This window comes from Notothenia rossii (assembly GCF_949606895.1).
Source record: "Notothenia rossii genome assembly, chromosome: 9".
NCBI lineage: Eukaryota > Metazoa > Chordata > Actinopteri > Perciformes > Nototheniidae > Notothenia > Notothenia rossii.
This window is the reverse complement of record NC_136907.1, coordinates 27,475,653-27,743,152: the sequence shown is the minus strand read 5'-3', so window position 1 is coordinate 27,743,152 and position 267,500 is coordinate 27,475,653. Positions and strand designations below refer to the sequence as shown.

General features: G+C 41.3%; 1 protein-coding gene and 1 long non-coding RNA gene across 7 annotated transcripts; one reads left to right on the top strand and one right to left on the bottom strand.

Moving 5' to 3' along the window:
* Positions 1-68,525: 68,525 nt before the first annotated feature.
* igsf9bb (immunoglobulin superfamily, member 9Bb) lies at positions 68,526-265,430 on the top strand. 6 transcript variants are annotated; one of them, XM_079647621.1, is made up of 21 exons: positions 68,526-68,793; positions 121,051-121,242; positions 131,829-131,975; positions 145,846-145,997; positions 175,337-175,454; positions 194,788-194,929; positions 197,060-197,205; positions 201,896-202,038; positions 202,343-202,483; positions 202,607-202,723; positions 203,271-203,421; positions 205,266-205,377; positions 206,986-207,161; positions 208,220-208,446; positions 211,457-211,541; positions 214,357-214,521; positions 215,044-215,089; positions 242,635-242,721; positions 251,167-252,804; positions 257,549-257,676; positions 258,286-265,430. In XM_079647621.1, exons 1-21 carry the CDS (start codon positions 68,730-68,732, stop codon positions 258,498-258,500), a joined length of 4,392 nt encoding a protein of 1,463 aa, XP_079503747.1. In that variant the 5' UTR covers positions 68,526-68,729; the 3' UTR covers positions 258,501-265,430. The 6 variants fall into 6 exon arrangements, with proteins under 6 accessions (XP_079503747.1, XP_079503748.1, XP_079503746.1 ...); XM_079647622.1 differs by having other exon boundaries at positions 205,266-205,389; positions 242,635-242,694; XM_079647620.1 differs by having other exon boundaries at positions 205,266-205,389.
* On the bottom strand, positions 161,599-163,382 carry LOC307017818. The gene is made up of 4 exons (XR_013802264.1): positions 163,319-163,382; positions 162,872-162,932; positions 162,168-162,788; positions 161,599-161,730 (listed from the first exon to the last, which is right to left on the bottom strand). It is a non-coding gene; the product is annotated as an uncharacterized lncRNA (long non-coding RNA).
* Positions 265,431-267,500: the final 2,070 nt, after the last annotated feature.

Here is a 267,500-nt window from a genome sequence, read left to right as displayed (position 1 = left end):
CACTATATCTTAAATGAAATACTGTACTTTTTACTGCACAACATTAATGTAGCAGCTATAGTTATTAATCACTATATGCAAATTGTTGTATCTCTACATAAATAAAGGACATGATGAGCTTAACAATAAAATGCCCTGTTATTTAACCAACAATACACACATGACATCACTTCAATTAAGTAAATCGCTAACGTAATGCTATAGAAAACCTCCTATGACTTCATGTCACCACTCTCAAGCTAAAGGGGGCTAATGTGTGGTGTGACAATGTTTAGTAGTTTAATTCAGTCACTTGTTAGCAACTGCTGTTCACCAGTGGGGTTTCTATTGAAGTATTCTATGTTTTATGTGACCTTATTTCGAGCATCTAACCAACCATCTAACTCATTCAAAAAAACATTGACTTAGAGATGAGCAAACCAAAGAGTGCTCAAATGTCAACTCATTTCTGGATTTAAAACTCATTCCTGCACCTTTAGCTGTGTTTGTTGTATACAGTATGTTCATGATGATACATGGGAATATCATTTGGGGGAGTGGCTTTGGATGGAGAGCTGAAGGGACACGGTTTCAGCTTTGCAAACTAAGCGACAGTCTCTGTAGATTTAGAAAAAATAGTTTGCAACATTATGTTGGGTTTAGAGGTTGAAAATCTTTTAAAACTAGGTTACGTTTGCTTGGTTTTCAAATCTTTCCCACCTTAGTTTTCTTTTACATCAAAAATAACTTGCTTTTATTGGAGCATTTTTTACACCATGGTAATACTTCTAACTAAATAACAGTTTTGGAGAGTTACGCATAAAACAAATACTCTAACTCTTCCTCTGTCTTAGGGCTCTTGGCGAGGTCTCTCATTGCAAATGTCTGGATGATGAATCCCAACTTTCCATTAGATAAAAGCACACCAAAAATATTTTAGCAAGACAGTAACCATATGAATGTCAACAGCAAGTAGACAAGAGTTGTTACTGTAAAGCTATCTGAGGTGATCTGTACAATTGAGACTGAACAGGGTGAGTGTGTGAGCACATGTTTACTGAAGATGAACTGATATACTGTATGCCCTTGTGCAAATATATATAAATAAAACAAAATCAAGCAGCACAAGTAATCTGGGCCCTAATTAAAAGCCGCAGACATATTTGAAATGCTTCAAGTGAGGCAGACTCTCTCTCTCTCTGTCTGCATGCATGTGTTCAGATGTCATTAATTCTTAAGGCTGAAAGACTCTGTTCTGATCTCTCATGAAGATGAATGTCATGAAAGTAGCCTTACATATTTAATGATGCTACAATACGATCACAAGACCAAGCCACTTCACTAACATACTTTACATTTTACATGTTGCATCTAAACCATGCCCTGTGACGATAAATATTGTGACAGCAAAACAGCATACAGAAGCTAAGGCCTGTAAAAGCTTCTCTGCTATTACATAAGACTTTCTGCAGAGAGGGGGATTAATGCTGTATGAAAAACTGGACTTTTTAAAGAGGCCATATTATGCTTTTTGGGGATTTTCCCTCTCCTGTAGTATGTTATATAGGTTTCTGTGCATGTACTGTAAATGGTATGCAAAGGCTAAAATCCAAAAGTTCCCTCCAGAGGGAGTTTCTCTCCCACACACTCCCTGTCTCAAAGACCTTCATTGAACTCCTTTGTTTACTTCCATAACATAGTGACATCATTACGTAACACTCATACTTCTATTGCAGTTCCAACACATTGTACTTGAAAGAAAAAAAAGCTTTTTGAACAATTTTCATGTAAACATGCAGGGCCCTGGCCAACTCTCGGCCAGGGCAAAGTTATGTGATGAGGCCCTCTGTGTCCCGAGTGTCGACGGGGGGGGGGGGGGAGGGGGGGTTTCGGAGCCTCCAAACTGGCGTGCTTACAGTAATTGCGCCGCATAAGCGCATAAAGGTGCAGCGCATTTGCGCTTCGAGGTGAGGCCTAATCCGCGAGGTGAGGCCCCACGTAGTCTGCGTGATCTGCGTGTAGGGAGGGGCGGGCCTGTAAACATGTCACAGTAGAGTCAAAAAATACAAATTTTAAAAGGAGTTTGATGAATAACATGGGGCAGATATGTGTGACACAATTTTGAGTAAACTTTGTATTTGTAATTTGTATTTGTCTGCTATAGATGCCCATGTAGTGCTGCGTACCTGGACTCACATTCAGGTTCATGTCCGGACTCAAGTCCAGAGGTTCAGGTTCAGGTCCGGACTTATAAGTCCGGACCTGAACCCATGGCTTGTGTCAAGTTGTGTGAGTAACTAAAGTGAACTTATTGTGAGCTAATTATCAATTGAAAATAAACTCATAATCAACTAAAATTCAAACTCGTCAGGTTTATTGTGCTCCCTTCCAACTTGTGTCTACATTTTTCTACAAAGTACAAATGTAAAAAAAACACTTTTTGCCACTTAGTCTACAAATGACTTATGACAGCAACTACAGTGAACTACTACAAAGTTCAAACATTTATTTAATTTACCAAACTAAAGTAACCAAACAGTCCCTGAGCCGACTGAGCCTAATTCCTAAAACTTTGCTGCAAGGTAGAGTGTAGAGTAGACTATACGCATTACACTGTTACACACCTACTATACAGTATACACTGTAGTGACTACTACTCGACCACGCTGTCCACTATGTCTAAGCCAATCACATCGCTAGCTTCCCTTGACGTCACACAGATCTCGCGAGCAGTTGCGATATTTTGCGAGACTTCGTGATTTTCAGTAATGGCCGCCATATCAGAAGCTGACACAATGTTTTTCGTCTTTTCTCAGCGCAAATTTCTCGATCTATGGAAGGTTTTAGATGGTTTAGAACAAAAAGGAGAATATACGTAAGTGCTAGTTTTTTTGCGAGTCCAAGTACCGGTTCCCAACGTTCCGGTTTTAACCGGACTTGAACCGAAACTTTTTACAAGGCCAGTACCGGTTCGGCGTACCGGTACGCAGCACTATGCCCATGAAATCTAAGTGATTTGTCGATTTGTTCCAGCATGCAGATGTGAAGCCCAATACTATATTATAATATACTATGTTATGAATATAGACGAATATGTGAATATTTGTCTATATTCTAAATAAAACCTCTGGTTACATAAGCTGATTTATTACTGAATAAACTGCTCTCTGATTCAGGCTGCAGCCACACGAGGGCGATAACGCACCAAAATCGTTATCAAAAAAGTCTTCCGTCCAAACGCAATAGGCACCAGAAACGTGTCCGTCCACACGAGACAGCTCGAACCGCTGGAGATGCTGTAGTACATATGCCGGGGGCGCTGAGGCGCTGAACTTCTGCCACAAAATACACCAAAAGCAGCGAAGAAGAGTTCTCGCGCATGCATGGTTGCCATGGTTGCCCTTCTGTTTATTCTCCGCACTGGATTTAGCAGCAGAGGTTGTTAGCAGCAGAGGTTGTTCGGCAAAAGGTAGGACCCAAATGCAGATTAAAAGGGAAGCGGGTTTCAAAACCAAAGCAAGCTTTAATAAAAAAAAGCTGATGAACATAAATAACATGGAATGAAACACATAGGTAACACGAGGAAGATACAATACCAAAAACGATCGTGACCAACATGGAGGGAGACAGGAAAAACAATGAACCGACAAGGTACACAGGGGAAGACAAGACTAAATACAGAGAAGGGTAATCACATGACGAGACACAGCTGGGCAAGGGAGGCAGAAACACAAGGGCAACAAGTGAACACAATGAGACAATCAGACACAGGAGGAAAAACACAGGAAGAAAAACAAGAGACAGGGAGAACAGAATGGCAAAACAAAACCCATTACCAGACAGACAAAACTAGAACCGTGACATAACACCAAGATCGTGACAGAACCCCCCCCTCAAGGGACGGATTCCAGACGTCCAAAGAAAACAAAGTCCAACACTTCGTAAAGGGTGGGTAGAGGGGGTCGGGAGGACTGGTCTGGGTCGACAGCCCAGAGGCAAGGCAGAGTTCATGGAGGTGGTCTCGGGCGTATGGCCCGGGGGCAAGGCGGAGGCAGAGAAGCGGCTAAGGCCGCGGCGAGCATATTCAGGGAGCCGGGTACAAGGACGGACCGGGTTCGTGACCGACTGGACCACCGGTGGAATAGGAACCAGTGTTGTCCGGACAGGAACCCTGGACGTAATCACAGGACGAGGCACAGCTGGGCAAGGGAGGCAGAAACACAAGGGCAACAGGTAAACACAATGAGACAATCAGACACAGGAGGAAAAACACAGGAAGGAAAACAAGAGACAGGGAAAACAGAATAGGAGAACAAAACCCATTACCAGACAGACAAAACTAAAACCGTGCCATAACACCAAGGTCTTGACAGAGGTGGGGTTTCGCCGGTCAACATGTGTTAAAGTTTAAATCTTCCGGACAAAATTAGAAAAGTGCCGGTCAAAGGTCTTCTTTGTTATTTATTGAGCTTTAAAACAAATGAATAACGACTCTATATAATAATATAAGAATTATACACGGAGGACGGAGCCTCTCTTTTCCTCCCCCTCTCCTGACAGCCCGTCAGTATCCGTGGTCTCATGCAGCTGGCTGATCCAGTAATGAGTGACCCGACAGTAAAAAATAAACATAACTAGTTTTGGTAGTTTGAGAGGTTATTAAAATAGCTAAGGGTGATGATCTAACTTGAAGTGTGTGTTTTGTTCCGCTTATAGCTCCATCACAGCGGGCGGAGCTGCAGGTTATCATGCAGAGCTGCGTGTCTCCTCTCCTGTCCGATTAGACTTCACTCGCGTTTATGTCCATATCAATCAAATCTAGCTGGAAGCTCCTGCTGGGTGCACTGTCCTGCGAGATACCGGGACCTGGCTCGAAACACTGGGGCTATTGCGCGATCGTTAGCAGGAAATGATCGTTATAGGGCGTAATCACGGAGCCGTTTGGCCGCCAAGAGCATTTCGCCCGCGGATCTACCCACCTTGGGACCCGTTATGTCAAGGGGTGAACTCAGAGGCATGAACTCAAATGCACAACTCAGACTCAGACTCGGGTGGTATTCAAAAATAAAGACTTGACTGGAATTTACACAGTAACAAAAACAAGAAACACAAAATCACTCTTCCGAGGAAAAACTAAATGCAATAATCGTGAGCATAAGAAAACGGGATACGACCATGGAGTAGGCTTGAACGTGGTCATGAATAAGAAAGGAACTGGCACTGGACAGGTGGGGACTAACCATAGCCGTGGGAACATGTTTCAAATGGGGGGTGCTGTGGCGATCACATCCTCTAGGGGGGTCAGGGTGGAAGATTTTTTTTCAACATTATAAAGTAAAATGCTTCAATCTGGTGCACTTTGAGCTGAATTGCCAGAGACTAGATCTAAGGGGTACATCTCTAAACACCCATATCGAAGAGATCGGTTTACATTTTAATAATCAAATAAGTATGTGGACATAACCAATAACCTAACATAGCCAATAACAAGTAAATGTAACTTATTTTATTTTTGTTGTTAATTTATTTCTTATTTTACCAGTTAACATTTATTTATTTATGTATATTCTTTAATCTCTCCAGATTTAAACAATATTTCTGGTTTACTGTCCTATAGTATGCACTGGAATGATTTCAAACTTGTTTTTATTTATCCCAATAATTATAAAGGTGTGCCTTGGGAATATTTGTTTACATAAATTGTTAACAAACCGTTTGAGACCCTCTGAGATAACTTAGACTAAAGTGAACTATCTAAACACTCAGTCCTTTACCTCACTGAGCCTCTCAGTCCGTCTGGAGAGGACTCTCCCTCCACTTCTTTTATCCGTTAGCGCAGCAGAAGCTAACAAAAATCCCCGCCGGTATCTCTCTCGCTCTCTCTCTGTGTGTGAGCTGCGGGCGCCTGATAAGCCAACATCCCCCACTTTCATCGCACAGGGCAAATGGAAACTGTAACCGGGGTGAAAAGGGTGTTATCTTTACTTAATTATGAATGTTGTTACATCAGGGCTGAAAATTCGTTTTTTGTATTATATTTCCATTTAATCTTGTGGACGTGCAGATTCCCTGTCCTCCATCAGGGGGTGCTGCAGCACCCTCAGCACCCCTACTTCCCACGGCCCTGGGACTAACACAATATATACACAAGGTGAGGGGAACAGGTGGAAACAATCAGGGCAGGGAAACCAATCACGAACACAGGAGACAAATAGGGGCGGGGAGCATGGAGTTCTGAAACGAGAGGGGAAATTACTTTTCACAATAAGACAGAGGGCACAGAACAAAGGAACATGACAAAACTAATACAAAGAATAAACTTTCATGATAAGTTTCCGAGACATGACACGTTATCCTTATTGTTTTCTGCGTTTCCATGTCGGCCTCGTGTGGCCGAACCGTCTATCTGATAGAGAACTGTAGCAGCAGCTTAATCGAAAGTGGGGGTGGGGGGGAGTGCATGGGGGTTGTGTTCCTGCCCATCTCCCTCACTGCATGAATTGTCTGGTGTCTGTTCACCAATGCGTCTCTATCGCCATTCTCTAAATGTACCCCTGGCTTTGTAGACTACAGCTGGTCAGTAGGCCTAGCTGTTGACACATTGCCTCTATATTTTTGTTAACCTCTAACCACATCTGTCTCTGTTTAATATATGTCTCAATCCTTCTTATAGATTATAAACATTGTTTAAGATGGTGAAATCCCTCAGTGGTTCCCCAACTTTTTCAGTCGGGACCCCCTTGGGTAATTGGACATATTTTCGGGACCCCCCAACCCGGTTCCCATCTATATTGGTAGGATTAATTGTATATTGTTGTAAAAACATTACATTTTCTCTGCTAATAATAATAAGATATAAAGATCCAACTATAATTGTATATTTTATTATGGATTACACATGAACAAAAGTGCTCGTAATAGATACTGTGAATTCATTTGGCCTAATTAAAACTAGCAGGCCTTCTTCCCAGAGTAGTAGATTTTTAAATTCAAATTTCTCTAAGGAAAATATATTAATGAACTATTATTTCTACTGCAGGTTGCAAACGATCACATCACTTTACCATTCCTATTCCACACATAGCCTATCAATGACTTGTGTGTGCTTGCTTTCCCTTGCAGATCTTCTCAAACCGGGGCTGTTGTTTTGAGACTGCCACTCTCAGTTCATTCTCAATGTTCAGCTTTGATCTGTATTTCGTTTTGATGGCAGCAAGAAAAGCCTATCTCACACAAGTAGGATGTTGCAAAAGGCAGCATTATGCCCACAGCTCTCTGACCAATGAGATATTTTCGAGCAGTGTTTGTTTACAATTGAATAATAATAATATTAATAATAATACATTTGATTTATATATCACACTTTAAAAACAACGTCATCTCAAGGTGCTTCACAAAGCTAAAAGGAGAAAATAATAAAATAGAAAAATCTTCCCGCGCACCTCCTGCAGTACCTCCGCGACCCACCAGAGGTTGCGCCCCACAGTTTGAAAACCACTAAACCGATCAAAAATTATTCCACTGTAGAGCAGATGAAAGGGAGTCAGAAGCGGTGTGTTCAGCATGGAACTCCACACTTTATTATCCATTTATAATCAACACAAGCTACATTTGCTGCTACAGCATGTCAAGCTAGCATGAATGACACCAAACCCCGGTACCCTCACTAACGGGTCGGCGTTGCAACCATGGTTGGTTGTAATCCCACAATAATCCCAACGGTGAAATATCTAACAATTCAAGTTTTAACCTCAGCTCGTCACGCAAGCTAAACTCTTCACCATTAACTTCCATACAGATTTTCTGTCAGTAGATACAAAAAAGTGTCAGAAGACTGAAAAGTGATTAGATATTGAATTGTTAGTAGGTAAATAATCATGTTAAAACCACAAACTGAGTGTATCATTGATTTTCAGCTCAGTAGCTCTAGAGAACATCCCATGATCATTCACTTTGAATTGTAAAACAATATCAAGTCTGTTATCCTTCAAAACTCTGAACTGTTACAGTTCTTTCCATTGATATATTGTGCTTGTTGTGAACGTTTAGACATCCCTTAAGGCTCTTTCCTTAAAACATCCACCTCCCTCATTCCTTTCTATTTCTATCCGCAGATATCTGCTCTCTCCACGATGCCAGAGAAACTCTTCTTGCTCATTAAAGATGTCTATCACACGTTTAACATCTATAAGAAAGCAGTTACATAGAGCAGAAACTGTGATCAACCTGTTTTATTTGACTTCAAATAAGCAGAGAAAGTAGTGAGGTTAGAGATGTGTGATGGAATGAGAAAAGGAAGAGTTAATGTGAACACATGTTGAGGGTGTGTGCAGGGGTGAGATTATGGAGGAATGCCGGCAGTCCAGGCCAGTCTCCATTGCGGATCTTAAAAGGATTTTCCGCACAATTTTTAGCTTCAGACGATTCAAACAGAGGCTCAGTGATCAGCGTTCACTGTTTTATCTTCTATTTCCAGCAGTGACCAACAGGTACCATAAACTGCATGCCATGTGTTTGAGGTGACGCATCTTGTCAGAGAATTCACTCACTTCCTGTTATAGATTTAATTTCAAATGCTCATAAAGGGAAAAGGTGTATGGAGTTTGAAATTAACATTCTATAAAAAACGTATTTTTAAATATGGCCTATATTGAAAGAGTCCTTGACAGTAATATATCACATCACATTAGCAATCAAGATAATACTATACTATAAACTCTTTAGTATAGGGTTACTTTTAGAAAAAAAAACCTTATTAGCCCCAATAAGAATAAAGGTACTCGTAAAGATAACTTTTCAACCAATTGAAATCTATCAAATTCACATAAAAACAACAGTTCACTGAAAAAACAGAAATGTTGACTTTAATGAAAGGTATTATCTCAACAAGTTTCTCCTAACTGTATTAGGTAGTTGAAAGCAATAATATAGCTTCAAGGCTACAACTCAATATAATTGTTTTCAACTAACTGAATACAGTAATATGGATTTTGTCCACTATTAAAGTCAACATTTCAGTTTTTTCAGTGTAGGTTAACAGAGCAAAAAGCCGATAAAGAAATTAAACATCGATCTGGTCTTCTTTGTTTTGGCAATCCGATTGCATTCAACATGACATCTCCTTCAGTGTAAAACCTTGTTGTTGACTTCTTCCTGGTTTCTTCTTCGTGTCTTTACAGTTTCATGACGCTGACATTTCTCCTGAGCTCATCTGCATACTGTAGTTCAAACTAACATTTCCACATTCCAACAGCTGCTATATTCAACCACCAGGCAATGAAACCAGAAGGGCAGCTTTCCAGGATTAGACAGGCATTACTTTAAGTAAATGTAGCAATGTCACATTTAAAAAATACACAATTAAAAAAGAAAGCCCAATATTTAAGTGTCTATGTGTAAAGAGTAAAGAAGCCTCCATTGGTATAAAAACCTATATAACACATTAAAGGAAAGGGAAAACCCCAAAGCATTAAAGGGCCCCTTTAAATAAATGTATACAAGGTCAAATTAGGCAATATGACCAAATATATATATATATAGGATTTGAATGTTATTTTTAACACATGAATTTGTAAGTGCCAATCAACTTTCTTTTGATTCATTTTTGCTGAACAAAGGCTTTATATTATTTCCTGACAAAAGTTCAAGCACACTCTAAAATATTCATTTTAAATGGGTTCTAATGTGGTTCCAACAGTGCTTACCTCCACTGTTAATAATGAAGTCAAACATTATTTATATATTTGAAAGGAAACACTGCTGCGGGGCATGGCTATATTTTCAGAGAAATCCCGTCAGCAAGGCCACGACCCTTCCCTTAATCCACTGTTTTCAGCCATTCGCAGCCCGAATGCCAGAAAGCAAACCCACGCTGCTTGCTCCTGGTGCTGAAGCAGCGACCCAATTTAAAGTTGCAGGTGAAACATATGTATCATTAAGACTGCTACGTTTCTCTCTGTAAGGTCATTTGTTCCAATTAAGAAGGCCAATAATGCAATGTCTATTGTTAGTAAAGCTTTGACTAATACTTTAAAATGAAGAAAACCTATTTTTATTACAGAAAATGACATGGGTTCCTTATTATTTTTGACTGATATGATTGCAATATGATTGACGATATAGGAGGGACTTGTCATTTTTACATGATTCATCTCATTATCACTGAAGGATATATTTAAAATGATTATGGTCATGGTGTAATCTTTCAAGAGGATCTGTACCAAACAATACTATTTGTATTAAGATAAAGGATAGGATTTGTAAACCAGGACAACTATGCAGCACCACAATGCTTAATGCAGAATAATAATTTCACATGTTTTACCAGTAACAAATTGTGCGCCTCCTGTGATATTGCCTTAGCCCGTGTTGGGATTTTGATAAAATGACGAGTAATTGTACAACCCTACACACACATGTTCTGTATTTATTAATTATCATCAAATTGCATATAATATATAGATTGTCTAGTTCCTTTTTAATGTAGGAATAGCAAAGCATAACGTTTCAGAGATGTACTTCTGACCACAGGATGCAGAGGATTGATCTGGTTCGTGGTGAAATGCTGCTCTCTTGTGGTCAGTCAGTGTCTGCAACTGAACCATTTTTTATCAGCTTCACGGCACCCTGCTTTTGCCCTGTAACAGTTGAAAGATAGTGTGGTGTAGTGATGTTGTACGCGTCTTAATATTGCTCAAAAATTATGATATGATACATATAATTATAGACTAGATGATAATTATTCTCTGACCAAGGGCGTCACTTTGTCTTAAAATATGGTGGGGACATGGGGAGTCAGAAGATTTTTAAAGGGTCTTCAACATGTACAATTATAAGGCAGTGTAATGGGGGGCATCAGTTTGAGTTCAGCGTAGATAATTTACCAAGACTAGTGCAGAATAATAAACTATGTTAAGAAATGGATCATTGCAAACATGATTTCTGGTTATTTTATAATAAAGGGGATATTTCTTTAAGCTTATGGCAATGCATATTCATTTATTGTTTTCCTGTTTTGCATTCGATGTTTTCATTTTGTGAAAATAAACCTTTATGAAAATATTTTTAAATTTCTTGATGCAAACTATTTATCTATTTTGTATCTAAAATGTTAAGAAATTATGCAATAATGCATAATGGCAAGAAAATGTGGAGTGGTGGGGAAATGTCCACAGCACCTACAGGACTGTCTCAGAAAATTAGAATATTGTGATAAAGTTCTTTATTTTCTGTAATGCAATTAAAAAAACAAAAATGTCATACATTCTGGATTCATTACAAATCAACTGAAATATTGCAAGCCTTTTATTATTTTAATATTGCTGATTATGGCATACAGCTTAAGAAAACTCAAATATCCTATCTCTAAATATTAGAATATCATGAAAAAGTATACTAGTAGGGTGTTCAACGAATCACTTGAATCGTCTAATTAACTCGAAACACCTGCAAGGGTTTCCTGAGCCTTGAAAAACACTCAGCTTGGTTCAGTAAACTAAATCACAAGTATGGGGAAGACTGCTGATCTGACTGCTGTCCAGAGGACCGTCATTGACACCCTCCATCAGGAGGGTAAGACACAAAAAGAAATTTCTCAAAGAGCAAGCTGTTCACAGAGTGCAGTTTCAAAGCACATCCACAAAAAGTCTGTTGGAAGGGGGAAATGTGGCAGGAAACGCTGCACAACCAAGAGAGATGACCGCAGCCTTAACAGCATTGTGAAGAAGAGTCGCTTCCAGAATTTGGGGGAGCTTCAAAGACAGTGGACTGAAGCTGGAGTCCAGGTATCAAAAGTCACTGTTCACAGACGTGTCCGGGAAATGGGCTACAATAGCCGTATTCCCATGGTCAAGCCACTTCTGAACTCAAGACAACGGAAGAGGCGTCTGACTTGGGCTAAGGAAAAGAAGCACTGGACAGTTGCACAGTGGTCCAAAGTCCTCTTTTCAGACGAAAGCAAGTTTTGTATTTCATTTGGAAGTCAAGGCGCCAGAGTCTGGAGAAAGGCTGGAGAGGAGCAAAATCCAAGTTGCTTGAAATCCAGTGTGAAGTTCCCACAGTCAGCGATGGTTTGGGGAGCCATGTCAGCTGCTGGTGTTGGTCCACTGTGTTTCATCAAGCCCAGAGTAAATGCAGCTGTGTACCAAGAGATTTTAGAGCACTACATGCTTCCGTCTGCTGAAAAGCTCTATGGAGATGAGGAATTCATTTTCCAGCATGATCTGGCACCTGCCCACAGTGCCAAAACCACCAGTAACTGGTGTACTGACCATGGCATTACTGTCCTCGATTGGCCTGCAAATTCCCCTGACCTGAACCCCATAGAGAATATGTGGGGTATTGTGAAGAAGAAGCTGAAAGACACCAGACCCAACAATGCTAATGAGCTAAAGGCCGCTATTGAAGCATCCTGGGCATCCATAACACCTCAGCAATGCCACAGGCTGATTGCCTCCATGCCACGCTGCATTGATGCAGTAATCCGTGCAAAAGGATTCCCAACCAAGTACTGAGTGCATTAATGGACATTTTCAAATGTTTGATTGTGTTTTGCTGTTATAAATCTTTTTTTTTTACTTGGTCTGAGGAACTATTCTAATTTTTTGAGATAGGATTTTTGAGTTTTCTTAAGCTGTATGCCATAATCAGCAATATTAAAATAATAAAAGGCTTGCAATATTTCAGTTGATTTGTAATGAATCCAGAATGTATGACATTTTTGTGTTTTTAATTGCATTAAAGAAAATAAAGAACTTTATCACAATATTCTAATTTTCTGAGACAGTCCTGTATATCGGTGACATCAATGATGAATTTGTTTGTCGTGAGCAGAACAATGTCAAGAGTTGATGTAGTACACGTTTTGATCTTTGACAAAAGCAGAGTGTACACACACACACACACACACACACACACACACACACACACACACACACACACACACACACACACACACACACACACACACACACACACACACACACACACACACACACACACACACACACACACACACACACACACACTCTTTGTGTCTTGTCTAGTTTTACTTCCAGTCTTTAGTTTCCCTCCTGTGTTTTAGGCCCAATCCCAAACCACTCCCTCGACCCTACCCCTACCGTGACGGAGTGAACTCCGTCTGTAGCCACACTCGAATCTCAACGAGGCTCCCTCCTGTCAGATGGAGGGAGTAAATACAGCGGCAAGCTTTGGGACCGACTCCCCTCTCTCCGGCAGAAACAGGAAATGCCGGAACTGTATGTAACAACGGTTTCAAATCAGCATCTCTTAGACAAAAAATGTAAATTAATAACTCAAATAAAACTCCAAACATATTTCATTTTGTTATTTTTTTGTAAAGCTCTTTTAGTTTTAAACCTGATGTTTATAAGCTTCTTAGTTTTTGCAACAATCTGTAAATATACACAACTTTATAATAAAATGCACACATTTACCTTGTTCTAGACTAAACACAGGTATGATCCTAAGTTAAAACATATGAGGTTATCATGAGGTTGTTAACATCGCAGTTTGTCAGTGGATGTTTGCTGGAACTACTTGTAAACAGCGTGTTTCCTGACGGACACACACAGCGTGACTCCGTTCAGCTAGAGACCGGTCTCAAGTCAGCACCGCTGCAGACTCGCTGTTTGAGGGCTTGATAGCCCACTCCCCCTCCACACCGCTCCACACTCGTTGGTTTGGAACAGCCCTCAATATGGCGGACCCTCCGCGTGAACTCGCTAACGGAGGGGTAGGGTGTAGGGGTAGGGTGTAGGGGGCGGTTTGGGAATGGGCCTGATTGTGTTCTCCTGCTGCCCCTGTGTTTCACCCCCCGTCCCCAGGTGTGTCTTGTCTTGTGATTATCCTTTTGTATATTTAGGCCCCGTCCACACAGAGACGATATCAGTTGAACCCACTAACGAGGCCGAAACGGAAACGCGGATTTGGAACCCGAATCCGATACACTTTGATAACGGCTCCCAAAGTGGGTAGGTCTGAGGACGAAATGCTTGCGGCTCCGTGTGTACGCTGATTAGAGATGGCAAATCCGGATACTTTTACGGACTCGGAGTCTTCTGAGTCAGTCATTGAAGAGATCCGGATCATACGAGTCCTTTGAGTCATATGAGTCAGCATCACCAAGACAGTAGAAATCCTACCGGTGAAACCGTTGCATTTCACGAGCGTATTAAACTGACGTTATATTAACCTCCGCTACACAGTGGCTTTTGCTTTAATAAAAAATGTTGATCACAAAAAAAAAAGGTTCGGGCACCTAGTTAGGATGCCACCTGGGCGCCTCCCTAGGGAGGTGTTCCAGGCACGTCCAGCTGGGAAGAGACCAAGGGGTAGACCTAGAACCAGATGGAGGGATTATATCTCTTCTCTGGCCTGGGAGCGCCTTGGGATCCCCAAGTCAGAGCTGGTTGATGTGGCCTGGGAAAAGAAAGTTTGGGGCTCTCTGCTGGAACTGCTACCTCCGCGACCCGACCACGGATAAGCGGGAGAAGATGGATGGATGGATGGAGAAAAAAAAGGTTATTTTGTGATTCGGCGAATCTGAGTCTGCTGTTGATTCGTGCATGACGACGAGTCTGCTGGATCTCTGGATCTGCTGTTATACGGTTACGGCTCTGAGTCCGCACGAGTCTGCTAAGGGTTGCGTTCGTGCTCCAGACGCTACTGACCATGATACAGATGTTAGTGCAAAATCTACAGCTCCTCTACCACAACCATCAGCAACAATAATAATATAATAATAATAATAATAATCGTCATCGGTCTTATTCGCTGCTATTGGTGTATTTTGTGGCCACTTACAGGCCTGGCATATGTACTACAGCGTCTCCAGCGTTTTCGAGTGTTTTCGTGTGGACGGAAGACTTTTTTGAAAACGACTAAGGTTTGTTTGACCTTAGTCTTTCCTTGTGCTCTTTGTTGGGTCGTCATCGTTTTCCCATCCGTTAGGAAGGTTCCTAAGCTAAATAGACTATTCGACCGCAACCCGGGGCCGTTTCTCAATGTCGAGGAGGCTTGCTGGTAGCACATGTATGCTGGGTATTTAAACAGTCCTTCTGCGTCACTCGATGACGTAGTATACTTGAAATAGTGGCTCTGCAGCAGATTTACTCAACATTGAGAAACACCCAGAGGAACGAGGAAATGAAAAATAACCGAAGTGAGACGCAGCCCCTGTTCCTGGTTTTGTTCCTATTCCCATGTTCAGGTTTTCTTTGTTTTCTGTTTTATCGGCTTTTTGAGGATTAAAGCTCACTTTTGGTTCAAGCTGCTTGACCACCAAAACGTGACAAGGAGAACAATTAAAAAGTTTGACCGGAGCATGATGATTGGCTGGACAGGAAATTGTGGTACAATTTAATTGGTTGAGAGTGGATGCCCATAAGGAGCTGATTATATGCAGTTGAGGAGCGAATCAATGTTTAGTCTTCCTGACTGAACTTATGCTTTAGCTTCATATTTCGGTTAATCTTGTAATTAAGTCTGCCTCCTCATATTCATTTGGTATTTTTACTTATAAATGATTAAAGCAAATTATGTATTTGGATTCTCTAGATATGTATATTCTTATCCTTAATGTCATTCAAAGCTTTGATTTATTAAACAAAAGTAAGATGACGGCGCCCCCCCCGTGACAGCAATTTATCAACAAATGCATGAGTTAAACTCATTTTCAAATCTGTGGAAGTCACAATTTGTTCCCAGACAGACATTATTTATTTTATGCAAATACTGCATGTGTGTGTACAGGGCATTTTTTCGAATATTGTATGTTTGGTTTATGCAGGTAATTTATAGACCAGACTTTATCAACCTGATATATAATAAAAAAACACGACCGGCATACTGCTGGGACTAAATATGAAGCTTTTTCCTACAAATGACACTATCTGTGTTTATCCCTATGCTGTGCCAAGATACTGATTAAAATGTGATGATGGTAAGTTGGAGGTATGCGCTAATACAAAACAAAAAACGTAAACAAAGCGTAATAGGCTTTTTTAAGCAACATATAAAACACACACAATGGCAAACATCAATTGAAAAACATCCCTCTCAAACTAACTTAACATATAAAATGAATTGTTTGAATAGCTCATTCTCTTCACTGTGATAATTATGAGACTGCCATTAGAGACTATTTCAAATATTAATAGGCATGAGCCAGACAGCTTAGTTTATTCATGTTGGAGATCTCTGTGAAAAGTTAAACTAATTTAAGTCATTTCCTATTCCTGCAGTCTGGGTCTCTGAAGAGCAGACACATTTTGCAATAACACAGCAGAAAGCATCAGGGATTTGGGTGCTTGTGTAGAACTTCAGAGAGTCATCAATTTAACAACTCTCTCACAAAGCTAATCGTCTCTGCTCCATTGTAAACCAGTGTGACACTGACGATGTGGACTGACTAGTTGCATTTCTGTTTGAACTTCTGCACCCAAACTTCTTTCAACATGTCTTCAGCAGCCTACAAGAGGATGTTGTTTTCAGTTTAAATGATTACAGTAGGTGGAATGGCCTGTCTGAAAAGAGTGAAGGAATCCCCCCCCCCCCCCCCCCTTTGCTCTCACTCTTGAACACTTATCTTTTCTCAGAAATAAGTTTCAACCGCCTTAACCTGTTTGAGGCTCCACCATACAAGGAAAAAAGGTATTACATCGCTAAAGTATTCCAAATCATAAATCATGTTAATGTTACGTTAGGTCTATTCTCATTAAAGCAGCTATCCTCAATATAGTTCATTAAATGTTTTTCCAACAACAGAGCTGCATTTAAAAGAGTGAATATTGGCCATAGGGTCTAAGGATAGAGGGTGTCGTTTTTCTCATACTGATATTCTGAACAATCTGTGCTGTTGTATTTGCTGTAAAGTGTCTCTACTGTAGGCTATTTTTATTATATGTACAGCACTTTGGCTCGACCAAAAATCGTTTATAAATGTGCTATATAAATAAAACTTGATTTGATTTGATTTGACATACATTCCACTGATGGCCAAATCATGAATGATATTGCATTTTAGGGGTGTCTGACTAAGAATTGACATAAACAAATTTGATTGGTCATGCCATGGCTGATGCAACAGTGAGGACAATAAAAAGTGCACAGGCAATTTGACGATAAATTGTTCAATTATAATATATATATATATATATACAGTATATATATATATATATATATATATATATATATATATATATATATATATATATAAATATATAAATTAAATGTTCTCACTGTTGGATCTACCGCCATCGCACCAGAGATGTGGAGGTCCAGTGAGAAGGATTACCCTCACATTATGTTGTCTTTTAACAGCTGAGTTTTTACACATATGTGCCAAATGTGATATCAGGTGCAGGAAGTGATAGAGGGGTTGCTGAATTCCCAACAGCATTAATACAATACATCTGTATACCCTTCAGTACCTTTGCCAAATGTATCTGGCTAGCTCTGTTACCAACATACAGCATGCAGCTGTGGTGTTTAACACCTGGTTTAATCTCAAACCTCTGTCACTGTGATGCCGCCTTTGGCGCAGAGATTTGGCTCCATGACTCCATCAATGTTAAAGCTCACACACAGAAAATATGTAAATTAGGTCTGACATCTGTGATAACATGACCGAGTGTACTCTGCCTCATTTCTCACCTAACATGAACCAAAGTGCGTAGGTACTGAAGCTGTGAAAGCATCACACCGGTACAACCTTCACTTTGGTGTCAACACACAGACCGTGGCCACCTGGAAACTACAGAGACACTGAACCCAAACCATGTGGTCTGTGCTTCATCTGTTAATGTGAACATTTCCACTGCCAGCGGCGCCAGCAAGAAGTAATGAACTAATATGATTGTTAATCCAGGCTCTGCTTTCCTTGTTCAAAGTAATTTAACAACACTAAATGATGCTGCACCATCAGATTATTTAGGAATTTAGATTATATATAATAAAGAAATGAAATGAAATAAAAAATAAAATAACCTTAATCATTTTACATAACTCTGTGTAATAGTAATAATTTGGCCAGGCTGACACACCCCTCCTCTATATTTTATCTGATGTGTATATAAGATGTTTATCTGTAGCACTGAACTTAAAGGGGCCTTGTCATGCTTTGTGGAGGTTTCCCTTTCCTGTTGTGCATTAAAGGATTTTGTACATTTAATGGTCTACAAAGGCTAAAATCCCTGTTCCCTCCAGGGAGTTTCTCTCCAACACACTCCCCCCCTCCCTGAAACGCCTCCATTAGACTCCTTTGTTTACTTCCGTAACATAGTGACATCACTACATAACAATTGCGCTTCTATTGGCTAGCGCTCCCACACATTGTACGGTATGTGACGGACATCTCTAACCGGTTGACTGTTTTGATCACAAAATAGGTGTCCTGCTAACCAATCAGAGCAGACATGGCTCTGGTTTCAGACAGAGAGTAAAAAGAGGTGCTGCAGCACAGGCAGTACGAGACAAATAAAGAGCTTTTTTTCATTTTTTTCGAATATCCGTTGCTTTTACCAGTGAGACAGAGGGAATGATGTGTGGCAAAATGGTCCCAGGCCGGATCCGAACCCAATCAGGCCACCAGCTCTACCAACTGCGCAGTGGACCAAATAAAGCACTTTTTTTACAAGAATAAATATGAACCTAAAAATGTGAATAATGTCCTCTTTAACATCAGTACTGCACATATATGTTAATGTATCCTTATTCTAAAATCGGAAAACATGAACAAGAAACGATCTTGACTGATCAAATGTTTTCTGTGTTAAAAAATGTTCCTCCCATATTTCTAGTGCAGAGTTGCACAGCACCCTTCAGCACCATGCTGTCACTGCAGGTACAGTGCATGTTGATGTGAGCTGATGTAAGTTGTCCACCTTCTAGTATAATGTACTGAAAAACACACTGAGGGAGAAAAACACATTTTGGGAGTCCTTAAAATCACCATGATACAATAAGTCAGCAAACCATTGCAACAGCAGACGACAAAACATTATTCCTAGGCATTAATCTCTGTGCACATTATCATACTGCTGGAAAAAAACGGACTTGCCAGACGAAAAAAAACAGTCTTCATTGAGGGATTCATTTTTTTTTAAGTCTAAACGTAAAAGTGCTTTAGAAACCAAACACAGACAATTAACAACAAATGTTTAATTACAATCTCCCCCTTCAGAAGTACATTAGAGTAACACAACACACAACCCAGGAATAATATAATAATACCATTTTAATAAGAATTTTCATTATGTCGCCCTCAGGTCTTCAGGGAGGGTGTTTCACAATCGTGGCCCGTCATAATAAAAAGGCGCCTCACTGTGGGTCTATGTTTTCACACATGTGAAAGGTTATTATTCACTTAAAATGTTGATGATGGTTGAGGGTTATTCTTATAAATTCATGATTTATGTTATAATTACAAATGAGAAATGTTAGTGTTTCCCCCAATTTTTCTGTATCACCTATATCATATGGATACACAAACTGTGCATTTGTTACCAAACTCTTTTTTTTAAAATAATTTTTACAATGGTGTTGTAATTGTTGATTACCAATTATTTCTCCTAGACTTATGCTTTTAGAGGTAGACATTAATGAAGTTATCACTCAAACTAATTATAACCAAATGCAGAGGCATTTATATAATATAAAAAAGAATCGATATATTTATATAGTCTTAATGTTACAAAAGGCCCTTTGAGGACAACCGTAGCGCTAATGTGGCCCCCGATGAAATTGAGTTTGAACCCCTGTTATAGAGGATTGGTTGATGGTCACACGCTGACTGACCATATTCCTGCTCACTCAGAGGACTGAATCTGAACATGGAGCTTCAGTTAGTCACCCAGAGAACACCCAGCTCCCTCACACTGTGGACATATGAAACAACGTGTAGGAGCAGATGAGGGGGACAGAGGGATGTGACTCACTCATACGTCCATGGCCACACACACAGCGGTCACACCGACTCAGTCCTGTAAGTGGCTGAAAGGAGGCAGTATCTTCATATCTTGATGACATCGCTCAAAGGAAACAGGCTGACAGGTCGCTCCATCACGTCAGGTGTTGGTGGGCGGCTCCTGATGATGTCAGAGGCAACAATGCTTCTCCAGCTGTAGGGTACATGGCTGGCGTTGGCCGGACCAGAAAGGTCATTAATGTTAGTCACCATTATTCACAGTTAGAGCCCACACACAGAAATATCAGCTGCTGGCTCATGTTAGTCTCATGGTGGCTCTGAGGGAGGGTAGGACGCAGGGCCGCCCTCCCTACAGGCCAATCACGCAGGCTGCATGGGGCCCCGCCTTCCGCAGGGGACCCCGCCCAGAGGGCCTCAGCTGCTGTGCGCAGTTCTCCGCTCAGTTCTCCGCGAACCCCCCGCGAGAGTGAGAGAGAGGTGACAAGGGGAGCACGTCTGTAACTCAACACCGTTGCAATGAATCGACATCTGACCAATCACGGCTTTGATACGGCCACTAGTGCAGGTGAAGAGATGACGGTGAAAAGACAGTTTCAGTCAGGCGCAAGCAAGAGGGGGAAAAAACAAAACATGAAGAAACTAGAGCATCACTCGAAGGTGGGTTATTGTATGAGTCAAATGTACAACTTGCGAATGTTGTATAAGTCAAATTGCCAATTGCCATATTAAAACATTAGCTGCAATTCACGACATGAAGAAGGCAGTCTCTGCATAGCATATAGGCTAATGGAGATGCAGTTATTTCCAGCATTCTTTATTTACCATTCATTCAAGTATGTTATGCCTTTATCTGCTAATGTACAGGAGGAAGAGTGATAAACTGTCTGTCTAGTTGGCTTACGTAACAGTTAAAGTTTACAGCCTAAAAAACATGGAGCATTTTTCCCCCTTTTATTCATTTTTATGTCAATTTGCACATTTCATGGTGATGCTCAGCCTCTCCCCTTAACTCCTAACAGTCATCATCATGTCAACCACAACACAGAGAAATACTGATAGAAATGTGTGTGTAGTTGTTGATACATTGCTGACAGAGGGAACTATACAGATTTAAGAAATATCCATTTTTGAGCATGTAATAAGCATGTTTTGTCTTGACTATATTTCAACTATATGATAATAATATAATATAGTATTTACATTTTTGAATTGATTATGATTATTATTATTAGTAGAAGTAGTTTATTTGCATTAATTATATTTTAATCTTTTTGAGGCTATTATTTAGCATGAAATGCACACGTATTCACCTGTAAACGCATACTGAACGACATACATGCATATTTACCATTTACCTCACTGCATAAAAAAGTAACTGTGTTGATAATAATAATAAAAATAGGAATTATATTTGCAAAGTATCCTACTTTGTTTCCAAAAAAAAATGTTTCACTCCTGTCGGTTGGGGGGGGGGGCCTCATCTCACAATGTCGCTTGGGGCCCCAAGTTGGCCAGGGGCGGCCCTGGTAGGACGTATGTGGGGTCCTGGGCATTTTAAGTAATATACAAAGTGGATGACAAAAAGGTTTTACAATTTGTTTTTTTATTTACATTTAAATATTTTCTACTTACATATACTTTATCCTGTTGATGATTGGTTTTCATTGTCCTGTTTAAACTGATCTTTTCAAAAGGAATATTCTTCTCAGTTGTTAAAAAGACGAGTTTTTATTTATAATTATTTGTAATGCTCCCAATTTTCCAGTTTCACTACTAGTTCATGACCTTTCCAGCTTTTGGATTGATTTCACACCCTATGAAAATCTACTTTTAATTACTTTAAACTGGCATAGATTGAACTTCGTATCCATCAGTGCAAATGGACTCTGGTACTGCAGGTAAAAGGATGGGGTTTCCTTTCACCTGCCAGGCTTAAACTGGTTTACCGGATCATATTTGAATGCGGTTGAAGAAATAGAGATCAATTAACGTTAATTGTAATGGTGCGTGTGTCAGGCAGGAAGTATGCTAATATTTGTTGTGAAAAAGGATGTATCAAATAAACAATGCTGATTTATAGCAATGAAATACAACTACACCATCATGGTCCTTTAAACCTGCACATTTGCATTTTACAAGTTAATGGCAGTAAAACGAGCTGTTAACAGAACATTAACAGACATTGTTAGATATTCAGCAGTTGCAGAATAAAATTACCATTTGGTGTTGTGTTTCTGGCCACCTGATGAATGAAAGCGCATTATTCTCTCTCCTCTTGCATGATGTGAGATGAGAAGGGGAGAGAGAGTCAGCTGATCAATTTTGGATAACTCAATTTTGTTTTAAAGGTTTCCTATTGTATTTATAAAAAACATGTATATGAAGTGTTTTGCTCAAAATAACAGACGGATCACCCATTCTAGCTATGCCTCATAACCATAGACTATATATAAAGCTTTTAACCCTCTATTTCAACCCTGTTAGAGAAGTGCTGATTCTGGGCTCTTAGCTTTAAAAAAAACTATATTGAAAAAAAAAAGAAAAAGTGCAATATGTCTGTCTCAAATGTATGTTGTTTCAAAAAGAAGTACTTGAGTAAATGTACTTTCTGTGTTGCTTTCCATCAGCTGTATTATATAAATGTCACCATTGTAAATGAAAGAGTGTGACGATGAGGCAGCCCAAATCAGCAGTGTCAAGCTTTAATCTGCTTTAAAACAGCAGACGCCCTACTGAGAAACTCCCCATGCAGCTGAGACTTAAATTCTGATCTCCCAGCATGCAGTCTGGATATACCAGCTTACACCTAAAAAAACACACAATCCAGTATTCGGGAAGATTATTCAGCAATTAAATAGCAGTTACCATCTGGTTTCAGAGTGAGCTGCATCCTGTGTTCAAGCTGCTGTGGTCTCAGAGCGCATTCAGATAATATGATTTGTCTAATACATAAGAGCAAATGTGAACATTATGCTTATTAGTGCATTACACAGTCACTGGCTAATAAATATACACTGAAAAAACTGAAATGTTGACTTTAAATATATTATGTGTTGTGAGGCTTTATTTGAAGTATTAAAGTAACGTATTATGGCAGAAAGTTTGATACAGTGTATTTCTGGTATATTCATTTTAATAAGGTCCCATTTTTATTATAACCGGACTTCTGCCTCGAGTGAAAAGATTACCCTTAAGTATTCTTCAGAAAGTCCTGTTGCAATTTCCAGATATCAAAAGAGGCTCCTTGAGTCTCTCTGTTAATTATCAATAGACTGTGCAATTAACAGGGGAATTCCCAGATACATTTTCAGATAATGTAGTTAAAGTCTTGTTAAATTAATGATTCATTTCCTGTAGACCCATAAAAGAGGCCTTGGGAATTAGGCCACACAGTTTGCTTTTGTTCCTATTCCCATGTGTGTGCGTGAAAGATGCTTTGGGGCTGTTGCAGCAGCTAGAAGGGGATTGCTGCTCAAATTATAACTGTGTGTGTTTTATTTGATTTCTCTGTTTATTCTTTCATGTGTGGGTACTAAATGGCTACAAAAATTGTGGAGGAATTAGCTTAAACATGTTTAATTACTCTATACGAAATGGAAGCAGCTTTTCAGGACAGAGAAGATAGAGCTGGGGGAGGAGATATTCTCCATTAGATACAGCATGTGAAAATATCAGGGAAGTCTATATATCTTGAAATATAGCTGTGTGTTTGATTACTTTGTATCAATAATAGCAATATGTGTAACAAGAAGCTGGAAATAGGAGAATTGAAACTTCGTATTTGGATGTATTCATGATCTTTGTGAGTGAGACTCATTTACACCCAGAGGGGATATTCTTGTGTAGATAACAGCTCAAGTGTCTGAAAGGCTGCAGGCTAAATGAGTGTGCGGTACTTTTTCACTGCTTGAGAGCAGAGCGAAGGTTTTCCTCTCGTTATTATTATTTGATATTAAGGTAACTCACATGTGTTATTTGTATAATCCAACTATAAAAAACTATATCTTAAACCTATCTTTATAAATGCCAAAAGTATGTGAAACTTGCAAGGAGGGGTTTGTTATCTCAAATGTAAGAGTCTCCTAGCTGGCTCGCGCTGATTGGGTACGACAGGCCATGTGTTGGTCTCTCCCAATGGGAGACCCCTCTGGGGGAAGCATGCACACAACTCCTCCTATGTTTTTAGTATGATAGCCTCTGTTTTCTCTAAGTTCGCTCTCTTTTTCTTCATGCTGGCCAAGGGGTAAGACCTCTCCCAGCGAAAGGAACTAGAGCCGGAGTAATCCGGATTACTTCGTGATTGAGGTTGTATTTGTGTTGTATATTTTACCATTAAAGCAGATTATTGTTTAACCCTTATCCTGGTTGCTTTGAATTCTTCCTCTGTTGATTTGACCCACTCACAAAAGGACACACGGAGCAGGAGGGGGGCCTCAGAGCCCCCCGCCAGAGTGTGACCTCTGCTCCAACAGTTGACATAATACAAGTTTTTCCAGTGTATCCCGATATTTTCCCCTGTAAATATAACAAGTATTCACTCACCTTGAAAGTTTGAATGTAATCAGTTTCACAAAATGAAATCATAACAGGATGTATTCAGCATTTATGTTCTGATTAACAGAAAATTAACCTTTAACGTTGTGTTAATAGCCGTATCAATGAAGTACTCTGTTTTAAAGTTATTTTATGGACTAGCTCTTCATTTGTTCCCCTCTCTTCCACATCTCCTCCTCTACCAGTGTCCTACACACCTCATTAGTAGGACACATCATCCAGATCCTCCTTAATGGATGACAATGCAGTTTTTCCTCTCATTGACATGCAAAGTCGTGCTTTGAGATGGAGAGGTGGGATGAGAAGGTGGAGTGAATTAGACATAAAAGTGACAAATCAGTGATCCCAACAAGACATCACTCATAACAAGAGGTGTGAGTGTATGGCACTTTTTATGCCTTTTTTATTTCCCTATTGCACTAAAACTATCACTCCATGAAGCTACGGTAAATATCTATGGTTAAATTCATCTCACGTGCAGAGATGACGCAGCAGGTACAATATAGAAGAATCAATCTGAATTTGGTCCAACGAATTGCAGGATTATGCACTTCCTAAATTGGCAACATGCATAGAGGTCATAATAATATATTAGTCAGAGAGGACTTTGACCTATAATGTCTCATAGTATTGGAACTGTAGTTGAGTAAAGGATCTGAATATAGTCAGTTGTTTATGGTTATTTGATTACAAAAATTACCCACCTTAACCATAGAGTGGCAGTGGTGTAAAGTAACTAAGTACATTTACTCAAGTACTGTACTTAAGTACAATTTTGAGATAATTGTACTTTACATGTTATGATACTTTTTACTTCTACCCCACTACAATTCGGAGGCAAATTGTATACTTTTAATCCAGTACATTTATTTAATAGCTTTAGTTACTTTGCAGATTTTGATTAATGATGTGAAATATAATCAAGTCAGACTTTGGTTCCACCTGGAGTAAAATCACAAGCTACCCTGCAGTATACAAAGTCATTCAAACTAGCTGCACCTTTACCAGCTTATACCAGCAATGATTATAAAACATATCATATATATTATTCTATATAATAACCAATCTGCAGAATGAGTACTCTTACTTTTAATACTAATTATAATGTGATGCTAATACTTCTTTACATTTACTTGAGTATCATTTTGAATGCAGGACTTTTACTGTAACAGAGTATTCCTACACTCTAGTACTTTTACTCAAGTAAAAGATCTGGGTACTTCTCCCACCTCTTTCTGGTGTAGAGAACACCTTGTTTACAATGTTTCATGTTCAGTAAGGGCTCCAGTGTAAAACATAGATTTAACAGACGCAATAGCCATGTTGGGTTGACAGCATCTATAGAATGAGGCCATGCAGTAGAATGCTAGCTAAATAATATCTGCTGTAGGTTTAACACTGCTCCTCCTGGAGTGTTAGGAGATAAGGTTCAGCCTGGTCCCTCTGGAGGTCTTGAGTGCAGCTCCCTCTCACACAATGACTCTTCATGCCTTGATTGCATTGCTCTTCAGTGGGTGTCCATTAATTTCAAATGAGACAACCTGCTATCACTGTAGTAGTACATTGCATAAAGATTGCATTATGATACAAGTGGGGGTTGTAGGGGAAACACCAGGCAATCTTGAAATAAGCAGTCTCTGTTGAGTCGTCTGTTTCAATCAGTTTTAATGTCACACTTATCAGTTAGTTAACACAACAACAACAACAACAAAAATCTTGGTTTTCATAAATATGTTAGAAGAAATATTCAAATCTAAACTAAACTGTCCCAGTAGTGACTCTTCTTTTTGATTGAAGTGTGTATGTTATATGCCTTTTACCTACTACCAGGCCTACATATTTGTTTCCTTGGCAGGACGCTGATGGCATGTTATTGACACTGTAATGACCTATCAGTCAGTTAGATATTGGCAAGAAAAATCTACAAGAGATTGTACAGTGCAATCAGAGAGATACAGTATGTCCACGTTTTTGAGCAAGTCCACGAATCCAGTCTTTGTCAAGTCTGTCACCACCTTCGCGCAGCTGCTGGCGCCACTTCGTCCGGTCCTCCGCCAGCCTCTCCCAGTTATCCGTCGCAATATCAGTCAGTTACAGTGGATAATAATGGTCACTATTGATTAAACTGCTAGTTAGTAAGAGCCCCAGAGGGGTTTTCAGATGGTATCGTATTAGTTCATTAATTGCATTTGATTTATTTGACATGATGTTACGTTTTACTATCTTTATCAACAAGCTGGTATATATTTTGAATAAAACCATTGCTCATACATTCAATGTTACTGAAGATAATTAGGATTGATTGAATTTTTTAGTTCTATTCTGTTTCTATGTTAATTATCTCACCGCCCTGTTTAAAATGTGATCAGATCTTGTCAGTTTTCAGCCCAATATAAGTTGTTCAGAAGATGCCTGCAACACCAACCATTAGGCCCAACATGTTGAAGTCTTTGTCTTTATGACGTTGTGTCATGCTCTTTCCGTTTTTGTCTTTATTTTGAAGAGTGTTCACCCCGTGTCATGTCTGCTTTTACTTCATGCCTCTGTGTTTTCCTAATGTTTGATTACCTAAGTGTGTTCCCCCCCCCCAGCTGTGTTTTGTCTTTGTGATGAGTCCTGCATGTATTTAAGTTGAGGTTTCCTGTCACTGCTTGTTGGATCCTTCTTTGCTTTTCCAGAGAGGTTTTGTTTAGCCTTGCGATGCTATGCCTGAGAACCTGCCATTACAGGTATGTTTCATTAAAAACTTGTACCTCCAGCCTTTGGGTCCACCCTGCTTTGCTCTCCCATGACACATTGAGTGTCACTTTCACTTTACAAACAGCTATTTGAACAGTTATTTGAACCCAAATATAATAAACCACAATCTTTTCGGGAGTAAGGAGCAGTACAATTACACACGCACACACACACACACACACACACACACACACACACACACACACACACACACACACACACACACACACACACACACACACACACACACACACACACACACACACACACACACACACACACACACACACACACACACACACACACACACACACACACACACACACACACACACACACACACACACACACAAAGAGAGAGAAAGGCGCTATACATAAAAGGCAGCTGAGTACAATCGCTAATTGACGCAGAGAAATGCAGTTTGGGTGGGAACAGGTCAGACTTTTGCTCGCACAGCAATTGACATACTTCTGCCTCCAGTCTGGCAGAATAACCACTGATACTCCTGTTTCACCGTCTGCCCACTGAACTCTGTTGACACCTTACATACCATTTAATAAAGTATGAGCAAACAGGATTTGTTTCCAAAAATATCGGCCATATTCACCCTCAAACTGTTTCTCTGATAAGGACTTTTTCTGGAGTCTTTTGTTTGTCACGCCATTGTCATCAACCCTATACATAAGAATGCTCGAAAGCTCTTGCACAAAAACATTAGTGTAATATCCCAGATTAGAATTGCAGTCTATTAATCTAGGAATATTCAGCAATGATATCAAAAGACATGATGACATATAACCTTAATGTAGATAGCCTGTACAGTTTGAATACATTCATTTTGTCTTTCATTTATTTATGACTATTGGTGTTACCGTCTCCCATTTAGTGTTGTTTCCCATGTCTACTTTTATTCTTCACCAAGATGAAAACGACTTAGGCAGCCAATAAATAATACACATGGAAGATACAATTGTAATTCAAAGGGCGTGATATTGTGCTCTGCTCCTGAAGAAAACATATAGAACTCCTTTCTTTGTGTTTCTTGAAGTTTACTGAGGCTTGAAAGCCACGTGAAAGCCACTTGAAGGGTACAATCTGTTATCTTCTGATCTTTTCTGAGTGTAACGCCATCTCTGATTTTAATTTTGAATTATACTCCACATCCTCTATGAATATGAGGCTGCAACAGCACATCAGAGAGGATATTCAGCAGTCAAAGCTCTGTTCAGAGTAGATCTGTACTACAAAAGACAGCCAACATAAGAAGAAACACTGTTCAATAAACACCATCTACTGGACAATCAATGTTCATAAAAACCCAGCAATGTACCAGACTTATTGGAATTCACAACATCAGTCTAGGCAGCTGTTTTAACCTGAATTTCTCTGTAAATAGGGAACTGAAAATATAACGTTGAGCTGCTGTGTCATTCTGAGCAGTGTGAGTCAGATGTGTGTGAAAGAGATAGAGAGAGGTAAATTGAGCTATTTAGAGAATGAGTTGTGCCTAGACATTTGGAAGGATTTGCCTATCCCACAAGCCTCCTATAAATAGGAAGAAAATGAGTCTCGCATTTAACCAAAAACGACCCACGACAAAAATAAGCAGAACAGAACACAGTGACCTGACTGACACCACAGCGTCTTTAGAGAGGACATAAAATGCTAATCGCAGGTTCTTATTGTATGTTGTGTCTCTACTGGGACATGTTTCCATGCTTTAATGTTCAAGACACCATTTACTTTTCTCATACTGCCTGTGCTGCAGCACCTCTTTTCACCATCTGTCTGAAATCAGAGCCCAGTCTGCTCTGATTGGTTAGCTGGCTGGCTCTGTTGTGATTTATTCAGACATCTTGAAGCTGTCAAAGTAATACACAAGCTTCCAGTTAAGCCCCATGCCCCGCATGATCTTGCAAGAAACAGCGTCTGAGGGCTTCTTAACGTTTAACAAATGTTCATACCCACTTAACGGGAAGAAACTCAACTATCAGAAAATATTAACAATTTTTAGCTAAACGAAACGCAAGGGTAATAACAAAGGCTCTGAATTAGCCCTGAGCGAAAAAATGCTAACGCACTTAGCACAGAACTCACGGTAAAATACCCTTATTACTTATCGGATCTGTATAAACAAGATATCGATTAGCAAGCTGAGATTCCACAGATTCCAGAAATGTAACAATGTCCCCCTGGAGTGTTAGGAGATAAGGTTCAGCATGAGAGGCTATCAAAGTATCATCACTGAGCACTCAAAACTCGCGACAGGGGAAGCAAACACAGACATCACAAGACTACGTAGCTTTACAGAGCAAACACGGGATAAATGTCTTACCTGTTTCATTCTTGCCCCTCATATTACAAGAATGGACGGTTGAAGCACTTTTAGCTGCTTACACTTTATTAAACTTTTACATAGAATGTAGCATAACATTTACACCCTGGCTTCATCCGCATGCCTGCTCCGGTATGTGTTCCCCTCAACCGGGTCCGTGTGGAAACATATAACAACTATTGTAACATCCTTTTTCTTTTTCTTTTTAAGTGTAGGTACAAAATCAATTATTAATTTTTTTCCTTAAATACAAATTTCAAAATACAATTTTCACTCAACATTTTTTCTTTTAAATCCCCCCCAAAGTCCTTGAGTCACATCACATCAGTGACCCATATCAGTTTGCATAGTCCTGCAAGTACTGTGGCCTAACAACTGGTCGGCCAACAGTCTGTTGTGTGTCACACATGACTCTGTCAGGGGTTGTAACAGTTTCTGGAGTCGTGTGAGTGTCAACAGTCACCGTACGGGCTGTCACACTCGGTACTGTGCCCTGGTCCCGATTCCTCCTTAGAACACCTCCATTCTCCAGCTGCACCGTGTAGGACCTGTGGTCAACAGCCTCCACCACAGTAGCCGTCCTCCAGATCGTGTGTGGTTCGTAAGGCTGAACTCTAACCTGGTCTCCCTGTTTGAGCATGTCCATGTCCTTAGCTGTCCTGTTGTAGTATGTGGCTTGCTTCTCCTGCCTGTCAATCCGCTCTCGTGTTGTCTGTTTCACCTCGGGTTGTAGGAGACTGTCCCGAGCAGGTAGTAGAGTTCTGGTCCTCCTGTTAAGCAGTCCCTGAGCCGGGCTTGTAGTCAGTCCTTGAGTAGGTGTGTTGCAGTGATCCAACATAGCCAGGTACGGGTCCTGTCCCGCCGCCTTAGCTTTCAGCATCAGTCGTTTTGCAGTTTTCACAGCGGACTCGGCCTTCCCGTTGCTCTGTGGGTATCCAGGAGACTACGTTTTGTGCTCGAACTCCCACAGCCGACTGAAACGCTGGAACTCTTGGGACGAATACTGGGGCCCATTGTCTGAAAAGAGAATAAGCGGAATCCCCTGACGGGAAAAGTGAGCTTTCAGCTTCCTAATCACAGTACTTGACTTTGTATCAGGTAGGTAGTCAACTTCCCAAAAGTTGGAATAGTAGTCCACTGTAATGAGGTAGTTCTTATCGTTAAAGGTAAACAAATCTGTACCAACCTTGGCCCATGGTCTGCCTGGTACCTCATGTGGATGTAGTGTCTCTTTTTGTTGTTTCGTGTCAACTGATCTGCAGATGTCACATTTCCCTATGAACGTTTTTATCTGTTCATTCATTCCCGACCAGTAGACACATTCTCTGGCACGCCTGAGGCATGCCTCCACACCCAGGTGAGAGGAGTGGATCCGGCGGGTGATGTCCCTTTGTAGTGAATATGGGATGACAGCTCTCTCCCCTCTGAAGATGATGTCATCCTGTATACTCAGTTCCTCCTGGAATGAGTAGTAGTGCATAATATCTATCGGTGTGTCTTTCTTATGTTTAGGCCATCCCTTCTGAATGGTGTTGCTAAGTGTCTGTAGCGTTTTGTCTCCTTGTGTAGCAGAGCGGATTGTGCTCAGTCTCTCTTCAGAGATAGGCAAAGGCCACCATATTGACCATCTCAATCTCAACTTCCACTGTTCCTGCAGATGAGCTCTCTGCTAAGTATGCTCTACTCAATGTATCTGCAAGTAACATGTCACGACCTGGGACATAAATCACATCAAAATAATATCTCTGAAGTCTGAGCAACATACATTGGAGTCTCTTTGGTGCACTTAACATTGGCTTCTTGACAATGTTCTCCAACGGCTTATGGTCACTTTGTACTGTCACTTTCCGGCCATACGTGTATTGATGGAACTTTTCCATGCCATAGACAATAGCTAAACATTATTTTTCTATTTGGGCATAGCCCCTTTCGGTTGGTGTCAGTACTCTGCTCCCGAATGCTACAGGTTTCCCTTTTTGAGTCAGTGCTGCTCCCAGCCCCGTTTCTGAAGCATCACACTGCAATGTCAGTTCCTCTTGTGGGTCATAGTACTTCAGTACTGGTGTTTTGGCTATATTGTCCTTGAGCCTGCTGAATGCTTCTTCGTGCATTTCTGTCCATTCCCACATATTTTCCTTGTGTGTGAGCTGTCTCACAATCTCACAATCATCTGACAGGTGTTTGTAGAATTTAGAGAGATAATTTACCATGCCCATCAGTCTCTGTACACTCTTCACGTCAGTTGATCTTGGCATGTCTCTCACTGCCCTGATCTTCTCGGGGTCAATTTTCAGTCCATCTGCTGTCAGCAGGTGTCCAATATATGGCACCTCCTGCTGCCTCAACCTGAATTTCTCTGCATTCAGCTTGATATTCTTTTCTCTGCATCTGCTTAGAAACTGTCTCAATTTATCATCGTGGTCTTTGAAGGCCATTTCTTGTGTGTCACCTTCTCCTGTGATCAATACGTCATCAGCTATGATGTAGATGCCTGGCAGACCCTCCAGTGCTTGAGTCAGCCGCTGGAAAATCTCAGGTGCTGGGCTGATTTCCATAGGCATCTTGAGCCACCTAAATCTGCCAAACGGTGTAGCAAATGTTGTTAGATAGCTTGACTCCTCCTCCAATTTCACATGCCAAAAGCCATGTTTGACATCACAGACTGTGAACACCTTCGCTTTCGACAGGTCTGGAAGGATGTCATCAATGGTAGGAAGTGGGAAATGGCTCCGCTTTAGAGCCTTGTTCAGTGGTCTTGGATCAATACATATTCTTGGCTTGCCATTAGGTTTCTGCACTGTGACAAGACTACTTATCCAGTCGGTGCTTTTCTCCACAGGTGTGATGATCTCTCTCCTTTGTAGATCCTGCAGCTCTAACTTGAGAGGAGTCATCATGGCAACCGGGACTCGTCGTTTGGGGAGTTTCACTGGCTCCACCCTCTCGTCGATCTCGATCTTGTACTCTCCTTCCATGCAGCCATCACCTGTGAACACATCACTGTACTCCTTCTGTATTTGTTGCATGTGTAGACCACCGTGGGCTGATTTCACTTCAGTGACAATACTGTCAATAGCTAGTATGTTCTCATACTGTACTTTGATGAGTTTCATGGCTTCGCTTGCCTTCTTTCCCAACAGTGGTAGTCTACAGTCCTCATTCACCACCTCAAACTCCAGGCGGTACTGTTTTTGGTTCCTTGGGTTTCTCACCTTCACCTTGTATTTGCCTAGTGGATGCAGCCTGGTCTTGTTGTACATTACCAGCACTGTCTTACTGCTCTCCAGCTGAGTTTCAGGGCTCAATAGATTCACAGGGATGACATTACAGCTAGCTCCACAGTCTATCTGAAACTTCTCCAGCTCCTTGCCGATTAGCATCCCTGCGAAAAGCTGGCTGTTCTTGGCTTTGTCCTCCCCGGCCTCTTTACCAGTCACTGTCAGTATCTCTGCAGTGGTGACACTCAATATGTCCTCATATTCCTCACTGTCCTGTTCAGTCACTTGGTGTACTTGTCTTCCTCTCTTGTCTTTATCCTGTGTGGTTTTACATTTGACAGCAAAATGATTTTCTTTACCACATTTTTTGCAGCGCTTTCCAAAGGCTGGACACTTGTTCTTGTCCCTCTCATGTGTAATCCCACAGAATTTGCATGAAACTGTGTTTGTGTTCTTATCTTGCCATGCTGTCGGTTTCATCATGTGCACCTCCTCCACTGTATGTCTTGCAAGGGTTCTACTATTTTCACGTGACAGTTCTGTAGCCCTGCACAACTGTAGGCAGTTGTCCAATGTCAGGTTGTCCTCCCTGAGCAATCTCTCTCTCAGTCCTGAATCCATAATGCCACATACTATTCTATCACGAATGAGTGAGTCTCTTATTTGTCCAAAGTTGCATGTGCTGGCTAACATTCTTAGATCAGTGACATATGTATCAATGTTTTCATCCTGTCCCTGATTTCTCACGAAAAGCCGATATCTCTCCACTGTTTCATTTACCTTGGGGTTGCAATGTCCATCGAATTTTTCAATGATGTTCTTCACTGTCCTCCTCGCTGTAGTCACATCACTCATCAGAGTTTCACAAAGTTCTCTACCAGTCTCTCCAATCAGGTAGTAGAACAATTTCACCTTCATTGTTTCTTCTGCCTCCGGCAAAGAAAGCTCCAAGTAAAGTGTAAACTCCTCTTTCCACGATTTCCATGACTTTGCAAGATTGCCAGAGACCAAACACAATGTTGATGGGGGTTTCAAACCTTCCATGGCCGACCGACGAGCGTCTTCCCCAGCCCACTGCTTGTTATTAGCTACAGGCTAGCTGGTTAGCTGCACAGCAAAAGTTTGTTTTCTTTATCTTCTTTTGTACTGCTCTCTTACTTCCAAGTTTCCAATTTCCGCTGCCACCATGTTTCATTCTTGCCCCTCATATTACAAGAATGGACAGTTGAAGCACTTTTAGCTGCTTACACTTTATTAAACTTTTACATAGAACGTAGCATAACATTTACACCCTGGCTTCATCCGCATGCCTGCTCCGGTGTGTGTTCCCCTCAACCGGGTCCGTGTGGAAACATATAACAACTATTGTAACATTACCTTTTGCGGTTTCTGATCAATGTGTTCAATGGCATTAAAAAGATAAAAAACGCTGCTGAAGGTTCATCCATAGGTTAATCAAATGGGTCTGAAATTATTAATGATAATCCATCTTCATATTTATGTCAATAACTGAGTTTTAGCTGCTATTATAGCTACTAGTGTATGACAGCTTCCGGTTTGGGGCATTCTGGCTACGCATCACTCAGTCACCAATGGGTAATGTTTAGATCAGTGGTTCTCAACTGGTCAGGCCTCGGGACCCACTTTCTACTTGGTCAATACATCGCGACCCAACATTTTGAGGCAATCAAATCTATTCAACAAAAAAACGTGCTGTAATATATACGCTTTTCAGCATACAATATTAATACAAGTGAACTACAGTGCATATATCCCTTATATCCCTTCAAAGAACTAAAGTATGCTTTTAAATGAGATGATGGAATCAAAGATGAACTATATAAAAAGGCACACATGCTGAAAACCCAACCCCAGCAGACCGCAGAGGGGTCTAGGGGGATTCTCCTCCAGGAGATTTTTAGAAATACTAACATAAACTATGCATTCTGGTACACTCTGAGAAGAAAATAAATAAATCTATTACTACCCGACATATTAACAATATTTTATGCCATTGTTTGTTTTTCACTTTGTTCTGACATCTTGCTGCGAGAAGAGTAAAGAGGAGATAGTCTGTGTGAATTACTTTAAATTGTGGGTAAGGGTAGATAGCTCCCATTGTTCTGTGACCTGTCCATCATCAAACCGGGGGTCATATTCCATTATGTGTTCATTTGTATCTGGAGTTGTACCCATAGATGTATAAAGAAGAGTTCTACCGCAAAGTTATTCTCCGTGGGGGCTTCCGGCAACAATCTTGATTCTGATTGGCCAGAAGACTCGAAAAAGCCTGAGGCCTGAAAAACAGGCTCGGGGCTTAACAGGTTAAAGCCTTGTGTTTTAAAGACATTGCCTTTACATTCTCATTGTTGGCATCCCACACACCCCTGTTTTTTCTTAAATATATGGATATTAAGAAAGTCATTAACATTCTTACAATTGTTTAGGATCAGCAGGCCCCCATCTTTGCTTGTGTCCATTAGGCTTGGGCGGTATGACGGTATTACGGTATACCAGGGTATTTCGAAATACCGTCGGTATGATTTTCAATGCCGTGACGTCACAGACTGTGCGCCAAATCACAGATGCGTTTCATTCTATTACACTGACACGGAGTTTTGACAGGGACGACATTGGTTGTAATGCACAGCACCCGCCAGCAGAGGGCAGGGGAGGGCAGTCCGTCTTTCCCGCTCTCAGAGCTCAGCACAGAGCTGAGCTGAGCAAGATGGCGGCAGCATTTGCCGGCCCCGAACTCGGACAACTAGTAAAAAAGAAAAATGCCTCTGCGCCTGTTTGGGACTATTTTGGGTTTACTCGTCGCCAGTGACTTCATCCAGCACAACGAGAGACAGAGGCACTTCTTTGGGAATGTTTAAGACGGGGTGAGTGAGTGTTGACATTTTTTAATCCTATGCAACTGGTTGATGGTTTTGTAGTCGAGGTCGGACGGTTTTAAAAATGAAAGCATTTACGTACTAAACATTCACGCGAGTAATCCAATGAATCAAATGGGAATAAGGTTTTTAACACATGCACGGAATAATATTGCCAAACTAGTAAGTGAATATAGCAAACTTTATTCAATAAGTCAAGTATTTACTCCCGGAAAATGTTTATGTATGACGATATATTGTTAACTTAGCTCACTATGGAAACAACGTCGGACATCTACAAACGCGTCCTGTATCCGATCTCAAAATGTGCCATTTGCACAATGTGTCATGTATCCAGCCCTTGTTTTGTACTAGCGCGCACATCGCGGCACTTTGCGAGCGTCTACCGGCTCGGGCTGCATTTTACACCGAACATATAATATACCGTTCGAAACATCTATTTGCCGCCGAACGCCACCTCACTCAAGTCGACCCAAGTCATACCGTCAGTGGCGGCTGGTGGAAAATATTTTTGGTGGGGCTGTTGATATAGTGAGTAAAAAAGATTTTTGGGGGAGAAATTACCCCTTAAATTGGGACTGATACCGTCATATACCGTATACCACGGTATGATGTCAGCAAGGTATGACGGTATGAAAAAAATGATACCGCCCATGCCTAGTGTCCATGTGTACAATTATACAGGATTTAGGAGGGGTAGTGCTGAGTGACACATACTGCCAACATCAATCTCAGAGCATATGACTGTCCTTTGTATTAAATCTATATGGTACAGTAGAGGTCTCTGAGAACCCAAACAGAGGACTGAACTACTGGCCCATTTATTAATGGCATCCAAATGATGCCTCTCATCAGGGGCTTTGTTTTCCCATGTTGTCGTCAAACCCTGCTGCACTCCATGGAACATTTAATGCTTTAGTTGGCATCATTTGGCAGTGGTGGAAAGAAACCAAAACATGGGTCACTCTTAAAATTAATTAGAGTATTTATATTTAAGGCTATTTTTGCACTTACACTACATTTTGGAAGGAAATATTGTACTTTGTTCACTACATTTAGTCAACACCTAAATTAACTATCTATTTTTACATACTAAAACATATAATTTGCTCATACAATGCAGTACTGCACAACCAATATACACAATCTTCAATTGGCTTCACATTAACAAACTCCAACATAAAAATGCCCTGATATGTATATGTTAGTGATAAAAGTGTGATGATTCTGTTTAGTTTTGGTTTTGTGTGTGCTTTGTTTGTGTTTTCTTCTGTCTCCCCCCTCCCTTCTCTGTTTTTCACTGCAGGGCTGGTGTGTGACAGGGAGTTGGCTCCTCCCAGCAGCAGACGAGGCACACCTGTTTTCACTCACCTCTTTAACCTGTTGACATAAAAGCCCGGTCCTCATGCCACTTCCCAGCCAGATAATTCCGTTGTGTTCGACCCTCTTGTGTGTCTCGCTGCTCTCCTCGTCCCTGTGATCTCGTCGCCTGGATTTTTGTCTCCTGTCATTTCTGTCTCCGTGCCAGCCAGCTTCCTGCGTCCACTGCCGTTACCTGTGCCTCTGCTTAAAATAAACGTTTTGTTTTTGACCATGTCTCTCTCTGAGTCTTTTGCTTTGGGCTCCGATATCTCTAGGCCGTAACATAATTATCTGGACATAGTATGGACCCCGCAGAGACTGAGAGATTTAAGCAGGGTCTTTCCACACAGGGAGCCCGGCTCAATGTTCTGACGGCTCCAGCTCCTGCCCCACCGCCTCCAGCTCCAGATATTCCAGTCACCCATCACGGCCAACCCCATGAACATTCATCCCCACCCCTGTGAGGTATTCAGGTGATTCAGGGACATGCAGTCAGTTTCTTCACCAGTGCTCCCTAGTTTTTGATCAGCAGCCTTTCACTTACTCCTCTGACAGAACTAGGATAGCTTTCGTTATGAGTTTGTTATCTGGTAAAGCGTCTGTGTGGGCGGTGGCCATAGCCAAGGGTAATTCAGCTACCTGTAACTCTTTTCCTGTGTTTGAGACCGAGATGCTTCGAGTTTTTGACCACCCGCTTCAGGGTAACCGCTAACCGGTGACCGGCTCCTTTCTTTATGTCAGGGTTCAGATTCAGTCTCCATATATTCCATTGATTTCCGCATTCTTGCAGCAGGGAGCGGGTGGGGTGAGAGGGCTCTACAGGGAGTTTTTCCCCGTGGATTAAACGAGGAGTTAAAGGACGAGCTCGCTGCTCGAGATGAGGCCTCGTCCCTTGAGGAATTAATGTCTTTGGCCATTCGCTTAGATAATCGCCTCCGTGAGAGGCGTAGGGAGAGAACAGGCAGGCAGAGATTCCCTCTCCCCTTTTTCCGAACCCAAGTCACCACGTCCGCCTGGAGAGTCTGCACCTCCTCACCCACGCCTGGAGCCTTTCCCCTACCGGGACCCACTTCCATCAGCCTCCTCATCCCTAAGCCCAGAGGAGCCTATGCAGCTGGGGAGAATGACGCTCTCACCTGCCGAACGTGAACGCCGCTTCCTCAGAAGCTCTGCATATACTGTGGCCAGGTTGGCCACATCCGAGCCAACTGTCCTGCTCGGCCAAAAGAGATGGCTCATCAGCCAGGGGAGGGGCGCTGGTGAGCCATACTTCTGTCTCCCCTTCCCACGCTAATCGCCTCCAGTTAAAAGGTACTGTTCCTGTTCACAAGTTTCCCTTCCTCTCCAAGTCTTAGTAGATTCAGGGGCTGACGAACATTTTATTGACTCTGATGTTGTTTTCCAGTCAAATCTTCCCTCAGAACCCCTTCCCGAGCCCAAGGACATTTTTTTCTCTTGATGGTAGGCTCCTAGTCCGTGTAACTCACCGTACTGCCCCAGTGTCACTGTTACTCTCAGGTAATCATCACGAAATCATTTAGCTTCATCTCATTCCTTCACCCCTTTCTCCGCTTGTGTTAGGTCTCCCCTGGCTTAAAGAGCAACTTCCAGGTTAAAGACACCTCTGAATAAATGTGTAGGAAAATATATATATATATATATACAGAAATATACACTACAGTGACATCTGGCGTCATTTTTGTAAGAAATGTTCACTTCCGCATAAAAAAGCCTCGGCACGTGACCTCCCGCGTGTGACGTAACACGGGGGACACAAGGGGGAGAGCGGCCGGTGTAATGTATTAATAAACATGGATCCCAATGCTAGTTTCGACACAGAAAACACAGAAGAAGTTGAACATGAATATTCTAATGCATATGACGGAACACAACCTTATAATTATGAGCCTGCTAGGCATCCAAGAGACCAGGAGCAGCCAAGAATTAGAAGAAATAATGGCCATCGGAGAGAAATTGAGCTGTGGTGTGAGGAGAACCAGTGGAGAACTGGGCAGCTATCTTGGTGAGTGACCGGCGTTAGCTACAGAATGTTAGCTAACGTCACATCACAACATTGTAAAGTTAGCTATCATATATCAGGCTATAACTAAAGTAGCATTGATAATATAGTAACGTTACTGGCAGAACTGTTGATACTGATCCATAACAGAAACTAATGCGCAAGTGTCAGCCGTATCTCGCATTACCGAATGCAACCCCACACTACGGTGCTGTGTACCGGAGGAGAGACGCGAGATACGGCTGATACTTGACGATCTGGCGGAGAAAGGCTGTGGAGCCTCCGTTGATATGTCGTTGTAAATGGCTTGATGGAAAGCAGGTGTGTAGTCGGGGAGGGTGCACAGCTGATTGCAGCAGGTGAATGGAGGTTGAGCCGGGAGCCGGGAGCCAGGAGTGACAGCCACCACGCACACACAAACAACACAGTACCGGAGGGGAGAGAGAGAGAGCAGCGAAGGGGGGGGGGGGGGGGGGGGGGAGAGAAGTAATACGTTTTCCTGATAAAGCTGTGGAGAGTATGTGCTGCAGGGAGGTGGATGCATAACGCACCCAGGAACGAACGCTAGCTCCGGTCCTTTTTACTGTGGACTCGATGTCCTGACAGGCTGGTATTTGTGCAACCTGCACAAACACAATACTGCACCATGATTACAAATGGTGAAATACAATGTAAAACTACCGAAAAATACCAGCTCACTAAAACACAACCGCTCTACTCAACGCAACTCTACTATACCCGCGGTCAGACAGCGGAGATGTGTCCCCTGCGTGATGTAATATGACGCGTTTGACGTATGACCTTAAAAAAATGCCGTTTTTAAGAGCAGAGCTCAAAATTGCTCCTTTCCCTCTGAATTCCTGCCCTTATGTCTCGTAAAACATATCAAATCCTGCATTCACTTTTTTAATTGTAATTTTCAAGCAAGTTTAAGCATAAATGTAGAAAAAATAAAAACCTGCAAGATGCTCTTTAAACTCCACAACCCACACATAGACTGGGCCACCTTACCCATCGTCAATTGGAGTTTGTTCTGCCACTCTCACTGTTTACACTCTGCCATACCCACCACAGGTTGGTGCTGCAGAGACTGCTGGAGAACAGACTGTATGTGAAGGCTGAGAAGTGTGCAATTCATGTTTCCTCTGTTTCATTCCTGGGTTTTGTGGTGGAGAAAGTGCAGGTCAAAGCCGACCCTGCCAAAGTCATGGCAGTGGCCGAATGGCCCACTCCTACAACGAAAAAGCAACTCCAAAGGTTCCTTGGTTTTGCCAACTTTTACCACAGGTTTATTCGTGACTGTAATCGAGCAACCGCCCCACTCACCAAGCTCACCTTAGTTAAAGTTCCCTTTGTGTGGTCATCTGCAGCTGAGGCTGCTTTTGCTAGGTAGTAGTGTTTGTGTTCCTATGCTCCTTTGTTATTTCACCCTGATTCTTCAGCCCCTTTCGTGGTCGAAGTGGACGCCTCCGACACTGGTGTCGGGGCAGTCCTCTCCCAGCGCTCAACCTCAGACCAGAAGTTGCATCCCTGCGCCTTCTTTTCCCGCCGGCTCTCCCCGGCAGAAAGGAACTATGATGTGGGCAACCGGGAGCTGCTGGCAGTAGTCTTAGCCCTGCAGGAATGGAGGCACTGGCTGGAGGGCACGACTCACCCGTTTTTGGTATGGACTGACCACAGAAACTTATCTTATCTCCGTTCTGCTCGCAGGCTCAACTTTCGCCATGGCTCCGTGGGCTCTTTTCCTGGGCCAGTTCAGCTTCACCCTCACCTATCGGCCAGGCTCACGGAACGTCAAGCCGGATGCCCTGTCACATTAGTTCGCTCCTACGGTTGAGGAGCCCTCTGAGGGGACCATTCTGCCATCCTCCTGTGGTGGAAGCAGCCAGGTGGGACATTGAGAGGGTGGTCCAGGAGGCACAAGAGGACCATCCAGCTCCTGAGGATTGTCCACCGGATCGGCTGTTCGTTCCACCGCACGCCAGATCTTCAGTCCTCCAGTGGGGACGTGATGCTGAGATAGCTTGCCATCCAGGAGCACTTCGGACTCTAGGCCTCCTCCAGCTTCTGGTGGCCCTCCATGTTCACTGACACCAAGGAGTATGTCGCCGCCTGCTCCTCTGCGCCCGCAGTAAGGCATCCCACCGCGCCCACACTGGCCTTCCCCGCTCGCCTTCCCCGCTCGCCCCCGCCCTCTTCCCATTCCTCATCGGCCTTGGTCTCACATCGCCATCGACTTTGTGATGGGCCTTCCCCCTTCGGAAGGTAATACTGTTATCCTGACTATTGTTGACCGCTTTTCCAAGGCCGTACACTTCATTCCCCTACCTAAATGACCTCTCGAGTGTGGAAAGCTTTTTGCCTGGCGTTGGGGGCGTCGGCCAGTCTGTCATCAGGCTACCACCCGCAGAACAATTGCCAGACTGAGCGTGCTAATCAGGACCTGGAGGCGGCCCATCGCTGTGTCTCTTCTCGCCATCCAGTCTCCTGGGCCTCCCACCTGCCTTGGGTTGAATATGCCCACAACTCCCTGGTTTGCTCCGCCACAGGTATGTTCATGGCTTCTGTTGGTTTCCAACTCCCTCTGTCCCCCACCCAGGAGAGGGATGTGGCAGTTCTCTCAGTGCAGGGGCATCTTCGGCATGCCCGCAGAGTCTGGCGTGAAGCCCGGGCAGCTCTCACTCGTACTGCTGCTCGGAACCAAAGACTTGCAGACCGCCATCACACTCCAGCTCCGGACTACCAGCCCGGCCAGAAGGTCTGGCTGTCCTCCCGTGATCTCCCACTCCAGACTGAATTCCGCAAACTGGCACCCAGGTACATTGGCCCATTTGTAATTGAACGGATTATTAATCCGGTTAGGCTCAAGCTGCTTGCTGCCTTGAATGTCCACCCAGCATTTCATGTTTCACTTCTCAAGCCAGTTTCCTCCAGTCCTCTGACTTTTGCTTTGGGGTTCAATATTTCTAGGCCGTAACAAAAAGCAAGTTCATATAATATTATCAAATTATATAATATTGTGAAAAGAGCCATTTGGCATAGCACTTTTACTTTTGATACTGTTAATACTTTTAGCTGATATTTACTTCTTCGTAAGTTACATTGCACACTCAGGACTTTTACTTGTAACAGAGTATTTTAAGACCATAGTATTTCTACTTCACTCAAGTGATTTGAGTCCTTCCACCGCTGCTTTTTGGCTTGGATTCAATAGAATACAGTCAGTAATAGTATAAATAAAGAATTGATCATTCAAACTTTTTTTTAAAGTTGGTTTTCTATCTTTGACATATTGACTTGAATGGAATTTTAGCATCAGATGGTTGAGCTTAAATGTAGTCTGGTTTGATTTAATGGTGGTATTTAACTTGGATCACAAAAGCTTTCCATGCAAAACAACTTATGGTTCCAACTTGTGTCTTTTTCTCTTTTCATCAACATACATCTCCTTGAGATATTTATAATATGTCCTGTGACCAGTCTGATGGTCTAACTTGACTTACTTTAGCTGTCTTTATATTCTTACCTCAGTTTGAAGACTGTATTGTCTGTAACATGTGACAGCTTTGAAACTAAATGTAAACAACATTTTATCATTATGTTGATAGCCAAGCATGTGTGATTAAAATTGCACCCTCAGTATATGCATCAGTGTCATGTCCAAGAAACTTATTGTGAAAGTTTATTCTTTATGTTAGAGTTGTCATGTCCCTTTGTCTTGTGCTTTATGTCTATACCCTTAATTATTTCTTCCTCTCATTTCAGGCCTCCACGCTCCCCGCCCCTTTTCTGTCTCCTGCGTCCTTGATTATTTTCCCCGCCCTGATTGTTTCCAACTGTGTCCCCTTTACCTGTGTATATATTGTGTTAGCTCCCTCCTGTTAATTGTCAGTTCGTTGTCTCTCGAAGACCACGTCTCGGCTTACCTCACGGATCTTTTCACGGACCTTTCACGGACCTATGCTATAGATCGCATTATAGTTTTCCTCGAAAGAGTGGTTTTGTTTTCCTTGTTTTATTACTGTGCAAATTCCAGTAAAGTCTTTATTTTGAAACGCTATCTGAGTCTGAGTTTTGAGTCGTGCAATTGAGTTCATGCCTCAGTGTTCTCCCCTTGACAGTACGAACTGACCATCAAAATGAACTCAGCCGACTCAGATCAGATTAAGAACGCTATCCGTTCTCAGGGCCAACGTCTTGGGCAACAAGAGGAGCGTATGGCCACCATGCAGCAGGGAGTGCAGGATCTAACCAGCAGCCAGGGGGAACTACAAACATCGTTGACGACCCAAGTTAATCTACTGGCAGCAGAGGTTCAGCGTGTGCTCACTCACCTGCAGGCTGTTTCTCCTCCTACGACTCCTCCGGTTCCAGCGGTGACCGGATTCGATCCCAACCGGGTTACTGAGCCGCACAGTGCTTCCATGCGTCTGGCTCCACCCGAAAGGTACTCCGGGGACTCAGAAGGCTGCCGGCCGTTCATCGTGCAGTGTGAGTTACACTATCACCACCAACCGGCTGCTTTTCCCACGGACATTTCCAAAGTGGCTTTTATGATCTCTCATCTCTCCGGCCGAGCAGCAGCGTGGGCCACGGCAGAATGGTCCCGAGGCTCGCCTATCTGCGGGTCTCTGGAAAACTTCATAGACACTATGAGGAAGACCTTCGATCAAACCACGCCGGGCAGGGAAGCAGCTCGGGCTCTGATCAAGCTGCGACAACATCAGCGGAGTGTGGCTGACTACGCCATCGAGTTCCGGACTAAGGCAGCCGACAGCGGCTGGAACTCCGCTGCATTGTTTGACGCTTTCGTCAGCGGTCTCTCGGATTCTTTACAAGACCAGCTGGCGCCTCTCGATCTGCCCGCTGATTTGGACTCTGTCATATCCATGGCCTTACGTATAGACAATCGTTTGACGGAGAGGAGAAGGAATAAATCCAAGGATGCGGTTGATCCACCTCTCCAGAGGAGACGCTCGCCGCTGGATATTACTTCTTCTTGGAGGCCCCGTCACCCCTCACCACCTGCGTTCCGGACAACAGCGCCCCCTGGCTCCGTGGAGGAGCCAATGCAGTTGGGCCGCGCCAAGCTGTCGCTGGCAGAACGTCAGCGTCGATTCAAGGAAGGTCTGTGTTTCTACTGCGGGCAGCGCGGACACCCACAAGCGGCTTGTCCGGTAAAAGAGGAGGCTCACCAATGAAGAGGAGTACGTTGGTGAGCCGGATCTCTTCCTCTGACTTTCCTCCTCGCACCCTGACCCGGATCCAGGTAAAAATCAGAGACAATGTAGTTACTCATGGTGTTCTCATTGACTCAGGGGCGGACGAAAGTCTTATGGATTGGGGTTTAGTTAAGAAATGGGACATAAAAACTAAACCTCTACCCCAGCCTCTTGAAGCGAGTGCTCTCGATGGGCGGCTGTTGTTTAAAGTGACTCACCAAACGGAGCCTTTAGAAGTAAGATGTAATGATAACCACCATGAGACAATGTCTTTTCACTTATTTAACTCAGCCCAACATCCACTCATTTTGGGGTTTCCCTGGTTGAAACTTCATAACCCTCACATAGATTGGCAATCTGGGAGGGTGGAGGGGTGGGGAAAGAATTGCATTGATCTCTGTTTTAAGCAGGTAGCAGAGATTGACAGGGGATGTAACACTGGGAGTGTTAGGCAGGATACAGTCCCAAAAATATATCTTCCGGATGTACTTTCAGTTCCTTCCTGCTACCACGACCTTAGTGAAGTTTTTAGTAAGTCCAAAGCTCTGGCTCTTCCTCCTCACCGCTCCTATGACTGTGCTATTGACTTGATTGCCGGGTCTCCCATTCCTAAGGGTCGACTTTATGCAATTTCAGGACCTGAGAAAGAGGCCATGAAGGACTATATTGATGCCTCCCTCAAGACAGGGCTTATTCGTCATTCCTCATCCCCAGCAGGGGCAGGTTTTTTTTTCTTGGGCAAAAAGGATGGGTCTCTTAGGCCCTGTATCGACTACTCACCTCTCAATGACATTACGGTTAAAAACCGGTACCCCCTCCCTCTCATCTCGTCCGCTTTCGAGCAGCTTCAGGAAGCCAAGGTTTTCACCAAATTAGACCTGCGGAACGCCTATCATTTGGTCAGGATCAGGGAGGGCGATGAATGGAAGACGGGTTTTAACACCCCTTCAGGACATTATGAATACCTGGTCATGCCGTTTGGATTGTCAAACGCTCCTGCAGTCTTCCAGGCTATGATCAACGACGTGTTGAGGGAGTTTCTGAACCGTTTCGTTTTTGTTTATCTGGACGACATTCTGATCTACTCCCCTGACCTTCACACCCACAAACAACATGTCCGCCTGGTTCTACAGAAACTGCTCCAAAATAAGTTGTTTGTCAAAGCTGAAAAGTGTGAATTTCATGTGGAAACAGTCACTTTTTTGGGCTTCATCATTTCCCCAGGTCAGGTTATGATGGACCCAGAGAAGGTTAGCGCAGTAGCCTGTTGGCCTACCCCTGACTCTCGCAAAAAAGTGCAGCAGTTTTTAGGCTTTGCTAATTTTTACAGACGTTTTGTGCGGAGCTTCAGCGCTATTGCAGCCCCTCTTCATGTCCTCACGTCCCCTCAGGTGCCTTTTGTGTGGTCTCCTCAGGCTGAGGAGGCTTTTTCTCGGCTGAAAAAGATGTTCACCACTGCCCCCATACTTACCATGCCGGATCCCACTCGCCAGTTCGTGGTGGAAGTGGATGCCTCCAACGAGGGGGTGGGAGCGGTCCTCTCCCAGCAACAACAGAAGGACAACAAACTTCACCCCTGCGCCTTCCTGTCCAGGAAGCTCTCCCCGGCAGAGAGAAATTATGACGTGGGAAACCGTGAGTTGCTGGCCGTGAAGTTAGCGTTGGAAGAGTGGAGGCATTGGTTGGAGGGAGCCGAGCATCCTTTTGTGGTCTGGACCGATCACAAGAACCTGGAGTACATCAGAAAGGCCAAAAGACTGAACTCCCGCCAGGCTAGGTGGACCTTGTTTTTCAACCGTTTTGACTTTGTTCTTTCCTACAGGCCGGGGTCTCAGAATGTCAAGCCTGACGCTCTGTCCCGTCTGTTTGACCCTGTGCCTGCAGCCAAGGAGCCGGAACCCATCATCCCATTGAACCGGGTGGTAGGAGCGCTGACTTGGCCAGTAGAGAAGGAGGTAATACGTGCCAATGCTGGAGCTCCTGCACCAAGGGGTTGCCCGCCTAACCGGATTTTTGTTCAGGAGGCCGAGCGACCACAGGTGATCCACTGGGCTCACACTTCGCTGCTCACCTGTCACCCCGGAGTCAAGAGAACTATGTTCATTGTTAAACAACGTTTCTGGTGGACATCCATGGAGAAGGAGGTGAAGGAGTATGTGGAGGCGTGCCCTATCTGCGCTCGAAACAAGACCTCTTCCAGGTCGCGAATAGGGTTATTACAACCACTCCCTATTCCCAACAGGCCCTGGTCAGAGATCTCCATGGACTTCGTCACTGGCCTGCCCCTCTCTAGAGGTAAAACCACAGTTCTCACGGTAGTGGACAGATTTTCCAAAATGACACATTTCATTGCTCTGCCAAAGATGCCCTCAGCTAAGGAAACGGCGGAGGTCATGATGCAGAATGTGTTTCGGCTTCATGGTTTCCCTAAGGATATTGTCTCCGACCGGGGCCCCCAGTTTGTGTCACGCTTCTGGAAGGAGTTCTGCAGCCTCATCGGTGCCACGGTCAGTCTCTCGTCTGGATATCATCCGGAGTCTAACGGCCAGACAGAGCGCCTAAATCAAGAACTGGAGACCTGCCTGCGCTGCCTGGTGTCCCAGAATCCATCCTCCTGGAGCGAGCACCTCACCTGGGTTGAGTATGCACACAACATCCTCCCTACTTCTGCCACGGGCCTGTCCCCGTTTCACTGTGTTTATGGCTACCAGCCGCCACTGTTCCCAGCCACGGAGAGGGAGGTCACGGTCCCGTCTGCCCACGCTCTGGTCAGGCGTTGTCGGCGCGTGTGGGCTGCGGCTAGGAAGATACTCTGCAGGAATTCACAACTGGTTAAAAGAGCAGCAGACCGAAAACGCCGACCAGCCCCTGTATACCAGCCAGGCCAAAAAGTCTGGCTCTCTACACGAGACCTTCCCCTCCACGTACTCTCCCGAAAACTGGCTCCCCGGTTTGTGGGTCCTTTTCCCATCACCAAGGTCATAAACCCAGTCTCAGTGAGACTACGGCTTCCCAGGGCCATGAAGGTACATCCCACCTTCCATGTAGGGAAATTAAAACCATTGAAGGAGAGCGCTATGGTTCCCACCGTCAAACCCCCCCCGCCCCCCCGGATGATCGATGGAGGTCCGGTTTACACGGTCAAGTCACTATTGGCTAGTCGGAAAAGGGGTAGAGGGCGGCAGTTACTGGTTGACTGGAAGGGTTATGGTCCTGAGGAGCGGCAATGGATTCCTTCCCGCTTCATCGTGGACAAAAGCCTCATTGAGGATTTTGACCGCCTCAACTCAGAGGAGCCTGGGCCGTCAGGAGCCGTCCCTAGAAGGGGGGGTACTGTCATGTCCAAGAAACTTATTGTGAAAGTTTATTCTTTATGTTAGTTTTGTCATGTCCTTTTGTCTTGTGCTTTATGTCTATACCCTTAATTATTTCTTCCTCTCATTTCAGGCCTCCACGCTCCCCGCCCCTTTTCTGTCTCCTGCGTCCTTGATTATTTTCCCCGCCCTGATTGTTTCCAACTGTGTCCCCTTTACCTGTGTATATATTGTGTTAGCTCCCTCCTGTTAATTGTCAGTTCGTTGTCTCTCGAAGACCACGTCTCGGCTTACCTCACGGATCTTTTCACGGACCTTTCACGGACCTATGCTATAGATCGCATTATAGTTTTCCTCGAAAGAGTGGTTTTGTTTTCCTTGTTTTATTACTGTGCAAATTCCAGTAAAGTCTTTATTTTGAAACGCTCTCTGAGTCTGAGTTTTGAGTCGTGCAATTGAGTTCATGCCTCAGTGTTCTCCCCTTGACAATCAGTTCTTGTGTGGTGACCTGGATATCATTTGTTTGTGGTTTGTTAGTTCACTCCCCATGGTGGTGGTCAGAGGGAGGGTGGCACAACCTGGGCTACATGCCAGCTGGACATCTCTGCTGGTGGTAAACAAAGGAGTCCAATAAAGGGGGGAGTGTATGGAGGGAATTTGGGGATTTTAGCTTTGGGATTTTTCTATCTTTCGTATAAATATAAAACATTTTCTATATAGACAGTGTTTTTTAGTTGACCTGTCAGCTGTGCTCATAACGTAACTATTTACACTACTATTATCTTGTCCTTTTCATGACCTGCTGACCTGCTGTGCCTTCTGAAAAGTTTTATTACAACATACATTTTTTACTTTTCAGGTAAAAAAACTGTATTCTATATTTGTATATATTTCTGTAAAGGTTCAACTTTGTTTTCATCAATGCATCATAGCAATAAGCACAAAGTACAGCATTGATTCCCTCCCCAGTCTGGACAGAATGCTCCCAGGCACATGACAGACTGATTCCACATTAACCAGCTCACTCAGAAGGACGCTCAGACTTCTGTAATGCCCTTATAAAGTCAACTAACTATGTGCCAAGCTACTGGAAATTGTGTTTTAGTAGTAGTCCTGTTTTTGATGGAAATTCAGTTCAACTTCCTAAGTTTGAATGCAAGAAAATTATGTGTTTGTCTGTTATGTCTCAAACAATAGATCTCTCACTTTAATCTATGCAGCTTTCCGCACCTACTCCATGCAGACCATAGACAGCAAATAATAGGTCACCCGTTGGTACTGTATGTGGACTACCATTTTGAAGCATCAGATTGGCATTTTGGTCATGCCCAAGTGTTCTTTATTAAGCAGGGGTAAAATGAGAGGCGGGGGAGCAAAAATGCAACTGAGGACTGAAAAATACCTTTTTTTATACAATCATTAAGACATTTTTCTTTGATGAAATGAAAAACAATTGTTGGAAGAATACAAATATAAAGATGAAAATATACCTGACAACACCATGGTAGTGACCTGTCAATCAGGAAATAATCTGACCCACCCATTTTTTTAAGTAAAATAATTTAAAATGTTGCTGACCACATCATATTACTGGATAAGTAAACAACTGTGTGGGACTTTCTGGCAAGGAATCCTACTTAAAGTACAGAGACTACTTAATTTGTATAGGTAATAATAACACATCTAAGTGGACAAATAGGACAGGTCTTAAAAACAACAGACATATCCACATAACCATTTCGGTGTTTGGAGCCAAGAAGCAACGACTGAGTGCCCGGCATCAATCGTCAACGTGAAAAACAAGGCCATAAACCCAGTTGTAGTCGTTGACTCAGAACTGACTTTCACATTGATACATTACAAACAACAAGTCCTCCAACTCATACGACCAAATAGGTCGTTTGTTCAAGCGCTTAATACGACCTATAATCACGTTTTATCAATCAAGTTTTCGACCTCTAGTGCTCCCGTTGATTGCAAACGTTACAGAGGGTAGTTTATTCACAAATAACCCTCTCTGTAAAATCCTAAATTGTAGGATAGTTTGGCCATTAAAATGCTTTTTGAGTCGATTTCTAGCAAGAAGTGTATATTCTACTTTTAGAATTCACATCCAGTCGATAGTTTGATAGATATTACGAAGATGATTTGAGGTTTCGCCAGGAGAACGTGTATATGCGGCAGCTTCCATGTAAAGTTAGCGTCGACACCTCAACACTCACAGGGTGAAAACAATATTTCCGGTCTCAAAGTTTTCATAATAAAACCAATGATCAAATGATTTAACATATCTGCCGTACTCATCCACTATAAAACATCAGTTTACCCTTGTTAATTATACAACATTAATTGGTTTAAATTGTGTACAATGCTTTTGTGTTTTTCCCATAGGTTTTTCTCTTTCGATTCTGAGAGACATGTTTATTTTTTCAGAGGTTTTGATGGGCTAAAATATCAAACTACACCCATAATCCTGGGTGTTTTAGCCACAATGCACATCTGGATATGGTGTTTATGTGATATGAAATCGGAAAACATTTAAAAAAAAAAATACTTTATTACGAGTGTTCTTGCTTTTGTCTTTGGAAGTCATCACATAACGGCATTATAATACACGGTCCGGCTGCATTAAATATTACACATCTACCGTAGTTCTTTATTTATAGAGCCCTGATGAGAAGACTTCTGGACAACCTGGAAGAAATGCCGTCGAAACTGTATACGTGACGTGGATCATAAATATATCAGCAATTAAACAACATCTTCCATTTCTTTTCACACAATACGTCTCCTTGCAGGATCAACACTAATTCGGCTGACTTTTATATTTGATCAAATTAGTAGATTGGCTGTATTTACACCATAACGGTGCACAGCTGATAGAAAGGGACTTGTAGTTTTTAAAGATATTACTGATTTTCTGACTGTAAGGGAAACTTCTGCAGCAATGGAGAGTCAGGACTCAGAGAGACACGAGGAGAGTTGGAGCTTTGATGTCAAACACTGGTGTTTTATTACAAGTATCGGCCGGAGAAATTCACACCACAAGTCGCAGCAGCCAGAGGTTCTGACTGCCCGGAGAGTTGCCACATCAATTCTGCCCAGTCTCTCTCTCGATAGACCTTTTAACTAGTTTACAGAGAGTTAATCAACAGCTGGGAACACTGGAGATATCCCCAACATCTGGAGACACTCAATCACTTGTCTGACACTTAGGCTCTGTGACAGAGAGTTGACCGGTCATAGACTGAGAAACATCAACATATGACTGCATTAGCACATTCCTTACGGGAGATAACAGAGTCGGGGTTGGTCGTAAACGTCAACACACAGAAAGGTTAAATAATTTAGGAGTAAGGAAGAATTATTCTTTGACAGATCCACTCTTTTATCATTTATGATAACCTTAAAACATTAGTCTAATAATAATTTGGTCAATACTTAAATCAATAGGCGTCTTCAGATTTGAGTGTGGTCTTACACAACATAAATTACATCAATAGCAATCACAAAATAGAATAAGATCATTCAATCACAATGATTGATAAAGCCAATCATAATAGAAAAATCATCTCTCATCAGTGTTTGGATCATCTTTTGTCAAAAGCACAATAATGAACACACATAAAACACAGATGCATAATAGCAAAACACATCTATTTTAAAATAATATGTTTTAACAATTAACCATTAGTTCATCTCACTTATCAAACTATAACATCAAAACCAGCTTGCAGTTTAAAGATTTACTTCAAGGCAATCACTAGTCAAAAGCATGTTTAAACTCAGGATCATAAGAGATCCAGCTAAGGTATACAATTCACAGTTTTGATTTTGATCAATCTGTAATCTGCAAAATTGCGCGGTCTTCAATTTAGGATTACATTTACGTTTACTTCATTACATATTAAATCAAAAGACTATGGCATGATAACATAATTACATTACTTAAACTATCAATCATTATGTCATTTCAAAATCTGAAGGGAAAAATTTAACAATTCTCAAAATGTTTAACAATCTGAAAAGGAAATGTTAGGCAAATATTCAAATACTTTTGTAAAAACCTGGAAAGAAAGGATTAAACATTCTTAAAACTTGAAACATAATTTTAGGTCTGTCTGTGCATGGGTAATACATTGAAGAGCAGTGTTGTTAAGCCTGATTGCTGGACAATTAAGGATATTAACATGATCTGTTATAATATTAGAAATATCTTACTATTCAATACCTTATAATCTGAAATATATCAATTAATTTATTTTGTTTAGTGTGAAAGTGTAATCTGATCTTACAAAATATGTTTATCATCACTATTTAACACATGTCTGGTCATTGGAAATATAAAAACAATCATAAATCGTACATCTGTAAACATCTGGTCATTCAATTCAAATGTTATCTTTGTACGAGAGCTGGAAGAACATGTCCGTCTGTCTTCCTGACTCGTTCTCCTCCTCTCTTTATGACACATGGTGTCTGGTGTGTAAAGGCATCCTGATACTGTAGATTAGCATTGAGGTGCTGATTGTATTATAGAAGCCTCTGAAGCCCTCACTCGTCCTGCAGGGTTGTCTGCTTGAGCCCACCGAGCAGAGTGGTGAAGTGAAGCATCCTCTCTCAGCAGAAAGGTGAAGTGAACCATCCCACCTCATCATAAAGTTGAAGAGTAGAATCCTCTCATCTCGAACGACCTCGTGCTTCCTTGCCCGTGGCTGGGGGTGCTCTCTGCAGCCGGAGAGTGTGACCCTCTCTTTCTGACCCTTGGCCTTGAGAGCTGTCCTAGTTATTGGGTTAACACTTGATAGGGATGTTTTCCTGAGTGAAGACAACTCAAGGTAATGCATTAGCACATTATCATTTAATTACAAAAATAGGATAGGCCCCTCCGAATGATTTGGGAGCCTTCCTGACACATGCACATGCATACATTTAAGGTTTGTGTTAGTCATTTAACATGCAAGAATCATATACTCATCAGTCCAAAGCAGAGACATTTTATTTTAAGTTAAAAGTGAGCTAGTCCCTGTGGATATAACCCCTTCTCAATGATTCTAAATGTTATATTAATTCACCATTTGATAAAATATTAGTTAATCAGAAATACATTGTCTCTTCCATAAAACATAGGTTTGAAAAATAAATTACCCAATATAAAATCAATTACTCAATATAATTGACTCTGCCCTCCCTTTTCTTACATATGTCACATAATAATAACTTAGGAGCCTATTTAAGCATGGTATAGTTTATAATCTATTAATCGAGGAGACTCAGTATCACCTGCATGCAGCTTACAATTTTTTTTTGTGAGGAACCTATATTATGCAGGAAATGTATACATTTGTTGAAGAACAAAGCATATCTGATTTGGGAGGAAAAAACATCATCCCCTCAACATCTGAGGCATAGCATGAATGGTATTGGGTGTCTGAGGGTGTCATCACTGAGAAATGTCAAACAAATTCAAAACCTTACATTTGAAAACAGATTTGCATTCCTCCACTTAAGGTGACATTATCATTGGAAACAATAAAAGCTAATTGTTTTGACGTAGAATCTATAAATTGAATTGTTAGAGCAGAACAGAATGGTTGTATTGTAGCCTGAGTTTCGTGCAGCCTTTAGTTTGACTAGGTGGAAACATGGTCCATATAATGTGAATACATGTAGACCTAGACATTAAGAGGCCCCTGACATAGAGAACCGCAGTGACGCGTCGTAAAACCCGGAAGTAAACTTCTTCCGGTTCCTTCTTGAAAAACCAATGCAAATTCTCCATAGGATTGTGGAAAATAGCTCGAAATAAGGTCTGTGGTTGACACACATTTAAGAGAGGGATCACGTTTTGTTCAGCCGGATAATCTCCACATGTCAACCCTACTTTTATAATTTCTGAATCATAAATCTAGTCGCCAGAAGCAAAATGCTAACGTTATGCTATAAACGAACTACAAGCCAGTACAGCAGCAGGGTCGCACGACTTGAACGTCACGCCAACTTAAGATCGTTTCAACTGACTTGCACTGAAACTGCACTTTGAACACTTTAAATTAAATATATTAACATTTTAAACTGTATACCACGTTTATCTAGGCCCTTTTTGTTTTGTTTTATGTATACATGTCACACTGTGGGAAACGATATTTCGATATTTCTGGATGTATATATAACACATGTCGAATTTTTGACAATAAAGCTGAATTTGACTTTCGCGTGCTTGCATATTTTAACAAAGCTTTTCATTTTAGCCACACTGAATTTAACTAGAAGTCATGGCTGTGTCAATTACCAGTCTGATATCGTTTTACAAAGATGACAAGAAGAGTGTAGATAGAGGAGAGAACCACTACAAGTCAGGACATGTAACAGTGCAGCCTAGATGAAGGTGTGCTTACCGGTGTTGTCAGGGCTAGCATGAGGGACAAGGTTCATAGTGTCGGTGAGTAGTGAGAGCAAGAGTACCGTTAACCTAGAGTTAATTTATTCACATTAATTCCCATCAACAAATAAATTGTATGTGTCACGTGAAATCTTTATTAGGCAAGGCAAGGCAAGTTTATTTATATAGCACTTTTCAACACAAGGCAATTCAAAGTGCTTTACAAAAAATGAAAGACATTAAGAAAATGGCATTTAAAATCATTCATTAAAAAGAAAAGCTAATAAAATAAACATTAAAAGAAAAAATACATGGATAAAAGTTACAGTGCAGTCTAAGATATGAATAGTTCAATTAAAAGCAGCGACAAAAAGAAGAGTCTTCAGCCTGGATTTAAAAGTAGTAAGAGTTGCAGCGGACCTGCAGGTTTCTGGGAGTTTGTTCCAGATATTTGGAGCATAATAACTGAACGCTGCTTTACCATGTTTAGTTCTGACTCTGGGGACAGAAAGCTGACCAGTCCCTGAAGACCTGAGAGATCTGGATGGTTCATCATTTAGCAGGAGGTCAGAAATGCATTTTGGTCCTAAACCATTCAGTGCTTTATAAACAGCAGCAGTATTTTGAAATCTATTCTTTGACACACAGGAAGCCAGTGTAAAGACTTCAGAACTGGAGCGATGTGATCCACTTTCTTAGTGTTAGTGAGGAACCAGAGTAAAGACTTCAGAACTGGAGCGATGTGATCCACTTTCTTAGTGTTAGTGAGGACTCGAGCAGCGGTGTTCTGAATCAGCTGCAGCTTTCTAATAGATTTTTTTGTGAGACCTGTGAAGACACCATTGCAGTAGTCCAGTCTACTGAAGATAAAAGCATGGACATGTTTTTCCAAATCCTGCTGTGACATTAATCTTTTAATCCTAGATATGTTCTTTAGGTGATAGTAAGCTGATTTAGTAACTGTTTTAATGTGACTGTTGAAACAAATAACTAATTTAACCCGCTGACAAGAGAGCCCACCTCCGACGATCGTGACTGGCTGAGGGACAGACTCGGGGGCAGGTTTTCAGGAATTTCTTGGCTTCTCTCCCCCGAGCCAGAAGAGGAACACTGCAGCTTGGAAACACCTACTGTTCCTGAAATGATCAAATCTGTTGGGCATCAGGGACCTGAGGCAATTGTGGCAAGCATGGCATTGTCTGAAGAGCAACAGAGGGCAATTCAGGTGGCTACCACTGGTCAGCGAACCAACCCAAACTGGCATTTGTTCAGGAAAGGAAGGTTGACTGCCAGCAACTTTGGAGCTGTCCTGAGGTCAAAGCGTGTGACTGCTTCCTTTATTGCCAGGGTGCTAGGGCAACAACAGGCCCTTGATGGTGTTTTGTCTGTACAGTGGGGGACTATGAATGAATTTGAGGGCGTCAGGGCATTCACCACTGCAACCCAGATGCAGGTCCATGAGTCAGATTTGTGGCTCTCCCTATCAGGAATGTTGGGGGCATCTCCAGATGGTCTGGTAGGGTCTTCCGCCTTGCTGGAGGTAAAGTGTCCCTACGGAGCCAGGGAAATGACAATTAGTGAAGCATTGCAAATCAAGGGCTTCTGTGTCAGTAAGGAAGGAGAAACATTCAGCCTGCGTGAGGAACATCCTTACTGGCGCCAAGTGCAAGGTCAGCTTCACCTCACTGCAAGGAAGAAGAAATAAAACAATTCTGAATTGTTTTTAATTTACATTTACTCGCCTTTGCAATGTTGTGGTTGTTAGAGTGTTAGGTTTCCTGTCAGCTCGTCTGTTGGGAAGATATAAAATATTAGTTTCATGGAAGTCACACCGTCACATATACTGTAAGAGTATTAAGACATACAGTAAATAGGCTAAAACAAAACATCTAAAGATATAACCTTGCACTTTGATAAGTCTCGTGAACATTTTCATTATTTTGACATTTTTATAGATCAAAATTGAACTAAATAAATAAATGGTAGATTAATCCATATTGAAAATAGGTGTCAGCTGCTGCACTAATTATAATAGTTATATTTCTTAATTAATTAAGATAAGATATTACTGTATTGATCCCAATTTGGGAAATGTTTGTGTTGCAGCAGCATAACAAGAAAAACAAAATATAAGTTATTATATATACAAAAGTATGTGAGGGATGGAATATTAAATTGAATATAAATGTAAAATGTACATGTGATTTTACGTCCAAGAGAAGCTATGGAGCAGAGAGTTCTCTGCCAGCCAGAGGTGATTTGTTATTAGTTCAATATGTCAAACTGATTTCCCTGACTACAATCTTTAGTTACATGGTGAAATGTTATGCTGCTTGTACTAATTAGACTTATCATATAAGCCACACAGGTTTTAATAGGATGTATTCATTATCTTTACTTATGTTGCGGTCTTTTCAGCAGCGCCATTTCTAAAACGGCGATACAGTCACTACCCATCATTTACATTTCACCGTGACATGGACAAAAATGTAACGTCAGCTTACCTCATGACACGAATCCAGACTCTAATTTGGAAAACATTGGCCGGTAAACGATAGAACAAGCACGTTTCATGCGAAGACCTGTGGCTGCAACCCGTAGCAAAGCAACAAACCATTGCGTAGCTAACTAGTAGCGCTAGCTTTAGCTAACGTTAGCCAACGAAACGAACTGCCGAGTAAAATTGGAAAACACTGGTAATGAATTATTCTATAATTTGTAAAACTACTGTGTTAAAAACGACAATTTCAAAAATAGAGATTCTAATGGTCAGATATAGATATACAGATACTAAAGATAGGCAGGTACTTGCTTTCCAGCAGAACACAGGGGAAAACAAACTTAGCGGGAGTGTTTACGTGTTCTGCGTAATGACGTACAACGGCCTCGACAATTTCTGTAGTCCTATTCAGCCACTCGGTAACAACCACCGTTTTTCAGACACGTAAACTCTTCAAAAATCCCCAGTGGGGTCACTGCTGATGTATTTAATGTCGTAGAACAAAACGTGACTTATCTCTTAAATTTGTGTCAACCACAGACCTTATTTCGAGCTATTTTCCAAAACCCTATGGAAAAAATGCATTGCTTTTTGAGGAAGGAACCGGAAGTGCTAAAAATGCAAACTTACTTCCTGGTTTTACGACGCGTCACTGCAGTTATCTATTAGGCCTATTTTAAAAATAGTAGGGGCTTTTCACAGCTCGCCAACTTGCAGGCATCCTCTGCATAGCAGTAATAATAGCCTTAAAAAAACAACCCACTCTGTGGTAACGAGAGTCATGTATCTGAACCAAATGCCCTAAGTGAAGCCGTTAGTCTCATCTGACTGACCCAAGGGTTGGTGCTGGTGTGACAGGGAGGCTTCCAAGTGTTTAAAGCAGATGTCAAGCTTTCAGTTCATGACTCGGTGGGGGGGAGCAGACCCACGTGAGACAGTATCAACGGCTGTAATTGTTAAGAATGTCACAAGGCTCAGGATCCAAACGCACAACACCAGAAATAGGTCAGGATTAACAAGGTCTTTTAATTAAGGTCAAAACACAAAATGCTCACTTGGAGGATCAAAACTCTAAACAAAAACATCTACATGGACTATCAAAAATGAAACCAAAAGAGTCTATCAAAAATATACTTAACACGATCAAGGAATGACTGGCAGGCTTGACGAGACCAGACGAACTGGCACAGGACAAAGGGAGACCCAGACTATATATACACACTAGGTAAGGGGACACAGATGGCAACAATTAAGGGAGGGGCTGACAATCACACTGGAGGGAAAAACACACAAGGGCAGGTACATTAATGAAATACATTTGACATTTAGCTTGAGCTGGGTTAATACTCTCTTTATGGTATTTAAATTGGGCCAAGTATACCCCTTCATGGATTTGGCTTGCAACACAAAGTGATACTGATCTCTGTCTGTTAGGATTTTAAGTCTCATGATTTATTGTGTGGGCCTGTGAAGGAGAGGCCCTTGGAAAACAACATCTATCTTCGAACTGCAATTACTGATCTTAAAGAGATTGCAACATTATACTTCATCAACAGGATCAACAGCTCCCGGAAACGTAAGTTCTAATATTACACTAGATAGTAAACTAGAATACTTTTCAGCCATAAACCTTGAACAATTAAATTCAATGATTCTCTCTTCTAAACCATCAACGTGTATCTTAGACCCGATTCCAACTAAGCTGTTAAAAGAAGTTTTTCCATTAATTAGCACTTCTTTATTAAATATTATGAATATGTCTTTATTATCAGGCTATGTTCCACAATCATTCAAAGTAGCAGTGATAAAACCGCTTCTTAAAAAGCACAACCTCGATCCAGAGGTTTTAGCCAACTATAGACCTATTTCTAATCTTCCGTTCCTCTCAAAAATTCTTGAGAAAGCAGTCGCAAAACAGCTGTGTGATTACTTTAAAAACTATGATTTATTTGAAGATTTTCAGTCTGGCTTTAGAACACATCATAGCACAGAGACAGCTCTGGTTAAAGTCACAAATGACATTCTAATAGCCTCAGACAAGGGACTTGTCTCTATTCTTGTCTTGCTCGATCTTAGTGCTGCATTTGATACTATCGACCATGATATCCTATTGCAAAGACTAGAGCACTTAGTTGGCATACAGGGAACTGCTTTAGGCTGGTTTAGGTCCTATCTATCTGAACGCTCTCAGTTTGTACGTGTCAACGATGAATCTTCCATGCAAACCAAAGTTAGCCATGGAGTGCCACAGGGCTCAGTGCTTGGACCTATTTTGTTCACACTATATATGCTTCCGTTAGGCAATATTATAAGGAATCATTCTGTAAACTTTCATTGTTATGCGGATGATACTCAACTATATTTATCAATCAAGCCTGATGAAATTAATCCTCGAAATAAAATTCAAGACTGCCTCAAGGACTTAAAAACGTGGATGACCTTACATTTTTTTATGTTAAACACGACCAAAACTGAAGTTATTGTACTTGGCCCGAAGAATCTACGAAACAAATTATCTAAAGATATACTAACTATGGATGGCATTAATTTGGCCTCCAGTGAGACTGTAAGGAATCTTGGTGTTATATTTGATCAGGATTTATCCTTTAACACCCACATAAAATCAATTTCAAGGACCGCCTACTTCCATCTACGTAACATTGCAAAAATCAGGCATATCTTGCCTCAAAACGATGCAGAGAAACTAGTCCATGCATTTGTTACTTCAAGGCTGGATTATTGTAACTCCTTATTATCAGGGTGTACCAAGAAGTCAGTCAAGTCGCTTCAGTTGATTCAAAATGCTGCAGCTCGTGTACTAACCAGAGTTAGGAAAAGGGACCACATTACTCCTGTTCTGGCTGCCTAACATTGGCTCCCTATAGAACACAGGATAGAATTTAAAATTATTCTTCTCGCCTACAAAGCCCTTATGGGCAGGCGCCATCTTACCTTAAAGAACTCATTATACCCTATTGTCCTACTAGGGCATTGCGTTCCAAGAATGCAGGGTTGTTGGTTGTTCCTAGAGTCTCTAAAAGTACAATGGGAGCCAGAGACTTTTCTTATCAAGCTTCACTTTTGTGGAATCAGCTTCCAGTTTGTGTTCGGGCGGCAGACACCCTATCCGTTTTTAAGAGTGCGCTTAAGACCTTCCTTTTTGATAAAGCTTATAGTTAGGGCTGATTAGATTCAGCCCCTAGTTTTGCTGATATAGGCTTAGTTTGTCGGGGGACATCTTACTTCTTCCTTCTCTCTGTCTATACCTGTGTACTCTCATGTTCCGATTAACCCTGCTTCCCCAAATTTCTTTCTTTTTGGTGTCTATATACGCCGGGATCCGGAGTCATGGATGATCCTGCGGTCCTGTGTCATGGATCGCGAGTCCTGGATCTTGAGTCGTGGCTGTGGTCCTGGATCATAAGTCCTGGATGGATATCCTCGTGGATTCATCTTCCTATTATACACACATGCATTTCCAAACATTTGGACTACCTATGTTGCAAATGTATTATCTTTTCAATTTACACACGGCATCTATTGCACGTCTGTCCGTCCTGGGAGAGGGATCCCTCCTCTGTTGCTCTCCCTGAGGTTTCTCCCATGTTTCCCTTTAAACTGTGGGTTTTCTCTGGAAGTTTTTCCTTGTACGATGTGAGGGTCTAAGGACAGAGGGTGTCGTATTGTCATACTGATATTCTGTACAAACTGTATCGCTCACGGAGAGGGCATGTAGCTCTCCAACTCATTTCCCTGAGGTTATGGCAAGCAGAAATGCTGCCTTCAAGGACAGCCACTTAAGCCCTACCTGGGCCAGGGGCTCGAAGGGAGGAGATGACAGGGCACCCAGCACTAGGGGCAGGTCCCAAGCCGGAGCCCTCGGGGTGCTAGGGGGACGCTGCCGTAAAGCCCCTCTCAGGAAGAGGGACATCAACCTGTGGCGCCCCACTGTGGCGCCGTCGACTCCCACATGTTGGGCAGATATAGCAGCCATATAGACCTTCAAAGTGGATTGAGAACGACCACTATACGGAAGGGACTGCAGAAACTCTAAAATGGTGGCCACAGAGCAATGCTACGGATTCTCGGCCTTACCCGAACACCAGTGGGACAAGAGCTTCCATTTGTACTCGTACTGTGCTCGAGTGGATGGTGCTCTGGCATTCAGTCAGTTTCCCTGACAGATGCCGTGAAATCACTCAACAGTGTTTGGCCCCTCAGAGGCCAGGCCCAGAGCTGAAGGCGGTGAGGGTCGGGATGCCAGATCTGACCCCCGAGCTGTGACAGAAGGTCCTTCCTGTCGGGGAGACGCCATGGTGGGCTGCAGCAGAGACTGCGCAGCAGTGGGAACCAAACTCTCCCCGGCCAGCGGGGGGTGACCAGAAGGAGCCTGTGCCACTAAGTAAGAACCCTGCGAAGCGTCTGCAATATCAGAGGCAGCGGTGGGAAGGCATACAGGAGACTGTCTGGCCAGTCGTGCGCCAGAGCGTCCTGCCCCATCGGGCTGGTCACCTCCGTCCAGGAGAACCAGAGGGGGCAGTGCCTCGATTCTTCCGAGGCGAAGAGGTCCATCTCGGCCCTGCCAAAAAGGCTCCAAATTGACTCCGCCACAGTTGGATGAAGTCTCCACTCCCCCGATGGAGGTTTGTGCCGAGAGGAAATCTGTAACCTGATTTTGGTATCCTGGTAAAAAGGCTGCCCGCAGACTGGTCAGGCGGGGAGACGCCCAAGACAAGAGGGTCTGTGAAAGCCGGAGCAGCTGAAGGGACCAGGTGCCCCCTTGGTGGTTGATATGGGCAACGGCGGACATGCTGTCCGAACGAACAAGCACATGCCTGACAGCCAGTTGGGGTAAAAAGTGCTTGAGTGTAAGCAGCACAGCCCGAAGCTCTAGCACATTGATATGGTGCGCACCATCCTGGGCGGACCACCGACCCTGAGCAGTTCTGCCCTGCCACACTGCACCCCACCCAGAGAGACATGCGTCCACAGTGACAGTCTCCCGGTGGGATGGGATGGCGCCCATGGGCGTACCCATCAGAAGATATGCCCTGTCCCCCCAGCGTGAAAGAGAGTGGAGGCACCGCTGTGACACCCTGACTCTCCTGTGCCTGTGCCACTTGGCGTCCAAGTGAAGGCTGTTCAGCCACATCTGCATGGGGCGCAAAGACAGCAGGCCTAAGGGCACAACAGCTGAAGCAGCCGACAGTGACATGACATCGTCATGTGGATATGGCTGAGCGCCAGGACACGGTTAAACTGAGCCACGCTACTGCTAACTAATTAAACAAGGAAACACGGCTAAAGCTGGAAACTCAAAATGCTAATGATAGCTTGGCACAACGCCACGGTCAGCAGAAGTACAAATAGCACAGCAAGGGCAACTCCTGGGAGAGGGAGCGGAAACGCTGCCTTCACCAAAAAAAAAAGTTTCAGCAAAATCGCAAACAAGATAGCAAAGGCAATCCCACCCAGTTTATTCCGGCGTCAGCCGAGTGGCTGCGCGCCAGGACACGGTTAGGCTGAGCGACGCTACTGCTAACTAATTAACTTGGCACAACGCCACGGTCAGCAGAAGTACAAAATAGCACAGCAAGGGCAACTCCTGGGAGAGGGAGCGGAACGCTCCCGTCACCAAGAAAGTTAAAGCCAAATAGTAAACAAGACAGAAATCAGGACAGTTTAGCTGGGAGAGGGAGCGGAAACACTGCCATCACCGACCAAGCCGACACCAACCTGTCCGTCGAAGTTTTCCCCGTAGCCGGCCACAGCTCCTGGGAGACGGGTAGCCCGTAGCCCCGACTGGAACAGTCGCGAAACTGCACTCAGCCGGCTGTAAGCGGTGAAATCCTTAGATCTAACGTTCCAACGAACGCTTGTAGGTTACAAAAATGCAACCACGGTACTCTCGCGAAGCGAGAAGATGAAAAGGAGCCGATCCACTAATGACGCCGGCCTATGTAGCCGTCGTCAAGTGGGTCACAGGTGACTTTGTTGTTATTAGGTACTCGAACTGCGCATGCGTGCGATGGACATATCCAGTGCTTTCCCGATTTCCTCCCGGGGTCATATTTCTCCCGCATTTCTCCCGATTTCTGACAAAATCAGAATTTACTCAGGACTGTTTCCACTCTGACTTTAATACAGCAACACCATTGTTTGGTTTCCATGGTAGCGCGTCTCATTAGTAGCGCGCGCAACTGAAAGTCTGAGAGGGTGAGGAGTCACAGAAAACACAACAAGAATCGACAACTCGAACCTCTGCTCACTCCTTTCCTGTAAAATACAGGTCCAGCCCACACATTTGCTCCATCAAGGATGGTGCTACAGGCCGCAAGGCAGTGCACTTACAACTACAATAAGCATGTTAATCTTAATCTAACAGCTCTGGCGATCCACTAGCCCCCCCCCCCCGCGGTGGTTTTGAAATGCTCCCGATTTCCGAGGTCTCAAGGTATGCAAGTATGGTCCACACAGCGGCGTGCGTTGAAAGCTTCACCATTCGATTTGAATGGGGTGACGTCACTTTTCGCTGAACTGCATTGTGGGAAGCGAAGCGGAGCTTTGCTGGCGTGGCTCGCTGCAAAAGTTGAGCAATGTTCAACTTTTGAAGCCTCCGCAGAAGCGTCAGCCAATCTAATCATATGCCAGTACAAGCTCTAGCCAATAAAACCGCTGCTTGTATGTCAGGGGCGGGAGATTCATGTGATTGGTTGTTGGTCGAGTTTCAGACACGCCCGCCGGCAAGCTTCAACGCACGCCGCTGTGTGGACGGGCCGCGACTCTGGGTCGTATTAAGCTGCTGAACAATCAACCTATATGGTCTTTTTCTGTAGGAGGACAGGCTGATTACAAAGCAAGCTTACTATCACCTTGTGAATATTTAAAGGATTAAAGATCTTACAGTATGTCTCAGGAGGAGGTTGAAAAATGTAACGTGCATTCATGTTCACCAATGTAACATTGTCTTTGCAGATTTTACAAAAGAAAATCGGGAATCAATCACTCTAGTTTTACACATGGCATCCTGTCAGTCACATAATTGACTTACAAATGCTGTTGGCAAAACATTAATAGCTATATGTGCTAAAATAAACATGTAGAATTCTTCCAGGAAGGATCCTCTTTATAAAGCTAGATTTTGTCAGTGGTGATATCATTGCCACTGGGAAAGTTGCAGTCAGAGAACTTAACAGATGGGTTCAAATCTAAATTAAGGCTGAGTTCGAAGATGGGTGTGGTCCAAGCAAGGCCATCTGAAGTAGAGGCATGGGGGAATAATCCATTGGCCCCAGATGCCTCAATTAAGTTGTGTCGTAGATTTTGGTACAGAAATGTCCCTGCCCTAGATAAGTGGCAAGCTCTGTGCTAAACTTAAAGAACAGGCTATCCCACTATTTGCACATCACACAGCTCTTTAAAGCACAATCCTCAGTGCGACAGTTAGCTCAGGGACATGGATGTACTCCCATCACCATAGTGGCAGGATGGCTGTTGAGCGTCAGGATAAGGGCCTTCAGCTGCAAGCAGCGATGTCTCTGTTCTGAGTGAGATGCTAACATGCTGGGGCGTGACATGTCAAGCTCCTGGCTGTTTTTGAAGAAGAGCCGACAGGAGAAGCTGAGGTTTAACAGACTTTATGAGACATGGCAGGTGGAGCATCAAAGTAAAGATAGCAGTATAGTTGGCCAATCACAGTAGTGGCATCAAAGCCCATTAAGGCGGGACATGGAGCAAAGCAGTTGAAAAAAATGAATGCCTCTGGGGACGAAAGACACGTTATTCAAGTCCTCAATTAATGCATTGGAAAGAGATATTTATTCTAACCAGAGAATAAATTTGATGATGAGCAACTGTCCAACTAAATAAACCAACCACTTGATTCACAATATTGATTCAAAATTATTTTATTAACTTAAAACAAGTTGTTTTGCTTCTGCTAATTTAAAATTAGAGATTTGTTTTGTTGTGAACTTTTGTGTTACGGCCCAGTTCTGTTCACATTTTATTTTTTCATGAACCAGTCTAGAAACTAAGTCCAGACTGTGATGCTGTTAGTTTTGACTTCCTGTCTGTCTTCTTCTGTTAATTTCTCTGACGTCCACCGCTCTTTGAACCTCATTCCTTCTCTTGAGCTGTTTTTTGTTTCTTTTCTGGGGACAGCCTTCATGAATCCGTGCACTCCACAAACATAAAAGTGAATATTAAAAAAGTGTTTCAGGTTGTTTTCAGATGGTGAAAACGTATGTTTGTTGTCAACAGCTGAAGTTAAGTCGACCGGACTTCTTTCAGCAGATTGATATGACTAATCATGGTCCCTTGATCGTCCTTAGCAACAGTCATGTTATCCTTAGCAGCGGTGTGTTAGCGAGTATTATTATATGTCTTAGTTGAATACTCGATTCTGATTGGTCAATTCGGACATTTCAGAGGTTAATATGACAGTAGTATAGACCGCTGTTAAGCACTATAATGACCTTTGTTAAGGAGGATGAAGAGAGAGAAAGGAAAATACGTTAAAAGACGGAGCGCTGGATGTCAGATGAATCAGCAGAAGTGTTTAAGGACTTGTTAGTGGATCAGAAACTGTAAACAGACTTGGACAGTCACAAAAAACATCAATCAGAGCTGCCTTCATTCAAAATAAGTTATTGTTGTTGGATATCCAGCTTTTGGTGTGCTTTGGAACAGAGTTTTAGTTTATTAGCGGAAGCAATACGATCCTTTTCAAGTCAATAAATAAGGTAATAATTTGTCGAACGATGACCGCCTCGCTGCACATTATCCATTACCTAACAACCTCTGAAATGTCCTCATTGAGCATTGAGAATGGAGTATTCAATTAAGCTCCATAATGTAAAATGGTTTGGTTGAATTCTTGATTCTTGATTAATTTACGACATTCTGTGGTAATCTATTTCTTTATAGAAGACTGATGACAAGGATGTTCTGATAATAGGACCATGTCCCCGATGTGAGTAAAAAATAGTTTTTGTATCCGCCCTTTGATTCGTTCCAAAGTTGAATAAGGTTTTTTCTTGGACCATGATATTCCCTTCCACCAAGACTAAGAAACTACTGTAAACGAAAAACATAACCTCCTTTGCGGCGGTAGTGTAATACAGTATTGTATATATATTTTATAAGATAAGGTGGATCTTTATTAATCCCTGTGGGGAAATTCAGTAGTTTAACAGCAACAGGGTAAGAGTGAAAAACAGGACAGCACAGATTCAGGTTAATACAATTAAGGATAAAATAAAAATAAAATATATATTTTTTTAAATAACTAAAATAAGAAATGAATTAAAATGAACTTATATACAGCCATGTGTACATATTATTTACATGTGTGTGTGAAAACCATGTGTATTTCATGTCCAGTTTGTGTCACATTGTTGACCCCTTGTTTTGCAGCCTGATGGCTACAGGCACAAAGGACTGTCCGAGGCCCTTGGTGCTGTGCCGAGGAGGGATGAGTCTGTGGCTGAACGTGCTCTTCATCTTCACTAGCTCGGCATGGAGTGGGTGGGAGGCTGGGAGGGGTTCTCTTGGATAAAGTCCAGCTTCTTCGTCGTCCTCCCCTCTGCCACCTACTCCAGATTGTCCAAATCCAACTACAGAGAGCTAGCCTTTCTCACAAGCTTGTTCAGCCTGGCAGGGTCCCTTGTGTTGGTGTTTCCACCCCAGCACACCACGGCAAAGAAGAGCCCACTGGCCACCACAGACTTGTGGAACATCTGCAGCAGCCTCGTGCACACATTGAATGACCATAGCCTCCTCAGGAAGAACAGCTTGCTCCGTCCCTTCCTGAAGAGAGCATCAGCGTTGTCTGTCCAGTCCAGTTTATTGTTTAAGTGCACTCACAGGAATTGGTAGCTGTTCACCACCTCCACATCCTCCCCTCTGATGGTGATGGGGGGCCTCTTCCTGCTCCGCCTGAAGTCCACCACCAGCTCCTTAGTCTTCCCGTTGTTGAGCTGGAGGTGATTGTTGTCACGCCTACGAAGTTCTCCACAAGGACCCTTCAACAAGAATGGTGACAGCACAGTTCCTTGGGGGGCTCCAGTGTTGCTCAGCAGCACAGCAGACACGCTGCCCTGCAGTCTGACATACTGAGGTCTACTGGTGAGGTAGTCTGTGATTCAGGCCACCAGGCTGTGATCCACCTGCATCACTGACAGCTTCTCAGCGAGCAGGTGTGGCTGGATCGTGTTGAAGGCGCTGGAGAAGTCAAAGGACAGGATTCTTCGTGAGCTGTGCGGCTTCTCCAGCTGCGTGTAAGCTCTGTGGAGCATGAAGAGGATGGCGTCCTCTACACCAATGTTATCCTGGTAAACTGTAGAGGGTCCAGGGAGTCACACACGTGGGGTTTGAGGTGCTGCAGGATCAGTCTCTCAAAGATTTTCATGATGGGTGAAGTCAGAGCTACAGGTCTGTAGTCTCCTGGAGTGCTGGGGCGTGTCTTTTTGGGCACCGGGACAATGCAGGAGGTCTTCCAGATGTCAGGCACCTTCATCAGCTTCCAAGAGAGACTGAAGAGGTGCTGAAAAGTTCCTGCTAACTGTCCGGCACACGCCTTGAGCACCCGGGGGTTGGTGTTGTCTGGCCCCCTTGCCTTCCTCACGTTGATCTTAGAGAGTTGATTCCTGACTTGTCCGGTGATGATTATCAGAGGTGTTGTAGACATATAACACATTATTTTGCTTGCATTTATGTACTTTTTGAGACACATTTCTACAATAATTCAGAAGGTGTAAAGTGCAAACTCAGACACAGCAATACAAACAAAAAAAGTTGTACATTATTTGATTTTTTACACTCTACAGGAGGGCTAAGGGAGGAGTCACAAAGAAAGATAAAGCACATTTAAGTCCAGTTCTGATGGCACTGTAATGCAGCCCTCCTCTATAACAGTGAGTGTGTGGATGGCAGAGATGTGGTGATGCACAGCCTGGAGGATTCCTCTCCTCTAATTGCGCAGGATGATACCGCAGCTCAGCTACAGCTTCACACTACAACCCACCTTAAAACAGTCCCTCTAGTGCTGCATTCAGGCCATCCTTGAAAAACAGGAAGATACCACAAATCTTTTTCGACAAAAGTCAGAAATTTGACGACTTGTCAATAGATAGAATAGAATAGAATTGGAGAATGAAACCGTCTTTATTGGTCCCTCGTCTTTATGCACACAGTGAAATGTAGTATCTACTTTTTACCCATCCCAGTGCTAGGAGCAGTGGGCAGCTATTGCAGCGCCCGGGGTCAGATCCTGACACCTTTCATTTATTTAAATGTTAATCTGTAAATATAGATTAATGTCTTGTTGATGTGTGTACATACAATGTAGAGATATTAAATGGATATATAAATAAATAAATAAATAGATATCCGCCATAAGTCATCTTTTGTCTGGTATTCATGTATTTTAGGCATGGTCCTTGTTTGATAAATACTAATAATACAAACACTAATTTATCCGAACTGTTTTTGAACCATCACAACGTTTTTCATCACAACTACAATTCAGGGTATTTTTAACTACCTATTTGATTTTGCCATACTTTGGTGGGGAATGTAACATATTCAACTGTGAAGTATATTGTGAATGCTTACTATAAATTATAACACATTTTGCCTTCTGTTTTATGATGAGCCTACATATTTTTGTCAAGCTTTAAGTCAATGGTTAGTTAGTATTTCTGTAGATAATTTTACTGCTTTTAATTAGGCCTATGTTACTAGTAACAATTTAAGATATTATAATTATAATTATTATTATTATTCATATTCATATTATTATTACAGCAGGGTTTCTTTCCAGCTGCCATGAGGACACTGAATTCGTTTCATTAAAAGGAATTTAGAAACTTCCGAGTATTACCGTATTCAATGAACGCAACCCTCCAGTTTTGAAACAGACAGCACTGTTGACCAATCAGCGCTTGGACCTATTCCTACGCCCATCAATGAAACTGATGCGGAGGCGGGGCCTCGGTTAAAGGGGCTCGCTTGGTTACACTGCGGCTTCGTCAGCTCTCGTCACATTGGCGCAGGTGATCCGTCTCAGGATGCGAGAGGAGAGCGGAGGAGAGGGGCAGAGAGAGGGGAAAGCACCGATGGGAAAGTGTCCGGGGCTCGGTTAACAAGAAGACAGCATCCGGTCCTCTTCAGTTCGTCCTGGGACACTTGGAGATGAGAGATTCACCGAAAGGGGCACTTTGAGATATGATGAGGTTTACTTCTGGTCGGCAATAGTACTATGATTTGGTATGTGGCCACTTTGATAGCAAGTGTATTCAGCACCCGAGGAACGGCCGCTCAAGGTGAGTCGAAGTGCAGAATTTGCATCCACACCGCTTACTGGGCAACTTTTAACTCAGCCTTTTTTCTTCTAAACCTGCTTTCCCACACCTGTCTGTTTGCTAACTTTGAATATATCTCTGTTAAAAATGACATACTTTACGTCGTGAAGTTCATGCGTGTTCATCACCTGTGTGGAGCCGGGCCGGTGATGAGGAAGCACCGCTGATGAGGAAGCACCGTTAACGGTTCAAAGATTTTACACAGCTTAGCAGGGACGATATGTCAACATTTTTGGAGATAAGACAGCCGTTTTACCCAACATAATATTGTATGGACATGTGTGCTTTGTGGCTTCATGATGTTGCAGTGTGTTAGGGTTGACATATTCCATCAATGTTCAGTTTGCTCTCCGGAGCTTCAGGACGTGTTGCCAGTGTGCGGCTGTAGCAGCAGCCGGGCTCACTGAGCTGCACACCGGCTGCCAGCGCTCCATTAAACGTGAAGGCCAATGTGATTAGCATGATGTGCGTGTGTGGATGACATTAAAATGCTATGAGTGGATGAACTTCTTCATGGGGAGCTGTTCCTGTAAAGCTGAGTGTGACAGCCTGCGTCCGTTAGAGGGAGCACTTCCTGAGGCACCACGTTAAAATGATTTATAATAAATGAATTATAAAACCATGTCAGTCATGTGTGATACAACTTTGAACACATATATGATGACTTCATGAGAGTTTTTTATTTATTATTTCTAGAACAACAGACATTTTGGTGCCCTAGGCGAGATTATGATTTGGTGCCCCCCCCCCCCCCCCCCCCCCCCTCCAAGCACAAAGAATACAAAAAGACCAATACACTACAAAAACTGAAACGTATTCATTATTGTATGAACATGTTTTAATTGGGGGGTGGACGTCACATCCTCTAGGGGGGTCCGGGTGTATGCCCCCCCACAAATATTTGTTTTAACATTTTAAAGTAAAATGCTTCAATCTGGTGCACTTTGAGCAGAATTACTAGAGACTATAGATCTAGGGGGTGCAACTCTAAACACCCATATGAAAAAGATCGGTTTACATTTTAATAACGAAATAAGTATGTGAACATAACCAATAACCTACCATAGCCAATAACAAATAAATGTAACATATTTAATTTTTGTTGTTCATTTATATTTTATTTTACCTAGTTAACATTTATTTATTCATGCATTTTTTTAAATATCTCCAGTTTTAAACGATATTTTTGGTTCTATACTGTTCTATAGTATACATTGGAATGATTTCAAACCTGTTTTTATTTATCCTAACAATTATAAAGGTGTGCCTTGGAAATATTTGTTTACATAAATTGTGACCAAACCGTTTGAGACCCACTGAGACAACTTAGACTAAAGTCAACTATCTAAACATTCAAGAGTCCTTTACCTCACTGAGCTGTTATCAGCCTCAATCAAACAACAATCCGCTGTACCGATGCGCGCCCTCTCTCTCTCTCTCTTGCTCACTCGGAGGCTCGCTCGCACTTTGGCTGTGAGCTGCGGGCGCCTGATAAGTCAACATCCCCCACTTTCATCACTTACAGCGTCCATCGTACAGGGCAAATGAAAAGTGTAACCGGGGTGAAAAGGTTGTTACCTTGACTTAATTATGAATGTTGTTACATCAAGGCTGAAAATTAGGATGAGCCAAACAGTCAAAAATGTTTTTTTACCCTCCCAGAACCACCAGCGCAGCGCCCCCCCCAGATCTATGCCAAAGAACGGCCCTGCCCCTATAGAATCAGTTTCAGCATTCACAATATTATTGATGCAACTCCTAAATATTCTCATTATCATTAAATTATCTGCTGATCATTTTCAGTTTTTCTTTTTTTTATACTTTAAAATGTCAGATAAATGCAAGTCTTCCCAAAGGCCCAAAATATTCCAAAGCCGAAAAGCTTCATATTACTATCATAGGTTACTAAGGAAAGACGGAGATATTCTGAACCCAGTGAATTTTATGAGTTATTCCAAAAATAACTTGGATTTAAAATTAAAACCTCATTTTCTGATCCATTAATCAACTAATTATAGCTCTAATCATAAATGACATCACTTGTAGTTGGTAGACCCATGTGGTACTGTGTGGACTGATAGTGTGTGATGTGTGCACGTGAGCTTGTCTCATTGGTGAGAACTGCGATGTATGGTGAGAAAGGAAAGCTACAGCACCCTGCCTTAAAAAAAGAAGAAATCCCCTCATGTTCCATAGAGAGGGGAGATGCAGGAATCCAGAACAGCTGATTAGATGACACAGAAAGATGCGTTTCATGGTATGAAATAGCTTTCCAGTTTTAAATGTTTGCAAATGCAGGTTCACATATGTTTATTCTCTCTGGGTTGCCACTTGGCTCGGCTGGCTCCACAGTTATGTAATGCTCTGCCTAAAGAGGATACACTTAAGCATCGTCTGGGAAAAGAGGGAGACTTAGGGAGATGTGTTTAAGCGGCTTCCCTCCTCTCCTCCACGGTTGGGAGAGCAGGCAACTTGGCAGAAACACTTACTTCCGTGGAGGAGCGACTGAGACTGGCCCAGCCTTAAGACTCTCCCTCAGTCAGTAACTGGTCATACATCTGGCCCCTGTCTGAGCTTTAACACACCCACAGTGCTCTGCAGCATCCACGCTGTGCACACACACACACACACACACACACACACACACACACACACACACACACACACACACACACACACACACACACACACACACACACACACACACACACACACACACACACACACACACACACACACACACACACACACACGCACGCCAATTTGTGTGGCTTGTGTAGCCACATTTAATGATTGATGAATTTTGCAACATCTTCACTGCAAGAGCGTTTGAGTGTGTGTGAACGGGGAGAGATGAGGGGGCAGCAGCCGGTATAGACCAGTGCCGTGTTTACAAACATTGCGGCGCATGAGGGCAAAGATTCAGAGTCACGTGAAGTCACGTTATAGGTTGAATTTTTTTAACGGGGTGTTTTACATCCAATCACATTGCCAGCAACAGCCGTGGTCTCGACCATGGATGTATAATAAGAACGGTCTCGACCGGTCTTGACATAAAATCTCGCAACCTATAGGTCTTAGACCGAGACAAGACCAAGACCGTTAAAAAGTGGACCAAGACCGGTCTCGAGTACTACAACACTAGCCATCGCCGTTGTTATGAGACAAAGAAGCTTCACACATTCACTAGAGGGGTTTTTAATGAACTATTTTATGTCTTCCAACAAAACAAGAACATCTCTTCAGCTTGTGTTAACCACAGACTTTATTTTAGGCTTTTTACCACAAACACGTAAAAAAAACCTTGATTTTGGACGCGGGAACCGAAAGTGGTAAAATTCGATGTCATTTCTTTTTTTTTAGGACTTCATGGCATCTCTTGCCAAATTTGTTAGGCACTTGCTTGATCTTTGTAGTGTGTCTGTTGGGCTCTTTTGCATGGAAGTGTGGGCTGGTCTGTGCTCAAAAGTAGCATTTATGTTTGTTTGGACTGACTAACACACACACACACACACACACACACACACACACACACACACACACACACACACACACACACACACACACACACACGCACACACGCACACACGCACACACATCAGCATCCTTCTGTCCTAGCGCTGCTGTCTCCAGCTGGCAGAGGCCTCGACTTTTGCCACAGATAACCTGGCCCTGTGCCAGACCCCCTCTCTGTCCTCCCCTCATCTCGGGTGTACTCCTCACCTTGTTTCATCCCTCCCCCCTCTCACTTTTTCCCGTCAGGGAGAGGTGGGAAGTAATTAAGTACATTTACTCAATACTGTAGTACACATTTGAGGTACTTACTTTACTTGAGTATTTCCATTGAATGGTATATTACACTTCTACTCCACTACATTTAAGATAAGATAAGATAAACTTTATTATGCCAACAGATTTCCCGTAACTGTATGAGGTTAGTTAAAGCAATAATATTAAGTTTAAAAAACAAATACTAGGCTCAACTAAATATTATTGCCTTCAACTAACCTAATACATTAATGTGACATTTCTTGACATTATACATTTAATTAAAGTCAAACTTTCAGTGTTTTCAGTGTGGAATCAGGGCCTCGCCGCCCTCCCACCCTCTTTCCGTCCCTCCTCCCGTCCCTCTTCCTGTCCCTCTCGTCCCTCCTCTCGTCCCTCCCGTCCCTCCTCTCGTCCCTCTTCCCGTCCCTCCTCTCTCCCGCTCCGTCCTGTCACTTTCCTGTTCCACACACTCTGGTGAACACACTCATGTCTCTGCAGGTTTCCCGTGGCTCGCTCCTCATGGCTGGGTAGCCGAGGGAGAGGAACATGGTGGGTTGTGTTAATGGAGGCTCAGGGTGCTCCACAGCAACCGTCTGCTGCCTCACGCACACACACTTGTTACCCCTACCCACGGACACACTCACACAACGCATACACACACATGTCAACATGCCCCTGGGGGAGCTGTGTGTCTTTTAACCAGGATCTGAACATATGCCCACTAACAGGCTGCCTGCCTTGCCTAAGTTGGACTAATTATGATTAAGCTGTGAGATAAATGCCACTCTGTTGCTCAATAAGTACATATGCCAGAAAAACGGCAAGAGCGATGGGGGTAGAGGAGGAGGGGTGATGCTTTATTGTTTGGATCATAGAAGAAAAAAACGATGGGAAAATAGCTCTTTCATTTTTGAAAGATTTTTACCATATATCCTTTGCTTTGTATCAATTTAGCACAACACTGACAGCGTCACTAACCAGCAGCTCAAAGAACACACAGAGTAGCTTACTTTTCGCCTACAGATGCACTTTCCGCTTATTTTTTCTTGAAGATCTTCTTGAGATTGTGAAAATTATATTCTGATTTGGTCAAGTGTGTTACAGACTAGAGGGGGAAGTAACTGGGTTAAGAAGTATGTAAATAATCATAACACTTTAAACTAATTTCAGGTGATGACTTTTTAAAGCTTTTGAAAGGAAAGTGACCTCTCCTTGTTGTTAGCGTGAGTGGGAGGATGTGTGTGTGTGTCGTGGTGAAAGCACATATGTGAATAATTTGCTCTCGCTATCTGTAGAACATGAGTGTTGCAAAACAGTTGGTAACCATATTAGCATCATCATGTGTATCAGCGGGTGTTTTTTTTTTTCCACCTTTTTTGGGGTGTGTGCCGAAGCGCTTAAGTAAAGCCATGATGCAAATTAAAGTGCTGCAAGACCTGCCATCAGTCTTTAGAATTTGAAATGGTCTGCAAAGGCTAAAATCCCAAAGGGTCCTCCAGAGAAAGTTTCTCCCACACACTCCCTTGGCTTCAACTCCACCATTGGACTCCTCTGTTTGCTTCTGTAACATAGTGACATCACTATGTAAGACTCACACTGCTATTGGCTAGAGCTCCAACAAATTTTACGTGATGTGCTAAGGAGCGGGAAATCTTTGACACATCTCTAAGCGATTGACCAATCACAGCAGAGCAGGCCAGCTAACCAATCAGAGCACACTGGGCTCTGGTTTCAGACAGAGGGTGAAAAGAGGTGCTGCAGCACAGGCAGTATGAGAAAAATAAAGAGATTTTTGAACATTAACGCATGGAGACATGTCCCAGTAGAGACACATAGTACAAATAAGAACCTGAACATGTGAATATTATCACATTTTGAAACTGATTTTGTTCACATTACCAAATTAGTCAGCTTACAAAACCATAAAAAACCTAAAAAATACAATTATAAAAATGTTGAACAGGTGATTCATTCTTAATTATAAGCAGATCAATTTAGGTATGTATTGTTTATTTCTGTGGTGTGGTTTCTGTTGTTGCCATGGTAACATGGTCACATGCAGTGGCAAGCTAAACATGTCCCCCCCCCCCCCCCCCCCTTCCCCATGCTGCTGCTGAAGTTGTGCTTATTTTGGAAACAGTGTAAGTGGTGCTAACCCCCCACTGTGTGAAAACACCTTTACATCTCTCTGGGAGTTGGATTTAATTGGACTACAGTTAAACCTGACTGTGGAACACGTCTCCGTTCCACACGTTACACTGAGAATCTGCAGAGCTGTAACACTTACTCAGTTGATTGAGTTGTTGATGAATGGAAGATTAATTGGCAACTATAAGTTATTTTCTAAGAATAATAGCAAAGTGTCTGCTTCCAGCATACCTTTAAAGCTCTGTTTGTGCTTGAGTGAAATGAGATTCATCCAAAGCTCAGGAAACTTTGGAATTGGGTTTGTGATTCAGGGATGTAAATTTGGTGTATTTTTAGATGGTGCCTAATTAATTTAATCCTCAGAAACCTCCCTGATATCCCTGCTTTTTAACGAACCCCACAGTGTGATGACCTGATGGCTGTTCTTCCTTTGAGTGGGTGGCTGCATGGTGAAAACAAAGCTGCTGACCAAGAAAAATAGAGTTTGATTTAAATCCTGGGGATGTTCAGCATTTTCTCACTGTTGCAGTCGTGTGTTGAATGATTTGTGTGGCTTTGATCTGGCCTTTTATCGATCTGATACCTATCACTGCACTTAATGACTCAGTGACTCGACATATTTCAACGTAAATCTTGTCTGAATCCCACCCCTGCACTATATTTTTGCCAACGTTCCCCTGGACTTTGCGAGTAGCTGCCTTTTTATGGAAAGCACTCTTTCCATGTCAATTATTTTTGCTACTGGACTTCAAAAGGCTAATTTCCATTCTGGAGTGTACGTGCACTTTAAAGTTCAGTCTCTTACACTTGTGTGAAAGTGTGTGGGGCCGACCAGAGTTGAAATTAGAGTTAGAGTGAGATGGCCAACAAAGCTTCAGATAAAATGATTCTCCAATTCCAACCTTCGACTCTGAGGATTGAGGCCACAGATCCTGTTAAAATCAGAGGAAGCATCTAAGCTTAGCTTCTTGCTCTGTAAAAAAATAAATAAAAAAATCCAACCTTAACAGTATTTAAGATGGCAGTTTTCATTGTGATTGTTAAAGTTGTCCTCTGGGATTCTGGAGAAATATCCACTTTGTCGGTTTTCCCTTTACAAAGTGAGGGCCTTGCATGATCATGGATTTTTTTTTCAAGCACAAACTGAATATTCACAACATTTTACAAAAAGTATGTAATTTTCCAACATTCTTCATTGAAGTTTGAATTTGTCCACACTAGTTTATAGGCTACACATGGAATACAACTAATCTTTTATTTATTTTGTCGTCAATAAGAACGATTGGACATAATAATAGGACACATCTACAATTTAACCCTTAAAGCTGCATTCACATGATAGGTGGTACCGTGATAACGCTCTGCTCTCTGCTGACGTTGCCATTGTGTTTCTATGGTGAGAGCGATGGCCCCCCTTCTAGCGCTACCCTCAGCATCGCACGCTGTTCAAAATTGTCGCTGAGCCCTGCGCTCAAAGTTCAAATGATTTCAACGTCAAAACTTGATGTAGTGGCGCAAGTTAGCAGAGGAGGTAACCATAGAAACAAAACGGCAACGTCAGCAGAGAGCAGAGCGTTACCACGGTACCACCTATCATGTGAATGCAGCTTTAAGGGTTAAATTGTAGATCTATCCTACATCTACATCTGTTTTGGCCGCAATACTCTGCGCCCAACGTCGCAGTGAGCAAAGAGCTAATTGCGTGTCATGTGAATGCAGCTTTAAGGTGCTCCTTTCTGCAGGTAAACTTACCATTAGAAAGGAAAAACTCCCTACTCATGTAATGACTAACAGACCACAATTATTTACTTGATTATAATATAATGCAAAAAAATTAAAAATTGTCACATTGGAGAAGCTGCACATTTCTTCTCCATGGTTCATATGTGTGTGCAGTGTAATCTGTTGCTGTTCCATGTACAGAAGCCTCCACTCCCATTGATCTGAAAGCAGCCCCCCTGTTGTTAAGGGCAAATGGTACACTTCATAAAAGTCACCAACCTTGAGATGGCAATCATTCTGCTGTTTGGGCCAGGGAGCAGTGTGTAGGGGCTGCTGCCAGGCCCCGGGCTCCCAGCAGCCCCTGTTCAGGTTCACTGAAGCAGGCTGTGAGCTTTTTTGGCTCGATGAACCGATTTGAAACAGATTGGCAGCCAAAGAGGCTCCATGTGTGGTTTGAGATTGTTACCGGTTATTTTTTCAATTATAAATGGGCAGTCCGGAGAGTGTCGGTGTTGAACTCGGGTCAATGTGTTTGTATTTCAGTCCAGTTAACCCAGAAACACTCGTCTCATGTTAACAGCATGATTATTATGCGGCCATGTTTAAGACTTTTTTACAGATGTATCACTGAGAATGCTGTTTCCATCTGATATGCTTGTAGAGGTGTTGGGATAACAGATAAGATTATATACAGTATTATGACTCAACTGTATTTTCCTGACACCTTTTAACAGAGTAATCTAATTTGGAACTTAAATGGACTGAATGGGTTTAGTTTTGATTAGTGTATTTAAATCAAGCTATACAATATTATGTACCTGAAGAGAAACATAAGTAACGTTACATTTCATTATGTTTTAATTGGTCGTCTTTAATGGTGACATCATTGTTGTTGTTGGTTGCCAGAAGTTGCCATAACTTTGACTTTTTGTTTCAAACCACATTTTTGCAATACTCTACTGAAAGGTGCTGGCAGAGCATATATGACAATGATATCTCAACATCACATCACCACAGTTGTAAGTCCCGCTGGCTGATCTGCTACAACAGGCTTTTTAGTCTTTGTTATGATAGTTTCCATCCGACAGAAACGGCCAAGACAAGCCTTACATTCAATTTCTACAGTGACGTCACCGGCGCTTTTGTGAGATGTTGAAATATTTTAAACATTCATTGTTTGGTGTGGGCACACAAAAAAGGCGCTGGACGTGACTTGTGTTCTTGAAGCGGCCGCAAGGCATGAGCTCTGTTCTCATTGGAATCTAATGAAAAAAGACGCTGGCATTGAAAAAAATGTTCTCTAGCTGCAAAAATACAATTTTCTTATCAGGACATTTATTTGTTTGGCTCAAGCTTCACTGGGTCCCCTAATGGAAGGCTCTTAATCAAAACTATACTTTATTAAACCAATCCATATTAATGGATGAAATAATGCGTACAACACTGGACTACTAAAATAATGGATACCTGCAGTCCTGTCAAAAACAATGGCAGAGTCAGGTGTTTGGGGTGTAGTTCAATATAGATAAAACCCACTTTCTAGTTGTTTCTTAATAGCCTCTTGGCTCCCATAAAGACAGCTGCTTTCTTTAATACAAAACATATTCCCTACTTAACACCTTACAGCTACTCCTTCCATCTGTGAGGGACTTAAATAGATTCAGTGGTACTTAAACATAAGTCTGTATGATATACTGATCACAAAAGAGTATATGATTTGATCAGACCTTTCAGCTCAGCACTTGAGAAGGTATTGCTCTGTGGTATTTGTTCTGAATAAACTGTACCAGTGTCATTTAGCTGACTCATCTTAAGCTAGTAATTGCTGTATCTCTTCTGCTGCAGTCAGGATAAAGTGTGTGCACATCATCAAAATATTGTCCGATTGCATTGGCTACTTGTAGTGCTCCTGTGGTGTTTACATTGATTAATCTATCTTAGTTTGGTTCTGCTGTAGCACTAGACTTAAAGCAAGAGATATTTCACTTTAGCTGCACATATAAAGGTGTGTATCTTTTCAACTGTTCACTGTTCAACTGCATTCTTTTTCATGCTTGAGGCTCTAAACTTTGAGCATGATGCTGACCATGCTAACATGCTCACAATAAAAACATACTGAGGATATAATGGTTATAACTAAACTTCTTAGTTGCGATGTCGATAAGTAAGTGTGCGGTGTCCCTGACACATTACAAGCCAAAAGAAAGACTTACCTCACCATCATCTGGGCTCGACCAATAGCTGATCCTCTCTCAGCAGATCCACCTTCAGACCCTATCTTTGTGGTTCAAAGAGCTTTAGCGAACTGGTTTGTTTTGAAATTGGAATTTGGAATTTGATTCGTGATCAGCACAGATCCACTTCACTTCCTTGGGAATCACCACATTGAACCAATCAACAGCACTTTGGCCTGATCATGACGCTACATGATAAGGATCACCGGTCATTTCATTCATATCCTAGGAAACATGAAAATCTAGACCAAGGTGAATGGAAATCCATCCGATTGTTTCAATAACCTTTAACACCACAAAAGTCAGAAGGATTTCTCCTCTGGACACTTTAGGGATCTTTAACAAATGTCATTAGAGCCCAGCCACCAGCATGTGTAATAAAACACATCACATTTTTTATTTCACCGAGCACACTTTATTAATGTTTTTAGAAGCTTTAGAAAAGTGTGGATGACAGACAGAATAGAAACCCTTGATTCAGGATGCTGTGTTATTCCTGGTGGCACGGCAAACTAAGGTGATGGGCAAAACACCCTCAGCTGTTCATTAACTTGCCCAGTGGATTGATTATCAGCCTTTCTTCTTCTTATTTGGAGGGTTGTGATGAATGTTTTGTAATTTTACAATTGGGGAAAAAGGAATATTACTACTTGTGCACCTTCCAATCAATCTGAATTTTGCTTACGCTAATTAAAGTACAATGCACTTCAAAACATAATCTACTTGCCTTTCCATCCAATTTAAAAGAGTGTTGTTCCTTGATATCCCTTTCGAATTACGTATTGTTGCTCTAGGGTTATCTTAGTTTACTGGTAACATTTCTCTGTGCAGAATTAGGTTTTTTTGATCAACTTTTTCCTTGAATGTCCTGTAGATTAAATGCGTTATTAGGACATTGTTCACAGATCTTTGGGATTTCCAGTTGGGAAGACAGATGTATCAGATTGGGAGGGGAAGCTTTATTGAAGTATGGAGCAACTGTGAAGGACACCATTCAGGTGCATGAAGAATTTAAATGAGGGCTGTTAGTTTCCCAGCTTAACTCCTCACATCACCCCGGGGTTAGGTAAGGCCAGTCTAACACAATGCTGAGACACCTTGTGTGGCCACCTCTCTTTTCAATAAGAATGATGATTGTGAATTATGTAAAGTTACGGCATATTGTTGCCTTTTTCACATTTAGTTGTACAGCAGATAGAATGATCAACGACCCAATATGTCCGTTTGGATATGGGCCAATGAATAAATAAATTCAACAATAGCTAAGATATGTTGCCAAGAAAACTTACATTTAAACATTTTTGAACAAAAGTTTGGTTTTGCCTCCGTGGACACAATGCTGTTTTGTGTGTGTGGGCCACTCTTCGTAGTATTGGTGATCGATGGTCGGACAGACACGACATGATTTATTAGATCCATTTTGTAGCCTGCTTGCTTCTGTGCTTGTAAAGAAAGACAGCTGTTTCTAATCATTTATAAATTCAACTTTTATGTACCACTCTGATTAATTAATTTTAACCCTTCTGTGACCTCTCAGGCTTAGCTGTGTAAACATGTTGAAGTGTCTGTTTCTCCTAAAATAAGCATGTTTTGGGTGCGGGTTTTGAAAGGAGCATTTCCAAAATGTTTATTCATACCAATACCATCTTCATTCTGAGGGTTGTTAGTGCAGCATGTGTCTTTTGGTTTCCTGCTCCCATGTATACATTCTCTGAATACCCCCTCCCCCCCCTCCACCCCCAGCTGCCGGCTTCCTGCCTGTCTCATTTTACAGCCCGGCCTACTGATGCAGCACAGTCAGCTTCCTCCACGCCGACATCTCCAGACCCATTAAACATTCATTGGATAGGGCCACAAGATACCTCAGATAGCCTCAGCTCTGCTAATCTAAATTCAGCCCGAGATATAAACTTCACACCCTAACCCTGATACTGCGAACCAAGAGGCAGGTTCTATAGGCATGGGTTGTGTATGGGTTCAATAATAATATATATTCATACAGCAGACAAACTGATGGATATTGGTGTGGCACAGAAACTGACACATGATCCCCTCGCTGCTCTACATGGATTGATACAGTTTTCCATAGAGAATTGTGGTTGGCAGTAATTAGGCCCAAAATCTTAAAAGCAGTTTAGATTACCAGGATGTTCCCTCTTCATTCACTGAAACAACTGAAACGTTGACTTTAATTAAATGTATTATGTCAACAAATGTCACATAACTGTATTAGGTTGTTTGAAAACAATAATATTAAGTTGAACATGAACTCTTTTTTTATTTAAAGTTAATATTATTAGTTTCAACTAACCCAAACACCAGTGGCGAGCCGTCAGGGCCCTCTAGGCCCTCTGAGGGCCTAAGATATTCTAAAAAATAATATTTGAAAACATTAAAACATTTATATTTTATTTATTTATATACATTTTTCATTAGTTTTACCAAAATAACTTGATTTAATTGTATTTACAATAACATTTCCAAATAAATAAATCCTTCGAATCTGCCTGTTCAGTTTCTGTTGGTATGTGAAGGGTTAAATGCCGTCTCTGCGTTACCGTGAAGACGGGAGAGCTTGTTGGTCCCTCTGTAGATTCACAGAGGGCCAGCTATAGTGACTCAACGAGAGAGTAATGTCAAATGACAGTACAATTGACCAATCTTATCTTACCTCTAAATGGGTGGGCTTTATTATCGCGGGCTTTATGACAAGTTCTGCCCGCTGTGAAGTTAACCGGAAATAAGCTGCGCTCGGATTCCCTCGACAAAAAGCAATGGGATCTTTCCATAGGATTTTGGAAAATAGCTCGAAATAAGGTCTGTTGAAAACGAACCTAACGATAGATTTATGATCGATAGATTTATGATTAGCATAAGTTCGTTCATGATGGCTCACTTCAGTGATAGTGATGACATCGTTGCGAAATGATTAACCGAGTCATTTTCCAGATTGAGTTACAATGAGAAACTGGAGTGGCAAAGGATCAGCTGCATGACCCCGCCATCAAGTGCTTCATCCAAAAGGACAGGAGGATGGACTTTGTGTTTAAATGAAGTGTCAGAGGGCCTGGGTATAAAACTCACGGCTCGCCACTGCCAAACACAGTTATGTGAAACTGTTGACGTAATTCATTTATTTAAAGTAAATGTCTCAGTATTTTCAGTGTACATCTGTACTTTCAGTGGAGTTGTAAGTGTCAAGGGGAGAACACTGAGGCATGAACTCAATTGCACGACTCAAAACTCAGACTCAGATAGCGTTTCAAAATAAAGACTTTACTGGAATTTGCACAGTAATAAAACAAGGAAAACAAAACCACTCTTTCGAGGAAAACTATAATGCGATCTATAGCATAGGTCCGTGAAAGGTCCGTGAAAAGGTCCGTGAGGTAAGCCGATACGTGGTCTTCGTGAGACAACGAACTGACAATTAACAGGAGGGAGCTAACACAATATATACACAGGTAAAGGGGACACAGTTGGAAACAATCAGGGCGGGGAAAATAATCAAGGACGCAGGAGACAGAAAAGGGGCGGGGAGCGTGGAGGCCTGAAATGAGAGGAATAAATAATTAAGGGTATAGACATAAAGCACAAGACAAAGGGACATGACAACTCTAACATAAAGAATAAACTTTCACAATAAGTTTCTTGGACATGACAGTACCCCCCCTTCTAGGGACGGCTCCTGACGGCCCAGGCTCCTCTGAGTTGAGGCGGTCAAAATCCTCAATGAGGCTTTTGTCCACGATGAAGCGGGAAGGAATCCATTGCCGCTCCTCAGGACCATAACCCTTCCAGTCAACCAGTAACTGTCGCCCTCTACCCCTTTTCCGACTAGCCAATAGTGACTTGACCGTGTAAACCGGACCTCCATCGATCATCCGGGGGGGCGGGGGGGGTTTGACGGTGGGAACCATAGCGCTCTCCTTCAATGGTTTTAATTTCCCTACATGGAAGGTGGGATGTACCTTCATGGCCCTGGGAAGCCGTAGTCTCACTGAGACTGGGTTTATGACCTTGGTGATGGGAAAAGGACCCACAAACCGGGGAGCCAGTTTTCGGGAGAGTACGTGGAGGGGAAGGTCTCGTGTAGAGAGCCAGACTTTTTGGCCTGGCTGGTATACAGGGGCTGGTCGGCGTTTTCGGTCTGCTGCTCTCTTAACCAGTTGTGAATTCCTGCAGAGTATCTTCCTAGCCGCAGCCCACACGCGCCGACAACGCCTGACCAGAGCGTGGGCAGACGGGACCGTGACCTCCCTCTCCGTGGCTGGGAACAGTGGCGGCTGGTAGCCATAAACACAGTGAAACGGGGACAGGCCCGTGGCAGAAGTAGGGAGGATGTTGTGTGCATACTCAACCCAGGTGAGGTGCTCGCTCCAGGAGGATGGATTCCGGGACACCAGGCAGCGCAGGCAGGTCTCCAGTTCTTGATTTAGGCGCTCTGTCTGGCCGTTAGACTCCGGATGATATCCAGACGAGAGACTGACCGTGGCACCGATGAGGCTGCAGAACTCCTTCCAGAAGCGTGACACAAACTGGGGGCCCCGGTCGGAGACAATATCCTTAGGGAAACCATGAAGCCGAAACACATTCTGCATCATGACCTCCGCCGTTTCCTTAGCTGAGGGCATCTTTGGCAGAGCAATGAAATGTGTCATTTTGGAAAATCTGTCCACTACCGTGAGAACTGTGGTTTTACCTCTAGAGAGGGGCAGGCCAGTGACGAAGTCCATGGAGATCTCTGACCAGGGCCTGTTGGGAATAGGGAGTGGTTGTAATAACCCTATTCGCGACCTGGAAGAGGTCTTGTTTCGAGCGCAGATAGGGCACGCCTCCACATACTCCTTCACCTCCTTCTCCATGGATGTCCACCAGAAACGTTGTTTAACAATGAACATAGTTCTCTTGACTCCGGGGTGGCAGGTGAGCAGCGAAGTGTGAGCCCAGTGGATCACCTGTGGTCGCTCGGCCTCCTGAACAAAAATCCGGTTAGGCGGGCAACCCCTTGGTGCAGGAGCTCCAGCATTGGCACGTATTACCTCCTTTTCTACTGGCCAAGTCAGCGCTCCTACCACCCGGTTCAATGGGATGATGGGTTCCGGCTCCTTGGCTGCAGGCACAGGGTCAAACAGACGGGACAGAGCGTCAGGCTTGACATTCTGAGACCCCGGCCTGTAGGAAAGAACAAAGTCAAAACGGTTGAAAAACAAGGTCCACCTAGCCTGGCGGGAGTTCAGTCTTTTGGCCTTTCTGATGTACTCCAGGTTCTTGTGATCGGTCCAGACCACAAAAGGATGCTCGGCTCCCTCCAACCAATGCCTCCACTCTTCCAACGCTAACTTCACGGCCAGCAACTCACGGTTTCCCACGTCATAATTTCTCTCTGCCGGGGAGAGCTTCCTGGACAGGAAGGCGCAGGGGTGAAGTTTGTTGTCCTTCTGTTGTTGCTGGGAGAGGACCGCTCCCACCCCCTCGTTGGAGGCATCCACTTCCACCACGAACTGGCGAGTGGGATCCGGCATGGTAAGTATGGGGGCAGTGGTGAACATCTTTTTCAGCCGAGAAAAAGCCTCCTCAGCCTGAGGAGACCACACAAAAGGCACCTGAGGGGACGTGAGGACATGAAGAGGGGCTGCAATAGCGCTGAAGCTCCGCACAAAACGTCTGTAAAAATTAGCAAAGCCTAAAAACTGCTGCACTTTTTTGCGAGAGTCAGGGGTAGGCCAACAGGCTACTGCGCTAACCTTCTCTGGGTCCATCATGACCTGACCTGGGGAAATGATGAAGCCCAAAAAAGTGACTGTTTCCACATGAAATTCACACTTTTCAGCTTTGACAAACAACTTATTTTGGAGCAGTTTCTGTAGAACCAGGCGGACATGTTGTTTGTGGGTGTGAAGGTCAGGGGAGTAGATCAGAATGTCGTCCAGATAAACAAAAACGAAACGGTTCAGAAACTCCCTCAACACGTCGTTGATCATAGCCTGGAAAACTGCAGAAGCGTTTGACAATCCAAACGGCATGACCAGGTATTCATAATGTCCTGAAGGGGTGTTAAAACCCGTCTTCCATTCATCGCCCTCCCTGATCCTGACCAAATGATAGGCGTTCCGCAGGTCTAATTTGGTGAAAACCTTGGCTTCCTGAAGCTGCTCGAAAGCGGACGAGATGAGAGGGAGGGGGTACCGGTTTTTAACCGTAATGTCATTGAGAGGTGAGTAGTCGATACAGGGCCTAAGAGACCCATCCTTTTTGCCCACGAAAAAAAACCCTGCCCCTGCTGGGGATGAGGAATGACGAATAAGCCCTGTCTTGAGGGAGGCATCAATATAGTCCTTCATGGCCTCTTTCTCAGGTCCTGAAATTGCATAAAGTCGACCCTTAGGAATGGGAGACCCGGCAATCAAGTCAATAGCACAGTCATAGGAGCGGTGAGGAGGAAGAGCCAGAGCTTTGGACTTACTAAAAACTTCACTAAGGTCGTGGTAGCAGGAAGGAACTGAAAGTACATCCGGAAGATATATTTTTGGGACTGTATCCTGCCTAACACTCCCAGTGTTACATCCCCTGTCAATCTCTGCTACCTGCTTAAAACAGAGATCAATGCAATTCTTTCCCCACCCCTCCACCCTCCCAGATTGCCAATCTATGTGAGGGTTATGAAGTTTCAACCAGGGAAACCCCAAAATGAGTGGATGTTGGGCTGAGTTAAATAAGTGAAAAGACATTGTCTCATGGTGGTTATCATTACATCTTACTTCTAAAGGCTCCGTTTGGTGAGTCACTTTAAACAACAGCCGCCCATCGAGAGCACTCGCTTCAAGAGGCTGGGGTAGAGGTTTAGTTTTTATGTCCCATTTTTTAACTAAACCCCAATCCATAAGACTTTCGTCCGCCCCTGAGTCAATGAGAACACCATGAGTAACTACATTGTCTCTGATTTTTACCTGGATCCGGGTCAGGGTGCGAGGAGGAAAGTCAGAGGAAGAGATCCGGCTCACCAACGTACTCCTCTTCATTGGTGAGCCTCCTCTTTTACCGGACAAGCCGCTTGTGGGTGTCCGCGCTGCCCGCAGTAGAAACACAGACCTTCCTTGAATCGACGCTGACGTTCTGCCAGCGACAGCTTGGCGCGGCCCAACTGCATTGGCTCCTCCACGGAGCCAGGGGGCGCTGTTGTCCGGAACGCAGGTGGTGAGGGGTGACGGGGCCTCCAAGAAGAAGTAATATCCAGCGGCGAGCGTCTCCTCTGGAGAGGTGGATCAACCGCATCCTTGGATTTATTCCTTCTCCTCTCCGTCAAACGATTGTCTGTACGTAAAGCCATGGATATGACAGAGTCCAAATCAGCGGGCAGATCGAGAGGCGCCAGCTGGTCTTGTAAAGAATCCGAGAGACCGCTGACGAAAGCGTCAAACAATGCAGCGGAGTTCCAGCCGCTGTCGGCTGCCTTAGTCCGGAACTCGATGGCGTAGTCAGCCACACTCCGCTGATGTTGTCGCAGCTTGATCAGAGCCCGAGCTGCTTCCCTGCCCGGCGTGGTTTGATCGAAGGTCTTTCTCATAGTGTCTATGAAGTTTTCCAGAGACCCGCAGATAGGCGAGCCTCGGGACCATTCTGCCGTGGCCCACGCTGCTGCTCGGCCGGAGAGATGAGAGATCATAAAAGCCACTTTGGAAATGTCCGTGGGAAAAGCAGCCGGTTGGTGGTGATAGTGTAACTCACACTGCACGATGAACGGCCGGCAGCCTTCTGAGTCCCCGGAGTACCTTTCGGGTGGAGCCAGACGCATGGAAGCCCTGTGCGGCTCAGTAACCCGGTTGGGATCGAATCCGGTCACCGCTGGAACCGGAGGAGTCGTAGGAGGAGAAACAGCCTGCAGGTGAGTGAGCACACGCTGAACCTCTGCTGCCAGTAGATTAACTTGGGTCGTCAACGATGTTTGTAGTTCCCCCTGGCTGCTGGTTAGATCCTGCACTCCCTGCTGCATGGTGGCCATACGCTCCTCTTGTTGCCCAAGACGTTGGCCCTGAGAACGGATAGCGTTCTTAATCTGATCTGAGTCGGCTGAGTTCATTTTGATGGTCAGTTCGTACTGTCAAGGGGAGAACACTGAGGCATGAACTCAATTGCACGACTCAAAACTCAGACTCAGATAGCGTTTCAAAATAAAGACTTTACTGGAATTTGCACAGTAATAAAACAAGGAAAACAAAACCACTCTTTCGAGGAAAACTATAATGCGATCTATAGCATAGGTCCGTGAAAGGTCCGTGAAAAGGTCCGTGAGGTAAGCCGATACGTGGTCTTCGTGAGACAACGAACTGACAATTAACAGGAGGGAGCTAACACAATATATACACAGGTAAAGGGGACACAGTTGGAAACAATCAGGGCGGGGAAAATAATCAAGGACGCAGGAGACAGAAAAGGGGCGGGGAGTGTGGAGGCCTGAAATGAGAGGAATAAATAATTAAGGGTATAGACATAAAGCACAAGACAAAGGGACATGACAACTCTAACATAAAGAATAAACTTTCACAATAAGTTTCTTGGACATGACAGTAAGAGAACTACGGCTGGCATAAAGGGGAACAGTTCTTACCGGTTAATAATCTTGTGACAACACTTGTGTTACCGATTCAACCTGACATTTCATGTGCTTTCCAAGGTACATGTGTTCCCGCTGTGACCGCTGCCGCCTCCACACAGCTTGTTGACTAACTGTAATGCTTCTGAAGTGTAGTCGTTGTTGCGACTCACAAAGAGCTTACGAAGAAATAACCACTGATTACCACTTTTTGGTGTTACTGTACTGCAAATTGGCCCTATGTTATTAACAATGACTAGCGATAGGACTGTAAACCCTTCGTGTCTCTGTTCGGTTTTGGTTTGGTTCCATTGTCAGCTTTTAAACCAACCCAGATGAACCATACTAATTTGCAAATGGACCAGGTTTCCAGTAGCCAGTGATAACAGTTTTACGTTAAAGGGCTGCTGTTTGGCTGTTAACATTTTCTCATCTTGTTTCTCTGATATCTGAAGGTCAAGAAGTCCAGTTACTAAAATCCTTAATCTGCTAAAAAAAAAAAACTAGTTAAAAACCACCAATCACAATTCGGTCTCATGCTTAATTGATGATGCCGTCGTGGCGAGCAAATGACAACCTTGAAAGAAACGACAGATTTTGTTAATATTCAACTCGACATTTGAATGCTGAAATGTTACATATTGACCTTTTTAAAACAAGCTGTATTCTTTTAAACAAACAGCTGTATGTGCAGTAGCTTTATCCCTGTGCACATTTCAGTATCCATGACTCTCAGATAGATCATCCTGCTAGCCTCTGCTTCCAATGTCTCAAGTAACAACTTAATTAGCCAACTGCTGACGTGAACTTGTTATCTTTCCATCGAAAGGTCAGATCCTTCCTGCACAGCTAAGGAACAATGCAGACACATGAGGCATCAATGGAAGGCTCTGACAGTTCACTGAAATAAAGTAAATATCACAGAGCAGCTTGGAGAGGAAACAGTGTGTCTTCTTCATATGTGATTGTTACAGGAAGAATGTAAAAAAGGAATGACAAATGGTGAGCTTTCTGGAAAGAGGAAATCTGTCTGTGTTCAGAGCAGGGAGAGTGCACTGTGGACATGAAGTGAGGCGGGAATAGCTGTCATGTCTAACTAGAGACGTATTAGGGAGCCGGCATTTTATCTCCTCTAGCACCAGGTAAAATGTGCTTACTGTGGAGATTGGACAGAAGCATTTCACAAATACAGGATTTGTGTCCAATATATCTGTCATGAATCCTGCTGTTGAACATCTGCTTCAGTTGTAGTGTATTCACCTCTTCTCCTTCCTTAAAAAACTAGGCGTCTATTTATATTATTGTGAGTTAAACTGAAGGACTTAATCAAAAGACAGAGTAGAATATAATGATTTCCTTGTGGACGATTTCAATGTGTGGCCTTGTTATCCGGTGTGAACCGATGCCATGACCCTGTCAGAACTATGACATAATGTTACTGACTAATAAGCAGCTGTACAATTGTTGGCATCTCTCTAACAGCCATAGGCTTATAGATGGTGGGTGGCTTCTGAGCTTCTTCCTTTCAAATTAGAATTTGACATTTCTTTAATGGCAAATACAAGTCAGGTCTGTGGAGACAGATGATGACTAATCGCAGAGATAACATGCCATCATTTAATTCTACCATGTTATACTATAAAGAATAGTTTTACTCATGCAGTCCTCTGAGCCAGATCAGTAGACACAGTGTAGACTTCTTCAAACAGTATCTTTTAACTCTGTAATAGCAAGTAAACTTACTTTTGATAAGCTTTTATCATGCATCACATATTCACAACACAGATACAATGTACTGAATGCTTGTGTATGTGTGTGCATACGTTCAATACAGATAAAGCATACTTCTGACCTTTTGTGTTTACTCCGTTTCTCATTCGTCGGTGGCGTCTTTGGCTTTAATCCAAAAATAACTTCAGCAAGCTACACAAAGCTGATATTTACACTTTATCGGATGTCATTTAAAACTGTATTTTGTGTGGTTACACACATGAAAGACTTCAAGGATGAGGACTTAGTCTGTCCTGAGCCTGACTAGAGTATATGAGGCTAAACAGTTTTGAGTGTGTTTTCAGGGGGCGATCAGCAAAAGCAGTAATTTTGTCAACAAAGACATGAGGCCAGTTCCACGTTTGGACTGTAGATCTAGTCCAATATGCTTACACAAGAGAACTAACGTTGTCATGACATGAAGAGACATACAGAGCTATGACTGAAGCAATGTAGAAGGGAACTGCCATTGATTTGTATTCACATCTACAACCAGTTTACTGAAGGATTCTGATAAAAGCTTACATCAAGACTTAAAGTAATCTTTAGAATCAGCCAAAAAAGAGCAGCAAGTGGGTTTGGCTGAAAAGAGAGGAAACCATCTGGGCCTCATAGTCAACTCGTTCATAGCTGAGTTGAGTATTTGCAGAGATACATTACTAAAAGCATGAAGGCGTTTTACTAGAACTGTTATCTGTTCTAAGCCTGTTGTTGCTGACATGCTGTAGTATAAGGAAACACCAATGTAATGTTGCAAGTAATCCAACCAATTTGATTCTTTTCAGAATGCTGTTTGTTTTTTTGTCTATGAAGCCGGGCAAAGTTTCTTATTTAGAACATTTCTATTGCCGTAAGTAAATCAATGAACAGTTTGAAATGGCAGGTAATCCAACAAGCTTTTTAAGAAAATAGCAATCTTGTTTAACCTTCAATTCAATTTGATAACAGTTTTTCTTGGAAACGTTCTGTATCATTTAGCAAATTCAACTTGGACTGGATTTTTTTTGATTCCAGTGAGCTATACTTGTGTCCTCTGAGCCTTGCATTGCATTTTTGAAAGTTTAAGCAGCACTGTCAGAACAATGGAGGTCACGATAACAGACATTTAGTCCATACATATATACCACTCTTGATAACAATTTGATAAAAAAAACTAAGATGAAAAAGGTAATATTTGTATTGTATTAGTGGGAAAACTGTATTTATTCATGCTTTTACCAAAGAAAGATGGCCATATTTGTCACTATAATGTCTTTAAACAATATGGAGCATAACACAAACAGAGGTGTTTGTATATGCTATTTGTATTATTTACATTTTAGAGTAATCAGGCGGACATGTAAGATAAATTCTGAACTGGAACTGATGGAAATCACAGAACACCACACAAGGCGCAGGTAGACAGGAGACGTTGTAGAGCTTCAGCAACAGACACATTCCATAAACGCTGCTATAAATAACAGCCCATCCATCCAGAGCGACAACAACTGTTAAGTGTTGAAGACAGTATGTCATTCGTCGATCAGTCCATCACCCTTCACACCCTTGACTTGAATTATTGTAAACTATTTCTGTGGCTTATGTAATCCCCCATAACCAGAGAGAAGGACCAATACATCTGGAAGGAATAACGGCAGCTCTAACAAGTCACTGAATCCAAACTGCTCCAACTGTTGTCCTTTGTTTGTGTGTTTAAAGAAAGGGGAGGCAAATTACAAAATGAAAATGCCGTCTCTTCCAAGATGTGACACAGAAGGGAATCTTCAAATGTCATTTTTAATGAAAAATCTCATTACATCTGTATATACAATCAATACAAGACAGAGTTCTGCCTATACAAACAAACACTAAAGACAACATGTACCACTAGCAATGGTGAACATGTGAAGTAAAAACAGGTGATATCTTTTCTTGTGTAAACATGTATGTTATTAGTAGTTTCCATTGTTTTAAGTGTTTATTTACAACTTTTTGCGCCATGTGGCTTGTCAAGACAACACCTCTAGTTTAATCATGAAGAAAGCTAAGGTGCATTTTAGTGACACAATTTGTGTCCAGGTTTTAAAATATGACTGCTCATTAGTATTGATTTCTTTAAATTGCATGTATTTATGGTTAGTAACCAAAGACATTTTTTTTTGTTGATTTGTATTCAAGATATGTGTTGACACATCCATCAGTCAACTTGCACATTAGTACTGTGTAATTGAAATGTTGCATTAAGTGGCTTCTCCTTGGTGGGAAGTTATGCTATAGGCTACAGTATGGCTGATGTGTTACTGGGGAAACAAGGAATGGGTTCCTGAGATCATGGTAGAACTCAAGACCCTTCAAACGGTTTTTAGTCTGATTTTGGTTTTGAGTCTTGATTTCTGAAATGTTGGCATTAATGGCAGTGATAAGTGCTAAATGATTCTGCTGTAACTCATAGTAACCTTTTTCTTTTTCTACTAAGGAACTAATGAATGACTTTTCAAATCTATGTTTGAGACTTATATCGACACTCCTTGTCCTGTGTGCTACTTGTAGCATCTGGTGCAGTTAGGAAAACCAACCACTGTGGTCACTCCTTCATTTGATGACTATGTTCCCTCTATTATGCTAAGAACATCTTCAATACTTAAATTAATGGGATGTTATGGTGACCTGTTCCCAGTGTCTTTAGAGAGAAACATGTGGGGAAGACTGATCCCCTCGGTCTACATACTGTAGCATCCTCTTCTGGCAGAAAGGCCCAGGCAGGGTGATGGGCAGAGTCTCCCTCAGGCTATTAATAATAAAAACCCTCCTTGAGCTTTTTTAAATGTTTCTGTGACATCCATTTCTTTACAACGTATCACACATTTTATAAGACAGATTAGCATTTGCCTTTTATTTATCTACCTGAGCTACTTCATACTTATTTGACAGTGTTTTTTCACCATTACAACCAACCAGAAATACTTGCCCTCCCACTTTGTCTGAATGAGCTTCACCGCTAAGTCTGACAGCCGTAGTGAGAGGAGGACGATGGGTGTATGGAGATAAAAGTCACACACTCCCAAACAACAGCAATGTCTGCTGGCTGATCTGCTCAAACAAATGAGCTTTCAGTCTTTGTTATGATAGTTTCCGTCTGAAAGACAAAACATTTCTTAAATTCCTTCATGGACGTCATCAGCGCTTTTCAAATATGTTCATCCTTGAGAGTTCGGAGCGAATTCAGAGAAACAGCAGAGCGCTGAGAAAAAATACGCCGGGTGCAACGCTTTATCTCCAGGCGGACGCACTCTACATCTCCTCTTTATAAACAATTGAAAAAAGATGCTGGTGCTCAGAATAAGGCACTATGTGGACACAGGCCCTGGAGCTCCTAATGCATTCTGACAGCTAAACAGACAACACATGTCCATTTCTGAGCAGAATGCATCTCTACAAGGCCAGCCCATAATATGCACCATTATTTTTTCAACTAAATAATTTCTTGTTTTAGAAATCATGTGCAGATGCAGCATGGTAACTGATTTGTAGTTGCTGTCAATTTATAAATATCACTGAGTCATTAAGATGAAATAAGGGCTTATACTGAAATGAGTGATGCATTGGGTTGCCCCCACTTATATGGGAGAATTCCTGAACTTGAGGGTCCGCTGATCCTCCCTCAGCCATCTGCCCTTAACTCCAGCCAGTCAAACATAGTTAAGAGGCTCAAAAACACTTATCTGTCCTCTAGGTAGAAGCCTGCTGCAGCTTTAGAAGTAACTTGCAGTACATTTAAAAACAGGTTCTTCGGACAATGTTTGCAAGAGTGATACTTGGGGTATGTGTTTCTAAAATAGAGATAATTTATAACACATTTTTAGCTCTCTTGTTACTACTGTCAGTATTGAAGAGTTTTCATGTGCTGGAAAATTTAAACTACTATTTATAGCTACTATTTGAAAACCTAACCACTCCGTCACGGCTGGTCTTTGCTTAGTGAAATACCTTAAATGGAGAGGGAAATAACTCTGGATAGCACATTTTACAACATTATTGACTTAATGATTTCAGGGATATTAAAGTGTTCAGAATTTGATTTACCTCAGAAAAAAATATATGCTGCACGATTAACAGATATCGCTTTATCATTGGAGGTCAATCGGAAAATGTATTTTTGGGACCAATGGCGTCATGGACTATCCCATCGTTTGGCCACTATGAAAATGTACTTTAATGGCCAACTAATTTCTTTGGGACTTGTGTGGCGAGAATTTTCAACGCTGCATTATACAGCTGTTCTATGATTGGTTAAAACGACCCCATGGCGATTCTAGGAATAGATGGTTACCTTTTTGATGATAAATAAACCCATATTAATTCTTAAAGTGATCATATAGGGTTTTTATTTGAACAAAGTTGCATGTGTGAAAACTCAGTGTGTCGTAGTGTTCCAGTCCGTAACACAGACTGCTTTGCCTGGACGGGTACCGTTAGGGTGAACAGTACCAAGGCTGAATCATCAGTGCAGCTATAGTGAAGCAGCAGCTAATTGGTGGAATTTGTTCCATTACATCAAGGGATGGATATCTCAAGTTATTTATTTGGTTGCTAACAGAATCTTTGACACTTTTAGCTCTGTGGCAGAGAACACTGAACTCTGACTTTCATGCAGGATTTAGTATGGACACAGACAATAATCATCAGCACCAGGGAAAATGGGTCATAGAGAAGGACAGGATTAATGGAGGAAATCCGTAGTGGACATTCTGCTGACAGCAACACTGTGATACAATTGGCTGACCTGAAGTCTGTCTGGTTTAAGCAAAGGGTCACCTTGACAGATGGCTTCAGCTGTTTGCTTAGACATACAATACAGATAAATGTCTATGAAAGTCAACAATGTTATCCAGACCATTCACAATGTTTGCAGTGTTATAACATCAAGGCTGTGTGATGCAGTACGGATCAGATGCACCCTGGAAAGTTCTCCTGTGAATTCCAAGTAGGAGTAGGGGATCAGAATTAGGTCAAGTCTCCACCCTTTGGTGCTGCATTAGTGTTTAAAGCCCCGTGATATACAGTTTCTAAGGGGTTGTAGCACATGCTGACAAACACAACTAAGCAATACTGGTATAGCTCTGAATGGATATTTGTTACGTATTTTTTATTTTGCATTGGATTTTTGTTTGGTTGCACTGTGGTTATCTTATCAGTCTGATAACACTCTATGCTGCTGCACATTCATTTGTAATTGCCTCCGTTTGTAGTGTAAGGAGATTAGAATCTGGTGAAACAAGAATAAGTGGATGGCTTGGTGATGTTCAAACAATTGAAATACATCTTAGTTTAGCTTTACCACTGCCATTGTTTGTTTTGTTACAAGGACATATATTGCTCATTCATATTAGTATTCTGTGCCTCTGCTGTGACATGTCTCCATGCTTTACGGCCTGTCCACACGGCGGCGTGCGTTATCGCTTGCCGGCGTGGGGTGCTGAAACTCGACCAACAACCAATCACATGAATCTCCCGCCCCGGACACACAAGCACGAGCTTGTACTGGCATATGAATCGATTGGCTGATGCTTCCGCAGAAGCTTCAAAAGTTGAACATTGCTCAACTTTTGTTGCCAGCAACGCGAGCAAATCTACGCTTCGCTCCCACAATGCATTTTGGCGAAACGTGACGTCACCCCATTCAAAGTGAATGGGCAGAAGCGTTGAAGCTTCAACGCACGCCGCCGTGTGGACGGGCCGTTATTATTTGAAAGCTCTCTATTTTTACCATACTGGCTGTGCTGCAGCACCTCTTTTCACCCTCTGTCTGAAACCAGAGCCCAGTCTGCTCTGATTGGTTAGCTGGCCGTCTCTGTTGTGATTGGTCGACCGCTTAGAGATGTGTCCCCCCCCGCCCCCCCTTATCAAGTACAATGTGTTGGAGCGCTAACCAATCCAAGCGTGAGTCTTACATAGTGATATCATTAACTTATGGAAGTAAACACAGTTGTCCTGTGGAGGTGTTTCAAGCAGGGGGGGGAGTGTGTGGGAGAGAAGTCACTAACGTCGCTGGTAACTAGCTAACGGGCAACAATCGTTCACAAAATCATTACAGACTGGCTTCTTCTCAACACCAGTTGTGTGGTACATTTATTAAACAGTTAATCCCACATATACAGATGGAGCGATTCATTTCAGACAGTTTGAAACGCGAGGGCCGTGATTGGTACGTGATCTGCCCTCGCTCAAGGGAAAACCTCCAGCTTGACTTGAGACCGCCCCCGTGATAGATAAATGTAATTATAATGAAGCCAGCTGCAATGGATCATTGATCCACCAGGGGGTGCAGTGGGGTTCCACACTGGAGCTCATGTGAAATAAAGTGAGATACAGTATGCTGGATGTACAGCGGAACTTTGTTAAGATCCATATGTCACGGATATCATACTACTGTGCTAAATAAGAGACATGTAATCATTTACAAAACATCACCATGTTGTTATTTAACAAAATAATTTTGTTATTCGAAAAAACCGAACGGGAGGAAATGCAGCCCGGCTCTCGATTTTTAATCCTAATTTAATCATCATCTTCACCACGATCATTTATGTTTATGTTTGCCGAATTGACATGAAATCACTGACACATATGAATATACTGTATTCAACTTCATTAAAACGTTATTAACGTGCCTAAACTCAGTAATTCACCAAAAATATGTATATTTTAATGGAGCTTCGTCGGTCGATCAGGATCCCAAAGTGGAGCGGAGGGATCCTCATCTGGATGAAGGGTGTTATTTTCCCCATAAGGAACAAGTCGCTGCAAATTATCCCGCTTATTACATGGCCACATTCTCAACAAAGTAACGACATGACTCCCAATATTAATTGAAATGCTTTTATGGATTTAGAAAATGTTTTTATTGATTTAAAAAATAGTTGTATGTATTGATTTAAATTGACATGCATCCGCTAAGAAAAATAGTCCGTTGTTACCGTTTTTTAAACAGTCTGAATGAAACGGCAGCTCTCAGCTGTGTATTTACACAACTAATGGCCCATCAACCACAGCTCTCCCCCCCACCCTGATCTTTCTTCTCCAGCAGCTAAATTAACAGTAGGTTACTCTGAGTGACCATAGACTGTATGTGACAAGCTTACAGTTAGTGACGTAACAACACCATAAAAGCTGGTGGGTTGAAAGCAATACGGGAGGTAAAAATAACTAGAATAATTGTGATTTATTTATTGTGGCTTTTATGTTTTTAGGTATAAAATGTTATGTAATTCAGGCTTATAGTTCACCCTTCTCTAAAAGCCTTCAACAATGACAATATTCATTGTAATTTAATAAATCCTAACAACACACATTGTAAAAAATAGCCTACTGTAAGTTAAGAAATAATTTCAATATGTACATCTTCTGATGTAACAACAATAACATTATAAATAGTAACATAGCTGAACATGGTATTGCACATTTAGCTTTGAGTGTTACTGACCTGAGATGTTTTTATTACATGAATTAAGTTGACTGAGCCTTTTTAACATACAGGGATGCAAACTCATCAGGTATGAAAAAGGTGACAAGGATCCGAGCCCCCGGCTCCCCCACCCCACGGAATGGCAGAGGATTTTAGCAGTCAGAACAACTAAAGCAGCAGTGTTAATAATAACAGAAACGCCAAAGAGTCACATCTAATAGAAATATATAAAAGCATTTATTTTAAATTGTGGAGCAGTAAGTTTATAATTTTGGCAGCACTGTTGATCATTTTGAAAATGTATTTTCGTGCCTCTGTGAAAGGCTTAAGTCTTTTTATCTTTATAGCCACATGGTGTAAAGTAACTAAGTTCATAAACTCAACAAGTACTATACTTGGGCACAATTTTGAGATACTTGTACTTTATTTAAGTATTTCAATGTTTTGCTACTTTGTTCTTCTACTCCACTACAGTTCAGAGGTACATGGTGTACTTTGACTCCACTACATGTATTTAATACCTTTAGTTACTTCACAGATCTGGATTAATTAAGTGAAATATAATCAAGTGTTGAATCAGAATTTAATTCCACCTGGAGTAAATCGACAAGCTACCCTGCAGTATACAAAGTCATTCAAACTAGCTGCACCTTTACCAGCTTTGAGAACACTTTCATGATCAATCATTATAAAACATATCATATCTATTATTCTGAAATGGACCAATCTGCACAATGACTACTTTTACTGTCGCTACTTTCACTATATTTTGATGATAATACTTTTCTACTTTTACTTGAGGAACATTTTGATTGCAGGACTTTTACTGTAACAGAGTATTCCTACACTCTGGGACTATTACTTTTACTCAAGTACAAGATCTGAGTACTTCCACTTTTACTCAAGTACAAGACCTGAGTACTTCTACTTTTACTCTAGTACAAGATCTGTGTGCTTCTACTTTTACTCAAGTACAAGACCTGAGTGCTTCTACTTTTACTCAAGTGCAAGATTTGAGTACTTCTACTTTTACTCAAGTACAAGATCTGAGTACTTCTACTTTTACTCAAGTACAAGACCTGAGTACTTCTACTTTTACTCAAGTACAAGATCTGAGTACTTCTACTTTTACTCAAGTACAATATATATATACTTATACCACCTCTGTTTATAGCCTATGAAAAAAACTATTAGAAATAGAAGGCTAAAGCTAACGTTAGCAGATAGTGACAATGTATGCTAGCTGGCTAGCTCAACGATTCCTTAAATAATATTGCCACAGAAAAACTTTTAAGTTGACATCGCCGCTCCGACAGGGAGCTCTGCTCTGAACACCTGAACAGCCCGTTCTAACAGCTGTTCACCAGCGGTCCAGTCTGTGCCACAGTGACTCCGGACGCACAGTTAATATTAACGAACGCACCCGTAGGTAATGTAGCTGCTGAAGCTAGACCATCATTTCGGAGCAGCAGAGCCTTATTATACATCCATGAGCAGAGCCGACAGGCAGGAAGACTCGAGCACACAGCTCGTACTTCATTATAATATATAAAAAAAGAACACCATGTGTGTCATGATGGCACATAACAGCTCACGGCCGCAGATTACTCCGGGTCCCAGCCCCCCCCATACCCCAAAAATATTTGTATTGCAGATCTACATGAATCACACAAACGACTTATTTTGGATTCAAAACGGCGAATTTTGCCAAAAGGTGACAAGTTTGCATCACTGGACATAGACAGAGCACAACTGAAACATAACATCTGAAACGATGTAACAACATAATACACTTGTGGGGATGCTTGGGATGTGAGGAGTGAGGGACACGGCTTAGAACGGGCGTGTCGCCTGGCAGGACAGGAGAGTGTGTGCACCAGTCTGCCTTGATCTTTGAATTCATGTCCGTGACACTCACTGCTGCCCACAGCTGTTTTAAAGAAGGAAATTCCTTCACTTCATGAAAGTGTTTTAACCACACACACCTCTACACACACATGACAGGCGTTATTTTCCCCATAAGGAACAAGTCGCTGCAAATTATCCCGCTTATTACACGGCCACATTCTCAACAAAGTAACGACATGACTCCCAATATTAATTGAAATGCTTTTATGGATTTAGAAAATGTTTTTATTGATTTAAAAAATAGTTGTATGTATTGATTTAAAAAATAGTTGTATGTATTGATTTAAATTGACATGCATCCGCTAAGAAAAATAGTCCATTGTTACAGTTTTTTAAACAGTCTGAATGAAACGGCAGCTCTCAGCTGTGTATTTACACAACTAATGGCCCATCAACCACAGCTCTCTCCCGCCCTCCCCCCTTGATCTTTCTTCTCCAGCAGCTAAATTAACGGTAGGTTACTCTGAGTGACAAGCTTACAGTTAGACACAACACTGTCATTGCAAGTGACCCTCAGTTAGTTGACTTTTATGTTCAACTGCTAAATTCGTTACTGGTAAAAAGGGGCTTCTACTGTACCTAATTACCTTAACACTAGAACCGCCAGAGGTTTTTGTATAGGCCTACCTAAACCCGTCAAATCCCGCTATTAGAATGCAATTTTTAACAACATAGGGTGCTACATAACACACTTTCAGGAAAAATCACGGACTGGGAGACTTTAATATTTTATTGAAAAAAAGTTACATTGCACACACATCACACAAATTGACCCGATTGGCGGTTCTAGTGTTAAATAAACTCACTAATTAATGAAACCAGTTCAATACGCATTATTCTTATTCTTATCATTCTTTATGAGCGCAGAAATAGTCTTAAAATCAGATCTGTTTTTTAAATGAAATCTGACGGCAGGCAGTTAGCTCTGATCACCTATGATAAATGCGCCGCACCTAATCGCTGGCCATTCAGCCACAGACACTGTTCGAAATGGGGGGGAGCTAGGGGGAGCTTGGCTCCCCCGAAGAGGGAGGGAGCTCCCTTGATGGCTGACTTTGAGATAAATAGGGGGAGCCCAAAACAATCGTGCATATTTGTGTCACACAGATTAGAAATGTTGAGTTTTTGTAAATAACATTTCTTGAATAATAAATAATAGTTATTGTTCATTACAGTTTCTGAATATTTGTTTTATATTTGTGAATATGTCTGGGTGTTGCCATCTGTACGTGGCGGCGCTGCATTCTTACTTACGTTGCTATGGTTATGGCGGTGATGCCGGCGCGGTATTTGAAATGTTCATATTGATATATTTTTAACTCTGGCTGTGTACTAAAAAAATATGGCAAAACGAAAACAGCCAAGCGTCACAGCTTTTGGATTCACAAGCAAAGAAGCGAAGGAGTCTAAAAATGACAACGTGAACGGAAAACAACTTTTAGTTGGCCGTCTGTAAGCGGCGTTAGGGTCGAGTTTGACAGCTCCACACCGAGGGAGAGGCCTGCCGATGCGGAGCCTGAAGAGGCTTCAACAACGGCCACATCCGCCGGCATAGTGACACCGTCTGTATTAGTAGAAGAGTGTTTTTATAGCAATTGATCGCATCCGCGCTGCTGCGCCAGTCAACAGAGCGTGGGTGTGACATATTTAGTAGCAGGATGTGCTCTGCAAAATAGGGCTCCCCGAAAGCAAATGGGTAATTCAAAAACTGACAGAGCTCCCTCTATACAAATCAAACTGTAGACGATGTGAAAGCACCTATTGTTTTAAATAATGGTCGGAATGTGACCTGTGAGCCTTCTGAATTACCGTGGGACAGCACATTCTAAACTAAAATGTTCAATCAATAAAGTAACATCTTATCTTATCTTAATAATGTCTTCATATTAATAATAATAATAAATCATACAGTATGTGTCGGAAAGGGAGCAGGAGGAAGCAAACACAAAAATATACTGCATATTAAAGCAAACGATTGTAAAGGTTAAAGTATGAGCATAACAAATAAAGAAGTGTAATGTAAACATTTACATTATGATTATTTAATATATAAAGACTATATATTATTGAATTACAAGATTAGATATACTTTAGTTGATCTAAAATATTGATGTGTTCAAATGCTCTTCAAAACACAACTGAAAGTCCATGAAACTTGTCTTTCTGTATTTGTGAATGAAGCGCCATCTCCTGGTTAAAACCTGAAATTGAAAATCTGGCAACGCCCTCTTGGAAAATAGTGGGAGGGCTTAACATTCCTCTATACTGGTCTTTGGCAGGCCGTAGGCAGGAAGCTGTAAGCTGGAGTCCGAAATTCAGTGCTCCATCTGTAACTGTAAGCTTGTCACATACAGTCTATGGTCACTCAGAGTAACCTACAGTTAATTTAGCTGCTGGAGAAGAAAGATCAGGGGGGGAGGGGGGAGAGAGCTGCCGTTTCATTCACACTGTTTAAAAAACGGTAACAACGGACTATTTTTCTTAGCGGATGCATGTCAATAAATCAATACAACTATTTTTTAAATCAATAAAAATATTTTCTAAATCCATAAAAGCATTTAAATTAATATTGGGAGTCATGTCGTTACTTTATTGAGAATGTGGCCATGTAATAAGCGGGATAATTTGCAGCGACTTGTTCCTTATTGGGAAAATAACACCCGTCATCCAGATCAGGATCCCTCCGCTACACTTTGGGATCCTGATCGACCGACGAAGCTCCATTAAGATATACATATCTTTAGTGAATTCCTGAGTTTAGGCACGTTAATAACGTTTTAATGTTGAATACAGTATATTCATATGTGTCAGTGATTTTATGTCAATTCGGCGAACATAAACATAAATGATCGTGGTGAAGATGATGATTAAATTAGGATTACAAATCGAGAGCCGGGCATTTCCTCCCGTTCGTTTTTTTTGACAAACAACATTATTTTGTTAAATAACAACATGGTGATGTTTTGTAAATGATTACATGTCTCTTATTTAGCACAGTAGTATTATATCCGTGACATATGGATCTTAACAAAGTTCCGCTGTACATCCAGCGTACTGTATCTGACTTTATTTCACATGAGCTCCAGTGTGGAACCCCACTGCACCCCCTGGTGGATCAATGATCCATTGCAGCTGGCTTCATTATAATTACATTTATCTATCACGGGGGCGGTCTCAAGTCAAGCTGGAGGTTTTCCCTTGAGCAAGGGCAGATCACGTACCAATCACGGCCCTCACGTTTCAAACTGTCTGAAATGAATCGCTACATCTGTAGTCATCAAACGTATATTGTCCAACAAGAAAAAATCTCTTCACAGCTTGATTGTCCAGCCCTGAAATGATGGGCTCACTGAAGCATCTTGATTTTAAGGCTTTGGACCGTTGGTGACAGCTTGTTGCCATCCAAGTTCATCAACACTTTCTGTAAAAACTTGAAAGTGAACTTGAGTTCCTGTGGATAGCTCAAGTTGAGAGTGTATATCAACCCAAAAAGCATGGACCATCCTAACGAAATACTTTCGATGATCACACCGACATCCTCTGGCCCGTCCTCTGGCCCTTCCGCTTCATGAGCGCCCTCATTGCCGATCACATAAAGTCCCATGGTAGTCTGTGGGATTGCACTCTCGGCTTCCTCACTCCTGACATTCTAAAAAAAGGTGGAAACAAGATGACTATTTTGAAAAAGTAGACATAGTAAGTTTAAAAGGTTCAGTGCGTAATATCGGAGATAGCAAAGCTCCCTTACTCCACCCTCCCTTTGGGAAAATGTTCAGAAAGTATGGTGGCCTTCAAGGACAGTAATTTAGTAACTGAAGATGGCATCATCAACCACTGCCTCAAGCCTTTGCAGTATCAAGTGTGCTGAAGATGGACTTGGTTATTTATCTATAGTACTATATGTTATAGCTCAATAACTAAGGCTTTTCTAGCAGGCACCTACTATGTATAAAAACGTGTATGGCCATTAAGTTTGTCCGTTCTGTGCTAGTGTAGAATCATTGCGACACGTACCCGCTCCTATGTAGACAACACAAATGATAATTCTAGAGTAATACAAATAACAAACTTATATTTAAGCCATTATACACTTAACACATTGTTATGTACCTTTAATACAAAAAAGTTACAGTCAAATTACTTACCAGGTACTCCTTGATGAGACTGTTGCTGTCCTCCTTCAGGTAGACACATAGACTTTTCAGGACAGAATCTCTTTAGAGCTCAATGTCCTCACTCTATAAAAACAAGGCATATTCAATATTTCAAGACTTTGCACAAAACATGTATGCACAAGTATGTTAGTTATTGTTAATGTAAAAAACATGCGAGAAGAAAGTTGACACATGTAAGTCTGATCAAAATACATGTGCTTTAAACTCAAATGTAGTGTTTGAATGTTGTTACATTTATTCATATGATATACAAACCGCTTGGTATGTGTGAAAAATTAATTTAGCCTTTACAAAGGATCCTATAACCACCCACATACGATAGCAATTGAGTTTAAATACGACAAACAATTTATTAATGTAGATTGAACATACTGAATACTTTTAAACATCCAAATAGTTTTAATAAAACTGACATGATTGGGATTTATTGTTAATGTGAAATCAATATTTTGCGTGCATTAGAAATATTTTCAATCTGAAAATACTTGGGACACCTTTCTCTCTAATCTTTCTACATTGAGCTTCCCTTTAATAGGACATACACATATTACTTGATTGTGTTCATCTATTTTTAAAACTATCATCTCAAGAAACCTTCATGTTGTGGTAAAAATAAGGACAACTTTTAAAATGAGCTGCACTTCAGATTGCTCTTCATTGGTGGTTAGTGGCAGTGCCTGTTTCCATGAACTGTACAAAACAAACCTATATATATATTCAAGGATTTTTTTCCATCCATCCATCCATCTTCTCCCGCTTATCCGTGGTCGGGTCGCGGAGGTAGCAGTTCCAGCAGAGAGCCCCACACTTTCTTTTCCCTGGCCACATCAACCAGCTCTGACTGGGGGATCCCAAGGCGCTCCCAGGCCAGCGAAGAGATATAATCCCTCCACCTGGTCCTAGGTCTACCCCTTGGTCTCTTCCCAGCTGGACGTGCCTGGAACACCTCCCTAGGGAGGCGCCCAGATGGCATCCTAACTAGGTGCCCGAACCACCTCAACTGACTCCTTTCGACGCGAAGGAGGAGCGGTTCAACTCTGAGTCCCTCCCGGATGACCGAACTTCTCAACTTATCCCTAAGGGTGACACCAGCCATCCTGCGGAGAAAACCCATCTCGGCTGCTTGTACCCACGATCTGGTTCTTTCGGTCATGACCCATCCTTCATGACCATAGGTGAGGGTAGGAACGAAAATGGCGCGGTAGACAGAGAGCTTTGCCTTCTGGCTCAGCTCCCTTTTCGTCACAACGGTGCGGTAAAGCAACTGCAGTAACGCTCCCGCTGCTCCGATTCTCCGACCCATCTCACGCTCCATTGTTCCCTCACTCGAGAACAAGACCCCGAGATAGTTGAACTCCTTCACTTGGGGTAAGGACTCATTCCCTACTTGGAGTGGACAGTCCATCGGTTTCCTGCTGAGAACCATGGTCTCAGATTTGGAGGTGCTGATCCTCATCCCAGCCGCTTCACACTCGGTTGCGAACCGATCCAGTGAGTGCTGAAGGTCGCAGACTGATGAAGCCATCAGAACCACATCATCTGCAAAAAGCAGTGGTGCAATCCTTAGTCCACCAAACTGCAGACCCCCTCCCCCACGACTACGCCTCGAAATCCGATCCATGTATATTACAAACAGGATTGGTGACAAAGCGCAGCCTTGGCGGAGGCCAACCCTCACCTGAAATGGGTCCGTCTTACTGCCGAGGACCCGGACACAGCTCTCGCTTTGGGAGTACAGAGATCGGATGGCCCTGAGTAGAGACCCCCTCACCCCATTCTCCCGCAGCACCTCCCACAGTGACTCCCTGGGAACCCGGTCATACGCCTTCTCCAAGTCTACAAAACACATGTAGACTGGATAAGCGTACTCCCAGGCCCCCTCCAGGATCCTTGCGAGAGTAAAAAGCTGATCCGTCGTTCCACGACCAGGACGGAATCCGCTTTGTTCCTCCTCAATCTGAGGTTCGACAATCGGCCTGACCCTCCTTTCGAGTACCTTAGAGTGAACTTTCCCGGGGAGGCTGAGTAGTGTGATGCCTCTGTAATTGGCACACACCCTCTGATCCCCCTTTTTAAAAAGGGGAACCACCACCCCGGTCTGCCACTCCTTCGGTACTGTTTCCGACTTCCACGCAACGTTGATGAGACGTGTCAACCATGACAGTCCCTCAACACCCAGAGCCTTCAGCATTTCTGGGCGGATCTCATCCACCCCCGGGGCTTTGCCACTGTGAAGTTGTTTGACGACCTCAGTGTCCTCCCCCCGGGAGATTGGTGTCGATCCCCCGTCATACTCCAGCTCTGCCTCTAACATAGAGGGCAGAGTTGTCGGGTTCAGGAGTTCCTCAAAGTGCTCCTTCCAACGCCCTAACACTCCATCGATTGAGGTCAACAACGTCCCATCCTTACTTTACACAGCTTGGATGGTTCCCTGCTTCCCCCTCCTGAGGTGTCGGACAGTTTTCCAGAACAACTTTGGTGCCGCCCGAAAGTCCTTTTCCATGTCTTCTCCGAACTTCTCCCAAACCCGCTGCTTTGCCTTGGCCACGGCTGAGGCTGCTGCCCTTTGGGCCTGTCGGTACCTTGCAACTGCCTCGGGAGTCCCCCGGGATAAAAATTCCCTGAAGGCCTCCTTCTTCAGTCGGACGGCTTCTCTGACCACCGGTGTCCACCAGGAGGTTCGAGGGTTACCGCCCCTTGAGGCACCTAGGACCTTGAGACCACAGCTCCCGCCGCGGCTTCGGCAATAGAGGCTTTGAACACCGACCACAACCTCCACAGGAATGCCCGAAAAGCTCCGCCGGAGGTGTGAGTTGAAGGCCTCCTGAACTTGGGCCTCCTCCAGACGTTCCCAGTTCACCCGAACTACACGTTTGGGCTTACCAGGTCTATCCAGAGGCTTCCCCCGCCACTCGACCCAACTCACCACCAGATGGTGATCAGTTGACAACTCCGCCCCTCTCTTTACCCGAGTGTCCAAAACATACGGCCTCAGGTCTGATGATACAATAACGAAATCGATCATGGACCTTCTGTCTAGGGTGCTCTGGTACCACGTACACTTATGAGCATCCTTATGTTCGAACATGGTGTTTGTTAAGGCCAATCCATGACTAGAACAGAAGTCCAGTAACAAACCACCACTCCGGTTCAGATCAGGGGGGCCGTTCCTCCCAATCACTCCCCTCCAAATGTCTCCATCATTGCCCACATGTGCGTTGAAGTCTCCCAGCAAGATTAAAGAGTCCCCTTCAGGAGCCCCATACAGGACTCTTTCCAGGGCCTCAAAGAAGGCCGTATACTCTGAACTGCTGTTGGGTGCATAAGCACACACAACAGAGGCGAGAGGCGACCCTTTCTTCCACTGGAGTAAACTCCAACAACGAAGCACACAACCGGGGACTTGTGAGTATGGGTATGCACCAGGGGCCGTATTCACAAAGCATACCGCTAGGAGTGCTCCTAACTCGCGCTAAAACATTTTACGAAGGAGTTTTTTCTTAAAAGTTATTCACAAAGCCGCTGAGACCTACGGTACGTCTACACTACAGGCATCAAAAAATGTTTTCAACGCTTCGCCCATTCACTTGAATGGGGTGACGTAGAAGATTTGTAATCTTCGCCGAACTGCATTGTGGGGAGCATGGCATGGCTTTGCAAGCATCACGAGCATCTATCGGCATCAAAAGTTGAACAATGTTGGCATCATTGGCATCAGCCAATCAAATTCCGTTTATGCAAATCCCGCCAGTGCAAGCTCAGCCAATCAAACCGCGTGCAAGCTGGGAGAGCCAGACCGCAGTTCATTTCCTCATATTCCAAACGAGATATTACGGTAACAAATCACCCGGTTCTTTACGACCGGAACTATTTACCGGGATACAAACCGGAGGAACCAGGCATGGAGGGAGGTGGCAGAGACAGTGGCTGAAACTGATAGTTTTTTCGCCTGTTTGGAGAGTTTATATCCAGTTTACTTCGTTTTAACATTGCTATTGCTTTGTATGTCGGGGGCGGGAGATTCATGTGATTGGTTGCTCGCAAAAAATCGCCAAGCTTCAGACACGCCCAGCTTCAAGATTTTTTCATGCCTGTAGTGTAGACGGGCCGCTACTCATACTAAGGATAAATCACTAAGAGTGACGCGCCGTTGCTATGGATTACGTCGATTCTCGTACATGAGTTTAGAAGCAGTCAGTACGGTGATTGGTTGTTCAGAGAAGGCGGTCTCGGTGAAACTCATCCGCAACATCCCACAAACGAGCCCACTAAATCACCGAAAAACAAGGAAATAGCCTAGGCTAGAAATGCATTCCTATCAAATAGTTATGGACAGTGCAGTTAGCAGAATACACAAATGATGACAAGTTTGTGCAGACCACGATAATGACGTTGTATATGCACGTTAAAGAGAGAGAGCAAACAATAAAAATACGTAAATTGCATTAAATCAAGGAGGCAATTAAAAGCACCATGCAAACTATTATCCAATGAGCATATTTCCAGCACTAAAACACTTTCAATATCAGCCCATACCGCCGTTCAAGTCCCCCTATCATGATGAATGAAAGTGAAGACAAAGTTAAACGCAAGTGACACCCAACTGGTACATGGTGCCTCTCAAAAAGCTGCCTCAGACCGCTCTCCATTAAAATACGCGAATCATGGGTAGATCCAGGCCACTTTGCAACAACATCAAGAATGTTAAAAGTTGCATCAAAAACAATCTGTGTGTTGATGGAATGTACTTTCTTTCTATTGACGAACACGTCCTCATCTTTTGATGGCGCAATTATTTTTATGTGCGTCCCGTCAATAGCACCGACCACACCGGGCATACCTGCAATTGCCATGAAGTTGGCTTTGATCCTGTGTAGTTGTTGATTGTCCAAAGGAAACCGGATAAACTGTTGGATGATATGTGGTCTAGAGAGCGCGTTGATGGTTTGGTTTATGGCACGGCTGACTAATGGTTGCGATATTCCTAAATCGTCGGCATTGCAAAGTTGCATTTTCCCTGTTGCTAAATATCGTAGTGTTGCCAAATATTTTATTTCCGGACTAATCGGGTTATTCCTGTTAGTCGTGGATGTTATTGCATCCCGCACTAATTCCACAACAAGTTTGATACCCTCACGATTTAGCCTATATCTCTTGATCAATTCACAGTCTTCCATTGTCTCCAAAACATTTCGTCTCGCAGCCATTTTCAGATTCTTTGTGAATAGGTCTTACTGAGTTAGAAGTCCTCTCGAGGACTTTTAAGCTCTCCTAAACTTAGGTGCTACTTTTAGGCCTAAAATACTTTGTGAATTGCTCTTAGTGAATAAAATTAGGAGTCCTAAATGTAAGACTGACACGCCCATTATGTTTAGGAGTTTCTCCTAAATTCGCCAGTTAGGAGCTACTTTTAGCCCTAAGATCCTTTGTGAATACGGCCCCTGGACTGTAGCAGCCTCTTCGATTTGGGAATCACTGGGATATGCTGTGTATTTGAATATTTCTTCAGCCATGCCTTCAAGGATATCCATTCGCAGTTTAGGAGAAGGGGTAAGAAGAGTGCAATTTGCTCTGAAATCAGCAGTTGCTCTTTGGAGCAGAAATTCAGCAAAATATGAAAAGTGGGGAACAAAGAAGATTGGTGGCCAGGAGGAGGTTCTTGTCTCTGGAGCTGAATCTAGAATAACAGCGTCTCCACTGTCAAATGACTGTTGAGAAGACAAGCCGTCTTCATCAGGGGATGTAGTACGAAGGGCATTTACAGAGGTCAGCTCTAGGATCACAGAGCTGTTGCATGTCATGGGTGTTGTTGTTGTTGCACTGAAATAAGCTTGTTCATTTGAAAGCTCAGGATAAGTACACAACTGACATGAAAATGTAGACAACTCAGATGGCTTTGGAGATGTTTGGGTTTTATGACTACGGTATATATGACTCAAAAGACTGTTCCACAATCTAAATGTGCAGGGGCAATTAGTGTATGGGCAAGGATGCCGGAACCTGTTCCCATGATGTTTTAATTTGCCATGTTTAAGCAGCTCGTATCTACTTGCTACAGACTTTCCACACACCTTATATTGCCACACGCCCGTTCACATATTACACCTAAAAAAAGAAAAAAAAAGACAAGTTTCAAAAACTTCTCAATGCTATCAAGTATAAGAAATGAAATTATTGCATCACGTTCAAATTACTTACCTATATAGAGGTTGCCCATCCACAATGTGGACTTTTTGTTACGCTTCTCATCTGTTCCGATAACCTTTAACGGCCTATCGGACATTTTTAAAAACCACTGTGGTGAAATTGACGAGTCCATTGTCAAAGAGCTTGCTCAAGAAGTGTGAAAATCTAATCCCTTGACCAAAGCCTTTGCAAAAGACGGCCCACTCGCTACATCTTTCAAAAGTATTACAAAGAATATTTCAGTGCCTGGCTCGAGCTACAGCTATAGCTAAGCCTTATGTCATGGACCAACGAAGAGTGGAGTTGATATAAGAAAGTATTAGCTAAAAATACGCACGAAAATAACTCCAATGTAACTTGAATTACTAACTCTCACGAATTCCCGGGTGTATCTGTGCTGCGATCACCGCATTGAGACAGACCGGAAGTACGGTGGCTAAGGCTAAGCTACTGCTGTAATTATTGACGCAACCTAAGCGACAGAAACATACATAGCCCTCCTAATAGGGCATTCGGGCTTATGTTTGGAGGGCAACAAAGCACAAAAGGTGCTGCTGGCTCTGGTTCATGCTTAGTACAAGCAGCACCCAACTAGTTAGGCCTTGTTTCGCCAGCTAGGCTTCGTTTCGCTAGCTAGGCCTCGTTTCGCTAGCTAGCCAGCCAGCATTGTGGCGCGAACCTAACTGCACGACGAATATACACATGCAGACAATGCTATTCGTATAGCATAAACACGTTAAAATAACTGTTCATCTTCAATAACGTATGGTTAAGCAGCGGAATATTAAACAATTAGACTTACCTAAAGTCCGTCGATCGACGGTGTAGGTTGAAACGCCAAGTCAAGCGGGTAGAAAACACCAAGTCTATGTCCAGTGTGAACAGTCAACGTCAGTAACGTCATGCTTTGCGCATGCGCGTTACCTCCCTTCAGGGTCTGCCTCCCCTTTATGGGATTTAATAGAATACTGTACTAATTGTCTTACATTCAGTTTATATTCAACATATTCACGTTGTGTTTAATTGCTTCAACAAATCCACTTTATATTTGACAGATTTCAGTTATATTATATCTGAAAATATTGCTTCATATTTATGTGGACCAAGAATCAGTTTTTTGAGTGAATAAAATATCTGACCTTATTTTATCAACCTCAAACAGAAGCCGTTTGTTGTACAGTATTATCCCACTTAACGCTTAACACTTTTCTATTTCGTTTTAACCTTTATACATACAGTCTATGATTTTAACTTGGAGGCTACGATTAGCATCGTTAGCACCGATGTAGCTACCACTCACTTACGCGCTAACCCAAGCCTTAATATTCATTATGTAGCTGATTAAAATCATTAAAGGTCCCATGTCATGCTTTTCCGGTTATTACCCGTCCCCTTGTGTGTTATGAAGGTTTTTATGCATGTAAACTGTCCGCAGAGTCAAAAACCCTCAAAGTACACCCTGTGTAGGGTGTAAAACTCTAACATAGAAAATACCTCCCCAAAACGCCTCGTTGGAGATTTCTCATTTTCCATTGTTTTCTTCCTGGGTATCGCTACGTAGGGATACCCAGTAGCCACACCCAGAGCTATGGCCGCACCCTCCGCCAGCCTTTCACGAAACAAACCTTTCAGCAAGATCTCTCTCTCCCCGTCTGTGTGCGAGTAGGCGGGGCAGTTTGCACACATGTGGCTGCTACTGCAACACACACACACACACAGGGGCGCCGCCAGGGATTTTGGGCCCCATGAAAATATATCACATTGGGCCCCACCACCAGGAACTGGGCGACTGTGGCTGCGAGGGAGTGCGGTCGTCTTTTAACCAGAAGGTTGTGGGTTCGATCCCAGCCCATGCAGTCAGCATGTCGATGTATATTTGGGCAAGATACTTACCCCTGAGTTGCTCCCGATGGCATGGCCAATGGTGTGTGAATGTGTGTGAATGTTAGGTCCTCGAGTTACACTGCTCTGTATGAATGGGGGTGAATGACACGTATTATGTAAAGCGCTTTGAGGGGTCTTAAAGACTGGATAAAGCGCTATATAAGTACAGTCCATTTACTATTTACAGGCCATGCCAACCAAGCACAATTGCTGTAACCAAACCTCCAGAACCCAACCCACTCATTTATGCTTTAAATAACTCTACCTGTACAGGCTTGCATCCATCTTGTAGTCCAATAACTACACAATGTTTACTGACACTGAGCGGTGAAAATACAACACTGTGCAGACGTGCAACATTCTGCTGCAGTAGAATTCACTATTTGATATAACACTAACATTCCTGACAATAGATCTCAATAGTCATCTTTTAGGGTGTACATGCCTTTTTAATAACATTTTTGAATGGAACATTCATAAATCAAAATAAATATAACTTAAATATACATGACCTCCATCCATCCATCCATCTTCTCCCGCTTATCCGTAGTCGGGTCGCAGGGGTAGCAGTTCCAGCAGAGAGCCCCAAACTTTATTTTCCCTGGCCACATCAACCAGCGAAGAGATATAATCCCTCCACCTGGTCTACCCCTTGGTCTCTTCCCAGCTGGACGTGCCTGGAACACCTCCATAGGGAGGCGCTCAGGTGGCATCCTAACTAGGTGCCCGAACCACCTCAACTGGCTCCTTTCGATGTGAAGGAGGAGCGGTTCAACTCTGAGTCCCTCCCAGATGACTGAACTTCTCACCTTATCCCTAAGGGAGACACCAGCCACCCTGCGGAGAAAACCCATCTCGGCCGCTTGTATCCGCAATTTCGTTGTTTCGGTCATGACCCATCCTTCATGACCATAGGCGAGGGTAGGAACGAAAATGGCCCGGTAGACAGAGAGCTTTGCCTTCTGGCAACGGTGCGATAAAGCGACTGCAGTACCGCTCCCGCTGCTGTTACTTGGCTGTGGGTGCCCTGTCATGATAGGTGTTTATATAAATGGTGTTGTTTTGTGTGGTAAAGGGTCGCTGTCATTGATGCGTTTTGCAGCTGTGACGTAATATCTCACTCTTCTTTTTAAGAGGGAAGGTGTACAGAGGCTTTGGATAATTAATTTTTGGAAGAAAAAAAGGGAAATGAATCGTAAGTTTAGTGAGTACATTATCAATATAACGGTATATTAATGTTAATTATTGATGATTGATGAAAGGTTACTAAAACATTTTGTCTTAATGTTCTAAAAATGTTTGGGGCCCCTGTCAGTCACGGGCCCTTAGAATCGTCCTAATTTTTCACCCCCTTACAGCGCCCCTGCCACACACACACACACACACACACACACACACACACACACACACACACACACACACACACACACACACACACACACACACACACACACACACACACACACACACACACACACACACACACACACACACACACACACACACACACACACACACACACACACACACACACACACCAGGGGCGGATCTAGAACAGTATTCATGGGGTGGCAGGAGATTTTGAGGGGTGGCATCCCCTGGCAGAAGTATAAGATGATTTAATCCCAGTCATATCAATCAATGTTAAAGGTGAACTATCATGCAAAATGCACCTTTGTACGTCTTTTATACATTAATATGTGTCACCTGTGTTCCAGGGAACTCACCAAGTGTCAGAAAACACAACCCTCTCTATTTTCCTCCATACCCAAATCTCTTAAAAAGGGGCTGCAACGGATCTGATACAGACTGAACCAGATTTGAACACTTCCATGACGTCACAGAAGTGGCGCTACGGCTATTGGGCCAACTCCACCAATCAGGAGGAGATAGCCACTGACATTGCCGTTCGAAAGCGCTGGAGACGCTGTAGTACATATGCCAGGCCTGTAGATGGTGCTGTTCTCACAGAATCATCCCATGAAAAGACAGTATTAAATTGAGCGAAATGAGGAATGGCTAAAATGCATGATGTTTGGTATTTTTAAAAATAAAAAGTATAAATATGCCTTGTATAGGTATGGTCCTACACTATATTATTCAAATATAGCATGATAGGTCCACTTTAACTTGGAAAGTCACAATATTGATATTTTAACTCAATAACATAGGTGACATTATTGTGGCACATCAGTAAAGCCTTACATATAAATATACAAGGTGTCAGACATAATTTAATGAATTTTAACTCAACAATAACTGAATGAGTTTGTTTCACTGTTAGACCAGCAGGGGTACCAAATCTATGCAGATTGCTGCAATAAGTACATTAATTAACTGTCTCATCGATGTTTGTCTGAATGAATATGATACTATTAACAATCATGTTATTCCTATCAGCTGTCAATCACTGTTATGATTCACATATTCATTTATTATTGAATATATATATTTAATTTTTTTGGAGGAGGAGTTAATGATGAATGTTCCTGAAGATGCTTGCTCACCCTCCTTCAAATTTGAAAGAGAAGCAATTACTATCATATATCAAAATTCAAAAGTGGCTCTGCTGTGCCTTTTGGCTGTCTTGGACGGTGAGAAGATTTCTAGTCATCCTGAGAAGTCTACTGGATTCAGGTCTGTTCTGCCGTCCGCGGTGAGCATCCCCTGCAAAGGATCGGAAGTGCTACACAAACAATTACCGGTTACCTTGTCACAGGCAATCAGTTCGACAAAATATGTTTGTCTTTTTTGTTTGCCTGCGATGATGGTTCTTCAGGACTGCTTCTTAAGCTCTAATCACACTCTCGCAGACTTTTCCGGTGATTCTAAAGTAGATGACAATGTATGTGTGTCGTTTAAGAGGAAAAGATGCCTGTTTTTTTGTTTGTTATTACTGTCAGGAAATGTACAACCTAACCCTGGTCCGCCCAGTAGTAGTAGTCAGATCGCTACTCCTGCTGATTTTAAAGCTAGGTCTGGGTTGGGTTTCATCCACTTGAATATGCGCAGTCTGTTAGGTAAACTAGATTTTGTCCGCATTTGGGCAAGCTCGACTGACGCTGACGTCATTGTTTTATCAGAAACATGGCTAAATAAATCTATTTTGGCCTCTGACATTGCCTTAAATGGTTATAATGTGTATCGTACCGACCAGCCTAATAAAGGTGGCGGCGTTGCAATTTATGTTAAGAATAAGTTCAGTGTAACCACATTAGTTTCCAAATCTATCAATAAGCAATTCTAATTTTTTGCCTTAAATATAGAAGCGGCAAAGGGTCAACAGGTCATGGTGGTGGGCTGTTACAGACCCCCCTCAGCTGTCAAGGACTCCTTGTCTTCGCTAGCAAATCTTTTATCACAACTAGATTACAAGGAAATAGTGCTACTTGGAGATTTTAACTGGGACTGGTTAACTGCAGTATCAGAGGATTTTTAAAAACCTTTGTATCTCTTTGAATGTTACTCAGATTGTTGACAGTCCTACTCACCCTAACATTAAGTCCCCTAATAAATCCTCCCTAATTGATCTCATTCTAACTAATGTTCCCTATAAATACTCATCTGTGGGAGTATTTGCGAATGATTTGAGTGACCACTGTGCTGTAGCCACAATTAGGGACACTAAGGTCCAAAAGGTTAAACCTCGTATTATCATTAAGAGAGACACAAAACATTTTGTGAAGCAGGGTTTTGTTCATGATCTGTTTGGGTTTGATAGGGGAAAAATCGATCTGTGTGCTGATATAGAAACTGCATGGTCTTATTTTTATCTTGGTTTTATGGAGATCATTGATATACATGCACCCCTGTGTAATTTTAGAGTAAAGGGACGTGACAATCCTTGGTTTTCTGCTGAACTGTCTAGTCTCCTGCATGAGAAACAAGGCCTGGGCAAAGGCTAGGAAATCAGGCTCAGAGGTAGAATTGTTGCGTTTTAGGCAGCTAAGAAATAGCTTCACATCACAAATCAAAAGTGATAAGTCAAAGTACTATTTGTTAGTTACCACAGAAAGCCTAAATAATCCTAGGAAATTTTGGAAAGCCATAAAATTGATATCCACCGAATGAGATCCGTAATGAGCTACCTCTTTGCCTTACCACAGCATCTGGCACTATATCAGACAGGGCCACTATGCTAAATTGCTTTAATAAGCATTTTGTGTCCTGTGGCTCTCTGTTTGATTCTGTGACTAACTCTGCTGCTGTGAACACCACAGTCTTTGACTCTGAACACTGTGGTTTGGAAAACCCTTTCAGTTTTACTCCTTTTACTGTTAATGTTGTTCATGAAGCATTATCTGATGCCCCTTTCACACCAACGCGTTTTCAGCTCCGGCTCGGAGCTGGAGCCTGAAAAGTACCGTTTTTTCCTGTTCACACCGCAGCGCGCCGCCTCTTAGCTCCGGAATCCGGTTCACTTCCAGCTCCAAAAAATGGTCGGTCTAGAGCAAGAACTTCGGAGCTAAGGGGTGGCGTCGCTTACGTCGAGGCATGCAGGAAACTAAACCCACCTCCCCAGAACCCTGGGTCAACTGAAGAGTCTCATCATGCCTGCCTACAAGCAGTAGTGCTGAGCAAAGTCACTAGAAGGCAACCACACACTTATAAAAAGAAACACACTTTATAAAGTCAGGCAACACTAACCAGGCTTCATGTGATTCTGTTTATTTGCACCTTACTTTGACCATCCGTTCACTGTTATTGATCATTGTGGAGAGCAGGCAGACGTTTTGTTTTGTATTGTAGCAGCTATCGGATGGAATCAATACATGGGCTGCACAGGTTGTCGTGTCCGACTATCACAAGTAGAATCATAATGAAAAATACGCCAGTAAAATGTGCCTGTATAAAACGGCTTATGCCACAATAGGATAGCAAGTAGTCAGTTTACCTTCGGTTGCTATGCTAACATCACCCATTTCATATCAGAGACACTTTAATAACAGCGTTGTGATGCCAAACAGCGTCAATTCAGACTGACACACATACTTAAGGGGAATTGGGGATATGTATCAGCTGCTTGTGTGACAGTCAGACAATGAATACTTTAGAGAGGCAGCTCTAAAGTATTAGCTAACCCGGAGCTAACGGGAGAATAAACTCCCGTGGAAGAGCAGCCAGCACTGCAGCGGTCGGTAAATGCCGCTGAAACACATTAATAAACAATGAACCACGGCACTCTGGAGAAAAGTATAAGCTTGGAGAAGTCGTTATTTTATTTAATCTGACTTTGTGTGATTAAAAGCAACACGATCATCGACCCGACACAGTCCCCCGTTGTTGTTGTTGTGAGCGCCGTTGGGGAGCAAATCAGCGATGTAAACGGTGACGTCATGATGCAGCAGCGGCTGCACCAGTCGGGCTCTGGGCGGTGTGAACAGAGCGGGAGCAGAAAAGGGAAACCGGAGCTGAACCAGAAAAGCTCTAGCTCGGAGCTAGAGAGGGAAAAGCGCTGGTGTGAAAGCCGCATGAGTTAGATCCTAAGAAACCGGCTGGCCCGGACAACGTAGAACCTTTCTTTTTAAAGACAGCTGCAGATTTAATTGCTCCACCTCTTACTACTCTTTTTAACCTCTCCCTCAGCACAAATGCTAAATAACTATAGGCCAATCTCTAAATTGTCAGTTCTGGCGAAGATGCTCGAACGCCTAGTGAGTGAACAAGTAAAAGAGTTCTTATGTAAAAATGATATCCTGTCTAAACATCAGTCAGGCTTCAGAAAGAAACATAGCAACATCACTGCGGCAATGAAAGTGGTGAATGAGATTACAAGTATTTTAGATAATAAGCAGAGTTGTGCAGCCCTATTTATTGACCTTTCCAAAGCGTTTGATACAGTCGATCATCGCATCTTAAGCAGAGGCTACTCAGTATTGGCATATCCTGCCATGCAGTGGGATGGTTTGTGAACTACCTCTCTGAAAGGTCCCAATGTGTTCACTTTGATGGGCTCACTTCTGAGTGGTTGAACATTGCTAATGGTGTTCCCCAAGGTTCTGTTTTAGGTCCACTTTTATTCTCCATATATATCAACAGTTTAGGTGAAAATGTGGATGAAGCTACTTTGCATTTTTATGCGGATGATACCGTGATGTATTGTGCAGGTCCCTCCATTGTTAAATTACAGGCTGTTTTTAACATTATTCAGACTCAGCTCTCTGAACTAAAGCTTCTTTAAAATGTTGATAAAACCAAGGTAATGCTCTTTTCTAAAGCTAAAAAGACACCAGAGCCTGTTTTGGATATTGTAACTGCGCAAGGAAAAATACTTGAAGTGGTTGCCTCTTACCTTGGTATCTGGCTTGATGATTGTCTAATTTTTAAACTTCAGGTCAATAACCTGTTTAAAAAGCTGAGGGTTAGGCTAGGTTTCTTTTTCAGAAAAAAGTCCTGTTTCTCTTTTGAAACCAGGAAAAGGCTAGTCACTGTGACCTTTTTACCTGTGCTGGACTATGGTGATCTGGTCTATATGCACCTGCCCATTGCCTGAACAAGTTAGATGCCGCCTATCACAGTACACTGAGATTTGTCACAAATTGTAAAGCACTTACACATCACTGTACACTGTATACCAAGGCAGGTTTGCCATCACTTACTGTACGGAGGCTCATTCATTGGTAAACCTTTATTTATAAAGCTATGTTGAGTATTACCGTATTACCGTATTACATCTGTTCACTGATAACACAGAGAGTTGCAAGCAGCTATTGTCTGAGATTGCATGATGTAGTCTTGTTAGATGTGCCAAAAGCAAGGATTGTCTTAGGTAAGACAGCTTTTATGTGCGCAGCACCACGTGCTTGGAACAGTCTACAGCTAAAATTGAAAACTGAGCAATTGTATTCCTCTGAATGTTTTTAAAGCAAGTCTAAATGAAATGCTCATTGATACTATGGGCAAAATAAATAAATAACTAAACAAAAACATGAAACATGACTGAACTCAACCCTTTTGACGGGACACAACAGAGAGCTTCGTTTGGATGTCATACACTGAAGATTTATTGGAAGTATCGGCAGGAGAATTGACAAACAAAATTGCTGGGACCCAGTAGATACAGCATCTAACCAAACCTGCCCCTGATACCACTCCAAATAGCATAATCAACATTATGCTAAGATGCTGTAAGTCCTGTACCTGGCAGGCTCAACTTGTCCTTTTATTGTCTGAAGAAAAGGTTGTTTTATTGTCATGTCTAAGACACAGCTGTTGAAGCCCAAGCCTGGCTTATCATATTGGTAGTAACAGCTCTCTCCAGGCCCTTTGCCTGGCAAAGAGAGAGTGAGAGGAGAGGTGAAAGCTAAGATGCTTAAAAGTCAAGGGTCATATGAATAATTCCCTATCAGCAGCAGAGTGCATGAAAAAGGTGGGTTGATAGGAAATGTAGCTTCACTCTAATGCATGAATCAATCATAAATACACATTTTTCTAAATATTTTCTACAGTTTTGAAAATTCACATTTTCTGGTGATTCTGTTAAATATGCACTACATTTGGATGTACATCTAGCTCTGGGGACCTGTAAATTGGCTACAAATCTTCCTATACATTGTTCTCAATGCCATCCCTTAAAAAAAAAAAATGTAACTTTGCACATGTCGCTCTCTTGTGGAGTCCAGTCCCCACAGATTTAACTAATATTGCAACACAAAAGCATTTGTAGGCTGATGGCAGCTTCAAAGCATGATTACCCAAGTGTTACAGTCCTCCTGGTAACAATCACAAATACTCAGCAAACACACCCTCCCTTTCCTTCTCCCACCTTGCTTACACTCTTGGTACTTAGCATGTGTGTGTGTGTGTGTGTGTGTGTGTGTGTGTGTGTGTGTGTGTGTGTGTGTGTGTGTGTGTGTGTGTGTGTGTGTGTGTGTGTGTGTGTGTGTGTGTGTGTGTGTGTGTGTGTGTGTGTGTGTGTGTGTGTGTGTGTGTGTGTGTGTGTGTGTGTGTGTGTGTGTGTGTGTGTGTGTGTGTGTGTGTGTGTGTGTGTGTGTGTGTGTGTGTGTGTGTGTGTGTGCACCTCAATGGTTACACCTTGTGATGGTGCGCTCCCCTGGGTCTTTGATTGTAAATGAGCTGAACCCTGATGGGGGGCGGCATCAGCTGCTCTCCTCTTCTCTTCTCTCTAGCTCCCTCTCGGTTAAAAACAGTGAAGTCATACCTTCCTAGGAGCCTGTTTTTCTGCCATGATGTCACCATCAGCCAATCAACACGTAGCGTGGCTTGAGCTAGTGTGTGTGTGTGAGGAGGTGGGGGAGTGAGGGGGGGGCTCACCACTGGGAAAAGCACAGTTATCATCTGGTTCTGTCGTCAAGCATGAGAGCAAGTATGAACATCAGATCACAAATCCACAGGCTTCCTCTGATACACAGCCTCTCAATGATGTAATATACTCCATACATGTTACATAAGAGTGGGGGATAAGGTGTATTCACATTTCACACATATTCTATCTTGTGGATTGTATGTCCTCTGCTCGTGAAACAGCCTAGTAGGGTAATAGGGTCATTACATTACTGATGCTTGTAACCTAAGCGACTTACAATATGTAAGTGCAATGAACCAGCAATCAATAATTTAGAGAAAACTTAGTGCAACATACCCACCTCTTGCTATAGTTATTTTGGTCAGTCTAAGACATTTTTTTTTACCCACTCATACTCATGCTATACTTTGCTACAGAATATACCACACTACGCAGATGTTACAGAGACAGTCCTGTTGGGTTCTTGTGCACAATGCCTTACACTGTTTACTCTCAGTAATTAGAGGAAATGCTGGCCATCATCTGTGTGCAGGAGTAATTAGCTGCCTGTCTTCCTTACAGCCACAGAGGGACGTGCATTGAGTACATGTGATTAGCTCAATCGCTAAAAGGCTACCATGCCGGGTTTCCACTTATAAAGCCAGGCAACATTGTAATTAGCCTGGGATCGATGTGGCTTCACAGACACACTACTGAGCTAACAGAGTGAATCCTTTTAGTAAAAAGGTTAAAGGTCCAACTATTATTGGACATCAGGTCATCATTACTGTCACATTCCTATTTTATGTTTTTGTCCGCCCACATTCTGTCAGACGAATTAGATGACTATGTGAAGATAAATCCATTCATGTGTCTGCAGGTGCCATTAATCTTTCTCTCTCCAGCCCCTTATCCTTGGCTCTGTATTGGACCTGTCACTGGTCCTGAGTGATGGAACACGTATCTGAGCACATGTTTGTGTTATCGCTCTCATCCTGCTATAATCTCATGCTTTTACAAACACCCTCATGCTATTTTTCCTTGTAATCTTAGCCATCTAGTGTGCACGGTGGCATTTCTCTTGAAACTAATGGAATCTGTTAACCACTCCTACCTTGTTTACCTTCAATCGACTGATGTCTTGATAGCCTGAGGAAGCGAGAAATAGACTGTCAACACTGGCTCAAACAAGAATGAAGCTTGAGGGGAACATGTGCTTACACCCCCGTGCCTGAAATGCTAGAATTCTGGCAACTGCACCTGATGAATTTTTTTAAACACTCCAATGGAAGAGAGTTAGATGTGAATAGTGAATAAACATATTGTCTTATAGTGTCAAAGTATTACTTATACTTAAACAAAGCATGCATTTGTTACAATGCATGCTTATCAACAAAAATGGTGGTGTTAATCACAATAATGACCTGAGATTATTCATGATTTAACAAGTTTATAATACTATTATTAACATACATGTAGAAGTGCGTCCGAAACTGGTCCGAGGAATCAGAGGGTTTTTCTACTTTATTTTTTCATCTATCATACATTTCGACAATTTCTGGATTATTTACATGAAATCTGCCAATGTTCCCAAATGTAGCTAAATCATCGACAAACCCGAGCAGTGACCACCTTCTGTGTGATGTGTGCTACACAGGACATATAGTATTATCTCTGCCGCTATCATACTGCGAGCATCCTCTGTTTCTACAGTGGTGTCCCTTTCTGCTATCTCACACTCCTGAAAACTTCTAGAAACTGGATCATGGTTCAAAAAAATGCCTTTCCTCTGTTTCCATTACGCTTAAAGAACAAGAGCAGAACATTTGTTAAGGATCAGGTGTGCCGTTACACTTGTACCAAGTTGCACGCTTTCTTTTTCTTTTCACTGCCATGCAATTCATGACAAACATCCACGCTGGAATTATCGGAGAAAGTTGGGTTCACACTTGGTAATGTGATTAATTTGCGATAACCCTTCCAGGTGAATAGTTTGAGATAACGCGTTAGCGTTTACAGGCCGTAGTAAAAATATGATACATTAATCAAAGACTTAAAAGTATTGGTCGTTTATCATTTTAATACGGTTTGATTTCCCTTTGTTGACCACGCTAACCTGTGGCTGTTCCCCCCCCCAGGTGCCCAAGGAGTGCGAGAGGAACCCCAGTTTGTGACGTCACGTGCAGGAGAGAACGTCATCCTGGGATGCGATGTGTCCCACCCCCTGAACGGCCAGCCCTACGTGGTGGAATGGTTCAAGTATGGAATGCCCATCCCCTTCTTCATCAACTTTCGCTTCTACCCTCCTCATGTGGACCCGGAATATGCCGGTAAGATGGTGAAGGCAGTTGCATCAGAACTGCAATCGGTGGCTTGATATGAAAAAACACTGCCACTTATTTGACAGTGATTTAGCTGCTATCTGTAGCTCTTTGAAGTCTAGAAGAAATAAAAAAATCCCTTTTCAACCCTTTCAGATATCCTCCATTTTACGGTGAACTTATTTTATATATGCAGAGTAGACCTTGTTTTTTCTGGCAAACACCATATTACGTGTGCTAGTACAGTACCAACCAATTTCAACCAATGATAGAAGACATCCATCCATCCGTCAATCTGCAATTCTTAGCAACAATGGAGGTGTGTATGTCACTGTCCCCCAGGGGCGGACTGGGGGGAAAAAGTGGCCCGGGGATTAATTGACAGACAGGCCCACTTAATGCGCGGCATGTGTCGGCCGGCCGGCGACGAAAGTATGTTACTTAACAAAAAACCCTATGCATTTTATGTTATTTTGGACCATTATTCATATAGTAATCACATTACCTGAGCCCTTGAGTTGCATAGCAAAATAGTTTGCATATAACAGCATATATTTAGTGATTTTAATGTTAACAGATCATTGATGCAATAACATTTTGACCCAATTTGCCTGACTTGACACATGGAATAAAACATGGGCGTAGGAAGCATCCTCAATGTGGGTGAGACAATTTAACAGTGGGTGTGGGCAGGTGGTGGACCTCACCTCCTCTAGGGGGGTCCGGGGGTAAGCTCCCCCGGGAAGTTTTTTTTTTTAAATGTTGAAGTTAAATGCATCAATCTGGTGCACTTTGAGAGCAAAATTAGGGACTAAATCTATGGCAGTCCGTAGGGGCTTGGACTGTGAGCCGTAGGGTCGCCGGTTCAAGTCCCCGACCAGAACTATTTGGAGTGTGGACTTCTACTTCTAGGTCCCAGTTCACCTCCTGCCCTGCCGTGGTGCCCTTGAGCAAGGCACCGGACATCCCCCTTCCCCCCTCACTCCCATCGCTCCCCGGGCGCTGTACAATAGCTGCCCACTGCTCCTAGTACTAGACTCCTGGTACTAGGATGGGTTAAAAGCAGAGAACACATTTCACTGTGTGTGCTGTGTGCTCTGCATGTGTGACCATTAAAGAGGGTTTCATCCCTCCCAATTCTTCTTCTTCTTCTTCTTCTTCTTCTTCTTCTTCAACACCCATATAAAACAGAACTGTAAACAAATTTACTTTTTCTTTCAACATTTATTTGAACAGCAAGTGGAGGCAAAAGTGACTGCACCCAAAACAATAAACCTGCTAGCTAACTAGCCTAAACTCAGTAACAGCCACGTGACCTCTGAGTCAGACGTCACTTCCCCCTTTTCTATCCTACGGGTACAGCCGTACAGCCACTCCCCCTGAACCCTGTTTCCCTGCCAACCCCCCCCCCCCCCACTATGCAAGCCCCTCCCTCTGAACCCAGGGCTCGCTACAATACTGTACACTGTATACACAAACTATACAAAAAATCTTTTTTTAATTTTTTTTTTTTATGGTCCTCCGGCCCACACACAGCACCGGCCCACCGGGGAAACTCCCGGTATTCCCAATGGCCAGTCCGCCCCTGCTGTCCCCTTTAACTCTGCATTAAGCTCCCCCACAAGCGCAACAGATTTAAATCCCTCCTGAATTGTACACTGCTCACATATTACCTTTCATTGCGTCACAGGGCAGAAGCCAAAGTTCTGTTTCACAGGGAATTGAATCTGCCCCGCCAGATAATAATGTGTTTTGCTTGTTGGTACTTCACTGAGGTGTTTATGCTGAATGATGGATGTGCAGAGGTTTCTATTTACATTGATTTGCTCAACTTAAAACTCAGTTGTATCTCCTTGACCAAACGGCAGGATTTAGGGATGTTTGAATCTAATTGTAGTCCAGCAATCAATGTACAAGTGTGTGATGTGGTAACTGCAGAGGTGGGAGAAGTAATCAGATCTTTTTCTTAAGTAAAAGTAGAAGTACCAGACTGTAGGAATACTCTGTTACAGTAAAAGTCCTGAATTTAAAATGTTACTCAAGTAAAAGTAGCAAAATATTAGAATCGAAATATACTTAAGTACCAAAAGTAAAAGTAGTCATTGTGCAGATTGCTCCATTTCGGAATGATATATATGATATGTTTTATAATGATTGATCATTAAAGTGTTCTCAAAGCTGGTAAAGGTGCAGCTAGTTTGAATGACTTTGTATACTGCGGGGTAGCTTGTTAATTTACTCCAGGTGGAACCAAAGTTTGATCTAACACTTGGTTATATTTCACATCAAGTAACTAAAGGTACTAAATAAATGTAGTGAAGTAAAAGTAAAAAGTAACCAAAAATGGAAATTCTCAAAATACCTCAAAAGTATTACTTAGTTACTTTACACCACTGGGTAACAGTGCACATGAAGGCCTTTTCAGTGAAATGGAGACAGGAACCGATTAGCATATTCATAGCTTCTGTTTTTAGCTGGGACTAGCAGCTACTGTAGCCTATATAGCTCACTTTGTTGGTCAGTCCTCAAAAATGTCCCCTTCTTATGGAGGCTACAGTTTTCACCATGGCACTGATGATTTGCATAAAGGCAAAGTGTTTGTGAGGTTGTGTATGAATGCCTAGAAATAATTATGATATTTATTAGTTATTATCATTCATACTTAATATTCAAAGCATTGTATTTGTATATTTTTTGCCCGGAGGGAATCTTTAAATATGTCTTTATTTATTTTTAAAGTATTAATTCTGTGTCCTCGCGGCAATTATTAATGAATTACTTATTAAATGCTAATTGTGTCAACAGAACACAAGTCTCTTTTTTTCTGTAATACATGAATATTTGTTCATAGTTCATAATGGATCTGTGCTGGTTACATATATGATTATGCTTTTGAACTTCACGGAGCAACAAAGTCTTTGTTAACGTTTTCAAAGAATATGGTTGATGTCTAATTCATTGTTCCCCCTCATTCTCCTCCTTCTCCTCCTCATCTAGGGTGAGGGAAGTAAAACATCCATCAGTCCTCTGCCTCTTTGTACAGCTCTATATAAATATTTTTTTCTGTTAGTAAACATCAAAAGCTTAAGCTGGCTAGCAAGTTTTGGGGTTGTGTTTTAAAACAGTTTGCGTTTGAATAGTCTTTGTATAATATTTTTTTTCTCAGAAAGGTTCCTAACGGAGTCAAATGACCCAGAAGTTTCAAATTGTCAGCCATGATAACAGCTGTTTGAATTCTCTACATGAAAGGAAGGAGCTTAAATGGTCCTTTATAAACTCCTTAAGCTTAGTTCACATCTGACATTCCTTCATGGAAAGACTGGAGATACTGCTTTCCCACAATTCCTTGCGGCCCCAACATTTAAGGTGACACACCATTAGGCCGTTCACAGAAACAACCGATCATGACCGAGAAATACAGATATGTCAATTATTCAGCATTTTCCATCTTGTGCCATATCTTGCCAAAGTGCTTATATGTTTTGAACTTTTAAAACTTAAACTAAAAGACAAACTATGAAAGTTACTCTAATAACTGTTGAAAGATCTGATAAAGTCAAATTTGGGTGATGGTTCAACATTGTGTGTAGGCCTAACAGATGTATCCATATATTGCACTCATTGCTTTTAGTAGTCCATCTTTATATCAATAACTGCTGGTGCATCCTCAATACATTGCTCAGTGTAAGTGGAGTCAGATTCACCATACCACAGTTTTTATCTTGATTCCTGATCAATTCTCCTACAAACCTATCTCAACCCCATAACGTTTTTAACTCAAGTTCAAGGTTCCATGTCATGCTTTTCCGGTTATTACCCGTCCCCTTGTGTGTTATGAAGGTGTTTCTGCATGTAAACGATCTGCCGAGTCGAAAACCCTCAAAGTACACCCTGTAGCGAGTAAAACTCTAACACAGAAAATACCTGTCTATGCCGCCCCAGAACGCCTCGTTGGAGATTTTTCTTTTTCCATTTTTTTCTTCCTGAGTATAGTGACGTGACCATACCTAGGTCCAAATGGAAATCCGTGGAGCTCCTCACACACACACACTCACTCAGCCCTATCTTTTCTCAGCCGCTGCTACGCGGATTTCTCAGCCTGAACTCAGCCTGAGACAGCGAGACATCGCGAAACTCAGCCTGAACTCAGCCTTTGTGTGTGTGCTCAGGCTGAGTTCATGGGACCTTTAAGGAATAGTGGTGAGGAGAAGACCTGATTCTTTGGCTTTTAAACGGCAACCCATGTCGGCACAGGCTTTAACTTTATAATTGTAGAGTCGGCTGTCTTAGTATTTTTTTGCTTGTTCCTTAATATTTAATGTCTAAACTAGAGAAAGAATAAATAGGAACTACAAAAGTGATACAATGTTATTCCATGAATACAGATGTATGAATATCATGTTTTAAGCATTTTCATTAGTTGTTGTGGCGGCCCTGAAGGACATATCACAACAGTATTTCAGAAAACAAGAAATTGCAGAAGAAACAAAAGCATAGGAGAAAATATAATAAATATATGGCATTCAAAACTTGAACGGTAGGTATTGGGCAATAAATTGTTTGTTAGTCAGTCCAAACAAACAGAAATGCTACTTTTGAGCAGAGACCAGCCCACAGTTCCATGAACAGGAACATACAAAAGAGCCCAACAGAGACACTGCAAAGATCAAGCAAGTGCCTACATTTGGCAAAAGATGCCATGAAGTCCTAAAAAACAGAAATGACATCGCATTTGACCACTTTCGGTTCCTACGTCCAAAATCAAGGTTTTTTTTACATGTTTGTGGTAAAAAGCCTAAAATAAAGACTGTGGTTAACACAAGCTGAAGAGATGTTCTTGTTTTGTTGAAAGACATAAAATAGTTTATTAAAAACCCCTCTAGTGAATGTCTGAAGCTTCTTTGTGTCATAACAACGGCGATGGCTAGTGTTGTAGTACTCGAGACCGGTTTTGGTCCACTTTTTAACGGTCTTGTTTTTGTCTCGGTCTAAGACCTATTGGTTGCGAGATTTTATGTCGAGACCGGTCGAGACCGTTCTTATTATACATCCATGGTCGAGACCACGGCTGTTGCTGGGGATGTCATTGGATGTAAAACGCCCTGTTTAAAAAATTCAACCAATAATGTGACTTCACGTGACTCTGAATCTTTGCCCTCATGCGCCGCAATGTTTGTAAACACGGCACTGGTCTATACCGGCTGCTGCCCCCTCATCTCTCCCCGTTCACACACACTCAAACGCTCTTGCAGTGAAGATGTTGCGGAATTCATCAATCATTAAATGTGGCTACACAAGCCACACAAATTGGCGTGTGTGTGTTTGTGTGTGTATGTTAATCGTGTAGTGTTGGATTCACAGTAGTCTGGTTCCGGTCTTGATTCGGTCTTGCCCAGCCTTGGTCTTGGTCTTGACTCGGTCTTGACCTCTTAAAGTCTTGGTCTTAGTCTTTTGTCTTGCGGCCTCTGTAATGTCTTGGGTCTCGGATAAGGTGGTCTCGACTACAACACTAGCGATAGCTGACAAGTGTCTAAAAAAAATGACTAAACGTCATCACGCCGAATGTTAGCCATTTCAGCTTAGCGGTGAAGTGAGGTGAAGTCATGCAACTATGATGTAGTTCCTTTATAGCCTAACATTAGCTTTTGACTTCTGGCTATTGCATTTACGCTTAAAAAAATCACAACGTTTTGATCATGTGTCAGAATAATTCTTCTGAACAATTCCGGTAAGTATCATAAATGTGTGCTTTTTTCTGCAATATACCAAAATCCAATGGGGAAATCCAATAGCTATTTGTCGAGAGAGCCCTTGATGCTATAACTGTAGTGACGACGTACTTCCAATATGTCATCATTGCTGATTGATGATTCATATGAAAGCAGTAGTAATGAGGGTCACTATTTCCAATGTACTGATGGTGAGGGGAGTAACGTGCTAATAGCCTAGTTCCTGAATATAATGTCACACACTCACTGGATATCAGCCAGCCAACACAGAGGAAGACTCACAGTCCCTTTAACTCAAACCGTCTGATGCTTTGAGTACAAACTGCCAAAAAACACAGCTCTAAACTGCAGCTTGTCCTGTGGTGAATAGACTTGGCACGGTACTCTGTGTTAGGCAGTGTTTGGTTAAACACTGATTAACCTACCAGCCCACTGCCTCCACCCACATAACGCCTTCTAATTTATAAGATTTAAATCTATTACGTTAATTTCGCATATCAGTGGCTGCTTTCATTTAATAAGAAAACTACGTTTTTTTAAACCACCACATTCTTGACAGAGCTTTGTTTGTCAGTAGTGTTCAGTGTAGACTGTATTGCATTTACTAACTAACTGCAGACAGCTTTATTAAGATGACATTTCCTTTGGAGGTAGCAGCTCTTTCCCCCTCAGATTATCTTTGTGATGTTTGCTGGGGACGCGAGAGGGATTATGCCCTTTCCTGCTTTTCTATTTAACTTTCCTCTGATCATTGCATTTTTGAAATAATCCCCCCCTTTCTGTTATTAGCATGATCAAATATCTTTTATCATGCTCCCAATTTCCCCAAATCTGGATTATCTGTAAGAGTAAAACTGCATTTCCATTCTTCACTTAACAATACCATGGTTTCAATATCATGATAACAAAGATGATACTTTTTTTAAATGGTACTGTACAGCTTCTGAAAATAATGAAGAACAAAACTGTTCAGACTGTTGTCAATCAGCTGGATTGGATTCATGTTAAAGACAGCAGTTCATAGATATCAATGACATACATTTGACTGGTTTTGAGAGACTATGTGCACAACTTCTGCTTGGTGTGCTGTTTTAAAATTAATCTTGCTGTGTCTTCAGTCCTTAGAGACACATCACTAGCTCAAGCCTTAAGCAAAATGACGATTCATCTTGTTTCAGAATGCAGCAGAGGAACATCTGAAGTTATATCTGCGTTCAGACGAACAGCGACCTCCCGCTGTTTGCAGTGTGACTCTGATGTTGCATCATGGAATGAAGTCACAGGTCACATTGAAAGCTTCTGAGAGACACAGCAGCTCACATTGTGCCCTCTTTAGACTTATGATGATGTTGAGGGTTAACGAGTCGATCCTACCACAGGGTCACTGTTTCCTACACCCGTCTGCCCTTCGTCTCAAACAAGCCATTGTCCTATTTTTTTTTTTTTCAGAGGAAGAGGTAGAAAACATCCGAGTAGGCGAGGCAGAAAAATATAGAACTATTCAATGAGATTGGACAGGAAGAGATGGATATCAATTGATAGCCTGACAGGAAGAGAGCAAAACAACATGAAGATTAATTTAGAAATGGAGGCATAGAGAACAAATAAAAAACAGCAGTGGTCCCAGATTACATTTTTGAATGTCCCTTATTATTGTGAAAGTATGTGCTAGGTCAAGAAGAATAGTGGCATTTTTCTTCTAAATTCAGGCATCTTACATTTAAATCTCGCTTAGTTGAAATCTGATCGTTTTATAAAACTAAAACAATATGCTTGGTTGGATTCATACTTATAAAGGACATCTAAATATTAAGTACATCTATGAGAATAAATGCAAGGTGCAGTATGTTGTAGGGGTGTCTCGATTTACATTCCGAAGCTAATTAAGGCCCTGTGTCCATGAAGCAGCTTCTTCTATCAGAAAGGTCCTGGCAGGGCGCTGGGCAGCATAGCCCCCTGGGATTTTATCATCTGTATATGTTTGATCTTGTGTTTTCAACATTACAATACTTGCTCTCACAATCTGGGATAATCAGCTTGTCAGTGCTCAGTTTGACAGCTGTAGAGTGAAGGGTAAATACTTATCAACAGGGTCCCGATCCGCTTGGGCGCCGGTTTTGCTTTTTGGCCACTGAACACTTTGTTATGATCAATTATGTCTAAAGATATGGTCAAACTCACTAGCGCTTTTCTGAAAAGTTGAAATAATATCACCTTGTGGCCGCACAAGATTGGTGGATTGCTCAGTAAAAAACGGTGCAGCGCTTTTTCCGGAGGTGGTCCAATTCAACGGGATGTGCTGCCTTCTGATTAAAAAAACAATTTAAATTGATAAAAGCAGGATGGGCGTTCCTCCTAGTATTCCTTTCTATGTGGCCTACAATTTATTCCAAAGACTTGTAAAACCTAATTACATTTTAAACAAACTATTTAAGATTGACCATATGGCCTTGGTATGACACTGTACATTCCCAACAACATTTAGTGGATACATCAGCCTGATACCATGTAACCTTTGTGTTCAAATCTAAACCTATACAGTCTGCATCAATGGCATAGCTCACATCTCTGGAAACAAATATTAAAATGAAATCGTGTTTTTTTAAGATTCAATGACATTTCAATAACATCTCCTTTGATTAACACTGCAGTGAACAGTCAACCCACAGCACCTGGAGCACCATAGGCAGTCCTCCTGTGTTATCACAGTGAATGCCAATCAGGAGGAGTGTTGCTCTGTGGCAGACTGCCGTGTGTCGGCTGCAGGAAACTGATAGAAGAAACAAGACGTAAAGACTGACTGAACAGAAAACCATTGGAGGAACAGCTGGACTTGTGTCTCAATTACTTCAATGAAACAAAGTCATGCTGACTGCTGCTTTGCTACCCCTAGGTTCTTCTCTCACTTATTTCATTGTTATATTGACACAGTTCAGGATGTATATTCCTACTGTGAATTGAGCTTCGATTCAAATGAGAGTTTTAAAAATGTTTGTTTAATGTTTACCGTCAGTTGGTCCACCAATGTTGTTCTCACTAAAATATCTCATAAATTGTTTTCTATTTTGTGCTACTAATATTAAAGTAGACCCCAATAACTTCTTTATTGCATGGATTCAGGCTTCCCATCTATACAGTTCAACTACACCTAAAAACAGCAGCATGGCTGTTAACTCTGAGAACATAACATTTAGGACCAGAAACACATTTGTTTAATTTAATACCTTTTATTTCCTTAAGACATTTGCAAATCAAGTAAAAAGGATGTCATGTTTAAGTATATCCCTTTGAAGCACTTTGAATTGGCTTGTGTTTAAAGGTGCTATATAAATATACTTAGTTTGCCTTTACATTTTATAATATAGTGACACAGTATAATACTATTCCTGCAAAATCTAAAAGAAATACCCTGATCAAAATATAAACGTCAGCACATACTGTAGTACATAGTGGATGCAATAAAATAAATGTATATTTCACCATTAATAATGAACATAGTCTCTTTCTCTGTTCTTTTCAGAAACATGGTTGTAACTGGAAAAATATATATATATACACAAACATGCCTAAAAACAAAGGCTAGTGAACAAACATCCCTATAACTCTGTACCTTACCTCAGTGCGCCTGATATGTTTACCTGGTCTGTGATACTGCAGAGTGGTTTAATGAAAGCCACAGAGAATGAGTAAGGAATACCCACAAAGTATAGAGAAGGGGAGGGGGGTTAGGGGATTAATGAGGGATCGCAAAGCTTTGATAATGCTGACGTTTTGAGCTGGCATGTGCCTTCTTAAAGCCCTTTGTTTAGCCTGTATTGCCAGTCACAATCTGTTATAATTTAGTTGCCAGATTGCCCGGAGCAACATCATCAATCCCCCTCTCAGCTTTTGATCTGTAAAAGTAAAAGGCAGCTATTACTGACTCTGTACAGCAAATCAGAAACCAATATCTGTTCTGATGGATTGCAAAGCCTGTCTACAGCTGAGGGTTCTCTGTTGTCATGTTGGAATCTTCCCACTCCTCAAAGGAAGTAATGACCTGCCCTTGCCTGAGACCGTCTCCAAAATAGACCGACACACACATGGAGATAAGGACATCTCAGCCACACTAAGGTTTACGTGACACATTTCACATCATATTTACCACTGCAGGTCGTGGTTGAATGTTAACAGTGCAGCAGTGAGTGTGTTGAGCAATCAATCAATGGGTAACATTTTATTTATATAGCCCAATATCACAAATTACAAAATAATTCACAGAGGTCATTGTTAGCAGCATACAACAACCTCTGTTCTCAGATCCTTGAAACAGACTAGGAAAAACTCCCAAAGAAATCCTATAATAAAAAATCTTGCCCAGGACTGAGAAAAACTAGCAATAGATGTCATGTCCATAAATGAAATTGATAATAAAATGACAAGATAGACAATCCAAATGACCAAAATCATCATGTGAATGTTTAAAGAAGGGATGGATCCAGGTTGAAAAATATATAAATAACATTCGCATCAGGCAGGTACACGACTCATGACACAAAGGTAACCTTTAATACTGGCAACCTGCCAGGTGAGAGACACACAGACTCTGGGGAATTACACCCCGGATGCTGAGTTAGTCTATTGGACATACAAACAGTCTAAGCCTATTGCAACATAAAGAGGGGCTTGTTCAAGGTAATATTAATGCTATTAATATCTAATGCATCTGAAGGTTGATCACCTTTTTGACATTCATCTGGTGTTTCTCTCCTCTTTATTTCTTGTCCTCTCACCTGTTCCTTCCTTATTTAATTCTATCCACCCATCCCACTCACCTCTGTGTGTCCCTTTCTGCTGACACATCATCTCCTTCTCCCCCCCCCCCAGGCCGGGCCAGTCTGCACGACAAGTCCTCCCTGCGGATAGAGAACGTGCGCTCAGACGACCAGGGCTGGTATGAGTGTAAGGTGCTGATGCTGGAGCAGCAGTATGACACCTTCCACAATGGCAGCTGGGTGCATCTGACCGTCAACGGTAAGTGCCATCAGCATGCTTTAATCATACTGTTCAAATCAAACAGATGGTGCTGGTGATACAGATATAACTTTACGTCTGTATTTGGACTTTTGTAAAAAAAAATTGTTGTACAAGTATATTGAATATGACATTTATTATCATTTCTAGCAGTGGTGTTAAGATGGGCTTCAGACATTTGAAAGGCCTTGTTTAATCAATGCCAACATGCACACAGAATAACAGGCGACTGGAAATGTATAGGTCAGTCTAACAATACTATTTGTAATGCACAAGGACTTGAAATTAGACACATTTAGTCAAACTACTGTAAAACTTAAAATAAGCCTGTTGGAATCTGTAATGATGACATTTTATATCTGTTGTGAAAATCATGTTTTGTCTTGGCTGTTTGTGTGTGTGTGTGTGTGTGTGTGTGTGTGTGTGTGTGTGTGTGTGTGTGTGTGTGTGTGTGTGTGTGTGTGTGTGTGTGTGTGTGTGTGTGTGTGTGTGTGTGTGTGTGTGTGTGTGTGTGTGTGTGTGTGTGTGTGTGTGTGTGTGTGTGTGTGTGTGTGTGTGTGTGTGTGTGTGTGTGTGTGTGTGTGTGTGAGAGAGATTAATGCAGTAAGTTTAAAACCAAACAATCACAGAGCTAGAAGGCAGTAACCTTAGTCATTGAAATGTGGATTTACCAAATTGAAGGACTTCTTATCTGAACTGAAAGGTTTTGAGCAAAAGTATCTGAAATAACTGGTACCTGCAGATCACTGCTCCTGTAATGACATCACTATGTAACACTCACACTTCTATTGGATAGGGCTCCAACACATTCTAGGTGTTAAGCTAAGCGGCAGGACATCTCTAATGGTGTGTTCACACCGGACACGATGCAATTTTTGGGGGCTGCGCGATTACATTTAAAGTCAAGGCAGAGACACAAACAGACGCAAATTCGCTCCGACGGCGCGCATGAAGCGGTTGATCCGAATTCCACGGGGCAGAGACAACCGCTCGAGTTACATTTTTTCACCTCGAGCGTCAAATTTGCCTGGCGCGATCTCACGGTAGCCAATCAGCGGTGAGGATCTCAGCCTGCCGTCACTGACGTTGAATCAGAAAACCAAAACATCAGCCGTTAGCTGTTAGCACACTGAGCTCACAGCTCCTCATATCTGTTCAGAAACTGGACAAAAGTTAAACAAGTACAAACCACAGACTGTCTGTGTCATGGCAAATACAGTCGCTGGTTTATTAGTGCGAATGCTGTGCCACAGCCTTCCACTATAGTTCTTCAAATCTTTAATCATCTTCTTCTTCTTCTTCTTCTTCTTATTATTTCATCTATTATTTTGCAGTCGAATAACTTCAGCCTACTTTCAGCTACAGAAACCATTCAAATATCAAAATGTTCAGCCTTTTCAGCACATGATGGGAAACTTTCAACTTTTGAAAATATGTTATACTTTTTGAAATATTCCGCTTTTTAAACTCTTTTTTTAACATGTAACTCAATGGGAGGAACCTTCAAATCCTCTTTTAACTACACCGTGCTCCAAATGCTTCTCCTTCCACATACTTTCAGCTAGAGACTTCATTCATATTTTAACATTAGTGTGTATAGAGTGCCACAGTGACGCGTCCTAAAACCCGGAAGTAAGTTAACATTTTACCACTTCCGGTTCTTTCGACAAAAACCAATGCAATTTCTCCATAGGATTTTGGAAAATAGCTCGAAATAAGGTCTGTGGTTGACACAAATTGAAGAGACAGATGACGTTTCGTTCAGCCGGATAATATCCACATGTCTACCCTACTTTTATAATTTTCGAATCATAAATCTAATCGATAGATTTATGATTTTAAAATTATAAAAGTAGATATATAGAGCAGACTGGGTGAAAAGAGGTGCTGCAGCACTGGCAGTATGAGAAAAATAAAGAGCTTTTTGAACATTAAAGCATGGAGACATGTCACAGTAGAGACACTAAATACAAATATGAAAATTAGCATAATATGTCCTCTTTAATAATTAATTAATCTTTCCATTATTTATCCAATTTACTTGTATAATGTGTTCTGCTATTAGTATGATTGTCTTATTTTCTTAACTAGGGATTGAGATGCAGACCATGATACACAACAGCTGTTGTTCAAGTCCAGCCGAGATAAGGATACCACAAGGTCAAAGGTTAAGTCCCCATAGTGAGAAGTCCAAAGTGTTATTAACACTGATTATCGCTAATTGTTTGCGGTGTCTCACTGGCCTCATGGTGGCTGTGTCATGACTAAAAGGTTGATAAAGTTCTCCCAGTTACATTTCCTGAATCATTTTCTGAAATGGTCTCTGGAGAGGAACCCCAGACATACACTCGAGAACAGAGAAGTAACACACACACTTGTGTCAACACTCACAGGACTCAGTTACAAAAACTCTGAATATTTTTCCTTCACTTGGTAGCTCAAGCATTCATCGAGACAAATCAGACAACATATGATGACTCCAGTTGCTGTGGTAACAGATACACCAGATAGGGTCCTTTAACCCCCCACCCCCCCATGTGGTCACGGCACATTAGCTCAGTTTCATCAGTGTTGTGTTTACTTGGCCTTGCCTCTTCCCTCTCTCCCAGAAGTGTTTAAAGGCCCCCGGCGTCCTCCTCTGCCTCCTCTCTGTTTCTGTCCGTCACTCCTCGGCTGTCCTTTAGTGTTGTGTTGACACGGCAGACATAAGCCACAGCACTTTTATCAGCTGTAGTAAGTCAGACTGTCAGTGCTGTTGTACAAAACACAGCTCACTTACTCATTCTACAATACTGTGATAATCCTTGTTAAGAGGTGGACCAACAAATAATTTCTTTTTACATTGACTCTGATGAAACTATCATTTTAATGGACTTATTTGGAAATGGCGCACCATAAAAACATATCAATGAATTTATGAATAGAATCAAGTAGTTATTAAGTGCAGGCTCACATTATGAGTCTAGTTTTGAAACATGATTCCACTGCAAAAACAGGATGTAGTGTACCTCTTACTGTAATCACTTAGATCCTCCCTAAAGGCTTTTGATGATGAGCAAATGTGTTTAATTGAGCAGCTAGTCTAGACATTAAAGACACCATTGTGTTTGTGTCTAGTCATTCACTAAGAAGAAAAGTTATATGAAGGAAATAGCCAGTACTGTATGTGGGGTCAAGATGAAAAGAAGCTTACACTATACCAATATAACCAAAAGCTACCTTGGGTTAAAGGGGCCCTATTATGCTTTTTGGGTTTTTCCCTTTCCTGTTGTGTGTTATATATAACACACATATATAACACACAAACCTATATATAGGCACACAAACCTATATATAGGTTTGTGTGCCTGTAAATGGTCAAAGAGGACATATAGCCCACAGGCAAAAAAGGTTCTACGCCGTTAGTTACAAAATAGGCTTATTTCAAAAATAATATGAATAGTATCGAATGTGCTATATAAAGCTTCCTTGAGACTCACTGGATTTTTTCTGTATGAGAGGTCAGTCCCCCCCCTTCAAACTGGCTGTACATTGAAGGGCATTGTTACTTCATGAGCCTGAATTTGAACTCATTGGCCAATTCCGATATATAATCATGAACGATTAGATTATTATGGAGTCATGGAGTCATGATTTGATTAGCTTTTATTCCTAATTTTGCAAGAATGCATGGCGAGACACTACAGGTGAATAGGGTAACTTTTTTTAAACTTAAATATATCAGCTAGAAATGTCTCCAGTTAATTACTTACATTAAGACAATTGCTTTTTGTATTACAAGTTTTATGAAATAACATATTATGTAATATAATAATGTATAATATGCAAATGAGCCATACTATCATCAAATATGCACATCTTTTAACACATTTCAGGAACACAATTCTGAACATTGGATAAAGTCAGGTTCAAAATTCTTGTTTAATTTTGTAGTCATATTAGAATCTAAAGTTTGTCATGTTTTTAGGTTTAAAATGTTATATAATTCAGGCTATGAATGATATATGAACAAACCCTTCAGTAAAAACCTTCAGAATATTGATAGGAATATAACTGGAAGGTTTGGTGTCGTCTTCTCTGTGAACGTTTTTTTCGCTGTTCTTTTGCCGTGTTTTAGCGCACTACGTGACGCATCTGAACGAATCACGTTGTCAGAAATTGACCCCAGCCTATGAGATTTATTTTTTTGGTTTAAGACCCAAAGGAAATGACCATATTTGGATCTGATGAGATTGTGCAGGAGAGACGGTGGATGTTTCTGAATGTCGAGGACGCTTCCTTGGTAGGACATGTCTTCCGAGTCAGTGGGTGCTTCTCAATGTCGAGGAAGGCTCCTCCAGAGCCACTATTTCAAGGATGCTACGTCATCGAATCCCGTCGAAGGACTGTTCCAATGTCCAGGATCCTAGGAATTCTACTGAAGACTGAATCCTTCGTTGCGGGAAATTTCGAGGATGCACCAGTGTATCCTCCGCGGTCTTAAAATCCCCACAATGCTTTGCACACAGACCAATTTCCCAAATCTTTGGTGGAAAATGTAAGAAGAAAAAAAACGCATATGGTGCACACCTGCTAGTCTGTTCCATGCTTCACTAAGAAAGAATCAGTCCTCGGTAGAATTACGAGGATCGTGGACATTGGAACAGTTCTTCGGCGGGATTCGATGACGTAGCATCCTTGAAATAGTGTGTGTGTGTGTGTGTGTGTGTGTGTGTGTTGCATGTAGCAGCCGCATGTTTGCAAACTGCCCCGCCCCCTCGCGCACAGACGGGGAGAGAGAGATCTCTCGTCAGGATTGGAAAGATAGAAAAAACTAAAAATAATCATAGATGCATTTTTGCAGTCTTTTGGCATATTAGATAACGGAGTTGACGACACCAAAACTGTAATATAATGTTTGTGTAGCATAATAAATATGACATATCGTTCTTCAGTGCCCTACGCTGTACATATCCGGAATGAATTGCTGAAAGGTTTTGGGAAGCTTTGTTTCGTGAAAGGCTGGCAGAGGGTGCGGCCATAGCTCTGGGCGTGGCTACTGGGTATCCCTACGTAGTGATACCCAGGAAGTAAACAATGGAAAATGAGAAATCTCCAACGAGGCGTTTTGGGGAGGTATTTTCTGTGTTAGAGTTTTACTCCCTAAAGGGTGTACTTTGAGGGTTTGTGACTCTGCAGACCGTTTACATGCATAAAAACCTTCATAACACACAAGGGGAAGGGTAATAACCAGAAAAGCATGACATGGGACCTTTAAGATGAAAAGGGACCTTTATCTTTCACCTTGGTCCAAAACGTGACTTTAATTTGTTCAGGTCCTCAGGGTTTGACTGAGCATACAGTATACCTGCACTTTTTCTGATCATATGTATAATTGCGAAAATGAATTATCCAGCCTTAAAGGTGGGGTAGGTAAGATTGAGAAACCGGCTCGAAATACACTTTTTGTTATATTCCATGGAATGCTCTTAACATCCCGAGAGCAAAGAATATCTTTAGTGCTTTGACAAAAAATCCATAAAAAAATGTCATTTGTGGAAGCCGTAGTACTGCAAAAAGCACGACCAATCATTTGAGCCGGCCCGGCTAAAATAACTGGATGGCCTACCTGACTGTCACCCTTCCATCTGTGCACAAACTTATCTCGTGCCCTCATTGGTCATGTGCGTGTTCGTGTGTGTTGGAGGAGGGGCTCTGTAAGGAAGTGGCAGTTTTTTTCCGGCTGTGTATTTTCAAATTCTAGTGCACTCGAGCTGGTTTCTCCAAAATTACCTACCCCACCTTTAAGAGCTCCATTTGCAATGAAGTGTAAAATCGAGCTGAAAGAAGCTGTACAAAATCCTTTATGCCTACTTTTTACTGGGTTCAATGTTAATATATGAGATGTCACCGACAGTGGATGATTCCACATAAGCGGTACATCCTCATGCTAATATTTTTTAGAATTGCGGTGACAAATCTTGAAGGATCACGCCCTGCTCCAGTCCATACCCCTGCTGCATTGCTATTTATAGAGCTCCATTTGCAATCCACCTCTCGCTATCACAGTCAAACATCAGTGGTTCTCGGTGATTACTCTGAGCACTTTAGCTGTCAGCCTCGGTGGCATTGAAGAAGTAAGCGATGCATATAGATTCCGTGTGAGATGCATATAGATTGTGGGCGGGAGTGCTACAGTATATCGCGCTGATGCATTTCCCTCTACAAATTCACACCTATACTGAATTCTTGTGAACCTTTATCATCCTCAGACAGAGTGCTAGTGGAGAACAGGATAAGCAGGAAGAGATACAAAATCATGGCCACAAATACGTCCTGTTTGTACGAATAATTATTTTAAATGATAAACAATTTTTGTCACACTTCACACAACATCAAATGCAGTGCGGCACACACAGCGTTGAAACAGGATTAATTTAAAATACATTTAAGAAGTATGATCGAGTTACCAATGAAAATAAAAAGGTAGATGTTACAAATTAAAAACCAAATTACAAAATGTACAGATCCCTTATTTCACTAGATTTAAAGCTGGCAAGCTCCACTCAATTTTTGTCACACTGCCTGTGCTGCAGCACCTCTTTTCACCCTATGTCTGAAACCAGAGCCCAGTCTGCTCTGATTGGTTAGCTGTTGTGATTGGTCAACTGCTTAGAGATGTCCCGCCCCTTAGCCAACAGGTACAATGTGTTGGAGTGCTAGCTAGTGATGGCAGTTTGACACTGAAGCTTCGAACGGAGCTTCAACCCTGGACTTCCTATTCCATAGAAGCAGTGCTTCAAAGCTTGCTTCAAATCCAGTGTTGGGCAAGTTACTTTAAAAACTAGTAATAGTTATAGTTACTGCCCTAAAAAAACGAACTAGTTACTTTATTAGTTACTAAATTATAAAAGTAACTAGTAACAAGTTACTTTACTTTACTTTAAAAATAATAACAATACAAATACAAGTGTTTGTGTTGTTCTGGCACAGTAAGAGAAAAGACAACTCCCCATCATTGTAGCAATTATCATTATGAAATGTAGTTGAACAATAAAACACAAAAGATATGTTTAGACATTTTGACAGGCATCTTTATTGTAGCCTCAACAATCAAGTGGACAATGCTTTCTGTCCCGCACACAGTTTAAGTTTGACCGTAATATGTTTTGCGTCCTTTATCCCCACAAATTGAAAATAGTGGTTATATGTCCAAGTTGCAAATGCGCTGCTGCTCTCGCTAATACTTGCATCTGCCATTGTGTGTGTGTGTGCTGGTAGTGAGCGTTGCCGTGTGTGTGTGTGTTAGCATTAGCAAGTGTTCGTGTGTGTATTTTCCCCATAAGGCAAGACATGCCCAACTCTGTCTCTGATTGGCTTACCCTGAAATGTTACCCCGCGTTAACCAATCATCACTCCTCTCTGGTTACTTTCACTTTTCCATGGTTCTGTGAGAGGACATCGCTGTGTTCGCCTGTAAGTTACATCCGCAGGGAGATTCGGTTCAGTTCCATCACATAATGTAACGCAGTAACGCACCCATTTAAATCACAGTAACTATAACGGCGTTACTTAATGGGAATATGTAACTAGTAACGCTATTAGTTACCGCAAAAAGTAGTTGCGTTACAGTAACGCGTTACTGTGTAACGGGTTAGTCGCAACACTGTTCAAATCACGTGACATATGACGTCCGAACCAGCAACTGCTTAATTTCCTGAATGAATCAACTCACTGGTTCGCCGTCCAATCAGGTGATTCAATGCACTGCCTCATCTCGATTCAGACAGGTGATATGTTGAAACGGTTTCAAAGTTGATCGCTTCAACACTTTATAACCGCTCTAAACAATGCGCAATGTGTGGGTTGTTGTCGTAGTTTGCGTTGTTGCTGTTGAGTTGTTGTTGGTATTGCATTTGAATTGGATCATTATAGAGCAAGCCAGGAAGAAAGATAGGTCGTTCTGGCTCGTGAAACACTTCGAAATGTGGAGAAGTTGTGAACAAAAAGACAAAGAGAAATAGAAAACAGTTTATGGAATAGATAGCCCAGTGGATAGAGCCGGCAGCCAGAATGCGGCGATGTCCTCCGCGCAGCTGGTTCAAAGCCCGGAAGAGTTAAACTTTTAATCATTGCTTTTCAACTTTAATACTTTAATAACTGATAAAAGGCCCTCTCCGCTCAAACATTTTTCCAGCACTCTCTAGTCTCTTCTCAATAACCCAATACACACAATTATCAATCTTTAATTGCAAATAGAACATGATATTCAGTCTTAGTTTGTGTGTGCATTGAATATTTTTGAAGGCAAAGATACGTTAAACCCACTGGAGCCTTGCACTTCGCCACGAGAGGTCGCTGTAACTGAAGCTTCGAGCAATGAACCTATTTCCGACACAATTGTCCAAGTGGTTCGATGCTTCATTCAAAGCTTCATTTTGCCATCACTAGTGCTAGCCAATAGGAGTGTGAGTGTTACATTGTGATGTCACCATGTGTCAGGGACCAAACAGTAAGGCAACAGGAGACAGGAGTGGTTTAAATAAACTAGGGTTTTTATTTACCCAAAAGTCCACAGAAAACATCATGCAATAACTAGGCCTATAAAAGTGGTCAGCATAAAATACCTCAAAGAAACATAACAGGTGTTAACTCAACAAAACTGACCTGCCACAATGAAAAACCAAGGAACCTATATAGTGGCTTGGCCAAAGCAAGTTGAACCCAAGGGATAGTCACTTCATACACAAAGGACACTGACAAAACCCAAATCCCCCCTTTCCCAATCTGTCCCAATTGGCTCCTTGCAGTATTTATGAGTCCTCAGCGCTCGGCCACGCCCTTTGCTGAACCAGGAAGTAACCTCCCCCAATGGACATGGTAACTCAAGAGACAAAGAAAGTAATTAATACAAACAAATGCTTGTGTTAGCTGTGCTAAAATGTTTGAATTAATGTCAGATTACAATCAAATAAAGAGTTTACCATTTAAAGCAAATGTGTGGTGTTAATTGGCATGTTTTATTGTAGCTGCACTGAAGCAAAACTACTGAAGATGAAGCTTAGTTGGTTTACCCTGTGTGGCTGTGGCCATCACACCATGTTAGGGAAGTGACAAAGGAGTCCAATGGAGGCGTTTCACGCATGGGGAGGGAGTGTGTGGGAGAGAAACTCCCTCTGAAGGGAACTCCATTTGCATGCACACAAACCTATATAACACGCTACAGGGAAGGGAAAACCTCAAAAATCATAATAGGGCCTCTTTAAGCTTCTTTAATTGTACACTAAAGGGATGCTGTACACTGGTAGGATGCCATCCAGTATTACAACTTCAGGGTTTCCCACACATAGACTATACTTGGGCGGGCCCCCCAGGTATATTAACGGCCGCCCAAGTATATTTCGCGACCCATTTAGTTGTTTTTTTTTGTATTCGTCTGCGACCATGACACCATCTGCGATCGATTAACTTCTGGACAATGATCCCTCGCTCTACGCCTCCTGTACCCAGTCCCGGACTGGCCATCGGAAGGACCGAGGGTTTCCCGATGGCCTGGCCTGTTAAGTGGCCTGCCTCACACAGGGTGACTGGCTGTCTACATGATGTGGCCTGCCGACATGGCCATTGTCACACAGATCATAAATCAGATCATAAATAAAAAAGCCCTTGATCTAGTCTCTTTATTTTCCACTCAAAATGCACCAGATTGATGCATTTAACTCCAACATTTAAAAAAAAATCACCCCCACTTAAAATCACATTGATAGGTTCCTAAATACATTTACCATTTAAAAAAATTAATAAATAAATAGTAACCCCCCGCTACCACCAACCCCCCAAGTATATTTCAAATCTGTGGGAAACACTGAACTTTGGAATCGTGGGATGAAATCACATGTCATTTGCTGCACAATAGGGCTGCTTTAATGGACACCTGAAAAAGCCATTCCAGGAGATGTGCTCCTATATTATAAAGTGTCAATGTATCACAGAAGCTGCTTGGTCAGAGTGCTTATCTTCACCATCTATGTGTTGTGTCAAAGCATTTAGTGTGAAATGAGCACTCTGGCCCGGTTTATGGATGCGGATAGAAAAACATGCTAGCAATTGAGAAGCTGAAGGATTACACATGTAAGCAGATCAGCTTCAGTCCTAAGGTTATTAGAGGATATCAAAACAGGAATGATGACAACAAATCTGCATTATATCACTGACAGTGGTATTGACGTCTGTGTGCATTGAACTGAGAATGTCAAGGTTAAATGAAGATGGAGTAGCTATAGATATCAGTATAAAGTATGTATTAGAAAATTATGTATTTTAGAAAGATGTGCCAACTGTCCTGTATGACCATCCATCATGATGTTGGAGGATTCTGAAGTAAAGAGGATTTAGAAAAATGATTTTACAAAATCCAGCATGATTATTAAAGTTTATCTCGTTTAGATGGGTCATTAGTCATCAAGACCTTTTTTGTTCTCAGTCTTCACGATACCGCATGTATTTACCTCAGTATATGCAAACATTTAGGTCCAATTATAAATGGAGACATTTGGAAAACAGATCAGTCAAACGTTTAACTTCTGCATTCAAAGACATATTTTCTGAGGAGAAGGACAAGAACAAGCTATCCTGTTTCTTAAAGAAAATGTTGCTGCTGCTGGAGAAAATGTCAGACCTGCTCCCTTTGTCACAGAATTCTTCCAAACAATTATGGATTTGAACATTAATCCTTTCAATAGCTGCTTCTGAGTTTGCATTTTACATATAAGTGCATGAGCATGGTGCTTATGCACTCAGAGCACCAGAGGTTAAAGTTATTGATGTTTATTCCTTAGCTTTTAAGGAATAAGCATGAGTTATATGACAAGCTGCATTGCTCCTTGGCTTCCACCCTTCCTGTACAAATCTACAAATGTTAACCCTGAATCCACCAACCTAAATAAAAAGCAAATCCAGCTAAAGGTTTACACTTTACCTTACACATTATGCAACAGTGTGTCGGTAACCTGTTTGATTGGCCAGTCTCCTGATATTATGTACACTTGGCTTCAAAAGGAGGAATAAGATGATTTCGTACCCACTTAAAACATACCTCTAAAGACTTTGATGTCTCCTAGAAAAAAATATTATCATTATAATGCTTTACATAGCTAAAACATTTGAAATGCCTTTTTCGAGCGATATTTTTTTGGGGGGGTTAGCATAAGGAAATATAGTACATATGTTAAAACATGCACAATTCAAGTGGGGAATATCAAGTGGGGAACATCCATGCTAAATCCATGATCATTGTGCTAAGAAATTAGCAAGACAACAGTTCAACAGTTTAGCTCCAAGTGTACTGTTTGATGGTATCAAATATAATGTACTGTACCATTTAAATATACAAGTTGCAGAAAAGTTACAGCATAAATACTGGATTATTAAAAAGACCTCAATCACCATAACAACACAGTCAGTTACTGTAGCTCATTTGTTGCCATTAAAGCTGTTGACTTTAATGACCAGGGACGTGCACAGACATTTGGGGGGGCTATTGCTCTAAACTGGAAAAAGGGCCTCCCCCCGGAAAAAAAATAAGACCAAAACGATTATTACATTAACTAATTTGAACAGTAATTCACATCATCTCATAACAAAATAAGCTAAGGCAACTACTTGCACTCAGTGACTTGATTTTTCAAATGAAAACCAGGGACATATTTTGTTTTACGTTCCATATCTTATTAAAATATCTAATGTTAGTAACTATTAAAGAAAAAATGGGGACAATTCAATGCAGTTTGACCATTGTAACTGCTGTGCAGTCATACTGATAAAATAGGGCTTCTATAATTACCTTAAATAAACTCACCAATTAATGAAACCAGTTCAATACGCATTATTCTTATTCTTATCATTCTTTATGAACGCAGTAACGGTAAGGTATCTAATTACTTATTTATTTAGTATTCCATAACTTAATAACAGAGATGTTCAAATGAAAGTAGAGACATGGCAGAAATCCTACAATGAAGCAGGCAGTGAAGGGTTCTCCTGTGAGAGGGCGATCAAGAAAAGAGAGCGAGCGGCCCCGTTGAGGGAGTTTACGGAGAAGATGAAAAGAAACAGAAAGAGAGAAGTACAATAACAATATATGTAGGTGTTTTTTTGTAAATAACCGACGGTGTCAAGAGGAAGTAAAGTCCCTGCCATGACAATAAACTCAAAATCCATTTTCCAAAATCCGACACTAGAGGTGGTCTCAACGCACCGGCACCAATACAGTAGCCTATAATACATATTATATATATAATACCTAACATGTGTAATCACACACTTATGTTATAGAACATAAATAATAAAAATGTAGGCCTACCTGGTTTAAAGAAAGCTGGTGTGTTTCCCGCAGCGAGACACTAAAATACTAATTGTTATCATGTTGAGTCGACTGCAACAGAAAGAAGAAAAAAAACCTCTCGCTCTCTCCAGAGGGGCAGGTCAGCCAAAAAGGAGAGACGGGCCGTTGCCTGGGCAACAATAGCCCGTATCTGTGCATGTCCCTGTTAATGACTCTTTGCAATTATTTGTCACCTGCTTAAGAAAAGATATACTAAATGCAATCAGGAGACATGTGATGAAAGACCCCAACTATTTTCAGAAGGGTTTTAAACGTATCAAGAACCAATAATTATGACAGATGACCATTTTCCTTCACTTCCTCTTATATTACATTTTATATTTCTTCACATATATCTGATAGTCTAACATCAGCTTCTAATTGGACATTCAAATATTCTTTATTTTAAAAGAAAATATTATGTAATGTTATGTAGTGTTCTATGAGTATAAAAGAGGTTTTAAACATTGAGGACTTTTTTTGCATTATTATTGAAATCCACCTATTTATAGTCTCCTTTGTAAGACATTTAGAAATGTTTTCAAGTATATATATTGTTAAGCTTAAGGGACCCCACACCACCTGTCAACCATAATTTACTAGTATGTGTAACACATAACTATTATATTATGGAAGTTAGTAAAGCAATATACAGCTTCCAGATTGGATCCCTCACTGAGGTATGGTTGAAGTGGAATACCATAACATATATCAAGACTGAGCCAGCTGAACAGGTGTATAATCTGTTATATTTGCCCAACCACAAATAATTGACTAAAGCCCGCGTCAAACTGTCCCGAAATTGACACCCGATGGACAAACAAATATGAAATTGTGAATTTCGCGCGAAGATGGCCCCGAACCACACACGAAGGCAACATTTACATTACATTTAAGACATACAACTGCAACGAAAGTAACAAAAACAATTATGTTAAAGTACTATGATACTGTACTGATATTTTCAGACTTTGTTCTTTACTTTATCCGTCTTTATATGTAGAAGATATTACGTTTTCTCCGTAATGTTGTTTCCATAGCAACAACAACTTCCTGTCAACTCGCCAATTATATCCTTTTCAGTTTCACAGATTGGGTTATTTACATAATATGTTTACATGATTTTGTTGTGCAATAAAACAACCCGATGGACACACGATAAAGGAAATGTTTGAACGAATTTGAACATTTCCTTTATCGTGTGTCCATCAGGTGTCAATTTCGGGACAGTGTGACGCAGGCTTTACTAAACAACCCTAACTTTTCAGAACATATTTGAAATATTTTGGGGAAAAAGACAATGACTGTCCGAATCTTCTTGCCAAAAATGTATGCTATAATATTCTATGTACTCAAGTGCATTGTTTTGTCGTATAAGTGTGTTTTTTGCTGCTAACATTACACAACATTTTATATTGGGTCAACACATGTCTACAGAAAAATGTTAACTGTTTTTCATTGTACTACCTTTGATTCATCCTTTTGAATTATTATTTTTCTCTTCCTCAGCCCCCCCCACGTTCACAGATACACCACCTCAGTATGTAGAGGCCAAGGAGGGGGGGAGCATCACTTTGACCTGCACGGCCTTTGGCAACCCAAAACCCTCAGTGGGCTGGCTGCGAGAGGGCAGCCTCGTGGTCAGCAGTGCCAAGTACAAGGTAAATACTGTCTCTATGTATCCTCAGAATAATGATACAGTTATTTACCAAAGCTTGTTTTTCAGACTGACAATACTGCTGTGTAAATATAATTCATTTTATTTAACTGCATGAGTAAGGCAGGTGAAATAGACAAATGGTGGACCATACTTCACGCAAAGTTGAAACACTATACAGAATCTACAGTATATCATTACATTAGCTTTTGACTTCTGGTTATAAAATGTAACTTTTAAAAGGTGCTGGGCAACGATTACAATTTGTAATAAGGATTAATCGCATGATTTTTCTGCGATTAATCACGATTGTGAATCTCAACTTCAACCTTAATTAATGTAGTCAAATCAAATATAAAACAAAAGCTATTTGCCACTTATGTTCATTTCCTAAATGCTCTCATTGGTTGAGATGCCTGATGACGCCCATCCTAAACCAATACTGATCATCCAACCCCTCCTGTGACCTGTCATGTCTGTATGTGTATTCAGAGCCAGTGAGCAACGCACTTAGAACAATAATATTAATGAAGAAAAACTGTTAATTTGTGATAAAATAATTGTCGGCGTAAATTAATGAATGCGTTAATGAAAAATTATTTAAATGATCACACATTGTGTTAATTTGTGAAGATTATCCTTCTGAACAACGTGTTGGTAACATAAATGTGTGTTGTCAAGTATATTTTTTGCAATATTCCAAAATTCAATGGAAAAACCCATTGCCCTGTCTTCTAGAAAACTTTTCTGGGCTTTCTTTCAGACCCCTTTAATTATTATTATAAATTATTGATAAAGTCAGTCTTATTTAAATAGCCTGATACCAAAAATATGTACAGCATTCAACACCCTCTGTCTTTAGACCTTCAATTCATATTACGTAAAACTCTTTAGCAGGAAGGAGATGGAAGAAACCTTGTGAAGAAATTAAGGTGGGATCTCCGAATCAGAAAGTAATGACAATATGTGAAATCAGCATGACAATATAGATTTTAATAATAAATTACACATCTGGATCTGGGGAAATGCTGCCAGACTGATAGGACCTAAGCCTCACAACTACCTATCCACCACTGAGACCTGAAAGATGACAGTTCTCAAAAAACACACTGGAGAAAAAATCAAGCATTCCATTCACAGAGGGGAGAGAGACAAGGACATCATGCACACAAAGGAGAGAGAGACAAGAGGTGAGCTGCTGAATCTCCTGGAGAATTTGTGAATCTATTAGAGAGTATGATCCTTGTGGGATCAGCTGTAAGTGGTAAGTTTAGCAGCTCAGTGAACACATTGTCATTGCAGCTGGGATCCTTGTCTCTGTCATTTGTTACACTCATCATGGCAGAGAAGGGTTTTAGATTTTATGTTTAGTGAGAAGAAATATGCCATTTTTCTTTAAAGTGTACGCTGTACAGTTTTGAGTCCTGCGTCAGTGATTGGAAATAACTTCCCCTTATTATGTCGATTATACCTACATTCTCATATATGCATTTTTAAACAGCAAGCCAACAAATTACCACACAATATAAATCATTTTCCACACAATTAGTTTTTATTTTATTTGGGAGACAGAATATGATCTATGAATGTCATCATCACTGTTGGGCAAGTTACTTCCAAAATGTAGTACATTACATATTACTTATTACTGTATTTTTCAAGTAATAAGTTACATTGCAATATTACTGTCTATATAATGAGTTACACTACTTTTATATTACTTTTGAGTTACTTTCACCAAAATAACTGCAAAATAATGACTAGGTATTTTAAATGCTAAAATGTAGTTTAGTGCAGCAACTGTGTAGGCCCTTAAGCTACTAATTAAGGGATAATGTGCAGCGAGGCAGTCATTATGGGGAAAAGAAGGTGTTATTTTCCCCATAATGACCAAGTCGCTGCACATTATCCCACTTATTACATGGCCACATTCTCAACAAAGTAACGACATGACTCCCAATATTAATTGAAATGCTTTTATGGATTTAGAAAATGTTTTTATTGATTTAAAAAATACTTATATGTATTGGTTTAAATTGACATGCATCCAGTAAGAAAAATAGTCCGTTGTTACCGTTTGAAAAACGTAGCAATGGCAGCAAGGCGGAGCTTTTTGATTACAGATTTGAAAACATCGTTGCTTGCTTTAAAAGTAGCACAATTCATTATGTCAAACCTTGAAAAGTATCTAGATATCCCTGCCCTAATGCCAAAGTAACTGGCAACTGAATCAGGGTTTCCGCTAGGATTTTTTCTCGCCGGTCAAATGTCCGGGCAGAATTTATTTTGTCGGACAAATTTGAAACTTACCGGTCATGTTTCAATAATAATAATAAGAATTGTGTAGCAGAGTTTCCAATAGCTGGTAATTACCAGACTAGGACCGGATATGCTGATGTTTAAAACTCAGTTAAAGTGGACCTATCATGCCTATCATGCCCTATCATTTGAATAATATACTGTAGTAGGACCATACCTATATAAGGCATATTTATACTTTTTATTTTTCAAAATACCAAGCAGATCATGCATTTTAGCCATTCCTATTTTTGCTCAATTTAACACTGTCTTTGCATAGGCTGATTCTGTGAGAACAGTACCATCTAAAGGCCTGGCATATGTACTACAGCGTCTCCAGCGCTTTCGAACGGCAATGTCCGTGGCTGTCTTCTCCTGATTGGTGGAGTTGGCCCAATAGCCGTAGCGCCACTTCTGTGACGTCATAGAAGTGTTCAAATCTGGATCAGACTCTATCAGATCCGTTGCAGACCCTTTTTTTTAAAGAGATTTGGGTATGGAGGAAAATAGAGAGGGTTGTGTTTTCTGACACTTGGTGAGTTCCCTGGAACACCGGAGACACATATTCATGTATAAAAGACGTACAAAAGTGATTTTGCATGATAGGTCACCTTTAATGGGGCTCATTTTTATTTAACTTTGAATAATAACACGGGAGAAACAGAGCCTCTGTCTACTCTCTCCCTCCCTCTCTCTCCTGACAGCCTGTCAGTTTCTCATGCAGCGCGCTAAACAGTGAGCGGGGCTTCAGGTGATAATGCAGCAGCTGATCTGATCTGATCTCTCTCTCACGTCCGGTTACACTTCACTCGCGTTTATGTCCATATCGATCAGATCCAGCTTTCCTGATCGGCCTTTATAGAGAGCACCGATCAAACTATTAAGAGTGAATATCGGCCGATAATGATCGGCTGCCAATCGATCGGAGCATCGGACATTTTGACCGGCAGGTTTTGAATTTACCGGTTTTTATTACATTTTACCAGCTAAAAAACTGGTAATTACCGGCTAATGGAAACCCTGAACTGAATATGTTTTGTCGTTTGATTTCTATGTCTGGACCGCTGCGTAAAAAAGAGGGTTTTCTGCCGGTTACTTTTCCGCCGTTTTCTTGTCGCTCTTGTCCTGTCAGTTCGAAAAGCTAAACTGTATACAGTTAAATCGAACGGACTTCTTTGTGCAGGTGTGAGCGTCCTTAACAACAGTCAATAAGTCCTTGACAGCAGTCTGTCTGTTCTATTTCATCCTTACTGACCCCCAGAGGCGGTGCTTAGCACTGAATATCTTCTGTCTCGCGAATGCGCAGGTCGAATATTTATATGAATAAAGTCACGTGTGACCTCGTTTGACCCCGGAAGGCATAAGTTCCGGTGTTGTCAACGAGTTCAGTCCTTTTTCATCTTCCAGCTGCACAGGTTACTACTTTATGAGTAGAAGCCATCTAGCTTATTGAAAATTAGATTCTAGCTCATCGCTACATGTAGCCTTGTGATCGTCTCGATCGGAGCTGCGGGCTAGAAAACGCTCGCCCTCCAAAGGTTTTGTGACACATTTGTAACGCTGTGCCAACTTGGGCAAGCACGCAGGGTTGGAAAGGGAGAGAGAGAGGCAGAGAGCGTTTGCAGCGGTCTGTTTTCACACAGAGCCGGAGTTTGTGAGAGAGCCGTCTTGAGTCAATTTCTCTTCAAAATATAATTGATTGCCAGCCTCCCTTGTCCCTGGCTGGCTTGCTAGCTCGTTGGTAACGTAACTGATGTCTTCTAATGTGCCTGCATCTGGCGCTGAGTTGCCATATTCCTTTCATGAACCGCTTCCTGATATCCATTGTTGCAGATAAATATAAATGATAATATCCAAACTAACCTAGCAAGAGTAAACTCAGGCTGCGGCAGACAGGCTGCTGTGCCGCATCTCACTCAAAAACCCACACGACTCAACCTCAACCCAGCGAAAAACCTCTCGCGAAAAAGTCTCGTGCGCAGCCTTTCATTCAGAATTTCATAGCAAAATAAAAAAATGATATTAAACTAGGGCCGGGACTCGATTAAAAAAATTAATCTAATTAATTTGAGGTTTTGTAATTAATTAATCGCAATTAATCGCATTTTTAATCACATATAAATATTTGACCTGAGAACAGTGAGAAGATGTCAATAAAGTGTGCCGTCACACAGAGGTAATTTGAATTGCTTACCGAGGTCCAATGATCCCCAGTCAGGGCAACACATTTGGCTTTCTCCAATAAATTCTCTTTATCTTCCTTTTCATTGTCATAAAGCTGCTGGATTCTTTTTGTCACTGTCTTTCTGCATGGCAGCTCATATGTTGTGTCAGACGATGCAATCTGTAGTAACTTTTGCAGCCCCTTATCTTCTACCACTCCAAGTGGTCTACAGTCGAGTGCAATCCAGTGAGCTGGTTATTTTTTCAGACGTGGACTTAGTTATCCTGGCCCTGAAACCAGTCATCTGGTTGAGTGTGGGTTGGGTGTGGGTCATACTTGTCAACCCTCCCGATTTTCGCGGGAGACTCCTGATTTCATTGCCCTCTCCCGGTTTCCTCACTGGGTCATATTTCTCCCGCATTTCTCCCGATTTCTGACAAAATCAGACTGTTTCCACTCGGACTTTAATACAGCTACACCATTGTTTGGATTCCATGGTAACACGTCTCTTTAGTAGCGCGCGCAACTCAAAGTCTGAGAGGGTGAGGCAGATCTTCACAGAAAACAGAACAAGAATCGAAAACTACTCTACTCTCTGCTCACTCCTTTCCTGTAAAATGCAGGTCCAGTTCACACATATGCTCCATCAAGGCAGTGCCACTTACAACTACAATAAGCATGTTAATGTTAATCTAACAGCTCCGGCGATCCACTAGCACCCCCGCTCCACCCCCCCCCAAATTTTGCATTTTGAAATGCTCCCGATTTCTGAGGGCAACTATGGTGTGGGTCCTTGTACTCGGAGTCGGGCTAACGGTCCACGCTAGCTTCCACGCTAGCTGCTATATGTTTTGCATTGAGGTGATACTTGAGGGTTGATGTGCTGCGGTGATATGCGAATTCCTTTTTGCATAATTTGCATACAACCGTGCTCTTATCGACGCTTCCATCCGTCCGTTTTTAAAACAAAATGTCCCATCCAAGGGGCCAACCAAAGCGGTCTCATCAGCTTCTTCATTCATGTTTGACTATTGTTCACTGTGGTTCTTCTTCTTCGTCTTCTTCTTCTCTTTAATGGCGAATCGCTTCCACTTGGAGCATATATCGCCACCTACTGTTTAGTTATTAAATGTTCATACTAAATCCTTGTCCTCAGACCAGTGCTTTTGAGGAATTTGAAGATCAGCTTGTTTGCTTCATTTCTTGATTTACTTTCAAATATTGCCTTGAAATCCATGTCCTTGATGTTGAGTTGTTCCAGTGCAGTTTTCAGAATGAATCTTTGTCTGTTATAGTCCGGGCAGCTGAAAAATACATGATGTATTGTCTCTGGTTGTTGGCAACCATCACAATTGCCATTTGGATGTTTTCCAATCAGATGCAGTGATGAGTTTAGTCCAGAGTGTCCCAATTTTATCCTGCTGTTGATGCTCTGCTCTCTTCTACTACTCCCCCAAGTGCTTCCTGTTCCTACTTCCCTTTGTATCTGATATAAATGTCTTCCTTTGGTGTTACTGTCCCATAGTTTTTGCCATTGTTGCTTGATAACCACTTTAGTAAAAGATTTGACTTCTGCTCTACTGATGGGTACCATAATATCAATCTGGTTTGCTTTCAAACCACATTTTGCCAGTTGATCCACTACTTCATTCCCTCTAATGCCCACATGCGCTGGAACCCACACAAATTGAACAACAATTCCCAGATGAACTAACCTAAACATGCTTTGTAAAATTTCATGTAAAATATCCTGACGACATTCTGAAGAGAAGTTGTTTATACTCTCCAGAGCTGCACTGGAGTCAGAGCAAATGACCACTCGCATTGGCTGTATTTCCTCTACCCACTGAAGTGCTAGAGAGATAGCCATCATCTCTACTGTATATACTGCAATTTGATCACTTGTACGCTTTCCCACTTTGACTTTTAACTCAGGAACATAAAATGCACAACTCGTTAGACCATTTTCTGGATTTTTGGATCCATCAGTAAATATTTTTATAAAGTGCCCATATTGTTCATGTAGAACAGTGTTCACATAAGCCTGTACATTGAATTTGTTTTTCATTGAATGTACCCGTTTCAATAGTGATAAATCTACTATAGGTTGAGGTAGCAACCATGGTGGAACAGCTGATAACAACACCGTCGGACTAATATTCCATTCCTTAGCTTTGAATTCCTTACATATTTCCGAAACACAAAAACAAAAACTTTCTTTTTTTATTTTGTTACTTTCCCAACTTGTTTGTACAGTTTGTTTAGTAGGGTGAGTATCTTTATGACCCTGTAGATTTGCCCAGTAATGAACAATTAACTGCTTTCTCCTCAAAGAAATAGGTACTTCTCCGACCTCTACCTGAAGTGCCGACACTGGTGTAGATCTTACTGCCCCACAGCATATCCTTAGTGCTTGTGCCTGGACTCTATCTAATTTTTGAAGAGAAGAGTATGCAGCTGACCCATACACTATTAAACCGTATTCTATGGCTGATCTAATTAAGGCCGTGTATACGTTCCTCAAAGCAGCTTTATCAGCCCCCCACTTAGTGCCTGCCAAGCACCTCATAACATTTAAAACCCTTTTACATTTATCTACGACTTTATCAATGTGAGTACTCCATGTGACTCTCTCGTCCAACCATATTCCCAGAAATTTAAATGTCTTCACTTTCTTTAGATCTTGTCCATAAAGTTTTAACCTAACCTCCTCACCTATCCTTTTCCCCGTAAAAAATAAAGTTTCAGTTTTTTCCACCGACAATCTAAACCCCCATGTCAGAGACCAGCTTTCAATTTCCCTAATGGCTTCCTGAATCTTAGCTACAATATATTTTACATTTCTGCCCCTTTTCCAAATAGCTCCATCATCTGCAAAAAGTGACTTACCAATATCAGATCCTACTTGTGTATATATATCATTGATCATGATAGAAAATAAAAGAGGACTGATGACACTCCCCTGCGGGGTTCCATTTTCAACTTCATGCCTTCGAGAATATGACTTGCCAACTCGGACTCTGATGGCACGGCCAAACAAAAAATACCTAATCCAATTATATACATTACCTCCCAGACCCATAATGTCCAGTTTTATTAATAATCCTTCCTTCCACATCATATCGTAAGCTTTTTCCACATCAAAGAATACAGCTACAACACACTCCTTGTTCGCTTGGGCTTTCCTGACTTCAGACTCCAGGCACAGCAGTGGATCTAAAGTACTCCGCCCTCTTCTAAACCCACTCTGATAAGGAGTCATTAGTTCATTTTTCTCAATGTAGTATGTTAGCCTTTCTGTTATCATTCTTTCCATAACTTTACACAAGTGTGATGTCAGAGCTATAGGTCTATAAGTGCCTGGACTGGTTGGATCTTTCCCAGGTTTCCTAATAGGAATAATGACTGACTCTTTCCATATTATTGGCAGCTTCCCTTTCTCCCAGATCTTATTGTACATCTCCAGCAGCTTTCCTAATGCAAAATCACTTAATTTGGTCAACATTATATAACATACATTATCTTTCCCAGGAGCAGTCATTTTACACTTACTTAATGCTCTTCTCAACTCTTGAATAGAGAAAGGTATATTTACAACACTCTGCGACGAATGTCTTTCTTCATATACATTAGGATGCTCATCTAACACTTCCTGCCTCCTGATCTTACCTTCTTCTGTCAAATTTTCCGAAGAATGAACTTTGACAACATTTTCAGCTAGAATTTCTGCCTTCTCCAAAGCACCAGTGGCAACTTCCCCTCCAATCTCTAATACTGGCAGGTTACTCTGATGTCTTATTCCCCTCATCTTCTTAATCATTCCCCATACTTTATCTAATGGTGTAGTTCTCCCAATACTTGAACAGAATCCTCTCCAACACTCACTTTTTGCTCTTTTAACAATGTTCCTTACCTGAGCCTGTGCCTTTTTATATTCTAATAAATTATGTAATGAATGTGTCTTTCTTAGCTTTCCAAACAGCCCGATTTTGTTTCGGATTGCATCATTACAGTCTTTGTTCCACCACGGTACCATCTTAACACATTTACCAAGTTTCCCAGTTTTATTCCCAATAGTTTGATTAGCGCTTTTAATTATATTTGAAGTAAATTGCTCATTTATTTCATCAATACTTTCTGCCATATCAATCTGATCCAATTCATTATTGCACAATTTAGCAAACATCTCCCAATTTGCTTTAGAAAAAGTCCATCTCATGATACCGTCTAGCTCAACCACATGATTTATATCAAACTTGATTATAATTGGAAGATGATCACTCCCAATACTGTTATTTGTCAATACTTCCCAACTGCTACCAGAAGCTAATTCACTTGTTACAAGAGTTAGGTCGATCGCAGACTCTGTTCCATCTCTAAAATTGATCCTTGTACCTTGCCCATTATTTAAACAAACTAATTCCTTTGCCTCCATTAAATCCTCCACCACCTGTCCGTTGTAATCTGTTGATCTCCCTCCCCACATTGTATTATGTGCATTAAAATCACCACACCATATTATTTCATTTCCTTGGCAAAGACTGTCTAATTCCTCTATTCTGAGTTTATTACATGGATTATAAAAATTCAGGACACTAATTTTCCTTTTATTAATCCAAACTTCTACACCCACTATTTCTAAATCATGACTGTTCTTAAAAGTTAGCTTACTATAAGACATGACTTCTCTGATAAAGATTGCACATCCCCCTCCCTGGCCATCATTTCTATCTTGTCTTATAGCAGTATATCCCCCAATTATGAAGTCCAAATGAGTCTTCAGCCATGTTTCTTGAATACAAATAACGTCTGTTTTTTCTTTTAACTGATATATATAGGTCTTGAATTCTTGTCCATTTGCAATAAGGCTTCTAGCATTCCATTGCAGAAGGAGAAAAACCATTCATCTACTCAATCTGTGAATCATCATTATTGGTGGCTAGCATTTCATGTATCATTTCAACGGTTATATCCTTTATCCCCAAAAATTCACCTGCTGCCTCCACTATTGTTTTCAGTCTTGACCTCTTTTTTGTCTGTTGTAACGCAACATTCACCACTTTTCCAATAAAGGCCACAAACTTGTACTTATTAACAATCAATGCATCCTCTCCTATCACACACTTATGTGAACACTTTGTGGAGCTTTCCTTTGCCTGTGGGAGTTTGGGAAAATCTTTTGAAGAGAAAATACTTGATGCTACTTGGGATTTCCTAGCTATGTTTAGTGAAACCTTTTCTGTTGCTTCAGCATATGAGACTTTATTTTGCACTTTGTATCTCTGCACCTCCTTGGCCTTTTTCTGCACTTCACAGCCCTGATACGCAGCACTATGTTCCCCACCACAGTTACAACATTTCACCTTAGCACCTGCAGTACAACTACCATATTCATGTTCCCCCGCACATGTTGGACACCTGGGCTTAGTTGCTTTGCACTTGTCTGCCACATGCCCAAACCTTTGGCACTTAAAGCACTGCAGAGGTTTAGGGATGAATTCTCTTACTGGAAAGCTCATGCAACCGATCATTACCTTCTGTTGCATTGTTTCTTCAAACTGAAGAAGAACAGACAAACTATCCACTATCTTACCTTGATACCTAGTAGGAAGACGCTTTACTACAGTCACTTTCCCCCCTTTAATTTCCTTCTTGAGTTCTTCTATGCCTATTTCTATGGGAACTCCACTGATAACTCCAAGTATTTTCCGATTTGCTCCAGGAACATGGCATTTAATTCGAACTTCATTCAGGGTCTTCATTTTCAGTAACTTTTCCTGTTGTCTTGCATTAATCAACTCAACCAACATCCGTCCTTTGCTCAGAAATCTTGCTTGTTTTATCGATCCAATTTCTTTGTGAATTGCTTTAGTCAGGGCCACTGGATGTAGCTTAGCTGCGGATTGCTCACCAAACTCCACAATCACTTTCCACTCTTCATTCTCAATCCTTTTCTTTACTTTCTTCAATTCATTCTGTGAATCAGATTCACTAAGACTGTCACTTGACATGTCTATCTTCTTTCTTGAAGTCTTTTTCCTTACTTCATTCCATCCTCCTTCAGATGCACTTTCCATATCCTCCTCTCCAGGACTCAAAGAAGCCATTCCACCAGCTGCTCTCAATCTCGCACTCACTTCAACGTTCACTCCTATCTCCGTCTACTCAGTCTCAGCACGTGTGTCCGCTCTGGTCAGGATCCCAAAAGCCACTCCACCATCAAAGCGTTCACTGTGGTTTGTTGTTGTCTGAAGTCATGAACGTTAGTTGGTGCTCCAGTACAATCGGTACTTCTGAAACTCATCCAGTGAGAAACGTTCCGCAGGGCAAAAATAAGTGCGATTAAAATGCGTTAATTTTTTTAACGCGTTAATGTTTGTGTAATTAATTAATCTTAATTACCGCGTTAAAGTCCCGGCCCTGTATTAAACTAATCTTTCAACATAGTTTAAAACTAAAATAAATATTAGGACAAAGCCCTACAAATAACAACAATAAACATAATAATAAAACAATTAAAATGTTGTATTCAGCCCTGATTAAAACAGCGGGCCCAAATCCTGGATGGGCGGAAGATAGGTCGCTTTTTCTGTCAATCAAGTAAACTGCTGAATTAAGTGGCAGGGAGGCCAAGGGAGGAGGGGGTCAAAACCTGTTTTGTCTATTTTAACAATAGACAAAACGCCCCCCCAGAGCCTCCAGAGGTCGGGGGGCAAGGTACTGAGGGTCTGGGGCCTGCTGTCGGTTATTTCTCCCAGCAGCAGCTCAACTACTGGGTAGCTCAAGCTTCAGACTAGTGTTAATTTTGTCAGCTATTTTTTAATTTAGTTTTAGTCTTAGTCCTGTGTTAAATTTCCTTTTTAGTTTTAGTCATATTTAGTCACCTTCATCCTGTTTTTATTTAGTCAAGTTTTAGTCGACTAAAAGTCTGAGCACTTTAGTCTTATTTTAGTCGACTAAAACAGTAAATATTTTAGTCAAGATTTAGTCGACTAAAAGTCTGAGCATTTTAGTCTTATTTTAGTCAAAGAAAACTAATTATTTTAGTCTACTTTTTGTCAATGAAAACTGTTGAGTCTTTTTTAGTCATCAGATTATATAGAACATTTCAGTCAAACTAGTCTAGCCAAAACCAATAATTTGTCATTTTAGTCAAACTTATTTCACAATAAGATTATATCTTGTCCTTATTTGATAAAAAACACAGGTTGATTAAGAATGCAGCTTTGCAGAGAGTATCAGGTCAGGTTTGTGGTGTTTTTGCCAGCTGTGTTATGGCCACATTGCTTCCCTTCTGATAAAACAATGCATTCGCTTTTTTCCTCCGCCTCATTGTAGTGAAAATGTGCCCAAATATCACATTGTTTCTTTCTCCCAAGCAGTGGTGGCTTTAGACTTTTTCGTTGTCAGTCATTTTGACGGACAGGATTGTAACATTTCCGTCATAATCCATTATTACCCGTTGAGTGCACAATTTATCACTCACTTTATCACTCACTCGCGCTGACCACTGCTCCCAAGCCCTGTTGTTGCCATTTTATTTTCTGTTAAATAAGGTTTGTTAGATCCGAGTCTTCCTGACAGTTCACAGTGTGCCGCTGCCCGGTGTAATTCAAATGTACCGCCGCGCGCAGCACAGAAATACAGCTTCTGCCCAGCCGCAGATGTAAAAATGTATACCAGCACTACTGGGGGAAGATAACTTCGACAATAAACCTGTTAAGGTGGACCGCCTACACAGGGTCCGTGTACGGGCAGCAGCAACAGATGGCCCTCCTCGTCAACTGATCGCCCGCATCCATCATGACTCAGTAAAGGAGCTGATACTGAGACTTTCCTCACACAAGTTCCCTTTACAATATGAGGGAGCACGCATCTTTATTTTCCCGGACCTGGGCCCAGCAGTGATGAAACAACGGCAGCAGTTCAACAACACCAGGACCAGGTGCAGGTCCGCGGGGGTGAGATGCAGGTTCCGTCACCCGGCTACATTCGTTATCTCAGTCGGCGAAGATAAGCGGACGTTTAACAAGCCGAAGGATGCCGAGAAGTTTCTGGATGACAAGCAAGTGTCACGTTAGACCAGCTAACCAGGATTAAGGACAACGATGATAGTTAACTTTAAAGCTGAGACGCATTTGATTACTCTGTGCAGGTGAGGAGGAAGCGGACATGTACGTGTTCTATTATGGTATGTTACGAGCTCAGGAAGTTTGGACTTGGGGGTGTTAGTTTTCAGAGGGGAGTGGGAGGAGGGAGGCAGAGGGCCCCGGAGGACAGCGCAGTGTTTAGTTTGTATTGTTCATCAGCGGCAGTTCATATACTAGGTTTTTGCAATTGAATGGCGGTTTGTGTTTTTTCTTCTTTGCATTACAATTGGTTACATGTTTTCACAATAAGTTATCACATAAGCATGGGGATTTGTCATGTCATTGAATAATGGTGATATCACAAGGATAGTAAGCTGGAACGTAAGAGGTTTGAATCACCAAGTTAAGAGAGGGAAGATAATGGCACACTTGAAACGTTTGAAAGCTGATGTTATGTATCTTCAAGAGACACACATTAAGAATACGGCTAAAGACAAACTACGTATGGGATGGGGACCACGTATATACCAGTCAAACTATGGTGCTAGAGCTAGAGGGGTAGCCATTATCATTAAGAAAAATGTTTTGTTTGAACATAGGTGTACAGTCAGTCATCCAAATGGCAGATTTATAATTGTATCAGGCACACTCAACTCTGCCCCCGTCACGTTGATTAATGTTTATGGTCCAAACTTTGACGACCCTGCATTTTTTCAGACAGTTTTGAATGGAATTCCAGATGTTGGCAACACAAACATTATAATAGGAGGGGACTTTAATTGCGTCTTGGACTCTTTGCTAGATAAGCAATCCCAAAGGTCGTCCGTGAACAGTAAATCCAGCGAGGAGTTAAAAAATACTATGCATAACCTACATTTAGTTGATATTTGGAGGCTACTTAACCCTACTGCCAGAGACTATTATTTTTTCTCTCCTGTGCATAAATCCTATTCAAGGATTGACTTCATGTTGTTGGATACTAAGCTGATCTCTAGTGTGGCGACTACACAATACCACAACATCTTGATCAGTGATCATGCTCTCATGTCACTCGATATCAGATTCAACAACCATAAAAGCAAACACACCTGGAGATTCGACAACACAATTTTAAAAGAGAAAGGTTTTCTAAAATATATGTCGGTCAGGCTGCCTGATATTATAGCTACAAACGATACAGGTGATGTGGATGATTCAGTATTATGGGAATCCATTAAAGCAGTGCTTATGGGCAGCATCATATCCTATATAGGTGGTAGGAGAAAACAAAGAGAAAGGAGGTTAGTGGAGCTAGATGAAGGTGTGTCTGAGCTAGAACGTTCATACAGAGCCTCCGGAGACCCCGACACATTAAACTCTATAGTTTCCCAAAGAGATGAATATAACACAATTTTATCCGCTCAGGTTAGTAAACAGATGAACAGAATTAAACAGACGCAATTTGAATTAGGAGACAAACCTCAGAAATTGCTGGCACGACAGCTGAGACAGGCACAAGCCTCCTGGGCAATTCTGAGAATAAAATCAGACATGGGCACGGTCCTCACTGACCCTAAAGAAATAAATGCACGTTTCATGGAATTCTATTCAAATCTGTATAAGTCCAATGGTAATCGGGACACAGATGCAATTAAGTCATTTCTCTCTGAGCTGAACTTGCCTCATCTCAACGGTGAAGCAATAGCGGATCTAGACAAAGACATCTCTATGGAAGAGATAATAAAAGCAATTAGTGAATCTCCAAATAATAAGGCACCTGGCCCTGACGAATTCACTATAGAATTTTACAAGTGCTTCTCTAAGGAACTATCCCCACTGCTTCTGCGTATGTTTAAACATGCAGCGTCAAATGGCCGAATGCCTCAAACGCTCTATAATGCAAATATTTAATTGATCTTGAAAAAGGGCCGGAATGAGCTGGAAGCCTCATCTTACAGACCTGTGTCACTGATCCCTAATGAAACAAAGTTGATTAGCAAAATTCTAGCTAACCGATTGAAGCTTTATATCCAGACGATTGTACACCCCGATCAAACAGGCTTTATTCCCAATAGGCATATCCAGCGCCGTATAGATAGAAGAGTTACGACAGCGGAAGTCCAAAAACGGTTATCGTCACGTGGTTCATGCAGACGAGAATCGTTCCCCGGAAGTTCATGGCGGGCAATGTGAATGCATTGATAACAGGAGATAGAACTTCGACTTTTGGTAATTATTAGTGAATAAAGGTTTTGATTTGCAATATCTATACAACAAATTGACATGTGTATGTATTTACATCAATATGTTTTAAAAAATAAAATAGAATTTGCTAATATTAAGTGATAATATTAGGATTAGTGTGAACAACTAGTTTACATGTTAGGCTAACAGTGCCTTGGTTAAAGAGCCTGTTGCTGTTTATTTATAGCTTTGAATTCTTTAAAACCCATATTATCTTCTTAAACTTGTATGGTAGTCAGGAGCAACACTTTCTAATGTTTATTGATATATTTAGAGGGAGGGGATCTAAAGGAATGCTTCAAAATTCAGATTAGATTAATTTCTACCATTTTCTTAAATTCATGGTAGTTTCAGTAATCCCATGGTAATTGAGGACACAAGTTATCGAAATGACTAATGTCATCTTTATGGCTTTCAGAAAGGACAGGAGACCGACAGGTGACTATCAAAGGACTAGCAGCAGCAGCAGCAGCATGATGATGATGTTAAATGTGTTGTTTTAGGAACATCCATTGCAAATACATGGAATTCAATAAACATTGAATAGCATATCATGCAGTTTGTCTGTGCCTTTTCCTCCGTGTTGTCCTGGTTTGCTGTGCTGCCTCCTAGTCGCCACCATGGTTTGCTGTGCTGCCTGGGGATGCTCAAATCGCTCCGAGAAAGGAGTACGAATGTACGGCTTCTCCACTGACACAGAGCGGAGGAAAAAATGGCTGGCTCAAGTCAGCAAGAGCAATTTCACGACCAACAGCAAAAAAATGTGTGAGGATATTATATACAAACACTGCATTTGCACTTTTTCACAAAACGGAAACCACACCATTGGGAAAGCTTAATGTTTTGTTTAATACAAAAAAACAGGGAAAGGCTTGAAAAACACAGAGTTGAGACTCAGGGTGCAGGGTGAGGGTCTCAGTGCAGGTATTCAGGCTCCATTGAATCCCCCTCTGGTTCTTGTGCTGAAAGAGGGAGTAACAGACAGGAGAAAGGGTTATACACACCTATATAGCACACCTATTGGATGGGAAATTGCCTTGGGGAGATAAGGTGTGGTCTTTGTTCCCAACTGAAGTTATGGAACTTTATTATTTGTGAGTTTAACAAAGTATGACAAATGGCATCAGTAACAGATGTGATATTAATTTCTATAAAGTTGTCTCACATTCTTGGTCATATTTTATATACAGTATGTAATGAGTATAACATGTCCAGTAAGTATAAAGTGTTTCCTAATACTGTGTATTCAACCACTATGGAATATGTATGTGGGCAGACAAAACTGAGTTGTTCTGTGTGTGAAGTAACCTCAAGTCACTCCGCAGGCACATTTTGATGCAGACCAGTTTGTCAAGACAAAAAAGGGCAAGACTAGGCTGAGAGCAGAGGCTGTACCCACCATCTTCGTGCATCGCCCTGTGGTCAAAAACAGAAGGGCCCCTGCACCACGATTCACCCCGTGACCTGTATCTACAAAGCCCATAGCTCATGATCACAGCTATAGTGTGAAAGGTGACACAGGTATAATAAGTATGAACTCTTAGTAACAAAAGTCATATTTCTTATTTTTAAGTGGTATAATATTTTAAATGTTCGAAAATTTACAGTGCCATGTCTTATGTCCGTAACATCACTGCCCCTCCACCCGTAACATCACTGCCCCTCCACCCGTAACATCACTGCCCTCCACCTACCAGCACCCAGCCAGAGGAGCGCAAACAACAAAAACAAGCAAGGTGTCCCGTCATGTACCTGGAAGTTTGGGTTGGCAAAATGGAGTGAGAGGGAGACTTGAAAAACCTTGGTGGCTCTCTACTCATGTTGTTACAGTTGTCTTGGTTACACCTCTCAAGTTTTTTTTGTGCCATTTCTACATCTTTAGAAAATATGAAATAAAAAATTGAAGTGAAATCAACCTCTTCTCTGGAGAACAAACTTTGATTTCTCTGTCTTGTGAGTTTGCAGTCTTGCTCCTCCACCTGTAACATCACTGCCCCTCCACCTGCCATACAGTAGGTTACTAAAAAGATTACTTATATAATACAGTGATAGAATACATGTTTAGTATGCTTACTTATATTAAAACAGTAGTATTAAACTTACCTTGTGTTTTCACTCTCACTTAAGTCCCTCTCCCTTTGACATCAATCCAGAATAAGCTGAGCTGGAACATTATACAGACAGGTAATAATCAACATAATCACAAGGACACAATATGGCTCTGCTAAAAACACTCACTCTTACACGCACCAAACTTTATATTTATCTAATATTTAACTCCCTCCACCCCCGCATACAATCCCGTTTATAAGCCCCTCTTCTCTAATTCAACAATGTTGGACGAAATGACATTAAGAGAACGGAATTTACAATTAAAAGGCTGTTCAACGTGTGCTGCTAACTTGATCCGGTAGCTTTATCTGTTATCTGTAAACGTTCCCTAAATCTACTAGTTTAGGGATAATCCACTGACATCCTTTAATACACATGTTAATTTGAATCAGATGTACTGATAATATCCGCAATATAAATCTTTAAACTTCTTCTTACCTTTCAAAAGTCCGTCACGAACGGTCTATTATGCTACAACTCTACTGCGCTGCTAGCCTTGGCGCTAACTTCTGGGGAACGATTGAGAGGCTCCACGATCGGCCATTGCTGTAAAAAAGTGGTCCATTGGAGTGAACGGAGATGACATAACTCTCAGTCTATACGGCGTGTTGGAGATTTAGAGGATGTTGAAAACCAACCTCGTCTCCGCGTGTCGTTTGACAAGCTGGGTGAATTCGGGAGAAGAGAGGGATTAAGAAACACCAGAATACAAGTTAAACAATAATCCTGCTTTAATGATATACAGTAACGATACAAATACAAAGAAATCACGAAGCACTCTGCAGAGTACTCCGGGCTCAGGTTCTACCACGTGTGTGAGACAGGTCTCAGGAACGGCTGGTGAAAAACAAGAGCGCGAACCAAAGGAAAACACAGTCTTTCATACTAAAACACAGGAGGAGGAGGTGTACGTGCTTTCCCCCAGAGGTCATCTTATTGGCAGAGACCAACACATGGCCTGTCGCACCCAATCAGTGCGACACAGCAGCTTGTAGCCAGCACACACACATCTCCTTTATGGCCCTTGGTCCCTGTGTCCATCTTCCCGCCTCCTGACTGCCACACACAAGTTAAAAGTATGTTTTAAGATATAGTTGTTATAGTTGGCTAAATATACGTAATACATGTTAATTACTTTCATATCAATAACAACGAGGAACACATTACCTATGCTCTTAAGCAGTATTAGAGATGCTTTTCAAATAGTCAAACTTCTCACAGGCTTACCTATGGCCCTTCCATTTGTTTGAGCTATTGTTCACATCTTTACTTCAAATAAAAGGTTTCACATTGTATATTTCCAGCTTCCTTTACACATACTGCTATTATTAACACAAAGTAACTAACCACACACCTCTATTGAAAACAAGTCGATTCCCCTGACAATTGACATGCTGAAACTCCTGGAATGCGTCCCTCCCCCACCTCTCTCGTCCCTGTCATAAAAAACTGCTTCCATTTCATATAGAGTAATGAAAGATGTTTAAGCTAATTTCTCCACAATGTTTGTAGCCATTTAGTACCCACACATGAAAGAATAAGAACAGAGGTATAGTTGACCAGTAATCATGTAGCATTTATATTTACTTCAATGAAAACACATACACATCTGCTACAAGATTGTGTCACACACACCCTTTTTTTACGAGGGAAACATTCCAGAGCCTTGGCCTTTCACCTCAATATATTGGGGGAGGAAAGGATACTTTGTCCCTTCAAATTTAACACACATGAACATATATAAGGTGACACCAAAATGAATATACCAGATTTTACTTTCCTGTCATACCCCGTTACTTTAATCCTTCAAATAATTCAAATAATCCTTCAATTCCCCCTTTTTGGTCTCGCATTAACGAGACCAACACACATAAGACATTTGAAACAAACTACTGTCATTCTTTGATACTGTGTCTGTCCCTCTTCATTAAACCTTTGAGAACAGAAAACAACCTCCAATGACAGTGAAGAAACTATCAGAGTGAGAGCCTGAGTGCCAGACAGCAGCATCCTTGCGTGTTGTTGAATCATCAGGGCCCCCCCCCCCCCCCCCTCAGCGGAATACGCCAACAAGGGCAGCTGATAGGGAGGGGGAGATGCGGCCTTTCCTTCAAAGGTGGAACTGATTAATCTGATCAGAGAGAAGTAGACTCCTCTGCTGCCTCGAGAAGTCCCCCAGCCCGCTGACGCCTCCTTCCAAGTCGTCTGCTGTAGGGATGTCCGCGTTGACGATAGCCAGGTCCATCCTGATGTCCTCCAAGGTCCTAGCCGGAGTGTTCCTCGCCGCACACTGGCTCCAGTAGTACCAGATGTCCCCCTTTGCTCCTCGGCGGACGGCATGAGATGTCCTCTGGGTCACTCTGTAGAGGCCGGAGAACCTGGGGTTGAGTCACGTAGGCCTGACGACCTTCAGCCAGACGAACTCCGCTGTGTCGGCCTCCTGCTCCTCGGGTCCCCCTTTTGGCGTCAGCAACCTGTGTGGAGAAATCTGATACCCACCCCTCAAGTCTACGCTCAGTGCTTCTGGGCCCTCAGGTGTTTGACCCACCACTGGTAGGCCACTTCAGAATTCTAATACTTGGCCTGTGTCAACAAAATAAACCCCAACATCTTCAGGTGAACTAAATAACATATCTCAATAGCTCTGAATTCCTGACAAGCATCTGTGTTATTATAAATGAAATCCTTGAGATCCCATTTAAAATATAAATATAATATGAACTGCTAATGTTTCTGGTAATGGAACAAACTAATGTTATGGATTAAAAACAACTAAAATCATGATACTGACAAAGTGAATAATTTCCAGGCGAGACTGCTTCTACCTGTCAGTGCTTGGATATTATCAAGCTGAAAAATGAATACAGAAATCCAACATACTGTCATCAACTGTCTTTCCATTATGACTTTAAATTAAATGTACATCCCCATAATGATCTAAACAGTCTATGGCTTTTACTTCTTTACCAGGCTAGTTACAAGATGTTGTCTAAATTAAATTCTATCTCATTACATTACTATGTTTTAACTTAGCTGTAATATGTTCTTTCTACATTTCAAACCTCAGTTACTTTAATACCTGTTGAAATATTACAAAATTGTTTTCATTATCACAGTTCACCTTCTCATTCTCATCCTGGAATTACCTCTCTCAGTAGCCCCTTGGCCACTGATTCTGCATCTGTGTTACCTGTTATAACTCAATCAATATTAGAAACATGTCAACATTCATCAAACAGTATCTTATCCCCAGATATGGAGCAGGTTAAATCTAAAACTGTCAATCAATGGTCAGATTGAACATCTGAGTTGGGGCGGCAGGTTTCTTCCAGTCCCTAAATGAAAATATCCCACACTCCCCCTTTTTACACATGTAAACATGTGTAATAAAATCCTGTATGGGAAGAAAACCTTCAGGTAACCAGTGGTTATAAGAAAATACCAAACATCATTCACAAAAGTATATCCATCACTTTTCACAATAAACACTCCAGGGAAAATAAGTGTTCATTTCCAGCTGGCAGTCCTAAAAGAAACAGAATCTTTAGATTTTAGTTTGAGTTTTACATTTGCAAACCGCCAACTCCTGTGGCAATTAGAAACGGGTCACATGTGCATTTTTCCAAATGCGTGGAATTGTAGGAAACCTGTGTTTCCCATGGAGCTCCAAAATAATGTATTAGTCCAAAGACATGCTCGGTTAGTTATTGTTTTAGAATCATGCAGTTACACTGATCACATGCAGAAATTCATTCACACCCACACTGTCAGGTTGTAAAGTCAAGTTTGGTCAGCCCCAGAGTCTGTCATTGATAGTGCTTTTCTCAAGTCACACTGTCAGTCAGGGTCAAAGGTCATTTGGTCTCAGTTTCATTGGCCATGTGTCGTGCTCTGCAGAGACTTTGATATTTCAGCAAAGGCCAGTATCCTCTGTCTACAAAAATCAGTCATATATGGAGCGCCATCATTTATCAATTCACGATTACCACCTTAAGTCAGATATCTCTAACTTGTCATCGGGACGGCTGCTTCCCACATTTCCTGCAACTTGGTACAAAACTCACTTCATAATAGTACTACTACTACTGCAATTTATTTACAACTAAGTAGTATTAAAATGTCTAAGAAATCTAATTCAGAAACTTGTGTACATAACTATTATCTTAAGTCAAAACATCACTAGGATCTGTGTAGCTCTGCATTTCATAGCTCATTATACTCATTTATCTTCAATTCCGGTCTACTTAAGAACAATGTTAAACTCTTTAGCAGTGTGTGGAACCCTGGGTGTCCGAACATGCAACCATCACCCTTTACTCTATCAAGGATTAAAAACAGTTTCCATCCTAAAGCCCTCCTATGGTAATAACTATGCCACAATGGTGAAATCAATATTGTAATAAATGAGATCACTGCTTTATTCACACATGAATAAAAATCTCTTGAAGAATAATTTATTAATATGATGGAAAGATTGAAGAATATGGTTCTACACTGTGCTACTCCAAAACACCCCCTGCTTAAAGTGTAGTGCATATTTCCCTCATGTCTCCCCCTTTAACCCTCAGTGTGTTTTTAGGATGATCTTCTCATTTTACATTAATAGTTTCCTCTTTACTGCTATTTTGAATTTACCAATCGATTAATTCATGGTTAATACCTCTTTTTATCTTTACTTATTTATCAAGTCAATTCAAGTTCTTTAAATGTGGTGTCTTCTATGCGCGTTTTGTGAATAAGTGTGTTTATGTGTAAACTCACTCATTCCCGTTCTCCTTTTCTCCTCCCCTGGTTGTCTCAAGCCGTGACCCCGACCTCCTCACTTCAAATCGACTATGCCAACTCCTCTGATTCTGTCTTCTCTTCAGTCCATCAGCTCTTGAATCCATCCGCTGTAACTGTTTTAGGCAGCTGTTGGCCCAGTCACATCTGCAGCCCACATCATGCCACTGTTCTTGCACTGCTTTGCATTTCATCTCCCCTTTACAGCCTCTCTGCTGCTTCATGGAGGGCGGATTCTGCTCTCATGTCCCCCACTCTGCTCCTGTGCCAAATCTCGTGGCTCAGCTTCATGCCCTGTCTGAGGGACTGATGAGAGTATTTCTGTATGTCAGCAAGCGGTTTGGTTCTGGATGCCTCAGGTGGAGACGGTTCAGCTCCGCTTCTCTGTCTGTTTGATGGAGAAGGAGGAGCCTCCTTTTGGGTTGGGTCTTTTGTCTGCTTGGAGGGACGGGGTCGTAGCCTTTCTAACTCAGAGGGGGAGTCCAGGTCCCGGGACGCCTTATCCATAAGAAATCTAGCACACTGAGATTGAATCAATCCAACCCTTTCCACTCTGTCTCTTTCTAATCATACTATATGTCTTAGTTGCTAAATGCCATCTAAACAACACCATTAATGTCTACTAATGATATTACAAAAACTCCCTCTATAAATTGTTTCATCCATTGTTACATATCTACCCAACCTGAGTCTTTCAGGAAACCATTTTCTTCCATAAATTGAAATACCTGTTTCAAGCATTACATATTTCACACACTACGAAAGAACATCTCCATACTTTCTCCAATATTTTAAATCCCACTGTTACTTAGAACAATAGTAAACCTGCAGAGCACACTGATCAGATCACAGTAATATACTTTGACTCAAGTGTAGGCCCATGTCTACTTTCCATTTTACTTATTACTTTTGGTGAATATTTATTTATATTGTCTAAATACCTTGTCTATGATGTGCAAAAAGTTAGAGTATAAAAATGTGTTTTTCTTAATGTATTTACACTCCACGGATTCTTGAGTTTACTCATCTCCTAGTGTTGTCGTTCCTAAAAATGTTAGCAAACACAAAACTCCCACTACAACATTTATAGATAAATTGATCTAGCAAAATGAACTCTTTTCTAATTCAAAATGAGACAAAAGAACAATGATTTGTCTTTCACAAGATGGTGGTCTAACAGAATGACTCTTGACCTCATGGGGTCAAATAGATTTAGCCATGAGGCGGCTGACTTTAAAATGAACTGGGACAAAGAAACCACATGCATGTGGGTACATTATAGTCTAGAAATATAACACAAAACAACACGACTTAAAAATAATAACAATTCAAATGACTTCTGATGAAAAGCATGAAGAACAAAACAACTTAATCTACTCTCAATGTTCATGTACACCATCACTGTGTATTTAATCAGTAGTTACCGGTTGTATCCTTAATCAAACTATTTCACCATCTTCACTTATTTTAGGTTACTCATTCAACAATATGACATTCTCCCGAATAGTAGTTAACTTTATATAACTTTTACTCTCTATATTTTAGCAACAACCTTACTTTTCTCTCTCTCTCTGTCTACTCTCCAAAACATCTCATTTCTCCTGACCACAAGTTTCTCATAAATCACCCCTTTGTGTAACCGTGTGAGATGGCTGGAGTAAAACCTCGTGCAGGACCTCTGTCATGCTTAAACATTAACAGATTCCCTCTGACGAACTCACAAAAATCTTCTCTTTACTTTCTACTCTTTTGTTCCTGTATTTAATATAATTTTCCCCTTGGAATATAATTAAGTACAATCCTTTGTTAATGACAAATACCATGAAATTCACAACGCAATGCAACGGTATCAATCAGTTCTCAAAGACTATATTTAAATAGCAGCAAACCATTGTTTCTTATTTATTTCAATATATCTTCCACTTCAAATCACACCTTGATCTGTTAATTTTCTATGTATTTCACTCCAACTTCAGATCACTAGAGAAAAAAGCAAGCAGACACACTCCGGGCTGCTGCTGCTGCTCTCGAGAGGAAAAAGGGTGGGGGAACTCTCACAGACAAATACTGACACCCCCTTCTCTCTCCCCTGCTGTAGCTCTCAGCCTCTCCTCTGGAAAAGGGGGGCTTCTTTCAACAATTAACACTTCTGTTATCCTTTTATTCAATTTTTTTTTTGCTTGAACCCACTGTCCTCGTAAGCTCTCAACTCACGCTCCTCTCGTTAAAATGTTCCCTTCATTATGACTTCGTATCTATTCATCTGACTTAGGCTGTTTCTGTTACCAGTAAATATTCACAGACTTCATATCTATTGATCTGACTTACTGTCCTTGTTACCAGTAAATATTCACAACACACCAAAGGATATAGTGAGGCCTGGTCACTTCAGAATGACTTTCTGAAGTTTGCGTTACTCTCCTTTGGATCACTTATAACAAATAACTCCTCTCCAGCCCCGTCGAGCTGTGGATTCGTTATTTTGGGTCAGTCTTATATGGAGACTTAATACAACCAACTGACTACTCTTAGACAGTCTAACTGTGGGGACTCAATACCACCACTTCCAAGCCAGGGACTTTAATACCCTTCTGGCCTGTCGGAACTTGATATCCGATTTTAACTGTGGGGACTCTTATACCTCCACTTCCAAGCCAGGGACTTTAATACCCTTCTGGCCTGCCGAAACTCAATATTCGGTTTTAACAACTAAAACACGCATTTGCATCGTTAAAAAACACTGTAAACTTCGTCTGACAACCCTAAAATTTGGAATATGGTCAAATCACAGGTTTCGAATTAAATCGTGTCTGCTCACCTGGTAGCCTATTGTACAGAGCTCTGTTTGTAGTTGTCAGAAGAGGCCGAGATGTTTAGCCCTGGACTATTCCGTCCGCTTGCCGCTGGTGGTCTCTTCCCCGAAAACACCCCACTCAGAAACGTCGGGTTCACCATTTGTTGGAGATTTAGAGGATGTTGAAAACCAACCTCGTCTCCGCGTGTCGTTTGACAAGCTGGGTGAATTCGGGAGAAGAGAGGGATTAAGAAACACCAGAATACAAGTTAAACAATAATCCTGCTTTAATGATATACAGTAACGATACAAATACAAAGAAATCACGAAGCACTCTGCAGAGTACTCCGGGCTCAGGTTCTACCACGTGTGTGAGACAGGTCTCAGGAACGGCTGGTGAAAAACAAGAGCGCGAACCAAAGGAAAACACAGTCTTTCATACTAAAACACAGGAGGAGGAGGTGTACGTGCTTTCCCCCAGAGGTCATCTTATTGGCAGAGACCAACACATGGCCTGTCGCACCCAATCAGTGCGACACAGCAGCTTGTAGCCAGCACACACACATCTCCTTTATGGCCCTTGGTCCCTGTGTCCATCTTCCCGCCTCCTGACTGCCACACACAAGTTAAAAGTATGTTTTAAGATATAGTTGTTATAGTTGGCTAAATATACGTAATACATGTTAATTACTTTCATATCAATAACAACGAGGAACACATTACCTATGCTCTTAAGCAGTATTAGAGATGCTTTTCAAATAGTCAAACTTCTCACAGGCTTACCTATGGCCCTTCCATTTGTTTGAGCTATTGTTCACATCTTTACTTCAAATAAAAGGTTTCACATTGTATATTTCCAGCTTCCTTTACACATACTGCTATTATTAACACAAAGTAACTAACCACACACCTCTATTGAAAACAAGTCGATTCCCCTGACAATTGACATGCTGAAACTCCTGGAATGCGTCCCTCCCCCACCTCTCTCGTCCCTGTCATAAAAAACTGCTTCCATTTCATATAGAGTAATGAAAGATGTTTAAGCTAATTTCTCCACAATGTTTGTAGCCATTTAGTACCCACACATGAAAGAATAAGAACAGAGGTATAGTTGACCAGTAATCATGTAGCATTTATATTTACTTCAATGAAAACACATACACATCTGCTACAAGATTGTGTCACACACACCCTTTTTTTACGAGGGAAACATTCCAGAGCCTTGGCCTTTCACCTCAATATATTGGGGGAGGAAAGGATACTTTGTCCCTTCAAATTTAACACACATGAACATATATAAGGTGACACCAAAATGAATATACCAGATTTTACTTTCCTGTCATACCCCGTTACTTTAATCCTTCAAATAATTCAAATAATCCTTCAGGCGCTGGGCATATCTATTCCAACCTACGACGCCTATTTAACATACTATATGCTGAGCACAATACAGAGACAGTTGTGATTTCAGTGGACGCTCAGAAGGCCTTTGACCAGGTCGAGTGGCCATATATGTATTTGTCCCTAGAGACATTTGGCTTTGGGAAGATGTTCATTGACTGGATACGGATTTTGTATGCTCATCCCACAGCTAGTGTGATCACTAACCAGAATATCTCCCCCCAGTTCCCACTATACCTTGGACAGGGAGATCCGCTCTCACCTTTTTTATTTGCTTTAGCCATAGAGCCACTAGCCACAAGTATACGGCGGCATCCCGGAATATCACCTGTCTCCATTAAAGGGCAGAAACATCAACTGTCATTATATGCGGATGACATTTTGCTATACTGTAGCCTATGTGTCAAAACCACAGGAATCTATGCCCTCAATTATGGAGCTGTTTAACCATTTTGGCTCCTTCTCGGGGTTTCAAATAAACTGGGATAAGAGTGAATTAATGCCAGTGTACTTGAACCAGAACAGCTCCACACTGAAATATGTGCCCTTTAAGATAGCCGAGGACAGGTTCACTTACCTGGGGGTGACAGTCACCAGAAAACCCGAACGGTTACTTGAGGAGAACTGGAAACTGAAAATAACCCAGCTTAAGCAGAACATAGACTTCTGGAAAACTCTCCCTCTGTCACTGGTTGGGAGAGTAAACGCAGTTAAGATGGTGGTTCTCCCACGTTTTACATATCTTTTCCACTCAATCCCATCTTGTATACCGCAAAGCTATTTTAAGAAATTAGACTCTATTCTAACCGCCTTCATCTGGCAATATAAAGTGGTGCGTATCGGCAAAAAACACCTTTGTAAAGCTAAATATGAGGGAGGGTTTGCTTTACCAAATGTTAGATGTTATTACTGGGCAGCACATTTAAACATTCTGGCTTTCTGGAGAAGTGGTACCCTCACTGAGGGCACTGAGGAGGACACTCCAGCCTGGCTTTCCATGGAGCGGCCGGCCTGTCTCGGAACTTCTCTCCCAGCCCCCCTGAATAGCCCAGTTAAGACTAATAAATTACTATATGCAGGGAACTTTCTGGTACACAATTCTCTTAAAATATGGAAACAAATTAAAACATACTTGAAAGCCCCAACTGTGTACATAGACAGCCCAATCTGTGGCAACCACGCCTTTAAACCGGTCAGAGTGGATAACGCGTTTGCTCGCTGGAAGGAGAAGGGAGTGGAGTGCTTGAAGGACTTGTACCAGGGGGGCCACTTGATGTCCTTCGAACAATTGAGGAACAAATAAGATCTCCCAGCCTCACACTTTTTTCGATATCTACAGATCCGGAGCTTTATGAGGTCTCATATAGCTACATTTCCAGATATGCCACAGCATCGGGCACTTCAAGAGATAATTAATGTTAGACCAGGATGTAAAGGAGCAGTGTCAACCCTATACCAGACACTTCTTAGTCAGGAAGTAGTAAGCAAAGAAAAGTATAGAACTGAGTGGGAGACAGAATTGGGTATGCCGATCACTGAGGAATGTTGGGAAACATGTTTTAGGAATATTCACCGGTGCTCAGTAAATGTTAGATTAAATCTGATACAATTTAAAGTTGTACATAGGTTGCACACAAGTAAACAAGATGTATTCCAGCGTATCAGCATTATGTAACAAAGGTAAAAATCAACCTGGCACCCTTACACACCAATTCTGGACATGCCCCAACCTCCACTCATTCTGGACTTCTGTATTTGATTTTTATTCAAAAGCATTTGACAAGCAATTGAAGCCTGATCCCCTTGTGGCCATTCTGGGGTCCACGAGTGACACTGATCTGAACTACGGCAGTGACAAATGGCCGGTGTTTTTGGGTACTTTTTTGGCTAAAAAACGTATTCTGAGGTTATGGAAGTCTGATGCTGTGCCTTTGTTCGAGATGTGGCTGAGGGAGTTGGGTGAGATCCTCTACCTGGAGAAACTTAGATTCAAGAATGCAAGAAGGGGGAGAGTGTTTGATAAGGCCTGGGCTCCAGTGATGAGACACTTAAAGAGCAACTTCCAGGTTAAAGACACCTGTGAATAAATGTGTAGATGTCCTGACAGGCTGGTATTTGTGCAACCTGCACAAACACAATACTGCACCATGATTACAAAAGGTGAAATACAATGTAAAACTACCGAAAAATAACAGCTCCTTAAAACACAACCGCTCAACTCAACGCAACTCCACTATACCCGCGGTCAGAGAGCGGAGATGTGTCCCCTGTGTGATGTAATATGACGCGTTTGACGTATGACCTTAAAAAAAAGCCGTTTTTAAGAGCAGAGCTCAAAATTGCTCCTTTCCCTCTGAATTCATGCCCTTATGTCTCGTAAAACATATCAAATCCTGCATTCACTTTTTTAATTGTAATTTTCAAGCAAGTTTAAGCATAAATGTAGAAAAAATAAAAACCTGCAAGATGCTCTTTAAGAGATCTGGGTGAGGATGAAGGTGTGGGATGAAGGATCAATAATATTAACCCTGTAACTTTTATCTTGTTGTTTTTTTTCTTCAATTTGCTATGGGAATCTTTTCTTTGTCCTGATGTGCTCTCTTGGACTGCCCTCTTGTTTCTAGCATGAATACTGCATTTCTTGTTATCTCGCGCATGGATATGTTTTAAAACCGCCAACTGCCTAATTGTACTAGTATGTTCTGAATCCGCTGTTTTGTTGTTGCTGAAAATGGAAAATATGGTTGCTTTGTTATACCAATGTGGTTGGTACAATACATTTCTGCAATATAAATATTCTTTAAAAAAAACAAAAAAAAATGGACAAACCGGCACATAAGTTACATAAACAATGTATAGGCCTAAGTTGCATAAGCTACAGTATTGCAACTAAGCAGACAGCGCTGCTTCTCTCTCTCTCTATCTCCACTTTCAAAATCTATTTAAAACTCATAACAAACAAACAACATTCCCAAAGTTGTTATAAAATAGATTATAAAAGTGCTGCTGCAGGTTTATTACTCATCTTACAACATTTGGCCTAAAAACGGTTCACCTTGAGGAATATAAAACGCAGGAGATCTCTTATTTGTTTTATAATCAATGAGACTCAAGTCAAAATATGTTTTCATTCAGCACAAACATGCAACCAACAGTAAAATATCTGCTGTTCTGTTAATTCATTCTTTTATCAAACTTGGGCACCATTTCCATGTTATTATTTTTAAATATTACATTACAATACTTACTAATTCTTATACATTCATCCTTTTTTTTTATAAAATGTTGATCTTACAAATGTATTTCCTGCACTCTCAGTACTTTAGTGTGTGTGTGTGTGTGTGTGTGTGTGTGTGTGTGTGTGTGTGTGTGTGTGTGTGTGTGTGTGTGTGTGTGTGTGTGTGTGTGTGTGTGTGTGTGTGTGTGTGTGTGTGTGTGTGTGTGTGTGTGTGTGTGTGTGTGTGTGTGTGTGTGTTCAGGTGTCTGATGGGAGTTTGACAGTGCTATCCATCACCCGTGAGGATCGTGGAGCTTACACATGTCGAGCCTTCAGCCCCCAGGGAGAAGTCGTTCACACCACGAGGCTGCTAGTACAAGGTAGCTGCATGTGTCACACACACTAATTTGAATAAGGAGAGTATCTGAGAAACAGCTATTACATTTTTTATTGGATTTATGGGTTGAGTTTTTTTACAATATCCATCATTCCATGTGTTTTCATCCTCAGACAGCATGATATATAACAGCTGACACTGAGCCACATCTTCCATCAAACTAATTGATGCTTTAAACTGAGTTTTTCTGTCGGACATGTTTTTGGATAGCTCCACTCTGAACTCAGGAGTCACATTTATTTGCTTTAACTCAACAGTTTGAAACAGACTTAATGAAATGGTTAATGACTGTGGTAGCTGCCAGGGTTCATTATACAGAATGTACAGATTAGATAAAGTATTGCAACATTTCACTATTCTGGTATGTGATGATTAGTAGGATTGCATTGAGAGATTAGCGTTTTAAAGAAGTGATGCTGTTGCGTGCTCATTTGTGACATTTTTGTTTAATTTACGTTATCTTAACTTATATTGGATTTGATGCATTTCTTTACTTTCTTGGGAGTCGGGAAGGCTGATAAATTATTCTGGCCAATTACTCAGACCTAACAGAAGTTATTGAGTCTATGTAAGGTTAGGTTTAGGGTTACTCACCCTAACCCCTAACCCTGTTGTTTCCATAATCAAGAAAGATATAGCATATTTCTGGGTTTACTATTATCCAGCAGAAATGTTGTTTCAAACTAATCAATAAAGTACACAGCAGGCGACCAGACCTGTACACCAGCAAGGATACACGACATTGATCTATATCAGGGGTGGGGGGCCTTTTTCCTCTCAAGGGCCATTTCAATTTTTTCCACATCCTCCGAGGGCCGTATAAATTATTGACCTCTGCTTAAAAATACTAAAATCACAACACATTAATTTCGCCTTTCTTTCATGCTGTGAAAAGAAAAAGCAACCTCTTAATCCAGATATCTTACCATGACTCTTGCATGCATGCACGTGCACGGTTGTGGCATGACCACCAAAACAGAAACATATGCACACAAGATGTGTGCAAATGTATTTAGTTTCCTATCCATGTGGACATGATTTAAGTGGGGGGGACCTAACCTCCTCTAGGGGGGTCCGGGGCATGCTCCCCTGGGAAGACTTTTTTGAAGTTAAATGCATCAATCTGGTGCACTTTGAGAGCAACATTAGGAGATCTGTGGATACATCTCTCAACATCCATATGAAACAGAACTGTATGCAGATTTATTTTCCTTTATGGATATCTTACAAATCACTCCCCTTTCAAACTGTATTCTTGTTTGTTAATAACAACTTATTTTTACTGTCATATAGTATTTTATACCTTTACTTACTTCATTCTCTTGTTTTTTTAAAAACTATAACGATCATATGAAGATGTGCCTTTACCTCACTAGTTGAAGAAAAAGCTTCTTATATTCGTTAGCATAGTTAGCTAACCAGATGCTAATAACAACAAAGTTATTGACTATATGATCAGTATGACAGATGAACAGATCGCCACTGGGCTTTCAGCTAAAGACACAGCCACGCAGGAACTGCGGGAAGTGTACTAGACAGGATCAATTTTCACAAAATCAGAACCCAGAAGGCATTTTGTGTTTATTTATGCTATACGACATTTCTGGGGTATTAAGGGGTGCTGGATCCAAATCTGCTGTATATGAAGCTCAAAAATGTCCCAAAATGCCTCAAAATTGTGAAATCCAACATGGCTGCCAGCACCAGCCTGAAATCTATTTTAAGTATATCTTTTTGACTAAACAAGGTACAAACTTGAATTAAATGTGCTTTTGTAAGTTCTCCTACATGGGCAATCTGATGCCATATTCAGATTTGAGATGTAATGTGAATAAACTGCTTAGATCTCATATATATTGCAAAAATAGTAGTTTTTAACTATGAATAATTACTCAGCTATTATTATTATTATTATTATTATCAGGCTACTTTTACTTACTTTGTATATTGTTTTGAGGTTAAATGTTTCAAATTTGCTGTGATGGAACCTTTGCCTTCCCCACTATTGCCCCTCCACCCACAAAACCAAAAAACCAAACCAAAAAGATGAATCACAGAGCGCCCATTCAGCGGTGTACTAGCAGAAGACTGTTTCACACAGTCATCTGAACAATGTCCCGCAGCACAGAAAGCACAAGCTACAGACATGGCCTTCTTCATGTCCAGGACATCTAAAAAACCAATGCCTTCCTGGATATTGAACAATCAAAAGGCAAGCACAGTCAACCCAGAGAAAACTACAGTAGGCTACCTACCTATCATCCAGGCTCCTGCATCTGAACTCGATACACTGATCACAGTTGTCAAGTGAATGCTTCATATCTCCATATCAATGGAACAACAGCATATCATACTGACAGTGGACGAGGCACTTTATCCGAAGTTGCTAGAACTAAAGTGGTCAGTAGAAGCATACAAGGACGTGCTTATCCCTTGCCTTGGAGGCCTTCACATTGCCATGAACTTCCTGGGTGTGATAGGACAACACATGGTTGATTCTGGCCTGAGCGAGCTATGGGTCAAGTGTGATCTACTGGGAGCAAATGCTGCTCAGCATGTCATGGCAGGAAAGGGGTATGCACGTGCCAGAAGGAGCCACAAACTTACCCTACAGGCTCTTTGGCAGCTACTGCTCCCACAGCTTTACACATATCTGGACGAGGTTGATGTTAAACTGAGAGCTGAACTCTCAGATCTCTGCCAATCCGTAGACGCTGACCACATCGCGCAGATGGTCGACAAACTGACTACAGACAGATTTCAGCAGCCCATGAAAGAGTTTGCTGCTTCGCTTGCAGTTGATGACCCGAATGCCGCATTCTGGTGGGACTACATGACTATGGTCAGCATCATACTCTGCTTCACAAGAGCGCAACGTGATGGATTGTGGGATCTCCACCTGTATGCTTTCAAACGTATATGCTGCCCTTCTTCTTCAGGAACGATCATATAAACAACGCCAGATGGAGTACTGTGTGCCTGGCTGAGATGTCTGCTCTCCCACCAGAAATCCTCCTCGAGTTTCGGAAAGGCAACTTTGTGGTGAAACGCAGTGATCGACGCTTCAATCAGGTTTCAGCAGATCAAAGTACTGAGTGGCCAACGCTACAGGAAAAAAGAGTGGAGGCTTAGTGGGCACCACCAGGATAGCAACATCCCTCAGTAGATGGACATTGTTGTATAATCTGAGAACAGTCATAGCTTCTTCAAAAGCAATGCTGAGACTGACAACAGATGATAAAGACGATGAGTACACACACACTGAGTGCACAAAGAGTAGAATGGAGAGAGATGACGGGGATGAAAGCAAAATATGTGTATCATTGAAAGAGCACTGTGTGTTTCAAGATGGTGGGGACACACTCAAGAACATAATCAACAAGGACGTGTTCACACCGGAGATTCAAGAATCTCTGCTTGGTGCAGAACACCTTGGACAGGCACAAATGAAAGTGTTTGTGGACAAACGTCTGTGTGAACCTCCAGCTAGTGACCAGCACTTGGGACTGAAGTCACCCATTTGAAAGAACAAAGCCAAGACATTTGCCTGTTTGTATGAAGTCGTGCAACTTTCCAAGAACAAGAAAAACACCATCAAAGTGGACAGGCAGATTCTACAAAGGCTAGTTACAGCTTACAGAGCAGGTCGTAAAGTAGACCTGGAAAATGTCCTCCAGCATGAACTCATGCCCATCCCGCCATCTCTGGCCGCAACTAACGGCAGTCTACATTCCACCAACAAGTCTGTTTTAGCAAATATACTGACAAAACATGTCCAAACGCCTGCAGATGTGCCCCTTCAGGAACCCAGCTGCCTGGCTATTGATGGCCAAGCACTTGTAATGGCACTTGGGAAGCCGCCTGACACTAAAACATTTGGCGACTATTAGGGGTGTAACGGTAACCCTTTGGTTCGGTACACGTGTGTACCGAAGTACAACTCTTTGGAAGTAATCGCAGGTGCTGCGTCGCAGCATTCAGGGTAATTTGCTCACATTGGGTTCAACGCGTCATAGAGCGAGCAAGTCATTTCATTGGACGAGAGGCATACTATGAGAGCTGGTCAGAGGGATGCGTTCAAATTTAGTCAGTAATTTGAGGAACTGTCGAAATGGCGAACGCAGATAAAGCTGAGCTCGAAAATCCTCCAGCATCATTGAAGTCTCCGGTTTGGGAACATTTGGGTTTTGCAGTTATGTACAAGGATAACGGATAAAGACGGCTGGACCGAACCAAAGCGGTTTGTCTGCATTTTTCAACTAAAATTGGTTACGCGGCTGGCAATACATCAAACTTGCACACTCATTTGAAAAGGCATCACCCGAACGTGAATATCACCGGTACCAAAAGAAAAAAGACTGAAGTGCAAACCCAACTCCCACTAGCATTTAAGCCTCCACCACTCGCAAAAAGTTCAGACAGAGCCAAAGCTATTACAAACGCCAAATATCCTTATGTTGCCATGTTAGCAAAGCGCTACCTGGCTGTCTCTGCTACCCATGTCCCTAGCGAGAGGGTGTTCTCCACAGCAGGAGACATTGTTAGTGCCAGCAGATCTGCCCTTTCAGCAAGCAATGTGGACAAGTTCATTTTTCTTTAAACAAACATGAAAATACAATGACAAGCAAGTCATTATGTCAAACTGGCTGCTTAGGTACTAGTACAGTACAGTTCAAATACAGATTATTGCAGTTCATCGAAATGCTGCACCTTAATGTTTATCGTATTATATTTTGTATTTATTTGAGTGAATATTCCCAGTTTAATAATAATTAAAAACCCAAAACTAATAGTTTATGTTTTGTGAGTACTAGTACAGTAAAGTTCAAATACAGATTATTTCAGTTCATCAAAATGCTGCACCTTAATGTTTATTTTTATTATATTTTGTATTTATTTGAGTGAATACATTATTCATAGTTTAACAATAATAAAAAAATATATATATATATTTTATGTTTTTTGATAATTTTTTCTGCTGTACCGAAAACGTACCGAACCGAACCGTGACCTAAAAACCGAGGTACGTAACGAACCGAAATGTTTGTGAACCGTTACACCCCTAGCGACTATGCCAAAAAGTTTGCTGAGACGGTGTTGAAGATGGGAGAGAAGTACCAGAGGGTTGATGTAGTCTTCGACAGGTACCATGACGAATCCATCAAAAAGGGCAAAAGGAGGAAACGTAAACAGCGTCACCGACCAGTACGCAGGGAAATCGTTAATGACTCCGTTCCACTTCCAGCAGACTGGTCAAGCTTCATGGCACTGGAAGAGAACAAAGCAGATCTCGCTCGACTACTCTCAAACCATCTGATAAAACACAGCCCAGAAGATGAGCCTGTGAGCCTTGCTGAAGCAACCACTGTCAAGTCATCAAATCCAGATCTTGATGTCTCCTCTTTAATGGCTGTCCACGAGGAGGCTGATACACATCTGATTTTGCACTGCATCCAGGCTCCAATGGACACAATAGTTGTCAGCGCGTGACACAGACGTGCTTCTTCCACTTTTAGCACACCATGACAGAATCGGATGTACCCATCTCTACATGAAACCCGGGACATCAAAGGATCCAAAGTATTTTCCAGTACATGACATTCGCAAATTATTATCTGATGATCAAGTGGACACACTCCTTGCCTTCCATGCCATCGCTGGCTGTGATAGTGTGTCTCAGTTCCGGGGTCACGGAAAGAAAACAGCCTGGCAGGTGTTCGAGCAACATCACACCGATCTTACTGGCCTTGGGAAGGGCCCTCTCACAGAAGGTATTGTGACATCAACAGAGAAATGTATCTGTAAGATGTATGGTGTGCCAGAGGTTGATACATGCAACAAAGCAAGAGTGAAGTTGTTTTGCAAAGGTCGTCCACAAGAGACTCTGCCACCAACCTCAGATGCAGTGAAGTTTCATATCATACGTTCACACTATCAATCGACAATCTGGAACCAAGCTCACCTGCCACATCCTGATCTTCCTCCAGTGGATGAAATGGGATGGATGCACAAGGAAGGTCAGTTAGTGCCACGGCTACTGTCTTTGCCACCTCTGCCTAAAGCCTGCAGGGAGTTCACTTCATGTGGGTGTACCAAGGGATGCCTCAGCTAATGCTGCAGCTGCAGGTATGTGTATAGAGGATTAGCTGATGGTGATCAATGTGTACAAGATCGTAAAAATATGATAGACTGGTTGAGAATATCAGCCTGTCAGACTGCATACTGCTGACTGTTGTTAACAGATTGTTGAAACCATAACCGGATAATTATGAACCTATAACTGAGAAAAAAAGTAACAAAGGAACACAATAAGTGTAAGGATAACTGTAACATGTATTTCAATGTGCCTGTACTTGTACAGGTCATAATTTGTCTATTCTATTCTATTCAGAAAGAGTCACATGGAATGTATAGAGGCATGCAACTGCAGGATATATGACAACACCTGCCGGAACACTGAAGAAGACTTTTTAAAAGTGCCTGCCTTTTGGCAATTTCCAATAGGGTTTGATGTTGTAACAGAGGTGATCTCTGGGCCCATAGATCTCGGCCTCCGTTACGGGTAATATAGCACTAAAAACATTGCACAGGAAGCATGGGAATATATGTAATTTATTTAACTAGTTTGTCTGTTTCCTGGTTTTACTCTGAAAAGTGTTCCCTTTCCCCATGTCTGTTGCTGGATTGTGTGCACCTGGTGCCCTGTGTTGTCTCCTCCCCCCCACCTGTGTCTAATTGCTTCCCCCTCACCTGTGTCTTGTTAGTCTGTGTGTGTATTTAGGTGCTGTTTTCTTGTTAGGCTGGTGTGTGTGTGTGAGATCCTGGTAGCTGCAGGCTGTGCCCACTTGAACAGCAGCAGCAGGATTGAGGCTGTGTGTATTGTGTTCATGCTGTAATAAATGCCCACACCGGGTTATATTTGGGATAACCTTCACTGTGGACTGACGGCTTCGGGCCTTGTAACTCAGCACTTATTAGCGTGATTGCACAGTACCGTTTGGCATGGATATTTGCAAATTTTATACTGATTATTGAGATAGTATTTATTAAAGGATTGAAACGTTTTGATTGAAATGTCGTCTGGCAGGTGCTGGTCGGGTCCTCGGCTCCGCCTGACAAGATAGGGGAGTTAGCGAGAGCGCCGAAAGTGCTTAGGCTAGAATGACAGCGGTTAAGAAGAATCCGGGTGCAAAAATATATATATAGACATCATAGCGTTAAGTGGCATTATTTGTTCAAGTGGTGACTGCGTTTAGTTGGGTTTGTATGTGTGTACTTCTGTTTAGTTATATGTTTGTGTTTGAAAAGTGTTCCCCCTCCCGTTATGTCTGTTGCTGGATTGTGTGCACCTGGTGCCCTGTGTTGTCTGCTCCCCCCTCACCTGTGTCCAATTGCTGATTAGTGTGTGTGGGTATTTAGGCTCTGTTTCCCTGTCTGTTAGAGACAGGGAGTGTGTGTGAGATCCTGGTGGCTGCAGGCTGGGCTCACGTGAACAGCAGCAGCAGGATTGAGGCTGTGAATAATGTGTTCATGTTTTAATAAATGCCCACACCGGGTTATAATTTTGGACGTTCTGCCTCTACCTCCTTGCTTGGTCGGGCTGCTCAACGGTCAGTCTCACAGATGTAAAAAAGGCGATGTGAACAGGCCCACTCCTTCTTCATTGCGTTAACACTGCATTGCCTGAGAGCTATAATTTGGGTTTATTTGTTGTTTTAATATATTTTTACATTATGATTATTATTATGATTATGATTATTATTATTATTATTATTTTGTAATCATTAATATATAGTGGTGTTTTATGAGATACTTGAATGAGGTTTTTACCATTTCAGTATGATTTGTATTCTTATTGAGTTGAACATTCCAATGCCACCCATACAGTATGTTCTTACTGTATTGGAGCAAATAAAAGCATCTATAGGGCTTTGTTGACGGTACTATTGCTCCACTGTAGGCCTAATCGTGTCGTGTTTAAGTTATGGTTTGGTGGCCAATAAAAATTAATACACTTTCTAAGCAAGCCCTGGTTGAGTCTGACAACTTATTTATCACTAATGACCACCTTTTTCGCCATACATGTATGATTTCAAGCAAATTTTTCACATTTGATCTAAAATCAGGACAGTATGTTAAATTCTCCATGTGTGAAAACATATAAAAACACATTTAATTCTAGTTTGTACCTTGTTTAGTCAAAAAGTAATGCACTAAAATAGATTTTAGCCTGGCAGTGTTGGATTTCTCAATTTTGAGGCATTCTGGGAAATGTTTGAGCTTCATATAAAGCAGATTTGGATTCAGCACCTCTTAAAGAGCCTGTGACAGCCTCCCAACAACTGTTGTGCAATGAAATATTGGGCTACTAGTAATCTTGAACCGTCAGTTTAAAAAAGAAGGTGCGATACCGTTCCGATAAATATCAATAATTTCGAACATCGCGGCGAAATTCCTTCGACTCATTTTGTAGTAGTGACGTCAATGCGGGAACGCTTCACTGTGCGGCGAGAGAACCAAACACGGACAAAGTGTGTTGTCATGCGTAGAAATGGTGAATTACTGAGTTTAGGTACGTTATAACGTTTTAATGAAGTTGACTACAGTATATTCATATTTGTCAGTGCTTTCATGTAAATTCGGCGAACATAAACATAAATTATCGTGGTGAAGATGATGAATTTCCTCCCGTCGGCTGTGATATAAAAACAAATCGATTATTTTTGTATTTGTAAACTCAAGTGGATGAAACTACATTTATTAGTGCTTTCATGTCAATTCGGCGAACATATGATCGTGAGGATGATGATTTAAAAATCTTTTGTTTGAGCCGGTCTACATTTCCTGATGAGAAAACAAACCGATGCTTTATGTAGTTGTAGTACACCAACATGGATTAAACGTGTGTTTTTTTTTTACCACAATGCTGGGGAAATTAATGGATAAAATGCACAGATTATTATTATTATTATTATTCCGACTCCGATCGGGACACTAGGTCCACCGTTTCCCCGCAGCGAGGCTCCCCCCGTTGACAGTTTACATGGGCTGGGCTGGGTGCAGTGGCGGACTGGCCATCGGGACGAATCCCGATGGGCCGGTACCGGAGTGGGCCGGTCGGATAAGTCACTAGCACATCCCCCACTCCCCGCGTTGGCAATTTACTAGTGGTACCGAAGTGGGCCGGTCGAGAGTCCCGGGATGATTTTTAGTCCCAGTCCACCACTGGCTACATGACCGTATGATCGCCCATATTGACGCACCTAATTCCTAAACTTCTAACAGATAAAACATACACCGATCCTTCAGCCTCATATGAGCTCTCAGACACGTTCAAAATTAAACTGTCATCGCTGTCTGAGCTTGCTGCTGTGTGCGCCATCGTGCTGCGTTTACATGCAGATGCTGGGATCCTGAACGGTGCAGCTGGGAGCGCTGTGCCCGCAATGACGTCACACATAATTTGGCGGGGCTTGAAGAATCCCCGAGAAGATCCAGAAAATGGTCAACATTGAAGGGCAGATTAATGGTTATCAAAGTACAAATATCCAAAATCAGTTCAGTAACGGTTTTCAAGGGGACAATATTTACTCAAATTGATGAGTTTGGATGATGGGGGAAACTCGTGTCACAGGCTCTTTAATACCCCTAGAAATGTTGTATAGCATAAATAAACACAAAATGCCTTCAGCACTTTAAATAAGCACATTTTCTGAAATTCTGCCTAGTCTATACGGCTCCTTATGTACTGCAATTTTTGGAAGTGCCGAAGCCGTGTTCTGGTGCTCTCCGGCAGAACTACACCTGGGTTGCGTTCCGATAATCCAAAAATCAGCTCCTAAGTTCTAACCCTATCTCCTATTCCTTGACCTCTGAGTGAAACGTCACGGGGTTAAGGGATAGTGGATAGGAGAATTCAAAAGGTCTTAGGAGAAGAGACTGCGGTACTTTAGAGAATCCGAATGCACTTTCACTATCTGACGTGTTTATGATGCGCCAGCGGACGTGATTGTGTGCGTCTGCTGCTGTGGTGAAACTATCGAAACTACAGTGTTCTATACAACGGACTACATGGATGTTTAATAAAAACGAGGGACTCATCTAGAGACTCTGCACCGTGCTCTGATGCTGTTGTTTTATGCTTTATGAACGTGGACAACGGAGAAACATATTCTTCATGACCAAAGTTGTAATTGAATTAAAAAAGGAAATTGACATTTATGCTCGTCACCCTCTCCCTCCGGTCCACATTAATACAAATGATCCCAATACGTATGATTGTATGAAAATATCTTAAAATCAATACAAATGTATTTATTATAAACGTTAGTCTTTAACACCTATCACTGTGTACATCACCATTCCAACATCTTTTAAAAGTTGAACAAACTCCACACAGCTCAGTGAAAGGTTGACTTTATTTGATCATTTCAGTAAAAACTAACGTTCATATTTCTCTTTTTGATTATAATACTGATGAACGTTCAAAACAAAGCACTTTGGCAACTTACCACATACGTTTTAAAATGCTTAATAAGCACCGTAACTTTCATGATATAATTTTTCCGTCATAATCGTTTGTTTCCGTGAACAGCCGACTGTTGTGTGACGCAAATGCTGCGGCTGCAAGACATTGTGGGGCAGCATTTTCTCCTTTCGGTAAGGGAGGTCCAGTGGTTCCTAAGCTAAAGGAGGATATAAAGGAAGTTTGAAACCTCCTTTCCTTTCATTTGGAGAATTGGAACGGCACTTAACATGGCTGCCACTGACGTACTTCCGGGTCATTTCACTTGGTTAGGAAGGTTCCTAGGCTAAATGGACTATTGGAACGCAACCCTGAACTACACCCCTGTCAGACGAGACATACCACGTGATGACACGTTTGTGTTCAAGGACTGCCAGGAAAAACAGGCACTCGCATGTTTAATTTTTTTGCGGTCTAGATTTCTTTAATTTTTGTCTTTTTTGCGTGTGTTTATAAATTACCTCGAGGGCCATATCAAATGGTCCTGCGGGCCGGAGGTTCCCCACCCCTGATCTATATTGATCCACAACAACAGAAACTATGTTTGCCCCCAAATCTGTTTCTACCTAATCAAGTTTCTCAGAGAGGCCTTATTATGCTTTCTGGGTTTTTGTGCATGTAAATTGTCTGTAAACGCTAAAATCCCTTTTTTTTTCCAGAGGGAGTTTCTCTCTCATACACTCCCCCCCTGCCTGAATCGCCTCCATTGGACTCCTTTGTTTACTTCTTTAACGATAGTGAAATCACTACGTAACACTCAAGCTTCTATTGGCTAGCTCCAACACATTGTACTTGATAAGCTAAGAGGCGGGACAACTCCATCATATCTCTTAGCGGTTGACCAATTACAGAGGAACCAGATAATAAACCACTTTTGCAACATTAAAGCATGTGAACGTAATAAATAAATGAACCCTAAAATGACCATATTTAGTATTTAAGTACGTAATTTATAGGAAAATACACTCAACACAATATGAATCAAGATGCAAGGCTTTTATTGTCATTTGTGCATAGCTACAGTGTAGTTATGTCGATGAAAATCTTAGATACCAGGCTCCTCCAACAGTGCAACACAATAAAACAGATAAAATAGTGCAAGTAAATACAATATAGAATAGAAGTAGTGTCATAAGAGTCCTATGAACAAGAGTTTATGTGGCAGTACTTCACAGCTAAATGTGAATTTTAGCATAATGGTATAGCGTTTAATTTAGGTTTGTTTAATACACGTACAGATATGTAGATATATAGAAAAAAATAGACATAACGAGATCATTTTGTAAATGTATAACTTGACTGTGCCATACCTTATGGCAATCGTTACAATAATTGTGCGTTGTTCCCTCAAAACGACAAATCTCATCCTCATGGTGGTGCTAGAGGAAGAGTCAGGCATCACCATTTGGACCAAAGTTACTGACCAGCTGACGGATAAACTGCCATTGAGTAAGCTTAACAGCATCAACAATGGTAAAAGTTTCATTTGATTTCAAATGTGTTCACTGAATATATCTCTTCTCTGATGGTATGCAATCACAGCAGGCTGAGTAGAAAATGAAATAGTATGTTTATTAGTGAGACTAGACAACATAGACTAGACAACTCTGAAATTAGTTTTGTGACAAATGCATTTTAGAACATTTAACACTAGATGGACCGTAACAATTGTATTCATATTTTAGCAGATCATTATTTATAGAGGTCCACAGAGAAATTAAGTCAGAGGAGGATAATGATTTAAGCTTGCAGCTCCTAAAAAATATAATGTCAGCTTCTGTAACTCTAACATCTGTCTGTATCAGCTCAAACTCTGCTTCTGAATCAACACATTCTCTAAGATCTGCCTCATCATTACATGTTACATTACATGTTACTTGTTAGACGCTTTTATCCAAAGCGACTTACAGTACATACTCAATACTGTGAGCAATCACAAATTTGGGGTGAAGTGTATGGGCTCAGAACAGTCTCATAATACACACATGCACACAGAAGGATTCACACTTGTATTTCATGATCCACACTTGTGTTTTTCAATGCACACACAAATGTGTTCCGTTTCATATACATGTAAATAAAATCCAAATACAGAAAAAAGTTTTACATAATGTATTTTTAAACCTCAATTATTTGTTTTCCGTTTAAATCCCCTGAACCTGCAAACACAAACCGCTTTCTGTGCATGGATCGCTGTGCATTCGTGTGTGGGTTTTTTGAGACTCCCCTGACGGTCAGCCGATTCGTACTTGTAATTTTTTCTATCTATAGCCAATCAGATGTCTCCTTCATTCTAAGCCAATCACATGAGCGCGCCCCCACGAGGGTAAATGTCTTGCGTTCATGCCGTAGCGCTTCATGTACGCATTTTGTGCTGTCCGGAGCTGACAGGTCCATGGAGCCTGCCTGCAGGCGCTAATCTCAGGACACCTCCACTCTCAGTACATTGCCACTTTCTGAACAGGAAATGCACGCAAATACAAGCCTTTATATTATTAAGGCACAGCGCCACTTTCCGAACCATTAATGAATGCTTGTAATGTGTACACAAAAACGGCAGGCAAAACCGTTTTAAATGTGTGTTTCCTGTATGGCGAATACAGCTGCTTTATTTATGTCAGTATGAAGTTGTTGTGAGTGTGGAGGGAGCAGCTACAGGTTAGCTTAGCCTAATCGATCAGTGCACTACGAAGCCAGTGCTAGACAGTGAACTGTCAACGAGGGGAGCCCCGCCGGTCATTATCGGCCGATATCAGAGGTGGGAGTAAGTCCTACATGTGCAAGTCATGAGCAAGTCTCAAATCTTGACCTACAAGTATCAAGCAAGTCCCAAGGTGAGAGTCAAGCAAGTCAAGTCATTGCTCAGGTCAAGCAAGTCAAGTCATACGAAATTCTGATGAATAAGCCCAGTTTCCGCATTTAAATTAGTTAAAAGACAGTGGTTATGAAAATGGATTCAACCCACACTATGATCTTCATTACATGCACAGTTAATCATTTGAAATCTAATTTAGACCGATGAAAATCATATTAGATTCATATTAACCCCAGAACTGTAGACAATATAGCTAGGACTTAAAAAGTCTGTTCAAAAGGCAGAATTCCAGGTAAGAAAATCATATATGGCATTTGCCATTACACATATTTAATTAAAATTTCTGTTAACACTAGAACCGCCAACAGCGTCAGCACCTACATAGATATCATTTTCAAACAATTTAATTTCTTCCTCTTCATAATTTCCTTATAAACTAAGCAGGACGATTTAAAACTCACTTAATTGGGTTAATTTAGAAATGGCTTCAGTTTATCATCATAACAGATCAAAAAGTTCAGATTCATTTTACAATAAATCAAGGAATGATGCACTTCTACAAACAAAAACAACATAATTAAAACATTTAAACAAACTACTAAAAGTAGATGAACTACATTATTCAAAAGTTTCCAGTAACTCCTGATAATAACACAGGGGAAATAAACGAGGCATCTCTTTTCCTCTCTCTCTCTCTCTCCTGACAGCCCGTCAGTATCAGGGTTAGTCCAAATGAATCCCTTGGCGGTTCTAGTGTTCATTTACCCCGTTTTGTCTTCTCTTTGCTTAATCGATTTGAAACCAAGTCTAACGTAGCTTAAACTTAACGTTAGCTTTCTAGCTAACACAACACAGTCACGTAGCCTACCTTTCTCTGTGGGTTTTTTTTTGTAGTGACGAATGAAGTGGGATGTTGTGGTGGTCCTGTCACTGATCTTTATGCTGCAGACCCTGCATACCGCTGTTCTCTTCTTATTAGCGTCATCGACAATATAATCCTTGAATCCAAACTTAACTATTTTTGGACTAAAGCTAGCCGCTGCCATGTTAACTGACACTCCTGCCGTCTAGTGGGTTGCCAGGTTTGCGCGCATGGCGTTATAATCACGTTTTTTGAAAAAACTAAACGTAATATCCCACTACAAAAACAAACGCAAATATTTAATTTTAAACAGTCAAGTCCTTTCAAGTCATCTGTCTCAAGCTTAAATCAAGTCTCAAGTCATGAATACCAAGTCAAAGTCAAGTCAAGTCTTTTATCAATGTTAGTCAAGCAAGTCTCAAGTAAAAAAATATGCGACTCGAGTCAAGTCATGTGACTCGAGTCCCCACCTCTGGCCGATATTCACTCTTAATAGTTTGATCGGTGCTCTCTATAACGGCCGATCAGGAGAGCTGGATCTGATCGATACGGACATAAACGCGAGTGAAGTATAACCGGACGCGAGAGAGAGATCAGCTGCTGAGTCTGATGGAGACACGCAGCTCTGCATGATCACCCTGATGCTCCGCCCTCTGTTTAGCGAGCTGACCGGACAGCGCAAAATGCGTACATGAAGAAATCATACCCTCGTGGGGGTATCGTGGGCTCATGTGATTGGCTTAGAATGAAGGAGACATCTGATTGGCTATAGATAGAAAAAAAATTACAAGTACGAATCGGCTGACCGTCAGGGGAGTCTCAAAAAACCCACACACGAATGCACAACGATCCATGCACAGAAAGCGGTTTGTGTTTGCAGGTTCAGGGGATTTAAACGGAAAACAAATATGTGAGGATCAAAAATACATATGTAAAACTTTATTCTGTATTTGGATTTTATTTACATGTATATGAAACGGAACACATTTGTGTGTGCATTGAAAAACACAAGTGTGAATCCTTCTGTGTGCATATTATGAGACAGTTCTGAGCCCACAGAAGTGTCTTGCCCAGAGACACAACGACATGCTGACTGCAGTGGGGTTTGAACCTGTGACGCCCTGATCCGAACACCAAGGCTCTATCCACTGCACCACACACCTCATTCATCACACATCAATGCTCATAATTTTAAGGTTTTTTTTTCCGAAATTGAAAGTCGACACTAATGTGTATCTGTGCTCTGGGACTGTGACGAAGACATCCAGTATTTGGTATTTTCCGGAAGCATCCAACAGTGTCTGAACTGAAAGAGGACCACAAACACACATAAAATATAATACAATTTTGAGATTTGGGGATATTTATCTCCCATTCTTGCACTTTTTCTGACATTTTCAACACCAAACATGTCGTTAATGTCTCTGTTTAGTGAACTACAGCAATCTGAAAGCCTGTACATTATTTATATCACACTTTATCAGTAGAAAAATGCAGGAAATTACTTTTTTAATGCAGTGTTTTCTGATATATCGCGCAACACAAAGATATTTCGCTCTGTGCAAACCTTTGACTAATATGTCAACAACATGAAACAAGAATATGAACCTGGCTTTATCCAATGTTCACACAAGAGTTCTACACCCTGACACATCCTTGATCTACACTCTCTCAACTGAAAGAGGACCAGAAACACATTAAAAATATAATAAAATGTGGAGACTTTGGGATATTTATCTCCCATTCTTTTACTTTTCTGGCATTTTACAGAGCAGACATATCGTTGATGTCACTGTTTACCAAACTACCACTTTTTCTGAAAAATTCATAAAATGATGCAATAAATACATGGTTTATACATGTAATTACTGGGGTTCCATTTCTTCTGATTACCTCATTTGGGCGTGCACATTTGGGCGTGCACATTTGCTGCGCGCAAACCTACCTCTTTTGGATTTGGAAAGGTTGGGATGTATGCAAGAAGATAGAGTTTGGAGCTTAGAGGATACGTCGAGGTGGAGGAAATATGTACTCTGGTGTTTAGCGTTATTCCAAAGAATGAATTTAAGCTTGCTTCCATCAATCCAACGCTCTGTTTTTCAGATGTTAGTTGCTTCCCTTTGTCATCGAACAGACAGTTAACACGTTCAAAGAGATCACATGTTTCCTTTAGTGACTAGGAACATAGACCGCACCGAGCCAGACTTTTATAATTCAGGGGAGAGGCGGATTATTAGAAGTGCTCTTGGAAAGCCACTGAGCAGCAGATCAACTAAGAGACTACAGTGCCAACAAATCTCCAGCACTCAGCTGGGTACAAATAAGGCACACACACACACACACACACACACACACACACACACACACACACACACACACACACACACACACACACACACACACACACACACACACACACACACACACACACACACACACACACACACACACACACACACACACACACACACACACACACAGCAGATGGAAATGCCTGTTAAAGGATCAGGCCCTGGGCTGCAGATCAGTACTATGGGGCTAGCAGTGTATCAGTGTGTGTTAGTGAGGGGGCCGCATTATGGGTCAATCCTTGTGAGGACCAAAAGTAATGAAGCAGTATGAGGATAAATGCATGCTGTGGTGACATTTGAAGGTTATTATTAACCAGCAGTTATACATTCTGTCTCACTTAATGTTCATGCATGCTGCAGGATTTTCATTTGAAGTTCTGTGTAGTACTGAGTGTTTTTAAGGAGAAGGGCAAAGTATACTGCTTAGTTTAATCAGTAGCTGACAGTTTTCCTTATTGAAGATAGAAATGCTTTTTGTATTGTTTTTTTTTTACTGTAATGAACATAAAAGTACATTCTCCTAGAGAACTTTAACTTATATAAAGTAAACTAAAGCAAGCAAAATTGGGTAGGTTTGTTGGATGATGAACTTGAAACCATTAATGAACATAAAATGAGATCATAAAGAGGAAAATCTGCTACCAAAGTGATCATTGGATATACTGTATTTTACATTTTTACAATATTTTGTATTCTTTCATCAAAGATGTGATTCATTTGTATAGCTGTCATTTTATACTGCTGTAGAAATATTTAAATGTTCGCTGGAAATTCCTTTCTCAAACCAATATCTCTTTGCTTCTGTCATGAACAGGTAGCCAGCCAACAGTGTAAATGAAAGAGTCTCAAATATTCTAATCCAGAGACAAGCAATTAAAATAATAAGTGTAAAGGGGGTACATCCAGACAGAAAGACTTAATAGAGGTTTTAGATAAGAATATGATTTTTTTTTTTTATTAATGCACACTTTTTTTCACTTAAATGATCTAATTAAGAAAAACACAGTGTCCCTGAATGGTAGGTAATCTCCTTACTTTTACTTATAGTCTTAACTTGTTTCTTTACTGAATTTATCTCATCCACTCCCGGAGCAGCATAGTTGAAGTGCTGAAACAAAAGTCTTTATTCATCAATCACCAAGTATCTACTAGGCCTGTATACTTAGTGTCTGGTGGCATTACTACTTTGTTTTCGATTTTGCTACCAGTGTTCAGCACAATCTTTAAAGACTCTCTTGTACCTTTTCCAGCCCACTGAGGGGGTCATAGATAGAGGTCTTTGGTATTTGGCCCATTGATACTTTCTCCCTCTCTGTCTCACTTTACATTCATCTATCAACGTCCTGTTTTGTAATTGGACTTTAAAGTGAATCGTCTGTTTTTTGCAGAAAATCTTTGTATTAAAATAAACAAATCCACATAGAACGCAGAGCTGACACAATCAAACTCACTTAATCTTTCACTACCAACAGCTCAGTTATCCTAATCTGTATACTCATGTGTAGCGGCCAAAATCATATAGAACTAAAACAGATAATTCACTTAAAATAATACAGCCGCTGAGGCACTAGTTAGCAGATCTTACGAAGGGGAATGATCCAGGTCCAGACAAGATTCTCCATTTGTGCAGTTTATTCCGATAACAAAATACAACGAACAGGTTTCCTATATCCCTTTTCCTTAAGCCTTTCCTATGGCTTTCCTTTTGCTGGCTTGAAACACTCTGGTAAAAAAAACGTTTGCCTACTAGTGCTCTGGCTCCCACCTCCACCTGTCTCCAATATATACAATTACACCAGGTGCTCTAATCACCCAGTGCCCAAAACATGCCTTCAAAAATAAAAGCATAGAAACTACTTTAACTTATGAGACTAACTAAGAATACATTTACAATAAACACTATAAAACAGCAAGAAAATAAATGTTAAACTAGTAAATAATATAAAGAGATATATAGCTCCAACATCATGTGTAGTATAACATATTTTGGGCGGTATTCAAACATATGCTCACATGCTCCAAACACCTATTGTGTGCCAATAAACTGAAAGTATAGGATGGTAAGATAGGCTGCTTTTCAAACTCAGCGTGCTTATGGACGTATTTATGGTCACAGCTAGGAAATGTCTTCAAATCCAGTATCAGAGTATAAATATACAGTATCCACACCTACAAAGGAGGATGATCCGTCTGGCACAGCGAGGATCACTCAATAATTCTAATAACCCTTTACTGAGTGCAAAATAAGTATTTGGTATGACTCTGGGGGCTGCAGTGACACTTAACAGGATGCAGAGCGGTGTTGATTCTGTGTTTGTGTGTGCATTATGTACACATGGCTGCATGACCCCTGCCCAGTAAGTAACTAATCACTGTGTTGTGTTTGCAGTGGGGCGGTCCCACTGAGAGGGGTCAGGCTGTATCTGTGGGACGTCTTTGTGAATGTCACACTGCCCCATGTTCCCCATTAGGACAGCAAGCTATTTTAAGATAGCAGAATAGATTCCTTTATCCTGTGTATTCAAAAGTTTAACCAATTGAAAATAGGATTATGAATTGAATATTCTTTTTTTCTTTTTTTATATTATCTAAAATTTAAGTAGTTGAATATTAAATAAAAGTGACAGCCCCTGTTCCTTATTTTTCAAATGTCATTGTCCTAGCACAAAATGCATTACCAGCTAGACTAAATATTGTATTTCATTTATTTGATGAGTTTTTTTAACCGTTTTTGACAACTGCCTCGGTGTTTTCCTGCCCCAGGCCCTCCCTTCATCGTGTCCCCCCCTGAGAACATCACAGTGAACATCTCGCAGGACGCCTTCTTCACTTGCCAGGCGGAGGCCTACCCTCGCAACCTGACCTACACCTGGTTCTGGGAGGAGGACAACGTCTTCTTCAAGAAGTAAAGTTCTGAATGTGTTATTGTGGTCTGCAGACAGTTTGCTGAAAGGAACACACTGTAATACCGCAGTTATTGCTGCAGTGCAACTAACAAATATTCTATTTCAAAAATGATATTATGGCTTTATAAATCATTGAATTCATTACATTTATCTTTAATGGTTTCCATTGATTGAATGTTGCAAGCTTTTTCAATTTAGTAATAAGATTTTTTAATATATTTTTTAAGTATTAGTTAGTATATCATTTTAATACTGTGAAAAAATCCACACATTCCCTGAAGTAGCGCTTTCAGTTTGCTGAGCTTCTGTTATCACGTTAGCTGTGATTAGCTCAGCTGTTTAGGTGGTCTGAGAGTGTTTAAGAGTCTCTAAACCTGCTGATCTTTATTCACCTGCAAAGCCCTTTGGCATGCTGCGCTGCTGTGAAAACACTCCACAGGCTCTGATATGTGTGAGGCAAAAGCATTTGATACGCCTTCATAAAAGTAATTCAAGTATATAAGGGCCATTTTAAGATTTTTAAGCATACTGTATTTTGATGATAATTCTGATTTTGAATGGGGATACAGTGTTTGCTCCTTCTGTGCTACAGCTGCAGAAGGAGCAAACAACACAGTAGAAATATTATTATGTGTCTTTAATAATTCAGTAAATATAGACTGAACAAATGATTTAATCAACATTACCTGAAGGGGAAATGGTTGTTGCTCTGCAGCGGCTCAGAATCTGTCGGGTCTCACGGCTAATGGCCAAAAAAAAAGTTTTTACTTTGACATGATGTAGTGGAGAATAATATCTCACCTTGGATTTGTTCCTTTCTTTTTCGTGAGAACTTTCCTTCAGGTAGTTTTTTTATTGATGAAGGGAACTATATTCACACTTTTGCAATGTTTGAGTTACCATGATCAAAATGTGTCTTGCTTTTAGCCCTAATCCTCTTCCCTTAAAAAACTAAAGATCCTTCTTAGAAACCTCTTCTGGTCTCTCTGCAACACTGACAAGGCAGGTGATGTAGATCCAAGCCCCTTTTTTAATGTGTGTAATGGTTTTAGTTTGAACAATATTGCCGATGGCAACAACTCTCCAAATTTGATCTAGTGTTCTTGAAGTTGGAAGGGCAAAATAGGAACAATACAAAGTACTACAGCAATATTGCCAGGCTAAATCTTCACTGGTGTCATGCTAAAAAAAAAAAATTTTAGAGATTGAATTTGTTGCTGGAAACTCTGCAGGCACTGTGCATGACGCCAAGTCAAGCATGAGCCAAGATCTGTGTGATCCTTCAGTTCAACACAGAGCGCTTTATACAGATTTAACGTCTTTGCATCTGGCAAAGTTGGTATTGGTATCAATAAAGCCATAAACCTTACATGTGTATTGTAATGAGTTTTTGCTTTTGGGGAATAAATAAATGACATATAAATGAGGTCATGTTTATTAAGTTATAAACAAGTTAACAAATACCAATGTGTATTGAAGATTATTGATGTAATCTATTAAAAAGATTCACATTTTTATATGAGAAAGAAATGGTTATGAAATTATATCTTTTGATTGGATACAACAATTATTTATATTAAATTGTATTTCTCAAATGATAAAAAATTGTATGATAACGTTCATATTTTTATTTGGATGGACACATAATTTAACTGAAATGTATTGACTTCCTTCATTTAGAAAAATAGACTTTGTGCCAAGTCATATAAAATAGTTTACAGGGACATATTGTTTATGACAAATGTCTTTATTTTTCATTGGCTTGAGCAAAAACAAATATAGATCGCATTAGCCTTACCCACCATACATGAGCACCAAGGACAGGAACATGTGGCTCTGAACAAACATACAGTCCACATCAGCCTTTAACCATACATCAGTGACAGTATACATGTTTATCCATCCATTAATATTCCCATTTCATTCTGAAAATGTAGGTTTAAATTGTGTTCAGCACTAGGAAGGTTAATCACACAACACCAAAGCTTCTGTGTGGAAGACATCTGTTGAAATCTTTTTTGTAATATGACTTGAATGTTTGTTAAATGTTTTTCTCCACACTGACAGATTACAATCAGATAACAAACATTTCTTCCTTACATCCATTTTTTCTCACTTCATTTTCACAGTGACCTGAAGCGCAGAGTCAGTATTCTCATTGACGGTTCCCTCATCATTGCCCAAGTCAAGCCTGAGGATTCTGGGAAATATACCTGTGCTCCTAGCAACAGCCTGGGCCGACCACCAACTGCCTCTGCCTTCCTAACAGTGCAATGTGAGTGTCCTGCTTTACTCTCTGACCATGATTCACTGTGCTAAACTTTAGAGTCTGTCCTGGTTCCTCTCTGTCTTCTAACGGTCGTTTTGGATCGTTTGGGTCGAAGCCACACACACAACTCTGTACTTTCAATATCTGAGGCTAATCTTGCTGAATGTTCAGGGTAGAAGAGATTAAGATTGTATCTAGATAAATTGTGGTTCAGTCTGTTTTTGACCACTCTGACCCCCGCCTTGGTCTTCCCTGCCATCATCACTCTGTCAGCAGCAGTCTTCACTCTGTCTTCACCAGGCTGACTGATTTGACACATTTTCCATATAAAAGTAGACTTCAATGGCCTGCTGTATAGCTCACTTATGCCCCTTTTCCACCAAACCGGTTCCAGAGACAGTTCCGGGCTACAGCCTGATTTAGCTCTGGTTCTTCCTGTTTCCACCATAGCGGGGCCAGCTCTAAGCACCGAAAACCAGTTCTAAGCTGACCCCTCTCGGCTGCACGGCAAGACGAAGAAGAAGATGGACCTTTATTAATCACACAGTACGCACTTTTTAGAACATGCACATACATATACACACACAGTTATATGCACACATGCGCATGCAGTTGAGAGGTCAGAGTGGAGGCAGCCAGTCTAGCCGGCGCCAGTGAGCAGTTGGGGGTTAGGTGCCTTGCTCAAGGGCACTTCGGCAGTGGCCCAGGAGGTGAACTGGCCCCTCTCTAGTACCAGTCCACACTCCGTATATTTTGGTCCGATTGGGGACATGAACCGGCGACCTTTCGGTCCAAAGTCCAATCCCCAAAGACTGAACCACTCCCGAACCAAGAACCAATACTTCACGCTTACGTCAGAGGCGGGGGGCGAGATTAACCTGAGCAACAACAACAAAATGCCGCAAATTCTGTTCAGCAACACACACAACTACGAACAAGGATGGATGCCAGTAAATGTAAGCAGCAGAGAGACAAATTAGCTCCTCTGGCTTTGGTCAACGCAAGAGGTACAGAGGAAGTTGGACGGCACAACGCGGTCTAAAGCTATTTTCCAGCAGCTGCAGCGGGAGTTGGCCACTGCTGGATACCACTGGACTCTGGAGGAAATAAGCAACAAGCAAAACAACTCAAGAAAGACTACCGGGATCATTGTTGTTGTTGTCAATATGAGGGATTTCCGCGCCGCGTGGGTGTCATAAGAAGGCTCGTAAACGTTTACGTGATGATGCAAACGATGACGCGATGACGCAGCTTCAATCGAGCTCCACTCGGGCTCTTAGCAGTGGAAACACAAGTGGTGCTACAGAGAAGAACCGGTTCTGCACCAGAAAAGCAAAAGAACAGTTCTTGAACCGGATCTGGTTTGGTGGAAAAGGGGCATTAGTAGAGCTATTGGCTCAGTCCTTGCTGTGGAGGTCCCAGATTGAAATCTGACCTGGGGACCATTCACTATTTTTATCCCCCTGTCACCCCCTTTTAACTCTTTCTCAAATAAAGACACTGGTGGCCGAACAAATAATCATAAACCAAAAATGTAGCTCCATGAAGAGTATTCCTGAAAAAACTAAAACCATTGTCTTTTCATGGATTAACACATTTCAAGTTGTGCTCTTTTAGGATTGGATTTAATTGAACAATGTATTTTTAACCTTTTCTGTCATTAATGGGTTAAGAAAAGAGTATTTGTTTGGGAATATTGTGAAAAGTTGTTGTGATATAAAGTTGTTGTATATGTTTCATATACTGAATATACATGAAGAAAAATAGAAAAAGATGACCTTAAAGTTTGGTATACATTATAAATGATATTATACATTGATCGCATGATCAATGTGCAGAGAAGCAACCTTCTGTTGAAGACAGTATAGGACATACACACGCATTTCAGACTTCTTGAAGCTTATATGCTTTCTCATAATTCATGACTTACAAATGATAGCTTTCACAGAGAACTCTAGATGACTAATCCTTTTTACATAGCTGAGAGGTATTACGTTTTAACAAAGGCTTATCTGTAATTGGTAGTTATCTGACACTGTAGATAATCGTAGATAGTCGTCAACTTTCATATTTGGGTACAAAATGACTCTTTTTCATCCTCTGCACTGTGGAATGAATTCCAACACTGTTCCACCTCTACGCCAATTAGTTTTCTCAAGAACACTTTTTCCACGTTTGCTGTCTCTATCCCCAGCATCCCCTTTCCCTCTCTGTTAATTTCTCATTTGTACTTATATATATATATATATATATATATATATATATATATATATATATATATATATATAATATTTATATACACAGCAGCACATCCCTCTCTCCCTTCCTCTGTCCTCATCTCGCTGCCTCCTCGTTATTTTCTCCTCCCTTGAAGCACTCCCCCAGTCACTGGGGCTGTAGAGAGATGTCGCCTGGTGAATTTGTCACTAGGGCTCTTATTTGGATTTGACGACAGATTTTTAGCATCATCGACATGGTGACCGGGCACTGGCAGTAGTCAAGGCAACGAAACATTTTGTATTCCTTTGCAATCCTTGATAACTCCATTAGACTGCTGTGTGTGTGTGTGTGTGTGTGTGTGTGTGTGTGTGTGTGTGTGTGTGTGTGTGTGTGTGTGTGTGTGTGTGTGTGTGTGTGTGTGTGTGGCGAACAGAGGCAGGCAACACCAGTCGTGAGAGGAGAGGGGGGGGGGTGAGAGGGGGGATTACATCATTGCTGTAAGAGCAGGGACTTCTCTGTCAAACTGCAGACTGCTCTCTCTTTCTTTCCTCTTATTCTCATCCTTTCTTTTTTCCCCTCTTCCTCACTCAATCCTTAATGTATGTCATTCCCTGTTCCTCTCCTCTTTTTCCTTCTGTTCAGACCTCTCTCCCTCCGTCCCCTCTGTCCTCCCCCTGTCTCTGTCCCTGAAAAGCTTGCCAGAGAATAAGTTCCCTAAAGCATGGTGCAGTGGGCACCAGCGTGTCGTGAGCGATAGCGCTGTCTGAGGGCTATTTTTAGAATCCTGGCTGATATCCCTGTCTGTGGTGATGGTGGCGGCACTGGGGGGGGGGGGCTGTTTGTGGCAGAGGGCTGGCGGTCAGGACTTGGGAGGACAGCAGCTGTGGGAAAAAGTTATTGTGGTAACAGTGTGGCCAATCGATCTGTGTGTGTGTTTGAATCCATCCCATCATGTCACGCTGTCATACGCTCACTCAGTCACTCTTCCTCCCCTCTTCTTGCTGTATTGTGTTCACCACCTCACCCTCCTCTCCTCCAGCGGCTCCTCTCCACCTTACGTCATCCCTCCCTCTCTCTCTCTCACACCTGTCCTCTTTCCCACGCTCATGCTCAGCCTCTATCTCTCCGCTGATGGTGCTCACTCCTCCCCCCCCCTCCTCTTCCTTTCACTCCCATCATTTTCCTCCTTATTACCCAGTGTCTACTTTGATGTTCTCCTCCTTGACCTCATTAGAAACCACCTCTTACTCCTTCACAATTCAGGATTAAAGATGGACACATTTTAGCTTTTTACTTTCCCCTCCTTTTTCTAATCGTAGCTCCTTTCCTTTACCACATGGGCTCCTTTTTTTTGTGCTTGTCTTTGAGGATATGGCTCGCCCATATCAAATCCCAATTATTTAATACTTAGAATACAGGGGAGAAAATGTGAAATCATAGCCCCTAATGTGGAGCAAATATAGTAAGAATATAGTAACAAAACTGACTGATTGAGAATAGGCGGGTCACGTGGGATAAAACGTGAAAATGTAACTCATATTAAAAAAACATACTTGAAGAAACACAGATTCAATTATTGGAAGATTTTCAATGGATGATATTATGGTTAAATTAACCCCTACAATTTTACATTTAAAGTTGAATAAAAGCTATAGTTGTATATTTTCGGAAGTTTCCTATGCATCGTGTCGTTGGATCACTGAATGTATTAGTGTTTCATTCTCATACTGTATATGCATTTTTGAGGTTGGTCCAACACTTTGACATACACTGAATGTCTAAACTAAAATAACACAGATTAACACTGACTTCAAGTTGAATAATATTAACAATGAACCCTTGTCAATTTCCTATTCTTATAATTTATACAATAGCCATTTGCAGAGGTTATTGTATATTACTGTGGTGCCATTAATATTTGTTACAGTTTTAAAATAAATATTAAATTAGATGTGATTGTTGACAATATGGGATTGTAATATTTGCCTTCTTATTATCTTTGATCAGAAAAAGTTAATGACTGCCTTTAAACAGCTACAAAGAGTTAGGCTAATAACAATTGTGGATTAAAGTTCTAGTAATAATAATGTATTAATTTCTATACCTGCTGGCTATAAATAATACCATATTTACAATTTAAAAATTTGATCATTGATTTTGAAAAAAGTGGAAAGATGGACACACCATGAATTAAAGTCTGATTAAGGGAAGTTGACAGCAGATTGTAGTGAGATTTGATCCCTGTTCAAATCTGTATAGATTTACGCTGTGTCATCTTGTTTAACAGGAGGCTAATTTACTTTCAGTTCAGGAGAAAAACTCATTTGCATTGATGTTGAACTATACACAAACTCCACGTAAAGGCCCTTTGCCATAAGCTGTTTGATTTCTCATCTTTTTTCACAGCTGTTACAAGAAGTAGGCACCGGCTTTCCAAAGAGATGTTTTGTAAAGTGTTTTCCTTGTTTTCCACCAGATCCTGCCCGTGTGGTTAACATGCCATCCGTCATCTACGTGGCCATTGGTATGCCTGGCTTCATCCGCTGTCCTATAGATGCCAACCCCCCTGTAACTCTGGTTAAGTGGAAGAAAGATGGCCTCCCTCTCCGGATAGACAAGGTGAGCGGGTGTGCTGCTGGTGCTTTTGTTCCACTCACTTCACTCCGCCTTAGACTGGAAATTAGTGCATAATTTCGTTAAAGCTCCATGTGACTTTACTTTCTGTAATTTTCAGTGTTTCTCTTGTTTGAGTGAAAAGATTCAGTTGCCCTTAGCACTGAAAAAACAAAAAAACCTTGGCTTTAATTAAATGTCTATGTCAACAGATTTTCAGTTGTTTCCGTGTGTGAGGCTAGGTTTGGAATCAGTCTGTTACAAAATGTTACTCTTCCTTACACATCGTCAATCACTTTTCCATCCACAGTTCCCTGGTTGGAGCCAAATGGACGATGGGAGCATCCGTGTGGCAGAGGTGACGGAGGACTCTCTCGGCACCTATACCTGCATGCCTTACAACGCCCTGGGTTCTTTGGGATGGTCCTCTCCTGCTCCCCTGGTGCTAAAGGTACCTCCAAAGTCACTTTGCATACCTCATAGCAAAACAGCTGTGATGCCTCCAGGAGGCATTACAAACTCAAAGCAACTCATTATTGTTACCTAACCTGTGTTGGTGCTTCCCCCTGGACAGGAGCCTCCTAAATTCTCAGTGGTTCCTGGAGGGGAGTACAGGCAGGAGGCTGGGAGAGAACTGGTCATCCCCTGTGAGGCGGAGGGAGACCCCTTTCCCAACATCACATGGAGAAAGGTTAGACAACTCCCACACTTACCCTCTTTCTTCTGTATAGGATTTGGCAACCAGATTTCTTGGGTAACCATTTGTATACCCACAATTTGTTTTTAGTTACAGTCATTGTTTTCCATTCAGAAGTGCATTTCTGAAACCTGTTGCTCTGATTTTTATTTAAACTATACAGTATATCATTGTAGCATTTAATCACATCTAAATGATGTCTATAAAATATGCAATCAAGGGAAGATATTAGTTTCTCTCCATTGTTTTCTTGATTATCAGGCATGCTTTATCTGACTCATTGAATACTGTGTGATTAGCTTTTGTTTCTGTCTCCCAATTATGAAATGCATAATTCTGTCTAATTTCTCAAACTTAAAATACACTTTGAAAGCTATTATCTTGTTGGAGATGTGCAATTGTTGGTTGTTGAACAGCTGGCTAGCCCCTTTGCTGTTTATAGAGTTTTTACATTTGAATGACATGTACCAACCCTTTGTGCCCTCTCTCCATCTCTACTTCATTGGCTGACTTTGTCTTTCCTTGGCTGGATGGACTGCAGGTAGGCAAGCCCAGTAAAAGCAAGCACAATGTTCTGCCCCGGGGCAGCTTACAGTTCAAGTCACTCACCAAGGAGGACCATGGGGAGTGGGAGTGTGTCGCCACCAACGTTGCCACGAGCATCACTGCCAGCACGCACGTCCAAGTAATAGGTACCCAACATAAACACTACTTCACAAACACATTTACATATATAAAACTACACATATTACATGAGAATATCTAGAGTAGTTGTCACGGAGGTGATCTCTGGGCCCATAGATCTCGGCCTCTGTTACTGTTTGTATAGCTTCATTGTGGTTGATTGTGTTCACCTGGTGCCCTGTGTTGTCTCCTCCCCCCTCACCTGTGTCTTGTTGACTGATTAGTGTGTGTATTTAGGTTCTGGGGTTTTTCTGTTTGGGAGAGGTGTGTGAGATCCTTGTGGCTGGTGACTGTGCTCACGGGAACAGCAAGATTGAGGCTGTGTCCTGTGTTCGAAGTTAATAAATGCCCACAACGGGTTATATTTTTGGCGTTCTGCTTCCTTGCTTGGTCGGGCCAATTGTCGGCTTCACAGTAGTGCAGTAATTGACAGTTCTCTACGTCCCACCCACTGAGTTACTGTTGCTATGCCTGCCTGTTACATTGTACTATATGGCACATTCAGTTTAACATGGGCAGTGTACATTATTTACACAATGTGTCCTTGACTTCAGAAAGAAGGAGAAAAGAGCAACATCACACTTCTAGCCAATAAAGGGAAACTGATGCTTGCAGCTGTTATCTGATGTAGCTAGCTGGCTAATCAAGCTAATGTTAGCTTAATTAGCTAGCTTGCGATGGAAAAAGCAATCCTCTGGTTGACTTTATAACGCTTCAAAATGACTCAACACAAAATCATGTTCACGGGCCTCAAATATAGCTAACTACTGGCATCAAGCAAAAAAAACGAAGGCTAAAGCCAGTGGTGTAGTGGGGATTTTTTTACTGGGGGGACGCTATTTTAATTAGCTCCAAACAATGCCACACAAGTGCGCACAAAACGGGCAGACAGGTCCACAGAAACTACCGGTATGCTTAGTTCTACTTTAGTTACTGTACTGCAAAAAGCAGACGGTGCTGCGCTCAACACACACAGACTCAAAACCATGGACAAACTGGCACATAAATGACATAAACAAAAAAAAATTTCTCTCTCTCTTTAAAACTCATAACAAACAAACAAAATTCCCAAAGTTGTCCTGATATTAACTTATTAAATAAACAAAACGAAAAATATAGCCTACTTATGCAAACAACATTGAATCTGGACTTGAATGATATTCTTTTTAGAAAAGAAGTCAAGTAAAAAATGTTTGCCTGCCATTATAGCTTTTTCGTTAGTATTCTTGAGGGAAAGAGCTGCCGCAAAATCGACAGCTCTTCACTGACACACCCCCACCCCGCTGCGGGGTTACAAGCGTGATGACGAATCATACTTTTTTAAGGAAATCGTTTTTATTTTTTATTATACAGTAATTACTGTGATTTTTTTTTCATTATTAAAACAAATACACACTTGCAACGCATAACACTGGCAATGATTTTATATTTATTAGACTATTGAAAAAAAGATCATGCTCCAAATAAGTGGGGGTACAGCGTACCCCCGCGTCCAACGCCCACTACACCACTGGCTAAAGCTACAGCTGAAACAAGCTATTCTTGTCTTTCATGTATCTAGTATATTGTTATCTGGCTGTTATGATCAGACAAGCTATCCACATCCTGTTTTCTTAGCTTACATTATTTAGCTAGACAAAGGATACATGCATGCTTTCTTATTGCTATCGTTTTTCAATTGATACATTTCATTTTTATGTTACAAGGGAAAACACTTGTAGGATGAGGTTACATTGGGTTGCTGGCTTGTTCCATCTCTCAAGTTAAATACATGTAATGGATCACAGCAAGACTGCTCTGTGACTAATGTGCCCTTTTAACTACACACCCTCACTGCCTCCCCTCTCCACAGGCACAAGCCCCCACGCCCCCACCAGCATCCACGTGGTGGCTTCCTCTACCTGGGCCAATGTGTCCTGGGAGGTGGGGTATGACGGAGGCTTCCAGCAGACGTTCTCAGTCTGGTATGGCCATGTGTGAGTCATCCCAGCATGCTTTGCTTCCTGCTTCTTCTTGTTCTTCCAATACTTCCTCTGTTGTTTCTGAAAATGTCTTTTTTCCGGGTTGTGTTCAGAACAGTTGTTAAAACCTTGAGATCGAAATACATGGAGATCGAGGTTGAGTGAGTTTTCATCTCTAATCTTGGATTTTCTGCAGGAACTCATAAAGACAGTTCCAACAAAACTGAACATGACCCAAAATTGTCTTTGCTGCTGCTGCTGCTGCTGCTGCTACTGCTGCTGCTGCTGCTGCTGCTGCTGCCGCCGCTTCTGCTACTGCTACTGCCGTCAAACTTTAATTAACATTATTCATTTAAATGGAGGCCTATAGTCTCAGTAAGCACTATGCATCTGTATCATATAGGGACATAAACTACAGCATATATAATATTAAAGGTGGGGTAGGTAATTTTGGAGAAACCAGCTCGAGTGCGCTAGAATTTGAAAATACACAACCGTAAAAAATCTGCCACTTCCTTACAGAGCCCCTCCTCCAACACACACGAACGCGCACATGACCAATGAGGGCACAAGATAAGTTTGTGCAAAGATGGAAGGTTGACAGGCAGGTAGGCCATCCAGTTATTTTAGCCGGGCCGGTGTTGCAGTATAAGTTGACGATATCGGACTCTCACCCACAACCTCACATACGAGTACTGAATGTGCAGCAAAGTGATCTTAGGAAGGCAGATATAGCAAAAGATGAACGTAAACGACAAACGATGTTTCTTTCCTGGTAAGTCAACAACGTGTCCTCAATGTACACGCCCCGGATTCCTATGACGAAAATAATAGAATATCGCCAGTTGTCATGACTCAATTTATACTGCAACACCGGCTCAGATGATTGGTCGTGCTTTTTACAGAACTACGGCTTCCACAGATGACATTTGTTATGGATTTTTGGTCAAAGCACTTAAGATATTCATTGCTATCGGGATGTTAAGAGCATTCCATGGAATATAACAAAAAGTACACCTCGAGCCCGTTTCTCAAACTTACCTACCCCACCTTTAAGGAACTCAGTCTATAACAAAAAAACGAATTATACTGATACCTTACAGATTACATTTAATTATACTGCATTTCACAGTACTATAGAAGCTAAGTTGCTAAAATGAAACATCTCAGTAGGGGATGACAAATGTTTCCTGCAACATCAAAACTACCTAAATATAGGCTCTGCTTTTACAATCCCATCAGGGATAAAGAGTGAGAGTGTTGTAGCTGCATGTAACAGTGCTTTATCTGGTGATCAAGTCAGTGAGCGCTGAATGTATGGCATGGGCAAACAGCAATCTGCAAAGCTGAGCGCAGCATGGGCTTAATACCCTCAAGTGAAAGTCAAGATGAGAATAAAGTGAACAAAATTCATGGAAGAAATAATACAATTTTTGTCTGTAATGTTGGATCAATTATGGAGCTAAAGATGTATCTGAAATTATTTTGCTTACTTACATTTAAGTCAACTTTAACCTCTGTCTTATAGAGACAAAATAGTAAAGTATCCCCATTATGTTTTTTTCAAATCCTCTCTCTGTCCGCTCACCTCTCCTGAACCCCGGCGTTCAGGCTGAAGAGGGAGCGTTTAGGTCCACATGACTGGCTCTCCATACCCGTGCCTGGAGGCCAGGACTGGTTGGTGGTGCCCGGCTTGGAGCCAGAGACAATATACCAGTTCAGCGTTCTGGCCCAAAACAAGCTTGGCACAGGCCCTTTCAGCGAGGTTGTCACTGTGAACACACTAGGTGAGGAGACTTATGAATATCTACTGCTGTTAGTCTGAAAAAAGCGATACAATTATTTATTAAGCAGCTTAGATTAATGATCAAATCTGATTGATCAATTTAGACATTACTGTATAAGGTTTGTTCTTTTTGTGTAGCAGACCGCTGTATAACAGACCGTTGCTAACCACGCTCTGATCATACACTGTAGGACCAAGTCCAGTCATATCCATCCTCAGTCCACATTTAAAAATGTAAGCTTTGGCTCAAAAACGCATTCGTTTTTTCAATATGAAATTGAAAAACACCATGGAATAATTGTTTAATATTCTGTTTATATGTATAGAGCACCGTTTCAACTGAGGCCAGTAAAGTAAAGAAAAAGAAAAGAAAAAAAAGGTTAGGGCATGGAAAAAGCAAGAGGAAACAAGGCTCTTTTTTGATGCCCAGAAATGACCAAACAGCAAAATAAGAAGAAAAGGGAAACTACAGGCCAAAGGCTGCAGGGTGTCTGCAGATACGGAGACCACCTCACAGGTCCAATGTTTCATCAAGGACGATTGTGAGGGAATATTTTTGGATGAGTCTATACATTGTCTTTTTAGGAATGCTGCATATTATACCTTTAAACTAGGCTTTGTTGAATCACTCTGCATTACTCACAGCAGTGGGGAAAGGGAAATGTACTAGGGCTAAATAAAGCTGTCACTTAAAAGATGAGTGACATACTCATTTATGATTAATATTCACGCATCATCACCTTTTGTGTCAGCCAAGAAGTAGAACGAAAGAAGACAAAGCCTTTAGACAGGGGCTGCTTTTGGATAGCATCATGCAGGCCAGAAATTGACTTTCAGGATGCGAGGATTCAGAGTCTAAGTGATGTAAAAGATGTGTGTGAATGTGCATGTGAATGTGTTAGAGATGCATTTGGTATAAGAGCTTAATCACTTCACACTTTAGTTGTCATACATGTTAGTGTCAAAGTGTAAAGGAGGATGATTCACTGGTATCATGCTGGTGAACAGAACACTGAATATATAACCGAGTTGCTCTCACACACTTTTGTGCTCTTTCAGTATTTCCTATAAGTACCCCTGAACCATTGGTGCTGCTTACCCCACCACGGTGCCTCACAGCCAATCGCACGCAGCAGGGAGTTCTGCTCAACTGGATCCTGCCTGCCAATCATACAGCACCAATCCAGCATTATGTCATGGAGTTCCGCCTGGGGGAGCGATGGGAGGTCTTAGACGACAGCATTCCTGCTGGGGAGACAGACCTGCTCGCCCGAGACCTTATCCAGGTACCAGACAGGTCATGGACTGCAGACAGAGTATCAAACAAGACCCTCATCTAGAGGGATGTCTGGGCTGTAGTGGAGGTTAATTATAATGTCTACTCTAAGACAATTATTTTAGAACTTGTGCTATGTCTGTTATTCTATGCTCATTTTAGCCAGCAAATGGCTGTTACTGCTAAGCATTGAACAATAATTAATAGCATTTTTAAGTGTAAAATATGGTCAACATCCCAGCTTCAGCTCTATTAAAATAACAAATCTTTATTTTTTTATATATAAGAGCTTGATATACATTATAACAAGAAGTTTCAGGTGTTTTTCAACCCCGGTCACCCCTGTGTTTTTTTTTTTGCGGAAATCCAGCAAAAGATGGTATAGTTCCAAGCAGCATGAGAAAGTCTTTCAAATAAACTTAATTATACACGCCACCTGAAATGCTTGGCTAAGCATGCTTGCTTTTTTGTTAGCCAACTGCCATCAATCGACTGCTGACACTGTGAGAAAGCTGTGCTGCTTGCTGCTATATAGGTTGTTGAGACACGTTTCCCAAATGTGAGTTATAATAATCCATGAACAGAATAGACACTTTATTTACTTTTAAAATAATTCAAGAACATCCTTTTTTATAATAAACATCCAGAAAAAAAAGTTGCCGCCAATTAGTATTTGTGGTAGGTACAGTTATTTTTCTCCGATTAAAAGTTCCATCGTTTCACTTCACTGATTTTTAACTGACTGTAAAATAGCCTCAAGTGTTTAAACATTAGAGGCTCTCTTTTAGATTGATGTCTGTGAGTTCTCATTTTAAAACCTCTTGGTGTTTGTGACAGTAGTAACCTTGATCCGTGTCTCAAATGATGGCTCCTGCCATTTGTGTGATTTGTTCCTGGAATGTCCTTGAAAGGTCTTCAAATGTGATGCTTAAGAAATTGTGGGAATCCTGAATATTAAGCTGCCATATCCACCTTGGTTGTCATAGTAACATTGCAGGTGTGCACATGCTGACTTGGCTCTCTTTCGGACATCTCTGGGTTTTACTTGGTGGCATTTTTTATTCTTGCCATAACACGTTTTGTTAAACCTGCAAAACACACACATGCTTTTACTTGCAGAGAGGAGAGAGAATAGCATCTGGAACATGAGAGGCAATGTAATACACTGTAAGAATATGAATAATGAATACAATACGCTTTTTAGATGACAGTGAATTCACTACAGTAGAGAAAAAAATCAATAAATCCTTGCTGATTTATATACACAATACACAATACTTATTTTTCTGCATTTCACATCTTTGCTTATGTCGGGTAATCTCCTTCCATATAATGTTTGAGCTTCTTTGTATTCTAACTACCACTGTCGGCTCCATGCAGATGCTATTATCTCTCCTTCCATTGCACCGCCAACACCCACTCAGTCTCACCAGCTCTCTCGACACACACAAAGCACCTCGCTTGTTTAACTTTTTAGCTTCAAATCTCTTTCTGCATCAGATGAGGTAATTTGACCAGAGGGACGCTCTGTTTGGTTGTCTGCGTATAAGTGGTGCTGTGTTTGGTACCTTTTTAAATTCAAATCTCAGTCTTGAGCAAGACACCGACTGGATCTGTGCCAGCTCCACAGCTGCTGTGCTGTTGCTGACCTGCACTGTGGAGCGCAGACAACACCAGCACAATGAAAGGGGTTCTAAAAGGCTTAATCTGTTGTTTCATCAGGACTTATTCAAAGGTGATTTATCAATTTTAAGACGCATTTGGCTATTTAAAGAAATCAGCGCATCTGCTCATGTTTATTTCCTATGGAGACTTTTTTAATATTCTGTTCCCCCTTACAATATATCATATTTATACCTGAAATGATGTTACAATGGTACGCTCAATCATCCATGTTTCTCTTAGTTGGATGTGTACAGATATTCAAGTTTCAAACATCTTTTGAGTTTATATATGTAAAAATGGGGACAAGCAGCAGATGTTTGATATTCCGATGATGGGTCAAGCTTCATAATGCTTGTTTCTACTTTCCCATGATGCAGAATTAATGAAAGATTCAAACACAGATGGATAGACAGAAAGCAGATCGAACAGTCAAACAAATCCAAGACGGGCATACTGGTCAGCAGGTGAGGAACAGGCAACAAAAAGCCGAAATAGATCGAGCAGACGTTCAGAAGGCCGGAAATTACTGGCATGCGCAACATTGTCAATCTGTCAAAGAGAAGGTGGAGATGGGCAGGTCAAAATATTGCAGGGCTGATGAGAAACAGGTGAGCAGGCGAATGGGGGAGTCAAGTGACTTGTGTGAAAGCATGTGAGAGGGACAGTAAGGCAGAATGGGAAAGCACGACTGTGGAAGTCTTTTTGACACTTCCCGCCTAATAATTCCTTCAAAGTCCAAAACCCTAGTTCTAGCGCCAATTTTCTGTTTTTTCTGTGCTGTGTCTCTTTATACATCCATGTGGTGAACACATAACTATACAAACAAATGTAAGACATATTTTCTTTTACAATTTTATAAACACACCACTATTCTGGTGTCAAAAAACATTAACTTCTTTGGTTAATTAAACAGTATGTAATGATTTGCTACTGCTAACGTCAATAATGCTAGCTAGCTAACAGTAGCGAGAGTTACATCATATTATTGTCCATTCCAATCAAAGATAACCCTAATGATATCACTATGACATCATGTGTGATTTTTGACAGATTTTCGAACCCCCTTATAGCTTCAGGAGTTATTCTTGATTTCCTGAATTAAGTGCTTAATAATCTAATCTTTTTTTGTAGAATTATTGGATTAAATAAAAGCCTAAATCATGCCAAACTTTGCAATGCACAACTCGTAGTTTCCATTGTGCCATCCATGTAGGACCAATATATTTTTTTGAAGGCAACACTAAATGATATCAGTGAGTGAGCTCCAAATCCATGTCTATCAGCTGAGACAATAACAAAATAAAACCATATGACTTCACCCTCTGAATGACCTCTGTCTGTTCTCCTGCTCTTAGGAGGCCTGGTACGAGTTCCGCGTCATGGCCGTCATGGATGACATCATCAGTGATCCTAGTAACGTAGTAGGTGTGTCCAGCACAGGTGAGACCTTACATCTCATATTAAATATACAAAAAATACACATATATAAAAACACAGATTATACAGTATACAGTGCATTCATGTCAAAAAATGTGTTACTCAGAGAAAAAAGGGCAGGTCTTCTTTAAACCTCTGGATTCAAACCAACAGCCTCTTGCAGTAGCATGCGTTGCTAACCTCAGGCTAACTTCACAGTCCTGATCTGACCAGAGGCGGTAGATGTATTGCACACTCAGCAACTCCAACTTTACATTTTTCCCACTCAGCAGCACTATTAACATAAGCTCTCTTTACATGCACACTCCTTTGTACCATCTTTAAAAGTATGACATCATCCTTCCGTCTGCCTCAGTGGATTGCACTGGGCTGCTTTTTGCAACAAAGAAATCAGAAATCAAACAAATAAATCAAAGTCGGTTTTTTTTTTGGTCCCAATAATAAGAGGCTGTTTTAAATCTGAAATGAAACCCTGAAACTGTGATGTCACTCCCCTGCAGAGGTCACTGGGCACGCATCATTTGATAAGAGGAGCTGTTGGTAACGTTTATAATGAAGAACATTTGCAGTGGTAGAACGTTGCTGCTCCCTAGTGGCAAAGCTGGAGAGTAATGCAATATCAGAAGTTGCTGCTCATCTTTCTGTTGTTCTTGAACTAATTTGACTGCGTTTTCGCTGCATATTGTCAAAGCATTAACACAATTGTATGTTATTTTAATAATTTGTTAAAAACATGTTTTGACATTTCATGCATGTTGATAAGGTATTTTACTTATGTCCAAAAAAGTAAAATACCTACCATACCTCAGATCTCCCGCAATAAGCTCAGCGGATAACAACATACAGAAGTATAAAACAGTCATTACAGTGAACATTTACTGACTGCAGCGTTCACTGTGAGACTCTATTCAGATAAGTAGAGAAGTAAGTTGACTTTCTGCTTAGTCATAATTGCATATACAGTTGCAAGAAAAAGTATGTGAACCCTTTGGAATTACCTGGATATCTGCATAAGTTGGTCATAAAATGGAGGAAGCCACTGCTGTCCAGAAAAAACATTGCTGCACGTTTGAAGTTTGCAAAAGAGCACCTGGATGTTCCACAGCACTACTGGCAAAATATTCTGTGGACAGATGAAACCAAAGTTGAGTTGTTTGGAAGGAACACACAACGCTATGTGTGGAGAAAAAAAGGCACAGCACACCAACATCAAAACCTCATCCCAACTGTGAAGTATGGTGGAGGGAGCATCATGGTTGGGGGCTGCTTTGCTGCCTCAGGGCCTGGACAGATTGCCATCATCGACGGAAAAATGAATTCTCAAGTTTATCAAGACATTTTGCTGGAGAACTTAAGGCCATCTGTCCACCAATTGAAGCTCAACAGAAGATGGGTGATGCAACAGGACAACGACCCAAAGCACAGAAGTAAATCAACAACAAAATGGCTTCAACAGAAGAAAATACGCCTTCTGGAGTGGCCCAGTCAGAGTCCTGACCTCAACCCAATTGAGATGCTGTGTCATGACCTCAAGAGAGCGATTCACACCAGACATCCCAAGAATATTGCTGAACTGAAAGAGTTTTGTAAAGAGGAATGGTCTAAAATTCCTCCTGACCGTTGTGCAGGTCTGATATGCAACTATAGGAAACGTTTGGTTGAGGTTATTGCTGCAAAAGGAGGGTCAACCAGTTATTAAATCCAAGGGTTCACATACTGTTTCCACCCTGCACTGTGAATGTTTACATGGTGTGTTCAATAAAAACATAAAAACATATAATTGTTTGTGTGGTTTTAACTTAAGCAGACTGTGTTTGTCTATTGTTGTGACTTAGATGAAGATCAGAACACATTTTATGACCAATTTATGCAGAAATCCAGGCAGTTCCAAAGGGTTCACATACTTTTTCTTGCAACTGTAGCGTGCAGAAATGCTTATTTTAAAGACACACGCAGTTTTAAAGGTCAGCTCTTGCATCTCATTGGATATGGAAGGACTTTTCTTTCAAAAGGCTATCAAAGCCTACAGATTATACAATGTGGTGTCCCTTTTTTGTTTGGGAGTGAGGGAGAAAAGGATCTCAAATGCATACCCAGAAAAAAACGCCTGATTGAGTTTATACAATTTGAAAGCTTGTTAATCAGAGCACAGTAGGATCTTGAGGGGACAGCATGCTCTTTATCAGTGCACTCATGTCTGCTTGGTTATCTAGAGTAAATAAGTGCCCATTTTCAGAGCCAGAAAAGGAATGTTGGCAATAATCATAATAAAAGATAATAATAATAAAATAAAAGTCTTGTAAGTAAATTTTTGAATCTTTTGTTTTATTCTGTGACTGACATTGCCACACACAGTTTACTATCCTCCATACTAAGTATTTCTTCATACTCTTCATCTTCCGCCACTAAAGGAAGCTAAAATGTAGGCTTGTTATTCAAAATAGAAGCCTGTTGAGTTACCATATCCTTACTGGATGCTTTGAAAAATACCAGTTTTTCTAAATAAAAGCCCCATAGAAAAACTGTATAGTAACAGAAATATTCAGGTTTAGGGGCTTGTTTTTCAAAATAAAACCCCCAAAAAGCAACACTACAGCTACTGCTATCTATACCTACTTAGAGCTATTAATATCACTATCGGGATCCTACCACAGTGCTCGTCGTGCAGTCAAAATGTAGCTATCATTAACATGTCCTCATGGGTCTGTCTACAGTCTGCAGCTGTCATTTCCTGCTTTGTTGCATCCTTGTCATTCTGTAGCCACACTGTGACTTTACCAAGTTGTACGTCCCTGACTCTCCCCTCCTCCCCCCGCAGACTTCTTCCCCCCTCCAGAGATGGTGGAGGAGCGTGGACTGGCGCGGCCTGTGGTGGCTGGCATTGTGGCAACCATCTGTTTCCTGGCAGCAGCTGTCCTCTTCAGCACCATGGCTGCCTGCTTCGTCAACAAGCAGCGCAGGAGGAAGATGAAGAGGAAAAGAGGTGAGGGAAGACCTGGAAAATAATGGCTGCCATCACAATCACTCAATTTTCAGGGAGCAATTAAATTATCACAAATAACAACAATGATTACTGAATGTTTTTGTATTTATACATTACAACTTATAATCATTTTTTATGTGAAACTTAACTGAGAGACTTTTAACAGACATCCCCACATCTACCTTACTGATTTATGTTATCATGCTGCTCTATATGACTCTCAGCTTTAATTACATGATCAAGTAGTGAACATCATGAAAGTGGCCTAATGACACTTGTATATTACTGCTTTTATATTTAGCATTTAATTGTTATCCTGTTACTCCTTTCCAAAAGCTGCTCCAGGCTCAGCAGCAGCTATTGTGATCGTCATCTTTAGGAATTCACTGGTCATTTTTAGGAATTCAAGTTTTCATAAACCTTTATGTAAATGTCTTGGATCAGGATTGTTTATCCTTATAAATGCTTGAAAATGAGAGTGACATCTGTTCACCTTCCTTATCTCTTTCTCCCATCTTCCAGACCCCCCTCTATCCATAACGCACTGCAGAAAAAGCATGGAAACTCCGTAAGTAACAACACACTGCTACAAAGAGATCTACTGCTAACCCATAATCAAACAGCAAAGCACTCAGGATTCATCTGATCCTGTAGTTGTATGTGTTCAAAATACAATTATAGTCAACAAAACAAATACTTTATTTCTACAAAGTGAGATGTATACAGTTCCTTTTGCTTACACAGTAAGAAAAACTGCAGAATAGGAACACACAATGATTTATATTAGTTGGTACTTATCCTGTCGATTTCTCAATAACAACTTCACTTCTATCCTGAATATTTATTGTCTTAATATAAGCAAAATATTTTACACTGTCATGAACTCTACATCTGAGCTGTCAGTGTATCAAATTTGACATTACAGCGAGCAGGTGAAAGTCTGTTGTGTCAAAGTGTAAAGAGAAAAGTGAGTGAGTGAGTGAGTGTTTCTGTTTGTGATGTAACATTGGAAGTAGTAAAAGGCAGCATTTGTGTGTGATGATTGGAAGGACCAACACAACAATGTATTTTTAAAATGCTGCTCAGCCTAAGTTACAGAAGCGGTGTGTTTCAATTTAAAAATAAATAGTAACACACCTACTTATACGACAACAAGACAATGACCTAAACTTAAAAAATGTAAATGAAGCTCTGTTGCTTAAATTAGAATAACATGTTTCTAGTAAATTTGACTTTGAACGTGAAAGATAAACACACACCACTGGAGGCTGGCTTCTAAAGGGAGGTATCCAATCTTCACATACCCTATTGTACAGCAGCCCCCTCTAGCTAATTTCCATATTCATGATCACTGTAGGGGGGTGAATTTCTTATATAACTGTTTTCAATTATATTTAGGCTTAGGAGTTAAAAGAGTCACCGGAGTTGTGCTGGTGTAATCTCCCGTGATTACCTCAACTCCTCTATGCATTGTTTATAAGTCATTGTATTTGTTTGCTATATTGTAGCCCATTATTTAGTTGATTGTTGGCTGTTTTTTTTTTAAATAATTACGAGAGACTTATAGTGGTGTGTTGTATTTGTAGCAGGTTGTTGTAGTTATATAATTGTAATTTATAACCGCCCTGTCAAGGTGCATATAAGACTGTATATAAATAGACGTAGTGTCAATAGTCACCCATAGGTTCCCGCAAAGCCACAATGAAGCCCAAAGAGGGCGCACACGGCTGTTGACTTCTTGGAAGTGAGTCAGCGCCTGACTCGTAACCGCCTCATCCAAAAAATGGGGACAGAGGTGGAGCTGAGGCGGGCCTGTCAGCAAAAAACATGCCCAATGAATACGTAAATGTGTAGGAAAATTATGAATACACTAGATTTTCCCAAAAATATACAGAAATATACACTACATGGACATCTGGCGTCGTTTTTGTAAGAAATGTTCACTTCCTTATAAAAAAGCCTCAGCACGTGACCTCCCGCGTGTGACGTAACATGGGGGAAACAAGAGGGAGAGCGGCCGGTGTAACGTATTAATAAACATGGATCCAAATGCTAGTTTCGACAAAGAAGACACAGAAGAAGTTGAACATGAATATTCGAATGCATATGACGGACCACAACCTTATAATTATGAGCCTGCTAGGCGTCCAAGAGACCAGGAGCAGCCAAGGATTAGAAGAAATAACGGCCATCGCAGAGAAATTGAGCTTCGGTGTGAGGAGAACCAGTGGAGAACTGGGCAGCTATCTTGGTGAGTGACCGGCGTTAGCTACAGAATGTTAGCTAACGTCACATCACAACATTGTGAAGTTAGCTATCATATATCAGGCTATAACTAAAGTAGCATTGATAATATAGTAACGTTACTGGCAGGACTGTTGATACTGATCCATAACAGAAACTAATGCGCAAGTATCAGCCGTATCTCGCGTTACCTAATGCAACTCCACACTACGGTGCTGTGTACCGGAGGGGAGACGCGAGATACGGCTGATACTTGACGATATGGCGGAGAAAGGTTGTGGAGCCCCGTTGATATGCCGTTGTAAATGGCTTGATGGAAAGCAGGTGTGTAGTCGGGGAGGGTGCACAGCTGATTGCAGCAGGTGAGTAGAGGTTGAGCCAGGAGCCAGGAGTGAAAGCCAACACGCACACACAACACAGACAGGGGGAAACAAACAAACACAAAGGAGACGGCTGGAGCAGTACAGCCACCACAGCGTTACCTAATGCAACTCCACAATACGTCTTACGGTGCCGTGTACCGGAGGGGAGAGAGAGCAGCGAAGAGGGGGGGGAGAGAGATGTAATACGGTTTCCTGATAAAGCTGTGGAGAGTATGTGCTGCAGGGAGGTGGATGCACAACGCAACCAGGAACGAACGCTAGCTCCGGTCCTTTTTACTGTGGACTCGATGTCCTGACAGGCTGCTATTTGTGCAACCTGCACAAACACAATACTGCACCATGATTACAAATGGTGAAATACAATGTAAAACTACCGAAAAATACCAGCTCACTAAAACACAACCGCTCAACTCAACGCAACTACTAACTATACCCGCGGTCAGAGAGCGGAGATGTCTACCCTTTGTGATGTAATATGACGCGTTTGACGTATGACCTTAAAAAAAAAGCAGTTTTTAAGAGCAGAGCTCAAAATTGCTCCTTTCCCTCTGAATTCCTGCCCTTATGTCAGGCACTGTTCTTCCTCTAAGAAGAAAGGACAGTAACAGGAGATCTCTGTGACGACAGATGTGTTGTTGTTAATGCATATGATGTCCGAAAAAAGATTCAGTTTAGGATGGCCGAAGACACTACACTACCCATAATCCCCAGCTATCGTTTTGGACTACAGTCTCGTTGACAAACCCCGTGATTAATCTTCAAGCTCTGGGATTGGATGTTGGAGTGGCAGTGCGCCAAGGTTACGCCGAGCGTCAAGTTCTTTGAAATGGAAATAAACCACAGCAGACTATTCAAAACTGGACTCGAACGCCCCCCCAGAAATACACATGCTGGCTATTGTGTTTCGCAACATGTTCTCTATGGCACGTCTCTACTGGGAATTGTAGTTTTAAAAGACGTTTTCGTTTTTCCCAAAATTAGAAGTTGACAGTATTAAACTGTGTATAGCCCTTGAGGTTTAGGCGATGGGAAACACATTGGTGTGTACACATTTAAAACATGTAATTACTAAATGGGTGAAAATCGCTTGTGCACATAATGGGCAGCATTAATATCCACATGACAGCTCATTGTTACTTTGTAATTCTGCTCCACTACAATTCAGAGGTTAACCTAGTATTTTTACTCCACTACATTTATTTTAGTTACTTTGCAGATTCTGATTAATGATGTGAAATATAAACAACCCTTAAATCAGACTTTAGTTACACCTGAGTACAATTCAGGGAAAGGTGATTGTCAAGTGCCAACAATCAGGAGAGATATTTGATTGTTGGTACTTGAGAAGACTAAACATTTATCTGCAGATCTCTATAAAGTATATTAATTACTCGTTATTCTCTACTAATAGTTAATTAAAAACTGTATATAATTTCTATTTTGCACATCCCTTTCAAGATTTCAAGATTTTCTAAGGTTTATTGACATATCATATACACAACTACGGTGTAGTTATGTAATGAATTAAAAACTTCGGTCACAGGTTCCTCAACAGTGCATTACAAGACATCTATCAATATGTGTGTATACCTCCACCATTAAACTGTCAAATTCTGCACATTTCTTATACTATCTACATACATAAGAGTATAATTAATGTGTATAATATCAGTTAAAATAAGTGCTTCAACATAGTTAACATAGCAGGAAAGCAATATATTAGACGTTAAGTACTTTGTCAGGCTTAATATTTATCTGTAGATAGATACCCCCAAAGCTTTTTTCTTATTTGAAAGAAGACCTTAACCTAAAGTATTCTTTAATGTGTTAATAAAGGTTAATTAGTTTGTCTGTTTTGCACATCCTCATATTAATATCTTTGTAAATCCAGCACTAAACTGTTTTATTGTAGAGATCACTTACAGTATCTTCTTGATTTTTTATATTCTATATTTTTTTATCATTGACCTTCTACTTTCCCCCTATGAAAGTATGTACTCTTAATATTTTTTTCATCTAATATCATTATTCAACAAAAATAACATTATTCAACAAAATAATTCAATAACGTGCTTTAACCACTAGGTGGTGCACATAAGGTACACACAGCATACCAATAATAACTTTGTATTATTAGTGTAGGATACTTATGTATGTATAACATCTGAAGATGTGTAGTTTAATAGTTTTATTCATGTTTTTACATAATTTTACAAGATATTGCTATACTATTTCTCATGTTTTACTTCTACACATTAATATCTGATTTGTAAAACATCACAGACAGAATGGTATATCCGTCATTTAATAGTAAGCTATTGAAATTGTGATTCCATAGATGTGTCTCCCATCACCCAAATCCCCTGACTATTCTCTCAACTCAGTATTTACATTCTTATTTTCAAAGAAAATCAGTAATATCTTTAAAAACTACAAGTCCTTTTCTATCAGCTGTGCACCGTTATGGTGTAAATATAACCTATCTACCAATTGGATCAAATATAAAAGTCAGCCGAATTACTATTGATACTGCAAGGAGACGTATTTTGTGAAAAGAAATGCAAGATGTTGTTTAATTGTTGATATATTTATGATCCACGTCACATATTCAGTTTTGGCGGCAGTTCTCCTGTTTGTCCAGAAGTCTTCTCATCAGGGCTTTATAAATAAAGAACTACAGCAGATCTGTAATATGTAATGCAGCTGAACCGTGTATTACAATGCCGTTATGTGATGACCTTCAAATAGAAAAGCAAGAACACTCGGAATATAGTATTATTATAATTTGTTTAATGTTATCGGATATCATATCGCATTAACATCATATCCCAACATGCATTGCAGCTAAAACATTCAATCAACGAGCTTCAAGCTGAGGATCTTGGGTAATCTGTTCAGTGGGTTTGTGGTGTGTATCGCTCAAAATGTCCCTTATAGGCAGGGGTGCACATAACTTTTTTGGCCTGGAACTCAAAGGAGCACCTGGAGATGTGACTTGGTGCTCACCAAATATCGCGACCCGTCTCGCAGAATGAATAAAACAGGGATACATGGATAACTTATTGCGATATAAAATGTATTCATAAATAAATATGAATTAACACATTATGGTGTGTGTGTTAGTCTGTATAATCAGTAGTGTAGGTGAGTGGATGTGTGCAAAGTATGGTGTGTGAAGGTGTTGGATGGAAAACAAAATAAAATAAATCAAATTACTGCTCTTGTAATTAACACTGTTCTAAAACACACTGAAATCAACTGACATCCTCACATCAATCATCTCTTTAAGCATTGAATGTCTGTTCTTTTAACACTGAAATCAACTGTCATCTTTTTAAGCACTGATGAAGAATGTGACTCTCTATTCTGTTAACACTGAAACACTGAACAATAACTCAAACTGACTGCCCTTTAACCACTGCAATTAAATGTTGGTTCTGTAAACACTAGAACAAACACTGAAACACTGAAACATAACTTAACTGACTGCCCTTTAACCACTGCAATTAAATGTTGGTTCTGTAAACACTAGAACAAACACTGAAACACTGAAAAATAACTTAACTGACTGCCTTTTAACCACTGCAATTAAATGTTGGTTCTGTAAACACTAGAACAAACACTGAAACACTGAAACATAACTTAACTGACTGCCCTTTAACCACTGCAATTAAATGTTGGTTCTGTAAACTCAGGATAAAACACTGAAACACTGAAAAATAACTCAACTGACTGCCCTTTAACCACTGCAATTAAATGTTGGTTCTGTAAACACTGGAACAACTGACTGGCTCTTCTTTCAGCTCAGTTTAAAGCTACAATCTCTCCATTTATCTTTTTATTCTACAAGCTGGACATCATCATCCTCACTGCTCTCTTGACTGCTGCTATCACTGTCCTCAATTTCAACCATGGCAGCTGCTGATGTAGGCCTACTCCTCTCCCTCTGGTTGAGCCTACGATCAGCTGTTTGCATCCACAAGTCAATAGCCTGCTTTGGGTCAAAGGTCTCTGTTGTCAACTTAGACAGGTGGATGTGCATCAGGGATGACAGGCGACAGTCTGACAGGCGGGATCTGTACTTGGTTTTAATAATGTTAAGGTGTGAAAATCCTCTCTCACATGCAGCACTGCTTAAAGGCAGTGTAAGGGACAACACAAGGACTTTCTTAATGTTAGAGTAATTCTCTGGATTGCCTGTCTTCACAATGTTGACCAAGTCATACACAGAGGAGGCTGCTAAACGTTTTCCTGCTTGCTTTAAACGCATCCATTCACTTAGAATGGAGTCTCTGTCAACAGACATGCTGGCCTCATAATTCTGAAGGATGCTTTTAAGTGTTGTGTTGCCAAAACTGTGGAGGTCTTTCCTTTCCTGAGGCCAAGTTGAAGGATCAAAAATTAGAAATTGGTCACATGACTTGAGGGATTCATATCTGGTTTCAAACTCTTGAATTAAACCCCTCAGTACATTATTCTTGTCCCTGTCAGCATCAGCATTTGCAACACTTTGTTTCCTGTACTTCCCATCATCACTGTCAAGCAGAAGTGTCAGCTGGCCAACAGCTACCATGAGCTCATCTTTGCATTCACCGATACTCAGCTGATCTCGCTGGAACTTGAGAGAGAGCCCCTGTAATATCTTCCCAATATCAAGCATGTTGGCTAGGAAACAGTGAAAACGCTCTGTGCAGACATGCTTTAGGTCACTGTCATCACTTTTAGCCAGTTGTATTTTAATGGCAGGTAATAGCCTCCATATTTTTAACAGAGTCTCATGTCTCCAAGCAGACCATCTAATGTTGTGAAACTTTCCCAGTTTTACAAAGTCAATGCCAGTCTCATCACAGTGTTTCTTTAGTTGTGCTGTGTTAGCGGCACCCCTCTTTTGCAAATAAAAGCGTAGCAAACTGACAACGGAGCGATTAAAAGACTCACAGTATGGCACCATGCGATCGGCTGATTTGGCGCAGTTCTCCAGGGTGTGGGCTGTACACAGAATATGAACCAGGGAATCCCCGACGTCCACTATCCGGCGTAGTTTAGGGATGACGCCGTTGTATACTCCCACGTTGACAGCTGCTCCGTCTGTACACACCGAGACCAACTTTGTCTTCCACTCATCCGCTAATCCACATGCATTAAATAGTTGCACAAGTCCGTCAACAATGTCCTGTGCTGATCGTGCTGCCCCCAGATTAATTAATCCAAGGAAATTCGAGTTTAACTCTCCGTCGCTTGACACAGACACAATGTACACGATTTCCTGCTCAGTTTTGTTGATGTCTTCTGATCCGTCAAAGAGCAGACCCCAGAATTCTGCTGCTTTTAATTTTTCAAACAGTTCCGTGCTGATTGTCTTTGCAATAGTCTGCATGATGCGGGATCCTCCTTCTCTTGAATGATACGCAGTCCCGACATCAACTCCAAGCCTCTTAAACAGAGGAATGTCCTCTTCATACGAGCGCATCGGCCGTGCGTGTTTAGCTTTATGAAAGGCCAACAGAAATATATTACTGAGTGCCTGACGCTGTTCTTCGTTAATTTTGTCTTGCCACCTATCAAGAGGGCGACTCCGACCCTGTCTGCTGCTGTTTTCAATTGTTTTAATGATGTTCACGTGCTCTTTGCTTTTCTCATGTTTTTCGAAAGGTGGGTGACTGAAATTATTTGTCCCAGTATAAAACGCGCTGTTTTTATCTGCCAGATTAGGATGCTCACGGCATAATTTGCACCACATGTCGGTGCGTTCATCATTGGATTTAAGCCAGCCCACCTGCTGAAGCCACTTTTCAGAAAAAACACGTTTTCTTTGCGAGTCAGGTGGTGGTTCAGTGTGTTGTCTCTTTGGTGGTGGCGGTCCTGGAAAACCAAAAAAGTTACTCATACTTGCTTTTTGGACATTTTAACAAGTGCCTGCAGATAGTGTCACGATTTTCCAAGTGCCGCTCGCTGCAGAGCCGAGATCCAGGGGCGGGGCTGAAGCGCTAGGTCCAGGGGTGGGATTTTCAGGAAGAAATTTCCTCTCAGTGGCCCCAGCAGTTGGTGCGTAAAAGCGTTTCCCGGGGTTCATCTGGCAGCGCATCATTCAATTTCGGTGCGCATGCGCACTGGCGCACCAGTTATGTGCACCCCTGCTTATAGGCCTACGTCGTTTTCCGGTGACTTTATTTATGGCTAAAAAGCACGCTAAAAAGCCCAAGATTATAGAATTAAACAAATAAATAAAAACAAGGATAATTGTGTGTCATTGTTGAGTAAATAACGGTGTGTTATTTACAAAAAGAATAACAAATTAGAAGGAAAAAAAGATTTTCAAAAATACAGATTTCAGTATTTTGAGGCTCTAAGCCCCATATATTTTCCTCACAGACGGGAAAAAAAGTCCGACATTATACGATTAAAATAAAAACAAATAAATAAAAAGATAAAACACTGGCATTTAATTTACGTTAGAATAAATAAAATGGTTTTGAATAATAGATGAGAGTCAAATCTATGTCACTTTACAGCCCCGCCCATTTTTGGGGAAACCAACGCTGTCATTTGAACGGCGATCAAGCCTGAAGCCACAGAGATCTTCTGTTACTTTCCTTTCTTCTTAGAGGAAGCACAGAAACACCTAACTCTGGATTTGTTTTAATGTTTGAGGTGCAATAAACGACACAGCAGCTTTTTGGCATGTTAAAACTATTATTTTCTGCCTCGCTCATGAGAGCTGGTGAAATTACAGCCTCGCCTACTGATTTCAAATGTGTGCTCTAAAATGATATTTATAAATGACTATTATCATTATTATAAGCAAGACAATAAATGGCAAAGATATGTAGAAAATAAACGTATTTAGGATACATTCATAAGAAACGTAACGTGGGAGAAAATATGTTTCTCGAAGATATGTAGAAAATAAACGTATTTGAGATACGTTCATAACGAACGTAACGTGGGAGAAAATACGTTTCTAGCTAAACGTAATTGAGAATACTGTTTAGTTCTGTGGGAACGTAATTTTTAGGAGACAGGGTTGGCTACCTATCTACCAATTCAACCCAGTCTCACGGCATTTTGTGTTATAGTCACGACATTTAATCTAGTGATTCGTGTTCACCAACACGATTTTCCCCTTTTTTTCGTGTCACACAGAACGATTTCAAAAGCAATATATTTCTATTGGTAGTATGTTTCGTGCCTGCAACACGTCTTTTTGTCCGTTCGGGTCTTGGAAGACCGGAAGCTGTGGGGTGCATAAAAACATGTTGTTACTCAATATCAAGCCACGATTATTGTTTTTATTTTAAATCGTATAATGTCGGACTTTTTTTGTCGTCTGTGAGGAAAAGAAATAGGGCTCAGAGCCTCAGAATATTGAAATCTGTATTTTTTAAATCTTTTTTTCCTTCTAATTTGTTATTCTTTTCTAAATAACACACTGTTATTTACTCACCAATAACACACAATTATTCTTGTTTTTATTCATTTGTTTAATTCCATAATCTCGGGCCTTTTTGGCGTCCGTCAGGAACTGAATATCAAAATAAAAATAACCGGAAACAGACGTAGGCCTATAAGGGACATTTCGAGCATCATTGCGATACACAGCCACTGAATTGATTACCCAAGATCCTCAGCTATGGTTTAAGCTCGCTGATTGGATGATTTAGCTGCAATTCACGTAGGGATATGGTGTTAATGCGATATGAAATCCGATTTTTTTTTTTTTAAAGAAAATAATACTTTATTCCGAGTGTTCTTGCTTTTCTCTTTGAAAGTCATCACATAACGGCATTGTAATACACGGTTCGGCTGCATTACATATTACACATCTACAGTAGTTCTTTATTTATAGAGCCCTGATAACAAACTTGAAGAAATGCCGCCAAAACTGAATACTTGACGTGGATCATAAATATATCAACAATTAAACAACATCTTCAATTTCTCTTCACACAATACGTCTCCTCGCAGTATCAACACTAATTCGGCTGACTTTTACATTTGATCTAATTCGTAGATAGGTTATATTTACACCATAACGGTGCACAGCTGATATAAAAGGACTTGTAATTTTTAAAGATATTACTGATTTTCTTTGAATATAAGAATGTAAATACTGAGTCTGAAATAATATAGCAATATGCTGTAAAATTATGTGAAAACATGAATACAACTACACATCTTCAGATATTGTACATTCACAAGTGTCCTACACTAATAATAAAAAGTTATTATGGCTGTGTGTATTATGTGTATTATTATTGTATTATTATTATTAATATTAATATTATTATCATTATCATTTTTATTATTATTATTGTATGTATTATTATTATTATTATTATGTGTATTATGTGTATTATGGCTGTGTGTATATGCCTTGTGTGCACCGCCTAGTGGTTAAAGCACGTTATTGAATTATTGTTTTTACGTGTTATATTTGGTGAAAAAAACTATTAAGAGTACATACTTTCATAGGGGGAAAGTAGAAGGTCTGTGATAGAAATATAGAATATAAAAAATCAAGAAGACACTATAAGTGATCTCTACAATAAAACAGTTTAGCAGGATGTAGTAAGATATTAATAGGAGGAGGTGACAAAACAGAAAACCGAATTAACCTTTATTCAAACATTAAATAATACTTTAGATTAAGGTCTTCTTTTAAATAAGAAAAAAGCTTTGGGGGTATCAACAGATAATACATATAAAGCCTGACAAAGTACTTAACGTCTAATATATTGCTTTCCCGCAATCTTATCTATGTTGAAGCACTTATTTTAACTGATATTATACATTTGAATTATACTCTTATGTATGTAGATACCTCTCTGAAGAACCAGCACCTTACCGTGGTAGAGAGGTTTGTGTGCCCTGATGAACCTGGGGGCTGTGTTGTCTGGAACCTTGTGTTCCTGGTAGGGTCTCCCATGGCAAATTGGTCTCAGGCAAGGAGCCAGACTAAGATTGGTTCACAAGACCTCATGAAAGACGACACACGAAGTGAGGATACCCGGCCCGGAGGCAACGTGGGCAACACCTCCGCTTCTCCGTCCCGCGGGCCCACCACCTACGGGAAACAGCGATGGGGTCGGGTGCGCTGCCAGAAGGGTGGCAGTGAAGGGAGAGGGTCTCGACGGACCAGACCCGGGCGACAGAAGCTGGCTTTGGGGACGTGGAATGTCACCTCTCTGGGTGGGAAGGAGTCGGAGCTTGTGCGGGAGGTGGAGCGTTACCAGTTGGATCTGGTTGGGCTCACCTCTACGCACAGCGTCGGCTCTGGAACCTTACTTCTGGATAGGGGTTGGACACTATTCTTCTCCGGAGTTGCTCAAGGTGTGAGGCGCCGGGCGGGTGTGGGGATACTCACAAGTCCCCAGTTGGGTGCTTCGTTGTTGGAGTTTACCCCAGTGGATGAGAGGGTCGCCTCCCTACGCCTGCGGGTTATGGGGCCGAAAACTCTGACTGTTGTGTGTGCTTATGCACCCAACAGCAGTTCAGAGTATACGGCCTTCTTGGAAACCCTGGAACGAGTCCTGTATGGGGCTTCTGAAGGGGACTCTTTAATCTTGCTGGGAGACTTCAACGCACATGTGGGCAATGATGGAGACACTTGGAGGGGAGTGATTGGGAGGAACGGCCCCCCTGATCTGAACCGGAGTGGTGGTTTGTTACTGGACTTCTGTGCTAGTCATGGATTGGCCATAACAAACACCATGTTCGAACATAAGGATGCTCATAAGTGTACGTGGTACCAGAGCACCCTAGGCAGAAGGTCCATGATCGATTTCGTTATCGTATCATCGGACCTGAGGCCGTATGTTTTGGACACTCGGGTAAAGAGAGGGGCGGAGTTGTCAACTGATCACCATCTGGTGGTGAGTTGGGTCGAGTGGCGGGGGAAGCCTCTGGATAGACCTGGTAAGCCCAAACGTGTAGTTCGGGTGAACTGGGAACGTCTGGAGGAGGCCCAAGTTCAGGAGGCCTTCAACTCACACCTCCGGCGGAGCTTTTCGGGCATTCCTGTGGAGGTTGGGGACATGGAACCAGAGTGGTCGGTGTTCAAAGCCTCTATTGCCGAAGCCGCAGCGGGGAGCTGTGGTCTCAAGGTCCTAGGTGCCTCAAGGGGCGGTAACCCTCGAACCTCCTGGTGGACACCGGTGGTCAGGGAAGCCCTCCGACTGAAGAAGGAGGCCTTCAGGGATTTGTTATCCCGGGGGACTCCCAAGGCAGTTGCAAGGTACCGACAGGCCCGAAGGGCAGCAGCCTCAGCCGTGGCCGAGGCAAAGCAGCGGGTGTGGGAGAAGTTCGGAGAAGACATGGAAAATCAATCAATCAATCAATGTTTATTTATATAGCCCAATATCACAAATGTTACATTTGTCTCAGTGGACTTCACAGTTTGTACAGAATATCAGTATGACAATACGACACACTCTGTCCTTAGACCCTCTGATCGTACAAGGAAAAACTTCCAGAGAAAACCCACAGTTTAAAGGGGAAAATGGGAGAAACCTCAGGGAGAGCAACAGAGGAGGGATCCCTCTCCCAGGACGGACAGACGTGCAATAGATGCTGTGTGTAAATTGAAAAGATAATACATTTTCAATATAGAAAAGGAAAAGGACTTTCGGGCGGCACCAAAGTTGTTCTGGAAAACTGTCCGACACCTCAGGAGGGGGAAGCAGGGAACCATCCAAGCTGTGTACAGTAAGGATGGGACGTTGTTGACCTCAACTGATGGAGTGTTAGGGCGTTGGAAGGAACACGACAACTCCGCCCTCTATGTTAGAGGCAGAGCTGGAGTATGACGGGGGATCGACACCAATCTCCCGGGGGGAGGTCACTGAGGTCGTCAAACAACTTCACAGTGGCAAAGCCCCGGGGGTGGATGAGATCTGACCAGAGATGCTGAAGGCTCTGGGTGTTGAGGGACTGTCATGGTTGACACGTCTCATCAACGTTGCGTGGAAGTCGGAAACAGTACCGAAGGAGTGGCAGACCGGGGTGGTGGCTCCCCTTTTTAAAAAGGGGGATCAGAGGGTGTGTGCCAATTACAGAGGCATCACACTACTCAGCCTCCCCGGGAAAGTTTACTCTAAGGTACTCGAAAGGAGGGTCAGGCCGATTGTCGAACCTCAGATTGAGGAGGAACAATGCGGATTCCGTCCTGGTCGTGGAACGACGGATCAGCTTTTTACTATTGCAAGGATCCTGGAGGGGGCCTGGGATCACGCTTATCCAGTCTACATGTGTTTTGTAGACTTGGAGAAGGCGTATGACCGGGTTCCCAGGGAGTTACTGTGGGAGGTGCTGCGGGAGTATGGGGTGAGGAGTTCTCTACTCAGGGCCATCCAATCTCTGTACTCCCAAAGCGAGAGCTGTGTCCAGGTCCTCTGCAGTAAGTCGGACCCATTTCCGGTGAGGGTTGGCCTCCGCCAGGGCTGCGCTTTGTCACCAATCCTGTTTGTAATATACATGGATCGGATTTCGAGGCGTAGTCATGGGGGAGGGGGTCTGCAGTTCGGTAGACTAAGGATTGCACCACTGCTTTTTGCAGATGATGTGGTTCTGATGGCTTCATCACTGGATCGGTTCGCAACCGAGTGTGAAGCGGCTGGGATGAGGATCAGCACCTCCAAATCTGAGGCCATGGTTCTCAGCAGGAAACCGATGGACTGTCCACTCGAAGTAGGGAATGAGTCCTTACCCCAAGTGAAGGAGTTCAAGTAACTCGGGGTCTTGTTCTCGAGTGAGGGAACAATGGAGCGTGAGATGGGTCGGAGAATCGGAGCAGCGGGAGCGGTACTGCAGTCGCTTTACCGCACCGTTGTGACGAAAAGGGAGCTGAGCCAGAAGGCGAAGCTCTCTGTCTACCGGGCCATTTTCGTTCCTACCCTCACCTATGGTCATGAAGGATGGGTAATGACCGAAAGAACGAGATCGCGGTTACAAGCGGCCGAGATGGGTTTTCTCCGCAGGGTGACTGGTGTCTCCCTTAGGGATAAGGTGAGAAGTTCGGTCATCCGGGAGGGACTCGGAGTTGAACCGCTTCTCCTTCGCGTCGAAAGGAGCCAGTTGAGGTGGTTCGGGCACCTAGTTAGGATGCCACCTGGGCGCCTCTCTAGGGAGGTGTTCCAGGCATGTCCAGCTGGGAAGAGAACAAGGGGTAGACCTAGGACCAGGTGGAGGGATTATATCTCTTCGCTGGACTGGGAGCGCCTTGGGATCCCCCAGTCAGAGCTGGTTGATGTGGCCAGGGAAAAGAAAGTTTGGGGCTCTCTTCTAGAACTGCTACCTCCGCGACCCGACCACGGATAAGCGGGAGAAGATGGATGGATGGATGGATGGATGTATGTAGATCAGGGGTGTCAAATTCAAACTTACTGAGGGCCATTCTGACGGTTGTGAATAAAATCAGGGGCCATGACATTCATTACAGTGATTCTTGTTATGGTTACAACTCATATGACTCAGAGATAACGTCAATGCAGCCAAACTGGCGTGTTTATTCACAATCAAACCAAACACATGACTGGCGAGAACCTGCCAGGAGAGGGCACATGGATGACAGGACCATAACAAATATGTTTAGAACTAGGCAAGCAGGTGGATTAAATAAAAATAAAAATAGTGTGTTCCCCCTTCATATTTGTGGATAATTCTTTATATCAGCAAAATAAGATGAAAGTGCTGTCAATAGCATCAAGTGCAAAACCAATGCTGTTTTTGAAGATAATAATAATTTTTAAAAAAAGAGAAGTGCACAATTAAACAAACTACATTAGCAGTCTAGCCTACAGTAGGTTCAGTTTATAACAAAATAGTTCACAATTAAACAAAACCATTAGGACTACTACTGTATCTTTCAACACAACAAATGTTTTCTGTGATAACACAAAATAGTCAGTGCAACAAGGCCTATCTGAAATGCATTGTAGTTTAACTTTTACCAGACACTCTGCACCTTTTCTTACAGATGATCTCATCTATTCTAGGCTTAATATCCTTTGCTGTGGCCACTTTCAATACCGACGTCAGATGCTGGTCAGTGATCCGGGATCTGTGGGATGTCTTATTCAAGTTCATTATAGAGAACATCTGTTCGCACGAGTAAGTGCTCCCGAACATGGACATGATGTGTGCAGCATGAAGACGCAACTCTGGCACAGATTCAGGGAGGAGAGGTGCAAACTCAGCAGCCCCGACTGACTGGTACTGGGTCTTCAGAGCGCTGTTACATTGCAGTTCAATGAGTTCCAATTGCAGGTGCTCAGGGGCAGTGTCGACATCAATTGCAAAAGGATTTGCGAACAGGTCAATGTTGAATTTCTGTGATTCAAAATCAGCAAACCTCCTGCTGAATTCCTCTTTGAGTGTGTTCAGTTTGTCAGCATACACTTGGGTCGGGAGTGGAATGGTGACGATGGCGCTTATTGTTTGACAGGTAGGAAAGTGGGTCAAATTACCTCTACGCATCTGCCCCTCCCACAGACGCAGTTTCAGTTCAAATGCCTTCACGGAGTCCCGCATCTCTGTGATCAGCTGCTTTCTTCCCTGGAGTTTCACATTCAGTGAATTGAGGTGCTCAGTAATGTCACACATAAACGCCAAGTCGCCCAGCCACTTTTCATCCTCAAGCTCGGGGACGGGCCTCTGTTTGCTTTCCATGAAACGAGCGATCTCAGTGCGGGTGTCGTAAAACCTCCTCAGCACTTTCCCCCGACTCAACCAGCGCACCTCTGTGTGATAGGGCAGATCCTCTTGCACGGAGTTCTCCTCCTCTAAAAGAGCCCTAAACTGCCGATGATTCAAGCCCCGTGCACGAATAAAGTTCACAGTTTTAGTCACAACAGTCATGACATGTTCCATGACCAACACCTTACCGCAGAGGGCTTCTTGGTGGATGATGCAGTGGTAAACTACCAAGTTTTCTCCTGTGTCCCCCATCGCCTTTCGGGTCAAACCGACCAAACCCCGAACTTCCCCGCACATCGCCGGTGCACCATCCGTTGTCAGTCCAACAAGTTTACTCCAGGGTAGCTCCATCTTGTTCACGCTCTGCTCCACTTGGGTGAAAATATCCTTTCCCGTTGTTGTCCCGTGAATCGGTTTCACGTCTAAAAGTTCCTCAGTGACGGACAGCTGACTGTCAACCCCGCGGATGAATATGGACAGCTGGGCTGTGTCCGTCCTGTCTGTACTCTCATCTACAGCTAGTGAATATGAAATAAAGTCCTTGGCTTTTGTTTTTAGCTGGCTCTCTACATCGGAGGCCAGTTCATCAACGCGACTAGCCACAGTATTACGGGACAGGCTGATGTTTGAAAATGCCTGCTTCTTGTCAGGGCATACAACGCTGCACACTTTTTCAAGGCAGTCTTTAATAAACTCTCCCTCGCTAAACGGCTTGCTAGCCTTTGCGATTTCCTCTGCAATAATAAAACTTGCCTTGGTAGCAGCCTCACTTTCACTACTGATGCGGGTGAACATGCTTTGCTGATGTTGAAGGTTGCGTTTCAAGTCTTTGGCTTTCTGCGGCCGCTGCTCCATGGACATGTTAGCATATTGCTCGCCATGTTTCGTTTCGAAGTGTCTGCGGATGTTATACTCTTTGAACACTGCCAGCGACTCTTGACATACGAGACACACTGGCTTTTGTTTTAATTCACAAAACAGGTATTCAGCTTCCCACCTCTCCTGAAAATGTCGATAATCTTTGTCTACTTTTTGTTTTTTCGCCATCGTTTGTTTATGCTAGCTTTCAATCTCCTTTGCAAAGCGTACCTTCAGAGAAGGTTACTCGGCCGTTACTGACGTAGTGAGACGTGCGACAGCGCCCTCTTGTGTTTCAGCGTTGCATTGTCACAGACACAAGCTCGCGGGCCACATTAAATTGATGACCAGGATTGACAGGAGGGCCAGATTCAATATTGCAGAGGGCCATGTTTGGCCCGCGGGCCTTGTTATTGACACATGTGATGTAGATAGTATAAGAAATGTGCAGAATATGACAGTTTAATGGTGGAGGTATAGACACATATTGATAGATGTCTATATGTTGTCACTGTTGAGGAACCTCAGCTGCGACCAAAGTTTTTCTTTCATTGCATAACTACACCATAGTTGTGTATATGATATGTCAATAAACCTTAGAAAATCTTGAAATCTTGAAAGGGATGTGCAAAATAGCCATAATATACAGTCTTTAATTAACTATTAGTAGAGAATAAAGTAATGAATATACTTTATTACTCGTTTCCATTCATGTCAATTGCAGATAAATGTTTAGTCTTCTCAAGCACCAACTATCAAATATCTCTCCTGATTGTTGGCACTTGACAATCACCTTCCCTGAATTTCACTCAGGTGTAACTAAAGTCTGATTTAAAGGTTGTTTATATTTCACATCATTAATCAGAATCTGCAAAGTAACTCAAATAAATGTAGTGGAGTAAAAATACCAGGTTAAATAAAGAGCAACTTGCAGGTTAGACACACCAGTGAATAAATGTGTAGGAAAATGATGAATACACTAGATTTTCCAAAAAATATACAGAAATATACACTACAGTGACATCTGGCATCGTTTTTGTAAGACATTTTTACTTCCGCATAAACATGGGTCACAATGCTAGTTTTGACACAGAAGCAGCGGCGTAGCCACTAGAGATGTTAAGATTCACCGATTCGCATCGGTGCACCGGCATAAACGTTCAAGATGCGAGTGCACCGGTTGAAAGAGTAAGCATCGGCTACAGTTTGGGTTGAACCGAGTTGAACTCGCGATGCATCGATTGCGTAGCGTCTTTGCATCGGTAAAAAAACGATTAATTCATATAAAATCCCCATATATTGTCAACGCTCAGCAGAGACGATCTTTGATATTTGCTTCGCCACTACGGAGGCCGAGAGTCTCAGTTATCAACACACACGGAAGTTGAGGAGAAAGAGAAACACAGCGCACCGAAAAATACCTACAAATCAAACGTTTGGCAACACTTCGGATTGTTCAAGAAAGACGGTGTAATAGTCATTTATGCTATATAGTTGACCGCAGTTCGAGGAACTTAGAGACGCACATAAAGAGGCGACATGGGGTCTGCGGCTGAAAAGAGAAACCTGAAAGTTAGACATATGAGTTCAATCACTCAGTGAGGTGTTCTGTCAGAGAGAGTGGTGTTTAGTTTACAGCAGCCTGTGACGGCCAATAATAATTTAAATGTCTTCCTTACTGTAAGCAGTTATGAAATACCTGTTTGTGAAAGGTTATTTGTATTCTTTATTGTTCAGATAGAACCCACTGCTTTCTGCTCACTGGTGAGTTAGCCTCTGAGTGTTAAGCACATCAGGCTGGCAGCTGTATGGGCATTGCTCTATGGTAGCTGTTATTTGCACATTGTTAATCATGAGCAATGCATCCTTACATTGTTTAACTTTGTGGTGTTATACAATTGTACTCTGGAGAGCTTTTAAAGGTAAAAAAATAAACGGCATGATGGGATGTGCAGTACCAAATATGTAAAGAACTTTTTTGTTTATGTATGATTTGCTGCATATAAGGAATAAAACAAAAATCCTCTGTCGTACCATATTGAAGTATCATTATTTTTGCATCCTGTTGAATCGCATCGTATCGTCCCGAATCGCATAATGTCGAATCAAATCGTATCGAACTGTATCGCAACAGGGGTGAATCGTATCGTATCGAATCGCCTGGTGTTTCAAATGTATCGTTAATGTATCGTAACGTGGCATCGTATCGAGATGCGCATCGCATCGGCCACAGTGATGGAGATGCACATCCCTAGTAGCCACCATAGGGCCAGGGTGGGCCCAGGCCCACCCATTTTACTTATTGGCCCACCCTGAGAAAGCTTCGGTGTGATTTAAAACATTTAAAAAAATTATTATTATAAAAAAATGTATTCACCTATTGAGAATATCCAAGAATTCAAAGTGAATTTCAAGTGAACAAATATCGAGTTTAATGAATGTTGTATGTGTTTTGTCCTCTGAACCAAACTAATTTACGGAAAAAACAGATTGTTGGTTCCGGCGCGTGCCATAATAACGCGAGAGAGGCAGAGAGCTGCCTGCAAAATAAATTATGGCTCAAAGTTCACTAATGAACTTTTTTTTTTTTAAAAGCCAGACTCCAAGAAGTGCCCCCACTGCCCTCATCGAGCAGCGATCTATACGATCATTTTGTGATAACGAGGAAATAGCCCCGCCTCCCTCTCCCCACCTCTCCTGCTGCTGGGCTGTCAGAAGAAAATAAATGTTAACGGAAACTCTGCCGCACGGTTCCCTCGTCCCTTGGAAGAGGCGGAGAGGTGGGTGTTTTTCATCTGCTGGTGGACAGTCCGGAGAGATAAACACAGGGTTGGGTTGTAACGGTATACATGTAACGGGGTTACGTAATCAGAATACAAAAATCAAGTGTATTCAGCTGGCGTTACATTTGAAAAACGAGTAATCTGATTACAGTTACTTTCGTAAACCTGAAGTGAATACATTTTGGAATACTTATTGGAATTATTGGTGGAAAAGTTTCCTCACAAAATGTAATATTCATTACCTGCAGAACTTTGTGCACACTGCACAGCGCTGCAGCATGTCTGTGAGCAAGAGAGAGATGCAAGCGTGTCTGTGAGGCCCCGCCCCCGCACGCAGATGAGAGAGAGAGATCTCTTTTAAAATATATTGAAAGTTAGAAACGGAGATGGTTAGATAAAATGTGCAATATAACGTTTATGTAGCATTTATTTATTGTCGAAATGATGACATTTATAACGGGATAAAATCAAAGTGAATGGCCTGCTGCTGCTGAATGCATGGGGCAAGTGACTGGAAAAAGTTTTAAAAGTTATTACATCGTTTCAGATAATAAATAATAATGACAATTCATTCTATTTAGGGGCGCCTTTCAAAGCACCCAAGGACACCTTCCAATTCATAACATATTCTAAGGAAAGGTTTTAAGACAGTACAAAGAATGCAGTCCGGGTGATGTTTTTTATGTGGGGTGCAGATGAGAGAGCTGTCCAGAATGACACCAAGATGTTGTGTTTGAGTTATTGATAAGCCATTAAAACAGTAAAACACGTGTCTCCTGTGCACCAAAACATACCCATCTGTTATGGAAAAAGAAAGTATTCCAAAAGTATTCTAAAAGTAATCTGCCACCGGTACCGGCTGGGATTGTTGTTAGCTTCTGATGCGCAGAAGAAAAATCCGGCCCACCCTATTTTTTACAGGCCCACCCTAAAGTACATTTCTGCCTACGCTACTGCACAGAAGAGGTTTAAAATATATATTAGAATGCATATGATTATAATCAGGGCTGCCAACACTCACGCATTGAGCGTGAGAGCCACGCAATCAACCCATATCTCACGCACTCACGCCACACTTGCCTTTCGTCACGCTAAGTTTTCGTCCAAAATAAATGTATATAAATATAAAAATAAAGTGAAGGAACAGCAAACCAAGCGGTCTACGAAATGAGACGGTCTTCTGGCTTAGTTCAGTAAAGTTGGAACGATATTTGGAGATTCTGATTTCACGGATCAATAACTCATGAACAAAAGGTTATTCAGACACAAATGACGTCTCCTAAGTACCGTGGTAAGGTTGACAACGAACTACAGTCACATTTTGATAAAAAAAAAAGCCAATACGCGCCGTCCTCCGAGCTGGACACATTACATTGGTCTATATCTGCAGCCGGAGAAGAAACGATTGCTCAGGGACCGTCTGCAAATGCAACTCCCAAAAAAGAGAATACAATAATATTCAATCACTATTATACAGCTTATTACTACCAAACTCACCACACACATCAATAGTCTCCTGGTGGTCATACTACAGCAGAGAGTTTGGAAGAATATGCGTTTAAATAATTTTGGGGAATATTTATAATGTAAAATCTTCAATAAATACAGCATCATCTTAAATAACTTTGCTATTATACAGTATATTTCTACCAAACTCACTATTTGCATTGTTGTTGTTAGCATCTGGTTAGCTTAACGGATAGAAGCTGTTTCTCAAACAATGAGAGGGAGAGCTCTCTCCTGTCAGACTGAGAGATAACTACAGCTCAGTGATGTAAGGGACTCTGAGTGTTTAGATAGTTAAGTTTAGTCTAGTTATCTCAGTGGGTCTCAAACGTTTTAGTCACCATTTATGAGAATAAATGAAAAACAGTTATGAAATAATATTACAGTAAAACAAGAATACAGTTTAAAAGGTGAGCTATTTGTAAAATATCCATAAAGAAAAAGAAAATCTGTTTACAGTTCTGTTTCATATGGGTGTTGAGAGATGCATCCATAAATTCATTTTGCTCTCAAAATGCACCAGATTGATGCATTTCACTTCAATATTTAAAAAAATATATCTTCCCGGGGGAGCATGCCCCCGGACCCCCCTAGAGGAGCTGAGGACCCCCCCACTTGTAAAATAGCACTTTACCTCTGCTTACACCTATATGCCATTTTATATCCTGTGAGCTGATTATCGAGCCTTCATTGTAAGAGTCGCGGGTATACTGTGTATGTGCGCATTCCACTGTAGTGCCCGGTACATTAATGGGAAACCCTAGTTTGTACATTTTCAATACATTTGTAACACTGTACACATGAACGCTTCTTTTTTCGGTTCACCAAAAAAAAAATCTCACTCCAAGCTAAACTCAAATGTTGGCAGCCCTGTTATAATTATGAGCCTGCTAGGCGTCCAAGAGACCAGTAGCAGCCAAGGATTAGAAGAAATAACGGCCATCGGCGAGAAATGGAGCTTTGATGTGAGGAGAACCAGTGGAGAACAGAGCAGCTGTCTTGGTGAGTGACCGGCGTTAGCTACAGACAGCTGTTAGCTAACGTCGATCACATCACAACATTGTAGAGTTAGCTATCATATATCAGGCTATAACTAAAGTAGTATTGATAATATAGTAACGTTACTGGCAGGACTGTTGATACTGATCCATAACAGAAACGAATGCGCAAGTATCAGCCGTATCTCGCGTTACCTAATGCAACTCCACACTACGTCTTACCCCTAGATTCCACCGGGTCCGTCTGCGGCGCGTTACGGCCCGTCCACACAGCGGCGTGCGTTGACGCTTCATCATTCACTTTGAATGGGGTGACGTCACTTTTTGCCGAACTGCATTTTGGAAAGCGACGCGTTGCTGGCGTTGCTCGCTTCAAAAGTTCAGCAATGTTCAACTTTTAGCGCATCGGCAGAAGCGTCAGCCAATGAAATCCCGTTTATGCAAATCTGCCAGTACAAGCGCTAGCCAATCAAACCGCGTGTATGCTGGGAGAGACTACGCAGGTCATTTCCTCATATTCCAAAAAATGGAGAAAAAATTCATTATAGCGGTAGTGAATCACCTGGTGCTGCGCCGCGGCGTCCGCAAAGGATCGCGGCCACTCTAGTCAATGGGTGCTATTCCACCAGACGCGCCGCGTTACGGCTCAGAAGCGTCCCAGAAGCGTCTCGCCGCTGGGCTCCGCTGGGCTCCGCTGGGCTCCGCTGGGCTCCGCTCGAAATAGGATTGAAGTCTATTTTTTGACGCGACGCAGCCGAAAGGTAATGTCGGGCAGGCAGGAAGTGGAACGTTCAGAGCATATATAGCATATATACACGCACACAAACTAATTTTGCAGACCCTATCTCGCCGTAGTCTTTCAAGTAGGAGGAGAGAATGCCAGCGTTCTCCTCCGGTTTACAGGCACTGTGTAAATTATATAGAATAATTATGATGATGAAGGCATTTTTTACCACTAAAATACAGCAACACATCTTTGATTCATGTCGTTTATAACTGGGATATTACAATTATTATTAACTTTGTCTGTACAAAGTAGCCTGTCCAGGAAATATGCTCAAATCAACAAAAATTGCGAGCCGGCAGGCAAGACGCTCCGCTTCTGAAATGCTTCTGAAATGCGCCCGGTAGGGTATGACGCTGGAGGAGGCCGGACCAAAACCGCGGCACAGCCGTAACGCGCCACAGACGGACCCGGTGGAATCTAGGGGTTACGGTGCTGTGTACCGGAGGGGAGAGAGAGAGGAGCGAAGGGGGGGAGAGAGATGTAATATGGTTCCCTGATAAATGTTTGGTTTTTATAGGCTTCAGCTGTCGAGAGTATGTGCTGCAGGGAGGTGGATGCACCTCGCATAACGCACCTAGGAACGAAATCTAGCTCCGGTCCTTTTCCTGTTAGGGAAACTGTGGACTCGATGTCCTGACACTGACAGGCTCGAGTTTGTGCAACCTGCACAAACACAAGCTCACCATGATTAAAAATTGTGAAATGCAATGTAAAATTCCCGAAAAAATACCAGCTCACTAAATCACAACCGCTCAAACCAACTACAAACTACTACCGCGGATCGGGCAGAGAAGGAGTCCGAGAAAGTTGCTCCCCCATGTGACGTAATATGTCGCGTTTCACGTATGACGTTAAAAAAAAGCTGTTTTTAGTAGCAGAGCTCAAAACAGCTCCTTTCCCTCTGAATTCCTGCCCTTACGTCTTGTAAAACATATCAAATCCTGCATTCACTTTTTTAATTGTAATTTTCAGGCAAGGTTAAGCATATATGTAGTAAAAAAAAACCCTGCAAGTTGCTCTTTAACCTCTGAATTGTAGTGGAGTAGATTTACAAAGTAGCAATGAGCTGTATATTAATGCTGCACATTATGGACACAAGTGATTTTCACCCATTTATTAATTATATGTTTTACATTTAATAACACCAATCTGTTTAATACTGGCAACTTCTAATTGTGGGAAAAACGAAAACGCTCAGTAGAGGCGTCCCATAGAACATTTATGGGCCATCCTATCGCATTAACACCATATCCCTACGTGCATTGCGGCTAAAACATCCAATCAGCGAGCTTAAACCATAGCTGAGGATCTTGGGTAATACAATACATTGCTTTTAAAATCGCTCTGTGTGACACGAAAAAAAGGGGAAAATCGTGTTGGTGAACACGAATCAATAGATTAAATGTTGTGACTATAACACAAAATGCCGTGAGACTGGGTTGACCAATTGGGTCAAATATAAAAGTCAGCCGAATTAGTGTTGATACTGCAGGGAGACGTATTGTGTGAAGAGAAATTGAAGATGTTGTATATTTGCTGATATATTTATGATCCACGTCACGTATTCCGTTTCGGTGGCATTTCTTCCAGTTTGTCCAGAGGTCTTCTAATAAGGGCTCTATAAATAGAGAGCTACGGCAGATGTGTAATATGTAATGCAGCCAAACCGTGTATTACAATGCCGTTATGTGATGACTTTCAAAGAGAAAAGCAAGCACACTCGGATTAAAGTATTATTTTCTTTCTTTTTTTAAATGTTTTTGGATTTCATATCGCATAAACACCATATCCCAACGTGCATTGCGGCTAAAACATCCGAGCTTCAACCATAGCTGAGGATCTTGGGTAATCAGTTCAGTGGGTGTGTATCACCTACCTCTGTTTCCGGTGACTTTATTTTGAAATTCAGTTCCTGACGGACGGCAAAAAGAATTAAACAAATAAATGAAAACAAGGATAATTGTGTGTTATTGTTGAGTAACTAACAGTGTGTTATTAGGAAAAGAATAATAAATTAGAAGGAAAAAAATATTTTAAAAATACATATTTCAGTATTCTGAGGCTCTGAGCCCCATTTCTTTTCCTCACGGACAGCAAAAAAAGTCAGACATTATACAATTTAAGATAAAAACAATAATCGTGGCTTGATATTGAGAAAGAAAATATTTTTATGAACTGCACAGCTTCCGGTCTTCCAAGACCCGACCGGACACAAAGATGGCATGAAACATACTACCAATAGAAATGCATTGCTTTTAAAATCGTTCTGTGTGACACGAAAAAAAAAGAGGGGAAAATCGTGTTGGTGAACACAAATCAATAGATTAAATGTTGTGACTATAACACGAAATGCCGTGAGACTGGGTTGCATATTTATGGTTAAGATTTAGGCATTTACAGTGGTCTGCTGGGGACTATAATTAATGTATACTATAATATACAGCTCTGTGTGAAATGATCTTGAATATGAATGTTAAGAATACAAATAAAACACTTATGATGTAATTATATTTATTACAATTTATTTGATTTATTTTCAGTTCAGGTCCTCAAGTCATGGCCACCTGTGTCCAACAGGCCGGCTACACACAGCAATAAACTGTACGGGAGTCCTGCTACCTTAGTTTAGACAAGTGAAAAGGAAACAAACTAAAATATATTCAAACACTGTCGTCTTTATTTTGAGGTGCTGATTCCATTGGACATATTAGTGTTATGGTTAAAGTTATTGTCAACATGAAAAACTGAGCCACCTTTTATAACTTTTTTTATTTTTATTTTTAAAAGCATGTATTAATCTTATTTATATTTCAACATTATTCACAGTGTGAATCATTTGAGTGCACTGAGGTCCAGTTTGTCATTTCATGCGACTACGTGTCTTTACTTATACATTTTAAAGTGTAAAATACTGTCCACCTTTTTGTTTTTTATGTCCTTTTGTAAAAAAGGTTTTTAGAGTTCATCATTAATATCTACTGCTTCTCGTTTCAATAAATTGTACTGGTTTTGGCTTACATTTTTACTGGAAATGATAGATCTCAAATTCAAATCTGAATATTATTTACTACCATTAGTTTTTGGCATTGTAGACTGAGGTCTTCTACAGGCTAGGGCTGGGCTGTATGTTTACTTTTTCAGGTGAATCAGTATTAGACGTAGATATAGTGTTAGCTGGCTGAATACACCAAAACCATCGGACAGCCTCATTTTTGACAGTCTGTTTTAATCGCACAGCAGGCCATAAAATAAATATTTGCCTGAAAAATAGAATCCTGCCCGCACCACATACGTCTCAGTCTTCATCCACTTTTTATACAGTCTATGGCCGGTTAGACAGTCCGATATTCGTTATTTAAACATTTTTGAAACAAATTAAGAGAATAGCATTTATGTTCGGCACAATGTTACCTCACTAAAAACCTTTTTGGCCATAACTTATCAATTCTTATGCTAATAATGAAGATCTCAGGCAAATGTCTAATAGAATAAAATGATGAAGGGATAATGTTTTGGACGGACATGGATGTAAACTGCAACTTGACTTTTGGGTAGACATACTCAAACAACAAAGAAATTATCATTTCATTTAGAAAAAACTCACATTTGCCAAAGGTATTTCTCCTATTTAAGATATCAAATAAATAATCCTCCATGATAAACAAAGGGAAATATAAATGTAACTGAGATCTTATTATTTATTAGATCTAATCCGTTGTGAATTCAGCCGTACAGTTTATAGTCTCTGTGTGAAACATTTCCGTACACTGCTGTGAAGGTAATGACCGCAAGATTGCAGATGGCAAAAGTTCCATCCATACACAGCCGACATTTTGACATGCGATAGCAGCAACAGCACATGTGGATCTAATAACATTAATTGTAGTTATAATAAGCCTCGGAACGCCTGAATAGAAAGTATCCATCATTTTATTACAACTGCATTAGACAAGTGGAAATGTCCGCCATGGTCTGTTATCCTCAGGCGAGCAAGGCCTGAGTGAGATATATGATCATCCTGAGGAAGTGTTTCAGAAGGACTCTCGCCTGCAATGGTTGTCTTTAAATTACGGAATACTAGATGCTGTTATAAATGGTATATCCTTGAAGACTTCAGTTTCATCAACTGCTGGTATCCAAAAATAAGCAAACATTCATTTAATTGTACATTTTATACATTTGTATAAACTAGTTTAACAATTTGGATAAGCGATAGGTCTGTTGGTATTATTTTCCCGTTGTCAAGGAATAACATTTAAAGACCAAATCCATAAGTGACTGACAAGTAATGTAATCTTCTTCCTCTGTGCCTTAGTTCTCTATTGTTGTCCATTAAACAGACATCAATAAGCCACGAGGTTTCACTGAGTGTCATGTTTCTTAATATCACCATGGACACACTCACATACTGTATCTTTAATCAATCCCACACACACCATCCTAATACTCTTTACCTCACTCAAGCCTGAAAAAAGTCCCCAAGTGACGTATAGATTATTGAATATCGATTACATCCTGCTTTGTCCCTCTTCTAATTTCCTGGGTTAGTGGAGGGAAAAAAGACAAGACCACTGACTAGGGGGATTTATGGCCATTTACCTCATTAGAACAATCTCTACTTTCCTCTCTCTTGCCTTTAACTTAACTTTGCTCCATGGCCTTTCTTGTCCTCAATATTTTTTCTCGGATAATGTTGTTCTCAGATAATCTTTATGATTTACTAATTTCTCTTTCCATTTCTGTCTTGACCAAGCCACAAGATATTTACTGTTGCTGTTTCAGACATACCTCTCGTTGACAAGCTTCCTGTTAACCTCCATACTCTCCTACCTTCTTACTGTCTGATCTCCCCACTTCTACAGGAGTCCAATTAGCCTCATTCCAAGTGTTGAACCCTACTGGGAGGGGCTGGACGCAGACAGGTACAGGGCTCATCCTTCCAGTTCTCAGTGAGTGTGCTAACCATTGTCCCTGTTCTTGCGCACTGTTTACCCCCTTTTGCACTTTGGCTCAACCCCCAGACCCTCAGACTCCTGACCTGGCTGCATGCATCCGGCCAAATGTCCCCACAATGCAGCACACCAATTGTGGTTTGGGTTTTAATTGATCAAAGCTGAAGGACCTTCATCTTCAGAAGGTGTTATAAAAAACAAAACAAGCCCTGATTGTTAAAGATTTAAAAGTAAAACAAAGTATCCATCTTGCAATGCAGAACGAGATTCAAAAAGATTTGGACAGAATGACAAAATAAGCTAATTTCTCTTAGCATAAGACCTGTGCTTATTTCTACTTTTGTATCATACTTTCTGAACGTGTGATTGAGGTTAACCTAATTGAATCACTATTACTATAAAAATAGTTGTCATACTGTAAGTGGCTTTTAAGAGAATCTTAGCGCTACACAGCCTTCGAATGTCATGTACAGTATGTTTGCTAATTATGAAGTTTGGGCCAGTCGACTGTTAGCTTAGCTTAGCATGACTACTAGAAGCAAATAAAATAAATTAGGTATATCTTTTTTATTTGTGAGCTTTTTGTCTTTGGAGTGATCTGAAGCTACAGTATCTGCTTCTAGCTTTATTGCTAAGCTAACCTAACTACCCCCTTGCCCTTGCAGTTCGTACATCAGTGGTATCGCTCTTCTTATCAACTTTAACGTTAGTCAGTCTCTGAGATTCTGTTAGTCAACTTCAATCATACTAATGATCCTTCACTGTAGTAACGGTGATTAATTTCTTAAAATATCAAAGAGACCAAGGCTAATCATGAATACAAGTGAAGATTAGAGTTTTACTGTGGTAAATTACACCAACCACTGCTATTTTAAATGTAAGGCATATATTTAGTTGCTTTTTTCTGAAAATTATATCTTTTTTTTCTGAATATTATATCTAAACATGAACTATTTTGAGCAATGCAATCATTCTTGAGATGAGCAATTTTTGTCACCAGTGGACAGAGTTACGATTGTAATTTGCCTTGCTTTTATGCTTACAAGCTTCTGGCTGTACTATTATGAGAGTGTAGCATTTTTTCCAAAATGTCAAACTTTTCCTTTAACATAATCCTCGTTTTCTGCATTTTTTTTTATAGCACTCTGCTTGTGCATTGTGCCGTATCTGAGGTTTGAGCTGTTTATGTAACCGCATTGAGCTGTCCTTTCTCACTCTTTGAATCACTGTTCACCCTCCAAGTGGCCTGAACCATTTTTTCACAGTTTTGAATTGAATGTCTTCACTCCTATCCCTCTCTTCTCCCAAATGCTGTCACGGACACATTTTCTCTTCTGCCTGTTAATCTTCCTTTTTCAATTCAAAGAAAATGTTTAGTTTATAAGTTTTCATTCTTAGCTTGTAAAGATTACACGATAAGTACCAACTATTGAACACAAACCTGGTCACCTTACCTGTTTTAATTGTTACATTGTATGAGCTGTTTTTGTATATGAGCAGACAAAGACAAAGACATCATGAAAGACAACCATAGTTGTTATGATTTATTTGAATATTTTCAAATTTTTATTAGCGGTTTATGAAAACAAGCCACTTCATATTTTGTTGTCTTTGTAGCCTAATAAATCAGATGTAGCCACATAAACTATAACTAAGCAGCCATTGCCCAGCCATTTGAAACATAGCTGGAATATCTATTATATGTAACAGTGTTTTCTCCATGTGAGAGGCCTTTTCAAGAAAGACATAACACCACAGCCTTTCATAGCTCAATTCTAATGCTACATTGTTGACATTTTTTATTTTGACACTATCATGGATACTTACTTTTCGGCCTGCGATCTAGAAAGCTGTTCCTCCCAAGACTCACTCCCAGATTGACTGGAGAAAGTTCGTCTGACCATTTCCATCCTCGCTGCTAGGGAAATATTTTCCTAGGCCCATACCTTTGACCCAGTTTATCAGTTTGTACTGCCCTCACTGAGCACAACCTTAGACTGCTGTGCTCTCAGTGTTTTGTCCCCCTGTTCCTGCCTGTTGGCGTTAGCTGATAGAGGTGTTATAGTGCTTTTGCCTGTTTTATCTTATCTGCACAATGTTGATTATTCTCTCAGAACTAGCTAAATACATGGGTCTTGGGTAGAGATCTTCAGAATTGGTTTGGCAACAGCTGTTTCACCTCGTGGCGGCAGCTCATGTCTTGTGAATTCTCCAGCCGTAACTCCCTAATAAACCATCAGTGTTTGCCATCAAAGTTCCAGCTCTCCCCGTGTCTCTCTGAGTCTCGTCTCCATTGCTTCAGAAGTTTCCATCACACTCGCCAAGCTGACCTATTGACCAAAGCATCAAGTAGTGCACATGGCACAAAATGAGTCTTCCTTCCAGCGCTGACACAGCAAGCAATAGTTGGCATATTCACATTAACTAAACGTGTGCCACACAGAAACATACACTTTCCTTTTAAAGCCATTGTTGAAGGAAACAAACTTGCGTGAGGGTGTTTATATCCATATGCATATCCATGCTCCTTTTGTAACAAGAACAAACATTAGGAATAATATTTACAAAGTATATTTTATTTCACAGAAACCTTGGTAATCATACGTTTTGGACGTTCTACTTGTGTATTAACCACTCCCAGAACCCACATTACACCACACAGCACTGGCTTTTGGTAATTTCTTTGCACTCTTCTAACCACTTGTACATTGGAGAGAAACAGTTGAAGTGCATCTTTGACCAAATATGTTATCATTCAGATAGAAAGGCTCTTTGACTGGTGTAACAGTTTATTGTTTATTGTTGTTTATCTTTGTCTTGTTTGTAATGGAAATGCATGGGATGAATAAACTGTATGTTAGATGTTCACACTGGTCCATTTAGTGTATCATCCTTTAGTGCATGTGTCTATGCATCCTGGTTCATACTTTTTGAAGTAGCCTACCATAGAAACAGTTCTTATCAGTGTGTGGAAGTCTGTTTTTGAAGGACATTGAGATGGATAGGTTGGTCAGACTTTCCAAGAGACGGGTGTTTGGTCCCATATGAAACAAAAAGTCAATGCTGTGTTGCCTAGACAACAATATAGGTTTAACGTGCTCTAAGCATGGTAAGCTTCACCATGTCGGAGCTGTGTGGAGGCAATGCCTCACTCAGAGATAAGCTCTGATATATATGACAACCTCTACTAATGGGTCGACTGCCGTCAACAACCAACACACAAACACCAACGCAACTTCAATTAAAAAAAACATGCTGTAAAGTCTATTGTCTTTCACACATATTGCAGTGTAGTGCTATTTTCTAGCGCACCTATAACTTGTGCACACATGCACGGTTGTGGCGCGACCACCAAAACAGAAACATATGGACATAGGCCACCATATAAAAAGTGTGCAAATGTATTTAGTATCCTATCCATGTGAACATGTTTTAGGTGGGGGGTGGACCTAACCTCCTCTAGGGGGTCCGGGGGCATGATCCCCCGGGAAGATTTTTCCACTTTGAAAAAAATAATTAAGAGGTCTATGGATACATCTCTTAGAATCCATATGAAACAGAACTGTAAACAGATTGACTTTTTCTTTATGGATATTTTACTAATCACTCTCCTTTTAAACTGTATTCTTGTGTTACTGTCCTATAGTATTTCCTACCTGTTTTTCATTTATTCTCTTATTTTTTAATAACCATAATGATCATATAAAGGTGTTCCTTGCAAATACTTGTTTATATAACTGGTGACCAAACCGTTTGAGACCCACTGAGATAACTTACACCAAAGTTACAACCCAGTCTCACGGCATTTCGTGTTCACCAACACGATTTTTAATCTATTGATTCGTGTTCACCAACACGATTTTCCCCTTTTTTTCGTGTTGCACAGCACGATTTTAAAAGCAATGTATTTCTATTGGTAGTCTCACGACATTACGTGTTATAGGAAGACCGGAAGCTGTGTGGTTCATAAAAGCATGTTCTTACTCAATATCAAGCCACAATTATTGCTTTTATTTTAAATCGTATAATTTCGGACTTTTGTTGCCGTCTGTGAGGAAAATAAATGGGGCTGAGAGCCTCAGGATACTGAAATCTGTATATATGTAAATCTTTTTTTCCTTCTAATTTGTTATTCTTTTCAAAATAACACACTGTTATTTACTCACCAATAACACACAATTATGCTTGTTTTTATTTATTTGTTTAATTCCATAATCTCTGTTTTTTTTGGCGTCCGTCAGAAACTGAATTTCAAAATAGAAATAACCGGAAACAGATGTACGCATTTCGAGTTCAGGATGGCCGAAGAAACTACACTACCCATAATACCCAGCTATCGTTTAGGACTACAGTCCCCGTTATTAATCTTCAAGCTCTGGGATTGGATGTTGGAATGGCAGTGCGCCAAGGTTACGCCGAGCGTCAAACAGCTGTTTGAAATGGAACGAAACCACGCCAGACTATCCAAAACTGGAATCGAACGCCCCCCCAGGACTACACATGCTATGGGACGTCTCCACTGAACGTTTTCTTTTTTCCCACAATTAGAAGTTGCCAGTATTAAACACATTGGTGTTATCAAATGTAAAACATATAATTAATAAATGGGTGAAAATCGCTTGTGTCCATAATGCGCAGCATTAATATATACCCACATGACAGCTCATTGTTACTTTGTAATTCTACTCCACTACAATTCAGAGGTTAACCTGGTATTTTTACTCCACTACATTTATTTGAGTTACTTTGCAGATTCTGATTAATGATGTGAAATATAAACAACCCTTAAAGCAGACTTTGGTTACACCTGAGTAAAATTCAGGGAAGGTGATTGTTGTCAAGTGCCAACAATCAGGAGAGATATTTGATAGTTGGTGCTTGAGAAGACTAAACATTTATCTGCAATTGACATGAATGGAAACGAGTAATAAAGTATATTCATTACTCGTTATTCTCTACTAATAGTTCATTAAAGACTGTATAATGGCTATTTTGCACATCCCTTTCAAGATTTCAAGATTTTCAAAGGTTTATTGACATATCATAATACACAACTGTGTATGCAATGAATGAAAAACTTGGGTCACAGGTTCCTCAACAGCGCATTACAAGACATCTATCAATATGTGTGTACCACCATGGTACCACCACCATTAAACTGTCATTTTCTCTACATTTCTTATACTATCTACATACATAAGAGTATAATTCATATGTATGATATCAGTTAAAATAAGTGCTTCAACATAGTCAACATTGCAGGAAAGCAATATATTAGATGTTAAGTACTTTGTCAGGCTTAATATTTATCTGTAGATACCCCCAAAGCTTTTTTCTTATTTAAAAGAAGACCTTAATCTAAAGTATTATTTAATGTTTGAATAAAGGTTAATTCGTTTTTCTGTTTTGCACATCCTCATATTAATATCTTTGTACATCCAGCACTGAACTGTTTTATTGTAGAGATCACTTACAGTATCTTCTTGATTTTTTATATTCTATATTTCTATCACAGACCTTTTACTTTCCCCCTATGAAAGTATGTATTCTTAATATTTTTTTAATCAAATATAACACATAAAAACAATAATTCAATAACATGCTTTAACCACTAGGCGGTGCACACAAGGTGCACACAGCCATAATAACTTTTTATAATTAGTGTAGGGCACTTATGTATGTACAACATCTGAAGATGTGTAGTTTTATTCATGCTTTCACATAATTTTACAGCATATTGCTATACTATTTCAGACTCAGTATTTACATTCTTATATTCAAAGAAAATCAGTAATATCTTTAAAAATTACAAGTCCTTTTATATCAGCTGTGCACCGTTATGGTGTAAATATAACCTATCTACCAATTGGATCAAATGTAAAAGTCAGCCGAATTAGTGTTGATACTGCAAGGAGACGAATTGTGTGAAGAAAAATTGAAGATGTTGTTTAATTGTTGATATATATATGATCCACGTCAAGTCTTCAGTTTCGGCGGCATTTCTTCCAGTTTTTCCAAAGGTCTTCTCATCAGGGCTCTATAAATAAAGAACTACGGCAGATCTGTAATATTTAATGCAGCCGAACCGTGTATTACAATGCCGTTATGTGATGACTTTCAAAGAGAAAAGCAAGAACACACGGAATTAAGTATTATTTTATTCTTTTAAAATGTTTTCTGGATTTCAGATCATATAAACACCAAATCCCAGCACGCATTGCGGCTAAAACATCCAATCGGTGAGCTTAAACCATAGCTGAGGATCTTGGGTAATCGCTCGAAATGCCTACGTCTGTTTCCGGTTATTTTTATTTTGAAATTCAGTTCCTGACGGACGCCAAAAAAGCCAGAGATTATGGAATTAAATAAATAAATAAAAACAAGGATAATTGTGTGTTATTGGTGAGTAAATAACAGTGTGTTATTTTGAAAAGAATAACAACTTAGAAGGAAAAAAAGTTTTACATATATACAGATTTCAGTATCCTGAGGCTCTCAGCCCCATTTATTTTCCTCACAGAAGGCAACAAAAGTCCGAAATTATACGATTTAAAATAAAAGCAATAATTGTGGCTTGATATTGAGTAAGAACATGCTTTTATGAACCACACAGCTTCCGGTCTTCCTATAACACGTAATGCCGTGAGACTACCAATAGAAATACATTGCTTTTAAAATCGTGCTGTGCAACACGAAAAAAAGGGGAAAATCGTGTTGGTGAACACGAATCAATAGATTAAAAATCGTGTTGGTGAACACGAAATGCCATGATACTGGGTTGAAAGTTAACTATCTAAACACTGAGAGAGTCCTTTACCCCACTGAGCTGACGTTATAAGGGCCTCTCAGTCTGACAGGAGACCACTCTCCTCCACCTTGGTGTAGAAACAGCTCTTTATATCCATTAGCATAGCTAGCTAACCAGATGCTAACAACAACATTCCACGTTACCGCTCGCGCACTGACAAAATGCGCTCGTGCCGCACACACAGAGCCGAGCTTGAATGAAACACAGAGACCCAGAAGTACTTGTTCTGTACTGTATATCATATTATTTTCGATGGCTTTACTGTATAATCAGAATAACAGATGAACAGATCGCCACTGGGCTTTCATCTAAACACAGCCACGTAATGATAACAAAACAAAGGTCTGGGGTCATTGGTCAAGCAACACACAAATCAGAGAGCAGCAGTGAGCACACCTCAGGCTGCGTTTTATATTTGTATTCTTTATTTCTGATTTATTTCACACAAAAAACCTTTAGTGGAAACTTTTTCACTTAAATGATTAAAAAAAAAACGGCAAAGTGGCAAGGCTTGCCCGCCCTGCATTGGGTGGGCATAGTGACTCATTTGGTGGGGGTATGGCCCGCGGATGACCCCCATGACGCCGACCCTGATAATGACTCAGAATCAAACAGAATATTTGAGGTAGGAGTCATAAGCCGCTTTCACACCAAGTACTTTGTTGTACTTAGTTCCCAGTACTTAGTGCCGCCGAACTCTTTAGTCCTGGAACTGTCCTAGTAAATCGCGTTCAGACCGGAATAAGTCCCTGAGGGAGGATTCCGCAAATGAAGCCGCTGACGTCACTTCTTCTGCTTTGGGTTTACTGGCAGGCAGCAAACAACTTCACGGTGTACACTGCCACCCGAAGTCTCGGAGCCCCCCTGACTCCGGGACTTCGGGTGGCAGTAAATCACCAACCGAAGTCCCAGGTAAATCACCAGAAGCACCGACACCTCCTCATCACTCCACCGCTCCCACGTTTTATTTTGTGTTGCCATAAGTTAGTCTCTCTCCGTTGGTGCGCTGGGCTAATGCTAATAATGCTAATGCGAGCAAATAAAATGGCGGCTTCACAAAACTTTTCTGAGTTTTACGGGGCGTGGTTTGCAATTCACCCAGCCAATCCGAAATTGGAACCTTTTCCTCCCCAGGAAAGTACCACTTCTCTAGCATGGACTGAAAATGGGTGGGCGCTGTACACTAGCTGCCCACTGCTCCTAGTACTAGACTCCTGGTACTAGGATGGGTTAAATGCAGAGGCCAAATTTCACTGTGTGTGTTCTGTGTGCTCTGCATGTGTGACCATTAAAAGAGGGTTTCATCCTTCCTTATTCTATTCCTATTCTATAAAAGGTTTGCACGAACTAGGTTCTAGTTCCAGATCTTTTTGGTGTGAAAGCAAAATCCCAAGAACTATCGGAACTCTTCCTGGGAAAAGTACTCCGGTGTGAAAGCGCCTATAGTCTTGTAACTGGAGTGCAACCGTCACTGATGTTTTTAATGGCATCTATGTTTTTTATATATCATCTTCTTGTGTATGGTCTGTTGTCATTTTTGTTAAATTGTGGCTGAATTTATTTTCAGCACCATCAGTAAAGCTTTACTGGCTATTTGAGCATTTAAAGATTCACTTTTGTGTTCTTTTCTTTAGGTCATCTTCAGGAAAGTTGAGCCCGGAGAGCATTCGTTCAAAGGCATCTCCGTCAGAATCATCTGAAGATAGTCATGACCAGCGTTCGGGAAAGAAACCATCCACAGTTACAGGGAAGAGGGAGGAGTTGTCTTTATACAAAAAGACCAAAAGAGCAATAACAAGCAAGAAATACGGCATGTCCAAGCATGAAGCTGAAGAATCACCCATTGAACTCATCAGCCGTGGCCCAGATGGACGCTTTGTCATAGATCCCATTGTTGCAGAAATGTCTGTAAAGCCCCGGCGAATTGAGGGCTTCCCCTTTGTGGAAGAATCAGACCACTATCCTGAATTCCGGCAGTCAGACGAGGAAAATGATGATCCAAGGTCTATGCCCCCAGTTATGGCCCCTCTACGGCCTCACCAGATTTCCCCAATCTCCAGCCAGGAATCCTACCTGCAACCTCCAGCCTACAGCCCTCGTTTCCAGAGGCCTTTCGAAGGTATGACCATCATGGAGAGCAGCCGGCTCCAGGCTACGGGGCAGATCCGAGGTTCTCTCCACCACAGGGCTTTCTATGGCTATTTAGGCCACCCTGGGGATCATGACCCCCCACCTCCTTTTTACATGACTGATACTAGCCCACTCAGTTCTGTCATGTCCTCCCCTCCCTACCTTGCTGAAGGTCCTTTTGGTCACCCCATGATTCCTGAAGAATGCAGGGAGGGTGATTTTCCTCAATATGCTGTCCCTGGTTTCCCACTTCCTCTGACTATCACCTCTTCCTCTCGTACACCCGAGATTTGGCAGGGACTGGATTTCACCTTTGCAAGTCTGGAGGGTCCCCAGTTCATTTTCCCGCCGCACCACCCTTTGCATCTCCGCCACGACTCGCCCTATCCTCCTCCACCTCATGTTCTTCCCCTAAGTTCTTTCCAGCCCTCCCTTCCAATGCCTACCTACCCAGCTGTCCTGCCACTGGAGGCCCCAAAGAGCCGCTCAACTAGGTCTCCCAGCAAGGCCAAGCCTCGTGGCTCCCCAGCCAAGCATAGAGCTATGCAAGAGGCACATTTTGGGCATCTAAGACACACAAGCCACGGAATGGGTGTGCCGGTTTTGCCTTACCCCGATCCAATGGCCCATATTGTACCAAGCGCATTCAGTAGCCTTGACACGCGATGGTTTGAAACCACCCCTCGGTTCAGTCCTAGACAGGCTTGTAGGGTGGATTCTGGAATGCATCAGGTGGTCCTCCAGCCCTCCCGACTCTCCCCCCTAACCCAAAGCCCGCTTAGTTCTCACGAAGGCTCCCCAGAGATTGTAGTACGTCCCAGGCCACGTCCCAACATTGTCCAACCTCGCATACCACCAGAGATGTCTGAGATTACCCTCCTCCCTCCTTCCACAGCCAGCTTCTCAAGGAGATCTTCCCCCTCCTCCTCACCTGCCCACCATGGCCAGGGTAGCAGGAGAGCCAGTCCCAGCTACCGTTCCCACATAGCCTTTGCCACTTCTGCAAGCAGCTACCCAGCTTCCCAGTCCCCGTCACCCCCCATGGAAAGCAGCAACATATTTGGGCAGATGCCATCTCAGAGAAGGACTGAGGAGGGGATTCTTCCATCTGAGCCCTCTCCACCCCAGTTGTCAGCTTCAGGGTAGGTGCATTAGGCATGTAGAGAGGGATACCATATGAGTCATTTGCCCCAACCCATAATGCTTTAATGTGTAAAGCTGCTGTGACATTTTGGTTACTGAAGTGATGTCTAATATTTAATAATTTTTTTAATCATCTCTGCAGCAAATTAGATTGATAGTTAAGCTGCTTCAAATATTGTTGTGTTTTCATTTCTAATAACTTTTTATGTGAAAAATAACAACTTTCTATTGAAAGTCATCTTTCATTTTATTGTGATCATCCAACTATGGAGGTTCAGTTAAGTTCCAATTTGGTCAATGCTGCTTTTCCATTTCAGACATCAAGTTAGAGATATTCACCCATTGAATCTGTGGAGCATCATTTCAAAGGTATCGCCTTAAAAAACATTGCATTTCCTACTTAAAACAAAAAGAAAATTGGGTCATGATTTATTTGTTGAATTGGCAAGAAAAATGGAGTTGCTTCACAGATTACATTTCAGAATGTTTGGGGCTACAGTTCAGCTTCAAAAAAACGATATTGACGGTACACTGTGTAATGTCTTGGCACAAGCCCCTAAAATATTGGGAATTTGCAGACATCACCAAAGGATCCCTGTTTTTCCATCTGTATCATGCGTTACCCTGCTTTCACCTGACAGGAGGAATCCCATAATATTCATCCAATTGATTCCCCAGACAAATCAAGCACCCATTGTTATGTCTAGCTTCAAGCCTCTGAAGATGCCTTTATCATGCAGATGGTTGCTTTAAGAAGAGTTCATCCTGGCAGGCCCTGCGGCCCATCCTCGGCCTTAGTAACCTGACTGTATGACCAATTCTCCCTCACCTTCCAACCTCTCAGATTTGTTCCTATCCTCCCTTCCCTTTCTGTAACCCTCCTCTCCCCAACTCCTTCAATTGCCTCAAGGACACCCCCAGGTCTGACTACCAAGAAAAGGTTGTTGGGCAAAGTGTGTCACAGGGCCTGTCCGCTTCTCATGTATTGCAATGTCTCCATCATTATCAAGTAGGGCCAGTATGGTGGTTCTTGATGGCTCCTGGAGTCTTACCTGCTTTGTTTTTGATTGATCTCAGCTATCTGGGCAGCGTTGTTGTGACCAGGTCCTCTACACAGCAATAGGTAAGGGTTGGATCCATGTCTGAAAGGGGGGGGTTAGCAGGTGGGACTTTTTTGATCACCTCGTCCTTTAAAGGGGAATACTAGACTTTAAGTCTTTGTTTGATTTGTTCCTTACTGCAGTCAACACATGTAGTTCATTTCAGTTCTTTACTTTTTCCTCTTTTTTTAAAGTGGCTATGCATTTTAAGTTCCATAGTCTTCAGCACATTATGCATTTTGATATGCATATGCCATCATAGCTAATAGATCAGGTCAAAGATGTATCACCAACATGATTTCATGCTTGAGTGGTTTGCTAACTGACTATGTTCATAGACAAATCACCCATAAGTAAGACAAAATAACAGTAATCAGCATCAAACCAGTTCAAATATGTATTCAAGAATGTATTGTCTCCCTAGTTGGCTAATCTGAAAATAAGTTCAGCAAAGGTCACATATTTAGATATAAGAAGAGTATTTGGTGCAGGAGCTACAGAACGCATCTTTCCCTGGCCAGGCTGGATTACACTCCAATTAAATGGTTTTACATCTGTTTTCTGCAACTTCGGTCTAGAGATAAAACCACACTTAGAAGTGTTCTACACAGAATTCAGAGCATATCTTTGAATAAAGTAATTACGTCCTTGTGGCAATGTCTTAGTCTGCTACTGGCAGCAAACATTGTGAACAGTGCAAACAAGGCCTACAATGCTAATCCAAAGCATTGGATGAGAGTCAGAACCACACAAATATTCACATGTACGCCCAGCTGGCCTGGATACAAAGCATTTCCCTTATTTTGCTCATATGTTAATATTCAGAATTACATACAGATAATCCGTAAGAAGCTGTCTGTGTTACGGGTTTGACTCGCCAACAGTTAAACCGTTATTTATACAGATTTACGCCCATAAACAGTTCTCCAATAATGATTTAAATTCTTGAAAGTGTAATGTAGGTTGATATTAAAATGTACAAGCACTATACTCTCCTGATTTATTTGAATGCACAACTGCCTCAGCAACATGAGATAGACCTATGGTAGTAAACCTGAGTATAATGTTTGGGTTATATGTCCTGCTTTTTCATAATTCATTCATTGTTATCTGCTTATGTCATGGCGATGGCTTTTGTTAGCAAACGCACGGCCCCTCGCCCTTTCTTTAGCCCAGTGATAAGCCATCTCTCCAATTCAGCCGTCTTCCTCAGGAAGGAATACATTTCTTCTTAATCTTGTCCAATTCCTTATATCCTACTGCTCAGTATGCAGCTCTAGCCTAGCTGTATTGGAGGGCTCCCTCGCCACTATAAAACTGAACTGATTGCCAAAAAGATTGTAAAGGATGACAATGAGGCGGTCACTTTCACAGAAAGCTTTTAGTCTTTCTTTATTATCAACTATCAGAGAACCGTGTGTGCTATCCAGTAGGGCAGACACAGGCGCCTTTGGTTGTGACTTAGATAATTGGTTAGCGCTTTTCTCATAATGCTTGTCCCCAGACTCACTATCCAGCAAGATGTTGTACTGACATTCATCAGTGCCTGGTTAGCCCGGTCATAAGATGAGCCTAGCAGGGATTTGGAGGAACAAATGCATCCACCCCTTAACCCTGGCCAAAGGACAGCAAAGAGTAATGCTAATAATAAAGGTTTCTATAACACATATTACTTCCTATATGAAGAAATAACAAGTAACATGGCTGCACAAATAGGTATAGTAGATGTGGATACATCCAAGTAATGCTTTTGACAATGTTTCTTTATTACAAACAAATATGATATTCTTAACCAGTATGGTCACCAATTTAGGTTGGTGTCTTGTGTCTTTCTGTTGTGTGATAGTATGTGTATTTATCAAAGGTAGTATATGTTTACATTGACATAGACATTGTTCATTGTCATATAAAACGTTTCCAAATCACTTTTAGCATTCTCCTCAAGCGTGACACATTTGATCACTTATATTTTAAAGATGCTTGTATTGTATGACACCAATTGAAAATACTGGTATTTTGGTACTCAATCTCTGAGAAATATTTTTGTAAGATTTACGATACGACAGTAACTTAAGCTGTGTGTCCACTGGGAGCGATCATCCAGAGTTATATTTTGCATTAACATTAAGGGCAGAAATGCTGTTGCATGTTCCTGGCAGTGATGAAAGCTTAGCATGTGTTCTCAGCGCAGTGTTTCAAGAAGTTAAGGAACATCCTTGGCTTTGTCAAAATGTATCAGGTATAGCAGGTTTTAAACAGAACGAGAGCAATAGCAGGAGTCTTGACCAGCACTTCCCGCAAGCATCTCTGGCCTGGATAAGTAGAAGGAGATTCCTGGTGGACACATAGCATTAATGCCAGGTATAAAGCTTCTGTATAGAGCACGAATCAAACCATCTACTGTAAGTGTACAATGCCCTTGTTATGATTGGACTGCAGAACAGTTCCTCACTACCATGTAAAGCAAGTGTCCAGCTAAAACAGCTTCCGCACTTCTTTTTTTCCTAAGGAACAAACATTTTGCCAAGGGCTTGCAGAGGGTGGACACACAGGGGGCTTTAGACCCCCTTTATGTGTGAAGGAACTGCCCAGTGCTTTTGAATGTATTCCCCTTTAAAGTCGTGTTTCATGTGCAAACTGCCATGCATGCCATCGCTAAATATTGCTCCTTCGTTCCAAAAAAAAAGAAACAATTATATGGATAAATTCTTGTTACATTTGTTGTCCTAGTGCTTCGCTTTTCTTTGGCTTATTTTTCATTATGTGACTGTTCCCGAGTAGTCATTTTCCCCTCCCGCCATCTCTCCCCCTGTCAGCATGGTGAAGCCCATTGTAGACAGTACCCATGTCTATGAATACATATTGATGATGCTTTGTTGGTCAGCTGTGATTCTCCCCCTCTACTAACAACCTTCGGTTTCTCTCTGCAGCCACGGTTGGAAGATGGCCTCTCTGTAATGCTTATTGTTTTCTGTGCCTTGAGAAAACCAAGTGTGTGTGTGTGTTTGTGGCAGAAGTCTGTGGGCTGCCAAGTCATACGTTTCTCCATGAATGGGGGGAAGGTCTGTGCAGTCATATGCGGCTGAGGAATATACACTCGAAACCAAGGACACATTTGCATCTGTTATTTCCAGAAGGGGATAGAACCATTTAAAAAAGATTTCAATTTGCAAAAAAGTCTTTTTTAAATGTTGTACATTCCAAAAGATGAAACATGAAACATGGTCTTAGGGGTCGTCTAACCCTTTGCTTTACTTTAGGTAGAGATTATTTGGACCAATTTGAGAAAGATATCTGAGAGGGAAATGTGGTTCAAGGTTCACAATTCAATGTACCATCTAGATTTATGAGTGTATTGTATTTTGTGAAATGTAGTCATCATTTATCTTAACATAACTTTTAGTAAATCCAGATGATGTACGATGTTTTAGTAATAGTAGAGTTGATGAAATCCTCCCCAAACTTAAAAAAAGTGTTTTGTTATCTCATATTGATCCATTGGCAATGTGCTGCACCTCTTGCTTAGCACAGCAGTGGATTATGTGGGTTTCTGGTTCTGATGCACTCCGTAGTGCAGAAACACTCCACTGTATACGTTTGGCCTGGAGTTACCCGTTTTCCCATCTCTCTGCTCTTTATCCAGAAAATATCGAGGTGTGCCGACTCCCCTTTCGGGGTCTGAGAGGATTGATGCACTGAAATACCAACGTATAAAAAAGGCCAAGAACATGATGATGAACAACAATAACTCCAAGTCCAGAAAGAAAGCAGGTGTGACTCCTGTTCCTGTCTGTTTGCACTTTTCACACAGTGATATTATTCAAAGAGGCCCTGTAACACTTTTTGGGGTTCTCCTTTCCATGTAGTGTGTTATACACTATAGGTTTGTGTGCATGTAAATGGTTTGCAAAGCCCCCCCCACTGTATCTGTGAGCAGTATATATAAAAAAATATTAAAATAAACTTTTCGCAATAATTTAAAAGGAGGGCATAGCAGTTAGTTAACACTGAAAAGGGTGATATCATTTATAATGTTGGGTGATGTTTATACTTACCAAATGTGTTTTATCCAGATGTATACTTCAGGGAAGTCATGTGCTTGTTCAATTCCCTGTTTTGTTGCGGAAGCTATTGATGTGTACCACGTGATGTGGTAAAGCAGACTAATGATTTCAGGTACACTGAAAAAACTGAAACGTTGACGTAAATTAAATGAATTATGTCAGCAAATGACGTTAAGTTGAAAGCCTTAATATGGTAGCTTTGGGACAGAAAACGACTATCAAATTAATTTCATTAGGATGAATGTGTAGAACAGCCTGTAGCATGGCACCATGAGTCTCTGAGGCTATGACAGACTTTTGATCTCCCCTCCTCCAGGTGTCTCCACCTCTCAGACCCAGCAGGCCTACACCTCTCAGGTACTCCAGCCCGAAGAAGTTCTCTACCTCCGCAAGAAGAAGAAACGGCCCATCCTCCACGACCCGTATACTCGCTTTTCTGCTCTGCTGTACCGCCGCCCACCGAGGGAGGACCAGAAGGCTATTTTGGCCAGCATGGACTACATAGACCTAGACCATGCAACCCTCCTTTGAAAGCCCATAAGGACACAGTTACATCCATGCAATATTCCCTCATTCCAAAATCACTACCAAGTGGAAAAAAAAAAGATGTTTGCAATTTATTGTTTATAAAGGGGACTAGCACTACATTTCAGCATTCAGATTTGGTATATTGTGTAGCTATGCCCTTGGTCAATTCAATCTGCACTAGTAAGCATTCTGGCATTTTAAATATGTGATATAACAACTGTACTTTGTTAGATCAAGAACCTAGATTGTCTCTGAAATGCTGTTCCCAATTTACCGTGAGTGATAAAGCAGCATTGGTCAATTAGAATGACATCACATGCAGTCCTAGCTCCAAGGATTATTTGAACACTACTGATTGGCAGAATGCACACGGTTGATGTGTATTCCTGAATTCAGTAGGGTTCCCTTTTTAAAAATGTGTTTAAACTACAGCGATTTTCCAAGGTTTTACTCCAGTGCAAAAAGATTTGTTAAGAAAGAGGCAAGTGCCTGTTGTCCACATTTCAAATAATTATACAAAAAGTTCAGTTACCCTTTTTGAATTTGAACACGTTTCATGCGTTGATTGCCCCCCAAAAAGCCCTGCCGGTCTCTGTTTACAGCCCCTTCCACCGGATCCTCTCCGCCAGCAAGGTTTATCTGCCGAGAAACTCGCCTCACAAATGTGTTATCTCACTTCCTACCGAATATACCTCAGAGCACAGGACACGACGCCCCCAACCACAAATCAGCCAGCAGAGCAAACTAGCCTTTTTATATATCTTTAGTCATAATTACTTTTCTTAAAACGACATGGTACAGTTTTTCTTTCTTATATTTACTACTATTTAGTTTGTAAGAAGTCCATATTTGGATTTAATTCCGTTTTTCTCGCAGAATGATACATCTTTCACATTCTGTTCGACTGTAAATGATCAGGACTGACAAACAAACATAACCCTGGACTACTGTACTACTGAAGGAACCGTCTATATATCTTAAACCTTATTGAATAATGTAATTCAGCAGTGAATCACACAGGGGCTTAATGTACTTTTGCATTTCATTTACATATACTGTACTTGTAACTAACAGGCCAATTCAAAAGCGGTAATTCAACTACTTTCAGTCATTCTGTATAAAGCCATTTATTTGCTCCAATTGGTTTAAGCTCCTCATATCTCATCACTGTTTGCACTGGAGCAAAATCTTGTCCATTTCCTCAGATTTGTGTCGCTTCTTTACACCAGTTTGTGAGCTTTAGGTAGTGTCGAGGGTACCAAATCCTATCCAGAATAGTTATGCCAAAAATAGTCAAATAAAAAAATGAACAACACATAGTGGAGGATAAGATTCTGTGCCATAGTATATCATAGTATTTTATTCATATATATATTAGAGGGCATCCAAAATAATGGCTTTGGTCGGCCTTAATGGTTCTTCTGGTTACCGGCTTCACTTGTGTCCATTTTTATAATTGTTTTATTTGTGCATTAGTGCATGCATGTGTGAGTACCAGCCTCTTTGTATTGACTCTTTATGTGCTTGTCATTTGATATGGAGATGCTGAGAGGGGTGTCATCCCTTAAGAAAAAATAATGTGGCATTAAGGGAAAACAAAGTGAGACAAACATTTTGTTGTTCACCGGTAAAGGCAGTTTTGTTTACATGTGATGGTAGAATTTGCCTGTCAAACTGAGATAGAAATATGGACACTAAGGGGCTAAAATGTGTTTTGTTGAATAAGTTAACATCGTGCCATAACATTAGGAACTAAACTATATCACACATACAGCTGATCCTGTTAGATTCAACAAACAATGGCTGTGTATTGGGCTCATTATTTTGGCTCAAAAGGTGCTCCATTTCTTCCAAAGTTGTTTTCATCTGTAGTGGGTATGGACTCATATCTTAGGCTCCTTATTCTAAATGAAAGCAGTGTCCATGTTCTGCTGTTATTGATGTGTTTTTTATACATGTATTTATTTGTTTGATTTCTTTATTGTGATGTAGAGCAGACTCTGACCACTCCTACTCCAAAATTGTCTTCTAATATGAACCACATATTAAGTGACTAAATGTGGTTGCTTTATTAAGATATTTGCACAATGATTGCTTGCAAAAGGAGGTGTCAAGGTTTTCAAAAAACTGACCTCATGTTTTATTTTGTATTCAGTGTTCAGGAAAATGAAAGAAGAGATGTAATGTTATTCATTTATCTAAACAGGAAATACTAACTGTGTCTCCTGAAAGCAATTACCATTCTTTAATAGACAAAAACATGACAGAAATTCACTGGCTTCTGACCACATCCAGCATACTGGAATAAAGTTCAGAATCCATCATACAGATACATTAAGGATACGTCAGTAGTTAAAAAGCAGCAATTATATTTAAATAGCTTGTGCCTTTACGATTATTATCATTCTCCAGCATTGGGGCATCTGGTCGCTAATATTTAAGTATTGTGTCTACGTCAACATAATGCACTTATTGTGGAAATAACTTTACAATACAATTACTTCTGCAACTGAAGTCAAACCACAGTCTCTTCTTCCAAAGATTCTAAAGTCTGGCGAGCGTAGAGGACGTACCATGTGACAGCAACTTGTTTTTAGCTGCTTCGTACGGCACTGAGTGAAGTGATGACTGAACATATCAGAGAGGCCATCCCATCAGGTGCTGAGCAGTGGTGTCAAACAGAGGCTGCTCTTCAGCCTAAGGTGCTAAGCAAACCATGAAGTAAAGCTGTACTAATGAGTATATATTTAAATAACTACAAATGCCACTTCCATTTTAACAACTGTCATTGCTGTGTTGCTGTCTTTGATTTTTTTTCCTCTAAAGAATTGAGAATTGGCTGTGCTGCGGCCTGCGTTTCATAACATAGATGGTTAAAAAAGAAAATCTTGCTTTGTACCTTCCAGAATCATAGAGGAGCTTAAGGGAGAGTTTGGTTCAGATCAATTGACAATGATTTCCCAAATTAGGTATTTTAATGATTATTTCAGAGCAGACCATTTCCAAAAAGAAATTTCAAAACAATGACTATGTTCTACCAATTCTGGAATGTTTTGGATACATTTGAACTCAGTTGATAGAAAACATTATCTATAACAAAACAAACTGAATGAGGAGTAGTAGTGGTGCTGTATTGTATCAAAACACCTAGTGTCATCTTATATTTACCCTACATTTAAAAGAAACCAAACCACTGACAGAAATGACATAAGATCTCAAATATACATCATAATTGTTCCTTAGTTGTAAAAGAAAAAATCATTCTTGTTCATATTGGCCAACGATATGCATGTAGTTCGACAAATGAATCTGAAATATACAACATTATTTTATGGGAAAAGGTCTATTTTATTCTGTTTGGATGCTCCTGTGACATTATAGTGTCCCTCTGAGCACGGTAATAAACAGGATGAGCCTCTATCATCTCCAAATGCACTGGAAAATCAAATGCTCACTCTGTACATGCTGAAAGTTCAGTCCTACAGTATAACTTGTTTTGGTCAAATGTAGAGAATAATTACACTAACAAAACCCTGATAATTCAGTGTCACAACTCTTAAAAATGAGAAGATGGGAAATAGTCTCTGTGTGACTGTTGAGCTATTTCATCACCAAGGGCTTTAATGAGACTCATGTGAACAAGGCTGAGGGCTAAGTCAGATCTGAAGTACTGTATACTTCCTAATGTGCCACTGAGAATATGTTCATGTATACTCAAATAAATTATTGATGTAGTATAAACATTTGAATGCTCCAGAAATAGGGAAAATAGGGCCACTGCCAGAGTAACCTTCTGTATTTGTGAAAGAAAAGCATGATACCAGTGGGCTGTGTTTGAAGCTAAAGCAAGTTGAGCAGTAAGGCTTTTAAAGCCACTATATTCAACCATTTTTCCAAACCCTAAACATTTTAACCCAAAGATTTAAAATTCCAAATTTGACACGTTTTCAGTTTCTCCACAGTAGCATTGCCTTGCGCTGCGGTTAGACATTCGGTTGAATTGAAGCTATAATTATTTCTATGTGTTGATAGGGGAGGTAGATTTGCTCTTTACTATTCTGTGATGTCTATTACTTCATATTTATATTGCATGTGTTACTTCAAAAACTAGTCTGGAGAAAACGAAAGTGGTCCATATAGTTTTATGTGTCCAATTGCAGTCTGACTTGCGCTTAGTACATAATAGCCCATAATTACTACAGATGATTTCCCATAAAGTGGGTCAATCTGAGTCATTAAAAAAAAAAAAAAAAAGCTTTAAAAAGTTATGTTTGTGTGGTCTAAAGACATTTTCATCAATCATTAGAGAATGAGAATTTGTTTTAGAACATCTCAGTACTGTGTCACTCTTGAGCTGAGGAGACGTTCTGCTCGGGCTGGAAGATGCTTGAGGAGAGACTTATCATGGCTTTGTTGAGGATATTCAGACGTTTGACGTGTGGAAGTGCTTTTGATCCATAGATAGGAGAATCTCTGGTGCTAACACATGCTGCATAACCACAACCTGTGTCGCCTCCATGTTGGAACCATATTGAGTTGATGTTGAAGCTCACCTCTCTGAGTTCTCTGCATCTGATCCATAAAACTGCCACATTATGTTCCTTATTTCCACACTGAAAAAACTGAAACTTTGTGTCAGCTCAACATATTTCACATAACTATTGGGTTTGTTGAAAGCAATAATATTAAGTTTAAATATATTAAGTTCAATTTAATATTAATGCTTTCAACTAACCTAAGACAGTTGTGTGAAACTTGTTGACATAATACATTTAATTAAAGCCAACTCTTCAGTTGTTTCAGTGCAAAAGAAAAGCAGATCTTCGGCAAATTTTGTTATAATGAGAAATGTAAAGACTGGTGAAATATTACAATTAAAAATATATATTTGATCATCAGACTTGGCACTGAGATGCACTGAGGCAGAGACTTAAGTAAACTACATTTGAGAAAAACTAATTTAAATCATGAGTGTATCCATAGCAACACGGCGGAGTATTGAGTATCAACTTTTGTCCTAACTGAGTGTACAAAAAAAGCATTACAGATTTGAGATATGAAAAAAATTACATTTTGTTACACTGTGTAAATAATATCTCAAATAAGCTTACCTTGTCATATATATTTTTTGTAGAAGAAAATATGATGCACATCAACTATATTGAAGACTGAGTGAACTGAGTAGTGTAGGGTCTGCTTCAGTGATATACCATGATGTAACAGACCAACGTCTATGTGTGAGTGATGGAAATCTTCTAGAAATTAATTTAATATTATAGAGCAAGGAATTATAGAGAAAAAAAACATATATATAAATAGATATAAATATATTATCATGGAACCAAAATGGTTACTTGAGTATCTATATTTGGTGACAGTACTTGTTTTCAAGAATGTATAAGTCTATATTGTATAATTTTGATATCAATGTGTTACTCTATACTGTAGCAATGCAGAATCTTACATAACAGATGAATATGTTTTTCAGGTCAAAAGAGAATGGTGCACCCACTGTATATCTCACTGTCTGATACACAGAGACCCAGAGAACATACAGCAATCTAGTTATTATAGCAACCTGCATTTGGTGTGAATAGCAAATGTAATTGTTCAGTTATTTGTGGGCCATCATCTAACACTGAAAAAACTGAAACCTTGGTTTTCATTAAATGTATTATGTCAGCAAAGTTCACACAACTGTATTAGGTTAGTTGAAAGCAATAATACTAAGTTGAAGCTAATATTTATTATTTTAGCCTAATATAATTGCTTTCAACTACCTATGTGAAATCTGTTGACATAATACATTTAGTCAACGTTTCAGTTTTTTCAGTGAACCACACTTCTCATTTGTCCTTTTGGGGGACAGTGATTGTGCTCGCGCTATTTTATTGATTTTAATATTTTTTGGCATGACGGAATTGTGATAATATCTTTCCCTATGTTGCTCCCCTTTGCAATCTTTAACACAGCAGAGCACAACAATATAAATGTATAATCATCTTCACAAACTGTGCAGCGAGAAATGTTTCACAGCGTGTGTTCACAGTATGTAAGTCATGATGCTGCTTTGAAACGACATAATGGGCAAATTAATATGGACGTTCTTTTGCCTTTTGCTTAACTGTACTCCTAATTCAATGCTGTACATTGCCAAACAACACCTCATATACATTCTGACAACTGGTGCTATTACAAACATATGTGGTGCTTTTTTTTAAGTTTTTCCTTGTTTTAGACAAAATGTAGCTACACAATCCTGTACTGTACTGTAGGTTACACTACTGTAAGTCATCATGTGACCTGGTTCAGTCTTTGTTTTGATGGTTCACTTTGACTGCTGTTGTTTCAGGGAATACGCAGATCAGATAACATTTTGAGTGGCGTTTTAAAGCAAGGAAATGTGACAGGACGTTAGTTTGTGTACACATGTCATAATGATTTGTATTGGGATTGAGTTAATGTTTTGATGTTCGTTTTGGTCTGAAATATACAGCCCCTCTGAGTCTAATGTATTGGTGGTGCACACATTGTGTTTGGTGCTGAGTTAACACTCACCATGACTTTTTTTAACCATCTTAGACGGTCAGATCTCTCTCTAGTCCTTCTATCAGGTCAGGTAAACACTCAGTCCCTCTGCAGGTACCCTTTTCTTGTTCAGCATAAACAACATGATGACAGGAGGGTCCTTCAGGTCATTATTCTTCTGCAGCTGAGCTACTCCATCACCCACCACTAGATGGGGCTGTTGCTTTTAAGGGGCATGTGTTACCAAGATCACAACACAGCATTGAAATATGTTCTAATTAAGATGCTTTTTGAATCTAGTTCAACTTTTTGAGTCTCTTTTCACAAAACATTTATGTTTTTGTACATGATGTTGATTTATCTCTTGTTTCTCATCACGAAATGCAATACAAGTTGAAGAACATACCGAAGTTGTCTCCTCGTAATTGTTCCGTCGTCCTGAGATGTGTGAACTAGTTTGAGTTACAGTTTGTTTTCAATTTGTTATTGTTACCTTCCGGAAAACAACCAAAACACGTGTGTGTGTGTGTGTGTGTGTGTGTGTGTGTGTGTGTGTGTGTGTGTGTGTGTGTGTGTGTGTGTGTGTGTGTGTGTGTGCGTGTGCGTGTGCGTGTGTGTGTGTGTGTTCACTGCTACAGACGAGCTGTACCTCAAACTGTCTCTATGGGAAACTTCACTCCACACATACTATTCAGAGTTTTAGGTTCACCATCTCAGAGAACTTAGCACTCATGATGCCTTTTATATTTGTTGGCACAAACACTAAAAATAATGTATGGCTATTGTATATCCTGCTCCCACTCTTCCTAAAATTGAAGCTTTTAAAGCAAACTGTCAGTTTTTTTGTATTTATAATAAATGTCTAGGTATGCTTGTTGTAGTTGTATATTCAAAATGGTGTATATTACATCAGTCTTTATTTATTAAAATGTTTAAATTTTCTAAGATTACTTCATGTTATTGATCGAAGTGGTCCTCATCACTTGCATTCCATATCTAATTGTGTAGAGGTATTTCTCTACATCGTATTCAAGAGGCCCTATTGTGCTTTTGGGGGTTTCCCTTTCAGTGTGTTATACAGGTCTGTGTGCATGTTAATGGTCTGCAAAGGCTAAAATCCCTGTGTTCCCCCCCTGCCTGAAACTCCCTGTCCGCCAAAATAGTGACATCACTATGTAACTCTTGCGCTTCTATAGCGCTCTTAAACATTACTGTATACGTGATAGGCTAAGGGGCAGGACATCTCTAAGCTGTTGATCAATCACAACAGAGCTGGCCAGCTTACCAATCAGAGCAGACTGGGCTCTGGTTTCAGACAGAGGGTGAAAAGCGGTGCTGCAGCACAGTATGAGAGGAGAAAGAGCTTTTTGAACATTAAGGTGGGGTATACGTCTTTTTGGAGGAAACCAGCTCGAATGCGCTATATTTGAAAATACACAGCCGGAAAAAATCTGCCACTTACAAAGCCGCTCCTCGAACACACACGAACGTGCACATGACCAATGAGGGCACAAGATAAGTTTGTGCACAGATGGAAGGCTGACAGGCAGGTAGGCCATCCAGTTTTTTTAGCGTGCCGGCTAAAATGATTGGTTGTGCTTTTTACAGCACTACGGCTTCACAAACGGAAAGGTTGACTTTAACTAAATGTATTATCAACAGAGTTCACATGATAGGTCAGTTGAAAGCAATCATTTTAAGTTAAAATAAAAAAAAACATGGAAAACAAATATCATCTGATGGTTAAAACAGTACAGAGTAAGTCATAAAAAGTAATTGTATAGTTTGTCCAAAAAATATAATTAAAAAGGCCAGGTTGGCGGAGCGTTTGTAACTCTTGTATGTCTATACTGGTTATTATGGCATGCCAGTATATCATGTGATTAAAATCATAAAAACCCATATTATAGCTGAATATAAAAAATAATTAAAAGTCAAAGTGTGTAGTCATTGTGTAGTGTGCTATTAAAAATGGAAGAATATGAAACAGCATAAAGTCCCTGCAACGGATTTAGGTCAAATACTAATTTTGGGTCAAAATAATAGAAATTCATTAAAATGTTTTACCTTATTGTATTCAATTTTTAAGGTTGAAATGTTATGGTGAAATATGGCAGTTCAGGGCATGGTGTACTGACAAATGAAAGGCTCTTAGAAATAATAAGGGCCTCACGTCTGATATGATGCTACAATCTCAATTCAAACATTGTTCATGCTGCCTACTTTAAAGTATGCTATCTTTTTTTATTAGTTAATTAGCACATGATACGGTATATTACAGTAAGTTGTGCCTGTTTATGGTGCCAGCAGGGGGGTGACAAGTTGACTTTCCCTTTTTACTGTAAAATAATGAAGAAGGGCACTAATAACTTAACCTTTTCTGCTATTCAGTTATAACAAATAAACCCAGTCAGAGAGGCATCATTTGCTTTCTTGCATAATTATGGTCAAAAATATAGTTGTTTTGTTTGGGCC

Bases quoted from the DNA above. Each gene is read 5' to 3' on its own strand.
- igsf9bb (XM_079647620.1), top strand. From the start codon at position 68,730: ATGATTTGGTATGTGGCCACTTTGATAGCAAGTGTATTCAGCACCCGA. The intron at 211,542-214,356 runs GTGAGACCTTAC...CTCCCCCCGCAG, and splicing joins AGTAGGTGTGTCCAGCACAG to ACTTCTTCCCCCCTCCAGAG. The intron at 257,677-258,285 runs GTGTGACTCCTG...CCCCTCCTCCAG, and splicing joins CAAGTCCAGAAAGAAAGCAG to GTGTCTCCACCTCTCAGACC.